This window comes from Homo sapiens, chromosome 8, assembly GCF_000001405.40.
Source record: "Homo sapiens chromosome 8, GRCh38.p14 Primary Assembly".
Classification (NCBI taxonomy): Eukaryota; Metazoa; Chordata; class Mammalia; order Primates; family Hominidae; genus Homo; species Homo sapiens.
The window spans coordinates 58,461,535-58,719,521 of record NC_000008.11 but is presented as its reverse complement, the minus strand read 5'-3'; the positions used below and the strand labels follow the sequence as shown (position 1 = coordinate 58,719,521).

General features: G+C 38.9%; 3 protein-coding genes, 1 non-coding gene and 2 pseudogenes across 43 annotated transcripts, besides 47 other annotated features; 4 read left to right on the top strand and 2 right to left on the bottom strand.

The window, feature by feature from the left end:
- Positions 18,735-19,306: an enhancer, noted in NCBI's record as "OCT4-NANOG hESC enhancer chr8:59612775-59613346 (GRCh37/hg19 assembly coordinates)". NCBI's record gives its function as "activates a minimal SCP1, AML or CMV promoter by ChIP-STARR-seq in naive and primed H9 embryonic stem cells {active_cell/tissue: H9 hESC(naive and primed)}" and the evidence as "EXISTENCE:reporter gene assay evidence [ECO:0000049][PMID:30033119]".
- Positions 46,827-47,514: an enhancer, noted in NCBI's record as "NANOG-H3K27ac hESC enhancer chr8:59584567-59585254 (GRCh37/hg19 assembly coordinates)". NCBI's record gives its function as "activates a minimal SCP1, AML or CMV promoter by ChIP-STARR-seq in naive H9 embryonic stem cells {active_cell/tissue: H9 hESC(naive)}" and the evidence as "EXISTENCE:reporter gene assay evidence [ECO:0000049][PMID:30033119]".
- Positions 47,163-47,371: a silencer, noted in NCBI's record as "fragment chr8:59584710-59584918 (GRCh37/hg19 assembly coordinates)". NCBI's record gives its function as "represses an EF-1alpha promoter that drives an FKBP-Casp9 reporter gene in an ReSE screen in K562 erythroleukemia cells {active_cell/tissue: K562}" and the evidence as "EXISTENCE:reporter gene assay evidence [ECO:0000049][PMID:32094911]".
- Positions 49,577-50,264: an enhancer, noted in NCBI's record as "H3K27ac hESC enhancer chr8:59581817-59582504 (GRCh37/hg19 assembly coordinates)". NCBI's record gives its function as "activates a minimal SCP1, AML or CMV promoter by ChIP-STARR-seq in naive H9 embryonic stem cells {active_cell/tissue: H9 hESC(naive)}" and the evidence as "EXISTENCE:reporter gene assay evidence [ECO:0000049][PMID:30033119]".
- Positions 57,178-57,281, top strand: LOC124902083 (small nucleolar RNA U13). The gene has a single exon (XR_007061214.1). It is a non-coding gene; the product is annotated as a small nucleolar RNA U13 (small nucleolar RNA).
- Positions 59,592-59,931: a silencer, noted in NCBI's record as "silent region_19219". NCBI's record gives its function as "represses an Ori minimal core promoter by ATAC-STARR-seq in GM12878 lymphoblastoid cells {active_cell/tissue: GM12878}" and the evidence as "EXISTENCE:reporter gene assay evidence [ECO:0000049][PMID:35858748]".
- NSMAF (neutral sphingomyelinase activation associated factor) lies at positions 59,669-136,018 on the top strand. 31 transcript variants are annotated; one of them, NM_001413003.1, is made up of 33 exons: positions 59,669-59,949; positions 76,449-76,538; positions 79,420-79,554; positions 82,133-82,288; positions 83,976-84,054; positions 84,150-84,217; positions 84,297-84,333; positions 87,976-88,026; positions 95,742-95,813; positions 96,098-96,145; positions 96,250-96,302; positions 109,789-109,918; positions 111,682-111,753; positions 113,487-113,595; positions 116,136-116,312; positions 117,385-117,464; positions 117,987-118,077; positions 118,174-118,237; positions 119,501-119,552; positions 119,652-119,772; positions 120,159-120,290; positions 121,620-121,662; positions 121,972-122,135; positions 123,863-123,962; positions 125,232-125,290; positions 128,588-128,655; positions 129,448-129,515; positions 129,947-130,070; positions 131,821-131,904; positions 132,914-133,064; positions 133,522-133,624; positions 133,761-133,870; positions 135,322-136,014. In NM_001413003.1, exons 9-33 carry the CDS (start codon positions 95,748-95,750, stop codon positions 135,414-135,416), a joined length of 2,364 nt encoding a protein of 787 aa, NP_001399932.1. In that variant the 5' UTR covers positions 59,669-59,949; positions 76,449-76,538; positions 79,420-79,554; positions 82,133-82,288; positions 83,976-84,054; positions 84,150-84,217; positions 84,297-84,333; positions 87,976-88,026; positions 95,742-95,747; the 3' UTR covers positions 135,417-136,014. The 31 variants fall into 31 exon arrangements, 25 of the variants coding, with proteins under 25 accessions (NP_001399932.1, NP_001399933.1, NP_001399935.1 ...); NM_001413004.1 differs by having other exon boundaries at positions 82,133-82,297; NM_001413006.1 differs by lacking the exons at positions 79,420-79,554; positions 82,133-82,288 and adding an exon at positions 83,262-83,330.
- Positions 59,942-60,391: a silencer, noted in NCBI's record as "silent region_19218". NCBI's record gives its function as "represses an Ori minimal core promoter by ATAC-STARR-seq in GM12878 lymphoblastoid cells {active_cell/tissue: GM12878}" and the evidence as "EXISTENCE:reporter gene assay evidence [ECO:0000049][PMID:35858748]".
- Positions 59,942-60,665: a biological region, named in NCBI's record as "H3K27ac hESC enhancer GRCh37_chr8:59571416-59571978".
- Positions 60,103-60,665: an enhancer, noted in NCBI's record as "H3K27ac hESC enhancer chr8:59571416-59571978 (GRCh37/hg19 assembly coordinates)". NCBI's record gives its function as "activates a minimal SCP1, AML or CMV promoter by ChIP-STARR-seq in naive H9 embryonic stem cells {active_cell/tissue: H9 hESC(naive)}" and the evidence as "EXISTENCE:reporter gene assay evidence [ECO:0000049][PMID:30033119]".
- Positions 60,666-61,229: an enhancer, noted in NCBI's record as "H3K27ac hESC enhancer chr8:59570852-59571415 (GRCh37/hg19 assembly coordinates)". NCBI's record gives its function as "activates a minimal SCP1, AML or CMV promoter by ChIP-STARR-seq in naive H9 embryonic stem cells {active_cell/tissue: H9 hESC(naive)}" and the evidence as "EXISTENCE:reporter gene assay evidence [ECO:0000049][PMID:30033119]".
- Positions 60,842-61,131: an enhancer, noted in NCBI's record as "active region_27413". NCBI's record gives its function as "activates an Ori minimal core promoter by ATAC-STARR-seq in GM12878 lymphoblastoid cells {active_cell/tissue: GM12878}" and the evidence as "EXISTENCE:reporter gene assay evidence [ECO:0000049][PMID:35858748]".
- Positions 67,592-68,316: an enhancer, noted in NCBI's record as "H3K27ac-H3K4me1 hESC enhancer chr8:59563765-59564489 (GRCh37/hg19 assembly coordinates)". NCBI's record gives its function as "activates a minimal SCP1, AML or CMV promoter by ChIP-STARR-seq in primed H9 embryonic stem cells {active_cell/tissue: H9 hESC(primed)}" and the evidence as "EXISTENCE:reporter gene assay evidence [ECO:0000049][PMID:30033119]".
- Positions 73,518-74,078: an enhancer, noted in NCBI's record as "OCT4-NANOG-H3K27ac-H3K4me1 hESC enhancer chr8:59558003-59558563 (GRCh37/hg19 assembly coordinates)". NCBI's record gives its function as "activates a minimal SCP1, AML or CMV promoter by ChIP-STARR-seq in naive and primed H9 embryonic stem cells {active_cell/tissue: H9 hESC(naive and primed)}" and the evidence as "EXISTENCE:reporter gene assay evidence [ECO:0000049][PMID:30033119]".
- Positions 123,297-123,346: an enhancer, noted in NCBI's record as "active region_27412". NCBI's record gives its function as "activates an Ori minimal core promoter by ATAC-STARR-seq in GM12878 lymphoblastoid cells {active_cell/tissue: GM12878}" and the evidence as "EXISTENCE:reporter gene assay evidence [ECO:0000049][PMID:35858748]".
- Positions 123,696-124,895: an enhancer, noted in NCBI's record as "MED14-independent group 3 enhancer chr8:59507186-59508385 (GRCh37/hg19 assembly coordinates)". NCBI's record gives its function as "activates an origin of replication core promoter dependent on BRD2, BRD4, P300/CBP and CDK7 cofactors, and independent of MED14, by STARR-seq in HCT116 cells {active_cell/tissue: HCT116}" and the evidence as "EXISTENCE:reporter gene assay evidence [ECO:0000049][PMID:35650434]".
- On the top strand, positions 130,734-131,176 carry RPS26P7 (ribosomal protein S26 pseudogene 7; annotated as a pseudogene).
- Positions 136,019-136,663: 645 nt separating the features above from the next.
- On the bottom strand, positions 136,664-166,261 carry SDCBP (syndecan binding protein). 10 transcript variants are annotated; one of them, NM_001348341.2, is made up of 10 exons: positions 166,219-166,261; positions 157,727-159,238; positions 154,438-154,503; positions 148,557-148,635; positions 147,208-147,317; positions 143,461-143,622; positions 141,314-141,489; positions 139,728-139,899; positions 138,914-139,005; positions 136,664-137,836 (listed from the first exon to the last, which is right to left on the bottom strand). In NM_001348341.2, exons 2-10 carry the CDS (start codon positions 157,772-157,774, stop codon positions 137,782-137,784), a joined length of 960 nt encoding a protein of 319 aa, NP_001335270.1. In that variant the 5' UTR covers positions 157,775-159,238; positions 166,219-166,261; the 3' UTR covers positions 136,664-137,781. The 10 variants fall into 10 exon arrangements, with proteins under 10 accessions (NP_001335270.1, NP_001317466.1, NP_001335269.1 ...); NM_001330537.2 differs by having other exon boundaries at positions 143,461-143,619; NM_001348340.2 differs by having other exon boundaries at positions 154,438-154,500.
- Positions 165,879-166,408: a silencer, noted in NCBI's record as "silent region_19217". NCBI's record gives its function as "represses an Ori minimal core promoter by ATAC-STARR-seq in GM12878 lymphoblastoid cells {active_cell/tissue: GM12878}" and the evidence as "EXISTENCE:reporter gene assay evidence [ECO:0000049][PMID:35858748]".
- Positions 165,879-166,688: a biological region, named in NCBI's record as "H3K27ac hESC enhancer GRCh37_chr8:59465479-59466196".
- Positions 165,885-166,602: an enhancer, noted in NCBI's record as "H3K27ac hESC enhancer chr8:59465479-59466196 (GRCh37/hg19 assembly coordinates)". NCBI's record gives its function as "activates a minimal SCP1, AML or CMV promoter by ChIP-STARR-seq in primed H9 embryonic stem cells {active_cell/tissue: H9 hESC(primed)}" and the evidence as "EXISTENCE:reporter gene assay evidence [ECO:0000049][PMID:30033119]".
- Positions 166,509-166,688: an enhancer, noted in NCBI's record as "active region_27411". NCBI's record gives its function as "activates an Ori minimal core promoter by ATAC-STARR-seq in GM12878 lymphoblastoid cells {active_cell/tissue: GM12878}" and the evidence as "EXISTENCE:reporter gene assay evidence [ECO:0000049][PMID:35858748]".
- Positions 215,274-215,967, bottom strand: PPIAP85 (peptidylprolyl isomerase A pseudogene 85; annotated as a pseudogene).
- Positions 217,481-219,383: a promoter, noted in NCBI's record as "-1887 to +24 promoter fragment". NCBI's record gives the evidence for it as "EXISTENCE:reporter gene assay evidence [ECO:0000049][PMID:8895049]".
- Positions 217,481-221,076: a biological region, named in NCBI's record as "CYP7A1 5' regulatory region". NCBI's record gives its function as "regulatory_interactions: CYP7A1".
- Positions 218,928-219,149: an enhancer, noted in NCBI's record as "-432 to -220 enhancer fragment". NCBI's record gives the evidence for it as "EXISTENCE:reporter gene assay evidence [ECO:0000049][PMID:1312351]".
- Positions 218,988-221,076: a matrix attachment site, noted in NCBI's record as "HindIII/XbaI fragment containing multiple regions that bind nuclear matrix". NCBI's record gives the evidence for it as "EXISTENCE:protein binding evidence [ECO:0000024][PMID:10869351]".
- Positions 219,047-219,075: a protein binding site, noted in NCBI's record as "-313 to -285". NCBI's record gives its function as "positive regulation of promoter activity" and the evidence as "EXISTENCE:protein binding evidence [ECO:0000024][PMID:9013589]".
- Positions 219,065-219,465: a DNaseI hypersensitive site, noted in NCBI's record as "DH1; the nucleotide coordinates are approximate for this feature". NCBI's record gives the evidence for it as "EXISTENCE:in vivo cleavage assay evidence [ECO:0001075][PMID:9013589]".
- Positions 219,108-219,131: a protein binding site, noted in NCBI's record as "site III". NCBI's record gives its function as "mediates repression of transcription by thyroid hormone" and the evidence as "EXISTENCE:protein binding evidence [ECO:0000024][PMID:11773435]".
- Positions 219,203-219,233: a protein binding site, noted in NCBI's record as "-157 to -127; contains site II". NCBI's record gives the evidence for it as "EXISTENCE:protein binding evidence [ECO:0000024][PMID:10744771]".
- Positions 219,210-219,237: a protein binding site, noted in NCBI's record as "site II". NCBI's record gives the evidence for it as "EXISTENCE:protein binding evidence [ECO:0000024][PMID:10777541]".
- Positions 219,210-219,237: a protein binding site, noted in NCBI's record as "site II". NCBI's record gives the evidence for it as "EXISTENCE:protein binding evidence [ECO:0000024][PMID:11773435]".
- Positions 219,214-219,235: a response element, noted in NCBI's record as "BARE-II". NCBI's record gives its function as "mediates inhibition by vitamin D" and the evidence as "EXISTENCE:reporter gene assay evidence [ECO:0000049][PMID:19106115]".
- Positions 219,214-219,235: a protein binding site, noted in NCBI's record as "BARE-II". NCBI's record gives the evidence for it as "EXISTENCE:protein binding evidence [ECO:0000024][PMID:19106115]".
- Positions 219,224-219,244: a protein binding site, noted in NCBI's record as "nt-138". NCBI's record gives the evidence for it as "EXISTENCE:protein binding evidence [ECO:0000024][PMID:11518759]".
- Positions 219,289-219,304: a protein binding site, noted in NCBI's record as "site I". NCBI's record gives its function as "negative regulation of promoter activity" and the evidence as "EXISTENCE:protein binding evidence [ECO:0000024][PMID:14960721]".
- Positions 219,289-219,306: a protein binding site, noted in NCBI's record as "BARE-I". NCBI's record gives the evidence for it as "EXISTENCE:protein binding evidence [ECO:0000024][PMID:19106115]".
- Positions 219,289-219,306: a protein binding site, noted in NCBI's record as "BARE-I". NCBI's record gives the evidence for it as "EXISTENCE:protein binding evidence [ECO:0000024][PMID:19106115]".
- Positions 219,294-219,326: a protein binding site, noted in NCBI's record as "-67 to -35". NCBI's record gives its function as "positive regulation of promoter activity" and the evidence as "EXISTENCE:protein binding evidence [ECO:0000024][PMID:10403849]".
- CYP7A1 (cytochrome P450 family 7 subfamily A member 1) lies at positions 219,359-229,344 on the top strand. The gene is made up of 6 exons (NM_000780.4): positions 219,359-219,503; positions 221,053-221,293; positions 222,332-222,918; positions 224,886-225,016; positions 226,994-227,169; positions 227,748-229,344. The coding sequence occupies exons 1-6, from the start codon at positions 219,424-219,426 to the stop codon at positions 228,045-228,047; spliced, it is 1,515 nt and encodes a 504-aa protein (NP_000771.2). The 5' UTR covers positions 219,359-219,423; the 3' UTR covers positions 228,048-229,344.
- Positions 219,481-221,067: a silencer, noted in NCBI's record as "intron 1 silencer fragment". NCBI's record gives the evidence for it as "EXISTENCE:reporter gene assay evidence [ECO:0000049][PMID:10869351]".
- Positions 219,676-220,076: a DNaseI hypersensitive site, noted in NCBI's record as "DH2; the nucleotide coordinates are approximate for this feature". NCBI's record gives the evidence for it as "EXISTENCE:in vivo cleavage assay evidence [ECO:0001075][PMID:10869351]".
- Positions 219,722-219,757: a protein binding site, noted in NCBI's record as "HNF-1a/CDP site". NCBI's record gives the evidence for it as "EXISTENCE:protein binding evidence [ECO:0000024][PMID:10869351]".
- Positions 219,728-219,757: a protein binding site, noted in NCBI's record as "CDP site 1". NCBI's record gives the evidence for it as "EXISTENCE:protein binding evidence [ECO:0000024][PMID:10869351]".
- Positions 219,997-220,030: a protein binding site, noted in NCBI's record as "CDP site 2". NCBI's record gives the evidence for it as "EXISTENCE:protein binding evidence [ECO:0000024][PMID:10869351]".
- Positions 220,028-220,053: a protein binding site, noted in NCBI's record as "C/EBPa site". NCBI's record gives the evidence for it as "EXISTENCE:protein binding evidence [ECO:0000024][PMID:10869351]".
- Positions 220,055-220,081: a protein binding site, noted in NCBI's record as "CDP site 3". NCBI's record gives the evidence for it as "EXISTENCE:protein binding evidence [ECO:0000024][PMID:10869351]".
- Positions 220,515-220,915: a DNaseI hypersensitive site, noted in NCBI's record as "DH3-DH4; the nucleotide coordinates are approximate for this feature". NCBI's record gives the evidence for it as "EXISTENCE:in vivo cleavage assay evidence [ECO:0001075][PMID:10869351]".
- Positions 220,829-220,858: a protein binding site, noted in NCBI's record as "C/EBPa-2/CDP site". NCBI's record gives the evidence for it as "EXISTENCE:protein binding evidence [ECO:0000024][PMID:10869351]".
- Positions 220,829-220,858: a protein binding site, noted in NCBI's record as "CDP site 4". NCBI's record gives the evidence for it as "EXISTENCE:protein binding evidence [ECO:0000024][PMID:10869351]".
- Positions 220,923-220,952: a protein binding site, noted in NCBI's record as "CDP site 5". NCBI's record gives the evidence for it as "EXISTENCE:protein binding evidence [ECO:0000024][PMID:10869351]".
- Positions 226,565-227,764: an enhancer, noted in NCBI's record as "BRD4-independent group 4 enhancer chr8:59404317-59405516 (GRCh37/hg19 assembly coordinates)". NCBI's record gives its function as "activates an origin of replication core promoter dependent on BRD2, P300/CBP, MED14 and CDK7 cofactors, and independent of BRD4, by STARR-seq in HCT116 cells {active_cell/tissue: HCT116}" and the evidence as "EXISTENCE:reporter gene assay evidence [ECO:0000049][PMID:35650434]".

The following is a 257,987-nucleotide window of genomic DNA, read 5'->3' as shown; positions in this document are numbered from 1 at the left end:
ATTTCCTTATTTCTATGTTCTTTGTATACATTGTGTTATTCTTTCACCAACTTCTTAAATGAATGTTTAGCTTCGTTCTTTTGTTCCTCTAGGGAAAAGTACTGTAAGTACTGATTTTGCTATGTAAGTTTTGATGTATAGTGTTTTTATAATTCCATTTAAAATATTTTCTAGTTTATATTCTGAATTCTTCTTTTATTCATGAATTCTTTAAAATAATATTTTAAATGTATAAACCTCTGAGGGTTTTTTTTGTCTTTCATTGTTTATTTCTAGCATTACTGCATTGTAGTAGAAGAATACACTTTGTATTATTTCAATCCTTTGGTATTTTTGGGGTTTGCCTGATAGTCATTCTATTATCACTATTTGTAAACATTTCTTATGCTTAAAAGATTTCAGTGTTCTGCAGATGTTAGGTGCAGTGTCCTGTGTTTGTTAACTGTGTAGTTCAAGTAGTTCTAGATCTCCACAGTTTTTTGTTTTGTTTTTGTTTTTTAATTAATCTAGAAGCTACAGAGAAAGGTAAGTTAAAATCTCCTGTTATGATTCTTAAATTATCTATTCCTCCCTGTAGTTTGTTATTCTTCCCTTATAAATTTTGAAAGCATACAAATGTATGCCTTTCTGGTGAAGTGAATATTTAGCATCATGAAGTAATTCCATGTACCCCTAGTAATGCTTCTAACCTTAAAAATCTATCGACAGACCATCCTAGCTTTCTTTTATTACTATTTGAGTTGCATGCAGTTTTTCATCCTTTTACATTCAAACTTTCTGTATGTTTAAGTTTTAGATATATTTCTTGTAAAGACTACATAGTTGGATTTTATTTATTATCCAGCATAACATTTTAATTCTATATTTTGAACTAACTTTAGACTTACAGAAAAGTTATAAAAATTGCACAGTTCCTTATATCCTTAATCCTACTTCTAATGCTAACATCATAGGTAATCATAGCATAATTGTCAAGAACAGGAATATAACCTTGGCACAGTGTTATTTACTAAACTATAGACTTCAGAGAGAATGTCACCAATTTTTCCACTATTGTCATTTTTCTGCGCCAGGATCCTGTCCAAGTTCCAGCTCTGCACTTGCTTTTTATTCATCCTTGGTCTCCTCTATCCTGTAACAGTTCCTCTGACTTCCCATGTCTTTTATGATCCTGACACTTTTGAAGAGTGCTGGTCAATTGCTTTGTAGAATGTCCTTCAATTTGGGTTTCTCTTATTTTTTTTATTATTGGAATGAGGTTGGGCATTTTGGGCCAAAACACTACTAAAAATTATGTTGTGTCCTTCTTAGTGTATCATATCAAGTGTGTCATGATGCCAGTATGTCTCATTACTGGTTATGTTTACCTTGATCACTTAATTAAGTTTGTGTTTTCTGGGTTTCTCTACTGTAGAGCTACTCTCTCTCTCTAAAGTAGACACATGTCTTGGAAGAGATAACTTGAGAACAGGCAAAGCCTACTTTTTCTTAAATTTTGCCCACCAAATTTAGCCTCTGTAAGTGGATATTGTCTGCAACATTTATTACTACAGTATTTGCCTAACAGTGATTTTCCATTTCCCACTTTTCTTTTTAAGTTTTTTGTTGGAATTCTCTTTGGAGGAAGACCTTCCTCTTATCCCTGATTTGTTTATTTATTCAATTGTTTATTTATATCAAGAGTCACTCTACTATATTCCATTTATTAGAAATGAGTTATTAGCACTATCCCGTACTCTAGAGGAGGGAATTATAGAATGGCCTAGTTACCAAGAAGTGTGGTCAGTGAGACCATCTTAAACAGCCTACGATGCCTGATATTCCAAATGTACTTGTCCTATTTTACATTTAATGTTATCATTAATGCCATCTGAGATTACAATTTTGAAGAGATCTACAGTAGCTACTTCTCAGTACAGTCCTATAATAAGGGATCCATTTTACAAATGAGGCACAAAATGAATGACTTTTTTTCCAAATAACACAGCCAAACTATACACAACTAGGTTAGTAACATCAGTCATTTAGTCTAACACAGTGGTCAAGTGTCTGGGCTCTGGAGTCAAACATAAGTGAATTAAAATCCAGGTTTTGCTGCTCACTAGTTGTGTGATCATGTACAAATTAGTACATCATAAATCAAATTTGACATCATAAGTCAAATGGGGATAATATTAGGATCTTCCCTAGGGGTTGTAATATTGGACCTTTGTCTTTTGGAGTATGTCCAATATCTACCTGGTTCCTAGTTGGAATCTAAATGTTTGGAGTCTCATATTTATTCTAGAGAATGAAAACTCTTAATGTCCTAAAGCATTGTCTTGCCCCGTTTTAACACTTACACACTGTGATTTAATTTAATTTCTGTATTCATCTTCCTCATTATATTTATGTCTTCCATGGGATAGGCTGATAGGGTTCAGCTTTATGTCCCCTACTCTTACAACAATCCCTGGTTTATAACTGGAGGGCCATATGTATTTGTTGAAGAAATGAATGAGTGAATGGACAGAATGAAATAGAGCTCATAGATTCACTTTAGTATTATCTTTCAGTATCATAAACAAACTTGGAGTTGAAAACCAGCCTTAAATATTTGGCTATCAGTTTCAATAAAGTTCAAATATATGCAGAAAAGAATTTTGTACATATAAGAATTGAAACTATTAAACCAATATTTTTAACCTCAACAATTTTATTAATATATATGATACATACATATATATGATACATACATATATATGATACATACATATATATGATACATACATATATATATGATACATACATATATATATATATATATATATATTTTTTTTTTTTTTTTTTTTTTTAGACAGAGTTTCACTCTTGTCACCCAGGCTGGAGTGCAATGGTACCATCTTGGCTCACTGCAACCTCCGCCTCCCAGGTTCAAGTGATTCTCCTGCCTCAGCCTCCCGAAGTAGCTGAGATTACAGGCGCCCACCACCACGCCCAGCTATTTTTTTGTTGTTGTTGTATTTTTAGTTGAGACAGGGTTTCACCATGTTGGCCAGGCTGGTCTTGAACTCCTGACCTCAGGTGATCCACCCACCCCGGCCTCCCAAACTGCTGGGATTACAGGCGTGAGTCACCTCGCCCGGCCTAAAATATATTTTTAATGTTAAAATTTATATTTTTAGTGGTATTTGGGAGTGAAAATAGAATGTTCTGTTGCCCATCTTGTCATGTTCAATTGTGCTTAAAACTAGCTTCTACAGGTGTTAGTAAAAAATCCATACAGTATCACATTTTCACAGTGTGATGTGTGTGAGGAAACCTACAGGTTTCCTCCAAGGTGAGCAATAAAGGGAAAATCTACGAACATGGAGAGGGGCAACTGGACACAATCACCATAATTTCTGACCCTCCTGTTCCTTCAGACTTTTTGCTAACTTTACCCTGTTACCACTGTATTTGCTCTCGCCTTTTCTCACTCCAGCCTCAGTATGAACGCAGACACGTTCCTTAATCTCCCATAGCAGAGCTGAGACTAGACTGAAATAGTAGATCAGTTCTGATTAAGGTCCTGAGACTAACAGAAGAAAGGCAGTGACAAGTTAGAGTGCAACGTGCAACGACCCACAGGATGTGGCTGCTCTCTGCACCCACCAGCACAATACCCCAGTCCTGGGGCCCCCAGCATGACTGCACCCATGCTGCTGCATCTGCTCTTTGCCTCCATGAGGCAGGAGCCCCTGTTTCTCAGGAATGCTCTTAATGACAGCCAGATGCCCAGAGTCCATGTCTGAAAGAGATGCCCAAAGAGAAAAATGTGACTTTCCCGTCTACAGTCTACCTCCAAGGCCTCACTTTCTGTCCAGGATATTCTAATTCCTAGGATAGTTGTCAATTACTCTTTCTTTTCCCTTCAAGAGACATGACAGCATAACCACAGGGGTGTGACCTTATTTTACAGATTCAACAGGACAATTTTCTCATCAACATAATAAAAGCTAAAAAGTATTTAGTAGTGCAAAGACTTTATGTATAGTAATTACATTTGCTCTTCAGAACAACTTTATGAGGTCAATAATACTGCTACCCTATCTCCAGAGGAGGAACCTGGAGTACACCTAAGTGACTTGCCCAAGATTACACATGTAGTAAGTACCACAAACCCATATCGGACTCCAGCATTCAAGTTCTTAACTAAATGTTCAACATTAGCGTAAGCGCTATACCTATAAATCAGCCAGGGCTACAGTGTTAGCAGAAAGATAACCTTTTATTCTTTTGGGTATTATAGAAAAACCTTAGATTTGGGAAATGGATACTCCTGGTTCAAACCTGACTCTGTCACTTACTAGGTATTTGGTGACATTAAACAACGTTAAACCACATGTGTAAACTCTCTGAGCCTTAGTTTCCTACTTCATTAGCTTATGGGTGAATTAAAAAAGATAGTGCTGGCCAGGCACGGTGGCTCACGCCTGTAATCCCACCACTTTGGGAGGCTGAGGCAGGTGTATGACCTGAGGTCAGGAGTTCAAGACCAGCCTGGCTAAAATGGTGAAACTCGTCTCTACTAAAAATACAAAAATTAACCAGGTGTGGTGGTACACACCTGTAATCCCAGCTACTCGGGAGGCTGAGGCAGGAGAATTGCTTGAACCCGGGAAGCCGAGGTTTCAGTGAGCCAAGATCGTGTCACTGCACTCCAGCCTGAACCATAGAGCAACACTCCGTCTCAAAAAAAAAAAAAAAAAAGATAGTGCCTGCAATGTTCCTAATAGTGCCTGGTACTTGGTAGGTGTCTGATAAATGCTGGGTAATATAATATGATTGATTTGCTTCCTGATTTTTGTTTTCTGTATGCCCATTAGCATTTCTGCCTGTTTGAAAAGTTCGCATTCAGTATACTTACAGAGAAATAGCTCAAATAACTTGAAATCCATACAAAATATATTATTTCATTTGTGACACTAACCAATATCCTTACACATAGGATGACTGTCTTAGTCCATTCAGGCCCCTATAAAAAAATACTGTAAACTGGGCAACTTATAAATAGCAAAAGTTTATTTCTCACAGTTCTGGAAGACAGAAAGTCCAAGACCAACGTGCCAGCAGATTCAGTGTCTAGTGAGGGCCAATTTTCTCGTTCATAGGCGGCATATTTTCGCTGTATCTTTACATGGTAGAAGGAGCAAGGCAGCTTTCTGGGGCCTCTTTTATAAAGGCAGTAATCTCATTCATTAGGACTCTGCCCTCATGGCCTAATTACCTCCCAAAGGCCCCACCTTCTAATATCATCACAGTGATGGTTAGGTTTCAGCCTATGAATTTGGGGGAGGACACAAACAGATCAATAATCTTATAAATGGAAGCACTTGAAGTAAAAGGAAGTAATGTTATATGATTTAAAAAAAACACTTTCAGTTTCAGATTCTAAATATGTTCCTGTGATTGGAATAAGTAGTAAAAAAAATTTGATGACATGACTGGTAATTTCAAGAAACCTAGACATATTCCAGTATAATATATCTGTATATGAATGAAATGATGTTTAAGAGATTGCCCTGTTCTGTAATTACCCTGTCCATTTACCAGAGTATACGTTTCCCAGCCTGTTAATCTTGGAAGGCATGCTCAAAGATAAGGATTTTATGACTCTTTTACTGGAATTTTTTTTTTTTTTTTGAGGTGGAGTCTCACTCTGTCACCCAGGCTGGAGCGCAGTGGCATGATCTCGGCTCACTGCAACCTCTGTCTCCTCGGTTCAAAGGATTGTCCTGCCTCAGCCTCCTGAGTAGCTGGGATTATAGGCATGCACCACCATGCCCAAGTAATTTTTGTATTTTTAGTAGAGACGAGGTTTCACCACGTTGCCCAGGCTGGTCCTGAACCCCTGACCTCAGGTGATCCGCCTCCATCGGCCTCCCAAAGTGCTGGGATTATAGGGTTGAGCCACCACACCCAGCCTGGAATTATTTCTTTATGAAAGGGTAAATGCTTGTTTAAAATTTCTTAAAGAATTTTTCAAGATACAGTGCTGCAGCCACATTCTTTGGGATTTTGATTGTGTTATAGGAGGTACAAAATAATTTTTAAATATTTTTCACAGTATTGAGTAGATTAGTTCACTAGAGACAATATAGATATGCAGAAAGAGAAAAATTAAAATATCCAAAATATCACCAACAAAGATAACCTTTGTTTTTGCTGTTCGTTTTTGTTGTACTTTAGGGGGCTTTCTTTTGAGATAGAATCTCACTCTGTCCCATAGGTTGTGTAGTGGCACAACCATAGCTCACTGCAGCCACAACCTCCCAGGTTCGAGCAAGCCTCCCACCTCAGCCTCCTAAGTAGCGTGGACAACAGACATGTGCCACCACGCTTGACTAATGTTCTTTTATTAATTTCAATTTTTTATTTTTAGTAGAAACAGGATCTCACTATGTTCCCCAGGCTGGTCTTGACCTCCTGGGCCCAAGTGATCCCCCCACCACTGTTTCCCAAAGTGCTGGGATTACAGGCATGAGCCACCGCATCTGACCAATAACCACTTTTAACAACTATCCTTACATATATTTTTCTATATACAGGTGGTCCTCAACTTACAATCGTTCCATTTATAATTTTTAAACTTTACAATGGTGTGAAAGAGATATGCATTCACTAGACACTGTACTTTGAGTACCCATACAACCATTCTGTTTTCACTTTGAGCACAGTATTCAAAAAATTTCATGAGATATTCAATACTTTATTATAAAATAGGCTTTGTGTTAGATTATTTTGCCCAACTGTAGGCTAATGTAAGTATTCTGAGCACATTTAAGGTAGGACAGGCTAAGCCATGATATTTGGTAGATTAGGTGTATTAAATACATTTCTGACTTATGATATTTTCAATTTATGATAGGTTTATCAGGACATAACCCCATTATAAGTTGAGGAGCATCTGTATAGAAATATCTTTTTGCAAAAATAGAAACATACATATGGTTTTATAGATCATTTTGCTTAACAAGATATTATAAACATAATCCAGTATAAATAAATATTCATCTACAAAAATTATTTTTACTAACGAAACAGTAATTCATACTGTGTCATAATGGACTACTTCTGATTTCAGCTCCTACGTATCAAAAGCAGGGACGTCATGACTCTCATCCTTTGCTTAACAGCTTTATTGAGATATAGTTCACGTACTTTGTAATTAATCTATTTAAAGTGTACACTTGAATGATTTTTAGTATATTTACAGATATATGCAAGCATCACCACAGTCAATTTTAGAATATTTTTATCACACCAAAAACAAATCCCATACACTTCAGCTATTATCCCCCAGGCGTGTATCCTCCCTCTCCCCACCAGCCCTAGGCAATCATGAATCTGCTTTCTGTCCTATAGATTTCCCTTTTCTAGACATTTCTTATGAATGGAATCACATAATATATGGTCTTTTGTGGAGGGCTTCTTTCAATTTTCAGGGTTCATGTATGTTGTAGCATGTATACGTACTTCATTTTTCATGAACGAATAACATTCTATTGCATGCACATTGTGTTTATTCATTCATCAGCTGATGGACATTTGGGTTATTTCCACCTTGGGCTATTATAAATAATGCTGCTATAAGGATTTGTATATAAGCTTCAGTATGGACATATGTCTTCATTTATCTTAGGTATATACCCGGGAATGGATTTCTATATCATATAATAGTTATACATTTAATAATTTGAGAAATCCCCAGACTGTTTCCAAAGTGACTGCATCATGTTACATTCCCACCAGTAGTGTGTGGAGGATTCCAATTTCACCACATCCTCACCAATACTTGTTATTAGCTGGCTTTTTTTTTTTTTTTTTTTTTTTTGACAGAGTCTCCCTCTGTCGCCCAGGCTGGAGTGCAGTGGCGCGATCTCGGCTCACTGCAAGCTCCACCTCCCGGGATCACGCCATTCTCCTGCCTCAGCCTCCCGAATAGCTGGAACTACAGGCGCCCGCCACCACGCCCGGCTAATTTTTTTTTTTTTTTGTATTTTTAGTAGAAACGGGGTTTCACCGTGTTAGCCAGGATGGTCTCCATCTCCTGACCTCGTGATTCGTCCGCCTCAGCCTCCCAAAGTGCTGGGATTACAGGCTCGAGCCACTGAGCCCGGCCATTAGCTGACTTTTTAATTCTAGCTGTTCTGGTAAGTGTAACGTGGACTTGTGTGTTTGATTTGCACTTCCCTGATTAACGATATTGTGCATCTTTTCATGTGATTATTGGCCGTTATCTTTCTTAGAGAAATGTCTGTTAATTTCCTTTGCCCATCTTTTTTTCTTTGGGTTATTTATCTTTTTATCATTGAGTTGCAAAAGTTCTTTTTATATCCTGGATACTAGGCCCTTATTCTATTACAAGGACCCTTGTGATTGTATTTAGGAATGTAATTCACTTGGAATGTCCAGAATAATTTCCCCATCTCAAGACCCTTTACTTAAGCAAATCTGTAAAGACTTTGGCATGTAACATAATATTCACAGGTTCCAAGGATTAGGACATGATATATTGGTGGGAGGATCACGACTCTGCCTGCCACAATGGCCCCCAATAATCCCTGTCTCCTCGTGTTCACAACCTTGTGTAGTTCTCTACTATATTAAATTCAGGTTGATTTATGTGACCAACAGCCTATGACACAGTGATGTTATATATTTCTGAGATTAGATTAAAAAAGACTAAAGCTTCTGTTTCAGTTATCTCTCTCTCTCTTTCCTTCCACCCTTCCTCCACCTCCCCCTACTCTCTCTGGAAAGATCTAGTACCAAGTCTTGAGAACAATGAGATAGCCTCATGAAGAGGTCCATGTAATGAGGAAATAAGACTTCCATCCAACAGCCAAAGAGAAACTGAAGACTCCAGCCAATAGCAATGTGAGTGGGCCTTTTTGAAAATGGACCCTCTGGGCCCAGTTGAGCTTTCAAACAACACAAAAAAAACCCCACGGCACCTCAAGCTAACAGATTGACTGCAGCTTTATGACAGACCCTGAGCTAGCAGCACACAGTAAACCTTTTGCCACATTCTTGAACTTCAGAAACAGTGAGAGAAAATGTTGTTTAAAACCATTAAATTTTGAGAGTAATTTTTCATGTAGTAATAGAAAAGTACTACCAAAGGAAAATATTAGTGTGCAACTAAAAATTAATGGAAGTCTGTTAATATTATCAGGGGCCTCACAATTATCAGTACAGTCTGTATTATTGTCCAACAATTTTATGAAAGATAGGTAGAAGAGTTATAACAGGAAACTTGTCATGATAACAAAGGATTTCAAGCAACTAAAAGGACAACTGCCAATATATGATGCTAGGACCACACTGACACAGGGATTATGCTATAATGACTTTGCGTTGTCCAAATTAAATCTGTGTTACTGTATTTTGGAAGTGTCCCTTGTATGAGTGCACATATAATCTAAGAAATGCACACTTTAGCAAAAATAAGCTCAAGACAAATTAATACTTGATCTTGACAGGATGCATTTCTGATACAAATGTAAACCGGAACATTATTTCTTTGAGATAACTTAGTAATATATTTTGAAAGCCTAAAAATATGCTTAATCAGTAATTATACTTTTATATATATTTTTTAAAAATCTCAATAATTAATTAAGATTCACCTTGTTTAATGTAGCATTGCTGCATGCTGGAAATAATTTAAAAAATAAAAAATTGAAATATCTAAACATAAGGGCTTGATTACATACATGTGACATATTGTATTTAATGCCATAAATTTAAGTACTACTTTCATTGCACCCCACAAATTTTTCATTTTGGTTTAGTTCAAAATATTTAAAGACTTCTGAAACTTTTCTTCTTTGTCCAATGTTATGTAGAAGTGTGATGTTTATTCAGGGATTTTTTACTATCTTTCTGTTAATGACATCCAACTTAATTATATTATGGTCTGAGAATATACTTTGTATGATTTCTATTATTTTAAATTTGTTAAGGTGTAGTTTATGTTCTCTATCTTGATGAATGCCCTTTGTGAACTTGAGAAAAATGTGTGTTCTGTAGTTTGTTGGATGAATTAACATATAAATGTCAGATCATTTTGATTGATAGAGCTTTTTAGTTCATCTGTGTCGTTACTGATTTCCTGCCTGCTTGATTTATCAAGGACTGACAGAGGACTGTTGAAGTATTCAACTATAATAATGGCTTTGTCTATTTCTCCTTTCACTGTTATTAGTTTTTGACTTATGTATTTTGATGCTTTTTTATTAGGTGCATACATGTTTAGAATTACTATGTCTTCTTGGAGAATAGATCCCTGTAGCATTATGTAATGCCCCTTTACGTTCATGATAATTTTCCTTGATCTGAAGTTTGCATTTGCTCTTTGTTTCTGTTTTGCCTTTCTTTCCTTTTCAAATTTTGAGTATTTTATATAACCTCATTTTGTCTTCTCCTTTAGTGTATAAATGATATTTCTTTCAGAAATTTTGTTAATGGTTCTCCAAGAGTTTAAAGTATACATTTTAAATTAATCTAAGTCCACTTTCAAATGACACTATTCTACTTCATGTGTATTACAGACATCATATGACAGAATATTCCCAATTCCCATCTGATATGGTTAGGCTTTGTGTCCCCACCCAAATCTCTTCTTGAATTGTAATCCCCAGGTGTTGAGAGAGAGACCTGGTCGGATGTGACTGGATCATGGGGGTGGTTTCCCCCGGCTATTCTTATGATAGTGAGTGAGTTCTCTATAAAACAGGACCTGATGGTTTTAGAAGTGTCTGGCATTTCTCCTGCTTGCCCTTCTCTCTGCTGCCACCATGTGAAGAAGGTCCTTGCTTCTCCTTCACTTTCTGCTATGACTGTAAGTTTCCTGAGGCTTCCCCAGCCATGCAGAACTGTGAGTCAATTAAACCTCTTTTCTTTATAAATTACCCAGTCTTGAGAAGTTCTTTATAGCAGTGTGAGAACAGACTAATGCACCATCCCATCCATTTTGATATTGCTAGCATTTATTTCACTTTATTTATATGGCATCTTCACCCAGTCAGTTTATCATTACTTTGATTAAACAATTAACTTTTAGGTCAATTGAGAATAAGAGATGTTTTTAAATTTTACCTTTATTTATTCCTTCCCTAGCACTCTTCTTTTTTATTAATTCAAATACTTGTACATATTTTTGGGGTATATGTGATATTTTGTTACATGCATAGACTTTGTAATGATCAAGTCAGGGCATTTGAGATGTCCATCACTTCAGATATTTATCATTTCTATGTGTTGGGAACACCTCAAGTCCTCTTTTATAGGTGTTTTGAAATACACAATACATTGCTGTTAACAATAGTTACTCTACTCTGCTATTAAACATTATAAATTATTCCTTCTTGGCCATATGTGGTGGCTTACACCTGTAATCCCAGCACTTGAGGAGGCTACAGTGGGAGGATAGCTTGAGGCCAGGAATTTGAGACAAGCCTGGACGACATAGCCAGAATCCATATCTACAAAAAAATTCCTCTCATGAACTGTGTATTTGTATACATCAATCAACCTCTCTTTATCCCCTCACCACCTTTACACTGAAGTATATCATTCTACTCTCTACATCCATGAGACCAAGTTTTTAGCTTCCACATATGAGTGAGAACATGAGGTATTTGTCTGATGGTGCCTGGTTTATTTCACTTAGCATAATGACCTCCAGTTCCATCCATATTGCAGCAAATGACATGATTTAATTCTTTGTTATGACCAAACAGTATTCAAATAGGTATATATACCACATTTTTTTTATCCATTCATCTATTGATGGACACTTAGCTTAATTCCATATCTTGAATATTATGAATAGTGCTGCAATAAAAATGGGAGTGTAGGTATCCCTTTGACATATACTAATTTATTTGCCTTTGAATAAATACATAGTAGAGGGATTGCTGGATTATATGGTAGTTTTATTTTTGGTGTTTTGTAAATCTCCATACTGTTTACCATAGTGGCTGTACTAATTTACATTTCCGCTGACGGTGTATAAGAGTTCCCTTTTCTCCATATTGTCACCAACAGCTGTTAATTTTTCTCTTTTTAATCTAGCCATTCTGAGGTTAGATGTTATCTCACTGTAGTTTTGATTTCCATTTTTCTGATGATTAGTAATTAGTAATGTTCAGCATTTTTTCACAAACCTATTGGCCATTTGTATCTTTTTTGAGAAATGTATATTCATGCTATTTGCCCACTTTTTAATGAAATATTTGTGTTGCTTAAATTTTTTTTTTTTTTTTACTGTTAGGTTGTTTGAGTTCCTTATATATTTTAGGTATTAGTCCCCTGTTGAATGAAAATTTTGCAAATATTTTCTCCCATGCTGCAAGTTGTCTTTTCAATCTTTTAATTGTTTCTTTTGCTGTGAAGAAGCTTTTTAGTTTAATATAGTCTCATTTGCCCATTTTTATTTTCATTGTCTGTTCTTTTGATGTCTTAGTTATAAAATTTTTGCCAAGACCAAGCTGACATCTTTGTAGAAATTAACAGGCTAAGCCAGCTGTGGTGGCTCACACCTATAATCCCAGCACTTTGGACGACGAAGGCAGGAGGATCGTTTGAGCCCAGGAATTTGAGACCAGCCTGGACAATGTAAGGAGACACCATCTCTACTAAAAATAAAAAAATAGACAGGTGTGGTGGTGGGCGCTAGTGGTCCCAGCTACTTAAGAAGCTGAGGCGGGAGGATCACTTGAGCCCAGTAGGTTGAGACCGCAGTTCGCCATGATTGCACCACTGAATTCCAGCCTGGGAGACAGAACAAGACCCCTTCTCAAAAAAAATGAAATTAACTGGCGAATTCTAAAATTCACATAGAATTGCAAGGAACCCAGAATAGCCAAATAATCTTTAAAAAAAGAATGAAGTATGATAACTCACATTTCTCTATTTTAAAACTTACTATTGTATAAAACTATGGTAACCAAGAGAGTGTAGTACCAGCTCAAAAACAGACATATAAATCAATGGAACAGTATTGCTGTCCCCAAAATCAACCAATACATATATGGTTAACTGATTTGTGCCAACCATCCAATGGGAAAAAACCAACTTTTTAAACAAATGATGCTGGGATAGCACAACTTGCAGAAGAATGTAATTGGACACCCACTTCATGCCATATGAAAAAGTTAACTCAAAATAGACCAAAGACCTAAATGTAAGAGCTAAAATTACACAATACTTAGCAAAAAACACAAAGGGAAACTTTCATGACCTTGAGTTTGGCAAAACATTTTTGATCTGACACCAAAAATATAAGCAAAAAAAACAAAAACTAGATACATCGGACTTCATTAAAATTAAAAACTTCTGTGTTTCAAATGAGTGAAACTATTGTCGCTGATGAGTGAGTTTAGAGGGTGGAGAGGACTAGATTGTTGGCTGCATCAAAGCTGTTATCACTATTTGATACTTTACCGTACGGATGTATTATGCTGATTGATCTTCTAAAATATTAATCAAAAGTCATTGAAAAAAAGCTATGTTTGTGGAATATTGCCTAAAGAATAGGCAATCTGGCCAGGCGCGGTGGCTCATGCCTGTAATCCCAGCACTTTGGGAGGCTGAGGCAGGTGGATCACGAGGTCAGTAGATCGAGACCATTCCTGGCTAACACAGTGAAACCCCGTCTCTATTAAAAATACAAAAAATTAGCTGGGCATGGTGGTGGGCGCCTGTAGTCCCAGCTTCTCAGGAGGCTGAGGCAGGAGAATCGCTTGAACCCGGAAGACGGAGGTTGCAGTGAGCCGAGATCGCGCCACTGCACTCCAGCCTGGGCAACAGAGTGAGACTCCATCTCAAAAAGAAAAGAAAATAATAGGTAATCTAACACTTTCTCTATACATATATATTCTTGGACTAATGCTAGTGCTAGGTACATGGGCTGTGTTGCTTAGATTCTCCTCACAGAAGTTGCTTTTGTTGAATTGTGGTTAAGCATTATAGCATGAATCTCTACTGAGCAATGGTGTAAGACTCAGCACTGAGAAACTCATTGTGTTTACTGCATGGGAATTTTTAAAGGCACTGTTTAGTCCACTGCTCCTTCCCTACTCATGAGAACCCTCAGAAAAAGATTTCCTCTAGACTTAATGCCAGAAATAAATATGCTTCTTCTAAGAACTGATTAGCACTTATCTTATGATCACTGACTCAGCTTATACTTCACGTTTCCTTCTCTGTGTTGATCAGAGTCCTATAGGTGGGCCACTTCTAGACCCTCAAAGCATACATGGCTTCATTTCAATCTCTCTACCCTTATTCTCTTTTTGCTCAAATTAACTCACTTAGTTATCTTTACTTTTGCCTTGTCTTATCTAATGCACTTCTGTAAACTGCCTTAAATCCTTTTTGTAAAGAGATGGAGAGAAATGAGGCAGGGAGGGGAAGAGGGAGGAAATTTAGTATACAAATTGTGTAGGGTTTTTAAGAAGACCTTAACACATTCAGGAAATTATTTACAAAGAGAGAATAAAAAATGTTCTTTAAAACTTGTACAGGGTATTAATTTAACTTTACCAATTATGACATTATAATTCTAATACATAAAAAATAAACTTTTATAGTTGAAAAAACAAAGTCTCAGAAAAAAAAATAACAGGAATAGGTAATGTAGGACCTATGAATGGTGTTCAAAAAACTCTCTAAAACTACAAACAAAATTTTGAGAGCACACACATTTCCCTGGTAAAAGAGTTCACAATTTTTATTAAAATTTCAAGAGATTAAAATAATAGATCAAATATCACAAAAAGTCTAACCTCACTGTACGTTTTTATTCAGTAAAAAGTTAAGAATAATTTTTCTTGTTAATATAAACATTTTCAAGAAATCATCCATAGCTAAAAAATTACTGATTGTAGCTCTTCAAGTGAAGTGAAATTGTAGCTCTTCAACTGAAAAGTTAAGTTCTAATATGGGAAACTTTCTCTTTCTTTCTCCTTCTTTCCTTCCTGCTTTCTTCTCTTTCTCCTTTCTTTCTTTTTTCTTTCTTTCTTCTTTCTTTCTTTATTCTCTTTCTTTCTTTTTCTCTTTCTTTCTTTCTCTTTCTCTCTTTCTTTCTTTCTTTTGGCTCTCCCTCTGTTACCCAGGCTGAAGTTCAATGTTGTGATCACAGCTCACTGCAGCCTCAAACTCCTGGGCTCAAGTGATCTTCCCACCTCAGCTCCCAAGTGACTCGTAAAACTTCTTTAAAGAAACTGCAAATTGTGAACTCAGCAATTAGTTCTTTTAAGAGTCATTTTATAAATAACACATTTTTCTGATTATCAATAAGTATATGTTTATTGTTTTAAGAAGAAAACAAAACCATGCTACCATTTGACTGTTAACATTTTTGTAGAAATATTTTTCTATTTTTTTCCCATCCATTAATTGTTTTAATGTTACAAGATTTATAGGTTGATGATAAGAGGTATCTGTTTTCTTTATAAAACAAAAAAATCTTAAGTTATGTCTCAAAAAATATCCTCAGAAGAGCTATTCACTGAAGGGTTGTGGTGGAGCCGAACATGGGTTTTGATGTCTAGGCCCAGATTTATTGCTCCCATATCAAATGCTATACCATCTTCAATGAGTCACTTTACTTTCCCAAGTCTCTATTTTCTCATCTACATGTTGGGGGCAGGAATAGTTTATAATAATATCTATTTCATCTATTCTTCCAGCTTGTAATGGAAATCAGATGAGAAAATATAAGTTGAAATGCTTTGTAACCTCTAATTGGATTGCAGATATTTTTTCCTTTATTCCAAAAATGCTGCTATTTCTCAAGATATTTTTAAACTTTCTCTTTTGGAATTGCCTGGAAAATTCATTTACATGTTATATAGGAAAAGACATTAATTAACAGTGTAGTTTTATTCTGTACCTAACTGTATATTACTCAGTGTATCTATTTTATTAATCACATTTCCTCAAATCTACTTTAGAAGATGATTTTGCTACACAACTAATATACCTAACATTCTATATGCTCACAAGGCAAAGTCACTGTTTTAGATAAAATCTTTCTAGTAAGTGTTCAACTTGCCAATATTGTGACTTTGAAAAGGAAAACACTCATTTTGATACATGTCTAATTTTGTTGTTGCTATTGTTGGTAAGTTATTCATGTGGTTTTCTGGTCATATTTCCTAATTTAGAGCAATTTATCACTGTAATCCTTAATATGTTTTATTTCATTTCAATGTCTGTATTATCTTAGCCTACTCAGGATTCTATAACCATGGACTGGGTACCTTATAAACAACAATAATTTATTCCTTACAATTCTGGAGGCTGGGAAGTCCAAGATCAAGGTGCTGGGAAATTCCATGTCTGGTGAGGGCCTGCTTCCTGATTCATAGAAGCCTATTCTCTGTATCCTCACGTGGTGGAAGAAGCAAGACAGTTCTCTGGGACCTCTTTTACAAGGGCCCTAATCCCATTCATGAAGTCTCCATCCTCATGATCTAATCATCTCCTAATACCATCACCTTCCAGGTTAGGATTTCAACATGTGAATTTTGGGAGGACACAAAGCTTTAGACTATAGCAAGTGCTTATGTTTTACTTTATAAATGTCATGATGCACAAACAGAAGGGCATGATTGAGCAGATATTTTAAAAATGCGAAGTCAGAAAGGCACAGATATTAAATATAAACTTCAAAATAGTTAAGATGGTAAATTTTACGCTATGTGCTTTTTATCACCGTATAATGAGAAGGCACAGAAAGCTAGATCATGAGGTGAATGGCAATGGTGAACTCAGGTCACTGAGCTCTTTCTACCAATGTTTCACCACCAAGTAATAAAAAGTCTTTACAGGAGGCTGGACACAGTGGCTCGCGCCTGTAATCCCAGCACTTTGGGAGGCCGAGGGGAGCAGATCACTTGAGGTCAGGAGTTCAAGACCAGCCTGGCCAATATGGTGAAACCCCGTCTCTAGCAAAAATATAAAAAATTGACTGGGTGTGGTGGTGGACGCCTGTAGTCCCAACTACTTGGGAGGCTGAGGCAGAGGAATAGCTTGAACATAGGAGGTAGAGGTTGCAGTCAGCCAAGACCATGCCACTACACTCCAGCCTGGGTGACAGAGCCACACTCCATCTCAAAAATAAGTAAATAAAAGTCTTGACAGGATCTAATAATTAGTCCTATCACCCCACACTCATACACCTGTTCTCAAAAATGATATTAATAGGAGCAAAAATATAACACAAAAACCAAAGCTCCTTCTTCATTTCTGTACCAAAAATTGGCCAAATTCAGCCAACAATAGGAATATTAAATGCATCCTTTAGAATATGTTACATGCAGAAGAATGTCCATTTACTACAGTGGTTGTAACCTACCTCCCAAAAACTCTCCTGTCCTTTTTCTGACAGCCACAAATCAAGTAATTATGCTAAATTTATAAATCTGAACATTATTCTGCTGCATGGTATTGCAAACATAACTTCTATTATTTTGTTGGATGAACAGGTCCTGGCCATCGCTGTGAGGCTGAATGGATACAGATGCTACGGATGGACGTGTCATAATAGTTTTAGCCACCAGAAGGAGCTCTAAAACAGACTACAGGGAAGTATTAGACGTTCTGGCAAAGAGGAGGAAAATAATATATTGTCTACAGATGGAGAGTGTAAACCACATTAAAACTTAATAAAGAATTACAGAGTGGCTGAGGGAATTATAACACTAAAAATTCTTCAGAAGACAAAATACAAGTGCCCAAAGGCATTATGCTAGTACTGTGGTTTTGTTTTTTCTTTTTTAAGGGGAAAAAATACACGAGAAATATTGATTCAATTAGTGAAGCCAAACAAGGCATGAGATTGTAAATGAGAATAAATTTACACAGAGCTTCTCAACCCCTCCATCTGCCAAAATATTCCTTTCAGTGGAGTCAGCCTTATAGATGAACATTGGAAGATGATTCAAAAGATGCTGACAGCTTCCCTTCATCAGAAATTTCTCTTCTGATTAACCTCTAGTGCCTGAAATTCTTAAGACTTGCGCTCCACCTTAAGAACTTTAATTATGTCTTAACATTCTTGCTGTCTGTAATTGAGTTAAGGCTTCACCTCAACTTGGATGCGTAACATTGACTATTAGCAGGATTTAGCTTAAATGGCTTAATCTTTTACTAGACATCATCATATACTAGGAAGGCAAGACTTTGAGGATTAAAGTGATAACAATTTCTAACTGTGGAAGGAGTCCAGGTGTGGGAAACACAATCTATAGCCAAGGAATATTGTATTGGGGAGGCTGCCAGGGCCATGGGCACCTGTAGAAGAACAGTATCAACCACAAAGTCATAGTGAAGAAGCAAAAAAATGGTAACAAACTCCCTCTTAGTCTGCTGTGGTTGCCGTAAAAAGTATCACATACTGAGTGACTTAAACAACAGAAATTTATGTTCTCATAGCTCTGGAGGCTGGAAGTCCAAAATCATGGTGTTGGCAGGGTTGGTTCCTTCTGAGACCTCTCACCTTGCCTGTAGGTGACCATCTTCTCCTTGTGTCTCCACATGGTCTTCCCTCTTGTTCATATTTGTCTAAGTCTCAATGTCCTCTTCTTGCAAGGACACCAGTTACGTTGGATTAGGGCTGACCCATGTGACTTCATTTTATCTTAATCATCTCTGTAAAGACCCTATCTCTAAATACAGTCTCATTCTGAGGCATAGGGGGTTGGGGTTTGAACATATGAATTTTGGGGGGGCTGGGGGCTGACACAATTCAGTCCAAAGCACTCCCTTCTTTCCTTCCTTCCCAGGGTTGTTCAGATGTCTTCAAATCCACCACGCAATGAAGTGGCTATGAGGCAGCGGAGAGGGCCTGAGTGTTGTGACCTTTGCCTAGCAGTGTGACCTGGGGATGTTCTTTAGCCTCTTAGCCTTGGTTTTCCCATTTGTAAAATAAAGCTAGAAATACCTTCCTCACCAGGGAGTGGTGAGATCAAAGGAGTGATCAACAGGAATAAAGGAGGTGATAAAAGGGAACAAACAGGCACAGTATTCCTCAGGTATGGACTGAAGCCCCGCTAAGGCTCCTACCGCCCTGGAGAAATGAATCAGAATCCTTCACACAGCCAACAAGACCCTGTGTGACCTCATGCCCATCTAGCCCTGGCGGAGCTCCTCTGAGGTGAGAGGGGCCTGAGCCACATAGAATTTCTGATACCTCTGATAGGAAACAACAACAAAGAGATAAACATAAAAATGCCAAAACAGAGAATCAAAAAATGTTATATATTTTAAAATATTTATTTAATAAATTAATGCTTTAAAAATTAAACAGGCAATGACTGTATATACAACCTCAACTGGAGATCAGTCAAGAGTTTAAGTAAGTCTGGGTGCAGTGGCTGACATCTGTAATCCCAGCACTTTAGGAGACCAAAGTAGGAGGATCACTTCAGGCCAGGAGTTGTAGACCAGCCTGGGCAACATAGCAAGACCCTGTTTCTACCAAAACTTAAAAATTAGTCAGGCATGATGGTGCGTGCCTGTAGTCCCAGCTACACAGGAAGCCGAGGCAGGAAGATCACTCAAACCCAGGAGGTCGAGGTTGCAGCTAGCCGTGATCATGCCACTGTGCTCCAGCCTGGGTGACAGAGCAAGACAGTGTCTCTAAAAAAATAAATAAATAAAAATAAATGTTAAAAGATCTAAATTTGAGGCTCTGGCAAACATGAGGCCAGGGCCCTCCGCCATACCTCTAAGCGCCTTCCAGTGAGTCTGCACTCCGGAGGCCCCAGACTCTCCACTTCATTTTACCAGGCTCCTTCCTGCCTCAGGCTCTTCCTTCATCATGCTTGACAATTAGTTAATCTTTCAGGTCTCAATTGCAACTGCATTTCCTTAGAGAATAATTTCTTCACCAATCAAATCATTTCATTTCCCCAGTGAAGGAGCATCTGAGTGTTTCACACATGCACTATCTCAGTCACATTACATAATCTCGTGGTGCTCTGGACTTCGTCTTCATAGCAGTGACAACAAGTGTAATTAAATAATTCACTATGTAACTTGTGTTTCTCTCTGCCTCTTCTCTAGAATGTAGGCTGTCTGTCAATAAAAAGCAAGTCTATCTTTCTCAACTCTGTACCTAAGTCTGACAAGGACTCAGCGTGTACTCAATAACTATACAATGAATGAGTTTAAAGTGAATATCACTATTCAAAACTCCTTCCTCCGTATATAGACTTCTTGTGCCCTTTTCTGTAAATGTCAAGGTATATCTACTTCCATTTACTAAAAATTTATCCCTGCAAAACCCTGAAGTTTGAAATATTCATATTATATGTATTTGTCCACATATATCATTTACTGTAAAAACAGGTTGTTATGATAAATGGGGTAAGGGATGAAATATACCACCAATACAGTTGGTGTGACTTTTTAGTCACTAATGATAAAGCTTTCTGAAAATGATATCGTTCAGTCAAAGTCATCTTCTAGCATCTGTCGAATGATGTGCAAACAAAAAATCATTTTCCAGACACTGTGCTCTTTCAGTGGTTTCATTTTTATAGTGATAAACTTGACCAACAGGCACATATATCTTATTTGGCCATTTTTCATGAAAAATCCATTTATGAATGTAGCAGGATGAGCCACAGACAAAACTCCTCAGACACCGAGTTAAAGAAGGAAGGGGTTTATTCGGCCAGGAGCATCGGCAAGACTCCTGTCTCAAGAGCCGAGCTCCCCAAGTGAGCAATTCCTGTCCCTTTAAAGGGCTAACAACTCTAAGGGGGTGCACGTCAGAGGGTCGTGATCGACTGAGCAAGCAGGGGGTATGTGACTGGGGGCTGCATGCACCGGTAATTAGATCAAAACAAAACAGGATAGGGATTTTCACAGTGCTTTTCTATACAATGTCTGTAATCTATAGATAACATAACCAATTAGGTCAGGGTCGATCTTTAACTACCAGGCCCAGGGTATGGTGCCCGGCTGTCTGCTTGTGGATTTCATTTCTGCCTTTTAGTTTTTTACTTTTTCTTTTTTTGGAGGCAGAAATTAGGCATAAGACAATATGAGGGGTGGTCTCCTCCCTTATTCCCCCCCTTTGAGACTCTCACTCAATAGTGCGAGTTCTCACTTTCATTCTTACTACCCATGTCTTCTTGCAAGACAGATTGATAGTGATTCATATAGTACACTTGTGCTGAAGCATTTTGGTGAACTAAGGTAGTGATGAAGCTTTTTATCATTTGAAGAAGTACAGGTAGCAAACAAGGGAGAAGTAAGCGGTTCCTATTACTATTATAACTGTTATTATAAGAGTTTTAAATTCTCCTAGTGCTGGGAACCATTTTCTAAACATGGCTCCAGGATCAAATCCATGCCACACTTGCACAGGCACATGTGCCACTTTTGTCATATCTCTAACTATGTCCTCAACTACTTGCCCTTGATTATCTATATGTAGGCAGCAATTAGTAAGGTTAAATTTCCTACAGGCCTCTCCTTCAGCTGCTAGCAAGTAGTCTAGAGCTAATCTATTTTGATAGATAGCATTTCTCATCTGAATTTCTTGCCAGGCCAGAATAGTCAAGGCTCTGCAGGTTTTATTAGTGATTATTTTTAAGACAGCTTGTAACCGTATGATTTGGTTGATCATGTAAATGGGGGTCTGGTATCCCCATGAGCCATCTTGTGCCTAAGTAGCAGGTCCATAATATTGTGTGATTTTCTCAGGGGGCCATTTATCATTTTTTAAAATTTCCTATAGCTATGCTTCTCTTTTCGCAGGAAGCATAGACAGGGGAGCCCAGGAGTTCGCCTGTTTTTATGGGCAGTAGGAAGAAAGATGGTTTAATAGTGCCAATAACAAAACTGCCTGCCTATCGGTCAGGTAATTTGGCGTAAGCTCTATGCCTATATATCCAGTACAATCCAGTGGGGGCTGTCCAGTCCCGGTGGGACTCCGGGTGGGTCCACACAGTTTGCAACTTTGGGAATCGACTGAATGGATTTCTCTGTGTGTGATTTGAACTCCACCAAGTGACTGCTTTTGTGGTACCATTATACACTTTCTGTCCCAGACAACTAAGTCTTCCTACGGGGTGCACGAATTATTTTCCTTCTCTAGCTATGCAGTATTGTCCAATAATTGAGGCTTTTAGGACCCAGAAATTATCAGGGTGATTCTTTTGAGCTGGGAATTCATCAGGAACTGGGTCTGTAGGTACTAACTCTCAGGCTTCTCATGGCCATTGATCTCCTATTACAGTTCCTCCACGTACATAACATGAAGTGACATTGAGAGACTGGGCTACATGCTCAGCTAATTGCAAAAACGAATTTCTTGTTTTTCCTAGAATTTCTGGTACTGGCACATTTAGTTCATCATAGGAAGTTTGAAATACTGGCTCAGGAGAGCGTTTGTAAACTTCTCCTCAAACTAAGATATTTACTCAAGGATCCAGTCCAGCCCCGTTGATTCCTAAGGTCACAAGCTCCTCTTTTTTCCAGCGAGGGTCAAGGGTATTGGTTATTACTAGCTGTAAGGGGTTACATTGTTCCTTAGTAAAGGAAGGGCCATTTTTTTCCTTTCTGAAGGTGGGCTGGATCCTTTTCATTTTTTTTTAATCCAAGTGGCCTAATGACACAAGACCAGTACTTACATTTATTTCCACACACTCCTAATTTATGACAGATGTACTTATTTTCTGCCATATAGCCTCTTTTCTAATTAAGAGAACCACACCTTATTCCTAACTTATTAGTATTAATGACAGCACAGGCATCAAATTTTAACTTGACTTGTTTGGGCACCCCTTTTTCTTCTGTTTTGGTTAACACTTTACTCGTATCGTTTATGAGCCCCCACCAGTCCTCAGTCCTTAATCTTATTTTAAAACTGTGGTCATGGGAGGCTCAGATGGATCATAACACACATCAGGTTGGTCATTTCCTGGGCTACATACCTTGTATAGAATAACATTATACAAACAAGTTATTTTTAGAGTTCCAGTACACTTATAATAACCATAAAATAATAGGACCATAGCAATCTTTTGTCGTACCTCAGGGACTTGATGTGTACACTGGGAACAGTCCTCAGTCTGAGGAAGGTCAGTTGAAGTCCTTACTGTAACAGTCCAAATTTTAAGGAAAATGAGTCCCGCGATGAGTTTTCTCATGCTTTGGCTGTGCGTGGACCAGTCAGCTTCTGGGTGTGACTGGAGCAGGGCTTGTCGTCTTCTTCAGAGTCACTTTGCAGGGGTTGGCGAAGCTGCTCCCTTCCATGTACCGCTCACAGTCTACTGATGATTAAGGATGGTCTTGGAGGTTGGGCCTGCTAGAATAAACTGAGTCCAACACCTCTACACAGTTGTGTTTAACTGGGCTCTCTGATACCAGGAGCAAGGTGGCGGGGTTTAGGGTGTTGCAAACTTCAGTGGTTATGTGCGGATTTTCACATAGCAAGCTTTGGTACTTGGTTAATCTAGCATTTGTTAACCAATGATGTCCTTTGGTAGTCATTAAAGTTACCACAGCATGGGGGGCCTTCATATTCAGGTTTTGCCTAAGCGTTAGTTTATCTGCTTCTTGTGCTAACAGGGCCATTGCTGCTAGGGCCCTTAGACCTGGGGGCCAGCCTTTGGAAACCCTGTCTAGTTGTTTTGAGAGATAGGCCACTGGCATTGGCCGGCCCCACAGTCTGGGTTAAAACTCCAACTGCCTTTTTTTCTCTTTCTGACACATAGAGTGTAAAGAGTTTAGTCAGGTCAGGTAGCCTCAGGGCTGGGGCTGACATGAGTTTTTCTTTTAACTCATGAAAGCTCGTTGCTGTTGGTTGTAATAGATGTAGTTTATCTAATCTACATTTTCATTAACTGTCACCCACCAAAATATTGACTCAAATCCTGCAGCTATTTGATTTCAAGCTTTAAATTAATCTGGTATTCCTCGTGGGACTCCAATTGCGTCTAAATAGACATGAGAGTAGAAAGACCCATAAGGGGCTTTTCTTGCTTTATGATACCTTATTTTTTTTTCCTTCTGGCTGATGAAATGCCAGGGTGAAAGGGATAGCCAACTGGACTAAAGTACAAGTGCCACTCCACTTATTCAGCAGAGTGCCCAGTAAAGGTCCACCACAACACCACCATACATCCGCTCAGGGATGAACAAGGGCTGACTGATTGATAAGCTCTTGAAAATTCTTAAGCTCACTGCAACCTTTCAGATCTCCAAGGAACGCTAAGTTTCCTCCCTGCCGTGAGAGACATGAAGTGAACTTAGTGTTGGGAGACGGAGGCTGGATGGCCCTCGGGGGCTGACCTGCAGGGTGCTGGACTTTGGGATATAGCAGAGAGAGCTTGGCATGACTTATTACTCCAGGCTCTAGAATCCTGGAAAAGAACTACCATGCAGCCTATGCCTGGTCGACTGGAGGACCACCTTAGTGGAAAGGGGACAATCGGGGCCTCTGGTCTGCCATGTGCACAAGCATAACAATTGCTTTTGTTTAATGTGCAGATGGAATATTTGATCCATTTTAACCAGGCATTTGCATCTTGGTATCCTGTCTCAATTGCTAAAGTTTGTTTTAAGTCTTTAACTTCTATGATCCTCTAGTAAAATGAATGTATGGTTTTAGGAAATTACAAAAACCAGTTGGGGCAGTCCATCCTTGATCTTTAGTGGTCCACAGAACATTGGACCAACTATGGTATGAAAGCTCTACATCGGGGGGCAAGAATCCTGGTTGGCACTGGGGTCTTTATCGACATCTCCCCAGATTAAATGGTCCTAGTTTACTAATGCCCAGTCTGAGAAGAGTCAGGAGGGACAGAAGTACTTTTCTGAGGTAGAAAGCTGTCTTTGACTTGGCAAGTCCTCACAGGGTATAACAAGGCAAGCATTAAATGCAATAGTTTGAGGCAAAATTGACTTGGTTATGTTAGTAACTAGATGGTCAGCAATAGAATGAGAAAAGAAGGAAGAGTAATAGAATAGATGAAAAGAGTTAAATTTTTCTTAGCTTTAGTTTGGTAGGGTTTTCTGCTGGGACTATGGCCCAGGACTCTGGAGGGGGTGGCGCTTTCTTGACTCGCATGTGATCATGTGATGAGTCCATTCTTTTTTTTTTTTTTTTTTTTTTGCTGTACGAACAGCAGTCTTGGTGGTTAGCAGCACAAGGTAGGGTCCTTCCCAGGCTGGCTCAAGTTTTTCTTTCTTCCACCCTTTGATGAGAATGTGATCTTCAGGCTGGTGCTGGTTTACCGGAAATTCTAGGGGTGGTACATGTGCTAAAAGACTTTTAGTTTTTGAGAGAAAGGAAAGTGGAAGATAAACCAAGTATATGATTTTTAAGAAATTGACCTTTTGTTTTAAATGTGGGGACCTTGGTAGTGGACTTTATAGTCCTTAGTGCCTTTTTACTGAGAAATTTCCTTTAGCACATATTTTTGTTAGTTTTTAAACCAAAGAAAGCCAAATACCGTTTTACATTTAGCAACGCTTCTCATATGATTTTTATACCAGATAAGCTAAATTTTATCTTTATATTATTGTTATTAATGTTAAATCTAATTTTAATAAAAACTTGTAGACATATTTATCTAATTTTTAATGTTTGACCATAAGGTAAGATTTTATAGACTCTTTTTAACTTTTTATAATTTTTGCTAAAGAGCAGGTTGGTGCTTTAAGAAAAACCTGTTATGCTTTTACTTTAATGTCCACTTCACAGAAAAACTGGGTGATACTTCTTTAACTTTAGCTAATATGTTTACACACAGAATTTTCTTTACAATTAACGTTTTAAAACTCTCTTAAACCTTCAAAACAATAATTTTTTTAACTTTTTAATGTAGGTAAAAATGTACATTCTTATGCCACCTTATAATCCTTTTACCAAACGTATATTTTACTTTTCTTATACACCTTGCACATAAACTGTTTGTTTTTTTTCAATAGTTTTACACTCAGGAGGCCTGGTTACTTTTAAATTATACCACATTTTTTGCGTAAACTCTTTTTTATAATATTTTTTTCTTTCATGACTTTCGCAGACAATTCTTGGACATGCCTCAACTTTTTGACTTATTACAAATATTTCTTTCTTTAAACAACCAGTTAATTTATTTCAGGACAAGAATTTATCACATAATACTCTTTTTATATAAATTCTGCCCCTCCTTTTTTTCCTTTTTTTTTTCTTTAGGATACTTCTGAACTGGTGAGGTATGCGCTCACAATGAGGTTTCCTCTATAAGTTATTTTTTTTACCTTTTTTTTTTTTTTTTTTGGTTAGCAAAGCAGTTGCCGCTACAGATTAAATGCATTTGGGCCATCCGCGGGTTACTGAGTTAAGGATTTTTGATACGAAGGCATCAGTGCTTTCAGGATATGCCCTTGTTTACACTGAAAACAAAGTGGTATTGGAGTATTATAGGGTTATGGAGAATACCTTCAATTATCAATTATAGGTTTTAAATTTACCTTGGTTTTTAAAGGAATAGGGTACACTTTTTTTTAACTACTTGTATATCTCTCTCTTTCTTTCTCTCTTTGACTTTGTCTCTCTCTCTTTGACTTTCCTTTTGCCTCTGTCTCTTCTTCTCTCTCTACCTCTCTCTTTTTTTCTCTCTCTCTCCTTGACTCCCTGTTTGTCTGTCTCTTCTTCTCTATCTCTTCCTCTCTCTCTTTGCCTCTTTTTCTCTCTGTCTCTTTCCTTTCTCTTTCTCTCTGCTGGTCTCTCCTTGCCTCTGCCAGCCGCTTACGCTGCTGTTCTCTCAACCACTGTGTGTTGGGGGCAGGGGGTTTAAAACCAGCTGTAACCAAATGTCTATGTACTGGAACTGGTCTGGGTTCCCTGGCTTACAGGCTACCTTGTGCCATGCCTTTGAAACAAGGGACCTGTCCAGGCTTCCTTCTAATGGCCAACCTACCTCTAATGCTGGCCAGTCTATCTTACACAAAGTTTTCAGTTTTCCTAGTGTCATAGTACTCCATAGTCTCCTTTAAATTCTTTTCTGAAATTTTTCAACATAGTTCCTAGTAGCGTGGGCTTATTTGTGCCTGACCTATGCTTCTTTGAGACAAAATACCACGCCCATACCACACGCAAACCACAAAACAAAGAATGGGTAAAAAGGGCACACACACAGTTTTGCAGTTTGCACCAAACCAAAATCAAAACCAAAATCAGAGTATCCAGAAATCCAAGCCAGGTCAAAACCAAAACCAAAGTATCAAGCAATCCAAGTCAAGTCAAAAACAAAAACCAAAGTGCTGGTACAGGCACACTGTGGGTGATCAGGCCATGCTTCCACTCAAATGGAGTAGGCAAGTTCCCAAGACCAGCCCTGTCAAGCAATTCAAACCAAGTCAAATCCAAAACCAAAATGCTGATAAAGGCATGCCATGGACTGGGTGCAGTGGATCACGCCTGTAATCCCAGCACTTTGGGAGGCCGAGGCGGGCGGATGATGAGGTCAGGAGATCAAGACCATCCTGGCTAACATGGTGAAACCCCATCTCTACTAAAAATACAAAAAATTAGCCAGGCGTGGTGGCGGGCACCTGTAGTCCCAGCTACTTGGGAGGCTGAGGCGGGAGAATGGTGTGAACCCTGGAGGTGGAGCTTGCAGTGAGCCAAGATCACCCCACTGCACTCCAGCCTGGACAACAGAGCCAGACTCCATCTCAAAAAAAAAAAAAAAAAAAAGGCATGCCATGGTTGATGAGGCCATGCTTCCACTCAAATGGAGTGGGCAAGTTCCCAAGACCAGCCCTGTTAAGCAATTCAAACCAAGTCAAAACCAAAACCAAAACCAAAACCAAAGTGCGGATAAAGGCATGCCGTGGGTGATCGGGCCACGCTTCAACTCAAATGGAGTGGGCAAGTTTCAAAGACTAGTCTTACCAAGTTTTAGATGTCCAGACTCCAAGTGCCCATTCCTTCCCGGTGTTCAGCCACTGTGTTGATCCTCCACGGGGGCCTGCCACACACTGCTCTGGCGAGGCGTCCCACAGGGGCAATTGCCTACCGGGGAGCGCTCTCAGGATCCGCGTCACTCCAGCTGATCAGAGTCCCCCGTAGGGATGTTCCACAGGGCAGGCTTAAGCCACCTGAAGAGCTGCCTCAACCTTCCACCAATCATCTCGCTTCCCAGTCAGGAAACCAAGAAATGTAGCAGGAGGAGCCACAGACAAAACTCCTCAGACACCGAGTTAAAGAAGGAAGGGGCTTATTCGGCCGGGGGCATCGGCAAGACTCCTGTCTCAAGAGCCGAGCTACCCGAGTGAGCAATTCCTGTCCCTTTTAAGGGCTCACAACTCTAAGGGGGTCCTGTGAGAGGGTCGTGATTGATTGAGCAAGCAGGGGGTACGTGACTGGGGGCTGTATGCACCGGTATTTAGATCAAAACAAAACAGGATAGGGATTTTCACAGTGCTTTTCTATACAATGTCTGTAATCTATAGATAACATAACCAATTAAGTCAGGGGTCCATCTTTAACTACCAGGCTCAGGGTGTGGCGCAGGGCTGTCTGCTTGTGGATTTCATTTCTGCCTTTTAGTTTTCACTTTTTCTTTTTTTGGAGGCAGAAATTGGGCATAAGACAATATGAGTGGTGGTCTCCTCCCCTATGAGTACAGAAACCAAGACCAAGCTGCTGGGGACACTATTGCCACAAAACAGCTTTTTATTCTGGTTTCTGGTACCCACCATACACTCTGTGGACAGAATGTATCCTCACACTATTATTAGCTCTTTGAGCCAGATAGCTCACACGGATGAACCGGGAGCCCCCGAGGGCCCGAGTAACTGCCCACTCTATTCTGCATCAGTTGCTGTGTTAACGAGTATCAATTAAAAACCATAATGGAAGCAAAATGAAGTTAATTACATAATTCTCAATGGCTCAAGTTGAAGTCTACTAAAATTTAAAATCAAGAGCCTGGGACACCACCAACATAAGAAAAATAGACAGTCTGCCTCGTGAGGCCTACGTGATTAGAATTATCTGTAGCTAACCAAAGAAAAGAGGGTAAGATTCAAGACCTTGGCAACATATCCGTTCATCAAATATCTGCTCAGGGCCTACAACATGCTACCTTAGGTACAAGAGTGAAAATATGGCCCAATGATCCACGCACCACATCAGAGATGGGCAACCATGACACCAGAGCAGTCTCAAGGCTCTCTCTCTCTCCTAGCTGCCACCCAGGACACTCGGGGCAGGCTGACCCGCTGTTTTCCTATGCTTGCATTCCAGGTGTCTCAGAAGTTCCCAGTGGCTAGGATATTTTCCCACCCTAAACAGAATCATGATTTCCTTCTCCCAAATGTGCACGTTATCCTGTGTTTCTTGCCTTCTTTAGTGGCATCACCAGTAATGTATCTACTCGAGTATTCCCAGCTAGATATTTGGTGGTGATTTTGTCTCCTTTCTGTCTAGCCTTCATTTGCCGTAAGTTATCTTTTTACAATATAGGATTGATCATACACTTGGCCCTCTTTTCCAGTCCGAAACTGTGTCCAAGCTCATATTAAAATTACATCCTCTGGGTGCAGTGGCTCATACCTGTAATCCCAGCACTATGGGAGGCTGAGGTGGGAGGAGTGCTTGAGCTTAGGAATTCAAGACCAGCCTGGGCAACACAGCAAGACTCTATCTCTACAGAATGTGTACCTGTAGTCCCAGCTACTTGAGAGGCTGAAGTAGGAGGATCACTTGAGCCCAGATAGTTGAGGCTGCAGTAAGCCGAGATTGCACCACTGCACTCCAAGCTGGGCGACAGAGAGTGACCTTGTCTCGAACTAAATAAATAAATAAATAAATAAATAAATAAATAAATAAATAAATAAAATTATCCCCAGGGGATTTTAATTTACGGAGGTGACTGAGTGCCATCATAGAGGGGTCAATGACATTGAAAGAAGCTTATTATTTAACATTTTGCAAGAGAAGTAGACTCACCAAGCCACACAGGACTGCAGAAGCACCAAGTTTGGGTGAGAGGAAAAGGAGGGGTGAGGGAGAAGCTGAGGCCAGAGATGTTATCAGGGTTTCTGTGAGAAAGGCAAGGTAGGATGGAGTAAACAATTTAGGATTGGTTAGTTTGAATAAGTGTGGCGGGCTTTGGAGCAGAGAGGGTGCCTCTAGTTGCCTCCTTCCTGGCCCTTGGTTGATTTAAAGCAGGGAAAATATTGGCTTAGTGTGTGAGTTAGATAAGGAGGCAGGTAGGGGCCCAGCCTTGGATCAACCAGTTTGCCCATGGAAGGTGAGCTCCAGGCAAGCCATCCACCACCCCCAGGAATCATCCAGGCCTCAGGGGGCAGCCTTTCTCTGGATCTGCAAGTCTCTTGAGAGATGTCAACATAAGATAAGATATAGATATAGAAAATACCTACTCCAGTATTCCCAGCTAGATAGCTGGTGGTGTTTTTGTTTCCTTTCTGTCCAGCCTCCATTTGCCGTAAGTTATCTTTTTACAATATAGGACTGATCATACACTTGGCCCTCTTTTCCAATCCGAAACTGTGTTCAAGCTTGTATTAAAATTATACCCACATTAAAATTATAGAAAATATCTATATCTTAAGATGTAGAAAATTTAAAAGTTGTAACTAATAGAAGGTTCTCCCCAGCCAATTGCATAAACGCAAAACTGATCATCACTCCTGCATCCATGCCCACAGATGCCCCGTCACCCTCTCTCCTTGTGTATTCTGCATTAAACCAGTGTGAGCCTCTTGTTCTTCCCCCAAACAGGCCACAGGTCTGTTGTGAACCTGTGTTAATCTCCCTATGTTCGTGCTGCCTGAGTTACCTTCCTCTCCCTGTCCAGCTGGAGAAATCCCAATTATTTTGGGTCCAACTCCTTGAACTACTTGGCAGAAGGAAATTGCTGCTGCTGCTTCTGGGCTTGCACGGTCCTTTGCTCATATCTTTATTGTACTACTTATCACATGGGTTATATTTAATTGTTTGTGTGTGCATGACTATTTACTACATTATAAGTCCTTTGAAGACAAGCAACCATTTTAGTCTTATCTCCATATTTCCAATGTCTGGCATAGGGCACAAAGTAAGTATTCTTCCCGTGATTGTAGAATTAATTCCTTCGTTTCACTGGATGCTTGAAGTCTTGAAGGAACTTTGGGATATTCATGCAATCACTCTCTTACACACAGCTAAGGCTAATGTTCTTTGTGTAGCATACAATTACAAAGCCTTTCAGCAAGTTTAAATACAATGACACATATATGGACACTTGTTTACATTGGGGTTCTCTGGTTACAAGCCAAAAACCAGATGTTGGGGTTCTGGCTAACTTAAGCAAAACTGAAGTTATCTGGAAAGCTCTTAGGAGTACACAGAATCAATCAGCAGGCTGGACAAGTGGGGTTTGAAGGGGCAGGAACCCAGGTATCTCAAGGGACTAGTAAACAAGAACAGGAATGGTGTGGTAGCAAGAACAGTTCTTCCTGGGCAGTACTGCTAAAATAAATCAACTTGGCCCTTCTTAGTCTCTGCCACTCCACTCAAGATTTAAATCTTGTGGATGATACATCAGTTGGCATAGCTTGGGTTATGTGCCCAACCATCAGCTTGCTGAAGCAAAAATGTCTGACTAACAAACAGTTCCAGCAGACTAAATCCAATGAGACATGACAGTCCTCAAAAGGAAATTGGTGTTCTATGAGAAAGACACATTAGACTCTGCTTGTCATAACCGCACAAGCCTCCTCTATACTTGCATCCTAAAGTCAAATTTAACTCGACGTAGTAACAATTGTTACAATGCAATCACTATTAAGTCATATCATTTTTAATCTACAGTCACTCACTTGGAGAGAATAGACGCTTAATCCAATAAAAGGGCTTTGTTATTTTTCAAAATTACTAATTTATGAGACACTAGGCTGAAAGAACATAGTGAATGAGTAGTAAAACAAATAGCCAGTGATACAACAGCATCAGAAAGCTCAAGCCATCACCACCCATCTGGATCACCACAGACCGTGATCGTTGTGATGGCACAGTGTGTAGCAGTGGAGAAAGTGACATGCTCTCGGGCCAGAGCTGCATTTCAGCCCACAGAGCTCCTGCATGTAGCTGCTGCAGCTGCAGTGTTGAGGGAGTCGTGGCTCAGTTAATGAGCATTAAAATACCGTTCCTCTAGAATTGTAGCCGGGGAACATGATCATTTACTCGGGAAAATATCTGAAACATTTTCCCTGCTGGATAGAGAGAGAAAATTAAATGATATAAAATAAACTCCTAGTTCTCCATATGTGAGCTCTCCACATTACGGATTGTCAGATCAAGAGCTATTATTTGTCACCATGGCCCTGAAGCTGGTCTAGATGTGACAGTTGAAAAATTATATGGATGAAAAATTATATGGATAAAAAATATGTTTCTCTGCTTATTTACATTGTGTGCTCCACAAAAGCTACAGGAATAAAGAATGTTTCTTAAACTTGAGGCTCTATTTTAGTTAGCACATTACTTTTCTTGTTCCAAATATATCCCTTCAGCCAAGTTAGAAATCCATCTTTTCTTTTCACGGTCTGTTATTGTGTTCATCACCAAGTTTCTTAGTGGCTATTTTCTCCAGGATGGTCCCAAAACTTTTACCTTCTCATAACAATCTCCATTCATTTTTCTTTTCTCTTTTTTTAATAAGGTATCATTTTCTCTTGTAGCAAAGGGCCAAGATGTCTTTCCTACTTTTGCACCATTTATTACTTATATATCTTAGCAAAATCTCTTTTATATTGAAGTGATACATTTAAGACTCAGGTTATCAAAACAGTCAGAAATCTGGCCAGTCATGTGGATAATTAGAATTGTTTTCAGGACTGTGATATTTTTACCCTTTCCTGAAATGACAGGTATGTCAAATAAGACATGTATTTCTCAAAAGCTCTGTCGGAAGCTTCTGGATTCTAGAATGTACTCATAGTTTTGTTTATTTAGCAGTTCTCAAACTTTTTCATCTCTTAAACCCATTACATTACCAAAATGCAGTGAGAACTTTTGTTTATGTAGGTTACATCCATTAATATTTATCATATTAGAAATAGTGAAGAATTTTTAACGCATTTAAAGTCTTTTTTAATGTGACAATGAACTCATTACTTTTTAACATAATCGAATTTAAAAATGTTTTTCGTTTTCTTTTTTTGGGGTGTGGGGGTGGGGGTGTGGACAGGGTCTTACTCTGTCACCCAGGCTGGAGTACAGTGGTATGATCTTGGCTCACTGAAATGTCCACCTCCCAGGCTCAAGCAACCCCCCAACCTCGGCCACCCCAGTAGCTGGGACTATAGGTGCTCACCCCCATGCCTGGCTAAATTTTTGTTTGTTTGTTTGTTTGAGACAGAGTTTTTTTGCCATGTTGCCCAGGATGGTCTTGAATTCCTGGGCTGAAGCCATCCTTCAGCCTCGGCCTTCCAAAGTGCTGGGATTATAGGCATGAGCCACTCACCGTGCCTGGCCAAAAACATATTTCTAAAATAAAATGAATTAGGAGACTGGCATGCATTGTTTTACGTTTTGGTTGTTTCTTAGTGTCTGGCTTAGGAGAAGAAGGCTAGATTCTAACAATCTGCTTCTGATCTATGTCATTTTGGTTGAAATATATGAAGAAAATCCAGTCTTACATGAATATGTGGTTAGAAAGGTGAAGAGTATGTACTAGCCTTCTCAGATAACTGGATAATCTTCTTGGGTATGACACTGAAATTCACCTAGTGTTAACTTCTCAAACAACAGCTGCAGTGGGACAACAAAAACTGAGTCATTGAACTTTCCTTCCTCTGTTACATCAAAGCCCACCTGTCTACCTCAGTCATTAAATGGCTCTTTACCCATGTGTGATTTTGTAACTTGCAAATGTTGACAAATTTTATTATAACAATGTCAAAAAATCACACTTGTTAATATCTCCATTGATCTCAACATTAAGTACAGGGAGACTGTGAAGCTCATAATGGTATATACAGATTTTTTAAAATTCCGATTTTTGCTTAAAGCTATCTGTGTGCGTGCACACACACACACACACACACACACACACGTGCGTGCATGTTCAGAGGTTGCTACTTTAGAGTCTTAGAAACAGAATTTCTTTTTTTTTTTTTTTTTTTTTTGAGACAGAGTTTCACTCTTGTTGCCCAGGCTGGAGTGCAGTGGCACAACTTTGGCTCACCACAACCTCCACCTCCCGGGTTCAAGCAATTCTCCTGCCTCAGCCTCCCGAGTAGCTGGGATTATAGGCATGAGCTACCACAACTGGCTAATTTTTGCGTTTTTAGTAGAGAAGAGGTTTCACCGTGTTAGCCAGGCTGGTCTCGAACTCCTGACCTTGTGATCCACCCACCTCCGCCTCCCAAAATGCTGGGATTATAGGCATGAGCCACTGCACCCGGCCCTAGAAAGAGAATTTCTTAGTGATTGGAAAACATGATCATAGGTCATGATTCCTAGTATAAATGACCAGGAATCATGATCAGATCTTTCTGCAGGTAAATCATTTCTTCTGCCCACTTTCATTTTCTTGTTAAATATTTTATTATGAAAGTAATATAAGTTCACTAAAGACAAATCATAAAAATAAACAAATAGACCATAATCCTACTAACAAAGGTAACATTGTTAACCTTTTTCAGTACATGGTACTCTTTTTCTTTATTTATTTTTTATTTTTTATTTATTTATTTATTTATTTTAGACGTGGTCTCACTCTGTTCCCCAGGCTGGAGTGCAGTAGTGTAATCACAGCTCACTGCAGACTAGATCTCCCACGCTCAAGCGATCCTCCTGCCTCAGCCTCCCTAGTAGCTGTGACTACAGGTGTGTGTCGCCATGCCTGGCTAATTTTGTTGTTGTTTGTAGAGATGGAGTCTTGCTATGTTGCCCAGGCTGGATCTACTTTGTCTTAAGTATTCATTAGACCTATCTAGGAAGAGAATAATAAAAAGTAGTGCATGTGCTAAATTCACTTTCACATTGCCCATTTCGATTACAACTCTTAGCCTGGTTTTTAATTGTTCTTTCTCAAAAACAATCCCATTACCACTTCCATACTGTCCTATAATAGTTATGGTTGCTGTATCAAATTACTATAAATATAATTACTTAACACGGCACAATTTATTATTTTACCATTGTGTAGGGTCTCACTGAGCTACAAACAAGGTGTTGGCAGGGCTGTGTTCTTCTCTAGAGGATCTAGGAGAAAATCTGTTTCTTTGGTTTTTCCAACTGGAAGATGCCTGCACACCTCAGCTCAAGACCTCCTTCCTCTGTCTTCAACGTCAGCACAGCTGGATTGACTCTTCACACTGCCACCTTTCTGGTTCTCTCTCCATAGTCATGTCTCTCTCTGACCATAGTAGGAAAAGATCCGTGTGATTTGATTGAGCGCACCCAGATATTCCAGATTAATCTCCTCATCTCAAATTCCTTAACCATATTTGCTAAGTCTCTTTTCCCCATGTGAATCAAAATTCTTGAAAAATAAATTTAAAAAGGACTTTATTCCAATGAACAGTTTGCAAACCAGGGAGACACAGCCTTTGGTGTAAACTGAAGGTGTGTTCTAGAGAACAAAGAGAAAGTTTGTCTTTTATTGAGATAGTTCTTACTTAGGTTCCCACTCAAGTCTACTTATGCAAATAAAGAATTCAAACTTGCTTACTTTTGATTGGTTGGCATTTGCTGAGTTCTGATTGGTCAAACCAGGTCACAGCCTATTGATTGGTTCATGGGGATGTAAACAGGAACAGCCAACTATGAAGTTCCCAAAGTTAAGCAGATGTGTGGGTTTTCTGGGAGTTCAAAGTACATGTGTGACCTCTAGTCAGCAAATGGCTGCTTGGCTTTAATTTGAATTTAAGCACGGTTAGCCACTCAGGATTCATTCTGAGGGATTGAACCATTCAGGGTTCACACCATGTAAGGTAAGTATTCACAGGATTTGAGAATTCAGGTGTGGACATCTTTGGAGATCTACCGTTCTGCCTTCTTCCTTTGTTGGCAGCATTCTGAGGAAGTTTCATTATTCTCAAAAGTAATTTATGTAATTTTAAAAGTAATATGCTATAACTTCAACGTCTTCACTGGATATCTTATTCATCAGTCAGTGCTCAAGCAGAGATGTATGTCTCATTTTGTCCTAAATATATTATTTTAAGGCTTCTGTTCTAATTTCCACACTCTTTATGTATCTAGAGACAGATAGTACATACATCCCTTACTTTTATTTTGTACCTTTCGTTTGCCAATACCCTTTAAATAAACACATTATTTATGACCATCTTCAATGATCCAAAAAAGGTCTTCTTTATTTTGCAACTAAAATCTCTTAAATGTTAAGGCCACATGTGGTAAAATACATGTCACATTAAAATTACCATTTCAACCATTTTTAAATATACAGTTCAGTGACATTAAGTGCATTCACATTGTTGTACAACCACTGCCACTATCCATCTCCAGAACTCTTCCATCTGATAAAACTGAAACTCTGTACCCATTAAACAATAACTCCCCACTATTCTCTCCTCTCAGCCTCTGGCAACATCCATTCTATTTTCCAGCTTTATGATTTTGATGACACTAAGTACCTTATTTAAGTAGAATTATACAGTTATTTTTTTTTTGACTGGCTTATTTCATTTAGTACAATGACCTCAAGTTTCACCCATATTGTAGCGTGTATCCGAATTTTCTTCTTTTTTAAAGCTGAATAATATTCCATTGTATGTAATACCGTACCGCATTTTGTTTATTCAAAGTGAATACTTTCAGTGAACCCTTGTATTGCTTTCATATTTTAGCTGTTGTGAATAATACTGCTGTGAATGTGGGTGTATAAATATCTCTTCGAGGTTCTGCTTTCAGTTCTTTGCAGTATATATCCAGAAGTGAAATTGCTGAATTATATTGTAATTATATTTTTAATTTTTGAGGAACCACCATTCTATTTTCCACTGCAGCTGTACCATTTTACATTCCCACCAACAGTGCACAGTGGTTCCAATTTATCCACCTCCTTGCCAACACTAATTTTCTGGGGTTGTTTTCATTCAAAATCTTTTTTTGTTTGTTTTTTTGAGACAGAGTCTCTCTCTGTTGCCCAGGCTGGAGTGCAGTGGCACAATCATGGCTCACTGCAGCCTTGACCTCCTGAGCTGAAACGTTTCTCCTACCTGAGCCTGCCAAGTAGCTGGGACCACAGGTGCATGCCACTATGCCTAATTAATTTTTTCAATTTTTTGTAGAGACGAGGTTTCACTATGTTGCCCAGGTTTGTCTCGAACTCCTAGGCTCAAGCTATTCTCTCATCTCGGATCTCGGCCTCCCAAAGTGCTGGGATAAGAAGCATGAGCTACCACTCCCTGCCTTTTTTTTTTTTTTTTTTTTTTTTGAGATGGAGTCTCACTCTGTCGCCCAGGCTGGAGTGCAGTGGCACGATCTTGGCTCACTGCAACTTCTGCCTCCTGGGTTCAAGCAATTATCCTGCCTCAGACTCCCGAGTAGGTGGGACTACAGGTGCCCACCACCACCCCTGGCTTAATTTTTGTATTTTTAGTAGAGGCGGGGTTTCACCATGTTGGCCAGGCTGGTCTTAAACTCCTGACCTCAAGTGATCTGCCCGCCTTGGCCTCCCAAAGTGCTGGGATTACAGGTGTGAGCCACCACTCCCGGCCCTTTTTTTTTTTTTTTTTTAATAATACCTGTCTTACTACATGTGAGGTATCTCATTGTGGTTTTAATTTGAATTTCTCTACTGATTAATGATACTGAACACCTTTTCATGTGGTTATTGGCCGTTTGTATATCATCTTTAGGGAATTGTCTATTAAAGTTCTTTGCAGCCTGGCGCAGTGGCTCACGCCTGTAATCCCAGCACTTTGGAGGGCTGAGGTGGGCAGATCACCTGAGGTCGGGAGTTTGAGACCAGCCTGACCAACATGGAGAAACTCCCTCTCTACTAAAAATACAAAATTAGCCAGGCGTGGTTGGTGCATTCCTGTAATCCCAGCTACTCGGAAGGCTGAGGCAGGAGAATTGCTGAACCGAGGAGGTGGTGGTTGCGGTGAACCGAGATCACGCCGCTGCACTTCCAGCCTGGTCGACAAGAAAGAAAACTCCATTTCAAAAAAAAAAAAAAATTCCTTTTTGCATATTTTAAAATCAGGTTGTTTGGGTTTTTTTTTTTTTGGTGTCTTTTTGACTTTTAGGAGTTCTCTATATATTTTGAATATTAATCTCTTATTAGACTTACAATTTGCAAATATTTCTTCCAAATTGTGGGTTGTCTTATTCTGCTGATAGTGTCTTTTGATACATAAAATTTTTCAATTTTTATGAAGTCCAATTTGTCTATTTTTTCTTTTGCTGTCTATGCCTTTCATGTCATAGCCAAGATATTACTGCTGAACACAATGTCATAAAGTTTTTGCTCTATGTTTTCTTTCAAGAAGTGTTATGTCTCACATTGATGCTTTTCATCCATTTGAGTGATTTGTTTGTATATGGTGTTAGTTAAGGGTCCAACCTGATTCTTTTGCATGTGGATATCCCATTTTCCCGGCATTATTTATTGAAAAGATTATCTTTTCCCTCCCTATTGAATGGTCTTGTCACCCTTGTCAAAAATCATTTGACCATGTACATAAGGGCTTATTTCTGGGCTCTCCATTTTATTCCATTGGTCTATCTGTCTTTCTTTATACCAATATATGCTGTTTTAATTACTGTAGATTTGTAGTAAGTTTTGAAATCAGGAAGTGTGAGTCTGTCCGCTTTGTTCTTCTTTTTCAAGATTGTCTTGGCTATTTAAAGTTCTTTGATATCCTATATAAATTTTAGGGTAGAGTCTTCTATTTCTGGAAAAAAACATCACTGGGATTGTGATAGGGATTGCATGAAATTTGCAGATTGCTTTGGGTATAATGGCATCTTAATACTAATTCTTCAAATTCATGAACATGGGATGTGTTTCTATTATTTATGTCTTCTTTAATTTTTTTCAGCAATGTTTTAAAGTTTTTCATTTAAAGATTTAATACAAATCTTTCACCTCCTTGGTTATATTAATCCCTAAGTATTTTATTCTTCTTGATGCTATTGTAAATGGAATTGTTTTCTTAATTTTGCTTCTGGATTGTTTATTGTTAGACAAACATCGCCTTTTAAGCAATGAAAGAAAAGGAGTCTATATTGTCTGGAGAAGGGCAACTGAAGTGGCTGAAACAATGGGAAGAGAAACTTCACTGACAAAACAAGCCACAAAGTAGGGCATCTTCAGTTTGTCAGTGTGTGGATTGGAAAGTCACGTATCAACAGAGCACACATAATTCAAAATCACCTGAATAAGATAAAATGGATTTGTCAGCCAATCTCAAAATGCTAGTTTTAGGAGCAGTCTCTGAAACTTGAACAAGGTCAGTACAGTAAATAAGAGGAAGTCCAACCTCACAAAGTAGGTAATAGACTAATAAAGTTGTAATTTTCATTCTTTCAACCAGTACTTACTGATGAAATACACGTGAGACAGACACTCTGCCAATTGCTAGGAATAACAATTAAGATAACCTCTGTGCTTAAATAGCTCTTATTAGAGTAAGGTAAACAAACATATAAATAAGTAATTACATTATAGTATGATCTAAAACTAGTTCATGAGCAGGAAACTATGAGAATGCTGGAGGTTCAATACCTACTTTGTTCTGTTTAAGGTGTGAGTATATAAAAAATGGTGATTGGAAATGGCTCAAAGAGAAGGTGAATTTTGACTTGAATAATGAATGATGAGTTGGTTGGAGGGGAATTACCAAATTCAAAATAGCTTGGCAAAGTCTTAGGTGTGTGAGTGTGCACAGGAGATTCAGTGCAGCTCATGCCCCCAGTAAAGGCATCCCTACCAGCCTTCTGCATCTTGGAGAGATGCAGAAAGTGAGCAGTAACCATAGCCATTGAGCCATAGATTCAGGACCAAAGATTACATATTTTTTTGCCAACTTTCTCCCCATGCCTCATCTCTCTATTTACCTCTGCCATCATTAGCAGTCCAAGCTTTTCAGGCCATTGGCTGACTCAGGACACTCATTCCCAGTCTGGTCCCATCTCTCATACTTCCCCATCCTGCCCCAACTTTTAGTCCTTTGTCCCGTGTAACCCTGAGTTCTCACACCTCAAGTAACTTAGTACAAAGAGATAACTGTCTTCCTTGCTTTGCTGCATCCAACCATTTTTTTCCTTCCTCCTTTAAAAACTAGAATTCCTTAGAAGTTAATGACACCAGGCTATACCATTTGATATCCAAGTTAGTTGTTATAATCTACTGGCATCTTGGGAAACCCACCTGATTCACGAAAGGCTTTGGCTCTGGACTCAGTGAGTTTCTCTCCTCCTTATTTCATCATTATTCTTGATGACATTCACACCCAATGGCTGACCCATCTAATATTTTAGCTTATTGGCTCTTTCATCTTGTCACCTCCAATTGTGTGTCTTATTCTTCTTGGACTGCCATAACCAAATACCATAGATTGGGTGGCTTAAACAACAGAAATGTATTTTCTCATGGTTCTGGAGTTTGAGAAGTCCAAGTCAAGGTGCCAGTTGATTCATTTTCTGGTGAGGGCCCTCTTCCTAGCTTGCAGACAGTGCCTTCTTGCTGTGTCCTCACATGGCAGACAGAAATAACAAGATTTCTCTTTATTCTTCAGTACTATCAGATCAAGGCCTGATCCTTATGACCTAATTCAGTCTTAATTACCTTCTAAAAACTCTATCTCTAGATACAATCACATTGGTGTTTAGGACTTCAATATATGAATTTTTGGAGGCGGGACAACACAATTCAGTCCATAGCACCGTGTTTTCCTCTACCTTTTGGTGCCATCTTGGTTGCCAGTTATTTTCTTTGTAGCATTCATCATGATCTGCAATTATTTTATATTGCTGTTGTTTATAGTCAGTTTTACCTAGTAGAAGTTCTGTAAGAACTGAAACCATATCTGCCTTATCCATGCTTATCCCCAGCCCTTGACATTGTTCAGGTGCACAAATGTTGAATTAATAAATGAATGGACTAAAATTTCATGCAGGAAAAATATTTAGAAACAAAGTACAAAAGGTAATCAGAGAAAGGTTCTTAAAAGACATCATGTGCCTCTCTACGGAGCTAAATTTTCCCTTGGGGCTTTTGTGAGCATCCAGGAGATGGCCCCAAGAGATGGGAGAAAACATGCATTCTGATAAAGACTTGTATTCAAATGTTGATAGGAGCTTTATCCATAATAGCTAAAAACACTGAACACAACTCAGATATTCATAAACTGTTGAAGAGATAAATTGTGGTATCTCTATACTGAATTACTGCTCAGTGATAAAAATGAATAAACTACTGGTCCACATAGCAATGCCAATAAATCTCAAAGCACCATGCTAAGTGAAGGAAGTCAGATATGAATTATTGCACACTGTATAATTCTATTTGTGTGAAATTCTAGAAAACGTAAGCCTATAGTGACAGAAGGCAGATCAATGGTTGCCAGGGACCAGGAATGGAGGCAGGGACTCCTTACAACATGACACAAGGAAACACTGTAGGATGGTGAAATATTCTATATCATATTCATGGTGGGGGTTACATGACTGCACACATTTGTCAAAACTCATCCAACTGCACACTTAAAATTGATCAATTTCACTGTATATAAATTATACCTCAATAAACCCAATTGAAAATGGATTTACAAATGTATAAACATTATAAATGGCTACTAACAGAAACTAAGGAAAAGCAAACCTTAGGATTGATGTCAGAAACATCAAACTTGTCCTCTACCCTCTTACCCTCTTCCTTTTGAGGCCACTATTTCCTAGGAGGACTTTTGAGATAAGAACTGTGAGATAAGATTGTTCTGGAGCAGCTCTTCTCCCTTGGGTATGGACAAGAGTGTAATGATTTATTTTCTTCCCATGAGGTCCCTTAGAGCTTTACTTCAAGTAATGAGAATTTCTCATTCTTATCAGTTTCTTTGAAAGACCTCAGAATTGCCACTGGAAACATAATTACAAAGAAAGTAGACTCTGAGTCAGGCAGCCATGGGATCAAATCATGTCACTTTTACTTACTAATTGAGTGGATTGCTTATGTTATTAAACTGCACAAAGTCTCTCCCCCTCCCCCTCCCTCTCCCTCTCCCGCTCCCTCTCCCTCTCCCCTCTTTCCACGGTCTCCCTCTGATGCCGAGCCGAAGCTGGACTGTACTGCTGCCATCTCGGCTCACTGCAACCTCCCTGCCTGATTCTCCTGCCTCAGCCTGCCGAGTGCCTGCGATTGCAGGCGCGCGCCGCCACGCCTGACTGGTTTTCGTATTTTTTGGGTGGAGACGGGGTTTCGCTGTGTTGGCCGGGCTGGTCTCCAGCTCCTAACCGCGAGTGATCCGCCAGCCTCGGCCTCCCGAGGTGCCGGGATTGCAGACGGAGTCTCGTTCACTCAGTGCTCAATGGTGCCCAGGCTGGAGTGCAGTGGCGTGATCTCGGCTCGCTACAACATCCACCTCCCAGCAGCCTGCCTTAGCCTCCCAAAGTGCCGAGATTGCAGCCTCTGCCCGGCCGCCACCCTGTCTGGGAAGTGAGGAGCGTCTCTGCCTGGCCGCCCATGGTCTGGGATGTGAGGAGCCCCTCTGCCTGGCTGCCTAGTCTGGAAAGTGAGGAGTGTCTCTGCCCAGCCGCCATCCCATCTAGGAAGTGAGGAGCGCCTCTTCCCGGCCGCCATCCCATCTAGGAAGTGAGGAGCGTCTCTGCCCGGCCACCCATCATCTGAGATGTGGGGAGCGCCTCTGCCCTGTCGCCCCGTCGGGATATGAGGAGCGTCTCTGCCAGGCCGCCCCGTCTGAGAAGTGAGGAGACCCTCTGCCTGGCAACCGCCCTGTCTGAGAAGTGAGGAGCCCCTCCGCCCAGCAGCCGCCCCATCTGGGAAGTGAGGAGCGTCTCCGCCCGGCAGCCACCCCGTCCGGGAGGGAGGTGGGGGGGTCAGCCCCCCGCCTGGCCAGCCGTCCCGTCCGGGAGGTGAGGGGCGCCTCTGCCCGGCCGCCCCTACTGGGAAGTGAGGAGCCCCTCTGCCCGGCCACCACCCCGTCTGGGAGGTGTACCCAACAGCGCATTGAGAACGGGCCATGATGACAATGGCAGTTTTGTGGAATAGAAAGGGGGGAAAGGTGGGGAAAAGATTGAGAAATCGGATGGTTGCCATGTCTGTGTAGAAAGAGGTAGACCTGGGAGACTTTTCATTTTGTTCTGTACTAAGAAAAATTCTTCTGCCTTGGGATCCTGTTGATCTGTGACCTTACCCCCAACCCTGTGCTCTCTGAAACATGTGCTGTGTCCACTCAGGGTTGAATGGATTAAGGGCGGTGCAAGATATGCTTTGTTAAACAGACGCTTGAAGGCAGCATGCTCGTTAAGAGTCATCACCACTCCCTAATCTCAAGTACCCAGGGACACAAACACTGCGGAAGGCCGCAGGGTCCTCTGCCTAGGAAAACCGGAGACCTTTGTTCACTTGTTTATCTGCTGACCTTCCCTCCACTATTGTCCTGTGACCCTGCCAAATCCCCCTCTGCGAGAAACACCCAAGAATGATCAATAAAAAAATAAATAAATAAATAAATAAATAAATAAATAAAGAATTACCAGACATCTGGTATAGAAATTACCGTAATGTACCTTGCATACTAAATTATGAATATGTTAATTGCATTATTAAAATATTTTAATATATGGTTAACATTAAAAAAATAAAAAATAAAAAAAATAAACTGCACAAAGCCCAACTTGTCCTCTTCTGAAGATTGGATATAATAGAACAATCTCACCAAGTGATCTTAAAGATTTGCTAAGAAGTCAAGCAGTTCCTGAGGAGCAGCTGGTGACAACTGTTAGTCTGGCTTCCAAATATCCTTGAATTTAACTGGTAAGGACACAATGAACCCAAATGGATTTAGACAGTTTATTACTCACGACAGGGCAGACATTGTGAGCTTCATCCAAGCACCAGCTTCCCTTGCCTGTCAGGTACATGGGGGTGATAAAGACACCCAGGTGGGTGTTGCACACACAGCGGTTTGGAGCACTCCTGAAGAATGCCAAGCTTAGGACCCCCCTGGCATTATATGCGGGCTGGCAAACCTGTCCCTCCTGCCCTTCAGAAACAGAAATTATATTTGTTATTCTGGGATGTTAGCAAATCTTCCCTGGGAGGGGAGGGTGAGGTTTTTATCTTTACTACCCAGGAATGGAAAGAGAGAGAGGACAGATAGACAGAGGCGCTGTCTACCTTTACTAAACTGGAATGTAAATAAATCTGCACAAATTGACTATTGATGCTTAGACATGGAAAAATGTAGATTCATGGAGAATTTTCTCCCAACAAGATTGAAGGAGAAAAATGAATGCAAATTACAGAGCTCAGTGTATGCTACAGAGTAATCACATAATAAATTCAGAGGGTAATAATATTGACAATTATGAAGATGAGGTAACAGTGGCAAAAATAGCATATTTCTTTAAACCTGGCACCACCATTCCTCTTAGGAAATGAATTATATTTGTTGGAAAAATGTGTTAATAAGTGTTTGCAATAAAATGTGAACCAAAGAGAAGCAGATGGAACTGCTGTCTTGGAGACCTGGGAAGAAATGTGTTGTTCTAAAGTAGTATTTCTTAAAGAGTGGTCTCAAGATCAGCATCAGCAATACCTGGGAGCTTAGCAGAAATGCAGATTCTTTCTGGGGACAGTCAGGGGTGCTTATAGTCCCATCCACTCTAGAGACTGAGGTGGGAGGATCACTTGAGCCCAGGAATAGTGCCATGGTGAGCTATGATTGTGCCTGCAAATAGCTGCTCTACTCCAGCCTGGGCAATATAATAAGACTTTGTCTCTAAAGCACTTTTAAAAATTGAAAACATGCAGATTCTCAGTTCCTACTTCAGTCCCACTCAATCACAAACTATGGGTGGGCTGAGAAATCTTGTTTTAAACAAGCTGGGTGATTCTGGTGCACACTGAAGTTTGAGAACTGTTGCTCTAGAGAGGGAAAGACGGGGAGGTAAGAAAAGAGGAGAAAGGAGAGAGGGAGAAAATGGGAAGATGTGAGACTGGATTCTTTATGGATGAGCAGCATGAGGAATCATCAGTGGTAGACTTAAGATCCTAAGTAGTAGGCTGAGAGAAGAATTCATGTGGAATTTTTTACAAAGCAGTTTGTACAGACGTTACTCCTCCCTGGACTCACGGCTATCCAGTAAACACTAATACCGTGGGGCTGGGAGGGAGGTCAGCCAGGAAAGGGGCCTCACATGGTGAAAACAAAGACCAGAGTAAAGAACCAGACCTTGGGAGACAGAGGAAGCCATGAAGATAGAAACCCTGAGAGAAATGAGGCCCATTTTGGAAAGGACTTTGAATTCCATGAGGCTTAGAGCCAACTTTGTCTACAAGACAATGCACTAGAGCAGAGGGCCCCAACTCACACGTGAGCCACAATAATATTATGGTGATGAGCCCAACAGATGTCTTGAGTACTGCAAGAAAATACCAAGAGAGGATTACTCTTTCATACGACTAAAGCCTAACGAACGTGGTAATACCGTGTTTAAAAATGATCAAAGATACATTTTCCACTTGACCTACAGGGGTTTGGTTGTTCTATTGGCTCAGCTTATTCATATCTTTATGTTGTAAGGAAGGACTATAAGGAATAAAAGCAGCCATATGGCCTTCATTAAAGGTAGGATCAGATGAGGAATGAGAAAAGGATTTTATAGTTCTTTTTTTTTTTGAGATGAAGTCTCGCTCTGTCGCCGAGGCTGGAGTGCAGTGGCACAATCTCGGCTCACTGTAAGCTCCACCTCCTGGGTTCACGCCATTTTCCTGCCTCAGCCTCCTGAGTAGCTGGGACGACAGGCGCCCACCACTACGCCCGGCTAATTTTTTTGTATTTTCAGTAGAGACGGGGTTTCCCCATATTAGCCCGGATGGTCTCGATCTCCTGACTTCGTGATCCACCCGTCTCAGCCTCCCAAAGTGCTGGGATTACAGGTGTGAGCCACCGCGCCCGGCCAAGGATTTTATAGTTCTTATCCCCAAGAAGATGAAAGCAGAAAGTGAATGCCCATTCAGCTTCATTTGTGATTTTTAGGAGTGTTGGCCTAAAGAAAGAAATTGAGCCAAAATTACTATAGGTAGAGGGTTTATTTGGCCTAAAGTTAAGGACTGCAGCCCAGAAAATACTTCTAAGTTACCTTGGGAAGTGCTCTGGAGAACAAAGGAGAGACTGGAGCTGCTAAAGAAAAAAATGATGAATTGGGAGAGGGAGTGATGATGAAAGTATAAAAGTGGTTTGTCAGGAATCCTCATTAGCTTACAAAAATGACATTGTTAGTAATTGGCTATACACTGTTGAGCTATTAGGTATGAATTATGGTGTCCAGCATATGGCATTATTAGGCTAATTTATAGCTACTGGAGGCATCAGCCAGTCTAGAGGCCATATGACAAGCAACTTCAAAATGATTACTTAGCTCAAGGGGGTGAGAGGATGGGTGGAATATGACTGCAGTCTCATTCCAACACCCCGCTGGGTCCGTTTTTTTTTTCTTTTTCTTTTTTTTTTTTTTTTTTGAGACAGGGTCTTACTCTGTCACCCAGGCTGGAGTGCAGTTGTGTGATCACTGCTCACTTAAGCCTCAATGTCCTAGGTGTGGGGAAAAGAAAGAGAGATCAGATTGTTACTGTGTCTGTGTAGAAAGAAGTAGACATAAGAGACTCCATTTTGTTCTATACTGAGAAAAATTCTGCTTTGAGATGCTGTTAATCTGTAACCCTACCCCCAACCCTGTGCTCCCTGAAACATGTGCTGTGTCAACTCAGGGTTAAATGGATTAAGGGCTGCGCAGGATGCTTTGTTAAACAAATGCTTGAAGGCAGCAGTCTTGTTAAGAGTCATCACCACTCCCTAATCTCAAGTATCCAGAGACACAATACACTGCGGAAGGCCGCAGGGACCTCTGCCTAGGAAAGCCAGGTATTGTACAAGGTTTCTCCCCATGTGATAGTCTGAAATATTGCCTCGTGGGAAGGGAAAGACCTGACCGTCCCCCAGCCCGACACCCGTAAAGGGTCTGTGCTGAGGAGGATTAGTAAAAGAGGAAGGAACGCCTCTTGGCAGTTGAGATAAGAGGAAGGCATCTGTCTCCTGCTCTTCCCTGGGCAATGGAATATCTCGGTGTAAAGCCCAGTTGTATATCCCATCTACTGAGATAGGGGAAAACCGCCTTAGGGCTGGAGGTGAGACATGCTGGCAGCAATACTGCTCTTTAAGGCATTGAGATGTTTATGTATATGCACATCAAAAGCACAGCACTTTTTTCTTTACCTTGTTTATGATGCAGAGACATTTGTTCACATGTTTTCCTGCTGACCTTCTCTCCACTATTACCCTATTGTCCTGCCACATCCCCCTCTCCGGGAAACGCTCGATAGTGATCCATAAATACTAAGGGAACTCAGGCCGGTGCGGAGCGGGTCCTCCGTATGCTGAACACCGGTCCCCTGGGCCCATTTTTCTTTGTCTGTACTTTGTCTCTGTGTCTCTTTCTTTTCCAAGTCTCTCATTCCACCTGAAGAGAAATGCCCACAGGTGTGGAGGGGCAACCCACCCCTTCACTAGGCTCAAGTTTTCCTCCCACCTTACCTCCTGATGAGCTGGGACCACAGGTGTCCTCCACCACGCCTAGGTATTTTTTTACTATTTTGTAGAGACGAGCTCTCACTATGCTTGTTGTCCAGGCTGGTCTCAAACTCCTGTGTTCAGGAGACCCTCCCACCTCGGCCTCCCAAAATGCTAGCATTACAGGCATGAGCCACCGTGCCCTGCCTGGGTCTGGTCGTTTAAAGGAGGCTTCCATTCCTCACATTAAAAGTTTCTTTTCTTTCTCTCGAGGCAATGTGATCTAGTAGTTACGTGACCGGGCTTTGGGTCTAAACTGAGAGATTCCAATCCCTGCTCCTCGACTTTCCAGATGTGTGATCTCATGCTTCAGTTTCCTCATATACAAAACGGGGATGATTGTGCCTGCGTCATAGAATGGTTATGATGACTAAACAAGTTAACATACAAAAAATACTTTAAAAGTAGTACTTAGCAAATGATAACCAGTGGTACTGGTGGCATTAGCAGTAGTGTCCCAGGACCAGTACTGTGGGAAAACAGCCCTTGAAAGAAAAAAGGCAATATCAATGTGTTTGGGGGAAAATAAGTGAAGAAAAGAGCTGAAAGCTTTGTTTTCTGGAGTGGCCAAGCTTAAGGAAAAACAAATCCCAACGGGTAGAGTGTGTGCTGAGAGTCACAAAGGAAACCAAACCAAGCTGAGTTCTCAAGACCATAGCAAAAGAGAAATTGGAGAGGCAGGAGGCAGGCCTGGGCTGGGGAAATGATCCTGGGCCAACGGTGGCTCCTTGACAGTGGTTTCTTGCAAATCATGAAGTAGAAAATTTAAAGGAACACACATTCAGTGTTCTCCTAGTCCAGAAATTGACCAGAGAAAAATGGAAAAAGAGAATCCTTTAGGATGTGCCCTCCAAAAATGCTGTTTATACACCAATTTTTGCATAAGAAAATGGGTAATAAATGTGATTTGGTTTTCAATTACGAAAGTAGTACAGTCCACCCTTAGAGACACGGTTGATTGAATCCATGGATGAAGAACCCACAGATACAGAGGCCGACTATAAAGGACTTGAGCATCTGAGAATTTGGTATTTGCACAGAGAGTATAGGCAAGTCCTGGAATATCCCCAAAACACTGAGGGAAAACTTATACAGAAGTCTCCCCATATGTGTGAGGAATACCTTCTGAGGTCCCCAGTGGCTGCCAGAAACCTCAGATAGTACCGAACCCTATACACACTATGTTTTTCCATCTGATAACTGAGGTGGCTACTAAGTGTGTAAAGGGCAGGGAACATCTGTGGCATGGAGATGCTGGACAAAGGGAGGACTCACATCCCCGGTGGGACAGAGCCAGACAGCAACAGAGAGCATGCAATTTCATCATGCTACTCAGAACACCTAGCAATTTAAAATGCATGAATTGTTTATTTCTGAAATTTTCCATTTAATATTTTTGGCCTGCTGTTGACTGCAGGTAACTGAAACTGCAGAAAGTGAAACTGTGAATAAGGGGCACTTCTATATTCTTTGGGAAATACGTAGGAGTATAAAGAAGAAAACATAATCTCTGTATTCAGAAATAACTGCTATAAACACTTGCTAAATTTTTAGTACACTTAAGATATGTTGAGATAATATAAAATATATCATTTCCAAATATTTCACAAATTCATTGTAGTCATTTCCCTAAGTAATTAAATCTTCTTTAGAAACAGGATTTTAAATGACCACATATTATTTTACTGAATAGATAACAATTTACTTAACCATTGACCTCTTAGTAGAAACTGGATTACTGTTGGTTGTTTGTTTTTGTTTTTTTAACCGAGACTAGGTAGCAGGTATCTAGAGGTTCCCTTGATTGTCTCTCTTAGTTCACATGACTTCCCCAAATCCAAGACTGATGAGGGAAATGAAACGTTCTGTTGCCCAGGCTGGAGTGCAGTGACACGATTTTGGCTTACTGCAACCTCTGCCTCCCAGGTTAAAGCAATTCTCCTGCCTCAACCTCCCAAGAAGCTGGGATTACGGGCACACACCAACACACCCAGCACATTTTTGTATTCTTAGTGGAGACAGGGTTTCATCATGTTGGCCAGGCTGGTTTCGAACTCTTGACCTAGTGATCTGACCCCCTCGGCCTCCCAAAGTGGTATGAATACAGGCATAAGCCACCGCGCCCAGCCCTACTGTTGGTTTTTAACTGATTAAACATAAAACTGGGACAGACACTGTGGCTCACGCCTGTAATCTCAGCACTTTGACAGGCCAAGGCAGGAGGATCACTTGAGCCCAGGAATCCAAGAGACCAGCCTGGGCAATGTAGAAAGACTCTGTCTGTACAAGTTTTTTTTGTTTTTTTTTTTTTTTTAGCTGGGTGTGGTGGTGCTTACCTGTACTCCCAGCTACCCAGAAGGCTGAGGTCAAAGAATTGCTTCAGCCCGGGAGGCAGAGGTTGCAATGAGTTGAGATCATGCCACTGCACTCTAGCCTGGGCAACAGAGAGAGACCTTGTGTCAAAAAACAAAAACAAAACAAAAACAAATTTTGTTGAATCCTGTGATATATTTAAATTGCCTTCCAGAAGAGCCAGTTCACCTGTATACATCTCTTCCCAGCTCTGCATTCAGTGATTTCACGTTGGTAACATGAAATTGGCCATAGTGGGGGTATTTTACACGACAGAAATTGGCAAACACTCCAAATCAGCCTGTTTTCTTCCAACTTGCTGGTTACTAAACATTTACCAGTTTACACTAGAGAAATTTACCAATTTTACTTCCATCAATAGTGTTTAAGCACTTCAGCACTGGACACGACCATTGACAGTACTGATATTTGTCACATCGATATCTGAAAATAGTATCTCATTTTGTTGTAATTTTCACTTACTTTTTATGAAGTTGACATTTCTGTATTTTAGGGCATACAATGTATGTATATCTTAAAATTATGGTTTTATTTATAATTTCCTGTTTATCTTCTAACCTAATCTATACTAATCTCCGATTAGCAACATGCAGAGTAAAAACATTGCTGGATTTATAAAGTACAAGGGAGAAGATCTTAAATGAGGGATGACTTCAGCAATTACCCTAATCTTTACCCAAGCAAGGAAGATAAACTGTGCAGGTGACAGATAACAGATGCCCTCTGGAAGCTGTATAGAACCCATGGAGGAAAAATTGATGCCAATATGGGCATATACAGCTCCTATTTAATTTTTTCCCACTGGACATAAAAAACAGAACCTCAGAAACAGTATTAACTGCATGGGAAAAATCATCTAAAAAAATCCTCTTAAAAAAATGTGAGGTCTTATTCCTCCATTAATTTCAACACTAACTCACATGCCCAGATAACTATGAAAGGGAGAAGAGGAGGCTTGCACCGGCATTGCCAAAATGAGAAAACATAAGTGATTACACGCAATGTCTGCTGTGACTTAAATGTCTCAAATCTCATTACTGCCCCAGGACCTGCTCCTACTCACACACGCATTTTCATTTGTCTTTCCACCCCTTTCTTACTTAACTCATGTACTTTGGGGAATGCTAACTTCTACCTCCAATTCTAGAGATGGCCCAGAGTCTCAGAGAATGTTTCATTTCCCTCATCAGTCTTGGATTTGGGGAAGTCATGTGAACTAATAGGGACAATCAAGGGAGTCTCTAGATACTTGCTAGCCAGCCTGGGCTGGATGAGGTCTCTCACCCTGAGGGAGAAAGTAGGCAGCTGGCCAAATACCAGAAGCTACCTATTACCAGCCATAGGGGAAGGGAACCAGACTTAGAAGGCAGCTAACTATGCGGAAGGCCTAACAGAAAGATGATGAAAAACTGTGTCTCTGATGAACTTATTGAGCCACTGGATTAACGAACATTGATGTATACGATACTTCGGATTTCCAGGTACCTGAGCTACAAATTCCTGTGATGGCTAATTTTGTGTGTCAACTTGACTGGTCCATGGGGTCAGATGTTTGGTTAAACATTATTGTGGGTATGTCTGTGGGGGAGGTTCCTTTTGAGTTGGTGGACTGAGTAAGGCATACAGCCCTCCCAATGTAGAGAGGCCTCAAACAATCTATTGGAGGCCTGAATAGGACACAAAAGTGGAGTAAGAGAGAATAATCTCTCTTTGCCTGACTGTCTTTGAGCTGGGGCATTGTTCTTCTGCCTCTGGGCTTGGGATGAGACTGGAGATTATACAACGGGCTCTCCTGGTTTTCAGGTTCTTGGGCTCAGACTTGGATATATACATTCCAGACTCCTATATATAAACTCCTATTAGTTCTGTTTCTCTGGAGAACCCAGACTCATACAATTCCCTTTGTTATTTAAGCAAAATGTGCAAGAGGAAAGAGCTGATCACAGTTCTATCTAAATTTTCCTGCTGTCCATGTAAGTTTTGAGCTTCTTTCAGGCTTGTAACGCAGTGGTCAAACTTTAAAATGTAAAACATATCATGTCATTTTCCTGCTCTTACCCCTCCAGTGGCCTGTGTCACACATTAATAAAAATAATAAGAAAAAATCCAGTGCTCACCTTTGTCCTGTGGTCTGGGCCCTGCTGCCTCTATCTCTCACCGTTAGTGTGCTCTAGACACTAAAGTGCTGGCTCAGGCTGTTGACCTTGCTATTCCTTCTACCTGGAATGCCTTTTCTCAGGATCTGCACATTCAAGTTTCTTAATTCATTTAGTTGTCAGCTGAAATATCAGTGATCAGAGGAGACTTCTCTGACCCCCTATCTAAAGAAGTTCTCACCCTCTTCATGCTCTATTCCTTACTGTGGTTCAGTTTTTCTTGTGATACTTATCCTTACCTAAATTTACATTATTCACTTTTTAAATAGTCACTCTTACCAGAAGGTAAGTTCCAAAAGGGCAAGGACTTCATATCATTTATGGCTGAGTCTCTAGTACCTAGAACATTTCCTGGCATACAATAAATAGTCAATACCTTTTAATGAAGACGATGTAAAGAAAAAAATAATAGTCTCAGGTGTCATCTTCCTTAAGAATAAGTATCAATATGTATTCCTGGCTAGTTTTCATTTTAGTAATGGGGTACACGTTGCAGATTGACTGACCCGGGAGCCATTCCCAACCTGCTTCTGCCTGGCGGCTTGGCAATATTGAGGCTGTAAGAGTGAAGCACTTGTTTGCCCAGTCTCCACTGCTGCTATGCAAGAATTCTGGCCTGGAAGATTGGTGTGCATTTCTGGGAGTGCTTTTGGTTTACTAATAAGAGAAACACACAAGGCTGGCCCTGCCCTTCCTCCTTATTTCTCCTCAGAAGCTAAGTACAATCATGGTGATGGAACGTGATCTTGTGATCAAAAGGCTACAAGTCTAAGAGAAAAGTCAGGCTTCTATTAACATCTGTGCCATCCATGCCAATGATGAGGAAATGTACTCCAACTATTGACTGAGTTTTCTTTTATTTACAGTATAACAAATCAAAATAGATACACATGCTGACAAAAGAAAGCACAATATTCAATTCAACAAACATTTACTGGGCAACTGCTAAGTGCAAGACACTGTATTTAGTGGCAATGTGGATATAAAGACCAACAAGTCACTGTTTCTGTTCCCAAGGAGATTCTAACCCAAAGAGGGAGATAGGCCTTATAAGGTAAAATGGGGTCACTGTTCACATCCCTATCCAACCATAGTCTCAAAGGCACCTACCCACTAATGCCCAGCTGAATGCGTGACATACACTGATGTGAAATAAATATGTACTGAGTAAGTGAATGTGAGATAAATTCCACTTGGGTGCATTAAAAAGACTTCAAATAAGTTTTGAATGGGAATTTAAAGGACAGGTAGGATTTTCACAGGAAGAAATGGTGGTAGAAAGGTAGGAAGGCATTTTAGACAGAGAGGACAGGAAGCTTAAAAGCATGAAGGCAGTCATAACATGTGTAAGGGAATGGCGATTGCCCATTTTCTTCAGGTAAGAAAAGAATGTGCTACTACAGGGTGAGTATCCCTTATCTGAAATGCTTGGGACCAGAAATATTCTGGGTTTCAGAATTTTGTTTTGGATGTTGAAATACTTGCAGAATACATACTGGTTGAACATCTCTAATCCAAAAATCTGAAATCCAAAATGCTCCAACGAGCATTTCTATTGAGCATCATGTCAGCACCCAAAAAGTTTTGGATTTTGGAGTATTTTGGATTTGGAATTTTTTGATTTGGGAAGCTCAAACTGTATCAGAAATTTTTTTCTCAACAGCCCTCTGTCATGGCACCAGTTGAAATTACCTGGAGATTGAGTACAGAGAATCAACATTAAGAAATTAGTCAGGAGAGAAACCAACTAAGGAGACTGACAAGAAGAAAGAATCAAGGTAGGAGAAAAGCAAAGAAACTGTGGGCTCTCAGAAGTAATGGGAGCAAAGCCCTCCAGTGAGGAGATACGTTAAATGCTATGTTATACTACATTTGATTCTGCTGGTAGCTCAGAAAGATGAAGCTAGAAAAGTGATCAATGAATGTAGTGATTTGACAAGAACCATTACAGTGGAGTGGTGGAAATAGAAGTCCAATTATTATTACTTTTGGAGGCAGGGTCTTGCTGTGTTACCCAAGGTGGAATGCAGTGGTGTAGTTAGAGTTCACTGCAGCCTCAAACTCCTGGACTCAACCTATCCTCTCACCTCAGCCTTCCAAGTAGCTGGGACTACAGGCACGCACCACCATGCCCGGCTAATTTTTTAAAATTTTTTTGTAGAGATGAAGTCTCACTATGTTGCCCAGGCTGGTCTTGAACTCCTGCCTCAAGCCATCCTCCTGCCTCAAGACATCTTCCTGCCTTAGCCTCCCAAAATGCTGGGATTATGGGTGTGAGCCACCACATCTAGCCTGGACGTCCAATTGGAATGGACTCCAGAAAACACAAGGTGAGGCCGGGCACGGTGGCTCATGTCTGTAATCCCAGCACTTTGGGAGGCCGAGGTGGGCAGATCACGAGGTCAGGAGATCGAGACCATCCTGGCTAACACAGTGAAACCCTGTCTCTACTAAAAATACAAAAGATGAGCTGGGCGTGGTGGCGGGCGCCTGTAGTCCCAGCTACTCAGGAGGCTGAGGCAGGAGAATGGTGTGAACCCGGGAGGCAGAGGTTGCAGTGAGCCGAGATTGCGCCACTGCACTCCAGCCTGGGCGACACAGCGAGACTCCAACTTAAAAAAAAACAAAAAACAAAAAAAAAACACAAGGTGAGAAAATGGAGCAGCATGTATAGGCAGATGTTTCAAGAAGTTCCTCTGTGAATGGGGAGTTGGAGGGAGATGTAGGATAAAGGGAAAGTTTTTTGAAAACTACATTTATATTCAAATAGAAATGATCCAACAGTGAGAGAGAAATAGAGAAAGCAAGAGAGAAAAAGAAAGAAGAAAGGGTCATCGCAAAGGCTAAATTGTTGGGAAGAAAGGAGAAGTTGGCCTTTGATAGGAGCAAATATACCTTAAAATAGCAGAAATGAAGACAAAGCATAAGAGGGCAGATGCTAGTAGGGTGGATGCTTTGGTGAGGGGAGGATGAGGGAGCTCCAGTCTCAGTTCTCTCAATTCTCCACGAACACAAACTGTTAAAAAGGAAGCGTGTCTCTTCTGAGTTATTGTTCAAGACAATCCCTTCGATTGTGTTTCTTCCCTTCTTTCTGCCAAAGATAGACAAAATCAGACACTAGTTCAAATGGTAAGGACAGATTTTAATCAGTAATACATTATTGCAATAGGGGTCAGGAGTCAGCACGAATTCAACTTTGATTTGTGCAAAGGTGGACGGACATTTTTGAAGTGAAAATGAGGGAGTAGGGAAGGGGAAATCGGGCTGAATAGAGTAAGGGAATTAAAAATCTAGAAAGGAATGGTCTGTGTAAATGTGATTAGGTCAGCTGTGTCCGCTAGCTGGTCATTATTGAAGTTGAGATTCTATTTTCTCACAGAGCCTGTAAGACAAGGTCCTATACTTCCTAATGATTACATTTCAAAGGAATAGATTTCAGGTCCTTGAGAAAGACACTGTGAGTTGTAGGAGACACATATACATCTTAAAGGGACAGAGGAGTGATTCACAATTGTAAGCCCTTTTTGGTAAATGTTCTAAGAAAGGGTGGTCAGAGTACACCCTTTACTATGTCAGATGTTGGCTTTACTATATCAGATGGGGCCTGTGTCAGATGTTGGCTGGAATGAATAGTAAATTCTTTTTTTTTTTTTTTTTTGAGATGGAGTCTTCCTCTGTCACCCAGGCTGGAGTACAATGGTGCTATCTCGGCTCACTGCAACCTCCACCTCCTGGGTTCAAGCGATTCTCCTGCCTCAGCCTCCCAAGTAGCTGGGATTACAGGTGCCCGCCACCACGCCCGGCCACTTTTTTGTATTTTTAGTACAGATGGTGTTTCACCACGTTGGCCAGGCTGGTCTCAAACTTCTGACCCCAGGTGATCCGCCCACCTTGGCCTCCCAAAGTGCAGGGATTACAGGCGTGAACCACCCGTGCCGGGCATAAGTAGTAAATTCTTTTAATTGCTTTGAGCTTTCTCAGACAGGTACATTAAGTGGGGCTGGGTTATGCTAGGGATGTGGCCTCAAGCTGTTAGAAATTATGTTTGTTTGTTTAAGTCTTTTAATGTGGGGGATGGGGACTGGACTAAATTATTCGTGCTGGGAGTCTGGTTTTTATAGGCCAAGGTTGAGGCCTAGTTGAGAAGTGGGCTCAGAGGAATTTGGCTAGAGTTGGGTTAAGGAGATTCTTTAACAGTCTCTGCCTATTCGATCACATCTAATCTTCCTCTAATGTTTAACTTCAAGAAGATAACTTACATTCTGGGTTTTTGTTGTTGTTTTTTCCTTATTCCAGCCAAATTAATCTCTCCTCTGAACTCACAGAACCTTTTGTAGTACTTCTCATAAAGAAATTTATCATGTACCTTTTGACAAATTTTATTATCTTATTTCATTGTGTACCTGCTCATGTATTTATTTCTTGGCTACCAGACAGCATCACAATTTCCTCCAGGAATGTTGACCTAATGTGTTACAGGTTCTGCACTGCACTTGGACACGTGGAAGGGACTCAGTCACAGTCAAAGGGTACCCAGGCACCTTCATTCATTCCCAAAATTTTTAATGGGTGTGCTCAGTATACATAGCATTTTGTCCAGTGCTGCTAGGGGTCAAATTCAAAAGACCCAGCCACAACTTTTATTCTTGGTTTCCCTACCTTCTCTTCACAGTCCTGCGACTTACTAGAGAAAGCTGAGATGTACATTTACCTTGAAGCTTCTAAAAATGTAACCCTGCAAAACCTGATCCTTAAGACAGTATGAGATATGTTTCCACAAGCATACAATTTAGAGGTTTGGATCCTTTTGTAGTTCATAAGTGTGATGATTGGGTGTTCATGTGCAGCTGTGTGATGTGCCGCCCTTGAACCTTGTTACGAGTTTGGCACATTACCTGTTTAACGTGAAAAAGAAACTTAGAGGCGTGTTATTCAAGAATCCCTCAAAGGTAAACAATCAGAGGCTCATTCTCAGCATATATTAAGAAGTTATAACCACACTGAGATACCACTCATACCACTAGAATAGCTCTAAACAAAAGTCAGGTAATAATAAATACTGGTAAAGATGTAGAGAAACTGGAACCCTTCTACGCTGCTGGTGGGCATGTTAAATCGTACAGCCACTTTGGAAAACAGTCTGGCAGTCTCTCAAACATTTAGACATGGAGTTACCATATGACCCAGTTCCATGGTGGGCAGGCCTATACAAATCTATCTCAAAGTCCTGGGATGCCGGGAGGTGGAAGAAAGAGGCTGACAAATAAAGTTCCTTGGGAAGAAACATTTAATAGCGACTAAGGAACAGAAGCCATGTCCATATCTGTGTCTTGGGCAGCAAGATGAGATGGTGGATTGCTGTGCTATTAACCCCCAGACTCAATGTTTTTTTTTTTTTTTCTTTTGAGATAAGGTCTCTCTCTCTCTGTATTGCCTAGGTTGGGGTGCAGTGGTACGATCATGGCTCACAGAAGCCTCAAACTCCTGGACTCAAGTGATCCTCCTGCCTCAGCCTCTCCAGTAGCTGGGACTATAGGTGTGTGCCACTGCACCCAGGTAATTTTTATTTTTTATTTTTTGTAGAGACAGGGTCTTGCTTTGTTGCCCAGGCTGGTCTCGAACTCCTGGCTTCAAGCAATCCTCCTGCCTCAGCCTCTCCAGTAGCTGGGACTATAGGTGTGTGCCACTGTACCCAGGTAATTTTTATTTTTTATTTTTTGTAGAGACAGGGTCTTGCTTTGTTGCCCAGGCTGGTCTCGAACTCCTGGCTTCAAGGAATCCTCCAGCTTCAACTTCCAAAAGCATTGGGATTACCGGCATGAGCCATCACTCCAGCCCCTTAGGGCTTATATACCATAGGGGAGGGGTGGTTCAGAAGGGATGTGTAGGACAATTGAAGTATAATAACATCAAGTTGTTTGAATTAAGGACAGAACATACTGGGTAGATACCTGCTCTTACACAAGGAACAATAGATAAAGTAGAAATCTTAGAGGCCTTCCCAGAACTGGGGTCAATCAGAAGTCAACACGGAGGATTAGCTTCCAAGATGGAGCTGCTTTCGCCTCCACATCCAGCAATTCCACTCTTAGATTCCAATTCCACTCAACAGAAATGGAAACATAGGTCCATAAAAAAACTGTACATGACTGTGTACAGCAGCCTTATTCACAATAGCCAAAATGTGGAAACAACTGAAATGTCCATCAACTGATGAATGGATAAACAAAATGCAACAGAATATGCTCCAGCAATCTAAAGGAACGAAGTACTGTACAGATACATGCTACAACATAGATGAACCTTGAAAGCATTACGCTAAATGAAAGAAGCCAGACACAAAAGGCCACATATTGTATGGCTCCATTTATATGAAATATCCAGAATAGGCAAACCCATAGAGACAGGAAATTGATTATTGTTTGCTAGGGCTGGGGTTTGGAGGGTAGAGTTAGGAAGAGTGACAGCTAGAGGGTATGGGTTTCTTTTACATGTGATGAAAATGTTCTCAAATTGTGGTGATTGTTGAACATATCTGGAAATATACTAAAAATCGCTGAATGGTATACTTTAAATGGTTGACTTGTTTGGTATGTGAGTTATATCCCAATAAAGCTGTTATATAAAAAAAAATCATGCGAGCAATTATCTCAACAATCAAGAGACTGTGTTAAAGATTCTTTGCTTGGCCAAACTTCAGTTAGGCTTCTGAATCTTCTCCCAGGTCCTTGTGTGCACTTCCTTGTAAATGCAGTGTTAGGAAGTAACACTGCCACGGCAGTTTAGCAAGAATCCCCCACCCTCCATATGTGATCAAAATTCTTTACTCCTACCCTTAGTATCTGACCCCCTGGCCTGCCTTCACTGGGACTCCTGTTAGGTTGGTTCAGCCAGAATTTCCCCCAGAATTGATGTTTCCTCTTAGCAGTTTTCCGAACACCTGCTCCTTGCTCCTTGGCTATAAATCTCCACTTATTCCTGGTGTATTTGGAATAGTTACGACTGAGTTGCCTTCACCCCTTTAACTTCCGTCTTTTTTTTTTTTTCACAATGGAGGACACAAAACGTTGTTATTTCAAGTCTTTGTGGCCAACAGATTGGTGGTTTATGGGCCAGCATCCCTTTTTATGCGTAAAATATTTAAAACGCAGCCTGCAATGGTTGGTAAAGTGGTGAAACGTTTAGTGTGTGAGGTCGGATCCTGGTCTGGCCGCTGGCCCTGGCGATCCTCTGAGGCGGCCTGAGTTTGGGGCGCCTCGTGTCACCGCGCGCCCCTCCTCCGGGCCTGAGTCACGGTGCCGCCGGAGTCCCCACGCGAGGATGCTGCGGTGAGCGCGGCCGGGACGCCGCGTCGGGCTCTCGGCCGCCCAGCGGCGCCGCAGGGGAAGCCAGGCCGGCAGCCGCGCGCTCCCCAGCCGGCCACCAATCCCGCCCTCCCCGGCTCCTCCGGACCTCCTCGGCAGGCGGCGGCGGGGCCTGCCTGTGCGCTCTGCGCCCGCCCGCGCCTACCCTCCATGGCGTTTATCCGGAAGAAGCAGCAGGAGCAGCAGCTGCAGCTCTACTCCAAGGAGAGGTGCGCGCCCAGCTGAAGAAGGGCCCAGCCGGGGGCCTAGTCGGGGCCGGTCGTGGGGACGCCGGCCGGAGATCTGAGGGACGGGAGGCGGCGTGGGGGCCGGGCACGGAGGCAGGGGCCGGACGCGTGTCCAGGGCCTGGGCTGGGGGCTGTGGCGGAAACCTGAGGTCGGGGTGAGAGGCCGGGGGCCTGGTCTGGGCCGGAGCCTGCCGGGGACAGGAACTGGATGACGGGCCAGGCCAGATTCCACCGCGGAGCCGAGGCATGCCGAGCTATCCGGCAGTGCAGGTCCCGGCGGCCGCGGGCAGCTCACCCGGAAGGCCGCGCGGGGTCCGGGCGTGGATCCCGGCACGCGAGCCCGGGCGTTCGCAGGGGAGGGTGAGTACGCTGCCCGGCGGGCACCCCCTTTCTAATCCTTCCCCTTAATCGGGTCCAGGCACTCGGCGCCGGCGCCGCAGAGTTGGTCGCCGGGCGGCACCGAGCAGGCCGGCGACCACCCACTCGCATTGCCGCGCCTTTTTCCTGCCGACTCCTTTAGACACAGGACTAGCTCCATGCCCTGGAAGGCTGGGAGGGGGGCCGCCGGAAAGGCCTGATTCTGAGGAAAGCCAAGGTCCTGCCTCCCAAACACTTGCTCCCCGCGCAGTGGACCTTGTGTTGGAAAGCTTTGCAGTCGAAATCGCGGTGCGGCAGCGGAGCACTCATTCTCACCAGCATCCCAGTAAGGATTTGGGATCCCTTGAGCTAAAATGGTCTCACAGCAGTTCCCTTTCAGATATGCTGGACCTGTCCCCAAGGGAAGTCTCATAAGAAAGCTCACTTCGGCTCTATGTATAGTTCCCAGGGCATTTTTGGTGACAGAAACAACTTGCTCGGTCTGCAGCTCAGATGCCAAAAGGAAAGGGGGGCTGAATCATTTTACAGACACACTGTTTTGATTGTGAGAGCCACAGATCTTCCAGTGCTGCTAGCCTGTCACGTTGTCTCATCAGTGAATACCAGCAAAGCAGGTTACACGTGGGAATACAAGTGCAGACTTCAAGATTTGTCTACACTTGTTTTATAAGGGTTGACTCGACCCCTTTGATCCAGACATTCATCTTTCTCTAATCTGTAATGTTGGTCTAACCAGTGTGTCCACAGTACGAAATGTCATTTTTCTACTGTAGAGAAGAAGATACGATACACAGAAAACGTATCTCAGATATGGCTTTCAAAAATGTTTTTGGTGATGTGATTAGGTTTTAGTCACAGAAAGGGTTGTTTATTAAATAACTGAGCCCTAACTATGTAACTCACACTTGGGGATGCCCTTCTGACTGAATTTGTAATGCATTTTTCTTGTGGAAAGAGCTTGAGTGGAGATTCTTTGTTTAGTACCAACAATATTAAGACTTGTTGGTGCTCTGTATTGAGTGGGTGAACATTCATATTTAAATTGTGAGAACTTTGACACACTTGAATTGGCATCATGTTGTATGATATGAGTCATTCGTGCCAATACTCATATTGGCCTTTTTGATATACAGGGAAACGTTTTTTCCTTGGTTCTGGCTGTTATTTCGATGAAGTAATTTGTGTTCAATTTGGCTAGCTCATACAGCTCCGTGGTGTCACACAAACCTTGAAACCTGTACTTGCATTTCCATGTATATGCTGCTTTGTTAGAATTCATTGATTAGACAACAACGTGATAGGCTGGCAGTGTTCAGAGAGAACTCTAGCTCTTGGCAACCAAAACATTTATCTATCCAGTCAGGAGGCATCAACTGTTCCTGAGCATCAGTCATCTGAAAAAGTTGGCGCCATGTGTTTTATATTTATTTGAATTATAACTTGCTGAGTGCCCAAATTGTTTAGTGCTCTGCCCCATGGCTTTGCAACCTGGGCTGATGGGCATACTCCATTCAATGCATAGAATATGCATTTGAATGACAGGAATCTGTCTCACATCAGGTATGCACTGGAATCAAGGAGTCTCTTTTATAAATCTTAGAATTCATTCTGAAACAGAGGAATATTTTAAGGCAACTTTATTAAGCCCCAAATTTACCATTTCTGCCCAGATTTTTCCGGGTTTATCCCCTTGCATCAATAAACACAAATTAGCAAATGGATTGGATTCGTCATTGGCTCCAGCATACCCAGGAAAATTGTTACTTTTCTTGGAAAACTTGAAGAGGGGTTGTTTCAGAGGTTACCCATGAGAGGCCTCAACCTGTTCATTGTAAGTTCACTGGCGGCTCTCATGCTAATTAAGGGATTTTAGATTTCCAGAGCTACCAAATATTGACCCCAGAAAAGAAACTTGAAATGAGCATTTATTTCTCTTATTGTTAGGTTGATGTACTTTGATATTCCTGCAAAAGCAGAAGCATAGAGACTGACTAGGAGATTCTTGCATTGGTGGTTTAAACCAAGGTGGTGGCAGAATAAATGGAGGAAAGTGGATGGATTCTAGATGTTTTTAGGACGTGTGATTGACAGGTCTTGGTGTGGTGTATTGTCTGTGAGAGGTGATAAAGGAAGAATTCCAGCTAGGATTATCTGATAAAATACAGCACACCCAGTTAAGTTCGAATTTCAGATAAACAATGAATAATTTTTTAGTATAAGTAATTGCGATAGTATATGCAATATTTGGTATGTACTTATACTAAAATTTTTTTAGTATAAGTAAATGCAATAGTATATGCAATATTTGGTATATACTTATACTAATTTTTTTTATTTTTATTTTTTTGAGACAGAGTCTCGCTCTGTTGCCCAGGCTGGAGTGCAGTGGCGTGATCTTGGCTCACTGCAAGCTCCGCCTCCTGGGTTCACGCCATTCTCCTGCCTCAGCCTCCCAAGTAGCTGGGACTACAGGCGCCTGTCACCACGCCCGGCTAATTTTTTGTATTTTTAGTAGAGACAGGGTTTCACCGTGTTAGCCAGGATGGTCTCGATCTCCTGACCTCGTGATCCACCCACCCGCCTTGGCCTCCCAAAGTGCTGGGATTACAGGCGTGAGCCACCGTGCCCGGCCCTTATACTAAAATTTTTAAAAGTATATTATTTATCTGAAATTCAAATGTAACTGGGCATATGATATTTTTATTTGCTAAACATGGAAATTCTACTCTCAGACTTCTGGTTTGAATAACTATAAAGTGGTGCCATTTATTGTTGATGTTTATAAATAAATGTTTTGGTAATTTTAAGGATTAGAAAACAGACACTTGGCCATTCGAAATAAGTATACTTATATCCTGGTTAAGATTTAGGTGGCAGGCCAGACACAGGGCTCACGCCTGTAATCCCCAAATTTTGGGAGGCCAAGGCAGGCAGATCACGAGGTGAGGAGTTCGAGACCAGCCTGGCCAATCTCTAATAAAAATACAAAAATTAACCAGGCATGGTGGCGTGCGCCTGTGGTCCCAGCTACTTGGGAGACTGAGGCAGGAGAATTGCTTGAACCTGGGAGGCGGAGGTTGTAGTGAGCCGAGATGGTGCCATTGCACTCCAGCCTGGGCGACAGAGCGAGACTCCATCTCAAACAAACAAACAAAAAAAAGATTTAGATAGCAGGAACCATATTGATTTTATTGTTTTTTAAAAATGTCCTGTGCAGGTGTTGGTGAGGGTAAATTGAAAACATTTTTTATTTTTTATTGTTTTTTTTTATTGAGACGGAGTCTCACTCTCGCCCAGGCTGGAGTGCAGTGGCACGATCTCAGCCCACTGCAAGTTCCGCCTCCCGGGTTCACGCCATTCTCCTGCCTCAGCCTCCCGAGTAGCTGGGACTACAGGCGGCCACCACAGCGCCCGGCTAATTTTTTGTATTTTTAGTAGAGACGGAGTTTCACCGTGTTAGCCAGGATGGTCTCGATCTCCTGTCCTCGTGATCCGCCCGCCTCGGCCTCCCAAAGTGCTGGGATTACAGGCGTTAAAGGCAATTCACATGTCTTCCTTGGATTTGTCAGGGATGGCAGGTGTATACATTGGGTTAGTAGATGAGGATATTATACAGACTTTCTATTTAAGACATTTCTATTTTAATATGAAATATATTAAAAGGTGGGAAGATCACTCGAGCCCAGGAGTCCAAGGTTACAGTGAGCTATGGTCATACCACTGCACCCCAGCCTGGGTGACACAGTGAGACCCTATCGCAAAGAAAAAAAAAAAAAAGACATTTCTATTTTATGATTTAGAAGTAGACTAAAGTAGGCAAATTGTTAAATTTTTTTGCTTTACTATCCACCGTGGAGTGTTGGGATGACAGCTATTTCTTGGGTAATGTAGAAGTTTAGATACTTGCCTAGGTGCCATGGCTTACACTTGTAATCCCAGCCCTTTGGGAGGCCAAGGCACAAAGATCGTTTGAACTCAGGAGTTTGAGACCAGCCTGGGCAACATAGGGAGACCTTTTCTCTATTTAAAAAATAAATAGGCCAGGTGTGGTGCCTCATGCCTGTAGTCCCAGAACTTTGGGAGGCCAAGGTGGGTGGATCACTTGAGGTCAGGAGTTCGAGACCAGCCTGGTCAACATGGTGAAACCCTGTCTCTACTAAAAATAAAAAAAAAAACTAGCCGGGTGTGGTGGCACACACCTGTAATCCCAGCTACTCGGGAGACTGAGACAAGAGAATCGCTTGAACTTGGGAGGCAGAGGTTGCAGTGAGCTGAGATTGTGCCATTGCACTCCAGCCTGGTCAACAGAGTGAGACTTTGTTTCAAAAATAAATAAATACATAATAGAAAAGAAATTTAGATAGTTGAGATATGTTTCCTTCTGAGGAAGAGTCATAGTTTTATCTCTGTAATGTCATAGAATAAATTCTTAATTGTGCTTTGTAAGTTCCACAGATTTCCACTCAAGGATGGAAATTAGTGATCTTGAATTCTGTATTTGGTGCCTGCATATTACATTAATAGTTTAACAGGCACTTTGAGATTTCAACTTTGTTTCAGACATTCCATGAGTGTATAATATTCTTGATTATGCTAGTATTAACTTTCTTTCTTTTTTTCTTTTTTGAGAAGGAGTTTCCCTTTTGTTGCCCAGGCTGGAGTGCAATGGCATGATCTTGGCTCACCGCAAACTCCGCCTCCTGGGTTCAAGCGATTCTCCTGCCTCAGCCTCCCAAGTAGCTGAGATTACAGGCATGCGCCACCATGCCTGGCTGATTTTGTGTTTTTAGTAGAGATGGGGTTTCTCCATGTTGGTCAGGCTGGTCTCGAACTCCCGATCTCAGGTGAGCCACCACGCCCGGCCCAACTTTCTTTTACTCAATATGTTTGTTTAATCAATTGTGTCTATATTTATTTTATAAAAAGCACTTGGCAAGAGGGCAAAGTGATTGTGGTACTTCGGTTTAATCTTTCATTTCTAAGGCTTATCATCCCAGTCTTTTCAGATCTGTTTGTGGGATATACCAGGTGTTGAAACTGGAGATCAGTGGAGATAAAGTCAGGACTTAATTCGTCAGGAATGCCGATAGGTCCCAAGAAATCTATCCGACTGTGACTTAAAGAAATAGGGTTTTTTTTTCTCACATGAAAAACAGCGGGAGAGGAAATAAATGTTGCAAATTTCTTGGTTAATTTAGACTCTATATTGACTTTACCCAAAATGTATTACTAGCCTACCCACTTACTTTCCTTTTATCTCAAATTAACCTCTTCCAAAGTGTCTACCATTGAGAAGTCACAGGAATCTATCCATAAATGGATTTTGAGTATGTAAGCTATATAATATTCATTAAAAATTTTTTTAGTGTGATATAAAATAGGAATGGTCATTTAAGGAATTCAGTGCTATTTTTCTTCTAAATACCATTGTCATTTCATCTTTTAACCATCAGATATTTAGAATTGTGTCTTAAAATGTCCAACTCATAGATTTTGAAAATTATCTTTTTGTTATTTTTTTTAACTTGTATTCAGTAAGTAACTTAGAATTGTTATCTTCTTGGTGAGTTGAATTTTTTATCAATATATAATGACCTCTTTACTTCTAGTAATTTTTTTTCTATTTTGTCTGATATTAATATAGCTATATCAGTTTTCTTCTGGTTATTTGCTTTGTATGGGATTTTCCATTGTTTTACTTTTCACTATTCTGTGTCCTAAGGCTTTAGGCCTGTTTCTTATAAATAGCTTATACTTGGACTTTTTTTAAATGATTCATTTTGATAATTTTTATCTTAATGAATTAGTTTAGTCTGTTTACATTTATTATTACAAATATATCTGAATTCACTTTTATTTTTTAGTTTTGTTCTTTTATTTTGCCTTCCTTCCCTTCTTCCTTTGGATTAAATAAGGCCCCCTTGCTCCCTTTCATTTTTCCCCAAAGAGTATGGAAGTTATATATTTTATTTGTTTTTCTAATGCTTATCCTTAAAACATAAGCATATTAAATTTAAGATCTGAAGCTAATCATTATCTTTACTCTCCTCTCTACCAGTGTAAGAACCTTGGAACACTTAACTGCTGTGCCCCCATCCTCAGTTATAGTCTGTTATTGTCCGGTATTTTTTATCTCTATTTTAAACCTACAGATTGTACATTACTAATTGCCTGGTTAATGCTTCTGTAGTTTTACATGCATATTTACCATTGTTTTTGTTCAATATTCCTTCTTACATGTCATATCCTCGTTACGGAATTATTTTCTCTTTCCTGAAGAATATCCTTTAGAAGTTCCTCTGATCAGGGTTGGATGATGATAAACCACCTCTGTTTTTGTCTGTCTGAACATATCCTTATTTTCCTTTTGCTTTGAAAATCCGTTTTGCTAGATGTTTAATTCTCAGCATTTTGAAGATTATCCAAACAAAGGCAAAGGGCCAGGGAATATGCATCAGACTTGCTGGAGTGCTCTGGGGTGTTGGGGGGGTACCTCACAGAGAAAGGTCAGTGATAGTTGTGCCTTGTCCCCCTGGGGTAACGTTCAGCTACCTGGCTGGGCCAACTTCAGACTTCAGGAGAAACCAGCACTCCAGGGAGTGACCAGGGGCCAGAGTACAGTAGGACCATACTGTGATGGAACCTTGGCTCACTCATCCCAGCTCAGCATGTGTGGCTGCAGGATATCCTTACCTCCTTGCTGGCTTGATTGGGGCTAAGTCTGTATAATGTGGCAGAGTTTGTTCTTGATTGGGGAAACACCAGCCTTTTTCCTGGCATGGTCAGGGGACCAGGGTTCAAGCCTTGTGGTTGATGAGGTTTGATTGCCTTAAACACAATCATAGCAGTTTTCCCTGAAACTTTGCAGGAGGCCACCTTCTCTTCTGGGAGACCAGCCTGCAACAAACCAATATTGTTAAGTCTAATTGTTCTTTGTAGGTAATCTCTCTTTTCTCTGACTGCTTTTAAGATCTCCTCTCTGTAGTTTTTTGCTGTCTAGATATAGATTTTTTTTTCTTCATCTATCCTGCTTGAGCTTCCTAAAGCTAAAAGTTTTGGAAAATTTGGAGCCAAGCTGAACTAAGGCTAGAACAAATGTTCTCTGATCCAAGTCCAACCTCTTTTCCACTGTACCATACTGCTTCTATTTTAAATACTAGGTTGTGGGCTACTGGCCAGTGCTTATTTTTATGGTATCCTTGAAGTTTAGACTGATTCAGGAATGAATGAAGCCTGTTTTATGTAGATATCAGAATCTTGTTAGTCAAAGTGTTGTCCACAGGCCAGCAGCGCATGTGTGCCTGGAGCTTGTTAGAAATGCACATTCTCAGGCCTCACCCTGAAGCTGCTGCCTTGGAATGTGCATTTTAACAAGATCCCCAGTTGATTGTGTGCACACTAACCTTTGTGAAGCGCTGCGCTAGATAACAGTAATTCAGCATTCATCTTGATTTTTTATTTGTTTGTTCCTTCCAACTGAACTTCCTTCTTTAACTTCTTGATAGTACATATAAAAAGGCTGAGGGAAGCCTCCTGCCCTGCAGTATGACACTTGATGAGGAAACTGGAGGACTTTGAGAGCATAGATGACATTTTTACCATTTCTTCTCATAAATTGCTGGGACTTGAAAATAGAATTGACTGGCTTTATGGATGGTGTCAGTGAAAGGGATTTTGATATCTGAACCATCTTGGCTGGAAGTCACTGCATCTCACATAGTCAGGGAGAATGTAATTTTCTAGAGTCCAGCTGAGTGATAGAAAGCTTTAACCTAATTACTGAGGGGAAGGGCTAAAAAGGCCAGATGAAATAGTGAAATTGTTTAAATTCATGAGAACTCTTTCTGGGAGGGAAGAAGGGCCAGTAATTTATAGGAGAAAACAACTGGTACAGGAACTAGAAATGATACTTAGTCCCTCAGATGTCTCTCTGCAAATGTGTAGAACATGGATAATAAAATGAGCCAGGTCTTTTAACAAAAAAGGATTAATGTGTGTTTTAGGTGTCACTGGAGTTGGGTAAGATGAGACCCAAGATTGGAATCTAGTGTTGAAAAGCTGCAGACCTATTGAAAAGGAAAGACCTGCCAGGAGGTGAGGCAGTGGGCTCTGAATGTTAAGAAGGTATACATCTGAAGGGGAATCCATGAAACCCCAGGAAAAAATCCCAGAGAACACAATTGGAAAGAGGAACAAAGATAACATGATTGTGTTCTTTTGTTACAGGCCACGTTAAGTGGGTGGAAGAAATGGTGGCTGTGTACCTGGTGTAAATGGGAAAACAGGAAGTGGCAATAGAGATACTGGCTGAAATGCTTAGTGAAATCTAAGTACAGTTTATTGACTTCCTTTCTTAAAGTTTTAATTTATCCTAAACTTGAGAACTTTACTTAATTCTGAATATTAAAGACAAATTATTAACCAAGTAGCAATGAAATGAACCATCATAAAAAGCAGTCATATCAAGTTGTTTATTGCTGGAGCTCAGGAGAGTTGAGAGGGATCCTGTCATACATAGAACCTAGAATTTTAAGAAAGCAGATATTGAAAGTTCCAAGGAACAAAAAAGATAGGTGCTGTTACTGGACAGTTTGGAAAGCATATTGACCCAGGAAGTTTGTGAAACTGTCAAAAATACAATTAAGAACATCTAATCCAAATGATCTTTTGTGAGGAGTTACAGAAAATCAGGCAAGCTTGCATGTTGGAAGGAAGCTAAAAAAGAAAAAGAAAATCAGGCTAGCAAATAAAGAATGGTTGTACAGGTAGTATTTCTCTGAGTTTATAATTATTAGTTTTAATATAAAACAAGAAGGTTATACATAGTTAATTTCAAAAAGGTTAAAGCCCCAAATGAGTGGAACCTTTGAAAAATGGTACAGATTAAAAAAATAAAAACAAAAAAACTTCCAAAGTTGCCCTTGGAACTAGGAAGTACTGGGCTGCTGCCTAGGCCTAGCCTGGTACCAGGTGTAACATTGATTTATGACAGGGAAAGCTCTTATTTTGTACTCTATTAATAATACTAATCTTCAGACTGAAAGAGGATGAACTTTCGCAAGATGGGTGAAGATGCAAATGGTACCCAAGTGCTTATGTCTCCTGGCGTAAAATCCTGGGAGAGTTTGAGTGTAGAACCACAGAATTATTTCAATGATCTAGGAACTTTGAAAGGTGCTGAAAGAACATGTGTGCATAAATAGGTTTAATGCAAATTCTAGATCAGACAGATTATTTATAAACCACTAGAAGAGGAAGTTGTTGTCACCAGTCCCCAGCATGAACGTCATGCTGCTAATTCAAGAGAGGTTTAATGGGCTCACAGTTCTGCAGGCTGTACAGGAAAGAAGGATGGCACTGGCATGTGCTTGGCTTCTGGTGAAGCCTCAGGGAGCTTTTACTCATGGTGGAAGGTGAAGTGGGAGCAGGTACATCACATGGCAAGAGAGGGAGCAAGAGAGAGGAGGAGGAGGCTCTGGACTCTTTTAAACAACCACAACCGGATCTCATGTGAACTAACTGAGCATGAACTCACTTATTACCAAGGGGATGGTGCTGAGGCATTCATGAGGGATCTGCCCCCATGATCAGGTCACCTCCCACTGGACCCTACTTTCAACATTGGTAATTCCATATTAACATGAGATTCGGAGGGGACAAACATCCGAACTATATCATTCTGCCCCTGGCCCCCTAAATCTCATGTTCTTCTTACATTGGAAAATACAATCATTTCTTCCCAATAGTCCCCCAAAGTGTTAACTTATTTCAACATCAAGTCCAAAGTCCTAAGTCTCATCTTACACCTATCTCTTTCCACCTATGAGCCTGTAAAATCAAAACAGTTGATCTACTTTCAAGATACAATGGTGGTACAGGCATTGGGTAAACATTCCCATTCAAAAGAGAGAAATCTGCCAAAAGAAAGGGGCAGTAGGCCTCACTGAAGTCTGAAACCCAGTAGGGCAGTCATTAAATCTTAAAACTCCACAATAATCTCCTATGACTCCTTGTCCCACACCCAGGGCCAGCAGTGTAAGAAGTGGGCTCCTAAGGCCTTAGGCAGCTCTGCCTCTGTGGCTTTGAAGGGTGCAGCCCACTTGGCTGCTTTCACAGGTTGGAGTTGAGTGCCAGCAACTTTTCCATGCTGAGGTTGCAAGTTGCTGATGGCTCTACCATTGTTGAGTCTAGAGGGCAGGTGGCCCCCTTCTCATAACTCCACTTGGTGGGGACTATATATGGGGACTCCAGCCCACTTTTCCCCTTCATACTACTGTCGTAGACGTTCTCTGTATGGGCCCCATCCTTGTAGCAGGCTTCTGCCCGGGATTCCAGGCCTTTTCACACATCCTCTGAAATCTAGGGGTAAGCTGCCAAGGCTCCTTCATGCTTGCATTCTGTGCACCTGCACACCTAACACCACATGGAAGCTTCCAAGGCTAATGTCTTGCACCCTTTGGAGCAGCAGCATGAGCTGTACTTGTGGGCCTTTGAGCCATGGCTGGAGGTGGAACAGTGGGTCTGCAGGAAGCAGTGTCCCTAGGCTGTATGGGGTAGTGGGAAGCTGGGCTTGGCCCCCTAAGCCCTTCTTTCCTCTCCTAGGCCCTCTGTGATGGGAGGGACATCCTGAAAACTTCTGAAATGACTTTGAGGCCTTCCCCATTGTTTTGGATATTAGCCCTTGGCAACCTTTTAGTCATGCTCATCTCTCTAGCATGCAATTATTCCATAGCTTACTCCATAGCCGGCTTGAATTCCTCTCCTGAAAATGCTTTTTCTTTCTCTACCACATGGCCGGGCTACAAATTTCCCAGAGTTTTATGTTCTGCTTTCCTTTTAAGTGTAAGTTCCAACTTTAAGTCATTTATTTGTTCCTGTATCTGATTGTTGGCTTTTAGAAGCAGCCAGACCAGTTCTGAAACCCTTTGCTGCTTAGAAATTTCTTCCGCCACATACCCTACCTAAGTCCTTACTCTTAAGTTCAACCTTCCACAGATCCCTAGAACATGGACACAAATGCAGCCAAGTTCTTTGCTAGTTTGTAACAAGGGCGACCTTTGTTTCAGTTCCCATTCATTTCCTCATTTCCATCTGAGACCGTGTCAGCCTGACCTTCACTGTCCATATTCCTATCTGTATTTTGGTCACAACCATTTAACCAGTCTCTGAGAAGTTTCAAACTTTCCCTTGTCTTCCTGGTCTCTTCTGAGTCCCCCAAACTCTTCCAGCTTCTGCCTGTTACCCTGTTCCAAAGCTGCTTCCATGTCTTTACGTATATCCATAATAAAATGCCCTACTCCCTGGTGCCAATTTTATGTCTTAGTCTGTTTTTGTTTTGCTATAAAGAAATTCCTGAGGCTGCGTAATTTACAATGGAAAGAGGCTTAGTTGGCTCATGGTTCTGCAGGCTGTACAGGAAGCAAGGCACCAGCATCTGCTTGGTTTCTGGTAAGCCTCAGGGAGCTTTTACTATGGCAGAAAGTGAGTGGGAGCAGGTGTATCCCATGGCAAGAGACAGAGCAAGAGAGAGAAAGGGAAGTTCCCAGACCCTTTTAAACAACCAGAGCTTGAGTGAACAGATTGTGAACTCATTTATCACCAAGGGGATGGTGCTGAGTCATGAGGGATCTACCCCCATGATCCAATCACCTCCTACCGGGCCTCCACCTTCAACGTTGGGAATCACATTTCAACATGACATATGGAGAGGACAGAACATCCAAACTATATCACTGTCCAGTGTATTACTGGGGGGATGTTTCCAATGGTGGGTAGTAGGACTGCGATCTTGCCTTGTCTATAACAGTTTTCTTAATTTCTTCTTTATTTCAGAAATCATTTTCAGAAGCTTCTTAAAAATGGTCCGTTTAATTAAATCAACTCTCTAGTAGGGGCACTGTAGTCTAGCTTCATTCAAGGCTGGTGTTGGGGTATTGAGAGTAGAGGTGGCAAATACACAGCACTCCTGTGCTTTCCTTTGCCTCTGCACACATCACGAAAGTGTCATGGCATCACAGCACTTCCTCCCAATAAGTTTGGGTTACACTTCTTATCACAGTGAAGCCTGTTAGAGAAAGCATTGACTAACAAAACCTTCTGGATCCACTGTAAATACTGTTCATCAGCTGAGTGTTGAATAATTGTTGAGTGGAATGCAAGGTTACTCCAGCTATTTTAAGTTCTAGTTAAGTGTTGTACAGTAGGCTTTAAAATTTAGGTGATGTAAGAATAGGAAAACATCTTTTTAGGAATGTTGAGTTGCTCAATGAGGAAACTTCTCTAAAGAGAATGAAACCACACCTCTGTAAAGGAGGATTAAACTAGGAATATGTAGGGGCAGGGCTAAGAGTCTTCTAAAGAAATAATTTACAGTCAGATACAATACCAAAGGATGAGACCATCCAATTACAAAACGGTGATTTTAATTTTTTTTTTTAAGCATGGACTCTTTTACTCCGTAAAATGTAGTTTGAAAATCATTGTTCTAAAAATCATGCAACTTAATTATAATAATTTTTACATAGAAAAATTTTAAAGCGGGTATAACAACACTTTAGTAAAAAGAAAACATAGACTCAGAAAAGTTTCATAATCCTTTACTTCAAACAATATGATTTGGTTATATCCCTTCACTGTGTGTTTTACATTTCTTGCAAAATATGCATATTGATAAATTAAGGAGGCTATAATTAATTCACTTACCAAAATGACTTTAGTTCTAAAATAGCTGATATGATTATATTTTAATAATTATATGGAAGAATTGTCTCTGAAGGCTACTTGTGCATCATAGAAATAAAATTATGCCATTGTCTTATTGAAGAATACTTACTCTATTCTTCCCTCTCTATAAGAGAAGGAGTGAGGCGATTAGGAAAGAGAAGGAAGGATGTGTAACTCCAATTCTGTCTTGTGACTATATTGAAATTCAGATTAAGTATTGATAGTGTGCATTTTGTTTTGCACTCTGGCAGTTTACCCTGTAATTGATTCTTGTTCATGGATTTAGATATGGAGGACAGGTCAATAAAAGTTACAGATTAGGATGGTAAAATTGGTTTCTGCTATCATTTTTAATTTTTTGAGTTACTTTTCTTTTGGTTCAGATGATGATGATGATGATGATGATGATTTTGAGACGGAGTCTCGCTCTTGTTGCCTAGGCTGGAGTGCAGTGGCGCGATCTTGGCTCACTGCAACCTCTACTTCCCAGGTTCAAGCAATTCTCCTGCCTCAGCCTCCCGAGTAGCTGGGATTATAGGCGCCCGCCACCACGCCTGGCTAATTTTTGTACTTTTAGTAGAGAGGTGGTTTCACCATGTTGACCAGGCTGGTCTCGAACTCCTGACCTCAGGCAAACCGCCCGCCTTGGCCTCCCGAAGTGCTGGGATTACAGGTGTGAGCCGCTGCGCCTGGCCTATTATTTTTTTTTGATGAGCATCTCTTCTGGTGTTATGAATATAACTTCTTCTTTGTAGGGATATTAATTGTAGCCTTTTGACCTTTTCTTCTGTTCTCTGCATTGTGTTTAGTCCTTCAAGTTGCATTCTTCCTGCTTGCTTTGGCTTTGTTCTTTCATCCTAGAGGCTGTGATCTTGGGCTGTTCATTCATATTTAAATGTGAAGCATTTAATTCTGTGTCACTGGGAATGGGCTATTTCAGTTGAGTTTCACTGTGGGATGATGTTGTAGAGACCTGGCTTTTTCTCTGAGGCTGTTTAGTTTTTTCCAAAACTAATGTACCAGACTCCTGCCTGGAGTGATATATGGATGAAGCTGGAAACCATAATTCTCAGCAAACTAGTGTTCATCTATTCCATGTTTTGCATAGTCATCCTCTCTTCACACTACAATCCTGCTCTCCACTGTGCCTGATACCTAGTGTGCAGCCTCTTGTTCCACTTTTTTTTAAATAGAAAAACCACATGCCAGAGTGCAGTATGGTTAACCCATCAGGAAAAGAATTGGGGGCTACTGCCCTCATTCACTTTTAACCACCCTCATGCTTTACAAACCCTGTCCTCTTGGTACCTGATACTGCAATTTCTTTTTTTTTTTTTTTTAATTATACTTTAAGTTCTGGAGTACATGTGCAGAACGTGCAGGTTTGTTACATAGGTATACACGTGCCATGGTGGTTTGCTGCACCCATCAACACATCATCTACATTAGGTATTTCTCCTAATGCTATCCCTCCTCTAGCTCCCCACCCCGCCAACAGGTCCCCGTGTGTGATGTTCACCTCCCTGTGTCCATGTGTTCTCATTGTTCAGCTCCCACTTATGAGCGAGAACATGGCGGTGCTTGGTTTTCTGTTCTTGTGTTTGCTGAGAATGATGGTTTCCAGCTTCATCCATGTCGCTGCAAAGGACATGAATTCATCCTTTTTTACGGCTGCATAGTATTCCATGGTGTATATGTGCCACATTTTCTTTATCCAGTCTATCATTGATGGGCATTTGGGTTGGTTCCAAGTCTTTGCTATTGTGAACAGTGCCGCATTAAACATATGTGTGCCTGTTTCTTTGTAGCAGAATGATTTATAATCCTTTGGGTATATACCCAGTAATGGGATGGCTTGGTCAAATGGTATTTCTAGTTCTAGATCCTTGAGGAATCGCCACACTGTCTTCCACAATGGTTGAACTAATTTACACTCCCACCAGCAGTGTAAAAGCATTCCTATTTCTCCACATCGTCTCTAGCACTTGATCCTGCAATTTCTGAACTTTTTGGAAGTCCGGTGACTTGAACTGGTTTTCTCCTGAGTGGTGCCTTCTCTGGAGGCATCTGAAATTCTGATTTCTGAGCACTGCTTATTCCCCCGGTCTGCTTTCCATTTCTCACAGATTTGTTCATGTCTCTTCTCTGCTTTAATATCTCTCCAATTTGCTTTAGCCTGTGGGTTTTACCATTTAAAAATAGTTTTATTCACATTGTAGTGGTGTTTCAAGAGGCAGTGAAATAAACATATATGTGTAATCTGCCATGTTTAATGTAAATTTCTTCCTCCAACACACTGGAACTTAAGGCCCATCTCAAGTCCCACACTTTTCATGAAAGCTTTTGCCTGTAACTCATTGATGTTTCCTGGTCCTTATCACAAAACAAAACAAAAAAATGCCTGTTTTCACTTCTTTGTCATGTATTTGTTGCTGTAGCCATACAACAAAATTAATAATTTTTCTTAATGACTTCTCTTGTTTTTAAAAGTTTAAATGACTTTCAACTTTAAAAAGAACTATATTTCAATCCCATTCAGTTTGGTTTACTCATTTTACTTATTAAACACCCATTGTGTAGACAGCATGGGCTGGTTATCACAAGGGAATATCTAAAGATCTGTTGGCTGGGCCGGTGGCTCATGCTTGTAATCCCAGCACTTTGGGAGGCCGAGGTGGGTGGATTACGTGAGGTTGGGAGTTCGAGACCAGCCTTACCAACATGGAGAAACCCTGTCTCTACTAAAAATACAAAATTAGCCAGGCATGGTGGTGCATGCCTGTAATCCCAGCTACTTGGGAGGCTGAGGCAGGAGAATTACTTGAACCCGGGAGGTGGAGGTTACTTGAGCTGAGACTGCGCCATTTTACTCCAGGCTGGGCAACAAGAGTGAAACTCCGTCCCAAAAAAAAAAAAAAAGATCTGTCCCTAGAGGCATGTGTTCTTGTGGGAGTAACTCAGATAACCATGAGGCAGATGTTGGGGGCAGGGAGGTATGACAGGGAAGAGGTGGGGAAGCCTAGCATTGTTCAGTCAGGGGAAACAAATGCTCAAAATTCCCTAAGTAGGAAAGCGCTGAGCTTTGTTCAGATAAGGATAAGTTTAACTTCACAAAATTCAGGGTTTCTGTAAAAGAGTAGTACATCCACCTGGTGAGTGATTTTATTTTTGACATAGTAGTTATTTGGACACAAGGCAAGCCCAGCTATGTACTTCCCGCCACTGGGTAGAGAGGACTGCCTGGCATGATATACATGCTTCATAAATGTTTGTTAAATTCAAGAATGGAAAAGCTTTTTGGGATCAGACGTTTTAAATATATTGCCTTCTTATACTTACTAAAAAATAAACTGAAAGTTGTTTTTTCGCCCCAAATCCAGATTTTCCTTGCTGCTGCTTAACTTGGAGGAGTACTACTTTGAACAGCATAGAGCCAATCACATTTTGCACAAGGGCAGTCACCATGAAAGGTAAGGAAGCTTCGGTATCTCCTTGGACAAACAAACCTTTCTGATATCTGAACTTTTAAAGTTAAATGTGTGATCATATAGGTGTTAACTAAAGAAAAAATTAGGCTTTAAAAAAAATTAAAGTAAATTTTATTTAGACTTTTATTGAGGATTATAACCTAGGAGAGTCTTTTGGAGAGTTTTTGCTATGTTTATTATTTTATCTCCCATGAAGTTTTTTTCATCTTTTCTCTTATTAGGGAAGTAATGAGAAGAGTGTATTTAAAAGTTATAATTGTAACTTGAAACCTTTTTCAAAGCTAAAAAGCATTTGTTCCAATTCTGGGGTTGTAGATATCTTAAGCTTGATAGGACTCCAGTCCATCCCATCATTTTTTTGTTGCATCCCTCTTGTAGTTATGCAGTATCCTCTGCTCTCAATTATTCGGGTGACAATGTTATAAAGTAATGATTATAAACCACAAGAGTGGTATAAAATCAGTACTTTCAAAATGAGTCATGCGATTTGAACTAGAAGCAAGATCTGATTTCTCAGTATCTTAATAACTATTACTCACTACTATAAAAACAGATTGTTTCTTTGACTTTACCTTTTGAAAGCTATGTACAGAAGCATGTAATGAAGCTTTTTGTTTGCTTAAAATGGCAACTTAGAATTAACTAAGATGAAAATTGTTCCACCAAAAAGGTATCTGCTAATGATTTCCTTTTGGGAGGTTACTTAACAACTGTAAGCCATAACTTAGGAAATTCTTTGACAGTAGATAAATCCACTTATTTTTATTATTCTTCAGGTTTATCCTTAACGGATCAAAAACATGTGGTATTTGTTTAAATACAAGCTAAAGTAAAACTCACTTGGTTTTTTTGTTTAGTAGCTTATGACATATCTATTTTCTTGGCATTCAATCAAATTAGACAATTATTCATCCCTGAACACAGCACCTTGCTTTCTTATCTCTGGAATTTTGCTCATATTCTTTTCCCTAATTCCATATCTTTTTTCCTTCCAACATTCTTCTATCGTATATCATCATAGTGCCTTGCTTAAAATTAAATGTACTTGTTTATTATTAAAATACAACTACAGGTAGCAAACTGAAACCTGTTTTTATAATTTTAAAGTAACTATTAGGGCAAAATGGTACAGCCCCATGTAGGTGTATTTGGTAATATCTGGTAAGATGACATGTGCATTAACCTATTGATCTAGCAATGCTACTTCTAGGATACCATTTCAAAGAGAACTGGCAGTTATATAAATGGACATATGCACAAGGTTATTATAGCACTACTTGTACTAGTAAAAGACTAGGAACAATCCTACAGGAGACTGACTGAACTGACTGATAAGAAATGGCCACATGATGGAGTACTATGCAGGTTCAACAAGGAATGAAGTTCTTTGTAATGCTATGAAGTGATCTCTACATGTATTAAGTGTAAAAAGCAAGGGACAGGATACTGTGTGTCATAAGCTACTTTTGTCAGAAGGGGGCAGATTTATCACTATGTTTTTAAAAATCGGAGGCATAAACTAAAAGCTAGTGGAGACAGTTATCTACACAGAAGAGGGGAAGGATCAGAAGAACAATATAGAGATGGAATGAGGACTTCTCCAAATGTACCTTATTTTGTAACTTTCGTTTTGGAACCATATAAACATTTTATAGATTTTTACTACACTTTATCTTAGCTAAGAGGCTGAGAGGGCATCTTTTGTAGATTTTTAATATAGAATTAAATTTAAAAAGAAACAGTAAGGCCAGGTGTGGTGGCTCATGCCTGTAATCCCAGTACTTTGGGAGGCCGAGGCTGGTGGATCACTTGAGGCTAGGAGTTTGAGACCAGCCTGGCCAACACGGTGAAACCTCGTCTCTGCTAAAATACAAAAATTAGCCAGGCGTGGTGGTGCACCCTTGTAATCCCAGCTACTTGGGAGACTGAGGCAGGAGAATTGCTTGAACTTGGGAGGCGGAGGTTGCAGTGAGCCAGGATCATGCCACTGCACTCCAGCCTGGGTGACAAAGCAAGACTCTGTCTCAAAAATAAATCAATCAATAAATAAAAATAAAAAAGAAACAGTAAACCCTAAAAATCAAAGAGAAAATGAAACAGTTCAGGTGTGGTGGTTCACACTCGTAATCCCAGCACTTTAGTAAGCCAAGGCAGTACAGTACGATCTCTTGTGGCCAGGAGTTTGAGACCAGCCTGATCAACATAGCGAAACTCTGTTTCTATTTATTACAATTATATATTAAAAAAAGAAAAGACAAGAAACAAATGAATTTAATTATAAAGTTGGAGTTAGCCACAGAAAATTATTTTAATCAACTTTACAATATAATAATTTGACTGTGTATCTCTGGTAAGATGAAAAAGTATTGCAAAGAAGTTGAAAAAGAATGTAAAGTAATTGTAAACTTTTCCAGTTGCAATATTGTTGTTATTAGTATACTATTAGTATTATTATTTTGAAACTATTTTATACATGCATGTATATGTATTTATATAATTGGATAAAACAATTTAATAAGTATGGCCAAGACTCAGATTTTCCAGTATAAAAGAAAAGAGACATACATGTAATATTAAAGAAATAAAGCCTTTTTCATGCACTTTCCTCCTTTTTTCCAGCTTTATTGAGATATAATTGATGAATAAAAATTGTATATATTTAGGGTATACAATTTGATGTTTTGATATACATACACATTGTGAAATGCTGACCACAATCAAAGTAATTATCATATCCATCACCTCACAGTTACCTTCTTTTGTGTGTGTGGGAATAAGAACATATAAGATCTACTCTCTGAGCCAATTTCAAGTGTATGATGTGGTATGGACTGTAGTCAATAACTCTACATTAAATCTGCAGAACTTATCCTGGATAATGGACAACTTGTGCACTTTGCCCAGCATCTCCCCATTTCTTCCACCCCCTTTAATTTCGTGAAGTTTAACTTACTCTTGCCTGAACAAAGCTCTGAGCTTTCCCACCTAAAAAATTTTCGTAAGTTCCATTCTTGTCTCTTCTTTGAATTAAACTCTTTTAGAGTCTACGTGAAATCATGTAGTATTTGTCCTTCTGTGGCTGGCTTATTTTACTTAGCATAATGTCCTCCAAGTCCATCCACATGGCCACAAGTAGCAGGATTTCCTTTTTTGAGGCTGAATAATATTCCATTGTGTGTATGTATGTATGTCTATTTTTATATGTTTTATATTCATATATATATCATATTTTCTTTATTCATTAATCTATCAATGGACACTTAGATTGATCCCAAATCTTGGCTACTGTAAATAATACTGTAATGAACATGGGAGTACAGATACATCTTCAACATACTGGCTCCATTTGCTTTGGATGTATACCCAGAAGTGGGATTGCTGGATAGTATGGTAGTTCTATTTTTAGTTTTTTGAGAAACCTCTGTACTGTTTTCTTTAATGGCTAAACCAATTCATATTCCCACCAGCAGTATATAAGGGTTCTCTTTTCTCCACGCTCTTGCCAACAACTGTTATCTTTTGTTTTTTGATAATAGCCATCCTAACAGGTGTGAAGCAATAGCTTAATGTGGTTTTGATTTGCTTTTCTCTGATGATTAAGGCTGCTGAGGATCTTTTCATATGCTTGTTGGCCATTTGTATGTCTTCTTCTTCTTCTTCTTCTTCTTTTTTTTTTTTTATTGAGACGGAGTCTCACTCTGTCACCTAGGCTGAAGTGCAGTGGCGTGATCTCTGCTCACTGCAACCTCTGCCTTCCGGGTTCAAGCGATTCTCCTGCCTTAGTCTCCCAAGTAGCTGGGCGTACAGCACGTGCCACCATTTCTGGCTAATTTTTTTGTATTTTTATTAGAGACGGGGTTTCACCGTGTTAGCCAGGATGGTGTCGATCTCCTGATCTTGTGAACCACCCGCCTCGGCCTCCGAAAGTGCTGGGATTACAGGCGTGAGCCACCACACCCACCCATTTGTATGTCTTCTTTTGAGATATGTCTATTCAGGTCCTCTGCCTGTCTTTTAATAGGCTATTTGTTTTCTTATTATACTATCAAGTTGTTCGAGTTTTTTATGTATTTTGGATATTAGCCCCTTATCAGAAGTATGGTTTTCAACTATTTTCTCCCATTCCGTAGGTTGTCTTTTGACTTTGTTAATTATTTTTCTTGATGCACAGAAGCTTTTTGTTTTATGTAATCCCATTTGTCTATTTTTGCTTATATTGCCTGTGCTTTTGGAGTCATCCAAAATACTGCCCAGACCAATGCCGAGAAGCTTTTCTGTATTTTTTCTTTCAGCAGTTTTACAATTTCAGGACTTACATTTAAGTCTTCAGTTCATTTCAAGTAGATTTTTATGTATGGGATGAGGTAAGGGTTCACTTTTTTTTTTCCACGGGGATATCTAGTTTTCCCAACACCATTTATTAAATAAACTATCCTTTCTTCATTGTGTGTTTTTGGCACCTTTGTGGATGATTAGTTGACTGCATATATGTGGATGTATTGTGTTCCATTGGTCTGTACAGCTGTATCATGCTGTTTTGATTAATGTAGCTTTGTAGTATATTTTGAAACCAGGTAGTTTGATGCCACCAGTTTTGTTCTTCTTGTTCAAGATTACTCTGGACCAGGCATGGTGGCTTGCACCTGTAATGCCAGCTACTCAGGAGGCTGAGGAGGGAGGATCACTTGAGACCAGGAGTTGGAGACCAGCCTGAGCAACCTAGCAAGACCCCATCTCTAAAAAAACTAAAAATTAGCTGGGCATGGTGGTGCACACCTGGAGTCACAGCTACTTGGAAAGCTGAAGCAGGAGGATTGATTGAGCCCATTTTGAGGCTGCAGTGAGCTATAATCATGCTACTGAACTCTAGCCTGGGTGACATAGTGAGATCCCATTTCTTAAAATGAAACAAAACAGATTGTTTTGGGTGTTTTGTTTATTTTGTGGGTCAATATCAATGTTAATTTCTTTTTTTCTGTTTCTGTTAAAAATGCCATTGGGATTTTAATAGGGTTTGCTTTTAATTTGTAGATTGCTTTGGAAAATATGGACATTTTAGCAGTATTAATTCTTCCAGTCTGTGAACACCAGATATCTTTCTATTTATTTGTGTCTACTTCAGTTTCTTTCATCAGTGTTTTGTAGTTTTCAGTGTACAGACTTTTTACCTCCTTGGTTAAATTTATTCCTAAGTGTTTTGTTTTTCCTTTGGTGCTTTTATAAATTGAATTGTTTCTGTAATTTCTTTTTTGGATAGATCATTGTTAGCATATAGAAATGCAACGCTGTTTTTTGTATATTGATTTTGTATTCTTCAGTTTTACTGAATTTGTTTATTGGTTTGAATAGTTTTTTTGATAGAATCCTTAGGGTTTTTGTATACATATAAAATCATGTTATTTGCTAACAGAGACAGTTTAACTTTTCCAATTTGGATGCCTGTTCTTTCTTTTACTTGCCAAATTGCTCTGGCTAGGATTTCCAGTACTATGTTGAATAGTAGTGGTAAGAGTGGGCACCTTTGTGTTGCTTTTCTCTTTAAATGACAGTATTTCTTACCTCTATCTTTTGAAAAGGCCTAGAAATAACTCAGTTGCAATCAGCACCAAGAATCTGGTCTCTTAATACCACTTCCCACTGAAAGGATGGGGGTTCTTTGGAGAAATTGCTGATTCTAAGTCAGAGGCAGGAAATCTGTGAGATGAACCTGGGACATCCTGTCATACTGGCAAGTAAGGAAGGTATCAAAGACTACTGTAAATGAATTAAAAGGATGCAGGGGCAAGTAGACGATGCTGACATTGGGCCAAAAATGCGACAATGTAAGCATCAGAAAAGAATAACTTCTGCAATGGATTGAAATGTTTCATAAATGTTAAAATTCATGAGTACGTAATTTTATAAATATGTGTGTTTGTGTGTGGGTGTGTGTGTGTGTGTGTGTGTGTATAATCTTAATCAGTTATCCTCGAAGGATAGGAAGACAACAACTCATTTTTGTAACACTTGATAAATAAAGGTAAAGAATCAAGCATTTTTGTTATTTTCCTTGTACAAATTGTACTTCAGGGTAGCCAAATTGCTGATAAGTAAAGTTGTTCTTTTTTGTCAAATTCTAGCTCATAACATAGAAGGAATGATAAAATTTCAATGCCTAATGGAAGAATGGATTCACAGCAGGGCTTGGCAAACTACAGCCCTTGGGCCATATCTGAGCTGCCACTTGTTCTTGTAAAGTTTTACTGGAACACAGGCATTCCCATTTGTGTACATACTGTGTGTGGCTGCTTTCCCTATAACAGCAAAGTTGAATGGTTGTGACTGAGACCATATGGCCCACAAAGCAAAGATATTTACTATCTGGCTCTTTACAGAAAGTTTACCAGCCCTTGATCTAGATAGTAATTTTCAATAGCTGCTAAAACCTTTAGGTGAGAGAAGCTGCTGGGAAATTTTGTAATGGCTATATGGAGATTGACATCACCTGATCCTCTGGGTGCCTCTGGATGTGAAGGCAGTACCCGTGTACTACCTCTGAAAGTATTCTTTGAACACTGGCTGTATACATGATGACATTAAAGAATTATTAATTTCTTAGAGTGTGTTAATGATTGGTCACTTATTAAGAGAGGCTGTCTTCAGAGATTTTTGCTAAAATATTTGTGGATAAAGTATATGATGTCAATAATTTTCTGTGTTATTCAGCAGGGTCCCAGGGGGTTATACACAAGACAAGAGTGACCACATATTGACAATTGTAGAGCTAGGCCATTGGTACATGGGAGTTTTCTATTCTATTTGTATATGTTTAGAAATTTCATAAAAGTTTTTATGTTACTATTGGGTAATTTTGGGTATTAGAAAAGTAAATGCAGTTAACAACTTGGAAAAATGATATGAAATGGTATAAAATTTCAAAAACCCTTTGAGAAAGAATTGCAAACTAAATCATAACCTTCAGTAGAATGGGCCTTCTCATCTATTCAGTACATGTATATTGAGCACTGAGAATAGAAAGCCAAAGTAAATATTTACTGCTCACAAAAGAACAGGCAGTGTTACTCTGGGGTGGGATGAGTGTAGGCATTCTCAGTCTGTAAGACTATTTCTCAGTGTGATGTTTCTGGATTCATTAAGTTTCTAGCCAATAGATGCTGTAAACTATATGGAGATACACATATAAACCAAAGAAGTTTAATTAAAAACTTTCTAACATTTGAATTGTAAATGCCAATATGAACCACTATTCTGTGTTTTGTTTTACCAGTTAATTTAAAAATAGAGACGTTCTCTTTATATGCATTATTGATCTTTTATTATGTGATGCTTTAGTAACCTGCTTTCTAGTTAAAATGTACTATGATTATCTTGTGATTTTTGTTATGCTCATCAAACAATCTGTTGTACTTGGATCCCTAGGAAAATCAGAGGCTCCTTAAAAATATGTTCAAAATCGGTGATTTTTGAACCAGATTCAATATCCCAGCCCATCATCAAGGTAAATACATTTTAAATATGAACAGAAACATTCCTATTTTTTGTGTATGTCTTACCTTTCTTGATTTTTATAATATTTCTCTCAATTTTATCCAGATTCCTTTGAGAGACTGTATAAAAATAGGAAAGCATGGAGAAAATGGAGCCAATAGACACTTCACAAAGTATGTCATTTTCACCACTGTTTAATTTTACTTCAACCAAAAAGCTGTATATATTTAATGACTTTTATCTGTATTTTAGGGCAAAATCTGGGGGTATTTCACTCATTTTCAGTCAGGTAAGCACATAATAAATATTTTTTCCTAATCTGAATGAACATTCTTATATATGTGCATGAATGAAATTACTTGTAGAGATATCAGATGAAGACCATGGAATAGAAATCAAATGCTTTTAGAATTCAGTCATTGAGAAATATAGTTTTAAAAAGATGTGATCCCTAATGAGCTTCTTCATGTTTATTAAGTGTGTGATATCTGTGGGCTTGCGGTTTTGTCCTTGGAGCTCTCACGATTTATGATTTACGAGGCTTGAAATGAAGGGATGCAGCTCTTCCCGTAGCTTCCTAGCTATTTAGAAGGTGAGAGTCCATTGCCATGCCACTTAAATGATCTCAGGGACTTAGGACAACCAAGGCAATGACTTGGGATTGGTGGTCTTGTATCATTATGACCCTTGTGGTAATAACCTTTTGTTCATTCCAGATTTATTCCCTTTATATTTATGCACCCACCACTGCACTCAATATAGGCATGACAGCATTGGCAATAAAAGGTCAATTAAAACATGCTTTTTCTCCTGTCATATTATTAATTAGTATGTAGATTTAAAAAATTGTAAATAAGAAGGGACTACTTTCTTTTGGCTCTGGGTTTCATCTGCTTCATCTTTAAAGCGAAAGGGTTAGCAGATGTTGCCTTGACAGCTCTCGTTCCTTGGGGTGTTGAAGTGTTCAGAGAAGAATTGTTCTGGGATGAATAAGGGATAAGAAAAGCTGTGGGAACAAAGATGCACGGACTTGCTGACTTCAAAACTTGACTTAAATCCTCTCATGCAACAGACCAGAGTGTCCCTAGGAGGCAGATGGGGAGGGGAAGAGCATGCTCCCAGCACTTTTTCTATCACTGAAGCCTTTTGTTCACAGAACACTTTTAACATGTGTTGAAAGTTATTTTATGAAAGCTGAGAGGTAGCAGATGATTTGATTTTCTACATCTACCTTCCATGATTCTATTAATTTTAAGGAAGAAAACATTTCACAGGCTTCCTCAACTTCATGTTGTTTTAACTGGTATATGTGAAGACAGTGACAACCATCTACTGCTCTGGGGACCAAACATCGTTATTAATAATTCTGGTCCACCTCCATACTCTCATGTCTATCGTGTCATTTTACTTCATGACCTGGTTCCACAAAGCCCATATCTTGAAAGGAAGAGGTACTTTTTGACTTGAAGATAGGGTTTTCATTATAAAACTATACATTTTAGTTATTTTAGTAAAAATTTAATAACTTTGAGCTTAGGAATAAAGCCCCCAAATTCCTCCACCTACTTTTTTAATAGTTTATAGAAGAGGTCTTGTATGAAACCAGCTCAAAACCAGCCCGACACAAGCTACTCTTTCAAGCATTATTTAAAGCTTCCTGTGTCAAGTATACAACCAGGCAACTTTTGGGTTTTTTGAATATATACTAGGTCACAAGATCTCAGAAATATAGTACGGTGCTTTATATTTAGAGAGCTTTGCTTCCAATTTTTTTGTTGCTGCTAAAGAAGGGTGTGTGCATGTTTATATGAATAACAGATTCGACTCATGGATTCAATAAGTATTATATTCAGGGCTCTGGCAATCTAGGGAAGAACAAGATATCTGAAGCCTTTTGCTCCATGGACTTTACTTTTCAGTGGGGGAGACAGACAATAAACAAATGTCTCCTCTAATGTCAGGTGGTAACAAATGCTATGAAGAAAATGAAAGCAAGACAGAAGGATAGAAAATGATAAGGAATGTTCTCATGCTGCTTTAGAAAGAGTAGTCAGGGATGCCTCACTGAGAAGAGGCCACTTACCAAGAGACTCAGAAGGCTTAAGGCATTGAGCTGTGCAATTATCACAAACACTGGTATTCCAGGTACAGAGAGTGGTGGGGGAGAAGCCTGAAGGTGGGCATGTCCTTGACAGGTGGGAGGCACAGGAGTGTGAGTGCTCCTGGGGTGCGTGAGTCAAGGAGAACACTCAAGGGAGGCTGGAATAGGGGCAGGGACCGTGTCATGCGGGGCCTTGTGGGCCAAGGTAAGGACTTAGAATAAAGCGCAGAGAGAAATGCCACTGGAGAGCTGAAAGAGAAGGGGTGTGTCTGATTTGTATGTAAGTCTCTCTGGGGGCTGGGTAGAGAACACGCTGTACAAACCAGGGCAAGAGTGGAAGCAAGGAGACCTATTGGGGTGTTCCAGGAATCCAAGTGTATTGAACCACGATGGTGAGAGGTGGTCATTGTCTAGGTATATTCTGAAGAAAACCCAACAGATGTGCTGACGGATTGGTCGCAGGGTATAAAAGGGAACAGTCAAGAATGACTCCAATGAGATAGACAGTAGTGCCCTTTATAGTGATAAAGAGAGTTGGGAAGGAGCAGGCTTCAAGTAGGATGTGAGATTTAAGATGGCCATGAGAACTCCAAGGGGAGACGTCCAGCAGGCATTTGGATGCATCCATCTGGGTTTCAGAGAGGAGGCAGAGGCTAGCAAGACATACTGGGGAGCTGGAAGTTTCTAGAGACTTTTTAAAGCCCTGTGGCTGGATAAGATTTCCTGGGGACTGAGAGTGGACAGAGTGGTGTGAGAACTAAGGCCCTGCACCTCTCTAATTTAAGAGATTGGGAACAAAGCAAGGTCCAAAAGTAGACGGAAGGAGTAGCCAGTGAGGTTGGAGAGAAGCAGGAGCAGGTGTCCAGGAAGCCATGTGGAAAACTGCTTCAGGAAGAGCCATCAGCTCTGTCACATGCTCTGAGAAGGAGAGTCAAGGAAGACTTAAGAATTGATTGTATGGTGACGTGGAGATCTTATGCACTTCATGTGACCATCTAAAAGTGATTTCAATAATATGGTAGGGATGAAAACCTGTCATGGGCCCAAGGGAAGGTACAGACAGCCCTTGCAATGAATTTTGCCACAAAAGGGAACAGAAATGGCAAAAGGAGGATGTGAGATTAAGGGGAAGTATGTTTGTGGGGGTGTGTGTGTGTAAAAGGGAGAGAGTGCAGTATATAATCCTAAGAGCAAAGCTTTTGAATATCTGACAGGTTTGGGGAGGTGTTCACATTCTGTGCCCTAGTAGAGGGGCTGGACTTTGAGAGCTCAGGTAACTTCCATTGTTGCAGGAGGAAAAGCAGTGAGGAAAGTACAGGTACAAGGAGATTGATGGCTCTGGTAGATGGTGTCACTTATTCCACATAGTTATTAATATACTATGTAAGGACCAGTGGCCCAGTGCATGTGAAAACACCATGTGCCCAGATGACCTCTAAGTTTTCTTTATGTTAGTGAACATATTTCCTACCACAGTAACTTTGTTTTACCCGTTTCTTAAAAAATCAGCACTTGGATTAGCCTCCTTCCCTGTCTGCTTGGTTACTTGGTGCAAGTGATGGCATTCATAAAATGTCTTCTGTATTTATTTATCTTGTAATTGTTGCTATCTTGTTGCCTGGATGATTCTCTTTTTAATTTGATATTTGTTATTTTAACACCAGTACTTTAAAGCCATACTAGTACTAATACTAAAGCAAATACTTCTGGAAATAGAGATTATATAACAATGATTTAAAACTTTTGATTGATAATGTTCTGATTTGTAGTTACTCTTTACAATGAAACATTTTGGTTATTATTTTACAAGTATTGCTTTTTCTTGCTCAGGTATATTTCATTAAAGAACATAATGTTGTTGCACCATATAAAATAGAAAGGGTAAGTAAAGCTTTTCATGTATTTCCAGCAATTTATATAGTCATTTTGAACAATAAAATTTTGTGACTCTATTAACATCTTTAATCAAATATAATAATAATGAGTATTTAAAAGCTTCTTACCTGGAAGTTATAACAAAATTACCCAAGGGAGCCACAGATTTTATTTCAAGAGAATTCAATTAACTTTTTGACTTAAAAAAAAAAGTGCCTAAAAAAAAAACACCCAAATGATTAGGTTAGAAATTAAAATCAGAATATGCATTATTTATAAGATTATTTACTGGGTGTTACTGAGAATTTATTTACCAGTACGTTACTAAAAAATTTAGTTTTAAAAATATTCTAGAAATATTTACTGGTTATAACATACTCTTATTTGAGAACTCAATAATAATTTGTAAGTACTCTTAATTAGGTAGAAACTATGAGTAGACTTGGATACAATGTCTGGTTCCCTGGGACCTTTCACTTAAGCATAGACATTTCATTTAACTATTCTGTAATTTAATTCTTTATGCTTCAGCTTAATACATAGTAGAGGGATAACTCCTACTAAAAGAGAGTTTTTACAGGACCTAAGGACAGGGCTAGTGCTCCTTATAATGACATCCGAGTGAATTAGGAAAAGCCACCATTTGTGGGCAAACATAGTCCCACAGGCTGAATCTGAATTTCAGTTTCAGGCCAGTCTGCAATCTCTTAGGCGGCACAAATTGTATACTCAGTGGCCTCTGGGTTTTACGGACAAGAAATACTTGCATGTGCTGATTAGTCAGAAAGTATAAATACTGAGATTTAATTATTCTCAAGTGGTGCTTTTGGCATTTTGGGCAGGATGGTTCTTTATTGTGTGGGGCTGTCACTTATATTACAGCTCTTTCCCCTAACAAATGCCTCTCGTACACTGCTCCCCTTGTTTTTGTTACAGCACCTCCACACATTGACAAAAGCCTTTGGGGGCAGTAGGAAACCCTACCCCCAAGTTGAGAACCACTCACCTGGGGTGCCCTTCCTCTAAAGGCTCTCGTGAGAGCCAGCTGAATTGCATACCTGCACATGGTTCATTGAAAGATTATGTGAAAGGAAATAAAAGTGAGGTTGTCTGAGTAAAGAAAAGCTCTTTTGTTCCAATGTGAATTATAATACCAAAGCATTCTCAGATTAAAAAAAAAAAAAGGGTGAGGTGGAATGACAGCAGCAAGATGGCAGAATAGGAAGTTCTAGCCCCTCCTTCCTCCTGTGAAGACACTGATTCAGCAACACATGGACAAATTCCCTTTGTGAGAAATCTGGAAACCAGTTAAGAGGATCCTGCACCCCCGGTGAGCATGAAACTAACCACATCAAAGCCGGTATAAAAATTTGTGTCACTATCTGGCCATCCTCTGTCCCACACAGCACCACATGATTGGGAAGAAATTTCCCAGCCTCTAGCTTCTCCCTGGAGAGGGAAAGAGAAAATTGGACTATACATCCAGAGTTCTGACTTTTCAGGGGAGCTGCCCAAGGGACTGGCTTCTGTCTCTTCTGTCTCAGAGTACAGATGGAACCCTGCATACTCTAGATGCCTGGAGCCACTGATAACAAAAGAGAGCTGGGTAGCACGCTACTGCTTCAAAGGACCTGTGGTACAGCAGACATCTAGACACGAGAGACAGCAAAGGAGTCCAAGCTTCTGAAAAAAATGAAACCAATAAATTTCTCTAATTAGGAATCTACATGCATAAGTCCAGAGAAGACACTTCCATAGAAAAGGTTTGAGAGGCCTCCAGCATCTCTAGCCAGGCTGATTAATGAAGGTCTCTTTCTCTGTATGAAGCCAGTCCTTAGAGACTGGAGAGGTAATTGTTTTTGTTGTTGTTGTTGTTGTTTTTAATGTGTGGATATTAGCACAAAATTAGAGGGAGCACAAAGAATCAGAGAAAAATAGTCCAATCAGAGGTACAAAATAAATTTTCAGAAACCAACCCTAAAGAAAAGGGGCTATATTAATTACCTGACAAGGAATTCAAAACTATTGTCATAAAGATGCTTAATGAGCTCAGGAAAATTATGCATGAAGAAAATGAGAATTTTAACAAAGAGAATATTAACAAAGAGAAAATATAAAGAAGAACTGAACAGAAATTTTGGAGAAGAATGTAGTAACTTAACTAAAAAGTTCACTAGAGGAGTTCAGCACAGACTATAAATCAGAAGAAAAAATCAGCAAACTGGAACACAGGTCTTTTGAAATTATCCAGTCAGGGGAGCTAAGAGAAAAAAGAATGAAAAAGAGTTAAGAAAGCCTAAAGTACTAATGACACACCGTCAAGTGGACCAAATACATAATATGCGAGTCCAAGAAAGAGAAGAGAGAGAGAAAGAAACAGAAAGTGTATTTAAAGAGATAATGGCCCCAAACTTGCCAAAACAGAGGAAGGAGATGGACATCCAGATTTAAGAAGTCTTCCACATAGGAGGACTTCAGAGATGTCCTTACCAAGACACATGATAATCAGATTATCAGAAGTAAGAGTTAATTTTGAAAGCAGCAAGAGAAAAGTGTCTGGTCACAGAAGAAAGCCCCCACAAAATGATCAGATTTTTCACCAGAAAGCTTGCAGGTCAGAAAATTGGATGATAAATTCAGAATGGTAAAAACAAAACCAAATAAAACAAACAAATAAAAATGCCTGCCAACAAAGAACACTGTATCTGGCAAATTGTCCTTGAAAAAAATGGAGAGATAAGGACTTTCCCAGATAAACAAAAGCTCAGAGTTTACCACCATTAGATCTGCTTTATAGGAAATGCTAAAGTGAGTCCTTCAATTTGAAACAAAAAGATACTAAACACCAACATGAAAGTGTAGGAATTATAAATCTTGCTGATAAAGGCAAATACAGAATACTGTAGTGCTGTAATGGTGGTGTGTAAATCAGTTTAATTCTGGTATACAAATTAAAAGACAAAAGTATAAAAACCCCATAACTAGAAATCTGTGTTAATGAATACACAATATAAATGGATGTAATTTGAGATATCATTAACATAAAAGGAGACAGGTATCTGAAGGAATAGTTTTTGTATGTGACTGAAGTTAAGTTGTTAACAGATTAAAAGAGATTATTATAACTGTAAGATGTTTTATATAAGACCCATGGTAACCACAGAGAAAATACCTATAGAAGATACACTAAAGAAGAGTTTTTCCAATATTATCATGTAGAATTTTTATGGTTTCAGGTTTTAGGTTTAAGTCTTTGATCCATCTTGTGTTGATTTTTGTATAAAGTAAGAGATAAGGATCCAGTTTCATTCTTCTACATGTGGCTTGCCAGTTTTCCTAGCACCATTTATTGAATAGGGTGTCCTTTCCCCACTGTATGTTTTTGTATGCTTTGTCAAAGATCAGTTGGCTATAAGTATTTGGCTTTATTTCTGGGTTGTCTGTTCTGTTCCATTGGTCTATGTACCTGTTGTTATACTAGCCCCATGCTATTTTGGTAACTATAGCATTGTAGTATATTTTGAAGTTGAATAATGTGATGCCCCCAGATTTGTTCTTTTTGCTTAGTACTGCTTTGGCTATTTGGGCTCTTTTTTGGTGCCATATGGATTTTAGGATTGTTTCTGATTGACAAAGGTATTTTGATGGGAGTTCTGTGAAGAGTGATGGTGGTATCTTGATAAGAACTGCATTGAATCTGTAGCTTGCTTTAGGCAGTATGGTCATTTTCACAATATTGATTCTACCCATCCATGAGCATGGGATATGTTTCCATTTGTTTGTGTCATCTATGATTTCTTTCAATAGTGTTTTATAGTTTTTCTTGTAGAGCTATTTTACCTCCTTGGTTAAGTATAACCATAAGTATTTTATTTTATTTTTTTTGCAGCTGTTATAAAAGGAATGGAATTGTTGATTTGATTCTTAGCTTGGCCGTTGTTGGTGTATAGCAGTGCTACTGATTTGTGTACATTGATTTTCTATCTGGAGAATTTACTGAATTCATTTATTAGATCTAAGAGCTTTTTGGATGAGTCTTTAGAGTTTTCTAGGTAAATGGTCATATCATTGGTGGACAGTGACAGTTTGACCTCCTTTTTTCCAATTTGGATGCCCTTTCTTTTCTGTCTGATTGCTGTGGCTAGGACTTCCATTACTATGTTGAATAGAAGTGGTGAAAGTGGGTAACCTTGTCTTGTTCCAGTTTTCAGGGGCGTAGGCAAAGAATTCATGACTAAGAACCCAAAAGCAAATGCAACAAAAACAAAAATAAATAAACGGGACCTAATTAAACTAAAAAGCTTCTGCACAGCAAAAGAAATAACCAGCAGAGTAAACAGACAACCCACAGAGTGGGAGAAAATTTTCGCAAACCACACATCCGGCAAAGGACTAACATCCAGAATCTACGAGGAACCTCAAACAAATCAGCAAGCAAAAAACAAATAATCCCATCAAGAAGTAGGCAAAGAACATGAATAGACAATTCTCAAAAGAAGACATACAAACAACTAGCAAACATATGAAAAAATGCTCACCATTATTAATTATCAAGGACATGCAAATTAAAACCACAATGAGGTATCACCTTACTTAGTGAGAATGGCCATAATTAAAAAGTCAAAAAATAATAGACGTTGGCATGGATTTGGTGAAAAGGGAGCACTTTTACACTGCTGGTAGGAATGTAAACTAATACAACCACTGTAGAAACAGTATAGAGATTCCTTAAAGAATTAAAAGTAGAACTACCTTTCAATCCAGCAATCCCACTGTCAGGTATCTACCCAAAGAAAAAGAAGCCATTATGTGAACAAGACACATGCACACACATAGTTATAGTAACACAATTTGCAATTGCAAAAATATGAAACCAACATAAATGCCCATCAACCAACAAGTGGAAAAAGTCCTATATATATACACCATGGAATACTACTGAGCCATAAAACAAAATGAAATAATGGCCTTTGAGCAACTTGGATGGAGCTAAAGGCCATTACTCTAAGTTAAATAACTCAGGAATGGAAAACCAGATTATTGTATGTTCTCACTTATAAGTGGGAGCTAAGATATGAGAATGCAAAGACATAAGAATTATATAATGGGGCCGGGTGCAGTGGCTCATGCCTGTAATCCCAGCACTTTGGGAGGCCAAGGTGGGCAGATCACGAGGTCAGGAGATCGAGACCATCCTGGTTAACACTGTGAAACCTGTCTCTACTAAAAATACAAAAAATTAGCCGGGCGAGGCAAGTGCCTGTAGTCCCAGCTACTTGGGAGGCTGAGACAGGAGAATGGTGTGAACCCAGGAGGCAGAGCTTGCAGAGAGCCAAGATCGCGCCACTGCACTCCATCCAGCCTGGGTGACACAGTGAGACTCCATCTCAAAAAAAAAAAAAAAAAAAAAGAATTATATAATGGACTTTGGGGGCTTAGGGGGAAGGATGGGGGTGGTGATGACGGATAAAAAAACTACATATTGGGTACGTACACTGCTTAGGTGACAGGTAAACCAAAACCTCAGAGAACTTATTTATGTAACCAAAAACCACCTGTACCACAAAAACTATCAAAATAAATTTTAAAAAAAATGAGGAGGAAATCAAACTATGTCATGATAAAATGTCAACACAAAGGAAGATAGAGGACAAAAGAGGACAAATGAGCTACAAGACAGAAAACAGTTAAAATGGCAACAGTAAGTCCTTCCCTATCAATAATTAAGTATATCAAACTCCCCAATCAAAAAATATGGAGTGCCTGAATGGATTAAAACAAATAAGATCTAAAACTATATGCCATCTGCAAGAGACTCATTTTCGGTTTAAGGACACAGATAGGCTGAAAGTGAAAGGATGGGAAAAAATATTCCATGCTTGGTAATCAAACAACAGAGCTAGCCATACTTATATCAGACAAGATAGGCTTTAAATAAAAAACTTTCACAAGAGACGAAGGATATTATGTAATGATAAAAGGGTCAATTTATCAGAAAGATAAATAATTACAAATGCATTAGTCAGGGTTCTCCAGAGAAACAGAACCAATAGGATGTGTGTGTACATACATTCACACATATATATACATACATACATACATACATATGCATATACATATATACAGACATATACACCCATCTAGGGGTATATTGCTGTATATATGTATATATACAGAGAGAGAAATTGATTTATTATAAGGTATTGAATCATGTGATTATAGAGGCCAAGAATTCCAGACCCAGGAGAGAGGCAATGGTATAGCGTTTAGTCTGAGTCTGAATGCAAGTCTGAAGGCAGGAGAAAACCAATATCCCAGCTTGAAGACAGGAAGAAAGAGTGTTTTTCCCATTTAGACTTTTATTCGATTTAGGCCCTCAATGGATCCGATGAGGCCCACCCACATTGGGGAGGGCAATCTGTTTTACTCAGTCTCCTAATTCAAATGCTAATCTCATCCAGAAACATCCTCACAGATACACCCAGGGATAATGTTTAACTAAATATTTGGTCACTCTATGGCCCAGTCAAGCTGACATATAAAATTAATCATCACCATATGTATGTACCCAACCTCAGAACATCTAAATATATGAAGCGAACATTGATAGAACTGAAGGGAGAAATAGATAGCAACACAATAATGGTAGGAGATTTCAATACCACACTTTCGACAATGGGTAGAACGTTCAGATAGGACATCAGTAAGGAAACAGAGGACTTGCACAACACTGTAGACCCAATGGACCTAACAGATATGCAGAGCTTTCTACCCAACAGCAGCAGAATACACTTTCCTCTCAAGCACATGGAATATTCTCCAGGACAGATCACATGTGAGGTCACAAAACAAGTCCTAACAAATTTAAGAGGATTAAAATAATATTGTGTATATTTTTCCAATCATAATGGAATGAAACTAGAAATCAACATCAGAAGGAAAACTGAGAATATGTGAAAATTAAACAACATTCTCTCAAAAAACCAATGGGTCAAAGAAAAAAAAAAAGAGAAAATTTAAAATCTTGAGATAAATGAAAACATGATATACCAAAACTTAGGTGATGCAGCAAAAGCAGTATAAACAGGGAAGTTTATAGAATTAAATGTCTACGTTAAAAAAGAAGAAATACCTCAAATAAAAATCCTAACTCTAGGCCAGGTGTGGTGGTTCACACCTGTAATCCCAGCACTGTGGGAGGCCGAGGCGGGTGGATCACCTGAGGTCAGGAGTTTGAGATCAGCCTGGCCAACATGGTGAAACCCCGCCCTGTCTCTACTAAAAATACAAAAATTAGCCGGGTGCGGTGGTGCACACCTCTAGCCCCAGCTACTCGGGAGGCTGAGGCAGGAGAATCACTTGAACCCAGGAGACGGAGGTTGCAGTGAGCCGAGATCGTGCCACTGCACGCCAGCCTGGGCGACAGAACAAGACTCTGTCTCAAAAAAAAAAAAAAAAAAAAAAAATCCTAACTCTATACCTTAAGGGTTTGGAACAAGAAGGGCAAACTAAACCCAAAGTTAGAAGAAGGAAGGAAATAATAAATAGAGCAGCAAATTATGTAGACTTGCTCCCCTAGAACTCTCATTCCAGTGGGGAAGTTACACTAGGTAAAACATGCAGATTTTATCATAGCAGGTTCTGTACACATGTTCTTAAAGTAGCATAGTTTGGCACACTTCTTCTCTTCCTGTATTTTGATATCTTCCCCTTTTTGTTAGGGCAAAATGGAATATGTTTTTGAATTGGATGTTCCCGGGAAAGTGGAAGATGTTGTGGAGACGTTGCTTCAGGTAAGCACTTGCTGGGTAGAAAATTCAAAGCAAACTGAGGCAAAAACTGTTTTTATAAATTTCGTATTTATATACCTTACCCAAATCATCATCTGTTTTCTAAATATGTAGCAGATTGACTTAAAATGTTGAGTTTAAAAACTATATATTAGGAAGAAGCCATAGGTATATCAGAAGTAATCTTGACTGTTAACAGAATGATTGCTGTTTCTCATTGCTTCTAAAGAAATACTTCATATCATCTGAGAGAAAAAATAAATTCATGTCTGTTTATGATACTGTAGCTTCACAGAGCATCCTGCCTTGACAAATTGGGTGACCAAACCGCCATGGTAAGTATTCTTAACAATGTCTGTCTTTGATTGTCAATTAACTTGTATTGATATTTTACTTATAAATACTTATAAATACTTTTTTTCTGGTTCTGTTTTAATAGATAACAGCTATTTTGCAGTCTCGTTTAGCTAGAACATCATTTGACAAAAACAGGTAAGTTTCTAATGATCTTTCCTAATTAGAAAAGTGGTGGACATTTTCATCTGTATGCCTCATTCAGCAAATCCAAGCCTGCTGTCATCATTGGTCTCACCCAAAACCTGCTTGTCTTAGAGAATGGCTCAGCCTCAGTGCAGGAGAACTCTCTAGCGCTTCCTCAACTCTTCTCCATCCTGATGTCTGTCAGTCAGAAAGGTCTGTTAGATGCTTCGGTTTCTGCTTCTGTGTTTTCACATTGTGTTGCCTCAGTTCAGGCCACCGTCACCTCCCACCCAGAACACTAGCACAGCTTTTAGTTCACCTACCTGACTCCATCTTCCCTTCTCTACTTTTCTTCTCCTCCCTCTACCTGACATTGTTTTAAAATATGTTCTTTCTAAGGGCCAGGTGCAGTGGCTCAGGCCTATAATCCCAGCACTTTAGGAAGCCAAGGTGGGAGAATCACTTGAGCTCAGAGTTTGAGACCAGCCTGGGCAACATAGTGAGATCCTGTCTCTGCAAAATTAAAAATTAAAAAATTAGGCTGGGCACGGTGGCTCATGCCTGTAATCCCAGCACTTCGGGAGGCTGAGGTGGGCAGATCACGAGGTCAGGAGTTCAAGACCAGCCTGGCCAAAATAGTGAAACCCTGTTTCTACTAAAAATATAAAAAATTACCCAGGCATGGTGGCGGGCACCTGTAATCCTAGCTACTCAGGAGGCTGAGGCAGAAGAATCGCTTGAACCTGGGAAGCGGAGGTTGCAGTGAGCTAAGATCATGCCACTGCACTCCAGCTCGGGTGACAGTGCGAGACTCCATCTAAAAAAAAAAAAATTAGTTGGGCATGGTGGTGCACACCTGAAGTTCCAGCTACTTGAGAGGCAAGGTGGGAGGATCCCTTGAGCCCAGGAGGTCGAGGCTGCAGTGAGCCATGATTATGCCTCTGTACTCCAGACAGAGTGAGACCCCATCTCAAAAAATAAAAATAATAAATTTTAAAATGTCCTTTCTAAACAACTTATTTGATCATATCACCTGCCCGTTTAAAATTCTTCAAGATTGAAACTAGACTCCTTCCTTACACCATATACAAAAATTAACTCAAGATGGATTAAAGACTTAAATGTAAAACCTAAAACTATAAAAACTGTTGAAGAAAACCTAGGAAATACCATTCTGGACATAGGCCCCAGCAAAGATTTCATGACGAAGTCACAAAAGCAATTACAGCAAAAACAAAAATTGACAAATGAGAACTAATTAAACTAAAGAGCTTTTAAACAGCAAAATAAACTATCAACAGAGTAAACAGACAGCCCACGGAATGAGAGAAAATATTTGCAAACTTTGCATCTGCCAAAGGTCTAATATCCAGAATCTAGAAGAAAGAAGCAAAAAATGAACAACCCCATTAAAAAGTAGGCCAAGGTCATGAACAGACACTTTTCAAAAAAAGACATACATGCAACCAAAAAAATCTGAAAAAATGCTCAATGCCACTAATCATTAGAAAAATGTAAATCAAAAGCACGGTGAGATACCATCTTATACCAGTTAGAATGGCTATTATTTTAAAAATTTAGTAAATTTTGAATGGCTATTACTCAAAAAATAACATGCTGGTGAGGTTGCAGAGAAAAGGGAATGCTTGTACCCTGTTGGTGGCAGTGTAAATTAGTTCAGCTACTGTAGAAAGCAGTTTGGTGATTTCTCAAAGAACTTAAAACAGAGCTACCATTTGACCCAGCAGTCCCATGATTGCGTATATACCCAATGGAAAATAAATTGTTCTACCATAAAGATACATGCACACGTAGGCTTATCACAGCACTATTCAAAATATTAATAGCAAAGACATAGAATCAACCTAAATACCCATCAGTGGTAGACTGGATAAAAGAAAATGTGGTACCTATACACCATGGAATACTTTGCAGCCATAAAAAAAGAGATCATGCCCTTTGCAGCAACACTGGATGGAGCTGGAGGCCACGGATGGCGCTGGAGCAAATTAATGTGGGAATAGAAAACTAACACTGCATGTTCTCACTTATAAGTAGGAACTGAACATTGAGTACAAATGGACGCAAAGAAGGGAACAATAGACACTGAGCCTGCTTGAGGGTGGAGGATGGGAGGGAGGAGGGTGAGGATCGAAAAACTGCCTATCAGATACCAATTACCTGGGTGACAAAATAATCTGTACACCAAACCCCCAAGACATATATTTTATCTATGTAACAAACCTGCATATGTACCCTGAAACTAAAATAAAAGTTAAAAGATAATAAAAAAAATTAAGTCTTTGAGAGTAGGAACTTGTCTGGTCTCTTGCATCCACAGAGTATGGTATATTACAGTGAATGAAATTAATGGATTCTCTCCATTTTACTGCCATTGCATTTTCCCAGACCCCCATTAGCTCTCCTCGGTCTAACTGGAATTATTTCTCCTCCAGCCTCTTCATATGGTCCACAAAGTTATCTTCCTAAAACAAACATGATTATTGCCCACCAACCAGCTCCTAGAACAGTAACAAGCAAAAGAGTTTTCAATAACAGTTAATTTAAATGCCTGTCTTTCATTGACAATATCAAAGGTTACTATACCAAGACACAAATAGTCTTTTACAGCCATACACCTTAAAATTCCCTGGATTATTTCATATTGCCAAGAGAAAGTGATACAATAAAAGGCCATTAAAAATATAAATAAAATAAAAATTTTCAAGACGCCCCCATCCCCAGTGCCTTCAGGATAAAGCCTAAACACCTTAACATGGCCCCAAGACTCTTAGGTGCTAGCTCTTATTTACTACTAGTCGTTGATGATGCATCTTGAATTCTGTGCCCTAGTTATTTGCATTGCCTGCAGTTTCTGTTGTGCCACATTGTCTCTTACCTCTGAGCCTTTGTTCTTGTTCCCTCTGCTTAGAAAACTCATCCTCCTTCTCTGCACCTGGCTGTTGCTTATTCTTCTTATTTCAGCTGTGCTCTCAGTTCTTCTAGAAGGTCTTTCCTGAGACTTCAAGTTGCAATAAGTACCTACCTATGGTGCTCTATAGGGTCCAAGAGAGTACACTTCTCCTGTTCTAATGGTTTTTTCATTGACTTTCTTGGCTTTTCTTAAGTATACATTTTGTGCAAAGATGACATTTCTGTATTATCCCATTCTCTTACTTGTTTATTGCCTTATATCAAGGAGATTTAGGCGATTCGTCTGTATCTTTGTCTCTGGTACCACTAAGCTAATTATTATACCTTTATGGTAACTATTGATATCTGGTAGTGCAGGGCCCCAGACCTTATTTTCCTTTTTCACTTATGTCTTCAATATTCTTGGTCTTAGGCACTGCCATCTGAATTTAGAATCAGCTTGTCAATTTCCATAAAAGCAATTGTGCTGGGATTTTGATTGTAATTGCAGTGAATCTATAGTCTTCTCTCTATTTATTTAGGTCCCCTTTAATATATTCCTTATGATTTTCTTCATAAAGGTCTTTCCTGTCTTATGTTATTTATTCCTAGTACTTCATATTTGTGATGGTATTATAAATGGTATGTTATTAAAATTTTATTTTCTGTTTATTGTTGATATATAGAATGCAATAGGTTTTAGTGTACTCATTTTGTTTTCAGCAACCCTATTAAACTCTATGACCAATTCCATTAACTGTATATTTAGATTCTTTATATTTACAAAATCTTATCTATGAATTATTTGCAGTCTCTATTCACTAGCATTTTTATTTTTGATTTTTGCATCTGTAATCATTCATCCTTAGGACAAAGCAGAAAGTATTGGTTAAATAGGTTCATTTATTTATGGATTATTATGTGCTACGCTTTTGCTAGAAGCTTATGTTTATAAATGAGAGTAGTTTGTAATATTCTATTTTATTGCTACCTTTGTGAGATTTGGGAATCAGTCATCTTGACCCTTACCCTACATTTTAATGTGTTAAAGAACTTGCCAGTAAGGCCATCTGGCCAGTAATGTGTTTTTTGTGTTTATGTTTGTTTGATTCTTTCTCTGCTTCACTATATAGCGTTAATTTTATTTCCATTTTTATACTGGCAGGATATATTAGGTAAGTGAATTGCTTAGGGAAGAATAGTTTCCATTTTAGAAAGGAAAGGGAATAATAATAAGAAGAATTAGCTTCTTCTGACCTACTTAGAATGTGTCATTTTTCCAAGTAGCAATTTAGACTTCAATTCTGGGCTTCAGCATGACATTCATTTAAAAAATAGTTCACTGTGAACGTTTTAATGTATCCAGTTGCTGAAATGTTAGGCTAAAGAATTTGGGGGAAGGGATTTTTGCCATATGAAATGAAATATTACAGTGTTGTATACTTTCTCTAGAAGAAAAAAAGGTAAACTTCCGCTAAGATAAGCTTTCATCGTATTTCTGAGGAGATAATTTTTTGTTAAAGGAATATAAGGAAAACTATTTTTAATACTTTTTATTTTGAAAAATTTTAAACTGTCACAAGTTGAAACGCTAATACAATGAAGGCAGATCCCCTATGATTCACCAGATGTTAATTTAACATTTTGCCAAATTTTCTTTAAGTCATGCCTGCTCCTACTCACATTGTTGCTCTGTGTGTGTGTGTGTTATTTGTATGTATAAATGTGTATGTTTGTATTATATATATATGTGTATATATTTTTTCTGAACCATCTGAAACTAAATTCTGAGGTATCATAACACTTCTCCCATAAGTACTTCAGCAGGTACTTGTTAGAAGGATATCCTCCATTCCTTGATACCATTATCATATTCCATTAGCAATAATTCCATAATATATCTCATATATAATAAAATAAAATCATAATAAAATATAAAATCATTAAAAATATAAAATCATAATATCATCTTATAGCTTCATATTAAATTTTCCCCTTCTTTTAAAAAAATTATACTTTAAGTTCTAGGGTACATGTGCAGAAGTGCAGGTTTGATACATAGGTATACATGTGCCATGTTGGATTGCTGCACCCGTCAACTCATCATTTACATTAGATATTTCTCCTAATGCTATCCCTCCCCCGGCTCCCCACCCCACGACAGGCCCCAGTGTGTGATGTTCCTCGCCCTGTGTCCAAGTGATCTCATTGTTCAGTTCCCACCTATGAGTGAGGACATGTGGTGTTTGGCTTGCTGTCCTTGCGATAGTTTGCTGAGAATGATGGTTTCCAGCTTCGTCCATGTCCCTGCAAAGGACATGAACTCATCCCTTTTTATGGCTGCATAGTATCCCATGAAGTATATGTGCCAGATTTTCTTAATCCAGTCTATCATTGATGGACATTTGGGTTGGTTCCAAGTCTTTGCTATTGTGAATAGTGCCACAATAAACGTACATGTGCATGTGTCTTTATAGTAGCATGATTTATAATCCTTTGGGTATATACCCAGTAATGGGATTGCTGGGTGAAATGGTAATTCTAGTTCTAGATCCTTGAGGAATCGCCACACTGTCTTCCACAATGGTTGAACTAATTTACACTCCCACCAACAGTGTAAAAGTGTTCCTATTTCTCCACATCCTCTCCAGTATCTGTTGTTTCCTGACTTTTTAATGATTGCCATTCTAACTGGCATGAGATGGTATCTTGTTGTGGTTTTGATTTGCATTTCTCTGATGACCAGTGATGATGAGCATTTTTTCATGTGTCTGTTGGCTGCATAGATGTCTTCTTTTGATAAGTGTCTGTTCATATCCTTTGCTCACTTTTTGATGGGTTTGTTTGTTTTTTTCTTGTAAATTTGTTTGAGTTCTTTGTAGATTCTGGATATTAGCCTTTTGTCAGATGGGTAGATTGCAGAAATTTTCTCCCATTCTGTAGGTTGCCTGTTCACTCTGATGGTAGTTTCTTTTGCTGTGCAGAAGTTCTTTAGTTTAATTAGATCCCATTTGTCTATTTTGGCTATTGTTGCCATTGCTTTTCGTGTTTTAGTCATGAAGTCCTTGCCCATGCCTATGTCCTGAATGATATTGCTTAGGTTTTCTTCTAGGGTTTTTATGGTTTTAGGTCTAACATTTAAGTCTTTAATCCATCCTGAATTAAAAATTTACCCTTTTCTACCCCAAAAGTCTTCCTTAAATTACTTTATTTTGTAATGATTGTAGATTTAAGAAGAACAGACCAAAAGATAGTACAGATTTCTCTTTCATGCCCCACTCAGAATCCCTGTTCTGTTTAGTATGTAGATGCTGCCATCTTTTGTTGGACATATTCCTAGATATTTGATTGTTTGATACTATTGAAAATTTATTTTCCAACTATTTGTTACTGGTACATAGAAATACAGTTCTTTTTTTAATTGGCCTTGTATACTATGACTCTTCTAAATTCACTCATTAGTCTTAGAGTGTTTTTTGCTAGATTCCATGGAGTTTTCATGTACATAATCATTTAATCTGTGAATAATGACAGTTTCACAGAAATCCGTATGGCTTTTATTTTCTATTTCTTGCCTCATTGCACAGTTTTATTAATAGATGTGGTGGAAATGAACATTATTGCCTCATTCTTGATCTTACAGGAAAAGGGCTTAAGGTTTCATCATTCAAAGATGATGTTAGCTGTAGGTTTTTCATAGCTGCCCTTTAACAGAATGAAAATATTCCTTTCTGTTCCTAGTTTACTGAGAGTTTTTTCAATAATGGGTGTAGAATTTTGTCAAATATTTTTTCTGCATTCATTGACATGATCATATTTTTTTCTTTATTCTGTTAATGTTTTGAATTACATTGATTGATTTTTTTCAATGTTAAACCAACCTTGTATTCATGGGCTAAATCTAATTTGGGAACATGATATCTTATCTTTTTTACATATTACTGGATTTGCTTTGCTAGTATTTTTATATCTATATTGATGAGGGATATTGCTCTGTAATTCTCTTGTAAGGTATTTGTCAGGTATGGTACAGGTTATGCTGACCTCATAATAGTATGGAGGTTTTCTTTATCTCCGGTTTTCAGAAAAAGTTTGTGTAGGATTGTTGTTATTTCTTCCTTACATTTTTAATAGAATTTATTGATGAAGCCATCTAGGTCTAAAGTGTCCTTTGGGATTCCATTTATTTACTAGACATAGGACTGTTGCATTTGTCTGTTTCTTCTGTTCCTGTTTTGGTAACTTGTGTTTTTCAAATAAATTGTCCATTTCATCTAAATTGTCAGACGTATTGATATGAAGTTGCTAATGTCCTTTTAATGCCAGCAGCATCTGTAGTATCTACCCTTCTTTCATTCATTATGCTGATACTTTGTGTTTTCTCTTTTTAAAAAAAATCAGTATTGCCAGGGCTTACCAATTTTATTAATCTTTCAAATGACCACATTTTGACTTTGTTGATATTTTTCTGCTTTTTCACTTTACTTATAGTTGATGTCTACTTTTATGATTTCCTTCCTTCAGCTTGCTTTGGGTTTAAACTTATTCTTGTAACTTTCTAAGAAGAAAGTCTAGGTCACCAGTTTTATTCCTTCCTTTGTAATAGAAGTACTTAAACTTATAATTTTCTCTTTAAGCACTGCTTTTGCAACATTCTGCAGATTTTGATATGTTTTTTGTTACCATTAATGTAAAAATATTTTGTAATTTTCTTCATCATTTCTCCTTTGGCCCATAGGTAATTTAGAAGTATGTTTAACTTCCACATATTTGGAAATTTTTAGTAGATATTTTATAGGTACTGATTTATAATTTAATATCTGATCAGAGAATATGTTCTATGTGATTTCAGTCTTTTGATATTTGTTCAGATTTGTTTTATGGCCCAGCATATGGCCTATCTTGGTGAACATTTCACATGCCATTGAAAGGAATGTGAGCTCTGCAGCTGTTGAAAATAGTATTCCATAAGTGCCGTATGGGTCCAACTGGTTGATGGTCATTTGGATCAAATATATTTCATTAATTTTTTTTGTTGACTTGTGCTATCAGTCACTGAGAGAAGGATGTTAAAATTGTCAGTGGTGATTTATTTCTTTTCTTATTTCTGTCAATTTATGCATTTTGTGTTGTGAAGCTCTGTTATTAGATTCATATACATTAAGATGCGTAATGTCTTCTTAATTAATTGATTCTTTCATCATTAGGAAATGTCCCTCTTCATTTGTGATAGTCTTTTTCTTGAAGCCTGCTTTGTCTTCCTTTAAAGTAACCACATCAGTTTTCTTATGTGTTGTGATTGCATGATACATCTTTTTTTGCCCTTTTACTACTAACCTGTGTATTTATTCTGTTTTAAAAAATATATATACTTTAAATATATAGTTGAGTCTTGCTTTTTATGCATTCTGACAATCTCTGCTTTTCAATAAGAACGTTTAGATAATTTATAATTATATAATTATACACTAGCTGGTTTTAAGCCTAGTATCTTAGGATAGTCATGCATCACTTAATGACAGGGATATGTGTTGTGGGATTCAGGAGGACGAGAGAGGGACCTTGGGTTAAAACAGGAGAATCTTTTATTGAATGCACCAGGCCCAGCTGACTCAGCGTCCAAATGACTGGGCCTGGAACAAAGACAGCACTTGACTTTTATACACACTTCTCCAAAGGGGTGGGCCAGCTTGAAGCAAGCTTACAGTGGTGTGAAAGCAGGGATACAGAGGCAGGACAACGACCGATAATCAAATTGTAACAGGTTCATAACTCAGGATTGCACATAACCATTGCTATGCAACCCAGATGTCCATTATCTAGGTTTGCCTAGGCACAGGCTTATCCTATAACCTTCACTATGGCACCCAGGTGGCCGTAACTCAGGCCTGCTCAGAGGCTCATGACCGTCACTCTACTGCTTAGATAAAACAATACTTGAAGTCACTAGTTACAGAGAAGAGGAATCTGTAAACTCATTCCATAAAACAAAGGAAAATTTGTTTTTCTTCTCCCTATGTTAAAGGAGTGCTGGGAGAGTCTTCAGAGCACATTAGATAATATTATCAAGACTTTTCCTAGGTCTGGGCTGTGCTTGTTGCTGCCTCTGAGACAAGTCAGCCTAATACAGGAAAACTTATTTCTCTTTCTTTTTAATTTTATTTTTCTTTAATTTCCCGCCTCATATGTTGTGAGAAACGTGTTGTTAGGCAATGGTCATTGTGAGGACATCATAGGGTGCACTTACACAAACCTGAATGGTACAGCTGACTACACACTTAGACTATACAGTATAGCCTATTGCTCCTAGGTTACAAACCTGCACAGCATTTTGCTGTACCACTTGAGTGTCCCTAATTCAAACATTTTAAGTCCGAAATGCTCCAAAAGTCCGAAATGCACTCAAAAATTTTTGAGTGCCAACATGATGGTCAAAGGAAATGCTCATTGGAGCAGTTCAGATTTCAGATTTTGTGATTAGGGAGGCACACCGATATGATACAAACATTCAAAAATCCAAAATCCGAAACACTTTTGCTCCCAAGTGTTTTGAATAAGGAATACTCAACTTGTACTAAATGCTATAGGCAATTATAATATAATAGTATTTATGTATCTACTTATAGAAAAGGTAGAGTAAAAATAAGGTATTATAATTTTATGAGACCACTATTATATACAGTGTCATTGACCAAAACATCATTATGTGGCACACATTGTTTCTGTATTTATTTCTTGGTGTCTCATTTTTTTTTTGTTCCTCTGCTCCTCCTTTTCTCCCTTCTTTTCGGTAATTCTCGTATTTTTCAGTACTCCATTTTATCTACTCTATTGACTTTTTAGCTGTAGCACTTTGTGTTATTTTTAGTGGTCATTCTAGAGATTACAATATGTACCTCGTGCCAGAGTGTACCTTCAGATAATATCATTTCATGCTACTTTACACCAATACAAGAACCTTACTCCAATGTATTTCCATTTAGCCTCTCCTGCCTGTTATGATCTTATCTTGTGGCTAATTTATGCATAATCCATAAAACCCACAATACAGTATTCTTATTTGTGCTTTAAAAATCAATAGCTTTTTAAAGAATTTAGATACATATATGTGTTTGCATAGAAATTAAAAATACTAAAAAATATTTTTAATACTTAGATATTTAGATGTTTATAATTTCTAGTCTTGTTTCCTTTCTGCAAATCTAGTATTTCATCTGGTATCATTTTTCCTTAGTCTAAAACACTTTTTGTGGCATTCATTACAAGCTGATCCATTAGAGATTAATTCTCTCAGCTTTGTCTAAGAAGAAGATATTTATTTTACCTTCATTTTCGAAGGGTGTTTTTGGATATAGAATTCTAGGTTGACAGGTTTCTTACCCCTTTAAAGATTGTCATTCCATTGTTTCCGGTGAAGAGCCCCATGATTTGAATTGCTGTTCCCTATATACGATGTGGTTTTCTTGTGCTCATCCTGCTTGAGGGTTTCAGAGTGTATGATGGGGAAATTCCTACTATGCTGTCAACACAGAACACCTCAGTGATCAGCTGTGGGGCTTTTTCCTATACCAAAGGGTTCTCTGACACCAGTTGGGTATTCTACAATTCGATTCATTGTCTGCCTGGAGTTAGCACAGACCCCAGAGGTTAAGAGCTCAGTCCAACAAGGCTGCCCCCCTCACCTCCGATGCCAATCACAAATCCAAGTTGTCACCTGTGCTCTGACCAACTAGCTATAAATCAGAGATTCCCACAACACATTCCTTAGGTTTGATCACTAGAATGGCTCACAGAACTTGGAAATATTTACTTATGTTTACCAGTTTATTATGATAATAAAGGACATGATAAAGGGTACAGATGAACAGCCAGATGAGAAGATGCATAGGGTGATATCTGGAAGGAAGGGTCCTGAGTGCAGGAGCTTCTGTCCCTGTGGAGTGAGGGTACATCACCCTCCTGGCACATAGATGTCTTCAGCAACCCAGAAGCTCTCCCAGCCTCATAGTTTAGGGGTATTTATGGAGGTTTCGTCACATAGGCATAGTCAAATATTAACTCAGTCTCCAGCCTCTCTACCTTATGCTGAAAAGGGCGAGTGTGGCCAAAAGCTCTAAGCCTCTCATCAGGGCTTGGTCCTTCTGGTGACCAGCACCCATCCAGGATCCCATACACAGTTGCCTCATTAGAGCAAAAGATGCTTCTGTAACTCAGGAAATTCCAAGAGATTAGGAGGTCTATGTCAGGAATCAGGACCAAAGACCAAATATTAGAACAAAAGATGGACCTAACACCTCTGTCACTCGGGAAATTACACAAGTTTCAGGAGCTCTGTGCCACAAACTGGGAGCAGAGACCAAATGATATATTTTTTTATTATGTCACATAGAGTTTCAGAATAACATGCATCTATGAACTGATATCTTTCATCAGTTCTCAGCCATTCTCTTCTCCATTTCCTCTGTCCTATTTTCTGTCTTTTCTTTTATAATCAGTTATACTTAAGTTAGTATGTTTAATATATTCCTTCAGATCTCAGATACACACTCCTATATATTTTTTTCATTCTTTTTTCTCCTTTGGTTTTGTTTTAGTTAGGACACTTTTTATTGACCTGTTTTCAGCCTTACTGGACCTTTCCTCCACTGCATCCAGTCTGTTGTTAAGATTGTTTAGTTAGTTCTTTGTGATATCAACATTTTTATTCCTATATTTCCGTTTGGTTCTTTTTCATAGTTTCTATTTCTCTGCTGAAACTCTGTCTTTTCACATGTGTTGTCCATCTTTTGTTCTTGTTGACCCACTGCACCCAGGCTGGAGTGCAGTGGCATAATCATGGCTGACTGAAGCCCCATCCTCCCGGGCTCAAGTGATCCTCAGCGTCCTGAGTAGCTGGGACCACAGGCACATGCCACCATGCCTGGCTAATTTTTTATTTTTTGTAGAGATGGTATCTCAGTATGTTACCCAGCTGGTCTCAAACTCTTGGGCTTAAGTGATCCTCTTGCTTTGGCCTCTCAAAGTGCTGGGATTACAGGTGTGAGCCAACATGCCTAGACTGTTCTTGATCCTTTATCATATTTACTATAGTTATCTTAAAGTCTTCCTCTGATTGATCCAATGTCTGACACACCTTCTATAGAGTCTTTTCTCTCTTGAGCATGAGTCATATTTTCTTGCTTCTTTGTTATGCATTATAATTTTATTGTATTGTAATTTTTTTATTGAGCAGTTTGTTAAAAAGGAAGTGTTGAGACCGAACTAAATAATATTTACCTCCAGAAGTGGTCAAGCCACCTCTTATTCTGTCAGGCTACTTGTACAGGGAGGCTCTGTCAATCAAATCTGTCACTGAGCTGCATTAAGACTTTGTTGCACCTGTGGTTAAATTTAAGCCAACACTGCCTACAACTCTATTGAGGGAGTGATAAAGACTTTCTCTTCCACAGGACTTGGGATCTCAGCACTTGAAGGATTCTAGAGATATCTTTGTGCTTTATAACTGAGCCATCGGGTTTCTGAACTGTGGGAGATTTCCCTTGTTTTGCACCTCAGTCGACAGCATTTTTGGATCTCTGGGGAGCTTTCTTTGCTCTCCAGTCTCAACTCTGGCTTTCCATTTCCCTGAAGATCTCTCTTCATTCTGCAGCCCTTACTCACTTCTATCATAGGTTGCTCCTCCTCCTGCCACTCACCTGTTGATCTCTTCTTTCCTTTTTGCAATCATGTTCATTTAGGTTGCTTTACATGCTCAACATTCCAGTCGGTTTTAAAAAGCTATGAAGATTGTTCAGTATATCCAGCTCATTTTGGTTGTTAGGGTGAAAGCTTCAACAGTCTCTTACAGCTTTCCCATCCTAACTTGAGGTGGAGATCTTCCTCTGTATCTTTTTGTCCTGTCACTTATAAAGAGATTTATTTTTAACCCAGTTATTTCAGTAATTGCCTTAAAATGTTGATGATTTGGTTGTTTTCCCTTATTTTTTCTTAAATCAGTTAAAGCAGAATGAGAAGGGACTTTGTTGATTAAATATTTTAGGAGTGAGTAGTGAAGAGATCATTTTTCAGAGGTTTTCTGCAGTAAATTCACAGAGGGATATACTCAAAAATATACAAAGGAATATACAGTTACTCAAATGTATTATAATTCAAGTAATTATAATTATGTAGTCAGAGCCTTATAAAGTGTAGTGTGAAATAAATGCCACTTGTGTCAAAATGGTTTATAGGATGATAAAAATAATGACAGAAAAATAGGAAATAATTTAAATGTAAGAATAGTTTCAAGGCCTATTTATTTTGGGGGGAATGAGTTTAGCTAAGGGTTATTTGGTATTATTTACTTGTCTGTCATGGCTTCTGTGGTAGATAATCTCACCTATTTCTTTGAAAAATGAGTTTTTATCATGCCATTTCTAAAGAGTCAGTTTTATCTAAGCAATCAATTTATATTACCATTTTTCTTATATTAAATGTAGTGTTTAGACAAATGTCATAGAAAGTCACACTGTAGCTCCCTTAGATAAACCTAGAAAGTAGATCAATTTCTGATTTTTCTTACTTTTGCTGAAAAACCTATTTTCAGGTTCCAAAACATTTCTGAAAAGCTGCACATGGAATGCAAAGCAGAAATGGTGACGCCTCTGGTGACTAATCCTGGACACGTGTGCATCACGGACACAAACCTGTATTTTCAGCCCCTCAACGGCTACCCGGTGTGTAGACCACAGGGTCAGGTGGGGAGCTGCCCATGTTTAAGCTGTTTCCAGACCATGGCCTCACAATGCCAGGGACCTCACTTTTTGATGAGGATCAAGTCATGTCCCTGCCCACCCCCTTCACAGGCAGCATCTGTGTATTTTACAAACACCGTGTGTAATCGTGATGTGTAGTCTCTGAAGTTTGAGTTCTTCTGATCTGTTTTCAGTCATGTCAGGGGCACTTGCTCTCAGTGTGGTGAAAAGAAACCCTGCTCCTCCCTATTTTAGTAAAGGGTCGCTAGAGATTTAGACCTTTCTTCTAGGAGGCATTTCCTAGAGACCAGTGAAATATACTATGATTAATAAGAAATAGATTTTGAAATATATTTGCTTATATATACACAGATGTTGGTATTTCTTGCTTCTTCTTAATGATGAACAACCTCAGTAGATCTGAATTTTTCCTGAAGGAGCACTATGAGCAGGTCCTCCCAGCTAGTGCAGAGGTGTGTGTGGAGATCCTGCCGTCTGGCAGTTATGGGCTCCTGCTAGGATGTTGGAAACAATCTTCTCTTTCACAATGACACAGACTTACAAGGCCAGAAAATAAATATAAACTTAGATATCCATGCTGAAACTTGTAAAGATTTGTTGCTTATCTAGATCTGGCCACTTTTTAGCATGATCCATTAAAAGAACAGAAATCCTAACACACCCTGGTAGTGCTGTGGGGCCATTTGGCAGGGCCCAAGAATTCTGCCAGAGAAAGTTCCACCTTGGAAATTCTCCAGGCTGGTCATTACAGGGCACTAAAACATCTCAAACTCTCCTGAGTGAAAGATTATGCTATAGTGATTGTGTCCACTAGGTGGTGGGGCTCACTTTCCTAGTTCTCCAGTAGACACTGCATGCTGCTAGCACAGCATTCTCAGGGAGTGTAAAAAATTGGCTTGGCTGCTACTATTGCTTGGGTCAGAAATTTTGAGAAAAAATGTCTGTGTACCCTAGCTTCACAATCCATGGTATGGGCCTTTACCCCTTCCCAATACTGGCCAGGATCCTTGACCAGTCATTTCCAAGACCTGACTCTGGGACTCCGGGGCAGTTTCCACTGTTGGACAGACTGACCTCTGCACACCCATCTTCCCTCCTACTTGGGAGGAGGACCACGGAAGCATAGCCATTAGCCAATCTCTGCCTTTTTAAACCTCCTTTCTCTCTTACTAGTGTTTTAAAATTATAGAAAAGCAAGACAATTTTCTTCTTCATTAACAAAGAAAAAATTCAGAGGCCTTGCTTTATACTTTAGTAATCTGTGAGCCTTAATACACTGTAATTTTTAATGAGATAAAAGACAGGATTCTTTAAAAAAGATGTGTGTCAGTACTAAGCAAACTATTTGTCTAAAAAAAGATAGCAAGATTCCTGAGAGGTTATTTATGCCAGTTCTTTATATTTCTTATCACCCCACAATCTAACCTGAAAGATATCACCCCACCCCAAACTAACCTGAAATATCCCTGAAAGATAGATGATTGCATTATCATTTGCAGGGTGCCACATGGCGGGGAGGAAGACTTGCCCAAGGTCATAAAGCTAGTGAAAGATGGCAGAGCAGAATGGGAAACCAGATATCACCTTGTTCCAAGATTTCCTTTTCCAATGGTTTATTAGGAAAGCAAGATTTGGTGATTTTTTTTTCCCCTTTCTGATACTATAGAACAACTTCTAATTGTGTCAGAACAATAATGTTTGAGATTGTCTTTCTACTTTTAAAGAAACCTGTGGTCCAGATAACACTCCAAGATGTCCGCCGCATCTACAAAAGGAGGCACGGCCTCATGCCTCTGGTGAGTCCTTGGGAGGCTGTGCTGGGGCATGATTGTCACACTTTCAGTTTAGCCAGCAGTTTATTGACGGTAAACACTTATGGGATGTCTGAAAGTACAAGTACACTGTCCTGTAAGAAAATAGACTCTGATTTTGCTGTTCTTTCTTTTGGAGAAGGTAGAAATTCATAAAGGAATAACTCTTTCATGTAGAGAAGAGGTTCTATTATGAAGTATTTTTGGCTCCAAGAGCAAGAGGGCTAGAGTGCCCTTGAGTTTCTCATTCGTGCATTCTCAGTTTCTGGGCTCAGGCTAGAATGATCTGTGTAAAACCAACCCTGTGCTGTACTTGCCTCCACCATTCATAGCAGCTAGGTCTCAAAGCAAAATCTGGAAGATGTTACAAAATTACTTCTTTAGTGGAACTAGTATATTCACAGTTAACTTACATTAATTCAACCTTTGGGCTGAATGACAAAATAACCATGTAAAATCATATAGGCAGTTCCTTCCACCATTCCCTGAATAAGTGTATTTCTATACTTAGGTCCTATTTCCGACACATGTCTTACTTTAGTAACCAATCCCTACAGAAGGTATGATTCCAAGTGTTTTAATTCGACACCAATAGAAATTCATTTTTTCTCCTTTGAAGATTAACCAGTAACTTGGTGACATTACAAAAGCATTGTGGAATTTTAATTCTTATTTTTGTGCTTTTAATTTGTGAAATTCTACTGTTTTGCTTCCTATTTTACTTAAAAGGCCATTCCTCCATTTCCAGCACTAATAGCAGATCAGGGAAACAGATACTATTAAAAATCTCCTCTTTTGGGTATAGAGCTGCAGTCAGAAAAAGAGAAGAAATTAACATTGATTAAGTGCTTTCTATGTAACAGGCAATTTATATATAATGTTTCATTTATTCGCCATTATAAGCCTTGTGAAGTAGATAGTATTGTATTTTACAGGTGAAGAAATTGAGACTCCGGGGGTTAACTTCCTAAGCTCCCAGCTAGTACATGGTGAAAGCCTGTATTTGAACCAAGGGTAGCTCTGGGCTTTCATCCTGGCTTTGTCTGTTCCTTTGCTAGCTCAGCCTTACTAACACTATGGTCACAAAGCTCATAGGTTTTTATAAGATAATAATAATGTATTAATTGAATGGGTTATTCAATTATCAATTTGTTAGGTGTGCATAATTTTTATTTATTAGCTGGGCATGGTGCGCCTGTAGCCTTAGCTACTCGAGAGGCTGAGGTGGGAGGATCAATTGAGCCTGGGAGTTTGAGGCTGCAGTGAGCGGTGATCACACCATTGCACTCTAGCCTGGGCAACAGAGCAGGACCTGGTCTCAAAATATATATATGTTATTTAACTTATGAAAGAAAGCTAGACATTTATGTTTGAAGAAGAGATGTGAAGACATGGATCAGCTATTTTTGAATTTCAAAATAACAAGTTCACAAAAGCTATTATTAATGAAAATATTCAACACTCAAGGTGATTTACAAAGTTTAGCTGAGATACTATCTTGTTCTCAAAACATTTATAAATACAACATATATATATATACGCAAACGTATATGTGTATATATATCACTGAGTTAAATTTATAGATTGAAAATAGGAATATAAGTTATAAAAATAAACACAAATGTTTAACTGAATGTTTTTGTAATTATATACTTATATTGGGATTGCAAGATGAATACAATGCTATTTATTTTATTATTTTCTTTTTGAATTTATAGGGCTTGGAAGTATTTTGCACAGAAGATGATCTGTGTTCCGACATCTACCTAAAGTTCTATGAACCTCAAGATAGAGATGATCTCTATTTTTACATTGCCACATACCTAGGTTTGGCGCTCACCCTTCATTGTTTCTTTCTTTTTTTTTTTTTTTTGGAGGCTGAGTCTCGCTCTGTCACCCAGGCTGGAGTGCAGTGGCGTGATCTCGGCTCACTGCAACCTCCGCCTCCTGGGTTCAAGTGATTCTTGTGCCTCAGCCTCCCGAGTAGCTGGGACTACAGGTGCCCGCTACCACGCCAGGCTAATTTTTTTTGTATTTTTAGTAGAGACAGGGTTTCTTTTCATATGAAGGTAGTTCAACTCCTAAGGATCTGGGATAGGAAATAAGAGAAGAAAAATGCTATTTGTAGAATCGCCTCTTTGTGGGTCTAATTTCTTCTCATCAGTAACTATAATTGCCAAAATAATATTTTTAAAATTCTGGGAAATATAAATTCACTTTGATAATAGTTCATTCTGAATGTATGTTTTAAAAACTCTAGATAAATATATTTAAATGCTCTTATATTTTAACGTCCTCCAAATTGAATGGATTTTGAAGAATCCACTCAAATATTTTTATGTTCAGTCAGGTCTTATATTAGTTTATGAGAACCAAGACTCAGTTTTGTACTGCGAGGCAGTGAGTTATTCATATGTTTGTGATCATTGATTGTGGTCAGAACCACAAAGCTGAAAGACTGCAAAAGGAACATGTGAACCTTCTATGCTCAATATACTGACTTTGGAGTGGAATTTGCTTTTAATTAATGATATTTCCTCAGTTTTCCATGGAAAATGTGAATTTTCCCACCTTTGCCAGAGAAAATACTTATATTATGATGTTCAAGCCCAAAGTTTTTTTATTACATTGCAAGGCTAAATTAAATTATTCTAGTTTACAAAGTTGCTAGATAACTGGAAAGGAATTATCTTTAAAAATGGATTTTGGGGCTAGGCATGGTGGCTCATGACTGTAATCCCAGCACTTTCGGAGGCCGAGGAGGGAGAATCTCTTGAGCCCAGGAGTTCGAGACCAGCCTGGGCAACATGGCTTGACCTCATCTCTACAAAAACAATTAAAAATTAGCTGGGACTGGTGGCGTGTGCCTGTAGTCCCAGCTACTCGAGAGGCTGAAGTGGGAGGATCGCTTGAGCCTGGGAGGTCAAGGCTGCAGTGGGCAGTGATCACACCACTGCAATTCAGCCTGGGTGACAGAGTGAGACCCTGTCTCAAAAAAACAAACAAACAAAAAAGGATATTGGGATTTTATTAATATCATCTTAATGTGTTTGTTATTTTAGTGTACCACAAAACTATTTGTGAAATTTGTAGTAAAGTACATCTTCCCTTAGAAATGAAATTTTACTTCAAGGAGGAATACTTGGCTTTCAGTAGGGAACATATTTTATTTTAAAGTAGGTTTATATATATATATTATATATATCTATGTAGTTATATATAGTTTATATATAGTTATATATAGCTAGTATTTTATTCATACATTAAGCTATTGAAGGTAACTTTATGTATAAGTATAGCTTTGTTACAAGTTTACTTTAATTTCCTGTCTCATGATCTAGGTTTTTAAATTTTATTTTTTTTAACTATAACAAGATTACAATAAAAAGATCAACTTTCATGGTGAGTCCTAAAATCTCAAGCCAAAAACTTTGCCATGATCTAAAATATCCATTTTCTAAGAAACTGTCAGTTCTCACTGAGTTTATTCCTAAGATTGTTCATACTTTTTCTGAGGGGTTTCAAAAGTAGAAAACGAGGGGGAAGTGTGTTTTGATTTTTGAAGCCCTTTCCTAGTAGCTGATTAAAGAAGAAACTTGGTAAAAGTAGATGAGAATAAATATTAAGAGTTAAGATGCTTAATGCATCAGGAAAGGTTGAAAGCAGAATTTTCTGAACAAAATGGAAAATCCACTTGTAGGACAGTTAATTCATTTTACACTCTGAAAGGGAAGTTCTCATTGCTGCATTTATCTAAGATCTCATTTTTCCTGAGGTATTTCAGGGGGCAGGTCTGGTTCTTTTAGTTTGAGAATTGGTCCTCCTGCCAAACGCCTGTTTTCTTCTTTAACAATTTCTTTTCTTTTCCTTAGTCTTCACATGCATAAATAATATGTAGTCATTGACAAATTAGCAGTAGTACATCTCTTCCAAGCCTAAAAGAAAACTAAAAGATTGCTTTAATTTCATAAATAATAAAAGAAATAAGCTTTCCCAGATGGCCATGGGTTTTTAAATGCATGGAGACAGCACATTTGGAGGGATTCTTTGTTACTGTATAAATATTACCTATTAACATGTAATATTTATATATTTGCGCTACACTTTTGTATTTGTTTAGGTTATGTCATATTGTGGAGGGTAGTGTAATAGCTCAGTGTATTTAATAATTTCCCCTCCTTGATCTTGGAACTGTTTATACATAGCTGAACAAATACTTTATGAAAACAAGTCAGCAGCCTACTTTTCTTTTTCTTACAATGCATTTTTCAAGAATGCACAGGGATGGTCTACACGTTAAGCCCCTAGCTTTTGCATACTAAGTTTGCGAAGTTAAGTGGCAGACCTCGTGGGTCCTCTTCCCCCAGAGCACCATGTGGCGGAGCACACTGCTGAGAGCTACATGCTGCAGTGGCAGCGTGGACACCTTTCCAACTATCAGTACCTCCTTCACCTCAACAACCTGGCCGACCGCAGCTGCAACGACCTCTCCCAGTACCCTGTGTTTCCATGGATAATACATGATTATTCCAGCTCAGAACTAGGTAACTGCCACACGTGGAATTCTGACCAAGTTGAGTGGGGAGTAGTCATCTGTATTGTTTTTAAAGGACAGAATAAATTCTATTTTATAATTGTGATGTGACATGTGAACAAATTACAACTCATTTCAGTTGTATTGCTAAGGACTGCCAATTTCCATTCCAGGATACTATATAAGTGTTACGTAAGTGTTTCATGTATGTTTTTTCCACCATACTTCTTGAAGGACACACACAGAAAAAATGGGCATGATTTTAACCCAGGGTTATCATTATTACCTATAAGTACCACGTTTTGAAATATTTGCTTCTCACTTTGAAAATTTCACTCACCTTATATTATTTTTAAAAATCACATTAAAAACTGTGATTATTTGTTATAGAACACTTGGAAAGTCCTGAAATAATCAAAGAAGAAAATTAAAATCATCCATAATTATATTACAGAGATAACCACTTTACCTTTGGGGTATATCTACTCTTCTCTTGCTACCACAGATTATTTTAAGAAAAATGTAATTGTATTGTAACTTTATTTTGTAATATTTAAAAATTATATATTGTGAACAGTTAGTTCCTCTTGACACATTATCTTGAACCTTTGTCCTTGAAAGAGATAATAGATTTTCTAGAAATATGATAAAGTATTTCTCTGAAAATATTTAGCTCACTAGTTCTCAAATAGGCTAATATTGAAGAATAATAATATTCACTAGAATTCGAATGTAGAAAGTAAATCTTGGTAGAAGAATAATGGCTTTTAAAATTTTGTTGTTGTTGTTGTTTTACTTGGAATATATATATGTTCCTTAATCAGAAACTTTTTTAAAAAAATTAATGTTCAGGGCATTGTCAAATTAGAGATATTGCTCTTAAGTGGTTGTGTCTAACTTAAAACTCAAAATTGCTAACCTTTTCTTTACATCTACATAAATAACTAACAAAAATAACTCTCATGGATTGCTCTCAATTTTTAAAAAAACTTTTGTGGAAGTAAATGTGTATATTTGAATTAATTCAGGAGGTTAATGGTACTAAGTATAAGCTGAAGTTATTTATTGATTTATGTTTATAGATTTGTCAAATCCAGGAACCTTCCGGGATCTCAGTAAGCCAGTAGGGGCCCTAAATAAGGAACGGCTGGAGAGACTACTGGTATGTGGACTTAGAGATTCTTGGTTTCTAAGCAACACGAGAAGCCATGGCCTGTGTTTTTATGGAAGGAAATTCGTTTCTCCAAGGCTTAGGGGAATTATACCAGTGACTCTACGTAGAGTTTTTTCTTACTTTTCTCCTGACCGTGAATTAGCTGCTCACCATTTGCATTTCTTGTCTGCAGTTTAGGAAGGAGGAGGGCAACCTGTTTACAGGTTCACTGAATTATTTTCATGAAGGCATTCTGTGGTAAATCGCATAAGAGACACATAAAATCAGTTCTATTTAATCTAGTGCCAACATTTTGTTACCATTAAGCCAGGGAAACCAAAATACTTGTCTCAGGAATGCTGTTTAGCCACAGATTTTCTTTCCCTCTTATCTTCTCCTTTTCTTATCTAACAGAGAAATTAAGGAATATGGTATATCTATGTTATGATTTCTTTTAGGCTTTTTCTACTTGTCAGTTATTATTTCATAGCCAACACTTAGCTCTATTTTTTTTTTTTTTCTGTATTCTAGACACGCTACCAGGAAATGCCTGAACCAAAGTTCATGTATGGGAGTCACTACTCTTCCCCGGGTTATGTACTTTTTTATCTTGTTAGGATTGGTAAGATTCTTTATCATTACCCCCAATTAAATTTTATTTCACTGTATTCTTCAATGATTCTGTGACCTGACTTACCTCTGACTTTTTCCCCTCTAGCACCAGAGTATATGCTGTGCCTGCAGAATGGAAGATTTGATAATGCAGATAGAATGTTCAACAGGTTTGATACAAATGCCTTGCTTATCATTTTTAACACTTTCTGATTGTATATATACAACATACTTGTTTCAAAGCACTGGATATAATAAAAAAGTAAAGAAATGTAAAAAATCACTAATTGTTCTATCTATTCCTCTCAGGCTTTTTCTAGACATGTATATGTGTGTGTAAATGTGAGAACATATTTTATGTACAGCTTTTTGTCCTACCTTTTGTAGCCTAATATTAAATCTTAAAGTTTTTCCCATATTATTAGATATTCTTCAAAACAATGATTCTTTTTTAAAATTATTGTATCACATTCTAACATATGCCATATTTTATGTCAACTTCTTTTCTCCATTGTTGGGCATTTAGATTGTTTCCCACACTTTATTATTCTTGATAATTTTGCTGTGAATTGAATACAGCTCCCTGTGTGTATTTAGATGGCTTTACTTTTTAAATTATAAAAGTAATATTTTCTTGCCAAAAAAATCAGCAACTATAAAAAAGGAAATAAGTTTACTTGGTATCCCACCACACTGAGATAATAATTGTTGTAAATTTTTTGGTATGTCCTTTTCATTTTTTTTGAACTCTACACATATCTAATAATAATTCCTTTTGCAATGAGCCATTCAGATAGTGGTGCTAATCTTTTTTTTTTTTTTTTTTTTTTTTTGAGACAGAGTCTTGCTCTGTCGCCCAGGCTGGAGTACAGTGAGCAGAATCTCAGCTCACTGCAACCTCCGCCTCGGGTTCAAGCGATTCTCCTGCTTCAGTCTCCTGAGTAGCTGGGACTACAGGCGCATGCCACCACGCCCAGCTAATTTTTGTATTTTTAGTAGAGATGAGGTTTCACCATGTTGGCCAGGATGGTCTTGATCTCCTGACTTCGTGATCCACCCGCCTTGGCCTCCCAAAGTACTGAGATTACAGGTGTGAGCCACCGCGCCCTACCAGTGGTGCTAATCTTTCAGTGTGGAGGCACCCTGCTCCATTTGGCCCTTGGATGAGGCAATGTGTATATGGTAGCTAATGGTGTGGACTCGGACTCTATGCCCACTCCCGCCATGTGACCCTGGAGAAGTTACATAAACTCTCTGGGCCCCAGTGTTCCCTTTTGTTAAAGTGGGACACTCAGAGAGATGGTTAGAACTATGTGGAAATGACAAACAGAAGTTAATACAGGTAAAGTGTAGAACAGCCCCCAAGTGCATAGGAAATGCTGCTATTGCTATTTCCTTAGCTGAAAATAGGTGAATTTTTTTTTCATATGTAGTATTGCAGAAACTTGGAAAAACTGTCTGGATGGTGCAACGGATTTTAAAGAGGTAAGCAGTTAATAAAGCTGATGAGTAACTGGACTTGGGGTTTCTAACTGCTTTAAAACATGTTTGTTGTTCTTTTTTATTTTTCCCCGAAACTTTCAGTTAATTCCAGAATTCTATGGTGATGATGTGAGCTTTCTAGTCAATAGCCTGAAGTTGGATTTGGGAAAGAGACAAGGAGGACAGATGGTTGACGACGTGGAGCTTCCCCCTTGGGCTTCCAGTGAGTCCCCCCTTGGAGGTGTTGTATTATAGACATGCTTTACCAAGTAGTGCAATTTCAGTAATTATTTTATTGCTTAGATTTTTAAAAATCACAATATAATTCTCTAAATAAGGATATATGAGCCCTATTCCATATCAGAAGTATTCTATGAGTCTGTGATGTAAAAACATTAATATATATTTGAGAGACCTTAATGTGAAAATGATTCTTGCCACTTTTTTCCCCAAAAAACTTACATTTCATATGATAGAAAAAGAAAACTGCATTAAGAAATATGGACCTCTTGCCTGTCCTAGAAGCTTTATATACATATAGATAGACAAGAGAAATGGGAGGAAAAAAATGAAGACTCCATGATTTTTCGATTGAGTCTAATCTAATAGGTCCCGAGGACTTTCTCCAGAAGAGCAAAGATGCATTGGAAAGCAATTATGTGTCTGAACACCTTCACGAGTGGATTGATCTAATATTTGGCTACAAACAAAAAGGGAGTGATGCAGTTGGGGCCCATAATGGTATGTAATATTCATTGAAATTTTATTTAGCATTGGGTGAATATTTAGCATTATTCATTTTCATTGGAAAATGAAAGCAAACAATACCAACAAAAAAATGAGGCCAAAGCAATTAGTCTTATTTCTTCAGTGGAAGCATGTTCTGTCAGACTCCAGCGTCCACTGGCTGCATGACCCTGGATCAGATATTTTTTTGGTTTTCTTTTTGAGATGGAGTCTTGCTCTGTCACCAGGCTGGAGTGCAGTGACACAATCTTGGCTTACTGCAACCTCCGACTCCCTGGTTCGAGTGATTCTACTGCCTCAGCCTCCCGAGTAGCTGGGATTACAGGCACCTGCCATCATGCCCAGCTAATTTTTTTGTATTTTTTTTGGTCGTGACGGTTTCACCATGTTGGCCAGGTTGGTCTCAAACTCCTGACCTCAGGTGATCTGCCCACCTCGGCCTCCCAAAGTGCTGGGATTACAGGTGTGAGCCACTGCGCCCAGCCCCTGGATTAGATATTGAGTAACTGACAAGGAGGGAGGACTTTTGCCCAAATAATACCAAATTCATCCTGGCCCCAAGAGGTCTTTTTATAAAGTCTTCTAATTTTAGCATATACTCTACATCCCACTGAATAATTTCAATTAAAACTCTATTACAGTGTGATAGAACAGTGGCCTCAATTCCTATGGAAGACCCAGAGTTTCTTTTCCTTTTCTTTTCTTTTTTTTTTCTTTTTTTTTTTTTTTTTTTTTGTTTGAGACAGAGTCTTGCTCTGTCACCCAGGCTGGAGTGCAGTGGTGCAGTCTTGGCTCACTGCAACCTCTGGCTCCTGGGTTCAAGCAATCCTCCTGCCTCAGCCTCCCAAGTAGCTGCCAGAGTTTTTTTTTTTAATTTAACAGAAAATAGCAGCAATATACCTTCTCTTCAGTTTCAATGCTTATCTTCTTCCACGTTTCTCATGTGTGTTTTCTTTTTTTAATAAATGAACTCACATATAATCCATATCGCCCATGTTCATAACAAGGAGCTGTAGCTGGAAATTCAGACCTAATTTTTTACATGGAAATTCCGTCTTATTAATTCTATAAGTCATGCTTCCTCTCAGGAGAAAACAATGCTGACTGAGATGACAGGTCCTCTACCTGACAAGTAGATTTTTGTTCATCTGAAGATAATATTCAAGTTGGTATTTACTGCAGTTGGATATTAGTCTGTTTTGCAAAGTGAATAGCAATTTCTTTGAACATGAGTTTTAAGTTGTTGCATTGTTTAGGTTCTAAACAGTGTATATTACATTGAAATAGCACATCTTTCAATAGTGTTTTGTATGTCTTTTTCAGTATTTCATCCCCTGACCTATGAAGGAGGTGTAGACTTGAACAGGTACTTATATGTCAATAAGGAGTTTCTACTTGAGTTATAAGATATGTCTTTATCTAAATTATTAATGTATTTATTTGAAGGTTGAGGTATGGAAATTTTAAAATGAATTCTATCTTGCTTTCACTGTTGTGTTACTGAGCATCAGAAAATATTCTGAAGGTCTATAATGAGGTTTAGACAATCCTGGTACATAGTTGCTGTCATTATTTGAGGGTTAGTCCCTCCTATTGATCAGTACTATTTGAAATGCGTGCTTTCAAGGAACTCGAACCTAGTGGTTCACTGCATTATTTGTGTTCTGTCCCAAAGCATCCAGGATCCTGATGAGAAGGTAGCCATGCTTACGCAAATCTTGGAATTTGGGCAGACACCAAAACAACTATTTGTGACACCACATCCTCGAAGGATCACCCCAAAGTTTAAAAGTTTGTCCCAGACCTCCAGTTATAATGCTTCTATGGCAGATTCCCCAGGTAAATTTTGTAAAGAGAATAAACGTGAGCACCTTTTGTTTCTCTTCTGTGATGAAAATGTTTCTGAAGAGGAGATAAGACGTATACTGTTGTGCTACTTAGAGATGATTGTGTTCTCCTGCCTTATTGCAGTTCTCCTGAAAACAGATACCTGTTTTTGCTGATGTTGTTTGTTTTCAGCTATAGACTGTAAGGGAAATCAAATCGCTTTTATTTTCTGGCAATTGAATATGAGTGAAAGTTGGCCATATATGTTTTGATGTGGTTCTCTTTCTCTTCTGTGGTTTTGAAGCTGGTGTTTGATCCTTAGCTATTTGCCTTTTCATTCTTACAGTCCTAGCTGTCCAGTCTGCCTTCCCAGTCACTGTCAGCCCTGCTGTCTTCCAGAAGGGACTTTCTCTGGCCCTAATTATGCTCTTCTATACCCACATACAGATCTTTTTTTTTTTTTTTTTTGAGACGGAGTCTTGCTTTGTCCCCCACGCTGGAGTGCAGTGGCGCCATCTCGGCTCACTGCAAGCTCCGCCTCCCGGGTTCACGCCGCCGTTCTCCTGCCTCAGCCTCCTGAGTAGCTGGGACTACAGGCGCCCGCCACCACGCCCGGCTAATTTTTGTATTTTTAGTAGAGACAGGGTTTCACTGTGTTAGCCAGGATGGTCTCGATCTCCTGACCTCGTGATCCACCCTCCTCGGCCTCCCAAAGTGCTGGGATTACAGGCCTGAGCCACCGCGCTCGGCCCCACATACATCTTGAATTCAAAGTGCTCTCTCTTCTTCATTGGATTTCACTTATTTAACATTTGACAAACATTTACAGGGTATCTGTTCTGCGCTGGGCATGTGCTAGGCACTAAATTGAACTTGACCCAGTTCTCACATCTAATATTTGGAAAGGTAGGAAAGAACACTCACCTTTCTCCAGTTACCCAGGTTTTAGATTTTACCTAAGACAACTTCAAACCTACAGGCTTCCAGAAGGAGGTTGACACTCTGTGGAGCTTTGGGAGCAAAATCACTTTTTATCTCCTATCCTCCTGTCTGTTCCAAGGACATCCAGACATTTTAGGCATACATAGATGAGCATTCTCTCAAGCATGGAGAAATAGCTTCCTGGAGTTACATGACCCAGGGGTAGCTTCTTTAAGAGAGAATACTCTAGAGGGTTAAATCATGAAGATCACAGGATTATCTTGTGATGCTGTTTCAAACTGCACTCTGCTTAGTCACCAGGCTGTAACCACTGTCATGTGATTGTTTTAAGATGGTAATTGTTTCAGCCCTTCTTAAAGCAGAAGTAAAAGGATTACTCCTGCCAGAAGCCCTTGCGGTAATTGATTTCATCTCTGCTTTCCCCACCCCACACCAGAACAAAATTGTTGCATTCTTAGGCAACTGTCAGGTTTTTGAAACAATGTTGACAAGGAAATGATGACTCAGTCTTGTATTTCCCCAAATTCATAAGTTAGAGGCCGAGTGAAAACTTTGCAAACATTGTTAAAGTATAAAAAGATTCTAGTATTATTCAAAGATACTTTTTATCTTTCTCTATACAATTTTTTCCTTGACTAACGTGGAACCATCTAACAGGTACATTTCAAAGCAGTTATATTGTGACAGGGTGTTTCATTTCTTAGTTGTTTGATTTTAATAGAAAATATTGTTAATCTGATGCTGTTGTCTGTTGGTAACTTAGTTGACTTAGCAAAAATTTAATGTCGTCTCTCCAGGTGAAGAGTCTTTTGAAGACCTGACCGAAGAAAGCAAAACACTGGCCTGGAATAACATCACCAAACTGCAGTTACACGAGCACTATAAAATCCACAAAGAGTAAGAATATCTCTGCTTCTTCTCAGCAGCTGATAGTCCTGGTAAAAGTTAGGGTCTTGGCATGGGATTAAACTGTTTTAAGCTGAGTCAGAGGGAAAATTCCCTTTCAATGTTGTCTTTATTTTTAAAAATCTCCCCAAAATGTCTATAGTGATCTCCACCTGAGGTTGATGTAGTAGGGAAAGTTTGGCACGAAATGATTTGTGGTGGCTACCGTGCTGTCATTTCTGCAGTCTGTCACTTCACAGTACAAGATGTGGTCGGCAGAGAGCAGCCAGTTTTGTGCCTCTCAAATTGGAGTACACAGCTCCTTGAATCTTTGATGGGAGAAGTGTGATGTATACCCCACGAGTGTTGGATTTACACATAATGTAGGTGAAAAGGCACCTTTTAAAAAAATTAGCTCTCCCAGAGAACATTGCAAAGTTCACATGAATTTTAAAAATAATTATGCTTCTAAGAAATTGGGCTTGCTGTTGGACCCAGAGATGATATGTGTGTTCTCTGCCCTCTCTCATTAAGACCTTCATGTTCTCTGGTAGAAAGGCTCGAGAAGCACTGACCTAGCCTGTTCATCCTGCTACAGAGAGGAAACCCAGGTCCAGAGACTAGGCCCCACCTAGCTCCATGACGACAGACAGCCCCTCCGGCATACAGGTCATGGGTGGAGCTGGGCATACTGCTGTGCATTAGATGGATGGCTTCACATCACAGTCCAGCCTCCCGAAGAGAAACAAGGAGTTTTGGCTGATTCATGATGACAATGGCTGTCTTTTCTCAACTTCTCTAAATGGCACATAGGAAGGGACCTTGTAATCCAAGGTAGTGAAGACTGAATGATCCTTTAAGAGGACAGGCTGGAACCAATTTTCTCATCATTGAATAGTCACTGAGTAAATTAGCTTCAGTAATCAGCAAGTGAAGTGACTGTGAAGAAGAGTTTGTCCTTTTGGTGATGGTCAAACGAGGGGGAATAGAAGGAGAAGAGTTTTCCAATTGCCAGAAATTGTCAGGAATATGTAAAGCATTGCATGTGGAACACAGGGAAGCAAAGAGTGGGGATGTTTTCTAGCCACAGGCGTTGCCAGAACGTTAGAAGGTGCCAAGCAGTGATTTGGTAATGGCAGGTTTATGCTGGGACAGATCCGGCAGACATGCTGTGAAGAAAAAAATTAAGGAAACTTGGTAAAATTAAATCAAGGATATGAAACAAAGAGGGTATCCTAACACATGATGAGTAGTAATTTGTGAAACTTTGTTTTTGAGCAGAGCAGTTACTGGAATCACGGTCTCTCGCAATGGATCTTCAGTATTCACAACATCCCAAGGTCAGTGTTCCTCCCCGAAAGGCGGCTTAACCAAAATCCTAGAATGTCTGAGTTCTTTATTATTTAGCTCGTGGTCAAGGACTGCACTTGCATGTGCTGCCTCCACATAAAGTAAACTTAGAGCAGTTCCTTTGTGGTACATTACATAGAGTTTCATGGTAATTTGCCAAAAATAATAATGAAACATCTTTCTGTTGCTGATGAGGTTTCCCAGAGTTGAGGATAGAGGACAGAAACAGCCTCCTTTCCACACCCTTGCTGGGTCAGGCACTTCCTGCCTGCCCATGAGAGGTGCGCTGTCCACTTGTTGGGGTTGGCTGTGAGTAGCAAGTGCTGTATCAGAAATTGATGTGTGCCTGTCAGCACGTGGAAATGCAGATTTGCTGTTACGGTTTGCAGTTTTGTCATTCAGTGTATATTTCTTCGGGATATTTGATTTAGCTCAAAATCAAATTCATGTATTATTTAATATGCTTATACATTATCAAAATTATAAAAACCCTTGCAGTGTGTCATTGATATGACTTATAGCTGTAAAGCAGAAAGCATCCCTTACTATATACACCATTGTTCTCTCCCTGGTAGTCTGCATTATATATTATTCATTAAAGTATGTCTTGGCCTTGTCATGTTGAGAGCACTGTGTTGGCACTCTGGAAGATGCAGAGATGGAAGGGTAGTATCTTTGCTTCCTGCTTCCATGAGAAAACAACTTGTTCTGACAAAGTTTGTAACTTTATAAAGTAAGGCTACTCGTTATTTAGTCTTTATCATAGGAGATTATATTTTTCATTCATTAAGACAAAGTGCTATCCAACTAAACACTTTCAGGAAAATCAGAATTACTACTCTCAGATTCTGTTATCATTGTTTATGATCTGTAGCATTTCATTCTGTTCTTTTTCAAATACTGTCTTGGATTGTATATAAAAAAATTTTCCACAAAGCATAGAAGTGATTCTACACAGTAGATCAAAAGGAAGTTCATGTGCAGTTCCCAAACTGGGCCATGCCAGGGTCACCGAGGCACTTCTCTGATAGAAGGAAGCAATCTGTATTTTGCCAGGATTTCTACCTGTGGAGTTTGCCAAAAATTATAGCCTCAGACAAAGTGCTTTATCTTTAAGCAAAACCTGTGTTCTTAGCAGGATTTGTCTGGGATGGCTTGTTAAATCGTTCAGCACAGTTGTACTTGTATGACCTTGTTAACCATGAATTTGATGAGCGTTGTGGCTTCAAACCACTGAGGCTTATTAAGCATTATGTCACTCCTCTGTGGATTTTCACAATAAAGGAGAGAGAGGTTTTTTTTTTGTTGTTGTTGTTTTTGTTTTTGTTTTTTTTTGAGACAGAGTCTTGCTCCGTCGCCCAGGCTGGAGGGCAATGGCACGATCTTGGCTCACTGCAACCTCCGCCTCCTGGGTTCAAGCGATTCTCCCGCCTCAGCCTCCTGAGTAGCTGGGTTCACAGGCACCCACCATCGTGCCTGGCTAATTTTTGTATATTTGTAGAGATGGGGTTTTACCATGTTGGCCAGGTTGGTCTTGAACTCCTGACCTCAGGTGTTCCACCTGCCTCGGCCTCCCAACGTGCTGGGATTACAGGCATGGGCCACCACGCCCGGCCGAGAGAGTTTAAAAATAAAGTCAAAAGCTTTTGTTTTTTTCTGTTTGTTTTTCTCATATTTAGATTTTCATAATTCATATTACTGATTTATATGTATCCTGATGGTCACCCCAAAATTACATATCTTCTTCTAGTATACAGTATGTTTAGGTATGTGGGCAGGCACAGAACCCACCACTTATGAGCTTAGCTTTTACTGCAGTCTTTAACATGATGACCTCTAGTACAGGGGATCCTTGATTTCAAGAAAAACGTCTTTTTTTTTCTTTTATTATTTTCTTTTTCCATTTTTTTGGTTCCCTGACTGAGAAATGAACCCAGGCTGCTGCAGTGAGAGCACCAAATCCTAACCACTAGACATCAAGGAGAGAAAAACATCTTTATAGAACCGACTGGTTTCTGGTTTTTTTTGTAGGATGTCTCAAATTAATCATCTTAAATAGATTTTGTGGTGAATGCTCAGAATTGCCTAAGAGAATCAAAAGCAAGGTTGGGAAGACTATCAGATCTAATTATACTGCTCAGGGGAAAGTTCAAGTGATACTGTGTTCATTCTTCTGTTTTCGTTTTCAAATTAATGCTGAAGAATATCTTATTGAGGCTCATGTTTATAAATTGTCAGGAATTCTGTGTGTTGGGGTTGCAAAAATTGGGTTGAATTATTAAGTTATACTGTGCAGAAGAAATTATTTAAAGATCATTCCGACATCACGTTGTGTAAGTTAGAAAATAGATTGTTACATATCTCAAATATAGGATGTCTGAAGCACATTAGAGCCTTGTAATTTGTGAGTCTTGGGTTTTAAGAGGTTGTTTTGAGGCCGGGCACAGTTACTCACACCTGTAATCCCAGTATTTTGGGAGGCCGAAGGGGGCGGATCACTTGAAGCCAGGAGTTCGAGACCAACCTGGCCAACATTGTGAAACCCAGTCTCTACTAAAAATACAAAACTTAGCCAGCCGTGGTGTGCACGTCAAAAAATCCCAGCTATTCGGGAGGCTGAGGCACAAGAATTGCTTGAATCTAGGAGATGGAAGTTGCAGTGAGCCAAGATCACACCAATGCACTCCAGCCTGGGCAACAGAGTGATACTGTGTCAAAAAAAAAAAAAAAAAAAAAAAAAGGAAGGTTTCTGTTACACAAGAAAATTAAATGCTTGGATTTTTAATTTCTACTTTATTATTATTTAGAAAGTCAGTGGTTCCCTTCTATAACTAATGTTCAGTGCAAGGGTATCACACTTAACTATATATAATTGGGCAGTTTTTTTAAAGAAAACATATTGCCAAGATCTTTTTGTCTTATTTAGTATTAAAATTACTGTTTCATTGTTACTATTAAAATTGCTATTTTCCTCCCTGTAACTTTCTGCATATACCAGCTACCACATTTCTGCCTGCAGTCATGCTGAAATGTCAACAGTATACCTACCATGTCTGTGCTGGATTTTTAAATTGATGTTTTTGTCATGGGGTTACAGGTCATAGAATCTTAATGTTGGATGAGGCCTTAGGTCATCTAGCTCTGTTTACATTCGGTTTTCCATAAGATTATACTTTGGAGTATAAAGTGTACTGTTGGCCACCAGGAACAAGAAGAGCAGCTGTTCTTTGACGTCTGTAATGGTTAGGAAATCTTTCTTATATATCTACTTCTCATTATTAAATTAGATTCCACCTTGAAGATGTTTTCTAAAGAATCAAAAATGCTACAAAGAAGTATATCATTTTCAAATATGGTGAGTTCATTTTAATAGTATTATGATAGAAATCCGTGTAGTAGTTTGTTTTATACACACCCATACAATAATACTTTATTTCTCCCAAAACAATTGAGTTTATTCCTGTGTAGTAAATCTACCAGATACCTTAGTTAGATTACTTCTAATTTCAATGTAAAATTTTTTTCAGGTTACCACTTTCTCTTACTGTTGTGATTTCATTTTTAGCTTAAAATACTTGGAGAGCTACCCAGTAGAATTCTACTTAAATAAACCTCTCCCTTTTTTAGCTGTCAGACTAAATGTTATGTGCTACTTAATTTATGCATCTCTGAGTTGGTAGGATATCTAATATGACAAAACCAATTCTTCTGAAAGAACACATTTTATTTTTAATGTAAATCATGCAAAAGATCTGGAAATTCTCTGAAGAATTTTGGAAGGTTTTCTTACCCACACAAGTCTGTAGTCCAGAGGGGGTATTTTCTTTCTTGAGGATCATCCCCAGTCTGCCCCCAACTGGAGATTTACTCCAGAGTGTGAGTGGGCTTCTTCCAGCCCAGGGCAGGACCCTGGAGAGTCATCAGGCTAGGTCGTAAATACCCTTGACATACATGGACATTCCTTCCTGCATTTGGGAAAAAACCCTACAGCTGGAATTAGCCAGTTGAGAAAATCTGCGTAAATAGGAGGAGAGCCACATAAAGACGATTTGAGCATTAATTTTTCGGAAATGTATAAGATAGCTTTACTGTGTTAGAGACTTACTAATTATTATAGATTGTTAACGTCAAATCATTTGTATTTCAGGCTTTATCGTCTTGTTTACTTTTACCAGGAGATGCCACTGTCATAACTTCTTCATGGGATAATAATGTGTATGTATCTGTGCACCCTGCTCTGTGATTCGACGTGCAGAATAGCTGCCTCTGTGGACATGAGGTGTGAAAAGCCAGAAGCTTTCCCTGCCAGGACACAGCACTGTTTTCTAAAGGGAACAGATATTAGAGATGAGGACAGTATGGTTGGATTTGAATATGATTGCTTAGATTGAATAATTTCTCCAATTGGAGTCTGTTTTTCTCTAAGTTTTAAATTGAGGAGAAAACAGATGAGCCAGACATGGAAATTTCTAATTTTAAATTCAAATTTTGAATATTTTGATTTAGTAATTTGAGAACAAGCAATTTGTAATTCTAGTGAGCCTTAGTAAGTATAGAATGAAACAACATAATGTTTCTTTAATATATGTTTAGGAGCCTTAAAATTAAGCCAGACTACTGTTTTAATGCTTCTCATTATCTTTTAGCTATTTTTATTCCATAGCATTTGGAAGACGCCAGGACACGTTAATGGGACATGATGATGCTGTTAGTAAGATCTGTTGGCATGACAACAGGCTATATTCTGCATCGTGGGACTCTACAGTGAAGGTTCATATATAATTTAAAAAGTTTTTTTAACTTGGTGTGCTATATGGCATATGTATAATTTTTAGCTTAAAATGTACATACAGATATTATAAGCCACTCAACTACCTATTGCTAATGTGTTCAGTCACTCCACTCTTTTTCACAAAGCGTGTGAGTGTAAGGATATTGAATGTTATTGCCTGTGTTTAAAAAATACATATAAAATATATCTATAATATATATTTATATATTATTTATATTTAAAATATAATATCTGTTATATATTACATATATTTATATATTTTTATTTATATAATACATATTATATATTTTTTAAACACAGGCAATAACATTCAATATCCTTACGTATCACATACTTTGTGATATGTACATTCTTTTTATTTTTTGTTTAAAAAAAACACTTCCTTATTTACTTATTTTTTTTAGAGACAGTGTCTTGCTCTGTTACCTAGGCTGGGGCTAGAGTGCAGTAGTGGGAATTATAGCCACTTCTTAATATAATAAGTTTATCATGATTTCTGTACTGTGTATTCCATTGTGGGATGAATGGTCTAGCATTCATTCAATAGCAGAGTTAGAAAGAAATGTATAGTAGCAGCCCCTTTCATCTGCCATGATCAGAAATATTAGTTGATTATAGTTAATTAGAAAATGTCAAGTTAGCTCTCTCCGGTCCGTGCCTCCAAGATGACAAAGAAAAGAAGGAACAATGGTCGTGCCAAAAAGGGCCGCGGCCACGTGCAGCCTATTCGCTGCACTAACTGTGCCCGATGCATGCCCAAGGACAAGGCCATTAAGAAATTCGTCATTCGAAACATAGTGGAGGCCGCAGCAGTCAGGGACATTTCTGAAGCGAGCATCTTTGATGCCTATTTGCTTCCCAAGCTGTATGTGAAGCTACATTACTGTGTGAGTTGTGCAATTCACAGCAAAGTAGTCAGGAATCGATCTCGTGAAGCCTGCAAGGACCGAACACCCCCACCCCAATTTAGACCTGCGGGTGCTGCCCCACGTCCCCCACCAAAGCCCATGTAAGGAGCTGAGTTCTTAAAGACTGAAGACAGGCTATTCTCTGGAGAAAAATTAAATGGAAACTGTACTTAAAAAAAAAAAAAAAGAAAATGTCAAGTTAAAGTGAGGAATCATTAAAAGACACATTTTATTTAAACTGAAAATATCTGAATGCTCATTCATTCACCATTCTTTCGATGTAGGAATATGTTCAGTCTTTTCTTTGAAATCTTACACAAACCACGCCAGCTTTCATTATTTTCAGTTTCTATTTTGTGTTGGTGTAAAAGAAAGCAAGAACCTAAAATTGTTAGAATTCCTCCAGGAGTTTTTCAGAATTTTTCTTCCATTCTTTTAGATAAGTTTATTTGCCTGTACCTATTTTTAGTTATTTTGGGGGTAACATCCTTTTTGGTCTTCCCAAAACATTAATAGTGTTCTCAAGACACTGTAATACTTCTACACTCATATTTCCTTAGTTCACATACTAAAGTCACACGATTACAGCAGCAAGTGCAGGTGATAGAAACACACAGGTACAAGCAAGGGACAGTAAGCAAGCACATGCTGGTGGGAGAAAGTGCAGGCATAGGGAGGAGGAGCTGGAGCACTGTGCAGCTTAACTTTATTGGCAAGTCTGTTAAATGGAAATTGAGCATAGGAGTTTTTCTTGAATGCACTAGAAAATGACTTTTTGTTAAATGTTTGAAAATACCTTCTGCAATATGTTCCATCCTAGGTGTGGTCTGGTGTTCCTGCAGAGATGCCAGGCACCAAAAGACACCACTTTGACTTGCTGGCCGAGCTGGAACATGATGTCAGTGTGAGTACCAGCAACAAACTGTACAGAAAACTGACCTTAAAAGTCTAGGGGTTCGGCTGGAAGAAGGTTTTTGGTTTTGTTCATGTTGTTTTGCTTTATTTGGTTAATGGAAGATTATAGGCTAAATCTCAGTTCTTTTCTTTGTGTTGACTCTTTAGGTTTCCAAGTCTACTTTGTTTTGTTTTATTTTTTCTCCAAGTTACTTCTTTGCACATTTCCCTGAGAATTAGCTACCATCCAACTAGAATTCCAAAATAGTAGTTTCTGAGCAGGACGTTGAATATTTGGTACCCTCAAACTCTTTGGGGCAACAAGATAGGGCCTATGATCCTTCATGTTTTCTGATCCAGAAGCTGGAAGGGAACCATCTGTCCAGGAGACACCCATCCAACAGTGGGGGACAGTGACCAGCTGTCTGGGATGGTCAAGTACATGCAGCCTGTTGGCTCAGTTCTCACTTGCTCTGTTTTCTCTGGGTCACGCTGCTGCATCTTATGCTGTAGTTGACAGTACTGCCTTTTCTCTAAGGTTGTGAACTGATGCCTAATTTCCATGGTCTTCAGATTAGCTGAGTTTGAGAAATATTTAGTATGTAATTCATGATGATGTGCAAGTATAGCCTCGAGAGATTCCGCCACTCCCACAAATCCCTCAAATAATCATGGACTGGCTGTGCTTCAGGCACTTTGGCGGCTCACTATAATTTATTATTCATAGAGTTATCTTTCTGAGACTGTCAGTTTTAAGCTATTTTAAAACAGCATTACCTTTACTTTAGCAATACTTCATTTCTTCTTGTATTCCCTAGCTTATAAAGAATTTAATTTCATTTTTAAAATAAGTTATTCCGTAGGATGATGTTGAAATACATCTGCATTAGCAACACCGGCATACTGCACAATAGAGTTTAATTTATATCATGATGACTACATATTTGAACCAGACTAGAGAAACATAGCTAATGACCATAAATCTAATGGAATATGTATCAATGTGTTTTCTTCCTTAGGTAGATACAATCAGTTTAAATGCTGCAAGCACACTGTTAGTTTCCGGCACCAAAGAAGGCACAGTGAATATTTGGGACCTCACAACGGCCACCTTAATGCACCAGATTCCATGCCATTCAGGGATTGTATGTGACACTGCTTTTAGCCCAGGTAGATATTATCCTTTTTAAAACAGATAATACTAGGTAAATTGGAATTTTGAAATAAACAATATTGTTAATTTTGAAATAAACAATAAAACTTACAAAGAAAAACACTATTTGCTGATAAAAGAGGTTTTGCCAATGGCTAACACTGCTTTATGCCAGGGTACAGTATACTTGTGGCATTTGTATCAGGTAGAAAAGCCGGACTGGGTATTTTTAATTCCTCATTAGAGAAATTAATTTAAGATAAAAATGAACTCATAATCAAAGGGTCATCTCATCCTTACATCTTGGAAAGGGCTAGAACCATTTCAAGGAGAGGATAGTCATTGCTTAAGTACAAGGATTTTGAAGAAAACGAATGTGGAGATTAGGCCACTGGACTCAGAAATAAAATCCAGAATAATGTAAACCACATTCTGAAGCTGTCACTCATATCTGAGTCTCACCTTGTGTTGCAGATAGTCGCCATGTCCTCAGCACAGGAACAGATGGCTGTCTTAATGTCATTGATGTGCAGACAGGAATGCTCATCTCCTCCATGACATCAGATGAGCCCCAGAGGTATAGTTTGTGAGTTACTGGGGGCGAAGACATTTACAGACATGTTCATGATCACTTCATTTGGGCTTACATTGGCCAGTTCAACATATCCTTCCTTCATGATGAAGAAAGGACTATTTCTAAATCATTCTTGCAGGTGCTTTGTCTGGGATGGAAATTCCGTTTTATCTGGCAGTCAGTCTGGTGAACTGCTCGTTTGGGACCTCCTTGGAGCAAAAATCAGTGAGAGAATACAGGGCCACACAGGTAAGCAGCTACTGCAGTTGCCTTGATCTTTGTTCTCAAGATAATGAACTCAAGCCTGCCTTTTCCATCAGGGAACATACTCTTTTTGGGCAAAAAACACCCATGGTTTTTCCATGTCGTAAACATGTCCCTGGAGCCTCTTGATTGGCCAGGTGATCTGCATCTCGTAGGTTACTCAGGATTTAGATTTATGTTAACAGCCATTGGACTCCAAAAAGGAAGTCTTTAACTTTCATATGGAGAATTAAAAACCATCGTAAAGCTATTATTTTTCTTAAAGGTAATAGCATGATCTTAAATTTTTAGAATAGTAAAAAAAGAGAAAAAAAAAAAACCCAGAAACAATACAATAGGAACTACAATGAAAATTAAGGCTTCTTTCTACCGCTGACTCCTACCTCCCAGTCCTCCTTACAGTACTTTACCAGTGTGTGTCCTGTGAATAAGAGAGGGTATATGTGTATTAAATTGTTTATGTGAAGTATAATAAACTGTTCTGCCCATGTTTTTCATTTGGTAATATTTCTTGGAGATTCACTAGATTGTTTGCTTACAAATTCTTGCTTGCTTTCTGATCATTTGGAGGACTTGGTTTTTAATTCTTCTAGTGTCTCTTGTTATCCCTTGAGTTCCCACTGTAAGCAGTAACTTCCTACCTTCATTCTCTTCCCTGTGTCACTCGACTTCATATGGTTCTTCTTAAATGTATACCTTAAAAAGTCTGGGCCAGGCTCAGTGGCTCAGGCCTGTAATGCCAGCACTTTGGGAAGCCAGAGTGGGAGGTCAAGAGTTTGAGACCAGCCTTGGCAACATAGCGAAACCTCATCTCTTACTAAAAACCAGAAATATTAGAAAAGTGTGGTGACACACGCCTGTGGTCCCAGCTACTTAAGAGGCTAAGATGGGAGGCTAGCTTGAGCCCAGGAGACAGAGGCTACAGTGAGCTTCATCATGCCACTGTACTCCAGCCTGGGTAAGAGCAAGAGCGAGACTATTTCAAAAAAAATGAAATTCTTTGTGACTTTTGTTCTCAACTTAGTAACTTTAATGTGATTTGACCCCTTCCAGTGGAAAAGGAAATAAACCAATAACCTTACACCAATAACCCCACCTTTTCCTTCACATCTGTCTCCCAACTTTTGTCATGTTATACCTGTATTGTACTTACTTCGCCAAGGTATTTATTTGCATTGTTCTATATCCATAATTCCCAGTTGTTTTAGCTTTAGATTTACACTTAAATGGTTTAGTATTCCTCACAAGATCTTTGTACCAAGCAATTATTTTTAATTTATTCAAGGGTTTTATTATAGGAAGCAGACAAGAAAAAATAGAACTTACTTCACTTGTTTAGTAAATGAATAGCAAAGCAAGAGTAAGCATCAGAGTAAAGTTTATCTTTGGGTGCCTCCTGGTCAACTTCCTAACTAACCAAAATGTCTTTCTCTCAGGTGCTGTGACATGTATATGGATGAATGAACAGTGTAGCAGTATCATCACAGGAGGGGAAGACAGACAAATTATATTCTGGAAATTGCAGTATTAAGTGCCTTTTCCTCTCCTGAATATTAAATTGAACTCTATTTAATGCATTTTTAAACCAAACTTTTAAACGGACTGGTGAATGTGCAATGTTAGTAATTAGAAGTTTTACCACATGGAAAATTTGTGGTTTTAAACTTTCTAAATCATGGTGACTTCATTGAAAGCCATTAGTTGCTATTCTCTTAGGGCAGATAAAATGCGGCTGTGTTAGGAAAAACATGTTACACTGTAAGGCAGATGATCGTCCCCGTATGATGATTGTCAGAAGACAGGACTAAGTAGCAGAGAATAGCTAAGAGATAAATTGGGCTGGGGAAACTTGTCAGAAAGCACTGAACAATTAAGAAATTTTCCAAGAAAATGTGCAGTATTCTCTGCTACTTCTGAATCTGTTTTGTCTTCCTAATCTATCACAATTGCCACCCATCGGGTTTTGGGTGTGTGTTTTCATAGCGTGGTTACTTTCTATAATGCTGTACCCAGATTCTAAGAACCTGGAGAAGGATTAGCAGTTCTTAGTAAGTTTACTGTGTATAGGAACGGTTTGTATTTCATTACAGCTATTCATCTTTTCTACATTAAAAATATTTTTCTCTAAAGAAAGCTGTTTTCACTTTATTTAAGTAACTTAAAAGACTAGTGTTTTTAAGACCACAAGTCTAGAATCATCTTCTAGAAAACCATATTTAGTGATATGAATGTAATTCCATTATTTTGAAATTATCTTCAGACTCAGGTAGATAATCAAATATTTTTTTCTCTTCTAAATTTCAAACAAGGTAAGCTGTATAGCAGTAGCAGATTTCCTTTTATATTCAACCTCTGAACCATGGTAAGTGTGTGACTTATTATTTTTTCTATACTCTTTAAAAACATTGTTGTATCTTGCAGGTAGTATGACATAGGAGAAAAAACTTGAGTCAGACCACACTAATAGAATTTCCAAAGTCAGTTTCAGTGTTATTAAATATTACCTGGTCTCAGGTATTGCTAGGGACAATCAGTAGCCTCAATGAGTTCCTGCTGCATGGCAGGTGTGAACCAGCTCTTCTTTTGGCCCTGGTAATCTGGGGTTCCCAGCTGGAAGCAATTTTCCTGACACTCAGTCTCAGCACTGAGAGCTGTTCTTAGGGCCCCTGAATGTCAGCTTGTTCTGGGAGATGATGTCTCCCACAGCTGAAAGTGAATTTCACCTGCCTGTCTTCTAGATCATGCATAAGTTTGGTGAAAGCAAATGATGCAGTAATAGACAGACTAAAATGTAACTTTATTTATACATATTTAATTAGAATAGACATAAACCAAAAAGAAGAAAAAAATCAGGATAAAGTGTCAACTATCATTTTGTTTGCAAGGAGGAGTCAGGAAAAGGAACAAGTTATCAGAAAAATATTCTAAGACCATCCCAAAGTAGCTAGGTTACATAATCTTAAGAGTCAAATGCCAAAATTAAGTATTATACCACTTAATCCACAAATGAACAAAAGGGGAGTCAAAAGTTTATCCTGTTTAGTGTAATAACTTTTACATCACATATAGTGATTCACTTCTTAAAAGTGGCACTGGCAACTTTTAGAAGAAAGAAGTTTCCATTATGTGTTGACTAAAAAATCTCAAAAACAACTAAGCAGCTATGCTATAGCTCAGTAAGTACCATTAAACTGTTCTGGGCTAGTGTACATTTCAGGTTAATAGAGAACTACATTTTGGGTTTTTAGAAAGGCAGCAATAATTATATTTTGGCTTTTAGTCTAGATGCTTAACATAGTTAAGGCGACAGTTCAAGCATATTAAGTGAAGGTAGTTAAAATTTAAGAATCATCACAATCTCTTGAAACCTACATACACTGTTTAATGCTTACATGGAATGAAACCAGTGTTCTTAATTGGCATTTTACACACACACACACAGAATTTAAAAAAAAAATCAAAGGCAATCATTCTAAATGTACTATGATAGCATGTTAAAGATGCAAGTATGCTATAGAACTAAAGTAATATGAACAGCACTACTCATTACCTAGGAGAAAGGTGACTGGTTTTCACACAAAGCTAAGCCTGTAACAGTCATCCTAATCACAATGGCTTATAAAAGCATCAGGTTTCCAGTAGAGAAACTATTCTAGGAAAGTCAGTAAATCTCTTGAAAGTTTCACATCTGTAAAACCAGGATAAGGCTACAACTATTTTGAAATCTGAACAAGGTATCAGATGAAAGAGTAAGATTCCCAGCCATAATGTAAGATAGAAAGGTCCTCATGCAGCATATGCTCGCTGGCTCCGGGAAGGCTTCACGTGCATAATACAGAAGTTGCCAAAGAAGGAAACTGGAGACGTTCAGCTACATTTCCATGGTGCCGTGAATTTTAAACCTCAGGAATGGTGTGGTCCATTAGGCTTTTCATAATGCTTGGTGCCATCCTACAAGAGAGGTACTTTTATTATATACCGAGATTCTGGTTTTTGTTTTTCAAAATGCTACATTAATCCAAGAAAATTCCCAATTCCAATTTAGCACCTGTTAGCATCAAATATGAATGGAGAGAAGGGAAAGATCTTTTAAATGAGTCCAGAAGCATCTCTGGTAATCTAGTTGTTGACAGACACTCAGTGGGAAAGACTATCTGTATTTGGCTAGAGAAGTTAGGATACAAATGAATTCCTGTGCATTAAACATGGTGATTTTTAAAAAACAGAAAGAAAATGACAAGGCTGTGATGAGTTGGGGTAGAGGGATCCATCAGTGATTTAAGAAAAGAGAACCCTAGAAAAATTAGTCATGACAATAACTCCTTTTTACCCCCTCCAAGGGTAGCTAGGTGCATTCTATCCAGAAGCCAACACAAAAATTTCATTACAATGGTTATGTTTATGAATCTTTTAAATCTCATTTTCACATGCATAATAGAGCTTCTGAAAGGATTCCAAGCTGGCTTGACAAAAACAGCTATGGTAGATGCTAGGATATGAAAAGCTCTATAGAAGGAACCTTGTTGCCTCTTTTCAGTTCTGATCACTTGGCTTTCTAATCCTCAGTTCCTGAGCACAGATAGCACCAACACACCACACTTGTCTATCTGCCTCTTGAGATTCTGGAGAGAAGGGAAACTTACTCTTAGCATTCCACCAGCAAGAATTCTCCATTACGAACCACCACAACTATATTTATACTGAGCAGAGGGGTGGTAGGCAGTGCAACTGCAGTCAATTGCACTGCAAATTGAAAGCTGAAAGCATGCCCACTTCTCCTTGCATACCTTTTTTCTACCAGGCATTATAAAAACTGAGGAAAGTATATGTGAATTTTATTCCGTACTTGGGAAGTTGTAAGAGCTCATCCTTACCAACCCTCTGATTTAAATAACTTACTTCAAATTTCTAGATAAAACACCAGTATCCATTCCTTGGGTAAAAGAACCAAAGGGCTGAGAATTAAAGTATAGTGCTTATATTAAGTCACATGACCATATGCATTAAGTTGAGGAATTGTTTACTTACCGCTTAATAATATGTTCAAAGATAAAAGCAGGCATGATTGTAATAGTAACTACAGTCCCAGATGTTGACAGTATGTCTGCAATTTGAGAGTCCTGATAAAAACACATATTAAAAATTAATTCCACAGAGGCTTTATTTAATAAATACAAAACTATGCCAGTCTTGGTAAAGAAATACAAAATATATGTCTTGGTATTTCTAATTTTTTCTAGTATTTCTTACCAAGTTTAATTGTACACTATTTTACAGCTAGTAACCAAATTGCTTAAGTAAACTGAGTTGAATATTTTAACCAAAAAAAAACTTTTCCTTTCTGAATATTAGATAATTTTCCCCATATACAATATTACCATCTCCTCTTATTAACTGTGTATTCTAAATCAAATTCTATGAAATGAGGAGGTCATGCTTAAAACTTTTTGACCTTAAGACAGACTTATTTAGGAATTTGTGGAGGAGAAAAACTATAAAAATAAAGTATTAATATGAACCAAAACTATTATTCATTTCCTTATATTCCTGGATTGAGAAATGCTGGGCCACTATTCATATTCTAAATCTTTGTTGCCCATATTTCCACAGAATTCTAGTGTGAGGTACTTCTGAGATCATTTATTCCAGCCCACTTGTTATAGGAACTGTAGTTCTAGATGACAGCCCAAATAATTCCGGTGACTGGCCAGACCAAGAGTTCAGGCCCCACGTTCCCCATCTCCCACCTAAGTCAATATGAAAACAGCGCCACCTAAATACAGTCAAAAGACAGACATTTTCTAAAACTGCAGCAGAACATGGCACAAAGTCTGTTCCTTACCTTCAATCCAATGACATTCTGTCCATTGATTTCACAGATGTTATGTTCCGTGAGAAGACCATTTCTGGCTGCAGAGCTATCTTTCACTATGGATGTTATTTTTCCATTTTTAAAGATAAAACCAACATGTCCAGTGCTATCCTTATGCATGGTAATCGTCCGTTCAAAGGGCCTACAAACATAATTGGTTCAATTAAAAACTTAATTCTAAGCTAAACATTTTAATGGATTTCATATAGCATAAATGTTGCCATATTGGATACTTTTATAATAAACACTGTTTCTAATAAGAGCAACTTATGGCTCTGATTTTATACATTCACGGAACATCTTTGTGTAAAAGTTTTTTTTAAGTTTATTCATTATGGTTTGACTGATTTACTAATCAACATTTCCTTCTTTAAGTATAAAAGACAACTGCTTTATATGGTTTTATCAATATGTTTTTCTTTTATAATTAGACTTTACAGCATTAAGAATGACATAGGCTTTTTAACTAAATCACAGTGGTAAAGATAATTTTTATTTTTTATTAACTTTTGGTATTTTCTAGAGCCAAATCATTTTTAGGACTATTTCTTTTATTTAAAACCTTTAAAATATTTCTCACATCTTGATTTTGAAAATTTTATACATTGCTATCTTTGAAAAGAAAAACTAGAGCAGCAGTAAGACTTAAGTTCCTCAAGCCCCTTTGGAAAGGGAGGCATGCAGCTATTATTAAAAGGCATCCAGCTGTCCCTCTAGAGTTGTTATAGCAGTCACATTTGCTTGATTCTCTATAAACTCTGTTATCATGTTATCATAAGGGTTTTAGGATCAACTTGTGTTTACATTATTAAATTCAGAAGAGGCATTTCTTCCTGTTAGTACAACTTACTCTTTGAAACTCTGCTTAGATAGAAAGTAAAAAGGACATTCATCTGAAACATTTACGAAATACCTAAACTGAATGAGAAACTGGAAACACAAAGATAAAACAGAAGTTTCACTGAGAAGGAACAAAAACTCAAAGCTTACTGTAACAATGCAATATACGTCTACCCTTAATTGGGTATGGAGTAGACAAGAAAATAAATGGAGGCCCCTATTTCATGTGCTAAATGTTTAAGTTCTAAATGAATGAGCTGCTAAATAGAATATTCCATGTTCTTGAAAACTACTGCTTCATAACTACCCAAAAGTCTTGATACGGTTTTCAGAACTCCCATACTACTTGGAAGTCTGCATGGGCTCTGACCCTCACAATGAGGGACCACTGTGTGTGAACACCCTAGGCTGGATGTATCTAAGCAGTAAGTTGGAAAGTGAGCCCAGAGATGCCCTGCAACTCAGTTACTTCTCCAACATACGTTTTCTATTTTCTAGAGAGATTTGTCCTATAAACTCTGAAATAAGGTATCGTATCAGAATGCTTTAAAAACAATGTAAGAAAAATCTGCACCACACAACTGCAAGACTATAAGGCTCATCAATAACATTTGATCATTTTCTGCAACAAAATAATATACTCACAAACTCTGAAAGCCCAAAAAAATGGAAAACTAGTATTGAATTTTCATTTGAGCTGTTTAGTAACAGCTTACCTGTCACGAATGGTCATGGTAATCTTCTCTCCAAAAGCCTGTTTGAGCACCTTGTGCGCTTTATCAGAGCTCCATCCTGCACAGTTTTCACCATTGATCTGAAGTACTTGGTCCCCAAATCTCAGACCAACCAATGAGGCTGGAGAATTAGCCTGGACTAGCTGAACAAATATACCCTAGATAATAAGAAAATAATTTTTGTCATTTACCACTACTATGATACGGTTTTAAACGCTGGAAAATTAGGAAACAACTGTTTATGTTGAAAACTCTACCCCAGTGACAAAAAAGAAAGAAAAAGAAAAAAAGGAAAAACTATATGAGTATATTAAGTTATCACCTCAAAAGAAACTGAAAAATTTATCAAGACAGCAACTCCAAAGAATAAGGCAAAAAAGTGAGATTTCAATGGCAATTTCTATACCAAATCATGACCCACCTGACCAACCACAATCCCCCCCTTCAACTTGGAATACAAAACTAAGGAAAATACAGTAGGACAACTTTAATAAATGCAAGCGTCTGAGTCTGATAGAATACCAAATTATCAGTACATAATCATATTTAGGGGAAAAGCGAGTCACATGTTAGAAAGTTTGATGAGTTCTTTTACAGCTTAATAAATGACAGTTTAAGGTCATAATTCTACCTTTTGAGCTGAAGCATTCCTTTACCCATTTGCTAAATTGTGTATAATCAAGTAAGATTAAAGTTTATTTGTTAGACTAAAAAGATGGGCATATTAAATCCACATGCACAGGCTTATAAAGAACACACAATGAAATAAATACAGAAAACTCAAATACTGTTAACCAATAACTACACTCACATGGATATTTTTACTTATGTAAAATCTCAATCAGAAGTTGAACAAAATATAAATAGGTAAGTATAAAAGAAGAATAAGCCTGGTAAAATATAAGTGCATCTACTTCTACAATCCTAAGCTAGGTCACATATTTCTATCACACATCTGTTACATTGTAGAATGATAAGCAAGAACTAGGTAGCACCCCATAAATGAACAAATGCCCTTTGGCCAAGTGAACAAATCCACTGCAACTATTACCTACAGTGGGGCCAAGGGGCCTATGAAAAGTATCTTTTCTCTTTAGGACAGAGGAAAGAACACAAGAGCAATCCTGGCGGAAGGAGCAGCAGTATACTCTATTCCCTGAAGATTCTGGAGAAAGGGCAGCAAAGTCAGAGCATCCCAACTAAGCACGCAGATGTATTTTGAGTGACATACAAGTGAGCAAGGCCATCATCGATGGCCTCAGCCCCCTGGGTGGGCAGGCAGGGCGGGGGCCTCCTGCCAAGATCAGCCTCCTCCATTTACAGCAGTGCACCACACTTATAATTTTCTATGTGGAAAGGCTGGATGCACTAAGCTAGAGATGTATGACTGAAACCGAATCCAATAAGGTAATGGCTAAAACTATAAATTGGGGTAAAGACTCAACATGTCCTTCACAATTATAAATGGTTCCTCAGAGAGTAACCCTGTTTCATATCTTCAGTATGTTAAGGTGAGAGGTAATTATAAAGTAAAGGCTGCCCTAATTAGAAAGAATATTCCATCTTTTTTTACTCAGAAAATGACATATTAAATTCAAATGTGAAGGATGTTAATAACAAATCTGCAAAAACCATCTCACCAGTTAAATACTGATCATTTGGTTTAAAAATGCACACACATCCGGGAGGCAGAGGTTGCAGTGAGTCAAGATCACACCACTGCACTGCAGCCTGGCGACAGAACGAGACTCCGTCTCAAAAAAAAAAAAAAAAAGGCACACTGACATTGACTCTCATTGGAAAGTTTTTTCTTAACCTTCACATCTGCTCTATTTAATTGCCACAATTCTATTATACAAACTATAATATATGTAGGCCAGTGAAATGTATTCCAGTTAGAATATTCAGAAAAGAAACATCTTTCAAAGTAATGTGGTCAGAAGTCCCAACTATGCCTCTGCAAAATAGAACATCCCCAATTGAAAACATTTAAGTTAGTAGATTTAAAATATTCTCAACTACAGATGCACTATTATAATTAAAGCATTTCCATTTCAAATTATTTTAACATTAATCACTTATTATGTAAGAGATTTAGACAAATTCAAATAGGTATTTAAAATACTTACATTATCTATTGATTTAAGCCTGAGTCCAATTTTTCCATCTTGATCCTTACACAAAATGACTTCACGAATCCCTTGCTTAATTTCTGCTCTACGAATTCCAACATCATTACCAGTTACAGGAGCCACCATATAGTTTATACTGGAAGGTCTTGCTACCAACTGCTGACAAAACCATATACAATGTGTCAATATCTAGAAACACTCTCCTTGAAAAAAACAATGATAATTAACTGGAACTTACTCAGTTTTGGCTTTCCAAAAAGCAATCCACAAATAATTTCCTTCCGATAAAGTTTGATGTCTATGAAAATGGCACTGGCTCTACTACTAATTCTTCACTAACTTATTCCCACACATATCATCTCTAATAGATTCAATGACTCTCTGTTGCCCTTTGAATTCACTGGCATTTGTTTCACCGGTATACTGGCTTGTCTTCATCTCAAATTTATTATCTTTGAACTTAAAGGCCATATACTTTTGAAACATTTTCCAGACGGTTCATGATGTCACGATCTTTGACAATCTACTTATCCTTTCAGAATTTCCATAAAAGGGGCAAATTTCTTACCTCACTGTTACTGACAGGATTAAATGAAAAGTGCATGTTGTATGGGCACTGGCACACATAAGACAGTCAACTATTATGTCTCTTCCCCTCTAGTAACCATCTATGGATTAACAAATCATATGCACAAACCAGAATGCCCCAGAATACCTACATTAGGGACCTGTGTCATATACCATGTTTCAAGTTTCTAATTCTTTCCAGTTTTCCTAATCAAAACTGGTTTATTTTAAGTGGAACCTTTCCCCAACCAAAAAGAAAATGGAATAATATTAGGCCACTAAAAAAAGGAAATCCTGCCATTTGGACAACATGAATAAATGTAGAGAATATTATTCCAAGTGAAATAAACCAGACACAGAAAGACAAGTACTGTCTGGGTCCCACTTATATGTGGAATCTGAAAAGAGTCAAACTCACAGAAATAGAGAGTAGAAGGAAGGTTGTCAGGGGCTGGGGTTGGGCAGGGCAAAGAATGAGAAAAATGTTGGTCAAAGTGTACAAACTTTCTCAGTTATCATATGAGTACGTTCTGGAGATCTAATGTACAGCATAGTAACTATAATTAATAATACTGTACGGTATACTTGAAAGTTGCTAAGAGTACATCTTAAGTGTTCTCACCACACACCAAAAGAAATGTAACCATGTGAGATGACAGATACGTTAATAACCCTGACTGTGGTAATCATTTCACAATGTGTGTTTGTGTGTGTTTATCAATACATCAAGTTGTATTGATATATACAGTTGAATATATACAATTTATATTTGTTAATTATACCTCAATAAAGCTGGGGAGAGGAAGATCCAGATGGAACATCAAGAGAAGAAGAATAAAATATGTGAAATGAAAAATTCACTAGATATGAAGAGATAACAGAAATCTCCAGCAACAAATTAATTTAAAATAGAACAGAAGAAAAATAAAAGGCGGCGCACTGAAGAACCCTGGAGATGCAGACACAAAAATGAAGGTTATATCACCCTTCTAGGTATTTGGGCAAAGGGATCTAAGCATCCATGTAGTGAACAAAGGAAGTTCTAAATTTTAACTACAGCCTCATGATCAGTTACTAAAATAAGAATCAGAGCAGCTATGACTCTGTTCTTCTTTGTATTTGTATATTTTCTGTAAATACAGCAATTAATCTTTCTGTTCCTCTATACCTCTTTTTACCTTTATGTATGAATTGTTGGTAGTGGTTAACTTTACACTTTTGCCTTTAAATTAAAAATATTCTGTTGGGAATGTGAATACTTAGAAGGGTAATTAGTATCATATAGTAATCAATACCATGATGACTGCCCAGAGATGGCCACATTAACTGGTATCATCCCTTTCTAGAGAAAGGGTGAGAGCAACTTCATTTATATTGAAGGGTACATGGCTTCATTTTGTACACCCCTGAGTTAAAAATGATTTTTATATTTTTAAAGATTGTAAATAAACAAATAACAATAAGAATATGTGATAAAGATCATAAGTGACCATGAAAGCCTAAGGTATTTATTATGGAGCCCTTTATAAAGTTTGAACTTTGATTTTATGAAGAAATTCATCTTTCAAGGAGAAACTATAAAGTTGTTGTTGTTGTCACATGAAATTCAAATGTTTGTACAAGTGTGTGGATATACTGAGTAGTCAAAGGAGTAGGTGGTAACAGATATTAAACTACTGTTTGTCAGCTCCAAATCCACCCTTCTAGACTCTACTTGGTGATGCTGGGCCTAACTGTGCAAATTATAATTTCGTTTGTCAGTGACTGGAATGACAAGCACCTCATTCCTTCCTGTGTGCCTCCTGCTCCTGTCAGTACTGTGTAAGCCTGGCCCTTTACACTGGCAGCAGCAGTTGGTTCCAGTCTGCAACTTTTACTGACACTCCCAGAACCAGCCTCATTACAACCCCTCAGAGGCACTAGTAGTGTCCCCTCATCCAAGGTCTGAGTCCCAGCTCCGTGGGGCTCTTCCTCAAGCTTCTAGGTTCTGCTAACTCCAATCTCTCTCCTGTGTTATCCCAGTCCTAGGAGAAGCAGCTAGCTATCTGCAATTACATCTATGTCCATTTATGTTTTTTTCAATTTTTCAACCTCTTAAAATACCTACTATTATTTGTTTTCCCAACTGCATCACCACTAACACAAGCAAGTTTTCAATAAATATTTGGTAAATACATAAATGCCAGGTACTGTATATGCATTGGGATATGGCAACAAGACAGACACAGATTTAACTACAATTATAATAAGTGGTACAAAGTGCTATGGTCATAGCAATAACCTTAATAAAAGGTTATCAGACCCATTATAATTAAGCTAGACTCTGGAGTCTAATTACATGGAGCTTTGAATTTCAAAAAGAATGTTAAAAGATTAAGAGCAAAGGCCAGGCACAGTGGCTCATGCCTGTAATCCCAGCACTCTGGGAGGTCGAGGCAGGTGGATCACCTGAGGTCAGGTGTTCGAGACCAGCGTGGCCAACATGGTGAAACCCGGTCTCTACTAAAAATACAAAAAATTAGCCAGGCATGGTGGCGCGCGCTTGTAGTCTCAGCTACTTGGGAGGCTGAGGCAGGAGAATTGCTTGAACCCAAGAGGCGGAGGTTGCAGTGGGCCGAGATCACGCCATTGCACTCCAGCCTGGGTGACAAAGTGAGACTATGCCTCAAAAAAAAAAAAAAAAAAAAAAAAGATTATGAGCAACAAAGATATGATAGACCTATATGTGTATTTCAGAATGATTAACTTAGCAGCGGCTTAGTACTGTCTGAAATAAGTTACTAGAGGAAATTTAAGAGAGTACTATAATAATGAAGGCTAGAAGTATAGAAACCCTGAATATGGTTATAGTAGGACTAGAATGGATAAAAAACAGATAAAATGAATACAAGAAACAGAAACAGAATCAATAGGACTTAGTAACTGACTAAATGCAGAAGACAAAGGAGAACGAACTAGTAAAAGGTATCTGAATCTAAGTCCTAATAAACTCAAAACAGTGTAGCACAAAATGAAGTAGACTATATAAGAAATGATATCCAAAAGGAAGTCTAAAATTTCTGAGAAGTGAGGTTCAATGCTAGTAGTATATCTGTGAGTTAGCCACAAAGAGGAAAGCTTATACTAACATGTAAAGTATGATTTTATATAAATCAAAATTAATTACACTATACATACCCCCTGAAGTGGTGCACCAGAAACCACGGCCACATTTGCACGTATTTCTTCTTCATTTAAACTCAGCCCCATGTATTGAGAGAGCTCTGGATACAGTCTGGGATAGAGATCTAAAAAGTAAATGAATAAATTAAAAAGCACTTACAGAATACACAAAATGAAAACTTCTCTCATTATGGGCTTCTGCGTATTAACAAAATTACACTTAAGTTATAAAATCTAGAATGAATTTAAAGTAGCAATTTGGAAAGGCATCTCCCCATCTCTGTAATAATGAGAAATGGAAAATACAGAAAATGTTTAAAATTCGTAAAATATGAAGACATCTGAACTGAAACAACCAGAGATTCCTAAACACTCAAAAGTAGAAATAACTTTTCCAAATAAACTATCTTGCCTTTCCTGTTTCTTAAAATAAACTTACTTGATTAGGAATTTAGTAAGAATGCCACTGATTCTCCAATTCAGAACAACTGACCAAAATATCTATTTGTCAAGTCAGCTACTTTATAACTCATTCTGTAAACAGGGATATGGAATGATTCTTATGAACAATTTTTTTTGGAAGCTTGTAAATTTATTTAGTGTCTTATCATTTTAATAATTTTAACCACATTCCAATGAAATCCTGGAAATGGTATTTTTAAATATTAACATTATTTCACTTATTAGTAGTTATATACTATTTCCAAAAGCTCTTTTTTACATGAGACTTAAATTATCTGTGACTTAAAATGAATTTTCTATGAGGCACAATGTTATAAACTGTTGTAAGACAAAATGACAGGCCACAAAAACTTATTTAACACTTATTTTGTATCTTAAGTCATAGTATTTAGGAGCTCTGTCCTGAATCCCTCTGAACCTTGAAGAAAAAGGGACCAAAGACAGGATACAGAGAATGAATAAAGGCCTTAAGATTTAGGAGGCTTCCCAAAGAGGAGGTGGTTGGAAATTTCAGAAGCTCCCATAGGAAAGACAGAAGACAATTCAGAAAGTTCAACAGCAGCAGCATGATAGTTCTTAAATGTGAATTCATATAGTTCTCATATGTGAATTCATATATATAATTCATTCATAAATGAATCAGCCACGTTAGGGATTTACAAGTCAGTCTAAAATTAATTTTCATTAAGCCATGAAATACATCCCCATATCCACAGTTCACTATCTTAATTAGAAAAAGGGTTATTTTTTGAAGTAAACTTTTTTTTCTTATTCATAACTATTTGAGCTTAACTACCAATTTTATGCAGCCTGTCCAAAAAAAAATCTTGGATTCCTTATATGAGCAAAAGAAGATAACAATATTTCTGTTCACAGAGAATGAACTCAAAGTATAAACCTACTTCCATCGTGAGGGATAGGAGCAGAAGCTTCTGACAAAATTGCTGGATTGGCAGGGTTTGCAGAAAAAGCAGTTTGAGCCTGAAAAAGAAAAGAAGAAAATTCTAACAATATGCTATACTTACTTTATATTCTTATATAATTTATAAGCTAAATCCAGTACTTCCAAAAAGAAACTAAAACAATGAAGATTTATGTAAGAAAGTTTAATTTCAAACACATCAGCAATACATTTTCCAAAGGAAATCTGCAAATCAAAACTATATTTGATATTCTAAATACTTTTAAGGCTATCACAAAAAAATTGTAGAAGTACCATTCTACATGTCTTATAACCAGCACTTCATAGTGCTGCCACAATAAATTAATATTTTCAAAGTGCATTCTAAAATGAATAAATTTTACATTTTCATTATTCTTTTACTAATTAGTCCAAGTAAAAATATTTTATTTGCATAAGAAAAAACCTTACCCATATTCATATAAAAGTCACATATCAGAAAAACACCTAAAAAATTAATACTAAGCATGTCCCACTGAAATCATCTTTATCTTCATTGCAGCAAGTATAGGAAGGGGTTTATGCTAAATACTTTTAAAATATCAGAAATTATGAAAATAGCACAGTTTATCACTGACATAAATCGATGATGACAAGGTAATGTAATTTGTAACTGTTAAACAAACTTGCCAAAATCACTCTGACACACTCTGACACTCTAGCATTTATCAATGCTACTCATGCTCAAGTATCCTCTTCTCAGGGCTGTCTTGATGGCCTACATCATATGAAGTATCTCACTGATGGAAATACTTTATCCTTTACAATTAGATCTGACTTTCTGAAATAGCTATATGTCATTAGAGACAAGTTTGGTAATAAGTTGTATGACCAATCTCTACCAACTTTTTACTTTATTGGAAATGTATCATTTTAAAAATGAAGTTCATAGTAGTATCTCAACCTAGCCCTAAAATCAATGTCAAGAGTATTCCCAAAGATGCTTGGAGATATGAAAGCTTAGTTTAAATAAGTAAAGCCTATGAAAGCTTTGAATGGTACTAAAATTATATGTTCTGATATACTTGTTGAGTCATCCTTTAATATTTATTATTTCATAATTTGTTAAACATTCTAGATTTAAACAAAATACAGCATGAAAATCTTTATAATTATAAATAACAATCCACAAATTGAACATGTGTTGAACTTTGAAAGTTCTTTCACCACCGATTAGCTAAAAGGAGCTAGTGGCTTGTTATATTACTTCTTGAATCATGTCTAACAAAAAAAATACTGTGCGGCACTGGGAAAAAAAAAAGAACTATAAAGACATGAAAAGACATGGAGGAAACTTAAGTGGATATTACTAAGTGAAAGAAGCCAATCTCAAAAGGCTACATACTTTATGATTCCAACTATACGACATTTTGAAAAATGCAAAATTGTGGAGATAATAAAATATTAGGCCAGGCACAGTGGCTGAGGCCTTTAATCCCAGCACTTTGGGAAGCTGAAGCTGGAGAGTTGCTTGAGGCCTGGAGTTCAAGACCAGCCTGGGCAACATAGGAAAACCCTGCCTATGCAAAAAATTGTTTTGGCCAGGCACAGTGGCTCATGCCTGTAATCCCAGCACTTTGGTAGGCTGAGGTGGGCAGATCACCTGAAGTCAGGAGTTCAACTGACCAACATGGCATGTTGTCATGTTTGTCATGGCCAACATGGCAAAACCCTGTCTCTAGTAAACATACAAAAATTAGCCGGGCATGGTGGTGGATGCCTGTTAATTCCAGCTACCCGGGAGGCTGAGGCAGGGAGAATTGCTTGAACCCAGGAGGAGGAGGTTGCAGTGAGCCAAGATCGCACCACTGCACTCCAGCCTGGTGACAGAGCCAGACTCCGTTTTGGGGGAAAAAAAAATTTTCTTTTTAAACTAGCTAGGTGTGGTGGTGCATGCCTGTAGTCCCAGCTACTTAGAAGGCTGTGGCAGGAGGATGGACGCTGCAGTGAACCATGACTGTGCCACTGTACTCCAGCCTGGGCAACAGAGCGACATCCTGACGCTAAAGAAAACACAAAAGCAAAAGCAAATTATTGGTTGCCAGGAGTTTCTAGAAGGGAAGGAAGAACAGGCATTAAAGAATTTTTCGAGCAGTGAACCTATTCTGTCTAATGCTACAATGGTATACAGTCATGTGCTGCCTGTTCTGGTCAATGATGAACCACATATACAATAGTGGTCCCATGAGATTATAAAAGAGCTAAAAAATTCCTACTGTCTAGTGACATCATAGCTGCCGTCACACAGAACAACTCATTACTTTGTGGTGATGGTGGTGTAAATAAGCTTACTGCACTGCCAGTCATATATAAAAAAGTATAGCATCTACAATTATGCATGGTACATAATACTTGATAATAATAAATGACTATGTTACTCATTTATGTATTTCCTGTGTTATACCCTTTAGAGTATATCCTTCTACTTACAAAAAAAGTTAACTGTAAAACAGTCTCAGGCAGGTCCTTCAGGAGGTATTCCAGAAGGCACTATTACCATTGGAAATGACAACTCCATGCATGTTACTGCCTCTGAAGACCTTTCAGTGGGATGATGTGGAGGTGGAAGACAGTGATATTGATGATCCTGACCCTGTGCAGGCCTAGGCTAATGTGAGTGTGTGTCTCAGTTTTTAACAAACTTACAAGCGATTTTTAAAAACTAAAAATTTAAAAAATAGGAAAAAAGCTTATAGAATCAGGATATAAAGAAAGAAAATATTTTATACAGCTGTACAATGTTTGTGTTTTAAACTATGTTATTACAAGAGTCAGAAAGTTAAAAAATTAAAGTTACAGGAAGCTAAGGTTAATTTATAATTCGAGAAAGAAAAATTTTTAAATAAATTTAGTGCAGCCCAAGTATAGAGTATTGATAAAGTCTACAGCAGTATACAATAATGTCCTAGGCCTCACATTCACTCACCGCTCACTCACTGACTTACCCAGCGCAACTTCTAGTCCTGGAAGCTCCATTCATGGTAAGTGCCTTATACAGATGTACCATTTTAAATCTTTTACATTGTATTTTTACCATACCTTTTCTGTGTTTAGATACACAAATACTATTGTGTAACAATTGCCTACAGTATTCAGTACAGTAACATGCAGTATTACTGTATCATACAGGTGGGATCATACAGGTTTGTAGCATAGGAACAACAGACTATACCATACTGCCTAGATGTGTAGTAGGCTATGCCATCTACATTTGTGGAAGTACACTCTATAATGTTTGCACGACAAAACTGTCTAATGAGGCATTTCTCAGAACATATCCGTCTTTAAGCAACACATGACTATATACACGTCACTATACATTTGTCAAAATCCACAGAACATATAACACCAACAGTGAACCCTAATGTGATGTAATGTAAATATGTAGACTTCAGGTGATATTAATGAGCCAGATGTACTGCTCTGGTGCAGATGCTGATACTGGGGGAGGTTGTGCATGTGTGAGGACAGAAGGTATACTGTACTTTCTGATCAATTTTGTTGTGAATCTAAAATTGCTCTAAAACACAGCTTATTAATTTAAAATACTTCTCCTTTGTATGTAGTTATGAATTTCTGTTCTTTCATTGCTATTGTTTTTAATCCAAGGAATACTGAAGAATACATATAGAAAGCTCCCTGCAAAGTTAAATTTAATTATGTTATTTGCAGTAAAAATGAAACAAAAGGATGTAACCCAATTTTAAGTACTGTAAACCATTAAATGTAGCTACTTATTTCAAACTTACTTTGAAATGTGACACTACTAAAAAAAGGGGTTGGGGTGCCCCAAGGAGCATGCCAGGGCCTATTGTTTCTGCCATTAACAGAAAGGATGTGGAAAAAACATGCTTGTAGCGTCACTGCTGCCAAATTCTGCCCACCATATTAGGAAACTGATAAGCTCTGGTTCTGTATATCATTATTTATTAAAAGCTTACTTTGCATAAGTAGAGGAAACCACAGGCTCTTGTCAGGATTTGGAATGGAGAGAAAAAGGTCTAGGGACTGTATGATGCTAAAAGCCACAGCCTAGTGGCTACTGCAGAATAGTTTACAAAATATGAATGGTTGGTTCATTGCTGTAATTTAGCTTTGCTGTGGTGTTAAAGGCCAGCAGATGAGAAAATGAATACTACCTTCCTTCATAATACCGTTTCAGGAGAATCTTAAGAATAAAAACAAACATGAGTATCATCCACCTTAGAAAATGATGCAAAAAAACAAAACAAAACAAAACAAAAACAGCCAAAGAGTTTAATGGCTAAATTAGGAATATTTTTAAATTCAGGGGTAATAAAAGAACCATGTTTCCCACTCCTTATTCACTGTTCTATCTCCCAGCTGCTTTCTGCTCTGAACATAAAACGTTCTTTAATGTAAATATCTATGTAATTCACTTCTGCTTAAAGAGGGCAGCATGATACAGATTGTAGCCCTCTTTATTTTTCATTCCAATATTTGTCAATATCAACTCTTCTGCTGCTGCTGTTTTCAAAACCAAAAGCCTCAGCTCATATCTGACTATGGTGAATTTACATTCAATTCCATAAAAAGCTAACAAAAAAAGGATGAAAACAAAGAACAGATTAGTCATTCTTACAGGTCCATCTAAAAATCCTTATCAGTTAATGTATTGATGTCATATTAATGGCTAAGCAGTTATTCTGGAAAGCTAAATATTTCAGATAAAGGCCTTTTAAAAAGAAAAGTGCTTGTTTAGATGAACTATGTGGAAATAAAAACCACATGAAGAAAATACTGACAAAATACTAAAGAAGTGATAGGAACATGTAAAAGATGACTGAATAGGCCACTTGAAACTTTGAGGCATCAAAGCCTTGGCAGCTGAACTGTAGATTTTAGAGATTTTACAAACCTCATTTTAATATCCATACTGGATCTATGATAGAAAATAATTGTTCATAATTCAATTATCAGTAAGTAAATTGAATATCTCACTTTCTAGTAAATTGAAGACAGGGACCCAATAAAATGATCTTCAGGGTAAGGAGTTTTCGTTTATCTTGTCAAATTAAAACAATAAACAACGGCTGAAGAAATTCTAAATTGATAAGAGATCAAGTTGAAAGCTAACCGTAAACAAATTCATCATATACTACAAATTACCCCCAATTAAAATAATTACCAAAAATTTCCCAATTAGCCAGAATTGGTCCCAATTCCTCACTTTGTTCTTAAGCAGAAGCATTTGTCTTCAAAGCTAATACTTATACAAAGGAGTATAAAAATTTTCAACTCAATGCAATTAGAAATACTGCAATCTCTACACAGTCATTTAGAGAATGAACAAGTGAAATGTCTGCTGCTCATCTCTCAAAGGAAAGAAATCACTACACTTTCCCTGTGCTCTTACATGACTGCTCTTCTAAAAGCAGCATGTACGCCACTATTTCTGTAATTTTAACTTCAGTTAAGAGACATAGAATTAAAGAGTGGTCATACCTAAAGATCCAAAAGAAAAATATACCAATTTTATACAAAACTATGAATATCTACAAAATTGGAGTATATTTTGTCAACTCAAATATGTTACATATAATTAAATTTTAACCAGAAATGTAAAAAGTGTAAGTCGAATTAAAAAAATCTCATGCCTATTAATTCACAGTGAAATGAAAAAAAAAATTGCTAATTTTTCTGTAAACTTTTCAGTCTGCAATTAATAAAACTAAAAAAAGGTTTATGAAGTGTAAAAATGAACAAATATATCTGCTATTTAGCTATCTTGCTTTATTTCACCTATAAGTAGAATGCATGTTACTGTGTTTGTTTTGACAAAAGTATTTAAACTATCATACCTGAATTACTTTGTCTACCTTCAAGTCTTCGAGAGATGGATAGAGAGACATTTTTGCAGGATTCTTCTAAAGAAAAAAAGAAAGTTTTATTACTCTAATGTCATAGAAATTGAAATAGTATACACAGCTAACCACAGACACATAAACAAGTAGAACTATTTAACTCAATAAAAAACATTTAAATTGCAAAACATATTAAAAAATAAGAATATATAGGCCATACTAAAAGTTAGCTGATACTTAAGAATTACCAAACTACCTCTCCTTCCCCTAATAGTATTATTGAACTATATCCATCACCGATTTTTAAAATTCAAGTAAAAGTCCCTTCATTTTACAAATTTAGAAAATCAAATAGAATAGTTATGTGACTTACTCCTAACTTACACAAGTACTTGCAACTTAGCCAGGACTAGGAAACTACCCTTAGTACAATGCCCTTGGGCATTACACAGCTACATTTCCTTCTAACAATAAAAGCCTAAAAGCAGATCATATGCAGTATCAATACATGAACCTCTATTACTAAGAAAAATATATACACACATATATGTATACAGAAGAAACTATATCAACTGCTAACAGATTTTTCTTCAGAAGACAGATGGTAAAGGAGTGAGGAATAAGAGGGAAATTTTTACTTTTCATTTAAAATACTTCTGTATTAAGTAGAAGTATGTTTTTTAGTTATAAATTGCTTTTTGTAATAATTTAAAACACAATTCTCTAAATGTATTATATGAATGCATATTTTAAATTTTATTTAGCTGTTTTGAGATGAATACCTGATACTTTCACTCAACCCAATAAAACAGAATATATGCTAAACTGGTATGTGGTTTAACGTAAGATTCTTGATTCAGGTATCAATTTATTACCTCCCATTTCCAAATCCACTTCTTATTGCTTTCTCTCCCAAAATGGAGCTGAGCTCTTTCAACATTGCTCTGTTACCAGCTGGCATGATGTTAAGCCTTGTCAGTAGAGGCAACTGGAGGTACACTGTAGGAGGAAGAGCTTTTCTCTTCATGGTTCCAACGTACTACTCTAGCCAGACTCCTGCCAGGAGTAGTTTCACAAGCATGCAGAAGCTCACCCCAGCACTCTATTGAGTAACTCTGCAGCAGAATGCCACCACCAAGGAATCTCCCTGAGCAGCTTTCTCAACCCCTTCACGTGGCTTCTGCAGCAAATTCCAAGGTTCAGAATGCCAGAGGGAGAATAAGTTCCAGAAGCATGGTATCCGGCAACTTCAGCATCTGCCAGTGACATCTGTCCCCTCTTCAACCAGACCTGAATCTCAGCCCCAGTATGGGAACAGCCCTAGAGTTAGTGGCTACTTATTAAGTCTGCTCTTACAGTATTCTTAAAAGTTGTCTTTACTTCTTACAAGTCAATTTCTATTTCTTCAATCATGTTATAACTAGTAATTCTGTGTATTAAACCTCCACTGTTAAAATCACTATATGGTCTCTGTCTCCTAGTTGGACAGTATGAGATAGTTTTTTTTTTAAATTTAATTCACACACTCTAAAATTCAGCCTTTCAAAGTATATAATGCAATGGTTTTTAGTATATTCACAGACTTCTACAATCATCTCCACTACCTATCTTTGAATATTTCCATCCTCCCCAAAAGAAAACTCATGCCTCCCCATTCTACCCTCCTTCCAGCTCCAGGCAACATACACTTTCCCGCCTCTGTTTTTACCTGCTCTGGATACTTAATCTAGAATCTTAGAATATGTGGCCTTCTGCATCTGGCTTCTTTCACATAGCATATGTTCAAGGTTCATCTGTGTTGGAGCATGTATCAGTATTTCATTCATTTTCATAGCAGAATAATATTCCATTGTATGTATACCACATTATATTTATGCTGTCATCAGCTGATGACATTTGGGTTATTTGCACTTTTGGCTATTATAAATAATGCTGTTAAAAATGCCAATGAGCATTTGCATTGTTAGCAAATAATATGTAAGTTTATATACTTTTTTAATAAATGCATCTTTAATTCTCTTGGAATATAGCTAAGCATGCAACTGCTGGGTCATATGGTAACTCTAATACCATCCCCTTGATGATTACAGGATTCAACATATGAATGGAGGGACACAGTCACAAACATTCAGACCATATCATAGACCACTATCATATATGATTTACAAATACTTTTCTTATTCTGTAGATTGTCTTTTCATTTTTTCTCACAGTGCATTTTGCAATATGAGGTTTTTAATTCTGACAAATTTGAATCTATATTTCTTCTTGGTTGCTTATGCTTTAGATATAACATCTAAGAAACTACTGCCCAACTCAAGGTTATGAAGACTTACCCTTATGTTTTCTTCAAAAAATGTTATGTCTTTAATTCCTGCATTTATATCTTTGATCTATTTTATGTTAATTTTGTACACGGTGTGTGGTATAGATCCATATTCATTATTATCCATGTGGAAACCCAGTTATTTCAGCACCATTTTTTGAAAATAACATTTTTGAATTGTCTTCGCATCGTTATTGAAAAGTGATCATAACTGTATGCACTTATTTCTGCAATCTCAATTCTATTTCACTGATCTATATGTCTATCCTTATACCAGTACCACACATTCTTGAGTACTGTACATTTGTATTAAGTTTTAAAATCAGTTAATGTGAATCCTCCCACTTTGTTCTTTTTCGAAATTGTTTTGGCTATTCTAAATCCCTATCAATTCAGTATCAGTTTTAGAATCAGTATATCCATTTCTGTAAAAAAATAAAAAGTATCCTTAAATCTGAAGTGAGTCTCTTATAAACTGGGTATAGCTGGCTCTTGGTTTTATTTTTTTAATCCATTCATCCCCTCTATGTCTTTTGATTGGAGAGTTTAGTACATTTAAAGTTATTACTGATAGGGAAGGACTTACAATGACATTTTGTTAATGATTTTCTATCTTGAAACTTTTTTGTCCTTCCTTTCCTCTCTTGCCATCATGCTTTTTGTTTCACTGTTTTTTTTTTTAATAGATATGCTTTGATTCCTTATTTGTGTGTGTGTATTTTCTATAGGTATTTTCTTTGTGGTTACCATGGAGTTTACATAAAACATCTTCTAATAAACCTATTTTAAGCTGATAATTTCAACTGCATACAATACTGCTTCTTCTCATCCATCCCCATACTGCATTACTGATGCTACAAATTTCATCTTTTATGTTGTGCATCTATTAATATTTTTATAGTTACAGGCACTTAAACTTTTGTCTTAGACTTATATATCAGAAATAAGTGATTTACTCACCACCATTACAATAATATGCAGGTCTCTATTTGTCCATAGCTTTATCATTTAATTTTATACTTTCATGTTGAACATACTTTTGTTTCCATTTAACAGACTCCCATTGGCGTTTAAGTCAGATATAGTGGTGATGAACTCTCTCAGATTTTGAGAATCTTATTTCTCTTTTACTTTTAAAGAAAAGTTTTGCCACATACAGTACTTTGCTGGCAGTTTTTCTTCCAGCAGTTTGACTATATCATCCCACTTCTTTCTGACCTGCAAGGTTTCTGCTAAGAAATCCACTTAGAGTCCCACAGAATCTCCTTTGTATATGACAAGTTGTTCTTATCCTGCTGCTTTCAAAATTCTTTGACAATTTGATTACAGTGTGTTTCCATGTAGATGTCTTCGGATTGTTCTACTCTGGAGTCCATTTGGCTTCTTGAATCTGGATGTCCACTGCCTTCCTTCAGTTTGGGAAGTTTTGGCCAGTATTTCTTCAAATAAGCTTTTTGCTCCTTTCTCTTTCCAACATATGGAACTTCCATACAATCTACATTGATAAAATTGATGCTGTCCCATTAGTACTCTAGGCTGTCTTCATTCTTTTTTTATTTTTTTTCTTTTTGCTTCTCTGACTGGATAATTTCAAATGACCTGGCTTCAAGTTCACTAATTCTTCTCCTTGAAAAACACTGCTGCTAAACTCCTCTAGTAAATCTTTCAATTTGGTCAAAGAAGCATATTGCATCTGTTACAATGTTTGTTTGGTTCCTTTTTACGTTTTCAATCTCTATGTTGATACCATTTTGTTCATGCAGCATTTTCCTTGGGTCACTGAACATGTTTATGGTGGTTAGTCTGAATTCCTTCTGAGATAATGAAGATATCTGTGTTTCCTTAAAGTAGGTTCCTGGATATTTTGACTCTTTGATTGTGCCATGTTTCCCTATTTCTTTGTGTGTCTTTTAACATCATGTTGGGATCCAAGCATTTGAAAAAATATCACCCCTCCCAGTCTTTGTGGTCTGGCTCTGTACAGAGAAAGATCCTCACTGATCGGCCTGACTAGAGATTCTGCATGCCTTTTGAACCTTTCCTGAGGATGCTTCTTCTCGACCAGTGTGTATAAATTCTCAAGATGAACTTGTTCGTTTCCTTTTTCAGGATCTCATAATCTTTTGCTCCCTGTGCTATCTGTCTGTGGTACTTCAGGTTCTCTGGAGCTGCTGCAAGCCACCCAGCTCTCTTGTTTTCAGAGGCCTCCAACCTGGTGCCCTTTCCCATCAGTGGGCTTTTAGAGTATGTCCACTCCTGCCTGTGCTCCAAGTCAGGTGAAACAGAAGCCAGTCCCTTGGGGGTAGCTCTCTGAAGTGCTGGAATGTTGGACACATACTCCACTATTCTCTCTCCAACACCTTTCATGCCACACGTAGGGACAAGCTGCTGAGCTGTATCATCCTCTGTCTGCCCTACCATAGGTCCTCTAGAGCAGCAACAAGTCTTCTGTTCTCAGTGGCTCCTGGGCACCTGGAATACACCAGCCCCTGTCAGCTTTCCAAGACAAGCAAGACAGAAGCCAGTCCCTCAGCCCACTGAAAAGGTGAAACACTGGACACACATTCCAACTCTTTTGTCTCCCCAAGGAGAAGCCAAGAGTTGAGGATTTTCTCCTGCTGGTTTCATGCTGAGGGAGGGGGAGGGACCATGGTGAGTGCCTGCTAATCTAAACTGTCAACTTTGTTTTCAATGACCCCGCAACCTGGTGCCCTTTCCTGTCAGAACTTATATTCAAGCAAAATAAAAACCAGACCCTTGGGCAGACCTCTGAAAAATCTGAATGTCACACAGATGTTTCAGTCTTCTCTTTCCCCGCCCAGGGAAAAACCAGGAGCCTGGAGTTTCCTCTTGCTCATGCCATGCTGAGCCAGGGGAATGAACTATGGTGAGCAAGTAGGATGAATTTTCCTACCATCTTCACTGCAGCTGGTTTACTGCTCACCTAGAATGCAGGAGCCTCTTAACTAGTTTCCGGATTTCTCACAAAGAGGTCTGGTGTGTGTATTGTTATTGAATCAGTATTTCTGTGGGGAGAAGAAGCATATGAGCTTTCTATTGCACCTTCTTGCTGCTATTACACATCTTTTGTTTCTTTTCTAATTTCTCTGGCTATAATCTCCAGTACAATGGTGAATAGTAGTGGCCTGGTACAGTCCTTAAGGGAAAAACAGAATCTGGGTTTGTGAGAAAAAAAAAAAAATTCACATTCTTGAGAGAGCACTATCAAATATGATTTAATTGTATTAATCCAGGAGAACAAAGTGAATTATCTTCTTTGGGTTCAAAGGATCAATTTCCTAGCAGCCTTTCCCTAAACACAATTTTTTGCCTTATTTAAACTTTCAGCCATTCTATCAATATAAACAAAATGCATATGATATATAATATACAAAATGCAAAGCAAGTTGCAATATCAACAACCAAAATGCACTGAAAAGAATGTTACCTGGCCATCTAATATTATTTCTATTTTTGATTTCTTTTTTTGATTCTGTCATTGGCTAACTTCAAAATCCCACTGTTCTCATGAAAAATGAAGTGGTTTCCTAACTTTTCTCTCCATAGAAGTTTCTCTTCAAATAAATATTAACTGAAGTTGTCTGAACAACTCTTGAGTTAATTCACACACCAGCAACTCAAGCCTAGAAGAAAAATGGACTTTCAAAATTTTTTTTAAATAACAAATATTACCGTAATTTACACTTCTGAAAAAGTAAGTTTCAGGTTTGCTTTAAGTGTACTGATCTTAATTAACTCTCACTGTTTTTTAAATCACAAAGCATTCCTCAATTTTACTTTCTTGACCCATTTCATTAAATTTCTTTCCACGTATTAAAATGTTGTAGCTGCAAACCACTGACTATTTGCCACCCAGGTCACATGCTTCCATGCCTGCATATTTTTGTAAAAGGTGCATTCTCTTCCAGGAATGTCCTTCCAGGACTTCTCCACCAATCAAAATCCTAGTTAGCCTTGAGGCATAGGTCAAGTGTCACTTCTTAAAAGAGGGTGACTTTGAAGGCTTCAGTTGGATATTATTTGCTCCTCCCAACTCCTCTCAACTCTGCCTCAGATTATAGCTAGTACATGTTTATCTCCACTACTTGAAGGCAGGACTCAATTTAGTTTATTTACACAGCATAAACACTTTTTCCTCATCCTCAAAGATATCAAATGTAGCTGGGCGCAGTGCCTGTAATCCCAACAGTTTGGGAGAAAAAGGTAGGTGGATCACTTGAGCCCAGGAGTTTGCGACCAGCTTGGGCAACATGGAGAAACCCCATCTCTACAAAAAATATAAAAAACTAGCCAGGGACAGCAGCACATGCCTGTAGTCCTAGCTACTTGGGAGGCTGAGGTAGGAGGACCACTTGAGCAAAGGAGGTTGAGGCTGCAGTGAGCTGTGGTCACACCACCACATTCTAACCTGGGTGGACAGACTGAGACCCTGTCTCACCAATAAAAAAAACTTTTTAAAAAGAAGATACCAAATGTTAGTATTTTGACAAATGTCATCAAAACAACAGTAAATAAGATATCTTTAAACACTTATTGAAAAGATCAAAATATTCTTAGGGCAAGTCCGTACTTTTGAACCTAACAGTGTAAAAAGCCTTCCAGGAAAATGATAAATGCTTTATTTTTCTGAAGGGCTCCATTAAGTCACTTGTACATTATATTTAAATCTTTGACCTAATGGGAACTGTTAGAAACACAGCCCTTTTTCAAGAACCACAAAGCTAACTCTGGGAAATCCTTCTAATTGTGGCTGGAATTTTATAATGACCAATAATGAGGTTTAAGAGGATTCTGAAAGTAACTATTACATCAGTGGAAGAATCTCATTTTACCTCACTTGCAACTCTTATCAAACATTATTATTGTACGAACTAAACTAAAGAATTTTGTTTCTAGGCTTTCCTTCGAGCTGAGTAATCACTAAGAAGATAAAACTCCCACTACTCTTTAAGGGTTTGATCAAACCTTCCTGACCACTACAGCTTTTTTCCACTGGCCTAATTCCTTGGAAAGAAATGGTACTGCCCACATACCCTTTGACCAGGTTTGGCCCACACTACATTATTTGCAATCTCTGTGACTCACTTCATGCATTATGAAAGGCCCCTACACCCAATGTATCTCAGGCCTCAGAAGTAACTCACAAATAGTTTCTATTAAGAGATCTTTCAGTGGGTGGGATAGTTTCGGACTTTTTCAGAACACCAAAAGGCTATATATATATTATATATGTGTGTGTGTGCATATGTATTATATATAACATATATAATATGTATTATATAATATGTATTATATGTATTATATATAATATATATTATATTACATTATATTATTATATTTTAAATATAAATATTTTTATATTTATATATTTTTATATATCTATATATTTTATATATTTATATTTATATATTTTATATTTATATATAATTAAATATAAATATCTAAATATAAATATTTTAAATATAAATATTTAAATATAAATATTGATTAAAATTAATATCATTTTCCTGGAATATATAAATAATATAATATTAATATATAATAATACTATATTATATTATAATATACATTATAATTATATATTATAATATTGTATATAATATATACTATATTGTATATAATAGTATAATATATAATATATGGTATAAATTATACTATACTATACTATATAATATAGTATATAATAAGTATATCTTATATACTTATAATATAGTATATAAGATATAGTATAATAGTATGATATACAATATATATTATGTTATATATAATATATAAATCATTATATATTATTCATAAATAATATATATTATATATAATTAGAATATATTATAATACGTATTATACGTATTATAATATATATGTATTATATATGTTATATATAATACATACATTTTATATATATATGTATTTATATATTGTCTGCCTCAGTACCAAGTTTCCCATTTGTCCCTCAACCCCCTCAGGGCAATATAAGAGTAACCTCCTTGAAGTCTTTAAATATGTGTACAGAACGAAGGCCCTCAACTTAAATACTTATGTGATATTTTGGAATTCTAGTTTATTCGCTCTCTGGACACAATATTCTGATTAATGAAGTAGGAAACACTGGCAAAGTTTTCCAAATAATATCACCTAGAATGGCAATACTCATCATTTTCTGAGTTATTAACCTCACCCCTTCTCAAACCACCAACTACAACTGGCCTCCCTTAAAAATGACATGTGACTGTTTAAGGTGAAATAATGTTTATTTGCTTCTTTTAATCTAAGCTATTAAAACAGGAGTTCCCAACCCCCGGGCCATGGACCAGTACCAGTCGGTGGCCCATTGGGAACCAGGCCACCCACAGCAGGTGAGTGGCAGGTGAGCCAGCATTACCACCTGAGCTCCAGCTCCTGTCAGATCAGTGGCAGCATTAGATTCTCACAGGAGCAGGAACCCTATTGTGAATTGTGCATGCAAGGGATCTAGGTTAAACGCTCCTCGTGATATAGTTTCATCCTGAAGCCATCCACCTATCCCGTCCGTGGAAAAACTGTCTTCCATGAAACCAGTCCCTGGTGCCAAAAATGTCGGGAACCGCTGTATTAAAAACATCTTGGGATAATAAAAATTTAGGACGGCAGAATCATTGATTTTTTTAAAAAATTATATGACAGTTGATAAGCAATTAGTTGAATTCGAAGATGTTGCCTATTTCAACTACTGATATCTTCAAAACCAGGAAAATTTGGAGTGATAATTTGTTGAAGCAGTTATTAAAATTTCTAGTAAAGTTGTGTTTCATTATGTCTTTAATTTCACTTCTGCAAACTATTCATAAAATGAATGAAAAATGTAAAAAATAAAATTATCAGGCCAGGAACCGTATGGCTCATGCCTGTAATCCTAGCACTTTCAGAGGCTGAGACAGGAGGACTGCTTCAGCCCAGGAGTTCAAGACCAGCCTGAGCAAGATTCCATCTCTAAAAAAAAAAAAAACTAAAAAATGAAAAAATAAAGTGTCCATTGGACCCAGATAGTAAGCATTCCAGATGGCTCATACATGAGGTCTAGAAACACAATTTAATATATCCTAAGCAGTCTTCCAGAGCAATGTTTCTCAATCTGGCTAATCATCAGAGCCAAATTACCCGAGGCTCTAGTTATTATAAAAACAGCTTCCTGGGCAGACACAGATTTCACGGAAGGACTTAGGAACTCTTCTTTTTAATAAGTATCCTGGGGGTTTCTGATGATCAGCCATTAAGAAGTATGTCCATATGAAGTCCACTGTAATAGAATAATTAATCCTTACCCATAGGATTCCATTTCTCACCTGGCAAAAATCCAAAGTTTGACATTCTCTGACAGCAAGCCTTTGAGAAACACTCACATACTACTAATGGGAGCGTAAACTAGTACAATTACCATACAGAGTGGGTTTGCAGTTATCTTACCGAAATTCTAAATTCAGATACCCTCCAACTCTGCAGTATCACTTCAGGTCTCAAAACCTGAAGTGTAAAAATATATGTGCACAAAGGAAGCAACATATGTAAAAGTTGATTCACTGCAGCACTGAGTGTAACAGCAAAAGACTTGAAAGCTATATATGCTGATATTAGAAAAGCTCCAAAATATGATCACTAACTGGAAAAATAAGAGCAAAATGTGAAGCAGTATATAAAATGTTAACGTTTGTGTTAAAAGCAAGGAGGCAAATACAGCTTATATGTTTGCCTGTGTAGATATAAAATTTGCCTAGAATACCTAAGAAATGTAAAAAAGTTGCCTGCCTGCCAGAAGACTTGTTACTTTATACCTTTTTATGCTGCTTAAATTTTGAGACAAGTGACTGTTTACCTACTCAAAAACAATACATTTACAAAACATGTTGGCAGCACTTGAAAAGAAATTAATAAATGCTAACGTAACTATTGCTAAAAGTAGAAAGTATTTCAAAGTTATTTGGGGGCGCTTTTCTTTTTTAGAATCTCTTGGCATTTAATACCTATAAAAAGTTCCCAAATCTGGCAAAAACAGGGAAAATAGTTGTCACGCTCATTTTAAGAAACTCTTTAATTAAACAGTACATTTAACCGGCAACCATTAGCAAATTCTTCCCCTTTTGTTCATCTTTTTCCCCTTTTTACATCTTTTCCTATAATGCCCAAAACTAAAAGTTAATGTCTCCAAAGTTAAATTTAATTTATAATGGAGTGACTATTTACTGACCATTTTAAAAGTCATTCTACTTCTTTTTATTCTGTGCCACAAACCACTAGATTTATAATATTTATGTACCATTTAAGGCACAAATTTTATAGAATTAAGTTGGTAACACAGAAGACAAAAGGACGTATTTTCTACCGTTATCCCTCAATCTTAAACAGGAAAATAAAAAGACTGAACAAATTTGAGTTTTAACTAATCACATACACATTTAGAAATCAATTTAATTTAAAAGGCCCGCAGTTGTTTTTCAAGGTAAATTTCCTGCTTTAATCAACGATTTCTTTTTGAAACAAGCGGATGTTAAGAGTTTGGTAAGCCGAGCGTACTTTCTAAGCAATGTACGTAATGGAAAAGATAACAGTAAATGTGTATGTGGTTATACAGACTAGATAATCTACAAACTCCTTTCAAAAATGGACACATTAGAAGACTCCATGACTCAATAATCACCACTTTGGTAAAAGTGAAAACTTTCCACATCCATATGCCTTCCCTTTCCCATTATTACAAGGAAATCCTGAAAGGAAGGCTCTGAGTCATCATATCTCAGGGGTCAGATCTCAGGGGTATTTCCTTCTAAACACACCCTACTGGAAACGTTTCTCCCTCAGGTCCAACTTCTCCAGGAAAAAGCTCAAAGCGAACAACCTCTCCCCACCCCCTTCCAAAAAAGTCAAGGCTTCGCCCAATAAACAAACACTTCCTTCCTCCTTTCAAATCCAGGACTTTCCGAATAACCCAAAAGAAGGGCGATTAAGCACAGCCCTAGAAACGCCGAGCACTGGGAGGAACCGTGGCCAGAGGCTCTTTCTTATGTCGAGATCTTATCGAGGAGAAAACAAGGATCGAGAGACGGTCCCAGGAAGAACCCCAGAGCTGGGGCGGGGGCTGAAGGCGTTCACCCAGCCGGGCCTCCGGGCTCTGCCAGCCCCAGCCCCAGCCCCAGCCCCAGCCCCAGCCCGGGCAGGAACCCGAAACGCGCGGGGTCGCGGCAGGAAGAGCGCGCTGCTCCCGCAAACTTGCCCCCCCAGCCAGCAGGGCGCAGGGAGGGGCGCGGAGCCCCCTGAGGAGAGGGCGTCGCCGCTGCCTCGCGAAAACGGCTGCGACCAGGATGCAGTCTGTGAAGTGGCCCAGGGACCGTCACACCTCTGCCCCAAGTCCCCGCGCCCGGGACCTGGCACCGGCGTCCCTCCTTGCCCCCTTGGCCTCTCACCTAGCCCACAAGGAACCGCTCGCCGCCGCCGCCTCCGGTCACTGGCACGGACTTCTGAGGCCCGAGTGTAAGAGAGCGGTGCGCGCCCGAGGACCGCCCCCGAGGCGCGTCATGGCACCGCCCCCGCCTTCAGCCCGCGCAGTCGCACGGCGCCGGGTCGGGTGATCCCGTCCCCAAGGTAACGGGGCGGTAGGGGTAAAGAGGCCTGGGTGTGGGTCGTTCCTGCAGCTCCAGGTATCCGGCAAAGTGGGGCGGTTCATGCCGCCCGCTGTCCGCTGCCCGCTGCCCAGCGGTTATGCTCCCAGTCTTCTCCGCTCTTCGGCTGTTCGTGCCCGCGGGCCCCGTGCCACCCACTCACTACTGTGTGCATCGCAGCTCACGGTCGCTTGGTTCTCGTCGCCTCCAATTCAAAGAGGTCTCGGGAGCCCCTGTTCCCTCTTGGGATGCCTTCGACTTCCACCACTTGCTGCCCTAGTCTCACTCTCCGCTTGCTGTACCTCTCCACTATAGGCTCAGAAACGTTCCTCTCACGACCCCTTCTCAACTCCTGCTTTATTTTTCTGTTGGAAATTTGGATGTTGGGGGTGGGGGGCGTATTACTCTGTCCGCCTAAGCTAATATTCCTTCGCTATTGAGAGTTAGGTGTGGTGCTGCGCAAAAGTAATTGCTTCCCAGTAAAAAAACATAACGATCATTTCTTGAGGGCTGATTTTGTGCCAGCCATAGCTCTACGAACTTAATGTATAGTCTTATTTGGTCTTCACATCAGTCTATAAAGACATCCCATTACAGACAAAGAAACTGAGGCACAGTTTACCCAAGAGTAATCATAGTTACCACGGAATACTGTAGAGTCCTTGACAAAATAGCATTTACAAGCAGTTTATTTCTAGCTAAATTAGTGCCAGAATAATTTAATATATGGCAAAACTAATAAAAATCTGAGTGTAAAAGAGGTGACAACTAAAGATGAAAACTTTGCTCTCAGTAAGGTTATAGTTAGGCTGATGAAATGGACATTTAAAAATAATTACAAGGTAGATTGGGAAGGAAGAAATAAAACTTTTTGCTTTCAGATGAGATGGTTATCTAACATAGAAAATCCGGAAAAAATTGACACTCCTCGCCTAAAAAAACAGAATGAAAAGCAATTATAGCAAGTTTGCATGAGCAAGTTTAAAACAGGCTCATTCTAAGCCAAAATGCTTGGGACCAGAAATGTTTCCAATTTTGGATTTTTTTTTTTTTTGCTTTTGTAATATTTGCATTATATACTTATGGGTTTACCATCCCTACTCCAAAACTCAAAATGTTCCAGTGAACATTTCCCTTGGTCCTCATGTCAGCACTCAAAAAGTTTCATATTTTAGAGTAGTTCATATTTTGGATTTCTGTACTAGGAATAGTCGACCTGCATACATGGTCTGTTGTTTTCTTATATACCATCAATAAACAATTGGTATTTGAAATTAAAAACAATAACCACTGACATTAGCACCAAAATAAAATGAAATATTTAGGTATAAATCTAACAAAATATGTAAAAGGTTTATACAAGAAAAACTACAAAATTCTAAATAAAAAAAACTTCCAATGAGAAAAACTACAAAGTTCAAAGGAGATCTAAATAAATTTAAAGATATTCCATTTTCATGGATAGGAGTACTTGATATTTAACTGTCAGTTCTGCCCAACTTAATCTATAGATTTGATACAATCAAATCAAATCAATCAAAATCCCAGCAAGTTATTTTGTGGATATTAACTGATTCTCAAGTTTATATGGAAAAATGAAAGACCAGAAGAGCCAAACCAATACCAAAGGAGAGGAACAAAGTCAGAGGCCTAACAGTACCTTAGTTCAGGCTGTTGTAACAAATTGCCATAGATTGGGTGGCTTAAACGACAGAAATTTATTTCTCACATCTCTGAAGTCTGAGAAGCCCAAAATCAAGTTGCTGGCACATCTGGAAATCTGGTGAGGGCTCACTTTTGAGTGTGCAGATGGCATTCTTCCCATTGTATCCCCACATGGCAGAAAACAAGACAGATAAAGCACATTCTCTTCTATCTATTCTTATTAGGGCATTCATTTCATTACGAGGGCTCAACTCTCATGAGCTAATTATCTCTCAAAAACCTTGGGTCTAAATACCATCACATTGGAGATTAAGCCTCAACATATAAATTTTGGGGGGACACAAACATTCAGTCCATAGAAGTACTCAACTTCAAAATTTACTATAAAGCTATAGTAATCAAGAGAGCATGGTATTGACAAAAGAATAAACAAATAGATCAATGGAACAGAATACAAAGCACAGAACTTGACCCAAACAGATACATTTAACAGATCTTTGGCAAAGTAGCAAAGGACAGTCTTCTCAATAAATGGTGCTGGAACAACTGGACTTCCACATGTAAAAAAAAAAAATTGAATCTAGACATAGACTTAACACCCTTCACAAAAGTTAAATAAAAATGGATCATAGACTTAAATTTAAAAGCTAAACTATAAAACTGCCAGAAGATAACACAGGAGAAAATATAGGTGACCTCAGATTTGGCAAAAAGATTTCAGATGAAACAACAAATGCACAATGGAAGAAAAAGTTGACAAGTTGGGCTTTACTAAAATGAAAAACTTTTGCTTTGTAAAAGACAGTGTCAAGAGAATGAGAAGACAAGCTACAGACTGGGAGAAAATATTTGTAAAAAATATGTCTGATAAAGAATTTTGGCCAAGTGCAGTGGCTCACACCTGTAATCCCAGCACTTCGGAAGGCTTAGGTGGGAGGATTGCTTGAGCCAAGGAGTTTGAAACCAGCCTACGCAACATAGCAAGACCCTATTTCTAAACAAAAAATAAAATTAGCTGGATGTGGTGGCAGACACCTGTAGTCCCAGCTGCTTGGGAGGCTGAGGTGGGAAGATCACTTGAGCCCAGGAGTTTGAGGCCAGCCTGGGCAACATAGTGGGACCCTATCTCTATTTTATTTAAAAAAAATTGTGTTCAAAATGCGCAAAGAACAGTTAAACCTCAACAATAATAAAACAAGCCAATTAAAAATTGGACAAAAGATCTGAACAGACATTTCACCAAAGAAGATGGATATGGCAAATAACTATGTAAAAAGAAGCTCAACATCACGTAACATTAAGGAACTGCAAATTAAAACATCAATGAGATACCACTATACACCTATTAGAATGGCTAAAATCCAAAATACTGACAGTACCAAATGCAAACTAGAGTGAGAAACTCTCATTGCTGGTGGGAATGCAAAATGGTACAGCCACTTTGGAAGACAATTCAGAAGTTTCTTACAAAGCTAAACATAGTCTTGCCATATGAACCATGAATCATGTTCCTAGGTATTTACTCAAATTGGTTGAAAACTTATGTACACACAAAAGCTACACGTGAATATTTAAGGAGGCTTTATTCATAATTGCCAAAAATTGGAAACAAACAAGATGTCTTTCAATAGGTTAATGGAGAAACAAACTGTGGTACATCCATGCAACTGAATATTATTCAACAATAAAAAATGAGCTATCAAGCCTTAATAAGACACGGGAAAGTCAGTCACCTGTAGTCCCAGCTGCTAGAGAGGCTGAGGCAGGAGGGTCACTTGAGCTTCAGAGTTCAAGGCTGCAGTCTATGAATAGACACTCCACTCCAGCCTGGACAGCATAGTGAGACCTCATTTCTAAATTTAAAAAAAAAGGAGATTGATAAATGTATTTTTCTAAGTGAATAAGCCAGTCTAAAAAGACTACATATTGTATGGCTCCAACATTGTGACATTCTGGAAAAGGCAAAATTATAGTGACAATAAAAAGATGAATGATTGCCAGGGGTTTAGGGGAGATGCAGATGGGTGAGTAGGGGAAGCACAGGGGATTTGTATGGTAGTGAAGCTATTCTGTATGATACTATAATGATTGATACATAACATTATGCATTTGTCAAAAACCATAGGACTGTATGTGGTATAATAAATTATATACATAATATATAATATATAAAATTATATATATATACACACGTGTGTGTGTGTGTGTGTGTGTATATATATATAAAGTCTTTGTCTCTGGTTCCTAGTACAGAGATTCAAAAACCCATGGAATACCCTTAGTGATAGGGATGTCTTTGTTATGCTAATGAGGTAATTCGTGTCAGGGGAATGAGGAAGAGATGCCTTAAAAAGCTTCCGGATGGAGGCTTGTCACCAGAATCACTGAGCATGTGATTAGGATTAGAACTACTGAAAAGAGTAACATGATTAGATTTGCATTTGAAATGATTACTCTGGTTACTGCTTGGAGGATAAATTGGATGTGGGAATAAGTCTGGGATGTGGGGAGTTCTACTAGGAGACTGCCACAGTCGTCCTGATGTGACAATTATATTGAAGATGGAAAAAATAAAAAATTTAAAAAAGATTAGGTTAAAGAATCAGGAAGACTTCGTGGTTGGTGGGATGTGGATTAATTACAGGGACATGTCTAAAATGAGGACCAGGATTCTGGGATGAGGAACTATGTGGATGTTGGCACATTTGCTGAGATGGGGTTCACTAAGATGAGCAGATTTCGGAGATGGGAAGATTAGAAGATTGTCTTGGGATTTATTAAATTTGGAATAGCCTGTGAGTTACCAGTTGTGCTAGGCTGAATGATGCCCCCAGCAAAGATGTTCACATCCTAATCTGCAAAACTGTAAATATGTTACCTTATAGAGTAAAAGAAACTTTGCAGATGTGATTAAATTAAGCATTTTGATATGAGGAAATAGTCCTGGATTATCAAGGTAGGCCTGATGTAATCATGAGAGTCCTTATAAGAGGGAAAGGTTGAAGTTTCAAAGTTGGTAGAATTGGATATAAGGAAGAAAGCAGAGATTGAAATGATGTGACCACGAGTCAAAGGACATCAGCAACCTCTAGAAGCTGGAAAAGATAAGCAACAGATTCTCCCCTAGAGCCTCCAAAAGAAACCAGCCCTGTCTACACCTTGACAGAATCATCTTGAACTGTTGATCACCTATGTCTGCAGAAGAATGAAGACTTACTCCCCTGTGAAAGAAGGAAAAGGATGTGAAAATCTGTATATTGAATGATGAAAGCACGGACCATTTGTTTTTCATCTGTCTGTTGGCTTCAAGGACACTAATGGTCAGGTTTATACCCATCCCTTGCCCCTGCTCAGGCAGAATATTGAAAGATGTCTCTCTGGAAAAACTAAGCAACTCAAGAAAAAAGACTTAAAGATACTGACAGGTGGCCTCATCCCCCTATAATGAAGTCCCATCCTTGCCCTAAGTTATCTTTTTGTCCCCTCTTAAAAGTGAGCAGATACCCCAAGATTCCCCAAAATTTGAAAAAGCCTCTAGCATGAAAGGCAGAAGATAAAAGAAACAAAAGAAGAAGAAACAATGACACAGATGGTTAAAAATCTATTATGAATCTTTTTCAGAAAGATAAAGAAGATATTTAATTCATAAAAGAGGAACAGAATAATATTTTAAAGGAACAGTCAAAATATTATGTTTAAAAAAGATGTTTGAAATGAAAAAGTATTATGACAAAAATTTAAAACATTTATATACTCTAGCTCTCTTCTGATTAAAAGAAAAAATTTATCGAAGGTGTGGGAGATAAAGTCAAATAAATCTTCCAGAAATGAGAACTAAAAAGATAATAAATGTAAGAGAAAAAAATAAGATAATGGATCGATCCAGGAAGTTCAGTGTCCAAATACTAGAAATACCTGAAAGAGCATATGGACAGGAAGAAATTATCAAACGAATGCACAAACAGTACCAGAGCTGGATAACAGGTGTCTCCAGGTTAATAGGATGCACTAATTGCCCAGAACAATTAACCGTAAGAAAGACTCACGGCCGGGCGCGGTGGCTCACGCTTGTAATCCCAGCACTTTGGGAGGCCGAGGCAGGCGGATCACGAGGTCAGCGGATCGAGATCACGGTGAAACCCCGTCTCTACTAAAAATACAAAAAAAAAAAAATTAGCCGGTAGTGGTGGCGGGCGCCTGTAGTCCCAGCTACTCGGAGAGGCTGAGGCAGGAGAATGGCGTGAACCCGGAAGGCGGAGCTTGCAGTGAGCCGAGATCGCGCCACTGCACTCCAGCCTGGGCCACAGAGCGAGAATCCGTAAAAAAAAAAAAAAAGAAAGAAAAGAAAAGAAAGGCTCACACAATAACACATCATTGTGATATTTTAGAATATGAGAGAAAAGAGAGAACCCTAAAAGTTCCCAGATAGAAGAAACAGGTACATACCCATGACTGGAAATCTTAATGGCATTGGGCTTCTCAACAGAAATTCTTGAAGCTAGTGGATAATGGAGCAATGCCTTCTGAATTATAAGAGAAAGTTATTTCTAACCTAGAAGTCTAAACTGAGCCACATATGTCATTCAAGTGTGATAGAATAAAGACATTTAATCCATATAAGGAATCAAAGTTTACCTCTCATGCTCCCTTTGTTAAGAAATTAAAGCTGCACTTGCTCCAAAACATAAGATTACAACAACAAAAAGGAAAAGGAGGTGAGAGCGTTCCTACAACACCAGGGTACAAGAAAGAGGCAAACAGAGTTACAGAATGTTGTTGAAAGGAGGGCCTGGGATGACAGTTATGTAGAAGGCCCAGAAAGCAGAAATCCATGTTGGAATTGGATGATAGAGGGTGCTAGAAGGAATGTCTCAGAGAAAAGTTGTGTGTTTGGACATAGTGAGGGATTCCTGCTTCTGGAGAAAATGGGGAAGGGAGGAAAGAGGTAAATTGACCAAAATGTAATCACATTACTCTACGTGACTCATGTTTGAATAATATTTATGAAAACATGGTAAGATCAACATATTATTAGTGTAGGCCCAAACCATGATCATAGGTTAACTATGGATGCTAATTTAGTTATTTTCCAGAACATGTTGCTTTCTTTAGGACTTTCAGTAGTCTGATGCAAAAATAAATCCACAAATATAAATACACTGTTACCAAAGATATTATTACATAAAAAATCTCTTTAATATTCCGTGCTATGCCTAAAGTACAGCATTCTTTATTCAAAATGATACTTCTTAGGTCTCTTCCTGTTTTATAATGTTGCTTATGCGTAGGAGTAAAGATAAGAATAATTGCCATACATTTTTATTAGATTTTCAGAACTGATAATTTAATTTTTTTGAAATATCAACATAATACTATGATCATAATTAGCACTATTGCTCTTTCTGAAGATTTTATTTCACAGTAAATGATTTTTTAAAAGTTGATCATTTGCAGGTCACTTGCTCTGTTGAATTATGGAACTTCCTCTTCCTTTTAAAAATCTCAGCCACATGACAAATAAATCAGCCTGCCCTAAACTCCTTATAATATCAGCCTTTGTTCCAGAACACATTTCCCCTCTCAGGGTTTTATGTTCCATCGGCAAGATTATGAACAATGTTTTGTTGACCAGTGAAACCACCACTTAAAACACTCTTCAGCTGACTTTCCTGGAACAAATTTATTTATGTACAATTAGAGGATCTCACTCGAAAGAAAATATATTCCTAAGAATAAATATGTAAATCATATTTTGTCAATGTAGTCACCTTCTAAATGTGCTTCCAAGGGTGCTGTCTATTTGAAAAGAACATTGAAACAAATCATTTTGTAAAGCCTAGACACTTTTGAAAGGTGAATAATTATTCCTTATTTAACATGATTTTTAAGTTTAGATTTAGTATAGCTGGGCATTTTAAAATAGAATATTTTTAAATTTTTGCATAAATTATAATAGTCTCTATTGCTAATTTTTTTTTTTTTTTTTTTTTTTTTTGAGACGGAGTCTCACTCTGTCGCCCAGGCTGGAATGCAGTGACACAGTATCGGCTCACTGCAACCTCCGCCTCCCGGGTCCACGCCATTCTCCTGCCTCAGCCTCCCGAGTAGCTGGGACTACAGGCACCCGCCACCACACCCGGCTAATTTTTTGTATTTTTAGTAGAGACGGGGTTTCACCGTGTTGGGCAGGATAGTCTCGATCTCCTGACCTCGTGATCCGCCCGCCTCAGCCTCCCAAAGTGCTGGGATTACAGGCGTGAGCCACCGTGCCCGGCCTCTATTGCTAAATTGAACATTTCTCCAGGTAGTTATAATTCTACAAAGCTTTTTTTTTTCTTTCTTTTTGAGACTGAGTCTTGCTCTGTTGCCCAGGCTAGAATGCAGTGGTGCTATCGCGGCTCACTGCAACCTCCGCCTCCTGGGTTCAAGCAATTCTCCTGCCTCAGCCTCCTGAGTAGCTGAGATTACAGGTGCACACCACCATGCCCAGCTAATTTTTGTATTTTTAGTAGAGACAGGGTTTCACCATGTTGGTCAGGCTGGTCTCGAACTCTTGACCTCGTGATCCGCCCACCTCGGCCTCTCAAAATGTTGGGAATACAGACGTGAGCCCCTGCACCTGGCCTGTAAAGCTTTTCTTAAAGTTCTTCCATCATCGAATATTTTGCCATAGTGAAGAAATTATTTGTAGTAAAGATTCTATCACATTCATGGCCCATACCTTTTACAGGTGGTAAAAATATTGTTGGTTGACATACCAATAAGTTAAACCTAACTTGTAAATATAAGTTAAATTAACTTATAATACAGCATTTGGATTTTCTTTCAAAGATGTGTTGAATTCTGCTTTCCTAAAGAATTAAAACAAATTTTACATATTTAGAAATGTCTCCCCTTCACAAAATAAGACCATTTTATGGGGCTACCAAAAACCATTAAAGCAAAGGTAAATTGACTTGTGACTTTTTTTTTTAAAGGAGATTTAGTTGTTGACTGGGTCATTTGTTTTATTTCAAGGTCCCATTTTCTACTTTCTTGGACAGGACATTATGAATATTTATGTGGAGAGAAATTAACAAATATATTAGCATACTTTATAGGATGTTTATAACAGAAAATATAAAGAGGTGATCAATAATATACAAGAATATACTATCACAAGTTTGAAATAGCCATGTTGGGAAAAAGGATACAGCTCTTTCTACATCAGTGTTCAAAACAATTTTTATAGAAACCCTAACTACAATATTTTCTGGCTACTTATATTGTTTAATTTATAATAATATCTGTAATATTTAAGAGCATCTGGATTCTGTTGAGAGAGTAAAATCATTTAAGTCTCTGAATGCCTCCACATTCCATAGGAAACGTGCCACACTGGCATTTGAGCTGCCCGGGGATCCATCATTTATTGGCTGATCTCTCTCAACCAGACAGGAGTGTACTCTTTCAGTGTGTTAAAACTTGTTTTTGCTTTTAACTATGGAATTCAATTTGGGATTCTTCCCTAAGTTGTGAATACACACACCCTTAAAAAGAATGCCATATCCTCGGTTCCAAGTTACACATCCAGAAGTGTTCCAGATGTTCAGAGTCAACTATAGCAGTTGTATTTGTGCGGCCAGGGTAATGCATAATTTCTCAACTATATTTATATGGAAAATTACTATTGCTTCTTTCATTCATTTAGTTTCTTGTATGTGGATAATTAGGAATTAAATTTATTTGACTTTTGGATATCAGCCTTATCCTTCAGCTATTAATATAGTTCGTAACTGTATAATTTTACATGGAATCAGAAGTGATCTTTTTTTCACTTTTCTTCCCTGTGGTTTCTTTGGTATCAATCATTCTTTCCTCTGACCAGAACTTCTTGAGGGCTGGGGCTATACTTTAAATGGTCTTTGATGCCTGGCACAGTGCCTGAGGAACTGAAAAGGGTTGCTTCTAGAATTACCGTATTTTCTTGTTTCTAAGAGCAACATTTTTAAAAACCATTTTAACAATTCAGAACTTAAGATGTCTGAAATTATCAATGTCAAAAGAATATTCCCACTGTCGGGCCGAAAAGCAAGTTGAGACTGTTTCCTTCACCCACCCACATGCGACCTTCAGCCAGACTCCAAAGGTATCCCTTCAGCAGATTGTCACCTCAGTTCCATTGTTTGCATTTATAGTGCTCAACAGTGAAATTTCTAACATAAACGAGGGATTCCTAATTTTTGCTGAAATTCATGCCTTCAAAAAGATTACACAATGAAGTAACTCAAAACCATGAGGTAAGAGGCAGCTTTCAATTAAAGGCAATAAAACGAGGCCAGAAACGGATGGGATTTCCCTATCTCATCCTGCACATATTTTAGTTCTAGTTTCCTCTCTGAGGATTAACCCCATCAATGATTGCCCCTATGAAGTCCCAACCTTGACAAGAGAAGCCTGCTCACCAATAAACCTAACATCTGCATACAAGGTGTATCAAATGAGCAGGAGAATTTTTCAGGATCAAGATCTAAGTTGGGCATAAGGAATTAGGAGAAATAAGTGTTTTGTCATTGTGTAAAACCAAAGGTTTGCATAGAGGACACACAACTTGAGAAGAGCCACATGCACAATCAAAATCATAGCGCTCTTACTGTGTTTTGCACCTGTGAGGGAGGTGCAGCAATAAGGCTTCCTGACCATGCTTTGGGGAGATAGAACAACCCCCTGGAGTGAGGCCACTGGCACAAAAGCAGGATGGTGTTCCATGTGTTTACTGCAAGTAAATCTATTAAAACTACCGGGTTTTTACTGGGACTTTTGTTATTATTATTATTACTATTTTGAGACTGAGTCTTGCTCCATCCCCCAGGCTGGAGTGCAGTGATGCAATCTTGGCTCACTGCAACCTCCACCTCCCAGGTTCAAGCAATTCTCGTACCTCAGCCTCCTGAGTAGATGGAATTACAGGTGCCGAATACCACGCCCAGCTAATTTTTGTATTTTTAGTAGATACGGGGTTTCACCACGTTGGCTAGGCTGATCTTGAATTCCCAAACTCAGGTGATCCACCCGCCTCGGCCGCCCAAAGTGTTGGGATTACCGGCGTGAGCCACCGTGCCTGGCCAGGACTTTTGAAAAGTAACAGGATGACATCCATTTTTGCTTAAACCCAAAGAGCCAACCTAGGACACATGATCCATTCTACCTAGTGGGAAATAAAAGTACCATCAGCTCTCCATATTTTCACAGCTAATTCTTCTTGGCATTCCCAATATATCTGTGAAAAACACCTTTAGACATTACTTTTTAAATATCAGATAGTCCCTCAGTTCTAGTCGCCCCCAGAAGCTCCCTTTCCAGAGCCCAGTCTGAGCAGTTTGTGCTTCAGTTGTCCACACAGCTATTTTCCTGGGACTTAGTTCACCATCATCTTGGTCTTTATTCCACGCTCTCCTATGCTGAGTCCCTGATTCCTGCGGTCCCTTGTTCACTGCCTCATTTTGGATGAGCATGTCCTCTAGTGACTTTCTGAGAAAGGAAGCATGAAAGGTAAAATGCTTAAGGCATTGCATTTTTCAAGATTTGATTCTAGTTGTTAAATAAAATTATGGATGGAAGCAGGTTAAAAAGCCAACCCTGACTGAAGAATTGATGTTAAGATGTGAAAAAAGAGTATCAGTTATAGTTTGCTCTGAAGCCAGTCTTCTTGCTTTCTTACATACAGCCATGTCTTTGTAAAACCACATGTGCATTCACACCCAGCTTTGCATTCTACAAAAGCATACACTGGAAATAACTGGGCATATGGCACAAATAGGGCTATGGACAGACCATACCACCCAATTTTATAACAAGAACACCAACAAAAACAATAAGCCTCTATTTATAAAATACTGGCTCAGTCAATCTCCACTAGCAGCCTACCCTGAGTAGCTTTTAAACTCAGGGGCTTGCTCTTTTGAGATGTAGGGGTATTTACTTTCAAAATGCCAGTTTTATCAGTGTTAAAAATTTGCTTCAGGGGCCTTCCTAATGTTTTCAAACAAACATCTTTTTTTCTTTTTGCAGCTTCTTTATCTGTCTTCACACTTCACCAGATAGCTTAATATCATGAAATACATAGCAGTTCCTGAAACCACTAACCCAGCCTTTGTTTCAATAAAGAAAGGTGCCACTGTAGAAGTTTTTTCCTTAAGGTGTTTGCATATTGCTAAGGCTTGCTTTTTAATTGTTTAGAAAGTTTCCCCCCTGATTTCTTGGAAATCACATACTGGGATACATGCATATCAACCAAAACAATTTCAACATTATTAGATAAATATCACTCTCCCATTTACCAGTTTTGTATGAGCTAATTCACATTACCAAAACATATGTGGTAGCAGAACAAACTGGATGTTTTGTTCTTTGAAATACTTTAGGGAATACACCACCCCTAGATTTTGGATTGCATTTTTTTTAATGTTTCCTGATTCCTCTGCTTCCACTCTCCATGATTCCTTTTTTTATTTTTCTCTATGCTCAAGGGAAACGTTGTTTGATTTAATTAGGATGATGTTCAGGTGTACACAGAAACCTAAAATAAAGTCACTTAAACAAGATAGACATTAATTGCTCTCACATAAAGGAAATCTAGACATAAAATCATCTTGCGATGTAAAAATTCCTGTTTTGCTCCAACCGTCACATCTATGTTCCAGACAGCAGAAAGGAGGAAGAGCAGATGGGCCACAGGCCACAGGCTTTCTCCTTTTATGAAGGCTTCCCAGAAGCTTCAGAACACATATATCTCACTGGCCATATATAGCTGCAAAAGGGGCTAAGAAATATCATCTTTTATCCAAGCACATTTTTTTAGGGTTCTGTTACTAAACAAAAAGAAAGAATGAATATTATGAGCCAATCAGCATTCTCTGCCCCAAAGTATTGTTTCAAACTATTTAATATGTATGAGCATTTATAATATGCCAGAAACTGTGTTAAGTGATGAGAAATTCAAAGATGTGTAAAACTTGGCTCCTGTCTTTAAAGATACATTACAATATGATGCATAACTTTAGTCAGGATAATTCATGGGAAATAAGAGGACAGGGATTCAAGCTTGCTGGTGGCAGAGTGCCTTACCCAAAGAGGACACTGCCAAAAATTACATGTGTCTAATTTTTCTCTTTATATAAAGAGACTGCCACCTGCTTCACAGTCACAGCCAGGGACAGAAGAGTCACCTTGAAGCAGAATTTTCTCATTTGAGAGGACCAAGTACCAATTTAGTTAAAGAGCTCAGAGACTTCTTGAAGGAAAAGAATCTATGCCCTAATCTTTATTCTCTAAGATTTGAAGTTATGGAAATCTTCCAGAATCAGCAAGGATGACCCAGATAAAATTTCAAGGTGGACATAGGAAATAGGGTGCCTGAAACAAGTTACCATAAGGTTGGAGGGGGAGCCAGCTCATGTTGAATCAGGGAGAGAGTAAGTGAAGCATGGAGCTTCTGAGTCCTGTGAGGTTGGGTCCTGGCTGGACCAGCCCCAGCCTATAGAAGTCAACTTGGGCTTCACAAGTTCTTGCACATCTCAAAGAGCAGGTTGCTTCCAGATGTAAAATTTGGACTTAAGAACTTAAAGACATAGTCCTGGGAGATTTCTTTCCCTCAGAGATTCACAGCCAAGAGACTCTGGAAAGCAGCCAGAGCAGAGAACTTAGCCAGGTGGTCCATGCCTTGGACCCGGTAACCCGTGATAGTTTCATCAGGGCGAGCAGCCCTTCATTTGCTCACATCTTTGCCCCACTTTCCTAAACCATGCTTCGTCCTTCACCTCCTAATTGCATTCCTGAGTCATTTTGCCTTTCCAGCAGCCAAAAGACCCAACAGCATGCTTCCACTGAAGTGCAAACTGCCACGGCTCCCCATTTGCGAGGTAGATAGCACAGCACCTGTCCGTTCCTTTGACTCTGGCAGGGAGGGAGAAAACTAAGGTTTATCCAAAGAGCTTTGCTTGGTTGACTTGGACTGCCCTTTGTTAAAGATAGCATGGGGAATATGTATCCCATACCCAGAGAATTGCTATTGCTGGAGAAAGATGCCACCTGTAGTAGTTTCCTATTGTGTCTGTAACAAATTGGCACATATTTATTGGCTTAGGACAACATACATCTATTATCTTACAGTACTGGAAGTCAGAAGATTGAAATGAATATTCTAGGCAGAAAGCAAGATGTTGGCAGAGCTGTGTTCTTTCTAGAGTCTCTAAGGGAGAATCATTTCTTTGCCTTTTCCAGTTCTAAAAGCTCTCTGTGTTTCTTGGCTCATGGCCCCTTCCCCATCTTCGAAGTGCATCATTCAAAATTCTGCTTTTATGATCACATCTATTTTTCTGACTCTAAACTCTTGCCTTTCTCTTATAAAAACCTTTGTGATTACGTTGGGCCACCTTGATAATCTAGGATAATATTTCTGTCTCATGATCCTTAAGTTAATGACACCTACCAAGTCATTTTTGCCATGTAAGTTAACATATTCTCAAGTTATGCAGATTAGTACATGGACATCTTTGGAAGACCATTATTCTCTCTACCACCCTAGTACACAGGACCACTATGAAAAGAAGAGACTGTTTAGCTTTGGACACAACCCATCAAAGCCCTATCCTACCTGAACAGTAGCCCTCTGCTGCTGTGAGCACACTGAGGTACCGCTTAAGCAGACGCCTCCTTGACGACCCTCAGAAGCACTCACGTGATGGGTAGGTTTCTGAGATGGCTCTTATTTACCCCCAGCAGAGAAACAAAACTCAGAAAAATTTTAGCCCAAAATATATGCAAAAGAACTCTGACTTGAAGACATGTATATTTCACAGCAACTCCAAGCCCAAATAACTAAATCCAAGAGGCAACAGAGAGTCATCAGGATATTTGGCAGAATTATTTAGGAAGAACTGGATGCAGAGCAGGTACACTTACTCCCCCTTCTCCCTCTCTGTCTCCCATGTGGACAAAGGGCAGCAGCAACCACCTCACAGGTAAAACACTAAGTGAGGAAACTGGAACTGGATGAGCCAGAAATTATTCCAGGTGACTGATTTCTGGAAAAACTGAAGAGCTCTCAAAGTCAAGCAAGCTAAAGAAATATCCACATGCCCTTTTGAACGAATTATTTGAGGGTGTATTCTAGTAAATTAAACAATGATTGTAAGAAAGGGGATATATATGTGGGATAAAAGAAGTAGTGGTGAGTAATACTAGCAAAACTTACAGTTAAGTCTAATTGTTGATATATAATGTGAAAAGACCCAGTGGCTTAAAATAACAATCTGGAATTTAAATTGTAAATTACATAGTTTCTGGGATATAGAAAGGAAGAAAATCAAATCATGCTAAATTTTTCTCACGATTGAGAAGACAAAAGGATACAGAATATCTCTGTTGTTAGAAAAAATACAAGATAAATACATGTATTAAAATATGAGTGTAACTACTATAAAAATTAAAATAAGACATATAACTCCTTTACCACAAGAGAAGATGAAAATAAAATATAGGAGGAAAAATCCTCAATCCAACAAAGGTACGAAGGGGATAAAGAAAAAAGAAAGAGTGATAATTGGGAAACAAAAATAGGATAATCAGACATGAGAAACCAAAATAAACACAAAAGGGTAATTTCATTCTATTAAAAGACAGAAGCTCTCACAGTGAGTTAAAAACAAATTTCAGCTGTTTGCCATTTAAAAACTATACTTAAAAAGTTTTTAATGACCAGAAGGAATTGAAAAGATATTCAAGGCAAACACTAATTTAAAAATGCAGGTATAACAATATAAAAATAAAACTAATTAGACTGTATGGCAAGAAACTTTAAAAAGAGGGCCATTTCTTAATCATAAACCAATAGGTACCTATTAACACAGCTTCAAATATAGAGAGAGCAAAAACTGACAAAATGACAAAGAAAAATTGACAAATCCTTAACCATTTTAGGAAAGTTCATTACAACTCAGAAATCAAAATATCAAACTAAGAATATTAAGGATATCAAAAATTTAAACACAAATAATAATTATTATATAATAAAAGGATATAGAATTTTATACTTAACATGTAGAAATATATGCTTTATTTTGAAATCACGTGGAACATTCACCAAAACTGGTGATATATTAGGCCACATTGAAAAAAATCTCAGAGTTTAAAAATCTGAATTTACATAAGATTACATTCTCTAACCACAATATAGTAAATTTGGAAATTCACAATAAAATAACAGAAGTCAAAACAAAACAAAATCCTTCCATTTGGAACTTATAATCACCCTTTAAAATAACTCTTGGATGAAGAGCTGGGTGTCGTGGCTCACACCTGTAATCCTAGCACTTTGGAAGGCCAAGGTGGGAGGATTGCCTGAGCTCAGGAGTTTGGGTCCAGCCTGGGCAACATGGTAAAACCCTGTCTCTACTTAAATACAAAAATTTAGCCGGGTGTGGAGACACAGGCACTTGTAGTCCAGCTTCTCAGGAGGCTGAGACACGAGAATTGCTTGAACCTAGAAGGTGGAGATTGCTGTAAGTCAATTGCGCCACTGCACTCTAGCCTAGGTGACAAAGCAAGACCCTGTCCCTCCCCAAGAAAACCCCAAAAAACCCACAAAATAACTCTTGGATAAAGAGGAAGTAGGAACAAGAATTCTAAATTAACTATCTTATTTTTCCTATATCATATTAAATATTAAAACAAGATATATACCGAATATTGATGGTTACAAATCATTTTTAACAAAATCAATGAACTTGATTTTTCTCATTTATTATTTGAATTAGAATCAAACTTTTTATTCATTTGCTTAGTCCTTATAAGTTTTTATTTACATAAACTGAGGGAACAACTTGGTAATAATCTACTGAATAAGCCAGAATAAGAACTTACAACTTTATTGTGTGCCAAAAAGATTTAGGTAAAAAAAGAAAATACACTTTGTCCAAATGAACTATCTAGGAACTGAGCCCAAAATTGAAAACCTAATGGCTGAGTAATACTGAATATGTAGACTAAAGGATGTGTGGCAAATATAATTTAAGATTCTGTAATCATTTAAAGTTGATCCTTTAATATGATTTTCTTTTTCCAGTATGTTTGTCCTTGGTGATAGTAACTACTCTTCACGGCTGGAGTTCCATGTGTAGTATTTAGAATGGGAGACTCTCCCCTCTATTGATAAGTGGCATGACTTACACCTATCTAAGAAACCCTTATACAGTAGTGCCCCTCTTATCTGCTGTTTCCTTTTTGTGGTTTCAGTTACCTGCAGTCAACTGCAGTCTAAAAATATTACATAGAAAGTTCCAAAAATAAAGAGCTCATAAGTTTTTAATTGCCAGTGTTCTGAGCAGCATGACAAAATCTCCAGGCATTGCATCTAGCCCAATCGTCTCTGTCCAGTGTATCTACACTGTACGGACTACGCTCCTATCGGTCAGTAGCCATCTTGGTTGTATCAAAAAAAATCATAGTATATCTAGGGCTCAGTTCCTTAGGGGAACTATCCATGATATCAGGCATCCATTGGGAGTCTTGGGATGTCCCCTGGAGTTAAGGGGAAACTAGCCTGTTTGCGAAAGACTTAATGTGTATCATACGGTGGCCTCTATGTGGTGAACCAGCCAAGGACTCTAATTATTAAAAATGCCCAATAACATGCTTGGAAGGTATCTGTGGGAAGAGACTGAGGTGTTTTAGGGTAAACACACCTGATAGTAATAATTTAGATATACTCTTAGAATGACCCTGTATGGCATATGCACCTGAATGTGTATTCCAAACTAGGAAATCTGGGAGTGGCCGACCCAGAGAGTCATTCCTTATCTATGATAAACATCTGAGCCCCAGCCTGTCCTGTAGAAGATGAGCTGTACGGGGGATTGAGGCCTGAGTTTTGAGGTAAATGAAGGTTGCCAGGTGGAGGACATTAAGGAGAGGGTGTTCATTGAAAATGCTGTAAAAACTACATGGTGTTTGTAGGCGGTTGCAGTTCTCCTGTCCAGCCCACCGCCACTGGACTCTCTCTAATATGTAAGCTCCTGATAAAAGCCCATGTGTCTTTTGTGGGCCTTGGTTCTCTTTTCTGGCCTCTTGAACCTGGTGCCTTCCTTCCTGAGGTTAAGATGGGTTTGTCACAGCAATTGGCGAGGCAGCCAGAAGGTCAGAGAAAATCCCTGAGCACTAAGACAATGGGATTGGGGAAGGGGAAATCCTCAGGGGAAATCCAGGCTGGCCAGCCGTCCACTTCAGTGTGGAGCCCGATAGCCACTCTCCTTGATGGATGGGGTCGCCCTGAAAACGCTGAGGAGTCTGGAAGAGTTGTGGCAGGGGGTGCATCTGACTGAGCAAGGCTCAGATGCCCGAGGGTCGCAGCCCCAGTGGCTGGCGTTTCTCACTGTACTCCTAGCAGCAACGAGGTGGAGCCACAGCGCAGGCGAGGGGTCATCAGCTGCAGGGCAAACTGTGATTAGAGGTGCCAGACAGAATGGAGATGGAGACCCTGGTTTGTCGGGTAGCTGGTTTGAAGGGCCGTTGACTGCCCTGCGCCTGCAGGGAGCACACCCGCAAAACTTGTCCCTGCCTGGAGGGTGACAGCACAGCACAATGAGGACAGCACTGCTGTGGAATTGAAAGAGCTGAGAAATAGGCCCAGGCAGAAGGTGACAGAGTTGGTCTTGGGTGTCTTCCTCTATGAACTCAAGGGCGGAGGATATTATACTCCCTGAACTTGAGTAAAATGGCATGCACCACAAACCCCCCAATCCCTGAGGCAGCTCCTCTGCGGTGCTGGTAATGGAGATCGAGCCATCCCCTTCAGCTGGTGGTTGCAGGCTGCAGGGCACCCTGGCCAAATGAGGGAGATGTCCCCATGTCTCCTTTGCAGTGGCAGACTGTGGAGGAATTGCGGGACATCCATGGGGAATTAGGGATGAAGCATGCTATTATGCTGAGCATTACCCATGTCCTACAATGAGCTTCTCACTGCCGGCATGAAAGATGCCATCTTAGAGTTGGCAACCTACCAATGGTAGGGCATGCCAGTGTCTATCCTGAGAGACCTGGTAGGACAGGCAGAGTCTCAGTCAGCCCAAACAGCCTCTGCCTTAGGGGAACCAGAGAAACTGCACGGGCAGCTGTGTGGATAGCCAAGATGAAAGACAAGGGAGCCAAAGGGAAGGAGACAGTGAAGGGGCCCATTAAGGTGGTCTGTGGACAAATGTGGCATGAGTGGCAGGGACACCTACCATGCAAATAGATGAGCAACCTAATGCTGTTCTGGTTAGACTGGGATGAAAGCTCAAGCCACAACAACAGTTCACTCAGGAACCTCAGATTCAGCCCACTGTCCCTCCCACAGAGGGATGGCAGACACCAACCCCTTTAACTTAGCTGGTATGAAGGTCAAGGCCTCAGAATCCCAATAAGAGTAATGGTGGCCAAGGTGTCCAGGGACTGGAGGTCACATGTAGAGCTAACTATATATTGGTCACCTAATAATAAACAGACTGTGTTTGCCCTAGTGGATACTGGAGCTGAATGCACCCTGGTGTATGGCAACACTCATTGGTTCCAAGTGCCTATAACAGCAATAGATAGCTATGGAGTGGGAGCTGTGAAAGTCAGGCAGGTTGAACTAGCATTAAAAGTTGGGAAACAGCCGCCCAAACTCTTTTTAGTATACATAGCTCCCATCCCAGAACACATCTTGGGAATGGTTCTCTTATCAGGCAGGACCCCACATGAAACAGCTGCTGGGGAATTCCAAATGAAGCATGTGATTGGGGTGGAGGGAATGTGGAATGGACATTGGTACAGTTACCAGCCCCACAGTGAGTAGTAGTGCTGAAGCAATACCACCTGCCAGATTTCTGGATCTGCCCTGGGCCAGAGGGGAGCCCACTGCTCTGAAAAGTGAGTTGCAAGCCTGGCAGTATGTACCACAGCTGACTGAGGAGTTTTGGGGCCTTAAGTGAACATCTACAGTGGACTGGCAGTATTCCCCATGGGACTATGGTGGTGGTAGTCATAGAGTGGGGCTTCTCTACCTGTGGAAAGGGGAGAGTCTTCCCACTCTTCTCTCCCCTTTAATTTGAGTCCTTGAGTGGGAAGAGTCCTTGCCACTCTTCTCTCCCCTTTCCACAGGCAGAGAAGCCTCACTCTATGGCCACGACCACCACAGGCCCATGGGAGTACTTTCCCATGAAAGTGCCCCATGGTTTGAGGAGAAACTTGGCCATAGTAGAATAGAACACCAGATAGACTTCCTAGATTTTTGATTCCAGTCCCTGGCTCTTAGATAGCATCTCTGGACCTGCCAGAGGCCTGGGAGAACTCACTGCCCTGAAGGGAAGGACACAAGCCTGGCTGGCTTTACCACTTGCTGATTGTAGAGCTCTAGGGCCTTGAGTGAACATAGGTGGTACCCAGGTAGTGGTTATGGCAGGCCATGGGCAAGACCCAGTGCTGTGCTGGCTTCAGGTCTGACCCAGTGCAGTCCCAGTATTGGTGGCCACAGGGGTGCTTGTGTCCACCCCCAACTCCACTCCCCACCCAGGCAGCTCAGCACACACACACACACACACACACACACACACACACACACAGAGAGAGAGAGACTGACTCTGTTTGAGAGAAAGTAAGGAAAGAGAACAAGAGACTCTGCCTGGTAATCCAGAGAATTCTTCTGCATCTTACCTAAGACCACCAAGGCAATACCTCTATGATTCTGCAAGAACCACAGCATTACTGGGCTTGTGGTTCCCCCTAATGCAAATATGTGTTAGATCGCAACACCCAAGTCCTTTCAAATGGTGTGATCTTGACTCACTGCAACCTCTGCCTTCCAGGTTCAAGGGATGCTCCTGTGTCAGCCTCCCAAGTAGCTGGGACTACAAGCAGGCACCACCATGCCTGGCAAATTTTTGTATTTTTTTTTTTTAGTAGAGATGAGGTTTCACCATGTTGGCCAGGCTGGTCTTGAACTCCTGACCTCAGGTGATCCACCTGCCTCGGCCTCCCAAAGTGCTGGGATTACAGTCACAGGCCTAGAGCGCCTGGCCTAGAGTCTCTTAATAGCAGGATTAAGATCTGCTTAAAAGCAGAATTGATCAAGCAGAAGAAATTAGTGAGCTTGAAAACAATCAAGCATGCCTACAAGATCTAGAAAATTGCCACAAAAGGGCAAATCTAAAATTAGCTGGGAGTGGTGTTGGGCACCTGTAATCCCACAAAATAACTAGAAAACAAATAACAAAATGGTAGGTGTAAGTCCTCACTTACTAAAAATAACAATGAATGTGAATGTACTGAACTCTCCAATCAAAAGACATAGAGTAGCTGAATAGATGAAAAACAAAACCCAATGATCTGTTGCCTACAAGAAATACACTTCACCTATAAAGATACAAATAGACTGAAAATAAAGGAGTGATAAAGGATATTCCATGCCAATGGAAACCAAAAAAGAGCAGGAGTCACTATACTTGTATCAGTCAAAATAGATTTCAAGACAAAAACTATAAGAGACAAAGAAAGTCATTATATATTGTTAAAGGGGTCAATTCAGCAAGAGGATATAACAATTTTTTTAAGTTCTGGGATACATGTGCAGAACGTGCAGCTTTGTTACATAGGTATACATGTGCCATGGTGGTTTGCTGCAGCTATCAACCTGTCATCTAGGTTTTAAGCCCCGCGTGCATTTGGTATTTGTCCTAATGCTCTCCCTCCCCTTGCCCCTCACCCACCAACAGGCCCATGTGTGTGATGTTCCCCTCCCTGTGTCGATGTGTTCTCATTGTCCAACTCCCACTTATGAGTGAGAACATGTGGTGTTTGGTTTTCTGTTCCTGTGTTAGTTTGCTGAGAATGATGGTTTCCAGCTTCATCTGTGTCCCTGCAAAGGACATGAACTCATTCCTTTTCATGGCTGCATAGTATTCCATGGTGTATATGTGCCACATTTTCTTCATCCAGTCTATCATTAATGGCCATTTGCGTAGGTTCCAAGCCTTTGCTATTGTAAATAGTGCTGCAGTAAACATATATGTGCATGTGTCTTTATAGTAGAATGATTTATAATCCTTTGGGTATATGCCCAGTAATGGGATTGCTGGGTCAAATGGTATTTCTGGTTCTACATCCTTGAGAAATCGCCACACTGTCTTCCACAATGGTTGAACTAATTTACACTCCCACCAACAGTGTAAAAGCGTTCCTATTCCTCCTCAGCCTCACCAGCATCTGTTGTTTTCTGACTTTTTAATGATTGCCTTTCTAACTGGCATGAGATGGTATCTCATTGTGGTTTTTATATGTTTGTTGGCCACATAAATGTCTTCTTTTGAGAAGTGTCTGTTCATATCCTTCACTCACTTTTTGATGGGGTTGTTTGTTTTTTTCTTGTAAATTTGTTTAAGTTCCTTATAAATTCTGGATATTAGACCTTTCTCAGATGGATAGACTGCAAAAATTTTCTCCCATTCTGTAGGTCGTTTTAAAAGGATATAACAATTTTAAATATACATGCACCCAAAAATGGAGCACCCAGATGCATAAAGCAAATATTATTAGACCTAATGAGAGAAATAGATCCTGGTACAATAATAGCTGGAGACCTTAACACCCCACTTTCAATAATGGGCAGATCTCCCAGACAGAAAATCACAAACCTCAGACTTAATCTGCAGTATGGTACAAATGGACCTAATAGATATTTACAGACCATTTCATCCAGTGACTTCAGAATACACATTATTTTCCTCAGCACATGGATCATTCTCAAGGATTGATCATATGTTAGGTTCAAAACAAGTCTTAAAATATTCAAAATAATTGAAATAATATCAAGCATCTCCTCTGATCACAATGGAATAAAACTAGACATCAATACAGGAATTTTGGAAACTACACAAACACATGGAAATTAAACAATATGCTCTTGAATGACCAGTGGGTCAATGAAGAAATTAAGAAGGAAATTAAAAAATTTCTTGAAACAAATAATAGTGGTCCTTCCTCACATAGGGAGACAATCATCCTCTCATTGTGGTGCTGCCAGTGTCTTGCTCTGGCCTCCCGCCACATGTCACAGAGGGGACCAATCTATTTGGTATTGTAAACTAGGTACCAAGCTGTTGCCAGGGGGTGGTGATACAACTTCTTGTGTCTTGCTAAATGTCATGGCTTGTCCTTTCTTATACCCACTAAACATCTCACCTTCCACCCATAGATAGTGTGCAGAAAACCTCGTTGCTGACTGGGCATAGATAGTGGCCTTCCTCCAGTGCAAAATAGACTGTTGGGCCTGAGGAGAACTGCCACTCTCCTCCACCATGGGCCTGCCATGGTTCATCCAAGGTCAACTCCCAAGCGACTGGAAGAACTTCGTGATCGTTACTGTATTAGTTGTTCTTTTGTTACTATAGTAACTGCTCCGGCATCTGGCTGCAATGCTACTCCACATACTTGGCCCCAGGGAAACTGCAGAAGAATGTTGTGATAAGAATGTAAGGGCCATTCAAGGGTATGCTGGGTGGACTGTAGGGTACACACACTTGAAAACAATAACTTAGGCATACCCTTCCCTGTATGGCAGACACAGCTGAATGTGTGTTCCAAGCTGGAGAATCCAGGAATGGCCAACCCAGAGATTCGTTTCTTATCTATGGTAAACATCAAACCCCAGCCTGTCCTGTGGCACACAGGCTGTACAGGAGATTGAGGGCCTGAGTTCTGGGTTAAATATAGGTTGCCAGGTGGAGGTCATTAAGGAGAGGATGTTAAGTGAAAATGCTGTATAAACTGCATGATGTTTGCAGGTGGTTGAGGTTTTTCTGCCCAGCCCACCGCCACTGGATCATGCAGTTTTCCTGCCTAGCTCTCCATCACTGGACCATTCCTGTAATTAAGGCCATCCTCTTGTCCAGCCTAATACCACTGGACTCTCTCCCCTGTATATAAGCCCTTAATGAAACCCCATGTCTCATTTTGCTGGCTCTGGATCTCTTCTTTGGCCTCTTGAACATGGTGCCCTCCCTATTAAAATTACTAGGGGTTTGGCACAACAGCTGTAAGAGAGCAAACCCCACTGTAGATGTGCTCAAATTCTTTTTTGAAGTAATTTAATAGCAATTAATATATTGAAACAAATAACATTGATAATTGGTGTCTATCCATTGGACTTTAAGACAATGTCTAGATGACTGTCATGTGGACAGGGTGAGGTCCAACATTTGAGTATAAATATTTTTATCAACAAGGCAAAATATTAAGTATTCGCTGCCACTATTTCAAGAGATGGAGACTTTAAAAGAAATTCTTCTTTTTCAACTTTGTATTTGGCTGTATAATAGGAATACCATACATGGACATTTTACCACAGTCAAATAATCATTAAAAATTCTGTGGACTAGAATTTCTTATTAGAAAATATAGAAGACAATAAACTCTGACCTGGCTGTGAGAATGGAAGCAGGATGGGGAAAGACTGGGACTGGGAAAGAATGGGGGGTAAAAATTTTTCAGCACAGCCCCAAATACAGCTCACAATGCAATAAATGTATTGAAGTCTTCAATACTTAGCTATTGTTGTGGGTTGAGTTATCCAATGTAACACCTGTACCCAATCAATAGACATCACGGACCCAGTACAGACAACCAGAGGAAGAAGGAAGTGTGTTCATACTGGTTGAAAAGTACTGTTTTTAGGCTGGGCGTGGTGGCTCACACTGGTAATCCCAGCATTTTGGGAGGCCGCAGAGGGTGGATCATGAGTTCAGGAGATTGAGACCTTCCTGGCCAACATGGTGAAACCCCGTCTCTACTAAATACACAAAAAATTAGCCAGGCATGGTGGCACTCACCTGTAGTCCCAGCTACTCGGGAGGCTGAGGCAGGGGAATCACTTGAACCTGGGAGGCAGAGGTTGCAGTGGGCCAAGATCACGCCACTGCACTCCAGCTTGGGTGACAGAGAGACACTCTGTCTCAGAAAAAAAAAAAAAAGAAAAAAAGAAAGAAAGAAAAAGTACTATTTTATAACAAGTTGTGATATGCTAACTATGTATGTCACATAGAAAACAGAATTGATCAAAGCAAGATACTCTAGAGTATGATATTAAAGTCCTGTAGTATGTAAAGATGTGAGATCTGCCTAGTTTTTAAATCCACAGAAGTATCCATTTCTGTTTCTCTTTGAACAAGATGTTCACTTTTTAACTTCTTCCAGTGATTTACATTCTCTGTTTCTACTCAGATAACCCTACAGGAGATTTTTACCAGCTCAGTTTGGGAGCCCTGGTATTCTGTCACTGCAGCTTCTGGAACATTTTTGCCTTTGCTCTAAACCTAGGGAACAGTGGGGGACATATCATACCACTATTGCTTGGGAAAATACCAAGCAATTCTTACATTGGTTCAAAGAACAATGTCAATTTAATTAAACCAATTAATGTCATTATCTATACTGCTATGAAGCCCACATGGGCTGAGGGATAATAAAGAATCTCAGAAGGAGAATTTGATGTTTGGAACAAAACTTATGAGAGCCAGAAATAACATCCTTGGGTCCAAGGATTTAAACATAGATCATCTTTATCAGTTTAAAGCCAAAATAAAACAATGTTATCTAATGCTATATCAAAGGCTAATAGAATATAGAAAGCCATAGGGTTAGTCATTAAACAAACCTAACAATATGGGAGATACATTGCTTGAATTAGTAACCAGTTAAGAACTAATAAATGATGCTCTCTAGGCAACTGGGTAAAGGCACTCGTGCGTCAAAGCCCTGTCCTTGTGTGTCATTATTGTACTAATTTTATGTTGCAGCTGAGACAGACAACAGCTATTTTCTGACTTTGTTTTGGATAATGGCCAAACACAGGGATGTATTGTGCCTTATCAGTGACAATTGCTGAAAGGTGGAATGTGATGAGAGCTTTAGAAATTGTGTCTTGCAAGCAAGCTAAGGCTTTTTTCTAATTTGCTTCATCACAATACTTCTTTTATTTGGGAAAAAGAAAAAAGTAGACTACATAAATATATCAAAGGTGCACAATATGATGATTTGATACATGTATGCATTGTGTAACAATTACCACAATCAAAATTTCAAACCTTCCCAAGTTGACTCAACACCAGAGATTTTCCTTGAGGATGTGCTGAGCCCTGTCTGCTTCCAGAGGTGCAGGCTGCTGCCCATGAAGCCCTCACTTTTCTCTGTCACTCCAGTGGCTCCAGCCGGCCTCTTGGCTATGCACTCAAATGCCAGGGAGCACATAGCAAGGTCCAGGAGTAGTTACTTTAATAGTCCTCATCCTGCCAGTATCTGGGGAGCACACAGCACATTGGCAATGGTCATCAGAGCAATCCTCACTGCTGACCTCTCTTGAAGAATTTTCTTACTTTTACCTATAAATCCTCAAGGTAGGTGATGGGCTGCAGTTTAACAGTTGGTTTCACAATCTCTTGGAATGTCCTGCATGGAGAGCCTGGCATCTATATTTCTTGGTCTTAAAATGCTCTGCTGAAAATCTGAGACAACAGGAAAAGAGTCATTTAACATCTTATTACATATAAATAAATGACTAAAATCAACTCGAAAATTGCTAAAAATGAAGCAGCAAAAGATTTATCTCTGAAAAGGAAACATCTGGCTGGGCATGCTGGTTCACACCTGTAATCCCTGCATTTTGAGGGGCCAAGGCAGGAGAATCACTTGAGCCAAGAGTTCAAGACCGGTCTGGGCAACATAGCTAGCCAGGAATGGTGGTGTGCACCTGTAATCCCAGCTACTCAGGAGGCTGGGTCGGGGAGATCACTTGAGCCCCAGAGATCAAGGCTGCAATGAGCTATGATTGTGCACTGCATTCTAGCCTGGGTGACAGAGGAAGACGTCTCAAGAAAAGAAAAATAATCAACCGTGATAGTTTTAAAGTATGTTTTATAAATATTTAAAACATAATTCTGTATTCTATTAATATTTCCAAAGCATAGATAGTGCTGGAAAACTTCCTAACTCATTCTATAAGGCTAACATGTCCATATACCTGTATTGGACAAGGATACCATGAAGAAGGCTAGAAGCCAGTATTACTTATGACCATAAAATGCAAAAACTCCTAACTAAAATATTAGCAAATAAAAATCTAATAATATTGTCAAGAACAATTTACCCCAGGAATGCAGGGATGAATTAAAGCCTCTAAAATCTATTGATGTAGTTCAAACATTAATTGGTAAATTTCTTGTGATACAGTAGGCCAAAAAACCTGAAAATTACTCCCTTATAAAACACCTAAATACTAGATAAAATGTAATAATTGTCCTTTTACATGTCAAGCTGAACAATTTTTTCTTGTTTACCCTTTCTCTTAAGGCCCAGAGAGTTTTCTAAGGACAATGAGGGCCCTAACTTTATATGCCTCAGTTGCAATGCTCCACCTTGCACAAATCAAAGAACTCGATCCAGTTCCCCTCACCTTTCTGACTTTCCAGTTTTACTTTGTTCTGCCCACAAGAATGTCTCTCCTTTCACTCTTTCAACAAATATTGTGTGCCTGATATGTGCTGATACTCTTCTAGGCATTTGGAATATAGCAGTAATTAAAACAGGCAAAAATCACTGCCCCAAATGTCAAAACTTCTTAGAAAATATAGAGGAGAAATATATCTTTATGACTCTGGGATAGGATAGATTTATTTAAACATGATGCAAAAAGCACGGATTTTTTTTAAGATTTAAAAAATTTTACCACATTAAAATAAAAATATTTGTATATGGAAAAATCTCCATAAACACAACATGAAAGGATAAGTCACAAATTAAATCATATGCAATTCACATAACGTGTAGTGCATTAGTAGGCAAAATATAACATGGACTATTAAAATTCAATAAGAAAAAGGCAACCAACCTAATAAAAAATTGGATGAAGAATGTAAATAGTTTACTAAGGAGGACATTCAAATAATGGACACATATGAAAAGAATGCTAAAGCTCACAAATATTCAGTAAAATGCATACTTAAACCAAAATGAGACAGCATTTGACATTCATGAAATTTAAAAATTATACACTTGAGCACTAAAAAGTGTTGATGAGGCTATGGAACACTGGAAATACTAATATACGACAACTCTGGAGAATAATATGGCTATTCTGGTAAAGTTGAAAATGCAATATCTACAAATCAGCAATTCTTTTCCTGGCTATATATTCTGCAATAGTGTTTTACAAACTGTAGGACTTGGATATATTAGTAGGTAGAGAAATTAATTCAGTGGGACAAGGAAAGTCCTTTTTAAATGGAATGGGATGATGTCTTAGTCTGTTTTGTGTTGCTATAACAGAATATCTGAGGTTGGGTAATTTATAAAGAAAAGAAGTTAATTTGGCTCATGATTCTGGTGGCTGGAAAGTCCAAAAGCATGGTGCTGACATCTGCTTGCTTCTGGTGAGGGCTTTTTTGCTGAGTCATAACATGACAGAAAAGTGGAAATGGGAGCAGGCACATGCTAAAAGAGACCAAACACAAGGAGGAACAACCTGCTGCTGCAGGAACAAATCAATTTCCTCAACAATTAATCCAGTCTTAAGAGATTAAGAACTCATTCACTACTGTGGGACAAAGCTGCCATGAGGATCGAGCACTCATGACCCAAAAGCCTTCCATTAGGCCACCTCTTAAAGATCCCACCTCTCAACATTGCTGCACTGGAAATTAAGGGTCGAACATGAGTTTCTGCAGGGACACTCAAACCATAGCATTGGGAGTAAGATGGAAAAGAAAGAATAGAATGGATTTCAGTAGGAAAAGAGTAGTAGAGTAAATATTGTGTGAGGCTGTTTTTATGTTACTATAAAGGAATAATACATGAGGCTGGGTACTTTATAAAGAAAAGAAGTTTAATTGGCTCATAGTTCTGCAGGTTGTACAAGCATGGCACCAACATCTGCTCAGCTTCTGGTGAGGTGCTCTGGAAGCTTACAATTACGGCAAAAGGCAAAGCACGAGTAAGCATTTCACATGGCAAGAGTGGGAACAAGAGAGCAAAGGAAGTGAGGTCTCGGACTTTTAAACAACCAGCTCTTTCATGAACAAATTGAGTGAGAACTCATTTATCACCAAGAGATGGTACTAAACCATTCATGAGGGGTCCACACTCATAATCCAATCACCTCCCACCAGGTTCCACCTCCAACATTGGGAATCACATTTCAACATGAGATTTGGAGGAGAAAGACTTTCAAACCATATCATATATCAATTAAATCAATTAATATTTTTTGAGAGCTTTATCTTTGATTACTATATGTGTGTGTGTGCTGGGTCATTTTATACAACATTTCTTATTGTGTTCTCTAAACTCTTGTAGGGTTGTATTATTTGAAACTAAAAAGATTATTCATGATTTATCTGGAATTCAGATTTAACTGGGCATCCTGTATTTTTATTTGCTAAATCTGTCAACCCTAATTTGCATATGAGACAAGGAGAAATGAAAACAACATTAAAATAGCAAAGAACATAAACAAAGTAAATGACTATCACCAGGAGGACGGATAAATAAGTTTTGTGTGTTCATTCAGTATGACTCAGGGCAGGTTCTTGGCTTCACTCAGGAAAGAATTCAAGATGAGCCAGTGGTGGAAGAAGACGGTTTTATGAAAGCGGCGGTGTTACAGCTCAGTGACTGCTCCTTGCAGAGCAGGGCTAGCCCATAGGCAGTGGGCTGAGAGCAGCAGTGTTTGGGCTGTTGGCTAGCTGTATTTATACCCACTTTTAATTATATGCGAATTAATGAGTGAGCAATTCAGAAATCTTTAGAAAATGGACAGTAACTTCTGGGTGTTGCCATGGCATAGGTAAACTGTCATGGTGTTGGTGGGAGTGTCTTATGATGATGGGCAGTGAAGTTAACTAGAGGTTGCTTTGGGCACCACTTGCTGACTCCAGTCAGTTTCCTATCCAATCTGGGAAACAAGACCTACCAGTCTCCTGCCTCAAGTGGAACACTAAATTGTGGTTAAAATAAACTAGAATCATGTCTAGCAGACAGGCTGAATCTCAAAAACAATGTGGAGTGAAGAAAAGTAATTTGTGGCAAGATACATACCACATGAAACCTAAAATAAACGTATTAAAAGCCTGAGCAATATTATATATGTTATAGAGAAATATATGTGAAGCAAAGTATATAGGTAGTATAGAAACAATAAAAATCAAACTTAGGAGAGGGATGTGGGGCAGAATATTAGATGAGAAAAGAACTGGGGAGAAATACAAGGGACTTTACTTGTATTTGTAATGTTTTATTTATTTAAGTGGGTAATTGATACAGCGCTGTTTATTGTAATGTATTTCTATGCTGGCAGTGTCAAATTTAAAATAAAAGCCCTATGTAATCATCTGAATAGATGCTAAAATAATTAATAAAATTAAATACCTATTTCTGATTTTTTTTTTTTTCGAGATGGAATTTTGTTCTTATCACCCAGGCTGGAGTGCAATGGCGCAATCTCGGCTCACTGCAACCTCTGCTTCCCTGGTTCAAGTGATTCTCTTGCCACAGCCTCCCAAGTAGCTGGGATTACAGGTGCTGGCCACCATGCCCAGCTAATTTTTGTATCTTCAGTAGAGATGGGGTTTCACCATGTTGGCCAGGCTTGTCTTGAACTCCTGACCTCAGGTGATCCACCCGCCTCGACCTCCCAAAGTGCTGGGATTACAGGCATAAGCCACCGTGCCTGGCCCTGATTTTTTAAATAATTAGTAATCTAGAAACAGAAGGAACTTCCGTAACATAAATACATGAGCATAAAATAATAATACATTTTGATATATTTGTGAATACTCAAACATATACTTTATAAAATACAAAACTTTACTGAAGATTAGAAGAAGATCTAAATAAATGAAAATTTAAAACATATTGCAAAATGAGAGGAATTACCACTGGATGGTTACCAGCATATGGAACTGCCCAATACAAAGATTAAAGGCCGACTAAGTTTTTGAAGGCATCATATTGTCAAAAAAAAAGAAAAAAAAAATCCCAAGCCAGCTCTGCAAAAATCCTGTGATTATCTGAGCCCTAAAGACACCTTCAGGACACCTAACTTCAAAAAATCTATCCAATTCCCAGGGCGGACCTTCTCCCTAATGCTCATATCAAATGTGGGCACAGAGATCAATGGTCAAGTAATATCTTGCTACAGAGGTGAAAGGACTAGGATGTTAGTCTCTGAGAACAGAACGGGGGACAACCAGACAGGCTCCTTCCGAGGAACTGACTTCACCATGAAGTCCTGCCCAGTACAATGTAATAATTGTTACAGACCTGTGTGTTTACCCATTCTTTCTTTTTCAAATAAAATGTGTGTTTTATTTCTTTTTCAAATAAAATGTGTGTTTCTTTTTAAAAAAAAAATGTGTTTACCCATTCTTTCTTTTTCAAATACAAATTTCTATTGCAGTTATCTTGGTCCTATTCAGCCACTGAATGAAGCATATTGGGAGGATATGGGGGAGAGTAGGCTAATAACTCGTATTTTGGTTGACAAATTACTAGAACCACCATGAAGAGCCATATTGGACACAACTGTGCATCACCCAGAGATGTTGGATTTTTAGCAGAATGCAGTAACTGGATGAGACTGAATTATTTCTCTTGGTAGGGAGGTGAGTGTGTTCTATGCACAGGAAGAAGGGTAACATTGTAGTGGGAAGCCTGGCAGATACCATCTGAATCATACGATCAACGTGAATGTCATCAGTGACTGGAAATTGGTATCGTGCTCCTGACAGGATGTCACGACAAAAATGCAGCATCATTCTGTGGTATTTCTGCCAGAGATGTGGAACACAAATCTAGGGGGATCTTTTAAAAAATCTAAATTAACACACAGTCTATAGAGTAGCCTATAACCTACAATACTGCCAAAGTCATAAAAGTCAAAGAAAGACTGAGGAATTATTCCAGACTGTTCCAGACCAAAGAAGACTAAATAGGTGTGAGCATCAGATACAACATGAGATTCTGAACTTCATCTTTTGGTTAAAAAAAAAAAAAACACACATTGGGGACAATTGGCAATACTTGAATAGAATCTGAGATTTGATATCAGTTTCCTGATTTTGAGGATTGGAGGATAGCTGTGTTGAGAATGTCCTTGTTTGTAGGTAATACACACTTAAGTATCTGTGGGTGATAGGGCATGAGGTCAGCAACTTACTGTCAAATGCACAGGGGAAAACGTTTTTTGTACTCTCTTTACCAATTTTCTGTAAATTTGTGATCATTTCAAAATTTAATAAAATTAAAAACTTATGAAGAGTTACATTATTGAATGAGAAGTAAACAGGTCAATACAAAAAGGTGTATGGTGGAGGCCTGGGATAAACTAAGGGGAATGAGAGATGGGGCCCATCTCAAATTTTTCTTACCTGACACTTGGTATCTCAACCATTGTCCACAGGATGATGACATTTCAAAAAAACTTTTCGTCACAAAAAGAAGTTACAAACCTCAAATTAATAAGAAGTGTACAAGAGAAAGAGCAGAAAGGTTTGGTGATAGTCAGATGCATTGAATTTTCTTCTGCAATTGTGTGTGTCTCCAGAATTTCAGAAAACCAAAGTGACTCTGTGGTGTTTGTATATGTACTAACTATACATTTGATTTTATGTTCCAATATGTGGCATCTTATCATATTTTTTAGAACTCATAAGTTGTTTCCAAGAAGTATAAAGTATGGAATTTAGGACCAGATATGAGTTCAGATTCTTGCTTAAGCATTTACTGGCTTAGTTTCCTTCATTGATTTCTTCATTTTACAGAAATGAGGTAAAATGAGGTTGTTAGTCAGAAAAATTATGGTGATGATAATGCTCCACCACCAGATTAGTTGTTATATATTTTACCATTACATGAAGATTCTGCTTCAAATTTTAAAAAATAAAGTTTGAAAATTTCCATTAATAAAATTAGACATATTTGTTAGGGAAAATTTAGAAATTACAAATAATCACGGCCTCTGCTAGGAAGTCTAGTTGAACCATAAAGAGAATTCATATACATGGTAGTTAGTACACTTTTGGTTTCCATTAACGAAACAATAAAAATTAAATTTGCTTAAACAGGCCAATGTGGTGACTCATGACTGTCATCCCAGCACTTTGGTAGGCCAAGGCAGGAGGATCACTTGAGTCTATGAGTTTAATACCATCCTGAGCAACATAGTGAGATCTCATCTCTACAAAAAAAGTCTGAAAATTAGACAGGCACAGTGGAGTGTGCCTGTAGTCCCAGCTATTCAGGAGTCTGGGTTGAGAAAATTTCTTGAGCCCAGGAGTTGGAGGCTGCAGTGAGCTGTGATCATGCCATTGCGCTCCAGCCACGGTGAGCCAAAAAAAAAAAAAAAAGGGGTTAAGCAAAATAGAGAAGGCATTGGCTTTTTAATCTGAGAGGTCCAAGGTAGATCTGGCTTTAATGATGCTATCTGATCCATTCTTACTCTATCTCTTGCTGCTGTTTTCTTAGGTAAGCTCTTCCCTCCTCCATTCTTAGGCTAGCTGGTGGTGGCATGATGACTTTCTCTTTTTCTGTGCTTATATAATACCCTCTCAGCAATGTTACAGACTGTCCTAGTTTGTATAAAGTTCCAAGTACAGTACTTCATTGAACCACCTTGAATAACAAACCCAAACCCATATCCTAACCATCCACTACAGCTGGGAGGATGGAAATGTTAACTGGCCAGAGTTGGGTCATGTTCTCAGTCCTGAAACAAATACTATGACTGGGTGGATTTACTGTTCTGATTACCTGCATATGAGTTAACAACCCACCTCTGGAACTGTTCCAGTTATCTGTGTAACAAGCTGCCCTAAAATTTAATGGTGTCAAGTTCATTATACTCATGATTTTGTGGGTCAAGAATATGGGTAGGGCATGGAAGCAATGCCTCATTTTTTGCTTTCCAATGTCTGAGTCCCAAATTGCTGGAGAGAACGGAAACATCTTGACTAGGACCACATGTCTGGGACTTTGGTCCTGGCTGATAGCTGGGTTTCCAGTCTTCCATACTGCAACTGCTAGAGTTTGTAATGACCAAGAAGGCTTCTTCACTCATACATTTAGTGCCTAAGCTGAGACATCTGGAGCTGGCCAGACGTTTCTCTCTCCTGGAAACCTTTTCACGTGGAAGCTTGGGCAGTACGGCAGTCTCAGGGTAGTCATTTTTCTTACCTAGTAGGCAGTGGTCCTCAGAATGGGTCATTCAAGAACCCTGGGTAGAAGCTGCAAACCTTCTTCAGACCTAGTTTTAAAAGTCTCGGATTCTCACTAAGGCCTCCCAGATTCATGAATAGGGAAGTTAGACCTCTTTCAACTGGAAGAGTAAGAAATAATTGTCAGGCTTTTTTTTTTTTTTTTTTTTTTTTTTTTTTTTTTTTTTTTTTTTTTTTTTTTTGGAGACGGAGTTTCACTCTTGTTGCCCAGGCTGGAGTGTAATGGCGCGATATCTGCTCACTGCAACCTCTGCCTTCCGGGTTCAAGTGATTCTCCTGCGCAGCCTCCCGAGTAGCTGGGATTACAGGCATGCGCCACCACGCCCAGTTAATTTTGTATTTTTAGTAGACATAGGGTTTCTCCATGTCGGTCAGGCTGGTCTCGGACTCCCAACCTCAGGTGATCCACCTGCCTCAGCCTCCCAAAGTGCTGGGATTACAGGCATGAGCCATACTCCAGGCTGTCAGCCATTTTTAATCAAACACAAAAGCCATGAAAGAAGTCAGCCCAACTAAACTATTCAGATTACATGGAAAAGGATAACTCCCCAAGGGAAAAAAATGGAGTTCTATTATCAGAATGAAGTGGAATGCAAAATGTGTGGTATAGATATGGCCATCAAGTTGTGTTAGGAGAGACCAGCAGGGGTTTGTTAGAATACAGGTCTGAGAGACTTCTTGGGAAGTATTCACAAGAGAGAGTAGAGGTTCACAAACTCAATTAACAACAACAACAAAAATTGTTCTCTGAATCTACTTTGAGGGTTTTATGCTGAGTTCTTGGGAGAGGAGATCCTGCTCTTTAGCTAGATAAGAAGATTCTCTATTAGACGTTGGGAACACAAGTCAGAACAGCATTATATCTTATAAATAGTGTTTGGTAAAATAAATGGGGGTAGAAGTTAACTAACCTTGCAGTCCAGATCAAAGACTGACAGGATGCCATAGCAAGAGAAGGACAAAACAGCCTGGACAGACAGCCAGACTAATCCATACTCCCACATACAGGGCAACCTGGGAAGGAGACATTCACAAAGCAAGATGGGGGTAGGAAAAGAACCAATGGCAAATGACAAGCGGTGCCCTCTATCCCTTGGGGCTTCCATAACACTACAACTGTGACATGTCCTACATTTATTTCCAAACATTTAATCAATTTTTCTTTCTCAGTGGTGGAGGCTAGTGCCTGGAATACAGAGTTGGCAGAATTGGGGGAATTTGAGGTGTATGTGTGGTGTTGGGGATGGGGTATAGTGTTGAAGGATGGAATGGGAAAGTCCGTAATTCACAGAGTGGAATATGAACCAGGGAAACACTGTTTTATCATTATTATTGTTTGTCTACTGAATTTCTAGAAAAGTGCCACCTGGAGAAAGAGGAGATTGCATTTTTAAATGTAAAAAAATGAAGAAATACTGTATACTTATTATCCCAGTACACAAAGGCGACTATTCTTAGCTTGAAATTTAAATGCCATCATTAATTTACTCAACTTGTTGGAAATGTCATTTATATTCACCTGTCTGAAGGTAGTGAACATTGTTAAGGCATTTTCCCTTCTTGTCTTTTGGAATGAATGGGAAAAAACAGAGTTTTAAATCATAGCTTTAAATTCTCTTAAAACCTTAAGTTGAGAAGCCAAATTCTAGGTGAGTCATTTATAGTAGTAAGCAGCTAACAGATGGAATTATCTTAAGACATACAAACAGGTGTACCTCAGAGATATTGCAGGTTCAGTTCCAGACCACTACAATAAAGATCACAATAAAGCAACTCACACAAAATTTTTTGTTTCCTAGTGCATATAAAAGTTATGTTTATACTATGGTCTACTAAGTGTGCAATAGCATTATGTCTAGAAAAAACATTAAATATCTTAATTTCAAAAAACCTTATTGCTAAAAAACGCTAATGATCCTCTGAGCCTTCAGTGAGTCCTAATTGTTTTGCTGGTGGTCTTGCTTTGGTATTGACAGTGGTTGCTGAAGGTTGGAGTGGCTGTGGCAATTTCTTAAAATATGACAATGAAGTTTGCCACATTGACTGACTATGTTTCACTAAAGATTTCTCTGTAGTGCATGTTGCTATTTGATAGCATTTTATACATGGTAGAACTTTCAAAATTGGAGTCAATCCTGCCACTGCTTTTTCAACTAAGTTTATGTAATATTCTAAATCCTTTGCTGTCATTTCAACAATGTTCACAGCATCTTCACTAGAAGTAGATTCCATCTCAGGAAACCACTTTCTTTGCTTATTCATAAGAAGACTTGCTCAATGCAGGATTGCCACACCTTCAATTAGTAAAAAGTGCAATATCTGAGAAGCACAATAAATTGAAGCTCAATAAAACATGGTATGCCCATACTCACTTCTTCCTGTCTCAGAGTGGAGAGAGGGTGGGAAGTGGCAGGCCAGAGGCACATAAAAGATAGTCATGGTTTCACTTGGAGTCAGTTTACTAAACCTTCAGTTTTAACTAGGTTCTTTTTTTTTTTTCCGTGATGGAGTCTTGCTCTATCGCCCAGGCTGGAGTGCAGTGGCACGATCTCAGCTCACTGAAACCTCCGCCTCCCAGGTTCAAGTGATTCTCCTGCCTCATTCTCCTGAGTAGCTGGGATTACTGGCATGTGCCAGCTAATTTTTGTATTTTTAGTAGAGACGGGGTTTCACCATGTTGGCCAGGCTGGTCTTGAACTCTTGAACTCGGGATCCGCCTGCCTCAGCCTCCCAAAGTGTTGGGATTACAGGCGTGAGCCACCGCACCCAGCCCTTAAGTAGGTTCTTAAAGGAGATCATTTTAAGTTGCTTTGTTCAAAATACCTTTCCAAGCAAGAGCCAATGTTGTATGACACATTACCTCCTTATATAGCTTAAAGTACAATTACAAAAATATTCTTATTTTTTCAATTTATTACTTAAGTACTCACCTGTTTAAATTAGAAAGATATCCAATACCCATTTGTAAACTCTTCTTATCAACAAGGCATAAGAACCCAAAGAACTTACTAAATCCAAAGATGTCAGTTCTGTTCCCAAACACCAAAAGGGAAGTCAGAACAAAATCGCATCTGTTCCCTAGTAGATTCTCATTTTAAAATATTGTTGCTGCACATTGTAGCACTGTTAAAAACTGGTTCCAGCTAATAGCACCAAATGCTGGTGAGGATGCGGAACAACAAGAACTTGCATTTATTGCTGGTGGGACTGCAAAATGGTACAGCCACTTTGGAAGACCATTTGGCAATTTATTACAGAGGTATACATAGTCTGCCATACAAGCCAATAATAGCGTTCCAAGGTTTTTTCCCAAATAAATTGAAAACTTATGTTCACACAAAAACCTGCACAGAAATTTTTGTAGCAACTTTTTTCATAATTGCTGAAAGGTGGATACAACTAAGATGTCCTTCAACAGGTACATGAATAAACAAATTATGTTAAATCCATACAGTGAAATATCATTCAATGATTAAAAAATGAACTATCATGCCATGAAAAGACATGCAAATAGTCTTCAATGAGCATTATAAGTGAAATCCAGACTTTTTAGACTAAAGCCAGGCTGAAAAAGTTACATACTGTATGATTCAACTGTATGGCATTCTGGAAAAGGCAAAGCTATAGATAGTAAAAAGGTCAGTGGCTTCTAAGGGTTTAGAGGGGAGGGAATAATGAATAGGTGGAACAAAGGAAATTTTTATGACAGTAAAACTATTTTCTGTATAGTACTGAAATAAATGGTAGATACATGACATTATGCATTTGTCAAAACCCATAGGACTATACAAGGAGTGAACTTCAATATAAATAATTGACTTATTTAATAATATTATATCAACTGTAACAAATGTTACATACCAAAGAAAAATGTTAATAATAGGAGAAACTGGGGGGAATGGGTTTATGGGAAGTCTCTATACTTCCTGCTCAATTTTTCTGTAAACCTAAAATTGTTCCAAAAAATGAAATCTATTAATTTAAAAAACCCAGCTGATTCCACACAACCAGATGGCTCTCTGCTGTGATGGTGCTGCTTGTCTGAATCCCTGTGCAAGCAGCAGGATGTGTTAGACTTGATATTTTATTATACAATAAAATTATTATATTGGCTTTTACAATTTTTATATTCACATACCCAGTTTTTTTTTTGAAGCTTGGCTGCCTAATCTGGGGGCTGGATCTCAGAAACCCTTCCTGCTTCAGTCATATACTTTGACCAGACCCTGCTCTTGAACACAAATATTCAAGCCTTCCTATTGAACCACAGTCCTCAGTAGATTCCTTTTCCTCTCATGGTGAATTTTTTTCCCTGCCAGCTGACATAAGACCATTTAAATCTCACAGAAGAGAAATTCTACAAATAGTAGGAGAAATCAATCTATCTTCAAGAGATAAAGCATTCAGCAGATCCAAACTCAGAGATGACCCAGATGTTGGAATTGACGGACAGGGAATTTAAGATAACCATGATTAGTATGTTAAAGCAGCAATTCCCAACCTTTTTGGCACCAGGGGCTGGTTTTGTGGAAAACAATTTTTCCACAGACTGGGGAAAGAGGAAGGATGGTTTTGGGATGAAACTGTTCCACCTCAGATCATCAGGCATTAGTTAGAGTCTCATAAGGAGCACACAACCTAGATCACTCACATGCGCAGTTCACAATATGGGTCATACTCCTATAAGAATCTTATGCTTCTGCTGATCTGACAGGAGGTGGAGTTCAGGTAGTAATGCTCTCTCACCCACCATTCACCTCCTGCTGTGTGGCCCAGTTCCTAAAAGGCCACAGACGGGTACCAATCTGCAGCCCAGGGGTTGGGGACTCCTTTGTTAAAGGATCTAGTGGAATAGGTGGAAAGTTGGCATTAACAGATGAGGAATTTTATTAGAAATGCAGAAACTAAACAACAGAGTTAAGTGGAAACGCTAGAAATAGAAAACATGGGTGCAGAGGTGAAGAATTCATTCAATAAGCTTACTAGCAAACTGGAAACTACAGAAGAAAGAATCACCAGACTTGAAAATAAGTAAATAGGAATCGAATTTAAACATAATAGAAAAAAGAGAGAGAGATCAGCTGTGGGATAATAACAACTGTCTAACATACATGTAATTGGAGTTCCAGAAGAAGAGAGTGAAGTAAAAGAATATTTGAAGAGATGATGGACAAGAATAATCCAAAATCAATAAAGGAAAACTAACTAAAAATTAAAAAGAAAAAACCCTAAAATATAATTGTAAAACCAATGAGAAGCAAAGTTAAAGGAAAAATCTTCAAGGCAGCCAGAGGAGAAAAAAATATTACTTATGGATCCAGCATGCACCCTGGCAAAACAATCATATGTTCAGTAGGAGTCAAGTAGCAGCCATCAATGGCAATCTGACCCGCTGCTGGGTTTGTCATATTCCTCCACATAGTATGAAAATAGGAAAACTCCTATAGGCTAGTTCTGGTATCTCTAGGTCTGAGCTTCTCCAGGATCTTGTCCCTTAACGGTGTTGACACCTTGTTTTGTACCAGAGTCGTGGCTTACAACAACAAAATAGAGTCTTTCCCAACCCCAGGTTTTGTTGGCTTTCAAATTTGGCAACTGGGATCTGGTTGTGTGAACGGGGTTTATATAGAACGTTCTAGGATTCTAGTTCATGATTCTATCACTAAGGGTTATGGCTGCCTCCTCATGTTTACTTAACTACAGAGGATGTGTCAATGTACATAATTGTCCACTAGAGGGTGATATGCACATTAGCCTCTTTAAGCATGACACTACCAAATTTCTAGCACAAACATAATTTGTACCTTAGGAAATGAACGAAATGAATGAACTCCAGAACAACAAATGTTTACCTTATTTTCATATTACTTCTGATTTGTGCTATGATTGTAATATATTTAATATTTTCTAGAAATGCTTATAATAGGGGAAAAGGCAAGCAAATGTAAGACAAAAAGCATTGCTAGAGACAAAAAAGGACATTCTATAATGATCAAACCATTAATCCATCAAGAAGTTATAACAATTATAAACATATATGTACCTAACAACAGATTCTCAAAATATGTGAAGCAAAATTGACAGAATTTCAGGGTGAAATAAGCATTTCAATAATGATAATTGGATACTTCAGTATCTCACTTTTAATAATGGATAGAACAGGCCGGGTATGGTGGCTCATGCCTGTAATCCCAGCACTTTTGGAGGCTGAGGTGGGCAGATCACATGAGCCCAGGAGTTTGATACCAGATTGCTCAACATGGTGAAACCATGTCTTTACTGAAAGTATAAAAATTAGCTGGGCATGGTGGTGCATGTCTATAATCCCAGCTACCCAGGAGGCTGAGGCACGAGAATCACTTGAACCCAGGAGGCGGGGGTTGCAATGAACTGAGATCATGCCACTGCACCCCAGCATGGGCAACACGAGACTCTGTCTCAAAAAAACAAAATAAAATAATAAAATAAAAAAGAATTTTTTTAAAAATTGGGAAGTTTATAAATATGTGGAAATTTAAAAATGTAACTCCTAAATAACCAATGAATCAAAGAAAAAATCACAAAGGAAATTGGAAAATACTTTGAGATAAATAAAATAAAAATGTAACAAATCCGAACTTATGAGATGCCACAAAAGTGGTGCTTGCAGGGAAACTTATAACTGAAATGCCTGTATTAAAATAGAAGAAAGATCTCAAATTAATAACCTAGCTTTTCACCTTGAGAACCTAGAAAAATAAGAGTGAGATAAACTCAAAGCAAGAAACGAGAAGGAATGAATAAAAATCAGAGCAGAAATAAAGAAGTAAAATAGAAGAATAATAGATATAGTCAACAAAACCAAAAGCTAATTAGTTGAAAATATCGACAACATTGACACACCTTCACCTAACCTGAAAAAGAAAGGGGAGGAGGACTCGAATTATTAAAATTAAGAATAAAAGAGGGTATATTATTACTACTGACCTTACCCAAATAAAAAGCATTATAAGGAAATGCTAAGAACAGTTGTATGCAAACAAATCAGATATCCTAGTTAGATTAAATACATTTCAGAAAGACACAAACTATCAAAATTAACTCAAAGGGAAATAAAAAAACCTCAATAGATCTATAACCAAAAAAGTTAAAATAGAATTTTAAAAAATCCTACAAAGACAACTTCAGACCAGCTTCACTGGTCAATTCACCCAAAGAGTCAAAGAAGAGAGAACAGGCCAGGCGCGGTGGCTCATGCCTGTAATCCCAACACTTTGGGAGGCCGAGGTGGGCGGATCACCTGAGGTCAGGAGTTCGAGACCAGCCTGACCAAAAAAAAAAAAAAAAAAGAGAGAGAACACTAATCCACTAATCCTTTGTAAATTCATCCAAAAATTAGAAGAGGAGGGACTACTTCTCAGCTCATTCTATCAACCCATTATTATCTGATATTCAAATGAGACAAAGATATTACAAGTAAAATTAACTACAGACTAATATCCTTTATCAACATAATGCAAAAATCTTCGACAAAATACTAGCAAACCAAATCTGGCAACATATAAAAGCATCATACACCATGACCAAATGAGATTTACCCCAAAATGCAAGGGTGTTTTAACGTACAAAAAATCAAACAATGACATACACCATGTTAAAACAGTAAGGAAAAAACCCACTTTATTATCTCAATAGATGCAGAACAAGCATTTGACAAAAAATCAACACCCTTTCCTGATAAAAACACTAAATAAACTAGAAAAAGAAGAGAATTGCCTCAATATGATTGAAGGAAATCTGTGAAAAACCCACAGCTAATAATTTAATGGTAAAAGACTGAAAGCTTTTCCTCTAAGACCAGGAATAAGACAAGGACATCTGCTCTTGCCACTTCTATTCAACATTGTACTGGAAGTTATATCTAAGGCAATCAAGCAAGAAAAAGAAATAAAAGGAAAATAAAATTATCTTTATTTTCAGAATACCTAATTTTACATATTAAAAATCCAAAGGAATCCACAAAAAAAGCTTATAGAGCTAATAAGTTCACCAAAGTTGTAGGATGTAAAATCAACGTCCAAAAATGAGTTTGTTTCTATACAGTAGCCATGAAAAATCTGTAAACAGTTAAGAAAAACAATTCCAGTCCGGCGTGGTGGCTCATGCCTGTAATCCCAGCACTTTGGGAGGCAGAGGCAGGCAGATCACAAGGTCAGGAGATCGAGACCATTCTGACTAACATGGTGAAACCCCATCTCTACTAAAAATACAAAAAATTAGCTGGGCGTGGTGGTGGGCGCCTGTAGTCCCAGCTACTCAGGAGGCTGAGGCACGGGAATGGCGTGAACCCAGGAGGTGGAGCTTGCAGCGAGCTGAGAACACGCCATTGCACTCCAGCCTGGGCGAAGAAGCGAGACTCAGTCTCAAGAAAAAAAAAAAGAAAAGAAAAACAATTCCGTGTACAATAGCACAAATAAAAATAAGATACTTAGGAATAAATTTAACAAAAGAAGTACAAGACTTGTACACTGAAAACTACAAAACATCAATGAAATAAATTACAGAAGACCTAAATAAATACAAAGGCACCCATGTTTATGGATCAGAAGACAGTATTGTTAGGATGGTAATACTCTCTTTCCAGATTGATCTAGAGATTGGGTGCAATCCCTATCAAAGCTCCAGTTTCCAGTTTTGCTGAGATTGACAAGCTGATCCTGAAATCCACATGGAAATGTAAAGTGTCCATAATCCAGAATATTCAGAACAATCTTGAAAAAGAACACATTGGGCCAGGCGCAGTGGCTCACATCTGTAATCCCAGCACTTTGGGAGGCCGAGGCAGGTGGATCATGAGGTCAGGAGTTTGAGACTAGCCTGACCAACATGGTGAAACCCAATCTCTACTAAAAATACAAAAATCAGCCGGGCATGGTGGTGTGTGCCTGTAATCCCAGCTACTCAGGAGGCTGAGGCAGGAAAATCGCTTGAACCCGGAAGGGGGAGGTTGTGGTGAGCCGAGATCATGCCACTGCACTCCAGCCTTGATGACAAAGTGAGACTCTATCTAAAAAAAAAAAATGGGAGGACTTACACTTTCTGATGTTGAAGGTTACTAACAGCTTATAGTAATGAAAACTTTGTGTTACTGGCATAAGGATAGACATATAGATCAATCGAATAGAATTGACAGTCCAGAAACAAACACATGCATTTATCAACTGATTTTCAATGAGAAAGTTAAGAGATTTCCATGGGGAAAAGAATAGGTTTCCGTGGTGCTGGGACAACTGGATATCCACATGCAAAAGAATGAAGTTGGACTACTCCCTCAGCTCATATGTAAAAATTAACACAAAATGAATCAATGAACTAAGTGTAAGAACTGAAACTATAAAACCCTTAGAAGAAAACATAAGCATACATCTTCATGACCTTGGATTAGACAATGTTTTTTAGATATGACACCAAAAGTCTAAGCAGCCAAAAAAAAATAGATAAATTGCACTTCATCAATGTTAAAAACTTTTGTGGCCAGGTATGGTGGCTCATGCTTGTAATCCCAGCACTTTAGAGGCCAAGGTGGGCTGATCACTTGAGGTCAGGAGTTCGAGACCAGCCTGGCCAACATGGCAAAACCCCATTTCTACTAAAAGTACAAAAATTAGCCAGGTATGGTGGAAGGCACCTGTAGTCCCAGCTACTCAGGAGGCTGAGACAGGAGAATCGCTTGAACCCAGGAGGCAGAGGTTGTTGTGAGCTGAGATCGCGCCACTGCACTCCAGCCTGGGTGACAGAGCAAGACTCCATCTCAAAAAATAATAATAAAAAATAAGAATAAAATAGATAAAAAGGCTGGGCACAGTGGCTCACGCCTGTAATCCCAGCACTTTGGGAGGCTGAGGTGGGTGGATCACTTGAGGTCTCAGGAGTTGGAGACCAGCCTGGCCTACATGGTGAAACCCCATCTCTACTAAAAATACAAAAATCAGCCAGGTGTGGTGTTATGTGCCTGTAATCCCAGCTACTTGGGAGGCTGAGGCAGGAGAATTGCTTGAACCGGGAGGTGGAGGTTGCAGTGAGCAAAGATTGTGCCACTACACTCCAGACTGTGTGACACAGCAAGACTCCGTCTCAAAAAAAAAACCATACATACATACATAAAAACTTTTGTGCATCCAAGGACAGTATCAAGAAAGTGCAAAGACAACCCACAGAATGGGAGAAAATATGTAAAAGTCTTATCTGATAAGGGTCTAATTGCCTGGAATAATCTTACAACCCAACAATGAAAGAGACAGAAACCCAGTTTAACAAAATAAGGAAAGGACTTTAATAGACATTTCTCTAAAGAGGATTTACAAATGGCCAATAAACACATGAAAAGATTTTTAACATCATTAGTTATTAGAGAAATGTAAATCAAAGCCACAATGGGATACAACCTATTACCCTCTAAGATGGCTATAATTTAAAAAACAGACAACAATAAGTGTTGACAAACAATATGAAGAAATTTGAACACTCCTTCCTCATTCATGGGAAAGTGAAATGGTCCAGTCATTCTGGAAACCAGTTTGGCAGTTCCTCAGAAAGTTAAATATAGTTACCATAAGACAGGCAAGTACACCCTTAACTACATAGTCAGAAAATTTAAAACATACTTTTACACAAAAACCTGTCTGCAAATGTTCACAGCAGCACTATTAATAGCAAGTAAAAAGTGAAAACGACCCAAATATCCATTAATTGATTAGTAAATAAAATGTCCTATATCCATTTAGTGAAATATTATTCAGCCGTATAAAGGAATTAAATACTGATAAATACTGCAATGTAGATGAGCCTTGAGAATATTATGCTAAATAAAAGAAGTCAGATGCAAATATTTATACATAATAGAGTCATATCATTTATATGAAATGTCTAGCACAGGCAAATCTATAGAAACAGAGAGTATATTGGTGATTGCCAGGGATTGAGGGTAGAGAGTGGCTGCAAATGGATATAGAATTTCTTTTGGGGATAATGAAAATGTTCTGGAATTGGATAGGGGTGATGGTCACACAATCTTTGAATATGCTAGAAATTTTGAATTCTACTCTTTAAAGGGGTGAATATTATGGTACTTGAATTTTATCTCAAGAAAAATGAATAAAAAGTAACTAAATCATTGAAAATATCTGATGGCATGGGGTTTGTGGGGTAACTGGCATTCCACAGTGATTTTCAAAGGGCTTGTGCTGTTTTCATTTTGCTTTGTTTTAGTTATGGAGCCCTTCCTTGAAACAAACTTCATACTACAGTCCTCTTTCATGAAGCAGAAGAGGGCAGTGGGCAGAGCCTCTCCTTTGGCTTTCTCCCCCACCACAACAGGGAGCCCTGGAGCTCTAGGAGAGAAAATCTGAAATATAAAGGGCATGCATGTGAGCTGTGGAGTCCCAGAGCCCTGGGTTTGCATCCTAGATCTGCAACTCCCGTGAATTGAGTTTTGGGAAGTTGCTGAAACTCTGACCTCCTGTTTTCTCATGGTATTGTTGTAAGGGTTAAATGAGACAATGTATGTGAAGACCCTGGCCCCACAGTAGAGGCTCTGCCACACATTTCAGCGATACTTTCCTCATGTATTTCCAAAAATGTTTTCTCATTTTCTTAAAATGTCAGAAAGAAGACAACAGAACTTACTTGCCTTTTACAACAGAACAAATGGAGCAAGTCAGAGGTCAAGGTGCTAACATTCTTCATGGTTCCTCACCACCTTTTGTTCTGTTAGCCTATAGGGAAAAGTCTTCTTTCTCATCTCATTATCTGCAGGGGAAAATAGTACTTCAGCAAGTGATCCAGTTGAAGAACATCTCCAGGGCCATTAACATACAGAGGTTTGTTCTACTCTCTCTGTGCTCCATGTCTAAGAACCTCAGCCTTCCTCCTAGGAGCTAGGGAAAGTCAGGAAAGTGAAAATAGTACCCCAGCTAATGAACTGCCCTGTGCTGGCCTGAGAAGACAAGACCAGCTTCCTCAATGGCTCAAGATTTGGTTTCCTTCAATATGTCCTTTTGGAAATATGTCCATGACATCGGAGAGATAAAAGGAGCCAGGATTGCTCACATTCAGGAAAAAAGCTCCACTATCTTTCTCTCTCTCCCTCTTTCTCTCCCTCCCCCTGACTGCCCTCTTCTCTATCTCTCTCTCTCCCTGAGCTGGCAAGGTTAATTGGTCGCAGCAAGTCTGATGAACCAGTTGGGCTTCTTGGACTAAGTTTCAGAAGGCTGAGACTGGGATGAAACTTATCACAAAAGTAAAGGAACCACTTAGCCTTCTTTGATTCCAGGCCCCCAAGCCTGTCTTTAACTTGGATGAATGGAGTTCTTCCTGTGCTACAGCACCGCATAGTAGGGGCTGCCCTGGGCCTGAAGCCAGAGCTTCACCATATTCAGTCATCTGTACATTGAGGCAACAGTGCCTGCTTCATGGTGCTACCCTGTGGATTAAATGAAGCAAGTTTTTGATGATCTTGACACTGAATATTGATGCATTGGTCAGACTTTTTCTGATAGTAAAAAATGGTGGTTTCTTGTTGTCAGAAATCAAATCAATATATTTGTTCTCCTGTTGATTAGCTATGTCCCCTAGAGGGCAGCGACTTTGCCTGTCTTATTTATCTCTGCATCTCCAGCACTTAAAAGGTGCCTTGCATAAGGTACATATTAAGTTCATATGAATGAATGAATGAAATGCATATGATTTATTCATACCCAGTTGGTGGTGTGTTTACCCTTTCCTAAACCTGTAGTCAGATGGCCTTTGAATCCCCTGTACTTCTTGTGAGGTACTGTGCTGTAAAGGTGGACTATCACACTTCAATTCAGAGCAATCTGGGCTTGAATCCTGGATTTGCCAGTTTATTAACTATAGCAAACATTTTTGAGCATACATTGTGCCAAGTGCTAGGCTAACTGTCTTACACACATTGTCTTATTTCGTCTTAATATCTATGAGTCATGCACTATAATCATCCCCATTTTACAGATAAGAAAGCAAAGACTTGGAGAGGAAAAGCATCTTGTTCAAAGGTAAATACTTAATGGCCAAGCCAACATGCAAATCTAGATTTAATTGCAGCTTCCTCTTCATCTACCATTCGAACTAATTCAAGCTATGTAATATTTCCCACTGAACCTTCTTGCCTCTACTTCCTCATCTTTAACATGGTCAAAATACCTGTCCTGCCCAAGTTAGTTATTTCATTAAAGTAGAAAAATACAAGAGAAGCTTTTAAAATGTGAAAACCTCAAAATGAATGTAAAAATTATGATGATTCCTTTAGAATTTGTCAACACCTTCTTTTTCTCTACTCCTGCTAGGCATTTACAATCTCAAAACCATGTATTTAAGATGCAAAACTATATTTGTATTTGCCATAACTGGTTTCTTTCCCTATGGCTTCATGAAAATGTGGCTCGAATGTGTTTATTATGAAAGCCCCAAATTAATCACGACAAGACTTCACCAGCCCATTCCACAATAGACTCCCATTACTTTGCCCTGACTTAGAAACCTCATATACAGTCTTGATTCAGTACAGCTCTGTGATGCTCTTGGAAAATGCAAAGTGCTTTCTTAATTGAGGCAATCTGTGTCCCACTACAGAGAGGTGGTTTAACTTGTGAATTCAGGAAAGCAACTGGTTTGACTCAATTTTTTGGCCATGTTCTCAGTTCATTTTATTTAAAGCAATCAAACTGATGTGTGTGTTCTATGTTCATTGAACCATAGTGGGTTTACATAAGCTCATAGTTTTAGTTGTTCTTTTTACATTCTACTCCTCTGGTTTGAGCTTCTATGTTTTGTATATTTCCATTCATGGGGTTGAGATATTTGATTCAGGCTTTATATTTTCTGAGGCCCGGAATAAGTATTTCTTCCACACTTTAGGAAGTGTGGTCCTCTTCACTACTCTATGTAAACAAGAGGAAACTAACAGGTTGTGGTGGGATTAGAATTTAGTTTATTATTAGAACTCAGTTTATTTTGCCAGGTTTTCTGGCAACTTTACCTCTTTTCTTTGTCAGGGCACTTACGCTTTCTCCTGACGCAGTGGAAACTCCACAGGGCCAGGGCTCAGGGCTTTCTTGCTCACATTGTCTCCACTGCTGACTCAGAGCCTGGCATGTAGTAGAGGTACAGCATGTGTGTGTGTGTGTGTGTGTGTGTGTGACACAGACAGAGAGAGACAGAGAGAGTGAGACACAGAGAGAGACAGAGAAACAAGAGAGACACACAGAGAGAAAGATGGTGAGACAGAGACATAGAGAAAGAGAATAAATAAAACTTTACCAGCCGAAAAAAAGAGAAGAGAAAAGCAGGCAAAGGACGTGCCATTGAGCTAGCATTCATTCAATAACTGATGCACCAGGCGCTGTGCTAAAAACACATCCAGTTGTCATAAAATCCATTCACTCATCAGGAAATCTTTTAGTATTTCCTTACAGTCTATTAATAGTTTTGACAGCTGTAACAAGCATATGAATTTCCACCTGTTGGATTAAAAGCAGCACATTTGGGCTGTGATAAGTACCATTTGTGGACACATGACAGCAGCAAGAAGTGACATCCTGAGAAGGAAAAACATAAACTACGTATAATAAGAAAAATGAATAAATATGAATATTTAAGACTCTGCTTTTCTGGGTGTGTATGTTTCCTGTGCTTTTGTTGTATAGAAGAGGGGTTGTAAGTGTGGGAGTAAAAATATTAGGGTAAAGGAAATCTAGATAAACACTGACCAATCTACATTTGAAAGGAGCTTGTGATGTTCTGAGAGGGGGTGAGGAGGGTTGTGAATATATTTCACAGTTTTTTTTTTTTTTGACAGTTGTTATTTAGTTTTTATTTAGCTTTATATAGTTTTATTTCATAATCATAAACTTAACTCTGCAATCCAGCTAGGTATGGAAGGGAATAGGGAATATATAACACCCAAAGGAGCTGTAGCAAGAGCACAAAGATTATAGGATAACGTGAGCAAATGGGGTGGAGGGGTGCTCTCACAAGGTCTGTGGTTAGGATAAAACACAAGTCAAATTTATTAGAGTTGTGCACAGTCAGCAATGGTGATCTTGCTGGTTTTGCCCTTCCTGGACCCAAAGCTCTCCATGGCCTTCACAATACTCATGACTTCTTTCACCTTGCCAAAGACCACATGCTTGCCATCCAGCTACTCAGCCTTGGCAGTGCAGATGAAAAACTGGAAACCGTTTGTGTTGGGTTCAGCATTTGCCATGAACAACACAGGACCTGCATGCTTCAGGATGTAGTTCTTGTCATCAAATTTCTCCCTGTAGATGGACTTACCACCAGTGCCATTATGGCATGTGAAGTCACCACCTTGACACATAAACCCTGGAATAATTCTGTAAAAACAGGAACCCTTATACCCAAATCCTTTCTCTCCAGTGCTCAGAGCATGAAAGTTTTCTGCTGTCTTTGGAACTCTGTCTGCAAACAGCTCAAAAAAGGCATGACCCAAGATGTTAGATAATACAGTGGAGTTGACCATGGCTGATAGCAGGGGGCTCCGGGTGTCATCAGCATCTGCAAAGCCATGTATTTACCATTTTTGGAAGCCTTTTAATTTCAAAATGATTTTAGATTCACAGGAAGTTGCTAAGATTGTACTGAGAGGTTCCCCCATACCCTTTCCCTTTAAAAAAAAAAAAAAAAAAAAAAGTTGGTGTCTGTCTATGTGGCCCAGGCTAGAGTGCTAAGACACAGGGCACCAAGTCCCTAGGCTGCACACAGCAGGGGGACCCTGGGCCTGGCCCAAGAAACTATACATTCCTCCTGGGAATCTGGGGCTGTGATGGGAGGGGTTGCCATGAAGACTTCTGACATGCCCTGGAGACATTTTCCCCATGGTCTTGGGGATTAACATTCAGCTCCTTGTTACTTATGCAAATTTCTGCAGCTGGCTTGAATTTCTCCTCAGAAAATGAGATTTTCTTTTCTATCGCATTGTCAGGCTGCAAATTTTCCAAACTTTTGTGCTCTGCTTCCCTTATAAAACTGAAGGCCTGGCCAGGTGTGGTGGCTCACGCCTGTAATCCCAGCACTTTGGGGAGCTGAGACGGGCGAATCACGAGGTCAGGAGTTCGAGACCAGCCTGGCCAACATGGTGAAACCCTGTCTCTACTAAAAATACAAAAAGTTAGCTGGGCATAGTCATGGGTGCCTTTAATCCCAGCTACTTGGGAGACTGAGGCAGGAGAATCGTTTGAATCCAGGAGGCGGAGGTTGCAGTGAGTCGAGATCACACCACTGCACTCCAGCCCTGGTAACAGAGTAAGACTCTGTCTCAAAAAAAAAAAAAAAAACAAAAAAAACTGAATGCCTTTAACAACACCCAAGTTGCTTCTTGAATGCTTTGCTGCTTAGAAATTTCTTCTGCCAGATACCCTAAATCATCTCTCTTAGGTTCCAAGTTCCACAAATCTCTAGGGCAGGGACAAAACGCTGCCAGTCTCTTTACTAAAACATAACAAGAGTCACCCTTGCTCTAGTTCCCAAAAAGTTCCTCATCTCCATCTGAAACCACCCCCGCCTAGATTTCGTTGTCCATATCATTATCAGCATTTTGGTCAAAGTCATTCAACAGGCCTCTAGGGAGTTCCAAACTTGCTCACATTCTCCTGTCTTCTTCTGAGCCCTCCAAACTGTTCCAATCCCTACCTGTTACCCAGTTCCAAAGTCGCTTCCACATTTTTGGTTATCTTTTCAGCCGTGCCCCACTCTACTGGTACCAGTTTACTGTATTAGTCGATTTTCATGCTGCTGATAAAGACATACCTGAAACTGGACAATTTACAAAAGAAAGAGGTTTATTGGACTTACAATTCTACATCACTTGGGAGGCCTCACAATCATGATGGAAGGAGAAAGGCACATCTCACATGGCAGCAGACAAGAAAAGAGCTTGTGCAGGGAAACTCCTCTTTTTAAAACCATCAGATCTCATGAAATTTATTCATTATCATGACAATAGCACAGGAAAGAACTGCACCCATAATTCAGTCACCTCCTACCAGGTTCCTCCCACAACACGTGAGAATTCAAGATGAGATTTGGATGGGGACACAGCCAAACCATGTCACACTACCATGCCTGACTTCCTTTCCATTTTTGTATATTTGCTTGTTCTTCATTTGCCCGAGAAGTAACTCTAAAGGGCTGTATTATTTGGATATTAGATTGGCATTTTATCTGACTGGGATATCTTGCTGTGATTGTCCATGTATAAGATCAGCTTTTCTATAAGCCATATTTTTAAAAAGATATATTAATTTTTTAAAAATCCACCTGTCTAAATAAATGCACAAAGCCCCCCAAAAACCTAGATTCTAAGAAAAATCTATGTACTGCCATACAATGATTGATATTAATATTTATGGTGATAAATTACACACAAAAAATGTGTGATCTCTGTTTAAACAGGCAAAAACAAAAAACACATGAAATAAATCTATGGCATCTATAGCCAAAACTGGAAACAACCCACATATCCATCAATAGGAAATCAGTTAAATAAATTATAGTACATTTATCCAATGGAAGATTAAGCACATATTCAATATAATTATTTATACACACATATAGATACACACATGTATAAATATAGAGAATACTGTGGGTGTATGTGTGTGTGTGTTTATATACATATATATACACACACAGTACTGTTGCCTACCTTCTTTTGTCTTAATTCTGTGAACTCTCATTCACTCTGCTTCAGTAGGATACATCCTTCTTTTTGGTTCTTAGACTCACCAAGTTGATCCTTGACTCAAGACATTGCATTTGCTGCTTCCTCTTCCTGGAATATCCTTCCTTCTGATATTCACATGAGTAGTCTCTTCTTGTCATTCAGATCTCAAATGTCACAATTTCAGAGAGCCCATCTCTGATCATCATATCTAAAGTTGTCCTCATTCCCCCATAGCTTTCTATACCATGTTTTATTTTTTTCATAACATGTATTTTATTACTCCTTTCTCCATTGGAATAGAATCTCCATTAGATTAGGAAATCTGCCTATCTTATTAATGCCTGCAACTGGAATACTTTTGAAGAGTTCTTGGCACGTAATAAATACTCAACTAATATTTTTGTGTACACAGAAATAAAGTTTGGAAGAACAGATGCCAAATTGTTACTAGTGGTTACTTCTGAGTAAAGGAGTAGCATGGTAGGTAAATTATTAATAGATGTTCACTTTCCACCAAGATATGTTTTAGTTAGTCTTAACTTACTTGAAATGAAATTTATTACTTTAATAATTAGAAACATTGATAAACATTTTAGTCACAAGAATGATAGATAAAATTTTGATGCTTCCAATAAGTTATATTTATCTAGAGGATGCACTTATGTAGAATACTCTCTTGAGGATGTTAGGTGAGTAACATGTTACTATATGTAGTAAAATATCTATGATTTTATAAAAGCACTGAAACATGAAGCAGCAGAAATGTTTTTCCCAGTTCTCTTTCCTCTGAACTTGATCACCGTCTCTCTGGCAAAGCACCTAAATTAATTCTTCTTTAAAAGTTAACAAGACCAAATTATAAGCTTGATGAATAACTCATTCTTATCTTTCTTTAAATGATTATAGTTTATGTATTTATTAGCTATGCCCATCTTAAACAGGTTTATTTGTTCTTTTTACACATACCAAACTCTTAATATTAGCTGTTGTCCCCAGGTCCGAATGTTAAGTCAACATATATTTGAGAGACCTTCAACTTATCAAGTATTGCAGGTCTCTGATTGCTTTGGAACCACTTCTGATACCTGTGGACTTAGTTCAAGGCCAGTTACTACCACTTTTTTTTTTCTAATAGAATGAACAAATGGCTAATTGTTTGCTTTGTCAACCAAGCTCAAGTTAATGGATCTGGATACTATGTATATAAAAAGCCTAGCTTGAGTCTCTTTTCAGTGGCATCCTTCCCTTTCTAATCAGAGATTTTCTTCCTCAGAGATTTTGGCCTAGATTTGCAAAATGATGACCACATCTTTGATTTGGGGGATTGCTATAGCAGCATGCTGTTGTCTATGGCTTATTCTTGGAATTAGGAGAAGGTAAGTAATGTTTTATCTTTAAATTGCTCTTTGATTCATCCATTTAATTTTTTTACCTTCATTTTTATACAGTAAATTTGGTTTTCTATACTTACACATATTAGCATTATCTTCCTTATTTTTTAAATGAAAAATTTGATTTGAATTTTTAAAGTAATATCTTTTTTACTATATCTCACAAGACATATGACAGCTTCCCTTTTTAGTATTGGCATATACCGATGGTAATATATAAATGTATATTGGTGTTAAACATAACTGACAGAAATTGTATAAGGTCTCTATGTACATTTATATGTGTATCTAAAGAGGAAGCCCAGATTAGTAAGGATACAAGTAGCAAGTGGGAATCTACAATGGAAAGGATTGCTTTCTCTCACATGGCTTCAATAGATACTCTTGTTAAATAAATGTTCTCTTTTAAGCTCATTCTTGTGCATCGCATAGACTCAGCCTAAGCCTGAACAAGAGCATAGAGCCTGAGCTGATCATTCTATTACTGTTTTTAAATAAATGTTAATCAACTGTGGTGAATTGGGAAAGTTTGCTGAGTGTATGTGACATCGATTTCATTTATTTACAACTGGTTCAAGAATGCAAGAAAAACAAATACAGTCAGATCCAGAACCATAGTTTATTTAACTTCTAATTGGCTCAAGGAGTAATTGTGGGGAGGCATATAGATATTCTCTGCTATGTCAATCTCAAAAAGAGAAAATAACCCTAACCATCTTTCAGCTTTGTAGATTGCTATGTGTTTTCTGCCTTTTGCAGTTTCTTTCAGGCCTGATAGTTTTTACTTTTAATTAAACTACTTATCTTCAAACTAAGAAAAGAAAGGTAATTACTTTATACTGTATTATTCTATCAAGAGGTACAGAAGTTTATGTTGGAAAATAAGTTTACATGTTCTAATAAAAACATTTTAAAGGAGCACTGAATTACAATAGATGATTCCGTCAGTGTTTATCTTACTCAATTTCATTTTATAATAAGCTGATTTCTCACATGAGATTCTTCTTCTCTGAAACCATCCTTATAGAATATAATATAGATATCTTTAAACTAGGAATATTTTCAAAACCTCAGTTCTGAAATCCTCCCTTATTCAGTGATCTGTGTCTTTAAAGAAAATAATCAAAAGAAACATTTTGAGATATTTAGAAAAATGATGCTTAGCAAAGTGATAAACACTAGAATGTAGTTTTGTTTCCGCACTGACAACAAGAATCTTGTTGGTCTTGTAAATCCTTTTGCCTGTATCACTGGGAAAAGTGATGAGCACATAGTAGACGGGTGCTTGTTGAATGTGTATATGGACGGATGCATGAATGGATGGATTTAGTAATCCTTTCCACCAACATATCATGTTACTAGGTTAATATAACCTATTACTGTAGTAAAAGAGCAGGGCCCATCCAACAAAAGAAATATCTATAAACTATAGGGTTTCAAAGTTTGAAGTCAGTGGGAAAAATTTTAAAACCTGATGTAAGTAAAAACCCAAAACTGTAATCATCCATGTCTATCATACACTTGTGTCTGACAGGCAAACGGGTGAACCACCTCTAGAGAATGGATTAATTCCATACCTGGGCTGTGCTCTGCAATTTGGTGCCAATCCTCTTGAGTTCCTCAGAGCAAATCAAAGGAAACATGGTCATGTTTTTACCTGCAAACTAATGGGAAAATATGTCCATTTCATCACAAATCCCTTGTCATACCATAAGGTGTTGTGCCACGGAAAATATTTTGATTGGAAAAAATTTCACTTTGCTACTTCTGCGAAGGTAAGCAGTTTTACATTTATATACCATTCTGTTTGTCTTCTACCTTTTTATGTGCTTGTCTATTTAGAAATTTTGATGTACTTAGATTTTATGATAAAGGTGTTGAAGAGAGTTATCCTTATGTGGAGATTCTTAGAAACATAAATAAATTATACGTAGCTTCTTAGTAATAATCATTTAGAAAGTCAAAATAGGTATAGATTTGTCATTTGTTGACGAGCTAATGAGGGTGAAATACAGATTAAATGCTCTACTGAGACAGGTGGCACTGTACGAATAAGATAGATAAAAATTCATCACATCAGCAATGTCTATGCAAGAATGCAAGTGACGGAAACCTAACATTCAGCAGTTGTCTCACCACACTTGTGCCACACAGTGTTTCATTTTGATAAGGAATTGGCAAGATATTTTAACATCATTTAGATGTAATAAAAGAAGATCTGTTACTGAGAAAAAAAACCAATAACTACTTACTTACTGCAAATAAATATTAGCTTTGGTCTTTGTGACTAAGTAGCTTAAAGTTTGGTTAAAATACATCTACAGCTGGACACAATGGAACACACCTGTAGTCCCTGCTATTTGAGAGGCTGAGGCAGGAGGATCGCTTGAGTCCAGGAGTTTGAGGCTGCAGTGAGCTATCATTGTGTCACTGCACTCCAGCCTGGGTGACAATGTGAGACCCCATCTCTAAAAGAAAAAGAAAAAGAAATCTACAAATAATATAAAAGATAACTAATGATTTTAAAACATTATCAATTAGTTTATGTGCAATAGCTGTAAATAAGTGCAGTAGCATAAGAAATAAGACATAGATGACTTGAGTGATCCAGGGGAGTGCCACTGAAGTTGGCTTTAAAGGAAAGGTACAGTTTGGTCATTTATTTGTAAAGTGCTATGAACTTGTACAAGGGAAAGCCAATTTCCCGTGTTTACCAAGTAAGGAACTATGAAAGTATCTAATCCGTTTTTCAGTCATTTACTATGACTAGGTCAGGTTTAACTTCTTTTTCTGCATGTTTTATTTGCTATCAGGCATTTGGGCACAGAAGCATTGACCCGATGGATGGAAATACCACTGAAAACATAAACGACACTTTCATCAAAACCCTGCAGGGCCATGCCTTGAATTCCCTCACGGAAAGCATGATGGAAAACCTCCAACGTATCATGAGACCTCCAGTCTCCTCTAACTCAAAGACCGCTGCCTGGGTGACAGAAGGGATGTATTCTTTCTGCTACCGAGTGATGTTTGAAGCTGGGTATTTAACTATCTTTGGCAGAGATCTTACAAGGCGGGACACACAGAAAGCACATATTCTAAACAATCTTGACAACTTCAAGCAATTCGACAAAGTCTTTCCAGCCCTGGTAGCAGGCCTCCCCATTCACATGTTCAGGACTGCGCACAATGCCCGGGAGAAACTGGCAGAGAGCTTGAGGCACGAGAACCTCCAAAAGAGGGAAAGCATCTCAGAACTGATCAGCCTGCGCATGTTTCTCAATGACACTTTGTCCACCTTTGATGATCTGGAGAAGGCCAAGACACACCTCGTGGTCCTCTGGGCATCGCAAGCAAACACCATTCCAGCGACTTTCTGGAGTTTATTTCAAATGATTAGGTGACTAACGCCATATCCATTTCTTTTTTTTATTTTAGTAGAAAGTAGAAATTAAACCACTTTAACTTTAAGAAAAAAAGCCTCGTAGTACTTTATCATGCCGTCAATCAAGAACGTAGCACTAATGCATGTTAGTGTTTAACATATATGAGTTCATTCAGTCCGCAGAAAAACATAGGCAGCTATGGCTGGTAAAAGTGTTTTATAGAAACAAAGACAGTCCCAGAGAAAGAGATGTCACCCCAAGCCACGGAGCTTGTATGTGCTGGTGTTGGGTCAATTCAGGCTGCCTGGCCCAGAGCCCTTGCTCTTAACCCCATACTGTTCTTCACGACGCCAACTCCACTCCATAAATGCAGTTTTCATAATCATTAAATGTATTTAAGTGATTACTGATTTATGGACAACAATCAGGGCGGTGACTATGCCTTACTTATTTGTTCATTCACAGTTTGTTTTCACTCAGTTAGGAATTGCTGTTCTTCTGTTTATTTGACCAACTATGAGAGCTATGAATCAATCATAATCTATTATTATTGATAAGAGACTTAGCTAGGTTGTGCTTTTTAAAACTGTATGTAACAGAAAAAAACTGTAATAACATATGTTTTACATAACATGATTTCTCTCCAAAGTGTTAATCTTTTGGGAATTTGAAATTAGAATGGTCTATTGAATTATTCCAATTAAATTAGATATTTAGTATCATGTAGACACAAAATTGCTCCTCCATAGGATTGGGAATGCCAAATTTCTATTGATGGCTGATGACTTTAGGTCTTATAAAATATTTTAAAACTTAATTTCAGATGTGAGAACTTATTACTAATTTGTCACAAATGTTGACTATCTTCCAAAGTTATTACTTGAAAAAGCACATCCAGAATAAATTCACATATTTACAGCAGGCATACGCATCAATTTAACATCATAAAGGAAATTGTAGCCATATTTTATGATAGTCTTACAAATACTTATCAAACATTTTGAGACTCAACTTACTGTAATTTTGTTATGTAGCTCCCTAGACATGTTTAATCCTTGTTAGAAACACTTATTTATAAAAGCCCTGACCAGGCCGGGCGCAATGGCTCACGCCTGTAATCCCAGAACTTTGGGAGGCCGAGGCGGGCGGATCACAAGGTCAGGAGATCGAGACCATCCTGGCTAACACGGTGAAACCCCGTCTCTACTAAAAAACATACAAAAAATTAGCTGGGCGTGGTGGCGGGCGCCTGTAGTCCCAGCTACTCGGGAGGCTGAGGCAGGAGAATGGCGTGAACCCGGGAGGCGGAGCTTGCGGTGAGCCAAGATTGCGCCCCTGCACTCCAGCCTGGGCGACAGAGCAAGACTCCGTCTCAAAATAAATAAATAAATAAATAAATAAAAATAAAATAAAAGCCCTCACCAAAGTTTAACTTTTATGTAGCAAAGTCCCATTTTTTAATTATTATTATTATTTTTTTTTTCGAGACAGAGTCTTGCTCTGTCACCAAGGCTGGAATGCAGTGGCACGATCATGGCTCACTGCAACCTCCACCTCCCGGGCTCAAGCAATTCTCCTGCCTCAGCCTCCCGAGTAGCTGGGATTACAGGATCCCACTGCCATGCCTGGCTGATTTTTGTATTTTTAGTAGAGACAGGGTTTCGCCATGTTGGTCAGGCTGGTCTCAAACTCCTGACCTCATGATCCGCCCGCCTCGGCCTCCCAAAGTGCTGGGATTACAGGCGTGTGCCACCACGGCCGGCCGCAAGGTCATTTTAAGGCAACAATTCTTACTAATATCCAAGGACATAAACCCAATTACAAATGGAGTAAATGCAAACAGGAATATCCCTTTCCCTCCTCCCCTGGTATCTTCACCATCTAGTTAAAAGAAGGGGGAAAGGCCTATTTGTTTGCAGATCTCAAAGTATGGAAAAAGTTTATTTTCTGTACATACATGTTTTCTCTTACCTTTTAATAGGAACCCAGAAGCAATGAAAGCAGCTACTGAAGAAGTGAAAAGAACATTAGAGAATGCTGGTCAAAAAGTCAGCTTGGAAGGCAATCCTATTTGTTTGAGTCAAGCAGAACTGAATGACCTGCCAGTATTAGGTGGGTATACTTGTTATGTTGAGTTTCATTTTCTATGTCCTACTACTTTAACAATAATGACCAACATAAATTATATACTTACCGAATTCTAGGCATTAAACTAAATATTTCATATGAGTTTTCTCGGTTAATCCTCACAACTGTCCTGTGACTTGGGACTGTTACTATTTATTTGTACCAAGTGAGGAAACTGACACCTAGAGGTTAAGCTGCAGCCAGGGTAGAATCAAATACATCATTATGTGGCATCCTATTCTCTCAACTACCACCCTGCACTGCCACACCATGTTTCTCATATTCCTCTTACCACTAATCTGATGGTTAATGGAAGCATATTAGTCATTTTCATAAAATAAAGGAGGGAAAAGAACCATTAAGAAACCACAGTTACCTGCATGGATTGAGTGATGGATTTGAAAGTGCTTTGATTTTTCTTTGTTCTGCTTTTCTATATTTTATGGAACTATAACAATATGATATTTTTATTTTTATTTATTTATTTATTTTTGACAAAGTCTTGTTCTGTTGCCCAGGCTGGAGTGCAATGGCGCGATCTTGGCTTACTGCAACCTCTGCCTCCTGGGTTCAAGCCATTCTCCTGCCTCAGCCTCCCAAGTAGCTAGGATTACAGGTGCACGCCACCACCCCTGGCTAATTTTTGTATTTTTAGTAGAGACGGGGTTTCACCATGTTGTCCAGACTGGTCTCGAACTCCTGACCTCAAGTGATCTGCCCGCCTCGGCCTCCCAAAGTGCTGGGATTACAGGCATGAGCCACCGCACCCGGCCAACAATATGATATGTTTATAGTAATAAAGTTTTCTTTTTTTGGTTATTTTCTTTAAGGAGGCAAGAAGCTTAGGTTCCATGCTGGGGCTGACTTGGGAGACTTTGGACATGTCAGTACTCTTTTGGGGGCCTTACTTTTCTTATCTGTAAAATAAAATGCTAACATTCTGGAATTTTATACACAATCATGTGATGAGCACCCTAAAACATGACAGTTAAAGGATACGGCTAAAAGGTCAGGCTGGACCTCTCGCGAGCTCTCTATATTTCAGCCATTTTCAGGTTGGTTCTTTTTGTCCCTTTATGCCTTTACCGGGCAGCGGTGATCGCCACGCAGCATCAGATAGTATATGGATAAAAATAGGTTCTTGTAAATGTTGAACTGAAGCTGCATTAAACACCTAGAAAAAACATATGTATGTGTCAGTGCTATCAGTATATTCAATCTCAGAAGTCCTCAGTATATTAAATCTCAGAAGTGATAAACTTTGAATAATTTCTATAAAAATGTATTACTGATTTTTCCAGTTTTATTACATTACTCTTCTATAAAATGATGGAATTTTGTTTCCCAATTATGACCAAGATGATTATCTCTTAATCAAAAGATTATTATTAACTCAGGATCAGATTTAAAGATACATTCAGGCCAGGCACGGTGACTCACACCTGTAATCAAAGCACTTTTGGAGGCTGAGATGGGCACATTGCTTAAGCCTAGGAGCTCAAGAGCAACCTGGGCAACATAGCAAAACCCTGTCTCTGCAAACAATAAAAAGAAGAAAATTAGCTGGGTATGGTGGCACATGCCTATAGTCGCAGCTACTCGAGAGGTTGAGGTGGGAGGATCAGTTCAGCCTGGGAGGTTGAGGCTGCAGTGAGCCAGGATCATGCCACTGCACTGCAGCATGGGCAACAGAATGAGACCCTGGCTAAAAAGAAAAACAAAAATAAAAAAATTCAGACACAGTTGAATCATTGATAACAGCATAGTGGTAACAGAAAGAAAGTTTGGGAAATTTTTATCTGATCAGCTTCCCATACCCTGTTCATCTTTGTGTTATGCACTGCCAGGCTGTCTGTAGTTCAGACTCTATATCATATGACCTTCAAACACTTGGTTTGTTCTTCTCTTCCTTCCTCCCTTCCTTCTTTCATTTTTTATCTTTTTTTCTTTTAAAATGTTTAGATAGTATAATCAAGGAATCGCTGAGGCTTTCCAGTGCCTCCCTCAACATCCGGACAGCTAAGGAGGATTTCACTTTGCACCTTGAGGACGGTTCCTACAACATCCGAAAAGATGACATCATAGCTCTTTACCCACAGTTAATGCACTTAGATCCAGAAATCTACCCAGACCCTTTGGTAAGTGCCTGCCCATTGAAATTCAATATCCAGGTGATAGCTACCTAGATCTAAATAAAGAGGAAATTTACAATGGTAGAATTGATTTTATCATTGTAGTCACAGGAATTGTCTGCTTAATTGTGTTAAATATTCATATATTTTGGAAAATTTAGATAGTGGTCTGAATTTTTCATTTTAGTCCTGATATTTGCCATCACACAGTCTTTGCTAGATTATATTTGCAGTCATGATAATAAACCTGCCACTTTTTTTTTCTTAAAAAGCACCTCCTCCCAAATCCAGGAAATTGGAGGCTAATATATTGATTATTCTAGTTTCTTCTGGGAACCCTTCTCTCTCTAGCTCTGCCTGACTAAGGAACTAATCGTTCAAGCAGGATAGGAGGTATCACAAGGCTTCCTTAGCTCATTAAGCTCCTGTTCCTTATTACTTTCTGATTCAATGTGGAGTATTTGCTAAATCACTAATGGGGTAGAATTAAAAAGAAAATTACTCTTTGGAGCTTCCAGGTTTAGAAAGAGATAAATTTCTTTAAAACTAGCTTAAAGGCGGTTTTCTTTGTATTTTTATTGCAGACTTTTAAATATGATAGGTATCTTGATGAAAACGGGAAGACAAAGACTACCTTCTATTGTAATGGACTCAAGTTAAAGTATTACTACATGCCCTTTGGATCGGGAGCTACAATATGTCCTGGAAGATTGTTCGCTATCCACGAAATCAAGCAATTTTTGATTCTGATGCTTTCTTATTTTGAATTGGAGCTTATAGAGGGCCAAGCTAAATGTCCACCTTTGGACCAGTCCCGGGCAGGCTTGGGCATTTTGCCGCCATTGAATGATATTGAATTTAAATATAAATTCAAGCATTTGTGAATACATGGCTGGAATAAGAGGACACTAGATGATATTACAGGACTGCAGAACACCCTCACCACACAGTCCCTTTGGACAAATGCATTTAGTGGTGGTAGAAATGATTCACCAGGTCCAATGTTGTTCACCAGTGCTTGCTTGTGAATCTTAACATTTTGGTGACAGTTTCCAGATGCTATCACAGACTCTGCTAGTGAAAAGAACTAGTTTCTAGGAGCACAATAATTTGTTTTCATTTGTATAAGTCCATGAATGTTCATATAGCCAGGGATTGAAGTTTATTATTTTCAAAGGAAAACACCTTTATTTTATTTTTTTTCAAAATGAAGATACACATTACAGCCAGGTGTGGTAGCAGGCACCTGTAGTCTTAGCTACTCGAGAGGCCAAAGAAGGAGGATGGCTTGAGCCCAGGAGTTCAAGACCAGCCTGGACAGCTTAGTGAGATCCCGTCTCCGAAGAAAAGATATGTATTCTAATTGGCAGATTGTTTTTTCCTAAGGAAACTGCTTTATTTTTATAAAACTGCCTGACAATTATGAAAAAATGTTCAAATTCACGTTCTAGTGAAACTGCATTATTTGTTGACTAGATGGTGGGGTTCTTCGGGTGTGATCATATATCATAAAGGATATTTCAAATGATTATGATTAGTTATGTCTTTTAATAAAAAGGAAATATTTTTCAACTTCTTCTATATCCAAAATTCAGGGCTTTAAACATGATTATCTTGATTTCCCAAAAACACTAAAGGTGGTTTTATTTTCCCTTCATGTTTTAACTTATTGTTGCTGAAAACTCTATGTCCGGCTTTAACTATCTTCTCTATATTTTTATTTCATTCACATTAATGAGAAGAGTTTTCTCAGAGATTAAAAAAGGTAGTTTTTCTGTCATTGTTAAATACACATTATCACTGAAAAAATGTAGCTTTTATGTGATATGTTTTAAAGTTAAAACTGGATGGAAATAGCCATTTGGAAGCTTTGGTTATGAAACATGTGGAGTGTATTAAGTGCAGCTTGACATTATGTTTTATTTAAATGCTTTTTATCGCTAAATGACTTGCAGATGAAAAAAACTAAGGTGACTCGAGTGTTTAAATGCTGTGTACAACAATGCTTTGATAAAATATTTTAAGTATGAGTTATCAGCTCTATGTCAATTGATATTTCTGTGTAGTATTTATATTTAAATTATATTTACCTTTTTGCTTATTTTACAAATATTAAGAAAATATTCTAACATTTGATAATTTTGAAATGATTCATCTTTCAGAAATAAAAGTATGAATCTATGTGTATTTATTTATTTATTTATTTATTTATTTAGAGAAAGAGTCTCACCCTCTCGCCAAGGCTGGAGTGCAGTGGTGCGATCTCGGCTCACTGTAACTGCCACCTCCTGAGTTCAAGTGATTCTCATGCCTCAGCCTACCGAGTAGCTGGGACTACAGGCACGTGTCACCATGCCTAGCTAATTTTCATATCCTTAGTAGAGACGGGGTTTCACCATGTTGGGCAGGCTGGTCTCAAACTCCTGACCTGGGGTGATCTGCCCGCCTCGGCCTCCCAAAGTGCTGTGATTACAGACACGGGCCACCACACCTGGCCGAATCTATGTGTTTTAAATTTTGAATTATTCAGAGTGTTTAAAACATTCACCCACTGATAAGCTAAACAACAACAATTTTATTCAGGATTCATTCAAAATACTCATATATTCAAATATTGCAAAAATATTCAATGTAATAATTTACTCAAAAATCTCCCTCATACTACATAAAATTTATTACAAGTTTTCATCTTGCTATTTAATATTACCATAGATTTATCCCTTAAGTAGGTTATCTTTTATATTAAGAAAATTAAAGTCATTTAGATGTGGTTCAAGATTAACAAACATCTATTTTATAGTGAACAGTGATAAACTAAATTTCCAATGTGGTTTCCTAATAGATTTTATGACTTTTTAAATGCATCCCACATTTTTCCATGTCTTTGTTCTTGTAGAGCAAGGGTTGGCAACTGATGGCACATGGACCAAAGGGTTCCCGCCTCTGTTTTTGTATAGCCTGAAAGTTGAGAATGGTTTTTACGTTTTTTAATGGTTAGATAAAAAAATCAAAAGAATAAGAATCTTTTATGACATGTGAGAAGTATGTGAAATTTGGACTTCCACACCCATCAGTCAAGTTTTATTAGGACGCAGCATGCCCATTGTTTGCATTCTTGTCTGCGCCTGCTGTTGTGATGCCACTGTGGAGCTGAGCAGTTGCAACAGAGACCATGTGGCCACAATTCCTGATATATTTAAAGTCTAGTTCTTTACAGAAAATGTTTGCCAATCCCTATTGTATAGCAATCCCAAAGGCTATTTTGTACTGTAATTTTATTAACTTTAAAGAATGTATACATGCATTGGTATATGAAGTATTTTGTCTTTTTTGAAAAAAGCATGCGAGGAGAATACATTTAAAAAGCCATGGATGGCCAGGCACAGTGGCTCATGCCTGTAATCTCAACACTTTGGGAGGCCAAGGCAGGCAGATCACCTGAGGTCGATAGTTCTAGACCAGCCTGACCAACACGGAGAAACCCCATCTCTACTAAAAATACAAAAAAAAAAAAAAAAAAAAAATTAGCCAGGCATGGTGGCACATGCCTGTAATCCCAGCTACTTGGGAGGCTGAGGCAGGAGAATGGCTTGAACCCAGGAGATGGAGGTCGCAGTGAGCCGAGATCACGCCATTGTACTCCAGCCTGGGCAACAAAAGCAAAACTCTGACTCAAAATAAATAAATAAATAAATAAAGCTATAGATATAATTTTATCTTAGACAACATTAAGTTAGAACTTTATTGGAGATGAAACCATTCCATTTAGAAAGATATTTTTATTTTCAAAAGCACCTAAAAGACATTACAACCTATTATAAGATCAAATAGACCTAGGAGGAGAGATTTTCATGGTTAAATCTATTCAGATTCCCATGGGCCAGGGCCAGGTCACTACTCCACATGCCATGCACCATCCCATCATATCCTCAAGAGTCCTTTGAGATTTGTGTTACTATTACCTCTATATTACAGAAGAGAAAGGCAGAACTCCAGAAAGGTTAAGTCACTGGCTCAAGGTCACAATGCTGACAGGTGAAAGAGCTGGGAGTATTGGAATCCAGGTTGCTCCAACTCCACAGCCAGCACTCTTCCCTTTGTGGCAAGTCCAGGTGACAGGCTGTCTTGACTCAGGTCATTGAAAAGATACGCCACAGTAAACAAAATCCATGATGACACTTCTGTCCCTAAATCCTCACTGTTTGGGAGGATCACTTGGTCAGAGGGTGGGGCACTGCAGCTGCCAGGCCTAGGAAGGTCAGGAAGGAGGCTGACGACTCTAGCTGAGAGCCCGTGAAGAGCCACAGTATAATCAAATACAACATTATGCTGTGCTCACCTTCAGGTAGGACAGTGTCTCTTCATCTCACCAACACCTTGGAGTTAATTGTGTAATCTCATATTGTTTCTCTTAGGCTCCGTGTTATACATTTTTGAGGCAATGGGCTTAAGGTTTTAGCCTTGGTTTTATGAGTGGATTATGGAATACAGCTTCTCATCAGCATCATCTCCACACTGCCTTGGTTGATACCAACGCAGAGGCTCGGGCCTGTGAAGTGAGGTCAAGACAGCAGCACGGATGCTTCACAGACGATTCACAGCTATTTAAAGTTCTCTAGTCTAAGCCCTCATTTTAGTTAGAAACTGATATTTGGTGAAACAGAGGTGATTTTTGTTTAAAGGGTTGCATAGCAAGTTATAAGACAGGCCCCAATCTAGAAACCTCCTATCTGCACATGAAATGCTGTATCCACTGAACTAAACTAATGCATATGTTAGGACCTACCTTCCAAATACAGGCATAGGTTTCATAGACTCCACAAAGTCCATTTCTTCATCAATAAACCTACATATGAAAAAAAATGAACAAATAAAATTAATTAATTAAAAATAAAAATACTGGCTGGGTGTGGTGGCTCACACCTGTAATCCCAGCACTCTGGGAGGCCAAAGCATGTGGATCACCTGAGGTCAGGAGTTCGAGACCAGCCTGGCCAACATGGGGAAACCCCATCTCTACTAAAAATACAAATATTAGCCAGGCGTGGTGGCTCATGCCTGTGATTCCAGCCACTCCAGAGGCTGAGGCAGGAGAATTTCTTGAATCTGGGAGGCAGAGGTTGCAGTGAGCCGAGATTGTGCCACTCACTCCAACCTGGGTGACAAAGCAAGCCCTTGTCTCAAAAAAAAGTAAAAAGTAAAAAATAAAAATATTCATAAACTTTGGATGACTATATGAAAACTCCCCATTTTTATTGAAAAAAATGTGCACCCACAATCTTTGGTAGCCTTAACTCCATTTTGAAGAACCATTTCTCATTGACAGTTATCCAACCATAGGTGGCAAAGTTAATTAGAATATAGATTCAACGCTTAACAGTTCTGGAGCAAGTCCTCATGGATTAAATCAATGACAGTTTCAAGAATTATAAGTACTTGTTTGAGAGAATTCATGAGAGAAGTGAGGGGTGACAGGAGGAGGGCTGATCACCTTCCCATTTGCTATTTTGCAGAATTTCAATCCATGAAAAACAGTTAAAGAATACATTGAATACCCATGACTTTCACCTAGATTCATCCTAATACTTTGCCACACTTGCCTTTACTCAGAAAGATGGCTTGAAAAGTAATTTCATTTAAGGCTTTCATATTTAATTTCCTTTCAAGTTTCCAATTTGAGGTTTTATTTCTGGCTCCTATAATTCTTTGGAGAAGAGCAAGGAATGGGGGGATCAGGAGGGAGCTGATGGGGTATTGATTATCTTCTTCGCCACTATCACCAACAAGACATCAAAATGGAACCTTTTTTTTCTTTTGATTTTCTGGCAAGAAGCAATGTGAAACAAACTCCACTGGAAACAGAAATTGTTATTTTAAAACACAAAAGTATGTGCATGCAGGAAAATATGTACAGGAAAATACTTCTCCTCACAGTTTTTCTTGGAGTGTGTTGGTGAGAAGATGGTTGGGGGCAGATGAAGGGACACGGGATATCATCTCGGTGAAACATTTGGTGCTCCAGGTAACAGTGTGCCAGGGCCACGGGGAGGTATTGGAGTGAGCTCAGGTGTCCCTGGGAGTGCTTTGGCCACAGACATGTGGCAATCAAACAGAGTCAGCAGTTTCTCAGAAACTTGGCTGTAAGTGCCTTTACTTCATCACTTCTCTGGAGTGATTCCAGGGAATGGCAGTTCTCCAAGGAGGGCAATTGTATTTTATTCAACTGCATAGCCCACCAAAGCTTCCAATTGACACCTTAAACATAGCGGGAGCTCAAAGAGTTGAAGACGGTGATGGAATAAGTGTGTTATTTGTGCGGAGGCGTTGGGCACTTTGGGGTCTCTGTTTTTCTTCTTAGCCTGGGCTCTAGTGAGTTGCAAACGCTGGTTGCTTTACTAGCAGGTCTTTTTGATTCTCTCTATTGATCTCTCACACTATTGAAATATTGGGAAAGAGCTACACACAGAATTGAGAACACAGCTGGCTAGTGCTCAGGCCCACGCTGCGTGACAAGGCAGGTTTACTATTTGCTGAAACAAACTGGAGGTGGAGAAGGCATCAGTTCTGTGGGCAGCTGAGCAGGTTGCTGACAGGGCTCAGAGACACAGAGAGGTGAGCCCCATTGGCACAGTCACTAGACCGGCATGGGGCAAAGGCCCAGGGGGGAAGCAGACACAGTCTTCTTTGACCCGCAATCCAGTCATTTATGTACTGAGTCTCCTATTTATTTTCTATTCTTTATTAAGTGAAATTTCAGAAATGTTCAGCCTGCTGAAGGTCTAAGCCTGCTGAAGGTCTAAGCCTGTTTCTGGTTCCAGTCAGGCCTTTGCTTTGCAGCACAATGAAGAAATCCATTCATTGTACAGTTTTCTGGGGCTGGAGGATGGCTCCATAATGCTGGCCACCTGTTTGATTTCTCCTTTTATTATAATTAGGCCAAGCAACTTGTCTCATAATAATGAAAGCTTATTTCCAAAGAAATAGTGTCAGGATGTATGACTTCTTTCAATTCAACCATGTTTAAACAGTCCCCAATGTATAAGCAGTGTGTTTCAAAGATTCACTCTTGAATAGAATATTTGGGACTCAGAACACATTTTATTGAAGAAATTATGTTATAGATGGGACTTAGGTTCCCAGAGCAACAAACAAAAGTCAGTGTAACCCATAATATCATGAGCCACTCTGTTTTGAATAATTTTACAATGCAAACGTAAAGAAAGGGAGAAAACCCACTGTTGAAATATGAATATTTTAATTTGACTAAGAAATGGTTTTAATTTGACTAAGAAATGGTTTTAATTTATCTTGAAAACAGACGTCTTAAAAGAGGACGGGAGATAAAACATGAAGATTCTGAAGGAGTCATTTAGGAATTTTCAAAGGAGGCAGTTTCACAGGAGGTGATTTAGAATCATAGAGTCTCCAGGTTATAGGTAAAAGCGAATCCCTTATTTTGTAGCTGAGTAAAACAAGAGGCAGAAGACTACTTATCATTTTACTTTAAAGCTTATCCTTTTATTTACCTTTCATTCAGCTTTGCCAGTAAAGGGAGGGAGGTGGAGGGGACAGGGCTGACGGCACCATACAGAGGAATTTGAGGAAGTGGGAAAGAGCAGTGTATTGGCCTACTAGGGCTGCCGTAGCAAAGGACCGGGGAGCAGGTGGCTTCAACAGCAGACATGCATTTTCTTTTTTTTTTTTTTTTTTTTTTTTTTTTTTAATTATTATTATACTTTAAGTTTTAGGGTACATGTGCACATTGTGCAGGTTAGTTACATATGTATACATGGTGCCATGCTGGTGCGCTGCACCCACTAACGTGTCATCTAGCATTAGGTATATCTCCCAATGCTATCCCTCCCCCATCCCCCGACCCCACCACAGTCCCCAGAGTGTGATATTCCCCTTCCTGTGTCCATGTGATCTCATTGTTCAATTCCCACCTATGAGTGAGAATATGCGGTGTTTGGTTTTTTGTTCTTGCGATAGTTTACTGAGAATGATGGTTTCCAATTTCATCCATGTCCCTACAAAGGACATGAACTCATCATTTTTTATGGCTGCATAGTATTCCATGGTGTATATGTGCCACATTTTCTTAATCCAGTCTATCATTGTTGGACATTTGGGTTGGTTCCAAGTCTTTGCTATTGTGAATAGTGCCGCAGTAAACATACGTGTGCATGTGTCTTTATAGCAGCATGATTTATAGTCATTTGGGTATATACCCAGTAATGGGATGGCTGGGTCAAATGGTATTTCTAGTTCTAGATCCCTGAGGAATCGCCACACTGACTTCCACAATGGTTGAACTAGTTTACACTCCCACCAACAGTGTAAAAGTGTTCCTATTTCTCCACATCCTCTCCAGCACCTGTTGTTTCCTGACTCTTTAATGATTGCCATTCTAACTGGTGTGAGATGATATCTCATAGTGGTTTTGATTTGCATTTCTCTGATGGCCAGTGATGATGAGCATTTTTTCATGTGTTTTTTGGCTGCATAAATGTCTTCTTTTGAGAAGTGTCTGTTCATGTCCTTCGCCCACTTTTTGATGGGGTTGTTTGTTTTTTTCTTGTAAATTTGTTTGAGTTCATTGTAGATTCTGGATATTAGCCCTTTGTCAGATGAGTAGGTTGCGAAAATTTTCTCCCATGTTGTAGGTTGCCTGTTCACTCTGATGGTAGTTTCTTTTGCTGTGCAGAAGCTCTTTAGTTTAATTAGATCCCATTTGTCAATTTTGGCTTTTGTTGCCATTGCTTTTGGTGTTTTGGACATGAAGTCCTTGCCCACGCCTATGTCCTGAATGGTAATGCCTAGGTTTTCTTCTAGGGTTTTTATGGTTTTAGGTCTAACGTTTAAATCTTTAATCCATCTTGAATTGATTTTTGTATAAGGTGTAAGGAAGGGATCCAGTTTCAGCTTTCTACATATGGCTAGCCAGTTTTCCCAGCACCATTTATTCAGACATGCATTTTCTCAGGCTTCTGGAGGCTGGAGAGTCTGAGATCAAGGTGCTGGCAGGTTTAGTTTCTCCTGAGGCCTCTCTCCTTGGTGTGCACATGGCAACCTTCTCCCTGTGCCCCCACACCGTCTTTTCTCTATGAGCAGGCATCTCGAGTGTCACTTTCTCTTCTTATAAGGACACTGGTCCTGTTAGATTAGGGCCCCACTCTTGTGACCTCACTTAACCATAATTACTCGTTAACGGCCCAGTCACATTCTGAAGTACTGGCAATTTGGGCTTCAACATATGCATTTGAGAGGAACAAAATTAAGCCTATAGCATGCAGAGAGAGTGGAAAAAAAGCAAGAAGAAAGTTAAAGAGGCTGTAGTACATTAAGGTGCCAAGTGAACAGAGCGGAGCCCACTGAGCAATAATGGCAGGGAAAAAGGGAGCTGGGGGCTTCTGCTGGTTCCTGAATCAGCCTGACCTCTGTGTGTGTGTGTGTGTGTGTGTGTGTGTGTGTGTGTGTGTCTACATGAGGGAGATGGAAGGAGGTGTGGAAAGTGACTAAAGAGCCTAAATTCTCATCCTCATGCATTTCACTTTTCCTTCAGGGCTGGAAATACCCAGTGCCATCCCACACAGACTGAATAGACCTTTCTTAAAAGAAGACATACAAATGGCCAACAAGCATAGGAAAAGAGGCTCAACAGCCCCGATAATCAGAGAAAAGCAAATCAAACCCACAATAAGGTATCACCTCCTCCCTGGTGGAATGGCTATTATCAAAAAGATAAGAGATAACAAAGGTTGGCAGAGAGGGTGTGGAGAGAAATGAACCCTTGTACACTGTTGGTGGGAAGGTAAATTAGTACAGCCATTATGAAAAACAGTATGGAAGTTCCTCAAAAAATTAAAAATAGAGCTACCGTATGATCCAGCAATCCTACTTCTGAGTATATTCCCAAAGGAAATGAAAGTGGTATCTTCAAGAGCTCCCTGCGCTCCCATGTTGCAGCATTATTCACAATAGCCAAGGTATGGAAACAACCCAAGTGTCCTTCGATGGCTGCATGGAAAAAGACAATGTGGTATGTACATACAATGGAATATTATTCAGCCACAAAAACAAGAAATACTGCCATTGGGGAAAATACGGGTGAACCTAGAGGACAACATGCTATGTGAAATAAGCCAGATGCAGAAAGACAAATACTGCATGATTTCACTTATATATGGAATCTAAAAAAGTCAAATTCGTGCAAGCAGAGAGTAGAATCATGGTTACTAGGTGGTGGGGGGGGTGGGTGGGGGTTAGAAGGACAAGGAAATATTGGTCAAAGGATATATATTGCTCTAAGGTTATACAAGGCAAATTCTGGGGATCTAAGGTATAACATGGGCAGTGTTGGATATGCTAATACAAAAAAAGAAAGATAGCATAAATATGCATTCATATCCAGGGCCCACCCCACTCCTGTTTTCCTCTGAAGTAGGCAAATGCAGAACAATGGGGATCACAGAACAAATCTTAGCCTCACTCGATACATTCTATTTCCATGCAGGCAGTGGGTCCCTTAGAAGGTAACTGATGACAATATTCTAATTACCCAGTACCTACAGCATTTGTTCAACCAGAGGACTCACATTGGACTGCTGGCCTAGTCCAACATTATTTTATTCTGACATTTGAGAACAAGGCAAAGCAAAAGTATGAAGTATGTTTTGTGTTTGGTGCTCCCTTCCTCATCTCACAGTGCCCATCGGTCATTCAGGAAAGAACTGAGGGCTGCTGAGTGCTCAGGCTGTACCAGGCTCAGTGCTGGGAGCAGTGATTTATAGAAATGGGAAGACCCTCTCCCTGCCCTCAAGGCACTCAGAGTCTAGTCCAATCATTTTAGAAGGATCTAATTCCAACTCCATACATACCAAAGGGTGGATTAAAAGTATTATTTTTTCTGAGGCGTGGGTATTTAGAGTGTAACTTCTAAGTGCAGAATGTAAAGACTTCATTCTATATTAGGGGATTTCTATCTTTCTTATTTTTTAAATAGAGACAGGGCTTTGCCATATTGCCCAGGCTGATCTCAAAACCCCTGAGTTCAAGCAATCTGCCTGCCTCAGCCTCCCAAAGAGCTGGAATTACAGGCATAAGCCAGCATGCCCCGCCAATATTAGGGGATACTGAGTGGCAGGTGGGTGATACTGTTTTAGGAAAGTGAAGACATCCTTTGCTGCAGTCAGACTAGGGGGGTCATTGCTCTTTGGAGGCTGGCCATACTTCAAGGACACAACGGCTGCTTCTTCTATTTGACCACTCAGTTACAAAACACCAAGGGTTAATTTTCTTTTAAGCTCTTTTCTTTACTTATCAAAACTCTTTAGCCTGAACGGGCACGGTGGCTCATACCTGTAATCCCAGCACTTTGGGAGGCCGAGGCGGGCAGATCACAAGGTCAGGAGATCGAGACCATCCTGGCCAGCATGGTGAAACCCCATCTCTACTAAAAATACAAAAAAATTAGCCGGGCATAGTGGCACGTGCCTATAATCCCAGCTACTTGGAAGGCTGAGGCCCGAGAATCTCTTGAACCCAGGAGGCTGAAGTTGCAGTGAGCCGAGATCTTGCCACTGCACTCCAGCCTGGTGACAGAGCAAGACTCTGTCTCAAAAAAAAAAAAAAAAAAAAACACTACAACTCTTTAGCCCTTATCATCACTCACTTGGCATATGAATCCTGCAAAACCACGCTGGGGCTCAGTGCTCCAAATTAAAAACTCTCACTGGATGCCTTCCAATGCTGTCTCATGGTGTTTGAAATTTTGGCAGGTGATCTAGAGTCAATAGTGACTTACAAAGTGTTGACCTTGGTTACCTCTGGTGAAATGATGTAACCATCTCTCTATTCTTGGTAAGTCAGCAAGACATACCCTAAAGTCACTTTATGGTAGTGGCAAGGCTGATGGGTAAGAGTGCAGAAAACTGAAGTCTTTTCCATATATGGCATGGCACACACACACACACACACACACATGCAAATATAAGTAACGCTTTGCATTTATACAAAATAAAAGCAGGGAAAGACATTTTCAAATAACAACAACAAAAAATTTCCAACTCTAGACGGCAAACTAAAAGTGAGGCAGGCCAAAAGAATTTGAGAAGAAACAAAAGAACAAAAACAACATAAAGATTCAGTAGCCCCTTTGCTCTTAGAGATGTATTTCTCGGACCTACTAAATTTATAAAATACTGCTGCAATATGCAATCACCCCATAATGTATGCCTGCCATATATTACATGTATTCTGCTTATATTACATATCAATAGAATTCTGTTAAGATGCTGATGTTGGGCTGATGGTCAGGTGTCTACCTGCTAAGTGAGTGCCTCACTCATGTACACAAACCTCAGTTGGCAAAACCACAAATTCCTAAATGTTATGAGCACTGGGGGACCTTCCAGAATGGTCACAATTGTGAATGGCAAATCCTCAAGGGTGCATTCTATGGGACTCTCCATGATTATGGGACAAAGACTTCAGGAAAAAAAAGGGATGACTCACCGATTAAATACGTCCTTGGCCTGTTTCTGACTGATAAATACTTTAAAGAGTTTCTTCTGATCAAATTTTCTATAAAACAAACAAGATCATATTATTGTCCCTCAGCATTTCTAAGCTATGTTGATAAATGTTGAAAAACTACTGAACCCACATGAAAAGAATTTGATATTTTTGTTGGAATCTAGGAAAAAATTTCTGGTCAGAGTATGTCAGTTTGTGTCAGATGCTGAGAAGATCGCAAATGGACACATACAGACACACACACATGATGAAGAAGAAAGAAAAGATAAAATAGAACAAGATAAAAAAATACTGCAGGGACCAGATGGGGAAGGCAGACTGGGGTGATTACCCCTGGGTGATCCTTCCACACGTTCCAAGCTCAAAGAGCCTATACTATGGGGCACCATCACTCTTCACTAAACAAAAGTTGTCCACATAATTCCAGTAAGGTATGCATGACCAGAGGAATTCTCTGAGAGAGAAAAATCAATAAGGGTAAGCAATGAATAAGTTTAGAATTTCAGAAAGTCTTTGATAAATTAAAAAAAAAGAATTTTAATCATCATGAAATTGATACAGAAATAATCCTGCTTGAAGATGAATAAGGAACTTGCATGGAGCCAGTAATCAACACAGGCACGGGCTAAGTGCCCTCACTAACTATAGGCCTTATTAAGAAATGCTACTTTTAATTGTGAAATCTTGTGTTGTTTTAAAACAAATAAACAACAACAACAACAACAAAAACCTAGCAGCACGTTTCAGGTGTTGTGTTGTTGCTATATCACAAATTTCCCCAAAATGTAGTGGCTTAAAACAATAAACTTCAACTCATGGCTTCAGTGGGCAGCAACCCAGACCTGCTCAGCTGGGTGCCTGAGGTTCAGGCTCTTTCCGGAGGCTGCAGTCATCTGCAGGCCAGATGGGGGCTGAGGAATCTGCTTCTGGACTCATTCATGTAGGTACACATGAGTGTAACCTAAGCTCAGACGTGATATCCCATGATTTTGTTGTATTTGACTTGAAAGTCAACAATTTCAGTCCCCACACAAGGGCGTGAACAGCAGAAGTCTAGGGTCGCTGAGGACCATCTCAGAGGCTGCTGGAGCCGGCGTTCTGCACCAGGGGGCCTGCATGCACTGCTCTGCTCCTCCACTTCCTAGCCTCATGGTCTTAGCTCTCTCTATGCCTTGGTTTCCTCACCTTTAGGTTCTCAGAACCTAAAGCACTGAACTCAGAGGGTTGTTATGAGGAGTAAACGAGTGCTTTGAAATGCTAGATGGCACTGAGAAAGCCTTACAGAAGTTTCGTTTATTACAAGGGATTGCTTAACGCTCTGGGTTTCAGAATGTTATGGGCATAAAAATAAGAACTTTCTGTAGTAGTTTACACAGTAGGCAATATATTTGTTAAGTGCATTTTCCACAGAGATGTGGCACTGAAAGAGAAATAAAATGGCTTAACATCAGCAGTAGCAGAATTATAAACAGCTGGCCAGACAGAGTGTGACTGGAATTCCCCTCTCATGGCATGGAGCACGGAGAAAAGGGGACGTACGAACTAAGTCTCACCTTGAGAAGTCCTTCAAGAACCTGAAGAGCAGCAGCTTTGTCCTATTTCTGATGTCCCCATTCCTATTCCTAAGGCTAAATCTCTTAACTTTGCCCTTCAGAAATAATATATTTGATCACTGTCCATTTTAGGCCAAGGTCACAGAATTCCAATAGGACTAAAGTCAAAGTAAACATATCCCTGCAACTCAGTATTGATTTCAGGGGACAGCTATGCCTCCCTAACAGACCTGAAAACCATGCAACTGCCAGTAAAGAGAACTTAGATAGCACTCTGATGATGTGCTCGTCAGGCTGGGAATGTAAAAACAAGAGAATTCCGAGCCAAACCGCCAACTTCTTAAAGAGGATCATCATATAAGGCACAGAGGTACATCTCCCAAAATAGGTCTTCTTCATCTTGTGCAGCATGAGAAGTTTACAAAGTTCATAAGTCTTCACTCTGTCCTTCAAGCCATGTGTTCAGGACAGTGAGTACATCCATCACCTGGAAGCTGTTGTAATTAATAAAGCTTAGTGATGGGACGTGACATACGAATTCCGTTGAGATTTCCGTGGCTCAGACCTCTGGATTTATTAAATCAGATTGAAATTTCAGGTGTCTAATTCCACCCAATGTTTTGGACTGGTAGAGAATAATAGTAATCATAGCAAATTTATTGCATGCTTATTATCTATTAGACACTGTACTGAGGGCTTTCGTGAGTGTCCATTCGACCCTCTCAATCACCACAGGAAGTATGTAATGTTATTAGCTCTTTTTACATATGAGAAAACTGAGACTTATAGAAGTTAAATAATTTGTGACCAGTCCTCTGAACCCCAGAGATCTGACTTGAAAGCACGTGCTCTGCACCACAAAACTAATGACTAAAGAATAAAGAACTTAGAATTCTCAAACTGAATAACTGATGTATGTGTGTGTGTGTGTATTTCTTTTCAATGAGCAGGCTGCTGTCTTTAAAATAATAGAGTGGGCTGAACAGGGTGGTTCACACTTGTGATCCTAGCACTTTGGGAGGCCAAGGCAGGTGGATTACTTGAGCTCAGGAGTTTGAGACCAGCCTGACCAACATGGTGAAACCCTGTCTCTACCAAAAATACAAAAAAATAGCTAGGGATGGCAGTGCATGCCTGAAGTCCCAGCTACTAGGGAGGCTGAGGTGGGAGGATGGGCTGCGAGGTTGAGGCTGCAGTGAGAGCTGAGATTGCACCACGGAACTCCAGCCTGGGCAACAGAGTGAGACCCCATCTCAAATAATAATAATAATAATAATTGAGTGAGGAGGGGATAGATTACAAATTGAGTAGCACTGCCCCATCACACCCCTTTCCCAGTAGGCACCAAGGCAAAGCCCCAAAGACCTTCTGCTGTTGTTCACATGAAGGGAAAGGTAGATGTTATTTAGTAACAGTTGGTTTGGGGATAGGAAGATTTTTCTTTCAAAGCCAGAGCCATCACTGAGGACTTAATATTGATTTTGGAACATCTAGAGTCTCAGTGGGGACAGACCACTAAAGACCAACACTAACATGTTAATGATGTTGGGAATTTAAAACTTACATCTCAACTCATTAGCCTCTGACTGCGGTGAAGATGTTGACGGAATTCTTTCTGGGGAAAGAAAGATCTGAGGTATACCAGCTAGGTTTGACAAAATGGCTAAGGGGAGAAAGGGAGGAACATTGCTTTTCTTCCTTTCCTGAGCCCTCTCTGAGCAGAGGTGGGAAGAGCGAAGGACTAGAGACCAGAACAAGGGAGTCAAATACAAACAGCTGTGCTTGGAGACCCTACAGAAGATGAGGCCACAAAGTGGTTTGATGTGTTGTGTTTCAGCTGAGAACATAGTGTGCAAGGCTCAGATAAGTGTAATAAAAACTCCCATTTGCCCAACAGTGAACTATCCAAAGAAGAAATCAAGAGTACAATTCCATTTTACAAGAATAAAAGTTACTTAGAAATAAATTTAACTAACAGATGAAAGATCTGTACACTGAAAATTATAAAACATTGATGGAAAAAATTGAAGAAGATACAAATAAATGAAAAATGCTTCATGTTCATGAACTGAAAAAAATAATATTGTAAAAATGGCCATACTATTCAAAGCCATATACAGATTCAGCAGAGTCCCTATCAAAATTCTAATGACATTTTTCATAGAAATATAAAAACAATGTTAAATTTGTATGAAACCACAGGAGACCCCAAGTCGCCAAAGAAGTCTTGAGCCAAAGGAACAAAAGTGGAGGAATCACACTACTTGATTTCAAAATCTACTATAAATCTTTAGTAGCCAAAACAATATAGTACTGGCACAAACACAGACATACAGAGCAATGGAACAGAATAGAGAGCCCGGAAATAAGTCCACACATTACAGTCAACTGGTCTTTGACAAAGGTGCCAAGATCACACAACAGGGGAAAGAACAGTCTCTTCAATAAATGGTGTTGGGAAAACTGGATATCCACATGCAGAGAAATGGAATTGGACACTTATTTCACCCCATATACAAAAATCAACTCAAAATGGATTAAAGACTAAATGTAAGAACTCAATTTGTAAAATTATCAGAAGAAAAAATAGAAAAAAAAGCTTCTTGACTTTGGTTTTGGCAAATATTTTTTCGAATGTGATCCCAAAACAACAAAACCAAACATAGACAAACAGCATGGCACCAAATTAAAAAACCTTCTGCACAGCAAAGGAAAAGATAATCTATAGAATGGGAGACAATATTTGCAAACCATTCATATGATAAGGGGTTAATATACAAAATATATCAGGAACTCAAGCAACGTAATAGCAAGAAAACAACACAATTAAAAAATGAGCAAAGGACCCGAATAGATATTTCTCAAAAGAAGACATACAAAAGGCTAACAGGTATATGAAAAGGTGCTCAACATCACCAATCATCAGAGAAATGCAAATCAAAACCATATTGAGTGATATCATCTTACACCTGTTAAGATGGCTATTATCAAAAGACAAAAGCTAGCAAAGGTTGGTGAGTGTATGAAGAGAAGAGAACCCTTGTACATTGTTGGTGGCAATGTAAATTAATGCTGTTATTATAGAAAAATAGTAGGAACCTTTCTCAAAAAATTAAAAATGGAACAATTGTATGATCTAGCAATCCCACTACTAAGTGTATATCCAAAGAAAATGAAGACAGTATGATGAAAAGATATCTACACTCTTATGTTTATTGTAGCACCATTCACAATGGCCAAGACATCCAGGCAAACTTAGATGAATGGATAAATAACATATGATATGCATACACAATGGAATACTATTCAGCTTTAAGATAGAAATAAATCCTTTTATTTACAACAATATGGATATACCAGGAGAACATTATGCTTAGGGAAATAAGCCAGGCACAAAAAGCCAAATACTGCATGACCTCAATTACATGTGAAACCTTAAGAAGTCAAACTCATAGAAGTAGGGAGTAGAACAGTGGTTACCAGGGGCTGGAGGTGTGGGTGGAGATGGGGAAATGTTGGTTAAAGGGTACAGAGTTTTAATTAGGAGGAAGGAATACAATCTGGAGATCTATTGAACAGCATGGTTACTATAGCTAATAATAATGCACTGTATGCTTGAAAATTGCTAAGAGAGTAGATTTTAAATATTATTATTACAAAAATTGTAAGGATGTGAAGGTGATGGATATGTTAATTAGCTTGATTTAATCATTCCACAGTGTATACATATATCAAAACATGTACCACATTGTACACCACAAATATATGCAATTTTTCATTTGTCAATTCAAAAATAATAAATAAAAGACAAAAACAGAAAATAGAGAACAAAGAACAAAAAAACTCCCATTCAGAAAAGGAATACAATAGTCACTGCTCTGTAGCAAAGCCAGAATCTCATAGGGCAGGCGCTGCTGTGGCAGTGTAAGAGTGTGTGTGTGTGTGTCATTAAGTAGATCTTGATCCTACTCTCAATAGAGAATGCTCTGTCTGTCCTTCTCTGGGGTCTCTGGATCTACCCTCTGGGCAGTAGGTACTCATTATCTTCACAGTCACATCTGAAGTGGGTTTTGGGGAGGACCCCCTTCTCAAAGGCTATTAAAAATCCACCTGTTGACAGTTGTTAAGGCTCAGTCAGATTCTGAAGCTGTTATATTTGCTGCCCCATGGAAAAGGCCAGTATGCACAGAGGGAAGGATAGAGACAGATAGAAGTAGATAATGTAAGTGAAGATCTCAATGGTATTTGATTTCCTGCTTCCACTTGTTTTTGCATCCCCAATGAATCCTTTCCTTCCTGATCCTCAGATTCTCTTTAAATTCTGTAAGATACCCAGTAAATCACTAGCAAGCAAGAGTCTTCATCAATACAATTCTTTAATGAACTCAGCCATAAAGGACATTTCATTCAATGTCACAGACACTCAAATGCTTTAGCCCGTTTTAGAGTTCTAATAATGTTTGTCCCATTTTCATTATATAACATCCATTACACATTTCCAAGGCAAAAATGAAGTATGGTAGCTGATTTATGAGCAGATGGGTTTACTTAAGGGGATAGTTAAAAAGAAAAAAAAGGATCATACTGCAGTGACTTCTAGGTACCTGGATCTTGCTCCAGGGAGTCAAGTAAGTTTGTATCAGTAATAAAAACATGTACAAAACAAAGATAGTCTAAACAAAATGTGGTATATACATACAATTGAATATTATTCAGCCTTAGAAAAGAAAGAAATTCTGTCACATGCAACAATAAGACTGAAACTTTTGTTAAGTGAAATAAGCCAGTTACAAAAAGACACGTTCTGTATGATTTCACTTATTTATAGGAGTCAAATTCATAGAGACAGAAAGTGGAATGGTGAGTGGAGGGAGAGAGAAATGGAGAGTTGTTGTTTAATTGGTATAGGGTTTCAGTTTGGAAAAATGAAAATGTTCTGGAGGTAGATGGTGGTGATGGTTGCACAACACTATGAATATACTTAACACTACTGAAATGTCTATTTGAAATGATGTAAATGGTAAATTTTTGTTACATGTATTTTACTACAATAAGATAAAACACTGGGGGTGAGATCAACATTCTGGAACCTTGCTGTTATTAGAAAACATATATTTCTTGATAAATTGATCTAGATATTAGGTCGGAAGCTCTTCAAACCTGGATATTAAAAAATGTAATGATGATAGCTGTTACTAGGTGAGTGCATGTTAATTTTTTCTCCATCGTGGTAGAAAACCACAACACAGAATACATTCTATTTTAGTCCTTTGGGAGCAATTAGAAGATCCTGCTTGAAGCTGGTCATTGACTTGGGGCTTTAGGAGTTCCAGTGCCCAACTGGCCTGCCACGTGCTGCCTCTCTGTGCCCTGCTGTCACCTATTTATGGCACACAACCTGGGAGGCTTCCATCCACAGGGACTGTTCATATGATAGTTGCCTCAGTCAATGGCTTGATTCCAAAGCTGACAAAGTGAGTTTGTGTAAGCTGTAGAGCTAAAAAGATCAGTTTTGCTCAAGTTGTTTTTGTTGTGGGACCTGTTGATACTATCTGTAAAACCTTGAACATCACAGACAACGTGTACTTATTAGCAGCTGATTAGCTTCCATTAGCTGTTAGTTGAGAGATACTAGATGTAAAATAAAAATACATATTAGTTATATATTGAAGTAGGTAAAGCACAACTACCAGACCCTGGGAGATTATTTCTAGCATTCAGTAATACTTTTTGATACAAATATAAATATTAACTGTTTTAGAAAAAAGCATTTCTCCCTAACCAACTGCCCACAATGCCTAATGAAATGGCTTATCTTAACCTAGAGTGAGTATTTTTGAAGCTATATCACAAGAGGAATGGATCCCCAAAATAGGGTATGGCATAGTACTGACATTTGGGTATACAACTCCAAAACCAAAAAAAAAAAAAAGAAAAGAACTTCCTAGTGAGCTATCATAATGACTCTGTGTCTTAGATCTAAACCTTTATGTCATGCTTAGAATCCATCTTGGCTTTTAGAAATGTCCCTTTACGTATAAAAGTTTATTAGAGAGTAATGTTTCTGGACAATGAAATTGTGGCAGATAAAAAGTATTACTCCTCTCATTGAGAAGTGGAGTCCATTTGCCCTCTCCTTGAGTCTGGGCTGGCTTGTGGCTTGTTAGGCCAGAAATAAAGCTGCATTATAAAATCTTAGTTTAGAAGAAGCCTTGCCCTCCTTGAAATCCTGCTTTCTCAGTAAAGGTGATCAAGTCCACCTCTGAACTAAAACATATCCAGATAATACTTCTGAAGATTCAGAGTTTGTCTAGAGTTCTGAACTAAAACAGAAAGGACAAATTTCAGATATTTGCCACAATGCTAGGTAGATGGGGAGAACAGCATAGAACAACATAGAATTTAATCTACTACAATTTAACTGAAAATTTTCTTCAAGCCTCTGAAGTCATGGCATATGCTGTTTTTCTTAGTTTTTCAACTGATTTTGGACATTATGAAGTTCAGGGAAGGATTGCAAGAACTTTCTCCACACTCCAGCCTCTATTCCATCTTGAGTTCATATTTTGCTGGCCACACATGACATTTTATAAGCGCTTGAAAAATAAATCTCTAATAAAGCATGAGGACCCAAGATTGGTTCTATGGAGATATGGTAATTGAATTGAGGATACGATTTTCCTCTCTTTGTTCTGTTTGGTTTGAAATGGCACACTTTTCAAAGCTTTTACAACAATAGACTTATACAAAAAGGTAAACTCATGACTATATCTATTAGAATAAAGAAGTGTCAGAAGTGCTGTGTACATGCATGTATATTAGAAAGCTTAGAAATGCCAAGCATTTTGACACTAAATAGCTACAAAGCTTCCAAAGTCAACATATGCCAGCAGGTGATATACAGATCCTGATCAACTCTGGACCCAACAGCAAAGATCAAGGCTGCTTACTGATAAGAGTAGATCTTGAACAATATTTATCAAGGTCTTTTTTTTTACTATTTAAACTATGGACTATGGCTGTTTGAGAACATTGACACCAAACTGCACAGGCATGTAGCCTTGATCTTGTGTGTATTGTACTTATTACACTTATGTTGAGGTAGTTCTATATTCTTAGATTTATAAACTCTAATTAAGTGGCATTTTTAAAAACTGCAATGCTATAGCCACACTTTCATTAAGAACAAGATCCAAATCATTATGTAATGAATGGGGGAAATGCTATTTACTACAACTTCTAAGAAAGGAAAATCCTACTGAATGAACTCTTCCCACCCCACCTTTTCCTGCTGAGGACCTCAATTGGTTTTGCTTATGGGCTAAGTTTATGATCAGAGGCAGAAGAGACGTAATTTTCTCTATTAATACAGAGAGAGAATTTGGAGTTTGTATTAGTCCGTTCTCATGCTGCTATAAAGAACTACTTGAGACTGGGTAATTTATAAAGGAAAGAGGGTTAATTGACTCACGGTTCTGCAGGGCTGGGGAGGCCTCAGGAAACTTACAGTCATGGCAGAAGGCACCACTTCACAGGGTGGCAGGAGAGAGAATAAGAGCCCAGCAGAGGGGGATGCCCCTTACAAAACCATGGGATCTTGTGAGAACTAACTCACTATCATGAGAACAGGATGAGGGTAATTACCCCCATGATTCAATTACCTCCCACTGAGTCTCTCCCACAACATGTGGGGATTATGGGATTACAATTCAAGACGAGATTTGGGTAGGGACACAGCCAAACCATATCATTGCGCCCTTGGCCCCTCCCAAATCTCATGTTGTCACAATTCAAAACACAATCATGCTCTCCCCTTCCAACAGTCCCATAAAGTCTTAATTCATTCCAGCATTAACTCAAAAGTTCAAGTCTAAAGTCTCATCTGAGACAAGGCAAGTTCCTTCTGCCTAGGAGCCTGTAAAATCAAAAGCAGGTTAGTTAGTTCCTAGTTACAATGGGGGCACAGGCATTTAGTAAATACAACCATTTCAAATGGGAGAAATTGGCAAAAACAAAGGGGCTACAGGCCATATGCAGGTCTGAAATCCAGTGGGGCAGTCATATCTTAAAGCTCCAAAATGATCTTTGACTCCATGTTTCACATCCAGGGCATATTGATGCAAGAGGTGGGCTCCTATGGCTTTGGGCAGCTCTGCCGCTGTGGCTTTGCAGGATACAGCACCCCCTTCCAGCTGCCTTCATAGGCTGGTGTTGAATGTCTACAGCTTTTCTAGGCACATAGTGCAAGCTATCAGTGGATCTACCATTCTGGGGTCTGGAGGATAGTGGCCCTCTTCTCATAGTTCTATAGGCAGTGCCCCAGTGGGGACTCTGTTTGGGGGTTCTGATCCCACATTTCCCTTTCCACACTGCCTTAACAGAGGTTTTCCATGAGCACTCCGCCCCTGCAACAAACTGCTGCCTAGACATCCAGGTGTTTCCATTCATCCTCTGAAATCTAGACAGAGGCCCAAACCTCAATTCCTGACTTCTGTGCACCTACAGGCTCAACACCATGTGGAAGCTGCCAAGGATTGGGGCTTGCACCCTCCGAAGTAATGGCCTGAGCTGTTCCTTGGCCCCTTTTAGTCATGGATAGAGCTGAAGCAGCTGGGATGCAGGGAACCATGCCCTGAGGCTGCACAGGTGGGGTGGAAATGGAGAGGGGGCCCTTGTCCCAGTCCAGGAAACCATTTTTCCCTCCCAGGCTTCCAGGCATATGAAGGGAGAGGCTGCTGACATGCCCTGAAGACATTTTCCCCATTGTCTTGGTGATTAACGTTTGGCTCCGTGTGCAAATTTCTGCAGCCAGCTTGAATTTCTCCCCAGAAAATGTGGTTTTCTTTTTTATTGCATCGTCAGGCTGCAAAGTTTCCAAACTTTTGTGCTCTGCTTCCACTTGAACACTTTGCTGCTTAGAAATTTCTTACCCCAGATACCCTAAATTATCTCTCTCAAGTTCAAAGTTCCACAGATCTCTAGGGCAGGGGCAAAATGCCACCAGTCTCTTTGCCTAGCAAGAGTGACCTTTACTCCAGTTCTCAACAAGTTCCTCATCTCCATCTGAGACCACCTCAGCCTGGACTTCATTGTCCATATCACCATCAGCATTTTGGTCAAAGCCATTCAACAAGTCTCTAGGAAGTTCCAAACTTTCCCACATTTTCCTGTCTTCTTCTGAGCCCTCCAAACTGTCCCAACTTCTGCCTATTACCCAGTTCCAAAGTCATTTCCACATAAAGTATCCTTATAGCAGCACCCCACTCTCTGTGGTACCAATTTACTGTATTAGTCCATTCTCATACTGCTATGAAGAAATATCCAAGACTGCATAATTTATAAAGGAAAGAGGTTTAACTGATAGTTCCACATGGCTGGGGAGACCTCAGGAAACTTACAATCATGGTGGAAGGCACCTTTTTACAGGGTGGCAGGAGAGAGAATGAGTGTTCAGAAAAAGGGGAAAGTCCCTTATAAAACCATCAGAACTCATAAGAACTAACTCACTATCATGAGAACAGGATGGGGGAAACTGCCTCTATGATTCAATTATCTTCACCTGGTCCCTCCCACTACATGTGGGGATAATGGGAACTATAATTCAAGATGAGATTTGGGTGGGGACACAGAGTTTCAGGAAGCATCTTGTCTCCAAACAGAGAACATGAAATTGCTATGACAGCATAGGACTTGGAGTGTGGCATGGAAAAACGTGGCTAAAGAAAAATCCCCAAGGATGGACAGTTGGAAGGACTTGAAAATAGAAATGTTGGCCAGGCACGGTGGTTCACGCCTGTAATCCCAGCACTTTGGGAGGCCAAGGTGGGCGGATTACTTGAGGTCAGGAGTTTGAGACCAGCCTGGCCAACATGGTGAAACCCAGACTCTACTAAAAATACAAAAATTAGCCAGGCGTGGTGGTGCTCAACTGTAGTCCCAGCTACTTGGGAGGCTGAGTTGGGAGAATCACTTGAACTGGGATGCAGAGGTTGCAGTGAGTTGAGATCATACCACTGCACTCCAGCCTGTGTGACAGAGTGAGACTCTGTCTAAAAAAAAAAAATAAATGAAGAAGTGTTGAGTATTCTGTTGCAGTTGTTTGCAATGCTGTAATATTTCTTTCTCCTTCTGCAGTCTTCTTTTGTTAACATTGGCTGCCAAAATCAAGAAGGTTTTGTGTACAGAGTTTTGTGTTTTTTCTTCTAGGTTTTTCTTTTTGGGGAGGGTAGGATGGGTACAGAAACCACAGAGGTCTCTAAGTTTGACATCTGTGTCAAGGTAGTATGAATAGGAACCACATACAAGGGCACAGGGATGATCATAAATCCAACTGATTAAATAGAAACAAGGAGTTTCAGGTAAGGATGCTAATGAAAATGAAGTCTCCTGGGGATCTGGGGAAATGTGAAGAAGGGCTTTTCACTTCCACAGGATGTAGGATGGGACCTTATCTAGAAGTTAAAAGGAAGAGAAAGCATAGCTACTTTTGGTAGAATTACCTTGTCTATTTGCCTGTCTCTGTCTCTCTCTCTCTCTCTTTAGGCAGGGAGCAGTGTGGTTAACAAATATGTAAGTATCTTTAAGTAACTTTTAATGCTATTACCCTTGCAGAATATTATTAGCTTCTATTTCATTTTACAAATGGAGACATTAGAGCTCTGAGTAACTTTTTCAGAGCCACCCAGGAATGAGTAACAGAGCAAGGAATTAACTGAGGTCTGTCCAACTCCAGGGCAATATTTATTCCACCAGGCTTCACAAAAGTGACATGAACCCTTCTGGAACTGAGGAAATGCATGCTTATGGGAACGGGGAGAATGACTGGTGACATATAATCTAAAAATCTCAGTTTGCCATATATTACTGACTGTAATTATTTATTGATCTATATATTGAGATCCCTAAATAAATTAATAGGAGCTTTCAAAGGAATTAATTACCTTTGCTATATCATCATTTTTATTTTATCTTTCACCACTAGTTCTTCCCCAGAGTCCATTTTCTTGGGTGAATTTACTCCAGAAGATAGAATGTTTCTACTATTTTCACAGACATTGGAGGAATTAAAAACTAAATATATTGAAAATATGGGAAAACATTCACTATTGATAAATGAGGGGTGAGTGAGAGAGAATGTCAAGTAGGTTGCAGTCAAATGGTAGAATTAAATTACTGGGAAAATAAGAAAGCTAGTTAAATGGAAATGAATAAAGATGAGATTGGATTTTAATTACAATCCCAAGTAACTGAAACATTTGAAGATTTAAGCTAACAATGGGGATTTTGAATTTAATTAAGAAAGAAGAGGTTAAAAAAGACCTTATTATGGCTGTTTCTGACAACTAAGGGTGACAGAAGCAAGAGCCCAAATAGAACAGAGCATTGGAGAGGGGACAGCTGAGGCAATTCAAGTGATTATGCAAAGAACTTCAGAAGCAAACTTTGGCTTAGACTCTCCTCTCCACTTTGGCTTAGGTGCAAGATAAAGGAAATATGAGGATGTCAGAAGTGTAGGAATGTTCAAAGAGAAAAGCGGATTTCTCCCTTACATCCCTTAGTACAGAGAGTGAAAGGTCTATGGTTAGAGGGCGTGGGGGGGAGGAGAGAGAGAGAAAGAGAGCAGAAACAGAGACAGAGAGAGAGACAGACAGAGAAGAAGAGATTTTAGGAATGAATGGCTAAAGAAGATTATGAAGAGTCGATAAGAAAAAAAGGTATTGTCCTAAATGAAGAGCTATAAAGGACAAAGAGGCAGAGATTGTTGAACTTTTCAGAGACAAGAAGACCTAAGAGAGTGAATAATTATGTAATGGGGTACTCAGTGGCATAAACACAAATAACAAAGGATAACTTAACACTGAGGTATCATAGTGCACAAAGAGATCAAAAGAATCAAGAGTGGAAATAAGAGTGAAATCCAGTGAAAGCTTGCAACAGAGAGGAACAGAAAAGAGATCGTCTCTACTAAAAACACAAATATTAGCCATGTGCAGTGGCAGGCGCCTGTAATCACAGCTACTCAGGAGACTGAGGCATTGCGCCACTGCACTGTAGCCTGGGCAACAGAGCAAGACTACGTCTCAAAAAGAAAAAGAAGAATTAGGAATAGAAAAAAAGTAGATGGGCCAACCAGCAGTATGTTAGTGGGGAAAGAAGCGCAGTAGTTCAATGTTAGAATACATTATATGCATTATGTCATGTAATTTCCATTATCTATCAAGGGTAGGTACTGCCAGATGAGGTTACTGTCACGTGCATCCGTGTGAAGAGACCACCAAACAGGATCTGTGTGAGCAAAAAGGCTGTTTATTTCACCTGGGTGCAGGTGGGCTGAGTCCGAAAAGAGAGTTAGGGAAGGGAGATAGGTGTGGGGCCGTTTTATAGGATTTGGGTGGGTAGTGGAAAATTACAGTCAAAGGGGGCTTTTCTCTTGTGGGCAGGGGCAGGGGTCACAAGGTGCTCAGTGGGGGAGCTTCTGAGCCAGGAGAAGGAATTTCACAAGGTTAATCGCTCAGTTAAGGTGGGGCAGGAACAAATCACAATGGTGGAATGTTATCAGTTAAGGCAGGAACCAGCCATTTTCACTTGTTTTGTGATTCTTCACTTGCTTCAGGCCATCTGGATGTATACGTGCAGGTCACAGGGGATATGATGGCTTGGCTCGGGCTCAGAGGCCTGACAGTTAATAAGGCATAGAGTTTAAATGCCTTGACCAAACGTCACTAGCTGGTAAATGAAGTCAGGTGTCAAACCAGGCCTGTCTCCAAAGCCTATATGCCATCACCATTTACATTTTTGAAGACATTTTAACTTTAGTATGTATTTTAAAAGAAACATTTTCTGGATAGCCAAAATATTATCATAATTCACAAAAATTAATCATAATTTTTAAATATACCCTGTCCATATTTCACAAACCACCTTCCAAATATCATTTACATCTGGTCTATACAAACCAGGATCCTGTCCAAGCCACACTACTTACCTCTCCAATGTAGAAGAGTCTCTTTTTTTTTCTCAATGACACTGATCTGTTCTGTAAAGTGTTTCACCTTCTGAATTTGTCTAATTGTTTCGTTGTGGCAACTGTTTATTCTTCTATATGTTTCCAATAAACTGAAAGTTACATCTAAAGTCTTGATAGGTTTGGCCGGCAGTGGTGGCTCACTCCTGTAATCCCAGCACTTTGGGAGGCCCAGGCGGGCGGATCACGAGGTCAGGAGATCGAGACCATCCCGGCTAACACGGTGAAACCCCGTCTCTACTAAAAATACAAAAAATCAGCCGGGCGCAGTGGCGAGCGCCTGTAGTCCCAGCTATTCAGGAGGCTGAGGCAGGAGAATGGCGTGAACCCGGGAGGTGGAGCTTGCAGTGAGCCGAGATAGCGCCACTGCACTCTGGCCTGGGCGGAAGAGTGAGCCTCCGTCTCAAAAAATAAATAAATAAATAAATAAATAAAAAATAAAGTTCCCATGGGTTCAAATTAAGTGTTTTAGTTGAAAGTGCATCATAGTTAATGTGTATACACCATAGGCAATTCATTAGGAGATGGATAATACCTGGTTGTTCTAGCATTAGGGGTGCTAAGTTTGGTCAATGAATTGGGATGATGATGGCCTTATTCTCTATTGTACAATTTTAGTCTTATCCTGCCTCTGCCATTGTAAATTTATGATTTCCCCCTTGTGAAAAGAATGTGATCTTTTTTTTGATGTTCCTTAAGCAAATCACATACGAAATTCACTTCCCCACCAATTGATCACCTAACAATTTTAACATCAACTGATAATCCTTGCCTGAGTCAGTAATTTTCATCAGGGCTGCAAAATGGTGAATTTTATCTTTCTATCTATTATCATCTATATTTATTAGCTCGCATTCTTTTGTAAAGTACAGCTTTGACTCGTCAACTAGGGCTACTAGTTACTCAGAAATACCGGTCTTACTGGAAAGGCAGAATAAATGTGTAATACTTCCCTTTACTTACCAATTTTCAAAGTAAGATGTTGGTTTAATGGCCACCTCAAATGGTAACAAATAGGTTTTTATGACTTATTTGAGAGTTATGATGGACTTAACGAATTTTCCTAGACCCAGTGTGTTTCAGTTACCTACAATCTTGTTGTTCAAATGGTGGCAAATTAGTCCAGTGGGAACCCCATCTACGAGGTTTTTGTGCCCTTTTGAAATGACTCCATGTCTTTGAAAGCTTCTTTACTTTGGTCAGAAGATAAAGTGGGCTCACCTTGTGTTTCCCTGTCTTAAATCTGAAATCAGCCATTTCTTCAAGGAGTCCTGCTTACTTTTAGTGAGCAATGATACTAGAGATCAAAATTTGGGTTTGAAATGATATTTTTTAAAAAAAAACTAAACTATAGTCTTAAGGTAAATCTGTTTCTAACTTGACTTTGTTCTTATCATGAATTTCCCCCACATTATTAAATACTCTACCAGGCCTTTTTTTTTTTTTTTTTTTTTTTTTGAGAAGAAGTCTTGCTCTGTCGCCCAGACTGGAGTGCAGAGGGCAGTGGTGTGATCTCGGCTCACTGCAAGCTCTGCCTCCCGGGTTCACGCCATTCTCCTGCCTCAGCCTCCTGAGTAGCTGGGACTACAGGCGCCCGCCACCATGCCCGGCTAATTTTTTGTATTTTTAGTAGAGACGGAGTTTCACCGTGTTAGCCAGGATGGTCTTGATCTCCTGACCTTGCGCCTTGGCCTCCCGAAGTGCTGGGATTACAGGCATCGCCACCACGCCCCACCCTGTCTACTAGGCCTTTTTAAGTGACTGAATGGTGCTCTATGAAACTATTATAATTTTTGATGAATAGGCTTGTGCAGTTAAACTTTCTTCAAAAAGCTGTTAAGCATTAAGTCCAGGAAAGGTAGTGGTCCTATAAAATTTTCACTGAGTTTAACCTACTTGTTAATATTATACCCTACAAACCAGTCCATAGATCTTACTAGACTGAAAATGTTTTCAATAAGAATTCTCAAATTATCTTACCAGAGAACTAACTCAAATGGAAGGCAATAAACAACACAAGTTATAACTTCCCTAGATTTGCTCACTGTTATTCACTGATTTGTATCATTTTTCCATTTTTAACCATGTCAGGACATCTTTAAGCACTTTGTTGGTTAGTGTTTAACTTTGTGAAACAATATCAGAATTCAGAACTAAAGGAACAGTTTCTTTTTTTTCCAGCTTTACTGAAGTATGATTGACAACAATTGTGTATATTTAAAGTGTACAATGTGACATTTCGATACAAGTATTGTACCTGAGCGAGTTAGAGAAAACGCCACACTTTGAGATGAATTAAGAGTCCATTTATTTAGCTGGCGGCCAAGAGATGGCTAACGCTCAAAGTTCTCTGGGCCCTGAAGAAGGGGCTAGATTTTCTTTTATACTTTGGTTTAGAAAGGGGAGGGGGGATCTAGTTAAAACAATTTTACAGAAGTAAAGTAGGCAAAAAAGTTAAAAGGATAAATGGTTACAGGAAAGTAAACAGTTCCAGGTGCAGGGGCTTTAAGACTATTACAAGGTGCCTGTAATCCCAGCACTTTGGGAGGCCGAGGCAGGCGGATCACGAGGTCAGGAGATCCAGACCATCCTGGCTAACAAGGTGAAACCCCATCTCTACTAAAAATACAAAAATTAGCTGGGCATGGTGGCAGGTGCCTGTAGTCCCAGCCACTCGGGAGGTTGAGGCAGGAGAATGGCGTGAACTCGGGAGGCAGAGCTTGCAGTGAGCCGAGATTGTGCCACTGCACTCCAGCCTGGGTGACAGAGCAAGACTCCGTCTCAAAAAAAAAACAAAAACAAAAACAAAAACTATTACAAGGTGATAGATGTGGGGCTTTGGGCGTTATCAATCAGACGAATTCCTGGGAACTGCGGATATTGCTTGCCACAGTATCTTATCAATTAATTGCATTCTTGGATGTGCTGGGAGTCAGCTTGCACAAGTTAAGTCCTTGAGGAAGGGGCTGCAAGTGAAAGAGCCAAGATGGAGTCTGTCTGGCTCTCTTAGCTAAGGGAGAGTCAATTCAGGTGGAAACAAGGCTAGGTGATTAAAGGAAAGGGAGAGTCTAAGAACAGGGTTAGTAAAAACAAGGTTGGGCATTACAGTACACATTGTGAAATGATTATCATAATCAAGCTTCATCAACTCACATATTTTTTGTGTATGTGGTGAGAACAATAGCAATCTAGTGTCTTAGCAAATTTCAAGTATGCAATATATTATTATTAACTTTAGTCACCATGCTGTATATTAGGTCTTCAGGACTTACTCATTTTATAACTGAAAGTTCACATTCCTTGATCAATAAATCTTTTTCCCCACTCCCCAACCCTTTGTAATCACCGTTCTACTGTTAGTAGGAGTTTAAGCATTTTTTTTTTTAGATTCCACATATAAGTGCTCATGTGATATTTGTCTTTTTATCTTTCTGTGCCTGGCTTATGTCACTTGGCATATTGTCCTTCAGGTTTTTCCATGTTATCAGAAGTGGCAGAGAAAAACTAGAAAATTCCTTCTATTTTTTTTAAGAATAAGTAATATTCCATTGTATATATGCACCATGTTTTCTTTATATGTTCGTCTGTTGTAGAACACTTAGGCTGTTTCCACACCTTTGTGATTGTGAATGATGTTGCAGTGAACACGGGAGTGTAGACATCTCTCAAGACAGTGATTTTATTTCTTTTGGACATATACTCAGAAGTAG

What these genes read in the sequence shown, in the direction of transcription:
- NSMAF (NM_001144772.1), top strand. Translation starts at nt 60,176, where the DNA reads ATGACGGGCCAGGCCAGATTCCACCGCGGAGCCGAGGCATGCCGAGCT. An exon ending in AACGGCTGGAGAGACTACTG is followed by an intron (nt 117,465 to 117,986) that starts GTATGTGGACTT and finishes TCTGTATTCTAG; the next exon opens with ACACGCTACCAGGAAATGCC. An exon ending in TGCAGTTGGGGCCCATAATG is followed by an intron (nt 120,291 to 121,619) that starts GTATGTAATATT and finishes TGTCTTTTTCAG; the next exon opens with TATTTCATCCCCTGACCTAT.
- SDCBP (NM_001348341.2), bottom strand. Translation starts at nt 157,774, where the DNA reads ATGATAAAGCTATGGACAAATAGAGACCTGCATATTATTGTAATGGTG. An exon ending in CTGGTGCACCACTTCAGGGG is followed by an intron (nt 143,623 to 147,207) that starts GTATGTATAGTG and finishes TGGTTTTGTCAG; the next exon opens with CAGTTGGTAGCAAGACCTTC. An exon ending in TTTGAACATATTATTAAGCG is followed by an intron (nt 137,837 to 138,913) that starts GTAAGTAAACAA and finishes CCTCTCTTGTAG; the next exon opens with GATGGCACCAAGCATTATGA.
- CYP7A1 (NM_000780.4), top strand. Translation starts at nt 219,424, where the DNA reads ATGATGACCACATCTTTGATTTGGGGGATTGCTATAGCAGCATGCTGT. An exon ending in ACTTTGCTACTTCTGCGAAG is followed by an intron (nt 221,294 to 222,331) that starts GTAAGCAGTTTT and finishes ATTTGCTATCAG; the next exon opens with GCATTTGGGCACAGAAGCAT. An exon ending in AGTTTATTTCAAATGATTAG is followed by an intron (nt 222,919 to 224,885) that starts GTGACTAACGCC and finishes ACCTTTTAATAG; the next exon opens with GAACCCAGAAGCAATGAAAG.